The following is a 237,922-nucleotide window of genomic DNA, read 5'->3' on the forward strand; positions in this document are numbered from 1 at the left end:
CGAAAATGCAGAAACCATATCAAAAATAAGCAAACTAACAGTTACAGTGCATATCGATGTTCGTTTGCACATTTTGGACATGGTTCTTGCATTTTCGGAAATACCATTTTTACTATCTTATAATGATTTGAAAATGGGTCCCAGCCAGAAACTAGTCATCTAATGAATAGGAAAACTGAAATTTGCAAATTTGGCTAGTATTTCATTATCCTGAATTCAAAATTACATGACATATTTTTTCTTTCATAAAAAATCGTCGCAGTCGGGAGTCAACACACGATGTATCTTCTACTTCTTCTTCTTCCCCATGGCCATTGATTGGATAAATCGACAAGATACTCTTACAGCTGACTGGGTGGATGAAGACACCCATCGTTGTCGATTCCATGCTGTGTTGCTCATTTAACATACGAAAAACACAGACAGCATTGTAGACACTGGACAATAAACATGTTACAATGCACAAACAAGAAAATATTTAACAGCTTCACTAATCTGCTACAATCCATGTATCCTTCATGCTGACCAAGAAAGCTATTGAGGTATCTTCATGTTCCATTACATAGCCTCCCAGCAAGTGCAAAAATACCCACATGCGTAACTCTTATAGCTATTACTAGAAACTTCTTTAAGATACTGTACTCTCTGTACGAGGATTTGTAGAGCTCTTCAATTTACCAAAATATGTATCTAATCTATACACTAGTAAGAAAGAAAATACAAACACACATACAGCAAACTCAGTTTGGTTATTTAAACTATTACCTTTACAAAATACTCTTAACACTTAACTCAATATTAAATGTTAATACCATTGATAGTAATAGGATGTGACTCTGTTACTCGATGTGTATCTGTGAAATAGTTCCTTAAACCTACTCCTTTCAGGAAACTACGTAGACCAGAAAATACAGAGTTATAATACCAAATGTTTCAATATGAATATAATACCTGTTTAAAGACATTTCCAGTTGACAACAAATAGAGAGAAACACATAAACAGCGCTGCTATATAACACAATTAAACAAAATAATACCAAAATGGATTCAAACTATATTTCCATATAATATTTTGAACTAGAGGTTATTTGGATCTCATGAAACTGTATGTATAGGTCCACGATTAAGCAGTGTGCAGGAACTTAACACTAAAATTATTTCAGTATTAATCAACACTGTTCCTACAATTTGGAATGTTAGATGCTACGAACAATATCCACTATCTGGCAACTACAAATCAAGTGCTACTGTGACTGGGGTGTCTCTACCAGTTGGTACTGCTGAAATCTGAAGGTCTTATGAAATGAGAATTTGTCCAGCTCATGTAAGAGGATACATCCTTAGAATTCCTCTTTTTTGGCACAAGTTCATCTGTGTTGAAGTGGCTTACTCATTTTCACAGTATCTGTTTTCATTAGTAAGATGATATAGACTACTCCATAAAGTCACTGTGTAATATATTCGTTTACAGTAGCATGGAAAATTCTGTTTTGTATGTAGCCTTTGATTTCAAACTTCAGACCAAATTAATTAACTCATAGATACCAACTTTTTAAAATAAAGTTACTACATCTTTCCATCATCAAATGAACAATACTACTAATTATTCAATCTCATGAAAACCATATTCAGTATGTCAAAAAATTATATAGTTCCATCTTTCCTTAGGTACTATGTAAAACTGTTTCCTCTCATCATGATTTGATCAGAACCTGTGCAAGCATGTTCTCTACAAGATAAGTAACTATCTGCCTTTAACTTACATATGACATCTTAGTTATTCATAAAATAGAATTGTTGCATGAGCCTCCATTACTGAGTGCTTGAAACAAAAGGGCATTACTCAAAACTTTTCTGGAGATAGATCTTTTAGATTTAAATTTTACATATCGCTGTCTTTACCATCAAAAATAGTGCTGTACTCTTATTTGCGATAAACATTCTCCCAACCCAGAGTGCATTTCCTACTTCAACAATCGAGCATTGATAGCTTGTTTACACCCTGATAGAATCTCTTGCATTTATTGTGATTCAGAGCTTAATTTATATAACAGCAACTCAAAGAAAAACCTTAAAAATGCTATAATATTTTTAATTGTATCAATGAATAAAAATCTTACATGCCACTCTTTGACATAGTCTCCCTGGCGTTGAATGCATGTATTCCACTGCTTTGGAAGTGCATCGATACCATGATGGAAGAATTCTTTTGGTCGTGTGTGTAGCCAGTTGCCTCTTTGTCACTCCTGAAATGCCTGCCTCCCATTGCTTCTTAGAGTGCACCAAACAGGTGAAAGTGACTATGAGCGAGGTCTGTTGTGTAAGGAGGTTGTACTAGACATTCAAATTTAATTCCCTGAATAATCTCACCCATCCTAGAAGCTGTATGTTATCAGGCATTGTCATGCTATAGCAATACACCTGTAGTCTGCCTTGTTTTCTTCTGCTTGCAGGGCGAAGTTGATTTTTCACTATGTCTGAATAAAAAGTACTGGTTTCCATCACTACTCTATTTGCCTCCCAGTAGAGAAAAAGTGTGATTATTCCAGCAGCTGGATGAGTATAGAATTTTTTTTATTTCGGTCATTTGCTGTGGCGTCATTCCTAGCTTGACCTTTTCGTTCCTGGTTGGTGATAGCGGACCCACGTCTCATCGCCTGTAACATTTTCCCCCGGAAATGCATCACCTTCGATGTGGAAACGATGTGAAAGTTCTTCACGGGCATCAAAGTAATGATCTTTTAATTCGACAGCCAACTAACCTAGCACCCATTTTGCAGACACCTTGTTGAAGTGCAGTACACTGTGAACACCATTCTGCTCTGAACCAGTACTAATCTTCAAACGTGTGGCTATTTCGTTCAGTCATGCATCTGTTCTCGTTTACAAGCCCTTCGACTAACGCAGTTTTCTCGTCCGTCACTACGCAGTGAGCCTGCCTGATCTTCGGAAATCCTCCACAGACGTTACACTGCGTTTAAACTTCCTACACCACTCGTACACTTGCTGCAATGGCAAAAATGAATCAGCGCAATACACAGCCATTCTGTGATGAATTTCTACTGGTTTGATTGCTTCACAAAACAAAAAACCCATCACAGATTGCTACTCAGTCATGGTGCATGTTGATAGCGGGGTGGCCATCTTGTTGTAGACGCTGCTACCTTCTCCAGGGTTTTAGCATCACTCTGCCACTTGTCAGTCATTTTCTGAACCTCAAGGAACGCTACTGCCACCTCTATCACACAACTTTTCCAAATTTTATGGAACTCCTAAAGTTTTAATTTGAATCACCCTCATACCTATCTTTAGCGGCCTTAGCTTCCCATGTAATTTCTTTGTCACACTCTGCCCCAGTTGCAGTCTGACAAACCACTAAATTTAATAGCTATAAAAATTGCATTCAACAATTTCAGTGAAGCGGTTCAATTTTTTATGTAAAGGGTTGCATTGATAGCAAACTAAAACATGAATTCAAATAAATTTTAAAGTTTATATTTATGAAAAAAACCATTTAAACAGAAAATTTTTAAAATGTACATATACTACTGGCCATTAAAATTGCTACACCAAGAAGAAATGCAGATGATAAATGGGTATTCATTCGACAACTATACTATACTAGAAAAGACATGTGATACATTTTCACGCAATTTGGGTGCATAGATCCTGAGAAACCAGTACCCAGAACAACCACCTCTGGCCATAATAACGGCCTTGATACGCCTGGGCATTGAGTCAAACAGAGCTTGGATGGCGTGTACAGGTACAGCTGCCCATGCAGCTTCAACTTGATACCACAGTTAATCAAGAGTAGTGACTTTCGTATTGTGACGAGCCAGTTATTCGGCCACCATTGACCAGACGTTTTCAATTGGTGAGAGATCTGGAGAATGTGCTGGCCAGGGCAGCAGTCGAACATTTTCTGTATCCAGAAAGGCCCGTACATGGCCTGCCACATGCGGTAGTGCATTATCCTGCTGAAATGTAGGGTTTCGCAGGGATCGAATGAAGGGTAGAGCCACGGGTCTTAACACATCTGAAATGTAACGTCCACTGTTCGAAGTGCCGTCAATGCGACCAAGAGGTGACCGAGACGTGTAACCAGTGGCACCCCATACCATCACACCGGGTGATACACCAGTATGGTGATGACGAATACACGCTTCCAATGTGCATTCACTGCGATGATGCCAAACACGGATGCGACCATCATGATGCCATAATAGAACCTGGATTAACCTGAAAAAATGACTTTAGCCATTCGTGCAACCAGGTTCGTCATAGAGTACACCATCGCAGGTGCTCCTGTCTGTGATGCAGCGTGAAGGGTAAGAGCAGCCATGGTCTCCGAGCTGATAGTCCATGTTGCTGCAAACGTCGTCGAACTGTTCGTGTAGATAGTTGTTGTTTTGCAAACGTCCCCATCTATTGTCTCAGGGATCGAGACGTGACTGCACGATCCATTACAGCCATGCGGATAAGATCCCTGTCATCTCGAATGCTAGTGATACGAGGCCGTTGGGATCCAGCACACTGTTCCATATTACCATCCTGAACCCACCAATTCCATATTCTGCTAACAGTCATTGGATCTTGACCAACGCGAGCAGCAGTGTCGCGATACGATCAACCACAATCGCGATAGGGTACAATCCGACCTTTATCAAAGTCAGAAACGTGATGGTATGCATTTCTCCTCCTTACACGAGGCATCACAACAACGTTTCACCAGGCAACGCCAGTCAAATGCTGTTTGTGTGTGAGAAATCGGTTGGAAACTTTCCCCAAGTCAGCACGTTGTAGGTGTCGCCACCGGCGCCAACCTTGTGTGAATGCTCTGAAAAGCTAATCATTTACATATCACAGCATCTTCTTCCTGTCGGTTAAATTTCGCGTCTGTAGCACGTCATCTTCGTGGTGTAGCTATTTTAATGACCAGTAGTGTAATATGACATGATAATGTTTATTCTATAGAATCTCAAACACCCTGCACTATAAATTTAATTTTTTTTATATTTTTATTTTTTATTGTATTTATAATAATAAAAACACAAGAAATTCCAATAAAGCATGAAAAAATATAAAACTTACACTAGCACTTTTTAGGTTTTCAATTTTCTTTTCAGAAGTTTCCTTTGCACTCGCCAAAATTTTTTGTAAAGCATTGAAGGGAGAATGGCCTCTTGCAACAATGGCAATGTAAGGCATCTTACTCTCCTTTTTAGGGTCGCTGGTAAAGCATGTTTTACATTTTTACAATCTTTCTACAATAGCTCCTGCTCTTGGTTCTGCTACACACAAAATATGGTGAATGGATGCACAAAGTTTAAGGAGTATGTGAGAGTTGTTAACTCACTTTGCCATCTTAGGTGTTACCAACATTTCATGGTTGTCAGTAAGCTTCGTAAAAATTTCTGACATGGGAGCTAGTGAGGGTACTGGTGTGTAATATCTGTAAGTGGTTGTTCTTTGGAGGGCAACAATGCCCAATGGCGCAGACAGTCGCAAGTAGAGGCAGTTGTTGAGAGGCTGTGGAAGGTGTAGGCTGCGTGAGCCAAAGGCGGTTGCATAGCGAAGGATTTATCTCTATTTTTAATAGTAGTTGCACACAGTTTGAATAATAGTGTATATATGTTTGTGCAGTGTGATAAAAGAAATAAATTTTTCCAGTTCTTAATGCGTCTCCATCTGTTAGTACCATACCATTGCATTTAACAATGAACGAAGTCTCGATATACAGGGTCAACTACAATAAGAGGATTGTAACATAATAATCGTTAAGTAACCCATATAATCTCCCAGGAGAAGGGAGCTTATATTTGGTGTCACGTGTGTCGGACGTCGATTCCTTTGCAATCTTCGGATCGTCGGAGAAGACGGCATAACAAACGGTGAGTGAAGCAGCTAATTGCGACTGCAGCGCTTCATTTCTAATTGTTTTCCACGTTGCACAGGAGAAATTAGGAAAGGACCTCTGAACTATGTTAGAGATGGTGATATTTATAATATGATCTTTTAAATTAAGTGTTGGAACTAATTATTATTGGACAGTGATTTTTGTGAATATTGCTAATATGGCGGACACAACGCAAAACAAAGTGAAGTTATTAATGAGGAGGGACAAGTTAATGCTTCAATCAATGTAGAATGCGAGTTTGGACTTGAGAATACCACACTTAACGTAATGGAAGACAGTGATGTAGTTAGTTTCGATTCAACGACACCTAGTACAATACCAGTGAGTAGTCAACAAATGGGAACGAGTGTTAGCACTAACGATTTGATAGTGCAGATTTTGAGAGAAATCAAACAGGAAAGTGTGAACGCCAATGAAGCAATAAAGAATTTATCAAATGCAATGGTTAACTTGCGAACTGAGCTCACTAATTTACTTAATCAGAAACATAAGGAGCTCCAAGAGGAATGTGATACCAAACATGAAGAACTTGAAAATAAAATGCAAGATCTTAACACAAAAGTTAATGAACAAGATAAACAATCGAGCACGTTAGTTAACAAAATCCAAGAAACAGTTAAGGCTCAAAACAATGAAATTTTTAAAATTAAGAATACATGTAAAGGCAACAAAGAAACAATTGTTAAGTTGGTTCAATGCGTACAGATGCAATGTACTGAACTGAGTACCAATGTAGGCGAAATTCGCCAAAAGGTAATGTCATCCGGAAATGGTTTGAACAATGTCAATAAAGACCTTATACGTCAGGGAATCAATGCAGCATTACGCGAAGTTGATAACAGTATGGTTAACGTACCTCAAGTTATTGTAGATCATTGATTGAGCGTACGCAAGTTTCAAGATTACGATCCGAAACAAGGTATCCATGCAGTTGCCTTTGTTAAGCAATTTAAACACGCGTTTCCAAGACAGTATAGGGAACGTGCGAAAATTGATATGTGCATTAGCCACATGAAAGGCGAAGCACATATCTGGGGCATCAGCGTTTCAGAAAATTATTTACTGTGCAAAGAATTTGAATCTGCATTCTTGAGTAAATGGGATGTATAATCAAAGATTCTTACACCGCCGAACTACGCAAGACGTTATGGAACAATGCGTGAAGATATGCAGAAATTTTTGAATGATAATGCCTATCTTGATGATCCGGTCAAGGAAGAGGAATTGTTGTTAATTTTGATACAGAAGCTACCTTTCGCGGTACGTGAAAAGTTAGCACTCACTCCAAAATTGAACATGGAGAAGACCTGCCTAATGATCGATAGAATTGATGTACTTAACCATAAACGCAAACAGCGCGAGAGAAATAATGACGATCGTCATTCGCGTGGTAATGGCCCACCGAAGCAGATTTGATAGAAGAGGGGATGGAAAACAAAGAAGAAATGAGTACGACGCACCGAACAGATTTAATTACAATCAGTATTCAGATCGATCACACTATGAAGAAAACAGAAGACAACAACGATCACCAGAACAAGAAAGGAGCCCAGAGCGTAACCCACAGGAACGTGAACCGGTAAACTAAGTCAAGTTTCGAAGACGACCCGCTCCGAAACTGAAGTTACAAGAAATGGGTCGGATGTAGCGATTAACGCAATCAAGTGTGAACGAGTAGATGATATTAAAGACTATTTTTATCGAGAGGATGAAAATAATGATCTTAATGCCTTTTGTAGGGATGGAGGTATGCGGAATTATTGTGGATGCACTACTGGACTCAGCGAGCGAAGCGAGTGCAAATTCAGAAAATCTGTTTCCACAATTAAATAATCTGGTGGCATTTCCAACATTCCCCGTGAAGGGCGTACGTATTGTCAGTGCTGTAGGTAATAGAAGCAAACCCATTAAAGGTCAAGCTCTATTAAAGTTTAGAATCAATGAAGACGAGTATGGGCAGAACATATCAATTGTTGGATCCCTTAATGTCGGATTAGTTCTTGGAATCGATTGGTTGACTGAAATGAGGTGCAGTATTGAATTTGAAAAGGGTTGTCTGTGGACAACAATAAATAATGTCGAGAAGAAGATAATGTTTAAAGGATTTATTAATGAAGAAAATAAGGGCGCTGCGTGCGTGAAGATGAGGCTAATGCGTTTCCGAGGAGAAGAGGAACTGGCAACTTATGATGAGTCTGAGGAAGATCCTGCTCTGCGAGAGAAGAATAATGATGAAGCTGCTCTGACTAGTTTTCGAATCAAGATTCAGACGTCAGTGAACTTGGCGGAAGCAAAAGGAGAGGAATTAATGGAAGTGCTGAGACGCGAAGTTGACCTGTTTTCAAAATTACCTGCATTAATTAAAGGATGTGTTTGCAAAATTAAAGTCAAGGAACATGAACAATTTCGCAACAAATCGTATGCAATACCTTTAGTGAAGAGAAAAGCAGAAGAAAGGAAGTAAGCCCACGATAAAATAGTGAAACCTATCACGTACAAGGTTGGAGATCTGATCCTAATTCGGACACACACAAAGTCATCTAGTGTGAATAAGGAGATAAAAAAGTTCAATCATTATTACAAAAGACCATTCAAGTTTAGAAAGCCGGTTCACCCAAATTCAGTGGAGGTAGAAGTGATTAAATCTGGCAACCAGGAAGTGTCAATTAGTGAACCGTGTTTAGTTATAAATATGCTACGTTACTGATAGACAAGCCTTTGGACAATAGTCGGTAGCTATTTGTGAGATCTTGAATACTGTAGTCGGTAGCTGCAGTGAGTGCATTTTATTCTCTGTGTTTGATATCGTGTGGCTTTCTCTTATGTCCTGTGACAAGCGCAGCAGTGGACAATGGAGCGACACTTGTAGCGTGTGTTTTGGTTTTCAGGAAGCAGGCAAGTGCGTTAGTCTTAGTGATGGGCTAAACTGCGATTTTCCGATATCAGTGATTTCTGTGAATGCTACTTTTCAGTATCTGTTATTCTTAACTGTGATTTGTCGCAGTTAAGAGTCGCAGTTAAGGAACCTAAGTCGCGTATCCCTCCGCCACTGCTATTTCTGCTACTTCCGCGATTTCTGCGACTTCTGCGACTTCTGCGATTTCTGCTACTTCTGCGATTTCTGTGACTTCTGCTACTTCTGCGATTTCTGTGATTCCTGCGATTTCTGCGACGTACCATCGTATGAAAAAGTTACATCTGTCCACACAGAAAATTGCATCTCAACAAACCTGTCATTGGTAAGTATGTTTTACGTTTATTCTTCCGTTGGCCTTAATTTTGTATTAAAGAAACAACTGTGAAAATATTAATAGTGTAATTAATATGTAAGTAGCCGCACAGTACCGTAATAGTTCGTGTTTAGAAAATGAATTCTAACATATTGTTATGTTCATAGGTACCTGAACTACATTTCAGTCACTCAGTAAAGTGATAATTCAAAATATCATTGTCAACAGATCTGAAGAAATTGCCAGTCTTTAGACCGTTTTCGTCAGACGAGAGGTTAGTTTCTAAGCGTTTTGATGGACTTAATTACTTCAGTGAGATCGTTCTTGCGAATGTGATATAGCAAATATTAGCAAATGTGATATAGCAAATATTAGCAATCTACTCTGTCAATTATGTTGCTAGTAATTAGTGACAGCAAAAATTGTTTAATAATCCTTGTGTTTTTGCAGACGCAGTTCTGACTGATTACTGGTTGCTGTACATATCTATCCACATCAAGGCTGTTGAGAGAGACTCGTGAACATTCAAGACAGCTCTTAGAGGATTTGAAGTTTAAAAGTGAAATAATTATGAAATAAGTGTGCGACTGATTAAAGTGTCTTATTGAAGTTGTTGTGCGATTTTAAAGGAATAATAAATGTTAAATACATTGAGTGAATAATAAAAATCTCATTTTCCACATGTTAAGCCGTCCTATACCCGTAATTTTCCGCCGCTTATTTATTGGTAAACACTTGTTGGATACCGACGTGCCGCCCCCCCCCCTTTCTCCACAATCTTGGTGTGACACTGACCTGTAACATATCCCGAAGTCTACAATATGCATTTTGAGGCTGTTGATATGAAAGTGGGAAGTACAGATCTTCCAGTTAAATCAGGAATAGCTTAAGTGCATTACTTGAAAGTGACACAGGAAAAGCTTACTTATGTAGGTGGTAGTAGTGTCGGCAAAAAGTTCTTGTGTGTGAAGTTGCCATGTAGAGCACCAGGTGTAAAACTTTTCTCCCGAGTCTTGAACTGTGTCAGAACAAAAGTGAGGCATTCATATGACTGTTTTCATTTCTCTACACTTATACAGATGTCTGAGTTCTGCTGTGTTAACATTGCAAAGTCCTGTAGGCATGTGGAGTATTAACCAAAACTGTCATATTGGAAGCAGAATCAAACACATTTGTTACGTTACTTGACATTTTCAGGAGAAAAAGGCAATGTTGCTTCTTATTAATATAATACATTCAGAGTCACAGCAGTATTTGACCAACCATAACTGACGCTGAATGTGCATGTCGTCATATAATATGAAGGGCTTATTTCAATAGTGGTACAAGTCCATTACCTACACTTTTCTGTCTATAATGCTTCTGAAATTAGTGATCCAAACAAACATAAATAAAGGTTCATCTCTAGCAAGAAGCCATATGCTTGAATATTTCTGGTATCTCAACTGCAGATTTTTCAGCACTCATTTAACTTTACGACTCTATATCTCAAAATTAACGAAAATGGACTTGTACCACTATTGAAATAAGCCCTTCATATGCACACACAGCACATCGATCTCGTGAGGCACAAGGCTCTCATAACGAAGTACGTACGTCGGGCAACAGATGACACTAGGAAAAGTATGTTAACTGCGCTTTTTAGTTGCTACTTGCGACTCTTAGTTGCGATTTGTCACAGAAATCGCAGTTAGACACCATAGCGTACCGCAGAGATGGGCGTAGTACGAACTTTGACACACAGATGGCACTGTTAACCGCGCTTTCTAGTTGCTACTTGCGACTCTTAGTTGCGACTTGTCACGGAAATCGCAGTTAGACTCCATAGCATACCGCAGAGATGGACGTAGTACGAACTTTGGCCAACAGATGCCACTGTTAACCGCGCTTTTTAGTTGCTACTTGCGACTCTTAGTTGCGACTTGTCACTGAAATCGCAGAAAGCAGTGCTAAATTCGACCAATAGATGGCTCACGTCTTTGAATGTGAAATACTACTTGCGACTGCTAACTGTGACTGAAATCGCAGTTAGATTCTGTAAAGTTGCTACTGTGATATCTGTGACTTCTCAGTCACTGCGATTTCTAAAGGCCCGTCTATACGCAACGATCTGTCTGCGCAAATGTCTGCGCACATCACATCTGCGCAGACAGATCGTTGTGTGTGAACAGAAGATTTGCACCAACCTGAGGTGTGTGCAAACCTGGAAGTTGGAGGTTTGAGCGAAACCTCTCAAATCTGTCGGTTCAAACCACATCTGCGTAGACAAGTTGGAGCGTGTGGACAGATCGTCGCAAATCTGGCGCGAAACAGCTGTTTGCTCAGTCTAGTGTCTGTATTTGTGTGCACAGGGCATTAAAATGGCTGATACTCGTCAGTGTTCTCGAGAGTTTGTAAGTGAATTCATTGAAATATACAGAAACCACCCATGTTTGTGGAAGATTAAAAGTAAAGAATATAGTGACCGAGACAAAAAGACAGCAGCATACAATGCTGTAATTGAAAAATTGCCGGCAGTTGGCGCCTCGGCAAACAGAGAAACGGTAATAAAAAAATAATTTCGTTGCGAACTGGCGAAATTATTTGCGGATGGATGTCGAAACTTGTAATTATCTCTTAAAGCATGTAACCCCTCATATTATGAGAAAAATACTTGTATGAGAAGGGAAATTTCTCCTCATGAACGCCTGGCAGTAACATTAAGATTCCTAGCAACAGGAAGGAGCTACAATGATTTGGAATTTTCATCTGCAATATCGAAACAAGCATTGAGTGAAATAATACCCAACACATGTGAAGCTGTTTACGCTTTCCTGAAGGATGAGTTCATGAAGGCAAGTCAAGTAAATTAGTCTGTCAGCGAACTGTTTACCGAAAAGAGTTATCCAAAGTTCAGAAATCTAGAAGATCTGGTGTAGGAGTAGATCAAGTATACCAGCCAACGTTATGGTATTTTGATCAACTTGGCTTTCTTAGTGATCAAGAAACGCCAAGACCAAGCAGGAGTACAATTGAAGATGAAATTGGAGTGCCAATGTGCGAGGAAATGGAACACGAGGTTATGTAAAACAAAACAGGTTCGCCCTGCAACTCTCGCAGTAAATTTACGTGACAAAACTGCTTTCGCTTTAGCAGCCACTGTCTGCACCATTTTGACCATTTTCCCTGTTTCCTGCGGTTGGTCTGAATGTTTTTTGCAACACAAGTTGCGAACACAGACCACAACAGAACTTCCTCCATTTCTATTTTTCAAAATAACTGAATTAAATTTTGACGTTTTCGGGGAGCGTAGTCGCTTGCCACTGATATTTCTTTTCTACACCGACAGATGGCGGGCGAGTAGTAGATTGGGGTTTGTGTCGTGTGAACACACCACATTTGCAGCGATCTTTTGCATGTACAGACATGTGCGCCGATGTCTGCGCAGACAGATCGTTGCGTGTGGACCGGGCTTAACAGATACGCGATTTCCTGCCCACCACTAGTTAGTCTTTTGTTACCTCACGCTGCCGTAATGTTATTTTATTGTTTTCATGCCTGCCTGCCAAAGACCTTCGACGCCTGGCGCGTTACGGATTGGGGGAGGAGGAGATGGCTGACGTGACGAACAGCTGACTGGCATCCGGCACTTGTCAACATAACGGGAACGTGTTGCCGACGAACCATACGCGGAATGCGGCGATTCTTCGTGGGCATAACAACATTTCCTAGATCTTCCTGTTTCTGGCGGCGTCGATGTCACTCTTCCCTTGCATCAAACGTCGTAACTGCGTGTGACGACCAGCTCAACACATAGGACAGTGATAAAAGCAGAGTAATAAGTGCTGTGTTACGTATAGTGTTTGTGAGTCCTCAGAGGAGGTAATGCCCCCCTAGTGAAATCGTGTGAAGTTCTGCTCAGCTTATAGGTAGGTCCCCAAAGCAGAGTACCCAATATTTCCTTATGGTTTGAAAAGTGCTCAAGCCAACAAAATGTCTTTTGTTTATAAATGATTCACTCAATATAACTTGGTTGTAAATGGAAAATATTTCTTTAAAGGTATGTACTGATTTTTGTATAAGTAGTCTGTGTGCTGTGTGCCAATTTACAAATTTCAATAGTTAATTGATAAAATGTCTTACGCCTGTAACTGTAGTTTTGACAGATGCATAGTGTCAATGCTTTTGTGTATATAGGTTTTACATTTGTATTAGGTTATTTAAAATTAGACTCATTTATTCAGATTCCATTCCTTAGTGTCAATTATGTTCTTTACCGTGATTCATGTGTGTAATTAAGAGTAACCTTTACTAATATGCTTGATATCTCCAATAAAAGGGAAACTGTGTCAGTCACATTATCTTATCTTTTTTACATTTTTCTTGCTGATTATCAGACAGTTAGTAAATTATGTGTAAGGTTCTTGCTGTCATTAAATAATTTTCAAATTGCTATATTCATTGATCATGTTTTATGTACATGGAGATAAGGTTAATTAACATTAGTTATATTTTGAAAGTCATTTGTTCTCAGGGTCAGATACTTATTGCAACTACTTTGACATGAAATACTTATTAGTGTAATTTTCAAATTTTGATGTTTTATTGTATAACTTTCGCTAGGACTTCTGAGTCCCCTCAACAGGTAACCTAACTCTAGTTTTGTTTTGGTGGGGATGTGACGGTATTGATGTGTAGTATCTGTAAGTGGTTGTTCTTTGGAGGGCGACAATGCCCAGTGGCGCAGAGAGTCGCAAGCAGAGGCAGTTGTTGAGAGGCTGTGGAAGGTGTAGGCTGTGTGAGACAAAGGCGGTTGCGTAGCGAAGAATTTATCTCTATATTTAATAGTAGTGGCACACAGTTTGAATAATAGTGTGTTTATGTTTGTGCAGTGTGATAAAGAATATAAATTAAATTTTATCAGTTCCTAATGTGTCTCCATCAGTTAGTAACACACCATTGCATTTAACAATGAACGAAGTCTCGATATACACGGTCAACTACAACAAGAGGATTGTAACATAATAATCATTAATTAACCCATATATCTCCAAAGACGAAGGGAGCTTATAAGGTAAAGGATTGTTTTGCTTGTGTTCAAAATGGGTTGCATGATCATTGAATCTCACACATAGTAGGAGTACATAAACTGATTTTTGATTATAACAAATCCAAACAAATCATGTCCAAAACCACCCATGGAATAAAATAATCTACAGTTGGCACCCAAGGTTTTGAAAATAGTTGAATAAAATAATAATAAAAAATACTTTTAGTTCACATAAATCAGATTCATACCAAACATTTGGATCAGGCTTTCCTTTGTTTATTTTTACATTAGTCCAATATGATACTCAAAATATCATCAGTCATAAGCAAATTCGAAATAGTAAGAGGATCTGGATTATTAAACAGCTGAGTAGGTGGTCACATTATTGGCTAACAAATGATGTTATGTTGTTGAACATGAGATTGCTTGAGAAGAGGGTTCAAAGATCAGTGATATTTGTTTTGACCAAATATATTTCTAGCAGAACCTTTAGATGAAGAATCAGTCTCTACACTTCTGTCTTGATGACTTCGATCATTTGTTTCATTCAAGGAACACAGGTGGCTAACAAGTTCATCTTCACTTTCAGACTGTGCGTGATGGCGCAGAAGTTAGCACACTGTACTCGCATTTGGGACGACAGTGGTACAGACCTGTGCCCAGCCATTCTGATTTCGGTTTCCCATGATTTCCATAAATCGTTTCAGGAAAATGCCATGATGGTTTCTTTGAAAGGGTATGGCTACTTTCTTTCCCATCCTGCCCTAATCTGCTGGGACCAATGACCTCGTTGTTTGGTCCCCTCATTCAAATCAACGAACCAGTTTTCACACTGCTCTGATTCCATCTAACATCACATCGTAACTGTCCTCAGACCATTTTAAAACAGTATCCTCAAAATCAGGATCTGTAAGATGAACAGTAGATGAAGACCTGACTGATGAATTCATAATGCAAAGTCCCAGCTGTGGTGTCAGAAACCACTAGCATGAAGGAAGCAATATCAGTGGTCCACGTCATGTTCAAGTGGCTGCTGTCGAAGAAAACCATGGCAGCTTTGGGGAAGAATAATTAAACAACCCTGTAGTGTCCTGCACCATCCCTATGCATTAGTAACAAAGTAACAGTAAACACTAACGACCTGTGAGGCCACACCTAGGACATAAAGTTTAACCCTTTGGCTGATACAAACTGTGAATGGGTCCACATAATTTATATTATAGATCCTCCTCCATTTTTTACTATGTGGATACTATTGCCTCTGGCAATAAAAAGTAGTACAGACCAGTCCCTGCTGTGTCTGTCACCTAGGAAATTCCTACTGGTTTATGTAAAAGACTTCATCTACAGAACATAAAAAAAAAAAAATTAATCCCTGAGAGGTCACCTACTGGAGCCATTTATCTTCAGTAATTTACTGTATTTATTGAATTAACTACCATTTACTGCCTATGTGCCTTTTGTTATGACCTCAGGATCAGAATTATCTATTATTTAATCTTACCAATAACATACTTCAGTAACATTATACCTTAGTTATATCTATTAATAGTTCTAGGCAAGCGGATTTGCTTTCATCCTTCATCTTACACTACACCTGATCAGCCAGAGCATATGACTTCAACATCCTAAGCTCTCGAGTTGCAGCAATGTTATAATTTTTTTCTGTTTACAAATACGTGATGCCACTCCATGGCACTTACTATGTGGTGTGCAGGATCCTTTTTCCTACCAACATATTCGTGCATAAGTTGGAGTTTGTAAGACTGGTACTGATAAATAAGGCACCTCCTCTTTAATTGGCGCTGAGTTTACTATATCTTGCTCTGTGTCGTTCTCCTTCTTCCAAAGGTTTGCTTATGGTAAGTTAACACATTTAAAACTATCCATATCATAATTTTACTGATATTGTGCCACATGATATGATAATAAACCACCTCAGTTTTATGTGTGTGGCTACTGTTTTTACCTACAATATTAGACATTTCTTGATATGTTTGACATTGTACAAACCCTCACGTTATCCAGTCTCAGGGTCTTCCAAGGTTACTGTCTTCTGGTGCTTTATCTCTGTTATTTTCCACAGACCATGGTTCATAGGGAGAAATTTCTTTACTCTTCCTTTAGGTCGCGAACTTCATTCATGTGTTCTTACCATAACCAAGTCGCTGACGTGAAATTCTGATAAACTTGCTACATGACTATGCTAATGTAACCTCTTCATAGCACTTTGCCTCAATCGCTCTTCGATCTAGGGAGGGGGATTCGTTCGCCAGGCCATTCAATATTTCCTGAAATGATTTCATGTGGCGATCACAAAGTTATATGCCTTCGATGGCAGTAGATTCGACACAATTTGCCCAGTTCACACATCACCCTCTCACGAGGGTTACTTGCCAAGGATGTGTGCAAAGCCTGCATTCGTTCGCAGGATTGGCCCGTATAAATCAGCGGCCGCTAGCTCTCGCAACTTCGTCGGCATAATCGGATACAGAGGCGCTGCATATGATATTGCGGGTGGTTTGACTTTCTGACACACCTTAGACTTTACCAATACTTTTCGAATCCTTTTTAGCATGTTGTTGAAATAGCATGCCTCCTTCAATTTTCCGAAGCAACTGCGCGCTCGGATATGCGCGTGACTCAGGTGTACATGCCATATTAATTTATTAACCAGTTCCTCCGGGATTACTAGTAGCCATCGCGAATCTCCGAGATTTCTACGTTTGAACAGTATATCGTCCTTTATTAATTTTATTGGCTTAATGCTGGTCGATCACCTTCATGTCATTTTTCCTTCACCTCTCTTATTGTGGGGTCTTTGTCCTGTTCATGCGCTATCTGTTGTAGTGAGGCAGTGACGAAGTTGTGGAAGATCACATTGTTCAGATGGCAGGGGCTGTTTCTGCCCTCTTGTACTGACTCACCACGCCCTCGAGATAGAGCGTCGGCAATGAAATTTTGTCGCCCTGGAATATATTTCACAGAGAAATGATGTTCCTGCAGTGCCACTGCCCTCCGAGACAGTCTCCCATGCGTCATTTTTGCCGACATAACAAACTGAAGGTCCTTATCGTCAGTGTACACCTTCACTGGTCGTCCTACAAGGAAGTACCTAAACTTCTCGAACGCCCAGACGATCGCTAATGCCTCGAGCTCCGTCACTGAGTAATTTCACTCACATTTCGTAACAACGCGACTGGCAAACGAGATGGTTTTCCATGCAGAGGGCGGCTGTCGGTGGCTGTCCTTCCACTTCCTGAAACAAAATCACTCCGAGACCCGTTCCGGAACAATCTGTCATCAAACAAAATGATTTCGACAAGTTGGGATGTGCCAAAAGTGGCACATCAACCAACGCCCCACGAATGTCCTCGAATTCCTTTTGAGCTTTGGCATCCCAGTTCCAAGCTTCTGCTTTCCCTGTCAGCTCACAAATTCGGGGTGTCGACATGATTCCCGAGTCCACGAATCGTTTATAAAAGTTCACTAGTCTGAGAACTAGCGTTTCGTGCATGAAACTGCGTATTCTTTAATGAATTTAATTTTTTCCGTGTCAGGCAGTATACCAGCACCAGATATTATGTACCCTAGGAACTTTATTGACCGCCTCCCGAAACGCGACTTTTCAAAATTTATAGAGATGCCAGCCTCCTCGAACACCGTTAAGACCCGTTCAACCACACTATTGTGGTCGGCCCATGATTTCTCGGCAATTAGCATGCCGTCCACGCACAAGGTGATCCATGCTTTCAAGTTGTCTTGCAACACTGAATCCAAATCGCAAATAAAAGCCCCCAAGACACATTCAAACCGAACAGTAGACTCTTAAACTGGTAGCACGTGCCATAGCACAAGAACGCTGGGTATTGTCGACAGCGTGGATGTAATTGCACCTGCCAGTACCCAGCTCTCAAACCGATTGTCGACAAGACTTGTACACAGTGAAAGTTCTGTAACAACTCATTAAGGATTCTTTGTCTGTTGGTTTCAGTCATTATAATCGTGTTGATTTGATGCGAGTCTAAAACTATTCGAACGGACTACAGTAGGAACTCGTCGTCTTCTCAATAATACCTTGCGCCAGCATACTGTTGATTTCCTTTTCCACTGCTTCTCTATAAGCGAGCGGAATCTGGTATGGTCTAGTAAAGAATCTTTCCTGTTCTTTGACTCTGAATTCGTACAGGAAATTCCGAATCTTCCCAACCGATTCCACAAAGACCCTATTATGCCTCTGTAATACTTCGGACAGTTCGGCCTGTTCCATTTCGTCTACGCGTCAACACTCAGAATGTTCTCTCTCACTGCACCAGCGATCATATCTCGCCTCTGCTGCTCGGTCATAAGGAAATCTCAGTTCAGTTCCCGCTCATTACGTCCTGCATGTTCAGTTCGCAATCCTGGCTCTGTGATTAGCTTAATACAGCTCGACCCTAATTTTTCCTTTGGCGCACAATCATCAAACCCAATTCCTTTACTCACACCATCTACCATTAACGTCACTTCACCTCCACCCAAGTCTTAACACAGCTTGGTGGGAACACAAAAAATCTGTGCCTAAACTCCACAACAAACAAATTTGCTTCTAGTTCCACCCCTTGACATCCAAACGTAATTCGAGCCTGCTTTGTTACTTTAGTACACTTCCCCAGGATTGCTCCCTTCACACTTATTCCCTACAAATGCAGAACTAGCCAACTCCTCACAATGTTGGAACGCATTCTCGCTAATTATGGACAGAGAACTTCCCGTGTCCAGAATGCAGAAAAAACTTAGAGTGCCCACCAATACTGTCACTATCAAGTTCACTGCCATAGCCTTCGTTTCTTCTGTTTCCTCCATCAACACTTCCCTTACATCCTCGCGAATAACACAGTTAACTAAGTGAAGCGGTTCTTACATGACTTCATCACTCGTCGTATTCAGCACCGGTTCAGACACTTGTCATTGGTGTCCTGCTCCCCTATCGTGCGAACGGTTATTTCTTGGGTTAGGAGAGCGTATTTCAACCACAGGTGGTACTACCACTGTCTCCCTCTTATCATTGGCTTGACCACATCCATTCTCACCGTAGTATCAAGTATTCTGCTGCCGCCAATTATTCCCGTTCCTATTCTCGTATCATGGGTTCTCCCCTCTTCCGTTGTGCTTGTTGCCATATCGGTACGGCCTATCATCGCTCCCACGATCTCGCCTCTGTGATCTTTCGCATCTACCAAAACGGTTCGGGCTCCAACCTCTATTTCTCGCCGGCCTGTGATAATTTTCATTGGCACACTGCTCAGTTCGTCTCAGTGCATTGTGAGAACTCTATTCTAACTCCTGCAAGAGACTTGTACGTGTTTGTAAATCGTCCTTGCACCGCCCCGCTAGTACAATGCGGCGTAATTTTTCCGGCAACATTGTCAAACAGATCCGAATTAATTCGGACGGACTGTATGGCTGATATAGTGACTGATTCATTTGTGCCATCCGCTCAAAGAATCGAGCCGGACTTGCTGAGTTCGACTGCGCATAATTTGGTATCCCGCGTCGCGCATTCCCTCGCAACAGCGCGCATTCTTAGAGCAGGTTCTCCCTCTAAGTATCCACACATGAATTCAATTTTGTAGGCATCCGACCAAGTGGAAGGAAACGCATAACAGAATTGTTCGGCCCACGACCTGGGATGAGTCTCGTTGGATGCATTTTGAATACCTCAAATTTCCGCACAGACAAGAAATGATTGTAATAGAAACCACGCATTTCTTTCTGTGCCCTTCGTTCGCGGTTTTGTTCAACTCTATTTCTATGCGGGCGACGCTTACAATTTTCCGCGCCCCTATCGGAATCACTCGTGTTTTCCGTTTTATCGCACTTGCGCCCCTTTTCGTGGTTCGGCATTCATTCCAACCATCGCCTGGCCCATTACGGAACGCCTGTTCGACGCGCCACAGTCGATTATCTAACTCATGCGCCTAGTCTCGGTGCTGCTTATTGACTTCAACTGTCCTACCTTAAAATTCTGTAACTCCTTGACCTCTTCCGTCTCTCCTATTGTAGCAGGCAAGGTTTTGTCATTACTCCCCTCGCATTGTTCTAGGGTTTTGATTGTGTCCGAAATCGTCCCTACTTCGGTTCGCAAATTCAGATGCTCTTGTGTGGTCAATGTTAACAGTTCTACCTTCTCCTGCATTCCCTTAATAGCAGTACTCTGAGCAATTACTCCTTCCAAGCAGTTCGTGCCGTCTTGGTCAACATTGATATTTACTTCAGCTATTACCTCTCACGTACTTTTCTTCGGTGCTCTAAAATCCCTCGCTTTTCCTTAATAAATACTACCTTAAGCTCATTTTGTTTCGAATCAATATCCGCAATTCTTTTATCCATTTCCTGAAATTTAGCACTCTGTTTGATTCTCAATTATTCCTTGACTTCTTCACAAAATTTTTGAAGCTTGTCTTCTACTCCTTTCTCTACCCGGCGAACGATGTAACCAATGGAAGGCCCTAATCGCACGACATTTACACCGTATCGGTCTTGTGAGAAGGACTTTTTTATTTTCGCGTGCTTGTTTTCGATTGGCTCTAATTTGGCTGCAAGATCGCTTTTATCTTCGCATGATTGCTTTTCTATTGCCTCTAACATTTGCACGAACAGTCCTATTCCACCTTTGGAGAGTTGAACTGCAATGGCCTCCATCATTCGCGAATACTGGCTATTGTCCTGACTACTACGGATGTGTCTTTTCTACGTACACTCCCATTGATCACATTCGATTCTTGAGGAGAGTATGAGCTAACAGTAGTGGAATCCTTACTGAAGGTTAGTAGTTCCAGCTCCGTCCTCCCGCCTAAACTTTCTCCTGTCTCTGCAATTTCTTCCTACTCCCCAGTTCTCAATTGTTTCGCAACGCTCCTCGTTATGGGTTGTGACTTCATTTTAAAATTTTGCTAACTGAAAGAATAAATTCCCGTGGTAACACTTCTAATCACTGCCCTAACTATTGTATTCTGGATACATTTTTATACAAAACCCTCTCCAGAATTCCACAATACAATACACAGACACAGCACCAGTAACAAAAGACAAAGAACACTGCTATTGATATCTCGTCAAAAAAAATGTTATTAATTTTGATACTTTTCCTATTCCTCCTATCTAACTACTTTTCAGAGATCCCAGAACTATCGCATCCTAGGAAGGGTACGCCAATTGAATGATTCCTGTACATATTTGAAAGGCTCCTGTTACGAGGAAGGTTTGTTTCATGAAGATATCTTTGTTAATTGAACAAGTAGAAAGATTCCTGGTCATGTGGAGGGTTAATAAAAGGTTTCTCCTTTTAATGCATCTAGTTTACTTATCATTCTCTCTTTCTCCGATAATTACTTCCTTGATTTTCATTCTCATTATAAATATGGGATTCTATTTTAATTGTCTGGAATAATAACAAACCAATGAATTAAAATTTATTTTACTGACTGCAACATTTAACATCTCGATAATAATGTCAATCTCCCGGGTGCCTTTATTATTATAAGCCAACGGATAATTTACTCAGATAATGGATGAGGATGTATTCACATTCATGCTAGTACTTGTGTCCTAGAGTCATACATTTACTGCACACTGGATTTTATTACATGAATCATGATTAGTATGGAGCAACAAGTTACAAGTAATGCAGCACAGTCGGACACTATCTGGACTTGGTTATGAAGTTCTGAGCTAAGGTGCATTCCGCGATTCTAAATTAGCAGAGGTCGGGCCAAAAGCGCCGCACACTAACGAGCTGCTATACATCGCTTAGCGGGCCCCCTTTTGCCCACCTCGAAGACAGTGGATTTCCCCAGAGCGACCAGAATTCGGCCCAGCGCAGCCTCTGTTCTTTTGCACATCGCGGTACTTTACCTCGCAGCCCAACTCCTTCCAGACTCGAATGCTAAGAGGGTTCCTTAAGCAAACTGCCGACTAGGGTCTGTTCCCGCAGTGAAACCACACGAGTAGCTTAACTTAGAGAAACTGTCGAAGAATGGATTATTGCTCGCGCTACTCACAACACTAATAAGACAGGCCAATTCATGTAAGGCACTTGGCATTTCCTGGGATATAAGATTGGACCCACATGTTATTTGGAACCTTCATTAACACTACCCACATGATGATTATTAAAATCGCCCTACAATATATTAATTCACAACTTAAATTACAAGAAGAAACTCTCTAGCATCCTAACTAATTCACTGTATCAAGGAAATGGTGGATCTACACACTGCCTACCATTTGGTCACCAAGTCCACATGTTATCCTACTATTCAAATTAAATCTCACGATCGTGATTACTATTCCCTTCTTTCACGATACACAAATTACCAGAATATATAACAATTTCACAAACATGGAAACACATTACAAATACTTCGTTCTCGCCACTGGGGTGCTCGTGCACAATGAATCTATAAGTCACACATGTCATTCTATTCAATCTCAAAACATGAATGGTATCTCACACACACATCTTAATTTAAGATATATCCTGACCTTAAGCTTTACCAGCTGTGTCTTACCATTTCATCGTCCTCTTGTGCAACATGACTCACGAGATTTACCATTATAAAGCTTCACACAATATCTTAAAATATTCAAAAGATTCTTAAATATTCCACACGTGCATATTAATTTAAAACCTACTCTGATTTCCTAATGCTAAAATAAAAGAGTTAGTATCATTGTGGCTCACTTCTCTCTCTCTCTCTCTCTCTCTCTCTCTCTCTCTCTCTCTCTCTCTCACACACACACACACACACACACACACAACGTGGGATATTGATTTAGGGAATTACACAGTAAGTGTTGGCTTTACAAGGTCTAACATTAATAAATGACCTTTTTTGCCTTCCTTGAGTTTGCTATCACATTTTCTATTCTAACAGGGTTGACTTTTATGATTGTCATTACATTTTCTACTAAAACTTATTTTATTTCTATGAGAGGATCCAAGCAGGGACCTCTCAACATTACACTCAAATTTCACAAGCTACTGCCAGTGTTTCAGAGCGAAGAGTTTATTTCCAAGTACAGCTATTACGATAAGCATTTTTAGTTGCATGGAGATTACGAGGTTGATGGCCCACCTCCTCTTAAACTGGGTTGTGCAGGTTGTAAAAAAGGGATCAAATTAAAAATAAACGTTTCTTTATACATCATCATCTTATTTTTTTATAACAAGTATGACTGATTTAGCACAATCACATGGTAATGATAGACACTACTACCTTTTCTGTATTTGCTAGTGCCTTACTGTCTGTGTTAGACCAATTGCACATCTGTATGCTCTTTGAATAATTTGTTGACCATACAGGGGGGGGGGGGGCGAGTATTTATAGCCTGGCATAAATGAGGGGGTGGGTAAAGGCATTACCTGTGCTGGCACCTGCTGCATTCCCTACTGGCCCACCACTGTCTGCTAGTAGCTGCGGCTCACTCACAGAGGCACCTGTACACTGCGCCCCCAATACCCATCCACCTGACCACAACTTCTCAAGCACAGTGTCAGTGTAAATAAGAAAATAAAGTGCATAGCTAACTTATCCCAATGTTATTTGCTGTAATATTAGAGTAGCAAGAGCATATCTTTCTTTCTTTCTCTCTCTCTCTCTTTTTTTTTTTTTTTTTAATGTTACTTGGATTTTTTCTTGTTGGTGATAGCAGGATATGCACTCTGATCTTAAGAGCTGGAGCGTATTTCTTAGTACACTAGTTGGCAAGTTCTGTCACCATAGTCTTTTTTAAAGAAGATTGGTTAATAGTGTTGGGACACATTGAAAACACTCCATGGTAGTGGCTGTTCCGCTCAAACAAGGTACAGAGTAAGAATGAGAATTCAGGGATGCTAAGGAGCAGTGAGGGATGGTGTGGTGGTGGTGGTAGTGGTGGGGAAACAACCAATAGTTGCACAGTGGAGGCATCATTGTTTAGTCATAAATTACCATTATCAAAATGACAATCATCACTTTATGCTAAAATCATTGCACATCTGGGTAAAAATGAAGCCAACTCCCCCACTAGCTGCCATCTTGCCCCTGCTATTGCCTTGATAGTTATTACCCATTAATTATGGCCTAAATAAACAAAACATCTGCCAAATTAAACAGTTTGTTTACGTAAAGGACATTAAGTTGGGCTGTCGCAACTGGCTGGTTTGTTTACTTAAGGAGAACAATGCCCCCTTTGACTCAGAATGGCCTGTCCCCACTACTGCCCGGTAGTGTCTGTAGCACAGATACTCGTCATTTCGGTTTAATGGAAGTGGAACCTTCATGAAGTGCAAAGGAAGTTTTAGGGGGGGGGGGGGGGAGGGGGAGAGAAGAGCTGGATAATGATCTCAGTATAAAGTGTTCTATGCCAGAGCAGTCCGCTAGTTCAGCTGCACTACAGGGAACAGTGTCACACTTGGAAAGATGTGATAGAGAGGAAATGGGAAAGTTGTTAGTGAAACACACAGAATTAGTCAACACACCCAAACCATTGTCAGTTGCAACAAAAACGCAACATGGGATTCCTGCTGAGAATGAACTGCTGGTGTACAGAAAACCACACAGAGTTCCAGGTTACCTGAAAGACATACATTATTCCTTTGAACCTTGAACCTCGTTCGCAGTTCTGTGTTTTTTCTGCTGATGCAGTCTACATTACACCAGTTTCGTTGTGTGTGTGTGTGTGTGTGTGTGTGTGTGTGTGTGTGTGTGTGTGAGAAAGAGAGAGAGAGAGAGAGCGCGAATGCAAGTGTAATCAGCTGCCCCAAACTCCTCATGTGGGTCATTCCATGCCAAATCGACTAATTTCGGAACATTTTTCTGCTCGGCCATCACGGATTTCGATGAAACTGTACATGAACATTCGCTCATTTTCCTAATGAACATTGGTAAAGTTGAACGTCGAGGAACAATAGCAGTCGAGATATAGTCCCTTGTTTCACTCCTTGGGAATATCGAGCGTAGTTTCTGGAGACGAGCTATTACGTCTCCGGCAATATTTTGTTGACAGAAATGAAATTTGGCCATCTTGTATAACTTTACGCATTCTCTTAAGAATGATAATGAAATGAATTTTACAAGCCACATTCGGCTAGAAAATTTTAGGCGAAATCGTCCGGAAAAATTAATGTCCCAAAAAATTTCAAATTTTTAGATTCTTACAACTCAGGGATTAAACTTATGACGAACGTGAAACTTGGCATATAGTAACCTAATGAGACAAGGTCCACAAATATATAGTTTCATTTACGTACCATATTCTAATACTGAATTAATTAAGTGCAGATTTGAAGATTTTGTAAAAAGATAAAAACGCGGTATTTTCGACCTGATTTTGCAAACAACTTCTTTCCATAAAATTTTCCGGTAACTGCCAAGATCAATTGCAAGCGGTGTATATAGAACGCGCGACTGTCGCAGAGCAATATATCGATTGTGTTTACAGCTACGACACACAGCAAGGCAGGGCCGCCTGTATTAATAGAGGCAACCGTGAGCAAAGTATTTTCAGTGAAGAGATGACCAAAGCAGATTCAGTTTACAATAGTGTTAATCTCACGTGGAGTGATTTGATTCCCAGGTTGAGTACCAGTGAAAATTGTTTGTACTACTGCTGGAAGTAACATCTGCCGTCGATTCACGATACTAGGAACTGCGTTGATTGTTGCGGAGAGAACTGTGTCAAACTTTGTTCTAAAAGTAGCGATTCTGAGACCCAATTAAATTTGTACCAAATGTCGCAAAAGAACAACTTAAGGAAAACACATGGTTTGATAATTCTTGGTTCTAAACTTAGTTTCCTGCTGGATTAGAGATTACATACTGGAACACACAGTGTCAAAAACTAGCCTGTCGATTAATACTGTTTGTTCAAAATGGCTCTGAGCACTATGCGACTTAACTTCTGAAGTCATCAGTCACCTAGAACTTAGAACTACTTAAACCTAACTAAGCTAAGGACATCACACACATCCATGCCCAAGGCAGGATTCGAACCTGCGACTGCGCTCGGTTCCAGACTGTAGCGCCTAGGACCGCACGGCCACTCCGGCCGGCTACTGTTTGTGACTGTTACGGTTGCTGTAGAGAAGTGTGTTGACAGTGACTAATGGCAGTGGTCCAGTAGGAGGTGCCAACAAGATTGTGGAAATAGATGAGTCTCACATAGTTCCGATCACTGTAAACACAATCGATATATTGCTCCGTGAAACTCACGCGTTCGATATGTATCGCTTGCAAGCCGTTCTTGAAAATTACAAATTTTCCAAATTGGCATGGAAGACCGTTGGAAAAAAAAGTGTACAATTTGATTATCCAATACAGGCTAACAATGCTAGATAGTTTGAATCAAACTTGTGCACGGAAGTCACGACACGAAAAATATGTATAATTCAGTTTCTTATATCTCGAAGAGTAAGTGAGTGCTGAACATGAAACTTAATACCACTGTCTAACATAACAGTCGCGACACTCACTGCTGTAAAAGTTGTTACCGTTTGACAGATGGAGCTGTACTAGCGCCCCAAGTGGCGAGTAAGGTGACGCGTCGTAAGCATAATATTTGTTTTGCATCCAATTCCTACGTAATTTACAAAATATTTGAGTTATTTTCTTGCCTCCAAAGGTTTGTGTAGTATCAGAAGGCACATATGTTTATAAAAATGATTCTAAACTATGTGCAAGTATGGACTAAAACCATGAATCGAGTGGCAAGCTACAACACATTTGTGAAGAAATACTTGTGAAGTTGGATAGAATTGCAGCTTACCACGTTGATATCAAAAGAATATAAACACACAGATTCACACGTAAGAAGCACAGATATGTTCCTCTACACGTAGAACCGATCGACAGCTCATTTATCTTTCTGTAGGCCTACTGTGTTAGTCATTGTCGCCTATTGCCACAAGTACGACCTTCATCTTTATATTATTATAAGTGGGGCAAGCAACTGCCAAATAGTGGGAGAAATATGTTGAAAACAGTATAATGAGCTGATTACATTACATTTCACACAAAACCGAATATTTGTATAATTTTCAAACAATCTGTCAGTGAACAAGGTGCTAACACAAAAATGTCATCACACGAAGGAAGCAAGGAAAATTAAGTGACTAACAACAGAAGTGAATGAAATACATACCAAACATTACGCTTTTGTAAGACACGAATAACCGCACTTAATCTAACCACTTTATCGTCAAAGCAGGTCTGTGTTGACGATTCATATGAATCTTGCACTCATACATGAAGAGTTGAACTGGCTGATTCTGTGTCATATGACGGTTTTACAGCTTTAGATGGATTGTCGAATCTTTGTGGCAGTTTCCTCCTCATCGTCAGTTGAGGTGGCTTATTTGGGATGTCAAACAGTGTGGGTACTGCATTCCACACGAGTTTATCATTATCTGCGTTCATGAAATGGTTTTGTTCGAAATGTAGCGAAGAAAACCTAATATTATTATACAGGTAAACTGGGTCTTTTTTCGAAAGGTCTTCTCGTCTGCTATTAACTAGCCATTTTCTGCTCTTAAAACGAAACATTAATCATTACATACACATAGTTTGCAAGTGAATCCTGACGATATAGTTTAGTGAGATGATAGTATATATCTCTCAGGATCCTTAGGAAACTTAAAAAAGACAGCTGTGGTGTCTTCTACCTGTTGTTGCTGCAATTTATTGCGCTGTAAACGCTCCCGCTTGTAAAAACTATTGTATAAATCAAATTAAACAACCACTATTCGCTTTCACGATTGCGCCGAACTCACAGTTTCACTTACTGGCCGCTTGGGGGGCTGCTGGCGCGGTAGGCAACAAAATTGAGGCGAAGTGTCGTGACTGTTATGTTAGACTGTGCTTAATACACAAGGATGTGGAATACAAAATGTTATTCGCTTATCACTGAATTGCTATTTTCCGGTAACCTGCAGACTCGTTGACAAGATGATTTTTGTGAGAAAGTGAAAATGGGATACATTCAACACTTCTTGTACAAAAATCGTTTCTATTAAAGCGTCGAAACCAGTCTCATTCGAAACAACGTGTGTCAAGCCAATGCCCAGGACAATGGGTTTAATTTCCAGCATGAGCTAAAAAAACAACATAAATTGAGGCTACTAGCCAGAAAAATCGCACTGCAAATAAAGTCTTATATTCAAGAAATGATATTTCTTTCCAAGAAGGAGTATTTCTTGCCAAGAAGGAGTATTTCCAGATGAACTCAAATTAGTTGAAGTAGTACCTGTGTACAAAAAGGGGAAGCACGACGACCTTAACAACTACAGGTCAGTACCTTTAGTGTTAGGCTTCTCAAAAATATTAGAAATTCTCATGCTAAATAGACTAACTGCTTATTTGGAAAACCATAATGTAATAACTCCAGCACAGCATGGATATCAGAAACGGGAATCAATGGAAACAGCAATTGAATTGTTAACAGAATCAATCGTACAGGCCTTGGACAACAAGATGGTGGTGTCTGGAGTTTTTCTTGATCTATCCAAGGCGTTTGACACAGTTGATCATACAGCAAAGAAACTTGAGAATATTGGTATTCGTGGACATGAAGGAAAGTGGATAACATCATATCTAAGTAACAGGAGGCAATATGTAGTCATTAATAACTTATACAGATCAGGAGTTAGAAGCATTAAGTATGGTGTATTTCAAGGATCTGTAATGGGACCTATTCTCTTCAATTTATTTGTGAATAATATACAAACATGTGAAAATGAAAGCAAAATACTGTATGCAGATGATATGACTGTGCTAAATGTTTCCAACAATTTGGGGGCACTTGAGCAAAATACATTCATATCAGTCAGTAGTACAGCACAGTGGCTCTCTGAAAATGAATTAATTATTAATCTGAAAAAACTATTTACATGGTCTTAAAAAACAAATAAAAAGAAGAACATATGGATGTTTTCTTAGATGAAAAAGGACTGGAAGAAGTAGCAGCTTCAGTTAAGTTTTTGGGCATTACAATAGACAGTGAGCTAAATTGGAAACAGCAGATAAATACTGTTTCCAGTAAGCTAAGGTCAGTGATATTTATAACGAAACAGCTGGCACATATACTCACTGAGACCTCTTGTGCACTATCTATCATGGACTTTTTGAACCATACACGCAATATGGAATCGCAGTATGGGGGAACACAACTATCACAGAAATGAAGAGCATATTCACATTACAGAAGCAAGCCATTCGAATTAAATTAAAAAAGAAGCAAAAAGAATTGTGTAAAAGTTGTTTCAAAGAACGAAACATTCTAATGTTTCCATCATTGTATATATTCAAGACAATTGTGAGTGCATTACGTGATCACACAAAACTGGAGACTAATGAGATTGTTCATACACACAACACAAGGAACAGAAATCAACTGTGGTGCATTACACATAGACTTAAAATTTTTGAAAAAGGACCCAAATACTCGGGCATCAAGTTAATACAAGCAATGCCAAGGGAATTACAAGACCTCAAAACTGAGAAAACGTTCCCCACAACTCAAAAAAGTTTCTGATACAAGAAGAATTTTATAGTGTAGCTGACTACATTAGCAAATAATGATCAAAAGTTCATCCTGTGAGTGATAAATCTCAAGCATTATAAAAAGAACTAGCAATACAAATCAGTGTTAAAGAAATTAACTATAATTAGGAACCACTGATGTATAATATAAGCTAATTATATCTCACAAAATTATTATTTTTTGCGTGTAACATGTATCATAAATCATTTTGTACTGTGTAATATTGTGAATATACTGTGTCATGTCATTGTGTATGGTGTAATATTATATATATATATATATATATATATATATATATATATATATATATATACTGTGAAATCTCCTAAGTATATTTAATGTGTAAGCTATTTTATATACTTTTATATTACATACACTCCTGGAAATGGAAAAAAGAACACATTGACACCGGTGTGTCAGACCCACCATACTTGCTCCGGACACTGCGAGAGGGCTGTACAAGCAATGATCACACGCACGGCACAGCGGACACACCAGGAACCGCGGTGTTGGCCGTCGAATGGCGCTAGCTGCGCAGCATTTGTGCACCGCCGCCGTCAGTGTCAGCCAGTTTACCGTGGCATACGGAGCTCCATCGCAGTCTTTAACACTGGTAGCATGCCGCGACAGCGTGGACGTGAACCGTATGTGCAGTTGACGGACTTTGAGCGAGGGCGTATAGTGGGCATGCGGGAGGCCGGGTGGACGTACCGCCGAATTGCTCAACACATGGGGCGTGAGGTCTCCACAGTACATCGATGTTGTCGCCAGTGGTCGGCGGAAGGTGCACGTGCCCGTCGACCTGGGACCGGACCGCAGCGACGCACGGATGCACGCCAAGACCGTAGGATCCTACGCAGTGCCGTAGGGGACCGCACCGCCACTTCCCAGCAAATTAGGGACACTGTTGCTCCTGGGGTATCGGCGAGGACCATTCGCAACCGTCTCCATGAATCTGGGCTACGGTCCCGCACACCGTTAGGCCGTCTTCCGCTCACGCCCCAACATCGTGCAGCCCGCCTCCAGTGGTGTCGCGACAGGCGTGAATGGAGGGACGAATGGAGACGTGTCGTCTTCAGCGATGAGAGTCGCTTCTGCCTTGGTGCCAATGATGGTCGTATGCGTGTTTGGCACCGTGCAGGTGAGCGCCACAATCAGGACTGCATACAACCGAGGCACACAGAGCCAACACCCGGCATCATGGTATGGGGAGCGATCTCCTACACTGGCCGTACACCACTGGTGATCGTCGAGGGGACACTGAATAGTGCACGGTACATCCAAACCGTCATCGAACCCATCGTTCTACCATTCCTAGACCGGCAAGGGAACTTGCTGTTCCAACAGGACAATGCACGTCCGCATGTATCCCGTGCCACCTAACGTGCTCTAGAAGGTGTAAGTCAACTACCCTGGCCAGCAAGATCTCCGGAGCTGTCCCCCATTGAGCATGTTTGGGACTGGATGAAGCATCGTCTCACGCGGTCTGCACGTCCAGCACGAATGCTGGTCCAACTGAGGCGCCAGGTGGAAATGGCATGGCAAGCCGTTCCACAGGACTACATCCAGCATCTCTACGATCGTCTCCATGGGAGAATAGCAGCCTGCATTGCTGCGAAAGATGGATATACACTGTACTAGTGCCGACATTGTGCATGCTCTGTTGCCTGTGTCTATGTGCCTATGGTTCTGTCAGTGTGATCATGTGATGTATCTGACCCCAGGAATGTGTCAATAAAGTTTCCCCTTCCTGGGACAATGAATTCACGGTGTTCTTATTTCAATTTCCAGGAGTGTATATTCTGGATTGTAAGCCTAATGACCTATCCTATGTTACAAGTACATATCTGTACAAAAGGTAATTTATGGGACCAATAAAACTCACAATCACAATAAACATGAAATTTTGGACAACAACTTAGAAACATAAGATTTTCCAATACAAAATGTCATTCATGCACGGCTATCTAAATTGCTACAAAGTCAGTTCAAGCTGAATTTTTTTGCAAAAATTACAAAAACTGATCACACTCAACTTGCTTTCAGAAAATTTTTAATATAAATGGTTTCAAACTAATCACAGTTCGAAAGAGCATGTTTTCAAGCACTTAGAAAATCATTTCGATTTTCCAGCATGCACTGACAATATCTGAAAATGACTGACCAATTTGCAACAGTCTACATTGCAGAAACTCTTGTCCATATTTCATTGCCTTTCGTTTTTATTTTTAAATTGAAAAGTAATGTATCACTATATTGCATAAGCCCATGATGACATGGTCACTACCGGTTCCAGAACATGAAGCAGCATCCCCATTGCCACTGGGTTCATGCTCGATAGCCATGCAAGAGCAGCCACAAATGGGTTTCTTCATACAGGTACCCAAACCTGTAACTTGATTTCCTAATTTAGGTTCAAAACCTTGTGGTGGTACCTGTCAGCTTAGAAAGCCATTTGCTGAGTACCTTCTCTCTGTAAGTCTGCAGGCTTTTGTGGCCATTGTCACTGAATTCGAAATCTTTTGGGTTATTAGGCCTTGTTATATTTCTACTAAAATGATCGACGTTTCGACCCCTCTGCTGGGATCTCCCTCAGGATCTTTTGGTGTGCATCTGGGGCTGCAAGTCACCTCGGTGGACAAATAATATATTGGGTACGGCTATAGGCTTCCAGCATCGTGGCACCCTGCCATCAAGGAAGTGAATACGCGGCCGCGGTGTGTGAGAGACATAAATAATGTGCTGCAAGTCACCTCAGCACACAATAATATTTTGGGTACGGTTATAAGCTTCTGGCAGTGTGGCTCTGGGGCTATAGGCTTCTGGTATCATGGCTCCCCGCCATCAAGGAAGTGAATACGTGGCCGCTGTGTGCAAGAGACATGAACAACGAGCTGCAAGTCACCTTGGCGGACAATAATATTTTGGGTAAACATTCCCCCTCTCTTGCTCTGTCCATTTCGAATCTAGCTAATGATGACGACCAAGCAGTAGCAGGAAATTCAACCAATAACCCTTCTCCAGTGTAAGTGTGGAATACTGCCTTTCTATCTAATGATGATGGGCCACAATGGTATTCACAGGAGATTAGCCAACAACTCCACTTCTTCTGCATCAGCCTGGCAATATTATGTTATGACTATGGCCCACCAATGGTAGCTATATGAATTTTAACCAATACTATCACTTCTCCAGCACGAACGTGAGAAAACTCCCCTTTATAAGAGGACGTGACACTCACCTCTGACAGTGCTCTAGCAGTAGTGGACACCAGAAGATCCTGAGGAAGATCCCAACAGAGGGGTCGAAATGTTGATCATTTTAGCAGAAATATGACATGTCATAATAACCCAGAAGATTTTAACTTCAGTACCTTATCTCTGATTCTTAAATCTGTAGGAGTATCTCACGTAGGCAGCATGCAAAAGCATCAGTTTTGATTTTAATGTTCTCAACATTGCAACATTATTAATATGTCAATGGAACAATACGACATGCTGAAAATTTATGCATCCTCAAGACCTAGCTCATTCATTTTATTGCTCTGAAAGACAGGACTCTAATTGGGTACCAGAACACTACTCATTTCCACGTTCTCTTTTCCTTTAGTATCATCAGCTGGCTGACTGTTTCAATTTGCACAAAATCAACTGCAGGAAGTGGCTCAAAAATTTCGAAAAACGTTACCTGCAGTGCTGAGAGGCAGAGGTAATATACTTTGTAAATGGCTTTGTAAGCAGACATACATCACCATAAGGATTTGGAACCTAAATTAAAAAACCAAATTATAGGCTTGGGGACCTGGATGAAGAAACCCATCCATAGCTGCTATTGCACAGCTATCAAACGTGACCCCTGTGGCGAGGGGTGCGATGGTTCATGTTCTGGAACTGGTACTGACAATGTACTCGTGGACCAATGGAATATAGTGAGACATTCCTTGTCAACTTAAAAGGAAAAACCACATGCAAAGAAACATGGATAATTGGTTGCTGCAATGTAGTTTGTTGCAAATTTGTCCGTCATTTCCAGATACTGTTAGTGCACACTGGAAAATCCTCTTTTTCTGAATGCTTGAAAGCATGTTCTTTCAAACTGTGATTAGTTTGATATCAATTATGGACAACATATTTTGTAAAAGTGAACTGAATATGAACTATTTTGTAATTTTTATGAAAAATCAAGCTTTCATTGACTTTGTAAAAATTTAGAAAGCAGTAGGTGAATTTTTCCATTCAGTTACCAATTTTGTTGTCCATGTTAGATGAATCCTAGAAATCAATGTACCCATCAGTTTTTTTTCATTACATTTCAGTGTCTATGATGTGAGCATGAACTGTAATCCATCCTTTGGTAGAACTTGGTCCCAAATAGTTAAGGGGGCTCCATAATGCCGATCATCACCCAAATTGACATAATTCTCTCACACTGTGTGCAGCCATGCAACTCAGTTGTAGTTCAGAATATGGTTATTGATTATGTTTGTTAATATAAGTACTGTCAGTTTAACGAATGCTGTATTGACCATTGAACTATATTATTTCGACTCTTGCCCTCTGAGAGATTGAATGACTGTTACATGTAGTTTGCTAAGAATGCCTGTTAAAAGAAAGAGCTTTACTCCATCATTCCATGGTCGTACTGAGTTAGCGTTTCCATTGCTTTCCATTGATAGAGTCAGAACTAAAGAAATTACAGGACTTAAGGAGAGGTTCTTGTCGAGAGGCTAGAAAAATAGGTGAAGCTGAGAATTTTTTTCTTTCATATAAGGGCTGTTTTTATAAAAAATGAGGGTTTTACCACTTTTTTATACGCACATACATACATGTATTGAAAAAAATTCTCTCATAACAAACTAAATATTGCAGCTGTAGCACTTGTCAAAATATGTGCCTGGTGGTATGTTCTGCTTTGTGCACAATGTTGTACTGACTCATCGCTATTTTGGAAACCCATAAAAATAGAAAATGCACAAACTAAAATGAATTTTTGGAGCCATTACGATAGGATTTTGAAAAACATCTCCAAGGGGAAAAAAACAGATAGCAGCTATTTGAAAAACATGCCCATTTCTTGGCATGTTTTTATAGGTTCAGATGTTCAAGAAATTATTTAAAACTGAAATGCAAAAAAAATGTTCTCACTAAAGCACCTCCAAATTTAATTCTTTCGTTTAACAAAAAATCAAATGAATCACTTAATCTGTTGAGGCTCTACAGCAATTGAAAAATGTTGTTTGGAGGAAAAACCATTTAAAGTTTCGAGTAACAAAAAAAAGTTTGTTTCAAAACTGACAGTTAATCTGTGATCCCACGACCATGAAGTACTCTTCCTCTTTCTCAGACATGCTCTAGTTCTTAATTTGATACAGTATTTTTTCAATCCAGGTTCTTTTAACTGTAACACCCCACCCCATCACTTATCTGGTTTTGGCGTGTGTTCACCCCAGTTAATTGACTAACAGATCAACAGAGAGTGCAAAACTGCCACAATATCGGATAACGCAAAGAAAGTAATAAGGCCCTGTGACTCCTGATTGAACTGCGATGGCAGTGTCGACATTAATTGATTCAGAATTGATCCCTTTTAATTACAAAGGGGTGCACATTGATGTTATATTCAGCTATTGAACACCAGATGCAAATGTTGAACATAAAATTACTTAAGAAAGTGACTTGGGATTTCAACTACTTGATTGAAAACAGATGCAGTCCATTAGCACAAATTTATTTCAACTCACGACCTTCAATCATCACATTACATGACTCTCCTAACAAGCAGTGGTAATAAATTGCATTTGCATGGAGTAAAGTGTGATAAATCAGAAGTAACTCCTATCGACTGACCCAGGCGTAATGCGAAGTGCGAGAAGAATTCTACAATACATGGCCCATGAAACCTTCGTGGAAACTTTGCCGATGTGATACAACAAATTAATCAGTGGCCTAACTCAAGCCAGAGCGGGCGCAATATCACCGAATTCAGTGTAGTGGAGCGTCGTCGTTGTGCGGACGTCGGCCGACCTTGTGGTGCTGCAAGGCTGCGCTCATCTATTCACTCCTAGCTATCTTGCTCAGTACATAGCTGAACGAAAACTTTCTATCCCCAAGCTCAATCGTTACATTTGCTATGTCCTAAACTGCAGAGATGCTCACTCTCTCTCAGGCAAGCTGAGTAAAGGACGCCATGTCCGCACTCTAGGCAAGATGGGAACGGAAAACTTCTACGGAAACTTCTGCTAGTCCGCTCTTCGCCTCGGTTTCCCCTCCAGCAAAATCACTCACCCCAATTGCACCGCAAGTCGTGTTAATTATGCGTCGCTTCCCAGCGCCGATCAATGCCTGCTCTGGAAAGTGAACAAATTCCCACAAAATTTCCCTTCCTATTAACTTGTGCTATTTAGCTGCTTCTCGGCCACCCATCAAGGTTAGCGTCTGCACAAAACGCCAATTTTTCCGGAATTCTGACTCCCAGGAGAGTACTTCAAATTCCTTGGTCCTATGTTCCCATCGGAGGCCGGCGTATTTCATTCTGTCGCTATTCACCTGATTTGCTTCAGACTCTGTGGACCGTGAATTCAGTGTGAAGTTGCTATAGTCACAAACACGCATATTTTGGCCTCTGTTGACCGCTCCACCGTAGCTTTGCGCGGCTTTCTCACATGTTTCACTGAAAATGGGATGACGGATGGGATGACGGACATTTATCAACAGGTGTACAAGTTCTCTGTCTGCTTCTGGTACACCAGCATGGGGTCAACCACCCCCCCTCACTGTCACTCATCTTAAGGCAGCTCGAGGCCGTGCACCGTTACCACTTTCTCAGAGTTGGAGCCATCCTAAACTGCCTATTGTCGCTTCCCTTCGCCACTCCCCAGCCCGGCTGTGGTTAAGTCTGAATACTTCCTTGGGATAAACTAGCCTCTAGTAAATCGACGTGTTTCCACAAAGTTTTCATGTCACGTGAATTACTTTAAAACCATCACCCAACATTAATTATTCCAATACGTCCATACTATACCCTCTACAAGATGCATTGTGCCTTGTCAGTCATTTTTGTTCAGCCCTACTGTTCACTCAACTTGAGTTCGGTGATCTTTAATGACTACATGTAATAGTTCTTGCCATCTTACATAACAAATTGAGACATTCCTTTCTCCTCAGTTGCCAAGTGTTTCCTGTCAGATAACGCTGCAAAATTTTTGTTGCTCATCCTTATGACAATTGCTAACACATTCAGATTTTCAGAATAGATGAATAATTCAGCTGTTCAGGCTGCTATTTCAACAGTTTTTGCCCAGAACCGGTTTCCAAATGCACCTGTTGAAGCTCTTTTCATTTCGTGTATTGGCACCAGTGCATCTTTCAAGCATATCTTCATTGAACAAAAATTCATATACTGGTCGAATCTGTTCTTGAACTTATTCATCAAATGTCTACAGCTGCCTATAATTTGGTCAGACCATGGATCCATTCAACATGCTACAACTTCTAAAATTCGTACAGATTCAAAAAATCCTTTTGCAGGCATAATCTACATGCCTCAGGAATGAAAATTATATAAAAAAATCCATTGTTTCATTAGTCTTAACCAGAACCTCTCCTTAAGTCTTTTATAGTTAACTTGTAATTCAGTATGACCATTGCATGTGTGATGGAAACACCTGATGATAGAGAAGCGGTAAGATCCATATACCTTGTGCAACTTGATTAGTGTTTCCCAGTCTCATTTTATACACAATTAATACCTCCTTTTTACCTTGTTTCCAGTAGCAAGAATGCTTTTAATTAAACTACATACCCCTAGCATTTGGCAGTTGCTGCCGTATTATCTTACTTCATGGTACCCTTCTGATCCCCGTAGTCAGGATGAAATAGATTATAAACATGTATTAATGTGACTAATAATCTTTTTTTCAATAGGATGAAGACAATTCTGTCTTGCTTATCAAATAATTCTGCACTGGATCACAGTGTTTATTAATGTACAACACTGTTTTGTGTTCTTTTCTGCTTTCCATATATGCATGGTTTATGTTTTTTTTTTATTTTTTTGGATGAGTTAAGGTAGCTTTTTGTATCAGTTTTGTGTAAGTGTGGAATGGAACCAAACCATTCATTTATCAATAGGTTTTTGCATGATCATAACAATGAACAGAGCATTGTGATCATGATATAGGAATTCAGCAGGTTCAGTTTCTGGAAGTAGAGATGTTTGTTGGACCTTTGTAATGTTTAGATGAGGGAAAGTCGACACTATTGGCAACTTTCTGGCCTCGAGGGAAGCAGAGGCCCATGGGGAACAAAGCACGAACAAAACGAGAGACACAACAGACAATGGTTTGACCAGACCCACAGAATGCAGTGTCCAAGTGTCCAGTTCCCTGAACAGAGAGATGTCAGCAATTCATCTGCAGTCAACACAATGTCAGAGGAAGCAAAACTTCAAAAATTTTAGGTACCAGGATGCACCTCTTCAACCATCTAACCAACCCCCCCCCCCCTCCTTCCAGCCATAAATATCAAAAGTTTCAAATTTTGAATACTTGTGATAAAACTTACAATGAGAGATCATTTTTGCAAAAATTCAGATTTTATAACATAATTTCTTATAATCAAAACAATGAAAGGACTAGATTTAATCTAAACAACAGATGGTACCATTTGTACCCATAGCAGTATCACCTTGCTCCCTAGTTCTGATCGATACATATCACGGCATTAGTTGGTAGTATTTCTGACTGTGACATCATGTTTTCAACTGCTGCCAAAAGCAACATACAAAACAGTTGCATTGTAGCTCACACATCCACACTCCTGCTCATCGCATTATATTGCTCACCCATTGTCACATTCACTGGTGGCGGCACAGTCGTACAGTATAGTTACATTGTGATTTAATAGAGGTATACTATTTTAAATCTCTGATGCTGATGAGTTCGAGTAAATTTAAAAAAAAAAAATTCTCTGGGAGATGCATGAATGCTGTTCTGGCTGAAATTAAGCCATTCTCCAGGCCATATTAAAGGAATTAAGTGCAAATCTGATGGATCAAATAAAAATGCTGGGGGCAAAAAACTGAAAAAAGAAAAAAAAAAAAACAAAAAAAAACAGGGGGCAAATCTTGATAAAGAAAGAGAATAACTAGGGACAAATCTTCAAAAGATACTGGAAGAGCAAAACGCAAAACCTGAGGCATTCTTTACTGAGAGTAGAGGGATCGTGGAAGGCCTTACACAGGAGATGGATCACGTAAAACAGGCTTAGAAATAATTAATCACTGGTGACAAAAAAATACAGAAACCTGTTCTAATGTTGTTGAGTGCTTTGAAGGTAAAATGACATCCCTTGAAAGTAGAATGGCAGCCCTTGAAAGTAAAATAATGGGCCTTGAAAGCAATGAATGAACCTGGTCAGACATTGTATCAACTGATCTTACAACAGTGCAAGAGGTTTCAACTGAGGTTAATAAAGAGCAAGTAGAAATGCTTCAAGGTGTCCTTCAGTGAGTATCGAAACATCAACACATTTTACAGCAGTGTGATGATGAAGTCAGCAAGGTGGTAGACAAAATATGACCCCTTATAACATCCATAAGGTTGTTATCAATGCAGAATGAAGTAAATCTAGACAGAATTCATTCTTTAGTTGTGGCAGAGAATACAGGATTTCAGTCCTTACTTTGCTTTAAGGAAAACCAGACAAGTAAAAAGGTGAAACGAAGAAACATTAAATGAGTTACAATGTTTAAGTATGTGAGATGAGGCAACACAGGAGATGCAAGACTTGATGGTTCTGATGAGAAGAGAGAACTGGGAGGACGGTTTTGTCAGATTTGAGATGAGCCAGTGTGAGAGACTGACAGGCAAATGAGCCCATTGCTGAAGTTGAAGAATAAAAAAATCCATAACATTTTATCATTGTCCAAAAACATAGCTTATCCTCTGATCCAATAATCAATTTATATCCCAAAATGTTGTTTGAACAATTTGAGAATTCCATATCATTATCCTGGAGCCCATCTTTGGTTGGTTGGTTGGTCAGTTTGGGTGGGGGGACCAAGCAGCAAGGTCAGCAGTACATGATTACGGAAAAGTTGGAAGGAAGTCGACGGTGCCCTTTGAAAGGAACCATCCTGGCATTTGCCTGAAGCGATTTAGGGAAATCATGGAAAACCTAAATCAGGATGGCCAGATGTGGGTTTGAACCATCGTCCTCACAAATGCAAGTCCAGTGTGCTAACCACTGCACCACCTGGCTCGGTGAGCCCATCTTTAAAGATAAATTTCATGTCCAGACACCTGAGAAATGATGTGGCAGCACAAATGCACACCTTAATGTGAGAGTGTATACTCTGATTTCAGAGCAGCCCTTTTGGCCAGATACTGGTTGAAAAGCATGCAATACCAACTCAAACTTAGGTTTCTATTGACTGAGGCATATCACAACTTGAGGCACCAAAATCAAGTACTTTACTTTAAAGAAATGACGTAGAAGAACCAGTATCTTAATGTGCCTTATGAGCTGTCTGAATTAATCAGGACATGCCTAACTAAACTACCAGATCGTCTCCAAAGAGAGGTCATAATTCTGACCAGAAACATGAATGGCATTCGATCCTGTCGGTCATTACTGCAAGATTTGGGTTACAAGCTCCCAGTATGTAGTCCACCTATGCAGCAGGAGAGCGACCACACTGGGAATAACCATCAGTACTATGAGCTTTGAGATTGGCAGCCATATTATCATCCCCAGCAGAATAATGGAAAACAAATTCAAAACTCATGGAGAGACTTTTGGTCTCGAGGGAAATGCTTCAGTGATCGAAGAGTCCAGTATGACATGAAGAGCCATCAGAAAGGACCATAGAAATCAGAAGTGCAGGCCCCTGGAATCATAAGACAATGACATGGGCAAGATAACCAATGGAGGATAATCCTATCCCTAGTATAGTCCAACAGTCTACTTTGTAGATAGATTATGAAAATGTTACAGAAAGTGTTTTGAGAGAGGAAGAGAAAGAATTTGACAGTAACTACCCAATTTATGTGTACAGAAAGGTAGTAAGGGTTATTAAAGAATTCTAGATATCAATAGCCACACATCCTTGATCAAAGAGAAAGTATGGTATTTGATGATAACACAGAAGAGAGTACAAGGCTGATTATGCCACAGCAAAGGACAAGGATATGTGGAGCAATGAATGGGCAAAGTATAGCTGTAAAGAAGAAAGCAGAAATTCAATTTTTTGTCAATAATTTCAATTTTTTGTATTCCCATCATTAAAGGTTGCCATGTCCTGGAGCTAGATTCTCTTAGATGCTACTCAGTTGTGATTAAGCTGAAAAAGAGATTCATTGAGGCCAAGGCTGGTGACAAGACAGACAATTGTACTTTGATGGGTGTCTAGTAAAGTAATGAGCTGAAGTGGCAGGTGCGACAGGTTTTGTCTACAGCTCCAGGATAGAATTAGTAGACAAGAGAGTGAAAGCTCAGATGAAAATGTACTAGATGATGACAACAGTCATAACTGCATTGTTAAACAGTGTAATGTAGAACTGACATGAAGAACTATGATAAAATCAGTAGAATAGTACAAAGGAAATAATCATGTTACTATTGACGGCGTGGTGAATAAGAGTGATGATGATAACGATGAAGAGTGGGAAGATATGGGTAGTCATTACTCCAGTTCTGAAATTGAGGATGAGGTTGGATGTAACATGACTGAACCTGGATCAGAGCCGCTTGTTTTAAGGAATATAGATATACACCAACTAACAATGATAATGACAATGATGATGATGATGATGATGATGACTGAGAACCAAGACTAATGCTTGTAAAGGGAGGATAGGGTGATTCTGAATTTGGCTAAGATGCTCATGATTATCTGCTGGGAAATTTGCTCAGAAAGGAATACTAATTTGTATTAAAAAAGTGTGTTCCACATTCAGATACAAAAGAGGAAGGAAAGACATAAGGGTACAATCCAGAAGTTAAACCTTACTGTTGGGCAAAAAATACTAGCAAAATCTCATTGTTTGTCACAAAGGCAGAAATAGATCTGTAAGAAATTTTTTAATGTTTAATCCGGACCCTTCATAGTGCAGAGGATAATACACCCAAATTGCATTGAGGAAGAGACAATGAGAACAAAAACATCTAAATCTGTAACATGTTAACTGCCTGAATAAATTTTATGAGCAAGTTAGGAAGGTAACTATTGATGTACGAAGAGTGTGTCAGGAGAGTCCTGGTCAGTGGATAGTTAACAAGTTTACTGATGAAATTTCCTGGCAGATTAAAACTGAGCACCAGACTGAGACTTGAACTCTGGACCTTTGCCTTCACGGACAAGTGCTCTACCAACTGAGCCATCCAAGCACAAGTCATGACCCATGCACACAGATTTACTTGCAACAGTATCTCATCTCCTACCTTCCACACTCCACAGCAAAATGAAAATTTCATTCAGGTTTACAGATGGCACCAGAAATTTGTTTCTGCATGAGCTGGATAAGTTATTGTCTGTCAGTAAACGCTCTGGTAAGGTTATTGGTATATTGTGACAACTCCTGGTTTCCACTGGGGATGTGGCATCCAAGATGCTGAGCCTGTAAAAAAAAAGAGATTTTTTTTAAATGGAATGGGTGACAACTTCAAAATGGAGGAAGTTTTGGTGATTGGTGCACCTGATATGGGCAGACATATGTTAAACACAATAAACTGCCTGTCACTTCATGATGTGGAAAGTCTGACTTTGCTGCAATGTGGGTTTCAATTTCTCCTTGTTGTGAAATTGGTTTAGCCACAATTTTTTATTTTTCCATTCTGTATTATTTCATCATTTCTTTAGTATATTTTTATTGATGAATATAGATACCATCTTTTGTTATTTTTATTTCAAGTCTAAGATACATTGTTGGTGCTTCATCAGTTGAAATGTCAAAATTTTTCTTCAGTTTTGCAGAAGAGTTTTCATTTTACAGACGTGTTCTCCAAATAGAATCCCATGATCAACATGTACAGCAAGATACATTTTTTCACAGTATCTGGACAAGTTTTTCATTCTTACGAAGCTTGTTCAGTTTCTTATTCAGTCACAAAGAAACTTGTTTCACTTCACACAGGCCTTCTTGTGCAGGCAAATTTTTCCAGGTGCTTTGTACCTCTCTAGAACTTCTGCAGAAACTTGTTCTTTCAGATTACCACTGAGAAAGGCTGTTTTGACATCAAATGTTATAATTATCGCATCTTCTTGTGCAGCAAGTACAAATAGGAATCTCAGGTAATTAGTTTCCACAAAAGAACTAAAAATGTCATTAAATTGTCTTTGATCCTGTGCACGTACTCTCGCAATGAGGCTAGCGTTGTACTTTCCATTATCATTTTTCTTGAAAATCTGTTTTCCTGTAATTGTTTCTTTTCTTTATTACCAGAATCCATATTTATTTCATTTTTCTACAATGCTTCTTTCTCTTCATTTATAGCCTTTATCCAATTTTCCTTGTCTTAACCCTCAGTGCATTCATTGTGTGTGTGTGTGTGTGTGTGTGTGTGTGTGTGTGTGTGTGTGTGCGCGCGCGCATGACATCATCATAATATCATCATCTGTCTTTGGGAAATTTATTTGATGTCTTGGTTGCTGATATGTTTTTTTGATTTTATGACCAACAGGACTCTCAATAACTTGGAGAGTTCCACAACTTTCAGTGTGACAGAAATCTGGATATGATGTCCAACATTGCTAAGGTGGAACTCTAGCATTCAGATTGAACTCCTTGAGGCAGAATATAGACAAAACACCATTTAAAATGATGATAACAACAAAGTTATCTGATGAATGTAAACATTTTGGAAGTGGTTGAGGCTCTACTAGTAATGAGAAGAAAGCTTTGGAAAGCCTTAACTAAAGACTTCAATCTGAAGAAGATAAAATGAAGAAAAGTAAAGAAGAAAAGTGTTGCATTTGAAGCTACAACCCACAAGAAGAAAGATCAGAACAAAAATATTAAGAAATCAGTGACGTGGTTTGGATCTGGAGGTGCACATCACCATGTAAGTGAAAGTGAAAAGAAAATTAACAATAATAAGAACAAAACAATGCTCTACATGTGGCAAATATCATCTGGAAGAGTGTTGGGCAATAAGGAAACTGCCTCTATGTAATTACTGTGAATGCACAAATCAACCAGCTGAAAAATGTCACTACAAGGACGAATATATGAAAATCCAGAAAGCATGAAAGCCACGATTTTTCTGAGTATTGTTGTGTACTGATGAAATCTTCTCAGATGATAAGCCATGTGGTGGTGTCATCATGTCATAATGTTTCAGTGTGTTTCATATCCATCATATTCAAGCAGAGAGACTTCACTTGAAGATGATGTAAACACCTAGAAAGCCTAAAATCACATATGGTCTTTTATTATTTAAGACACTACATGGGAGTCTTTTTAAAGAGAATAGATTACTGTACAAGGTTAGAAGAAGCAACCAACTTCATTTTATTATTCAAATAACAACCGACTCACAGTTCTCTCTTATTACAGAAATGATACACTAATACCAGTTGTGGCCTTACATTAACAATCCCAGTCATCCTACGTGCTCTTTATATTGCTTGAAGGAGTATTGTCTTACATGCAATCCAAAGTTCCCCTGTACAGATTTGAGAACTCTTCTCGCACAGCTTTATCCTTCCCCCCCCCACCCCCCCACCCACAATGCCTATCCGTGGTTACGGATGTAATACAAGCAGATGCCAAAAATGGACAGCTGTCTCACTGCCGAACGGTGTTGTGAGCCCATGTACCTGTATAAAGGTGGAGTCAAGGAAATTGAGAGATAAGTAATTTTCAGAAGTTACATTTTGAAAAAAAGATCTAATACTCCAAGAGGCAGTAAGACAAACACAGATACAGTAGAATAGCAAGTGGCAGGTACATCATATGAGAAAAAAGGATACAAGATTAATTAATTATGTATCAGGAGAGGTAGCAGGCTTCAGTGGTGCTAGGACAGGTATTCTGTGGGCATTACTCGAAAGTGGGAGCAGTAAAGTGGTAAAGTTTCGGAGTTGATGTGTGGGGTGCTCTTCCAGATGTTGGAGGGCATGGGCTTCAATTCAGGATATAGGGTGTAAGTGGCTAGAGTTGCATAATAACAGTAATTTGTGGAGGTAGAAGATTTGGTTCAGGGATTGCAGTGGAAATTTGTTTCTTTAGTTTTATATCAGTACTTTAGTTGTGTGTTAGTAAAGGATATGGATGGGATGGCTCTGAAGTTTTAGGTAATTTTAAAATGAGGGATGGCATCCAGAAAGACAGTTTTTAATGATCACAAAAATGTATGGTGGAGGGTTTAGCTGCATTTAAAGGAATAGGTTGTGGAGTTGGGCTGTAGTTATGATTATGGATCCTTTTCTGAACTGATATGATGGACCAAGGATCCATTTGTGATGCAGTGTCACTAGAGGAGGAGGAGGAGGAGGAATAAAAGTGACATAAGGGAGTGATAAGTATCTTGAAGTAAAACTGGTTGGTATTTCTGTTCTTTAAAATTAAGGGAGTATGTGTCTTTCATAAAACTACTGCAACCAATATCACTATATCACTTGGAAGTTTTTTTTACACAACAGAGACCAAATGACTAGGAAATAATTGAAAGGCCAAAAACTTATAATGGAACTCCTTTAGCAGTCCAGTTGATACCAGATGCATGACCACTGAATCATAACTAAATTATGGAGCATGACAGGCCATGCCTTGAGGATGAAATTCTTATGAAAATTTTGGACATCAAATTTGTAAGGACTATGGGTCTTATCAGAATACTGGAGGATACCTCTTGCAGAGGAATCTAGAAAATATACATCATTTCTCCTTAAAGGCAGAAATTATTCATTTGAAGTATCATCACATGGTTAAAGCTAAAGGTATCATCAACTTAAATGTCAGTTTGAATACCACAGTGTTTTATTAGACATGGTCCTGTTGGGGTTGGTATGCCCTTGCCTTCCTGAGTCCTTTTAACTATCTTATCCTGCAAGTTATATGGTAACTTACTCAGTTCATCAACGACTGCAAACCACAATTTAACTTGGTATTTTTCACAGTAACAAATAATTGCCACAGATGAATGACAAGATAAGTGACAAAAACATTCTTGGCCAGTCTGGGGATGGATATGAGTCTAGCACATAACCACTGAGCAACAAAGCCACAGCTGAGTTCATTCAAGTTATAGACTAAGCTCTGGGCAAATAACTGTTAAAAAAGTAATAATGAATGTGAATGACATATTGACAGTCCTTCACAGCTGGGATGACCTTATCAGGACTTTGAGATAGGTTTTAGCAAAACTGAAGTGTATAGAGTGGCAATTAAATTTTCACACAGCAAGAAACACTTGAAAGCCTTTGTGATGCTAACAGGTTTTTACTGGTGATTTGTTTAGTCGCATGTGATAGATTTCACTGGTCAACAAAATTATTGTTACAAGGATGTGAATGGTGTTCTTTGCTAAGCTGTTTGTGTTAAATTTGAAAATATCACCAATTTTTGTCTCAGTTTTATTGTGACACACTATCTTCTATCAAAATCCTTGAAAATGCTGCATATTGGCCATTCTTCTGTGGTTTAAATATTCTGCAGATTTAATTGTTGAAAAATAATCAAAATATGTACAAGGAATTACCATGCATGAACCTCAGTTCCAGAATCTATCTCCAGAAAATGAGGTAGCTTGGCAGTATTGTCAATGAGTCATGACTGAACATGTAGAATCACACTGTGTTTGTTGCCAATTGAATCTCAGATTAAGAGTTCTGAAAACTGTTGGAAGTGATCACTTGTTGTTCTAAGTTTGTGGAGGTTTGAGGTTTGTATTAACTGGCAAGAAGAAATGCCTTGTACCTGGGTAAATAGTGCATGTTCTTCTTGTTATATTTGTGGATAGTTAACTATGAAATCACAAAAACAGAAACTTAATCTTCCTGCAAGTAAGTGCCACGGACGTATTTCAGATGTAACGGTGGCAACCAAGACAAGAAATGGGACCCCATGTACACAGGTATTACTGTCCTGACAGACTGGTTAAAGGGTCATGTCCCATGTCCCTTGCTGTACCTGTGATTTGGAGGGAACCAACAGACCACACAATGGACTGTTGTGTTCATCTGACAAAATTTAATTACTTCAAAAACAAGAAAAACTGCAATATCCTAATTTGCCAGCTGCAATAAGGCCTGTATATCCACAGGGAAACTTTCCAATACCAATGCCTACTGTAAATGTGGCAGTGAGTTAAGAGGAATATAGTGATGGACACACAGAAGACAGTGATGAAGATATGCATACTGACCCAACATTTCGAGGATACTGTGAATCAAATGAGGAATCACCCTTTTATTGACCCCAAATATGTGTATCTACTTCCACTGCACATCAAATTCAGTCCCATTAAAAATTTAAGGAAAGCCATGGGCAAAATTTAATGTTGGTTAATGTACTTGAGAGAAATTTCCATGGCTCAATGTAGCAAAAATAAAGGAAGAAATATTTGTAGTATCACAAATTAGGTAATTAATATCTGACGAACAGTTCCAGGATTTGTTAAGTCATGCTGAAAGAGTGACATGACTGTCTTTGGCAAGTGTCTTCAAGAAATACACTCCTGGAAATGGAAAAAAGAACACATTGACACCGGTGTGTCAGACCCACCATACTTGCTCCGGACACTGCAAGAGGGCTGTACAAGCAATGATCACACGCACGGCACAGCGGACACACCAGGAACCGCGGTGTTGGCCGTCGAATGGCGCTAGCTGCGCAGCATTTGTGCACCGCCGCCGTCAGTGTCAGCCAGTTTGCCGTGGCATACGGAGCTCCATCGCAGTCTTTAACACTGGTAGCATGCCGCGACAGCGTGGACGTGAACCGTATGTGCAGTTGACGGACTTTGAGCGAGGGCGTATAGTGGGCATGCGGGAGGCTGGGTGGACGTACCTCCGAATTGCTCAACACGTGGGGCGTGAGGTCTCCACAGTACATCGATGTTGTCGCCAGTGGTCGGCGGAAGGTGCACGTGCCCGTCGACCTGGGACCGGACCGCAGCGACGCACGGATGCACGCCAAGACCGTAGGATCCTATGCAGTGCCGTAGGGGACCGCACCGCCACTTCCCAGCAAATTAGGGACACTGTTGCTCCTGGGGTATCGGCGAGGACCATTCGCAACCGTCTCCATGAAGCTGGGCTACGGTCCCGCACACCGTTAGGCCGTCTTCCGCTCACGCCCCAACATCGTGCAGCCCGCCTCCAGTGGTGTCGCGACAGGCGTGAATGGAGGGACGAATGGAGACGTGTCGTCTTCAGCGATGAGAGTCGCTTCTGCCTTGGTGCCAATGAAGGTCGTATGCGTTTTTGGCGCCGTGCAGGTGAGCGCCACAATCAGGACTGCATACGACCGAGGCACACAGGGCCAACACCCGGCATCATGGTGTGGGGAGCGATCTCCTACACTGGCCGTACACCACTGGTGATCGTCAAGGGGACACTGAACAGTGCACGGTACATGCAAACCGTCATCGAACCCATCGTTCTACCATTCCTAGACCGGCAAGGGAACTTGCTGTTCCAACAGGACAATGCACGTCCGCATGTATCCCGTGCCACCCAACGTGCTCTAGAAGGTGTAAGTCAACTACCCTGGCCAGCAAGATCTCCGGATCTGTCCCCCATTGAGCATGTTTGGGACTGGATGAAGCGTCGTCTCACGCGGTCTGCACGTCCAGCACGAACGCCGGTCCAACTGAGGCGCCAGGTGGAAATGGCATGGCAAGCCGTTCCACAGGACTACATCCAGCATCTCTACGATCGTCTCCATGGGAGAATAGCAGCCTGCATTGCTGCGAAAGGTGGATATACACTGTACTAGTGCCGACATTGTGCATGCTCTGTTGCCTGTGTCTATGTGCCTGTGGTTCTGTCAGTGTGATCATGTGATGTATCTGACCCCAGGAATGTGTCAATAAAGTTTCCCCTTCCTGGGACAACGAATTCACGGTGTTCTTATTTCAATTTCCAGGAGTGTAAATGAGGCAATCGTAAGGCACAGAACTGTCACAGTATTGCACAAGTACTACTGAGTTCATAGCACCTTATGGGACATAACATGTCACTTAAATGATGTTTCTTGAATGATCCCTTGACTTTTTGCCTAATAACACTAGGGCACTTAGTAGTGGTGAACATGGAGAGCAGTTCCATCAGGACATTTTTCAAATGAAAAAAACGTTATCATGGGAAACTGAGTACCATAATGTTGCCTGGGACTGCTGATCCTTGCAAAGTGACGTTTCTGAGGCAAAGTATTATGAGGTATGATTCTTTATTTTATGTTACTCCTTTCTTTGAGTTGTTTGTGTACTGACAGATTTTCTTGCAGATTGCATCTGGAAGTTATATTAAAGAGTGTGTCAGTTTGCTACATGTGTAGGGTGATTATAATTAAAGTTATACTTTCAAACCACTGTAGAAATAACACCACTGGTCAGAATGATGTCAAATTGTGACGGAATATTATAAGAGAAGGGGGAAAACATATGACAGAAGAAAAATAAATAGTTACAAAATGTAGCAATAGATGGCGCTGTAAGCATCATCATTTGATAGTGGTCAACTGCAAATGGCAAATAAATCATACAACAATGCCCAAGGTGTAAGTTTGACATTAAACGAACTGTACTATTCAGTGTGCATGGGTGTACAGATGTGATGCTGTTAGTTACGTAAGCCCATCCACCATGGCAAGGTCATGTCATATCACATCATGTGGGAAAAATTGGTTTTTAATTGTCCCAAGGCCAAAAACCGCATAAAAAGCATCAGTCAAAATCAAATTGAATTATTAATTTCCATGTGACTGGCGCAAAACATATTCGATATGCTGTCCACCGTTTCCTGCAACAAGTTGAAATCAAAAAACCGCATGTTCTATAACTGATCGAAGTACTTGTGGGGTCACATTTAGATTGTGTTGCGCAGTGCGTGCCTTCAATGCAGCTAGGTTTGCTATCAGAACACTGAACACGACATCTTTCAGATAGCCCCACAGCCAGAAGTCACATGGATTAAGGTCAGGTGATTGGGACGGCCAAGCTGTAGGGAAATGGCGGCTGATAATTCTAGCATTTCCGAAATGGCACTTCATCAGCTGCTTAAATAGATTTGCAATGTGCGGAGGTGCACCATCTTGCACAAAAATGATCCCATCCCCACATCCATGCTGTTTGAGAGCTGGAATGATGTGGTTGCACAAAAGACACTCATAGCGCTTACCAGTGACGGTACAGGTAACAGAACCGGATGCGAGTGTCTCTTCGAAAAATGTCCCCCTACGATAAACGATGCCGTAAACCCACACCACACAGTGACCTTCTCGGGATGAAGTGGTACTGGTTGATTTGTGTGCAGATTTTCTGTTGCCCACATTTGACAATTCTGTGTATTGACATATCCTGTTAGATGGAAGTGGGCTTCGTCTCTCCACAAAATCTTCCACGGCCAATCATTGTCCACTTCCATGTGAGCAAGAAATTCTACAGCAAAGGTCTCTCTTGCTGGCAGGTCAACAGGAAGCAACTCATGCACATGAGTAATTTTGAATGGATAGCAAAGAAAAATGGTTCGTAAGATATTAAAGACCATGCTCACGGGTATGTCCAATGTTCGGGCAATTCTCCATGCACTACACGTTTGCACACCAACACTCGTCTCTTCCTGCATTGCTGTGGCCACTGCTTCCACTGACATCGAATCAATTCATTTCCTCCCACTACAAGGTTGCACACCAAAATAACCTGTCTTTTTGAATTTCTGAATCATCCTCCAGACCCACAGCAGTCACTGAACCAACACTTTTTTTCAAACCTTTCAGTGTCTGTAACTTCTGCAGAGTGAAGTGTACAGAGTAATCATTCTTGTAATACAGTTTTACAAGCAGAGCACGATCCTGCATTGAGACAGTCATGGCGAACGTTGCAGACGCGAAAGGGGGAAAAGCCATGTACACAGCGTGTTTATACCAACTCCAGTGGGTCGTGTGCATGACAGGTATTTTCATTTACATATTCTGACACATACAGCACCATCTATTGATCAATTTTCAACTATTTTTCTTCTGCCATACATTTTCTCCTCCTACAATAATATCCCATTGCAATTTAACATCATTCTGACCAGTGGTGTTATTTCTACAGCACTTTGAAAGTTTAACTTTAATTATAATCACCCTGTGTATAATCCATAAGCTGTTGTAAGCATTTACAAAAACAACTATTACATGAAAAATTAAGTCAGTACAGAAGTTCTGAAATTAGATTTGGCTTTAGGGGTGAATTATCTTCCAGAAATAGTGTACATTCTGCATAAATGAAGAAATCAAAATGAATAATACCTGTCAGTAAAATACATTACCTACATATATATGTACATATAGACTCTGCAAAACGTTGTGAAATGCATGGCATATGGTATTTAGCATGGTAACGTGTACTGTAAATCTTCTACTTGTTCAAATTGTGTGGGAAGAATGTGTATTTAAATGCCTCTGTATAAGCTGTATTTAATCTAATTTCATATTCACAGTCCTTGTGGGCAGCAATACATAGCAGACAAAAGAATATCTCTAAATTCTTCACTTAATACCGGTTCCTGAAAATTTTTAAAGTAGGCTTTCATGGGATAATTTCTGTCTGTCTTCAAGGCTCTGACAATTCAGTATTTGCAACATTTATGTGACATCCCCCTGCAAGTCAAGCAAACCTATGACCATTCGTATCACTCTTCTTTGAATGCATTCGGCACGTCCTGTATCTTACTCTAAATAAATGCCAATCAAAAGACAGCTTGCTTCAAGATACTGCATCTAAGCTTCACGAAGATCTTGAGACAATAAGTATACTAGTATTTGAGTGCTCACTTTGTAAGTGTCTGAAAAATACAAACCAAACAATAAAGCAAGTTGCTATAATCATGCTTAATGATAATGTAACACATACTCTTACTTGCTGTCTCGTACAGCATATTTCTACAACATAAAGGTTATTTGTGAACTGGTGCTATCTATAAAAAACATTAAGAGAGTTAACCAAGTAATATCTAATATTCTGTAATGTTTGACTGGAGGACATATATTATTCCAGAGACTCGTGGTACTAACTAATGGAAAAATTGTATTGTTGTGGTGGTCTTTTGGTCTTTAGTCCAAAGACCAGTTTGATGCAACTCTCCAGCTAGTCTATCCTGTGTCAGTCTCTTCATTTCTGCATAATTACTGCAACCTACATCCATTTGAATCTGCTTACTGTCATGTCGTAGTCTCCCTCTAGAAATCTTATACCTCACCAAACTGATGATTCCTTAATGCCTTAGAACATGTCATATCAACAAACCCCTTCTTTCAGTCAAGTTTGTGCCATAATTTTTTTTTTTCCCACCAGTTCTGTTCAGTATCGTCTTATCAGTTATTTGATCTACCCGTCTAATGTTCAGCCTTCTTCTGTAGCACCACATTTCAGCAACTTCTATTCTCCACTTGTATGAACCTTTTGCTTTTGTACAAGGCTTCACTCCAGACAGATACCTTCAGAAAAACACAATTGTGCTTCAGAAAAGACTTCATGATACTTAAATTTATATTTGACATTAACAAATTTCTGTTTTCAGAAGCACATCCCTTTCTACTGACAGCTTTTATGTGACATCATCTCTGCTTTGATCATCATCAGTTTTTTCCTGCCGAAATAACAAAAGTAATCTATTACTTCTAGTGGTTTATTTCCTAACTTAACTCATTCAGTATCACCTGATTTAATCCAGACATGTTCTATTGTTCTTCTTTTACCTTAATTGGTATTCTTGTTATAACCTCTTTTCATGACACTACCCATGCTCCTCAACTGCTCTGCCACATCCTTTACCAGACACACAAACAAACACAAACATACACACGAAATTCAAGCTTTCGCAACAAACTGTTGCCTCATCAGGAAACAGGGAAGGAGAGGGAAAGATGAAAGGATGTGGGTTTTAAGGGAGAGGGTAAGGAGTCATTCCAATCCCGGGAGCGGAAAGACTTACCTTAGGGGGAAAAAAGGACAGGTATACACTCACACACACACACACACACACACACACACACACACACACACACACACACACACACACACACATCCATCCGCACATACACAGACACAAGCAGACATGTCAGGATGAAGCTGGCTAAGGTAATGAGGAAAGAGGTTTTAGGTAGGGTGGCAGGTGATCGGCATGAAAGGAAGTGCTCCATCGCAGCGAGGCCCTGGACATGCGGAATATTTGTGTATAAAGAACTGGCATCAATGGTTACAAGGACGGTTTCTGAGGGTAACAGACTGGGTAAGAAATGTCTGCTTGTGTCTGTGTATGTGCGGATGGATATGTGTGTGTGTGCGAGTGTATACCTGTCCTTTTTTCCCCCTAAGGTAAGTCTTTCCACTCCCGGGATTGGAATGACTCCTTACCCTCTCCCTTAAAACCCACATCCTTTCATCTTTCCCTCTCCTTCCCTGTTTCCTGACGAAGCAACCATTGGTTGCGAAAGCTAGAATTTTGTGTGTATGTATGTGTCTGTTTGTGTTTATATCGACCTGCCAGCACTTTCGTATGGTAAGTCACATCATCTTACATATACTTTTTCTCCTTGGTTTCCTCCACAGCTTTCTCAATAAAAAGACTGAATAACATCTGTCATAGGCTATAATCTGGTCTCACTCCCTTCTCAACAACTGCTTCCCTCTCATGTGTTTCAAATCTAACTGCTGTCTAGTTTCTGTACAAGTTGTTGATAATCTTTAGCTCATTTTATTTTATCCCTGATACCTCCAAAATTCAGGGTGTAGTCCACTTAACATTGCCAAAGTTGTCTTTAAAGCTACAAATATTATAAATGTAGGCTTGCCTTTCTGTAAGCTATGCTCTAAAGGCAAGCCACAGGGTCAGCAATACCTCAAGTATTCCTGCACATGGGATAGGCAAAATAATTTGAACACCTGTACTTACCTAAGAATGGTTTATTAATATGGGGTTGGACACCCATTTGCCCATGATACAGCTTGATTCTTCTTGGAATACTGGCATATAATGATTGTAGAGTCTCCAGTGTAATGTTATGCCTCTCTTCAAACATAACCTCTTTTAACTCCTGTAGTAACAAGGGAGGCATAAATCTGCTCTGGAGTCTGCACTCCAGTACCACCCACACGAGTTCGATAACGTTCAAGTCCAGGGACTGTGCTGGCCAGGGAAGATGCTGCAGTTCAGTTGCATGCTCCTCATACCACAGTTGTCCTGTGTGGGTGTGTGAATTTGTGCATTATCGTTTTGAAATATGGAATCACCGTTGGGGAACGTTTGAATCATTGGGTGCATCTGATTACCTAAAATGTTCACATAATCGCTGGCTGTAACATGGCCTTTGAGAGTAATGATGGGATCAGCAGAATGCCATAATATGGCTGCCCACACCTTCACACTTCCACCTCCAGTTTAACCATTGTGGGCTCCTTGGTGTTCTCCAGGCATATACCCAAACCGATGTTGAAAATAATGAAAACATTGACTTGTCAGACCATAGGGTGTGTTTCCACCGATCAACTGATCAGGATTTATGCTCCTGACACCATGTTTTACACTTCTTTGCATTGGTTGTCATCATTAATGGTTTTGGTTTAGCAGCTCGTCCATGAATATTCGCTTTATGGAGTTCTTGGTGGACAGTGTTGATACATTCGGAGTCTTGAAGATAGCTATTGAGCTCTGCAGTCACTTTAGCCACCACAGTTGTGAGTTGTTTTGACACAATTCATGTTAGCATATGACGATCTCTGTCATTTAGTTTTCATTTTGCCCACTATTACATTTACATTATAATGTCTTTCCATGTTTTGTGTAGGCTGTCATGACTGTTGAAACATTTGCTCTTAAAACATTCAATTAGTTGGCTGTCTTGGTTACTGATGCTCCAGCTAACCGGGCCCCTACAATCTGTCCTCTTTGGAACACTGTTAGGTTTTTCATTGCACATTGACCTTGGCCTCTGAATGCAAATATGAAGTGTGCACCATTCGCAAAAAACCTCCACTGATGCCTAGTCCATACTGAACATGCAGAGTCCAGCGCCACATGTGCCTTACTTGTTATTGGCCATCAGACACAACCATACCATTACTCACATTATTTTGCCTATCCCCTGTACATTTTTCCAGAACTAAAACTTCCCTGAATTCAGCCTCTACCGGGCTTTCCATTCTTCTATAAATAATTCCTGTCAGTATTTTGCAACCATGACTTATTAAACTTATTGCGCAGTAATATTCAGACCTGTCAGCACCTGACTTCTTCAGAACTAATTATTATATTCTTCTTGAAGTCTGAGCGTATCCCCCCCCCCCCCCCCCCCCCGCCATCTCTCATATCTTGTGCACCAGGTCTTCACTTGGGTCTTCCACTGCACTATCAGATTATATTTCTCATCTACTACTTCCTCCTCCCTGTCCAAGATACTGTATTCAAATTCATTTCCTTTGTTACGCCCTTCTACATTTCAGCCTTCTCATTTTTGCTTGGTACTGGCTTGCCACATGAGTTCTTACTATTAATGCAGTTGCTTCTCTTTTCTCCAAAGGTTTCTTTAATTTTCTTGCTGGAGGTATCTATCTTTCCCAAAGTCATGCATGCTTCAACAGCTTTGCATTCCTCCTTTACACATCACTGCTTTGCCATTCTGCTTTTCCTGTTGATCTCACTGTCTCACTTTTATATTAAATTCAGTATTTCATGTGACATCCATAGATTTCAGCTAGGTCCTGTCATTTTGATCCTCTTCAGCCTTGTCTATTTTTAACTCTTAAAGCTACCCATTTTTCTTCAATTGAATTCTTTTCCTCTGTTTCAGGTAATTGTTGCCTAATGCTTTCTTTTGAAACTCTCCATAACTAGAATATTTTTAATTTATCCAGGTCACATCTCTTATCTTCCTGCAATTTCTGCGGGTTAAATCTGCAGTTCATAATCAATAATAACTAGAACCTGCATCTGCACCTGTAAATGTTTTGTAGTTTAATATCTGGCTTTGAAATCTGTCTTTCCATAGTATAAGCTGAAGTCTACTGGTGTCTTCAGGTCTGTATCACATACTGTATAAACACCTTCTTGCACGATTCATAAACCAAATGTCAGCAACAATTAAACTATGGACTGTGCAGAATTCCAAAGTGGCTTCCCTCTCTTTCCTTTCCTCAGTCTATATTATCCTGCTATCAAATTTGTTTACCACATTGTCTTTTCCTTTAATGATGTGAATAATTTATTTTATCACCTCATATATTTTATCAGTCCCATCATTTGCACACCTAGTTATGCAAATAACTATGTACTATGGGTATTGATTCTGTTCTTATCTTGGCCGTGATAATGCATTCACTATGTTGTTCAAGTATATCAAGATATTGCATAACACTGTAATTTCCAGGAAATGAAAATTGTGTGTAGAGATCACATAGAGTAAATATTGAAGAAACATGTTTGCTCTACGTATTGGAGAGGCCCGTCTCTCTAATGACAGCTATAAAATCTGCCTAGACATTGCTGATCAGAGATGTATTACTTCTGTTTATACAATATAGTATCTCTGTTTCCAAGGCTCACATGAGTTTGTGTGTAAAGTCATTTACATAAAAGAGCTTGAGTGGGTGAGCCTCTAAAATTTACCTGTCAATAGTATCACCATACATTTGTATCAAAATGTCTTTCTGGCAGCAAGAAGAGAGGACATCTGATAAATTGTTTCCATATTGTATTCCACCATTATTTTTACAAGCAGCAACACAAGACTTAAAATATCCAAAAGGATTTTGTATTGGCATCTTTCTAGGAGAACCTTCAATGTTTCAGTATACCAGATTTGTGAAAAGACTTGATATTCAGTCTGTGGGCATAACTTAACTGCAGAAGGAATCATATGAAGACTATGTTACAGAGGTGAGCAATATTAAAAGTGTGACTGTATTATTGGATAAAAAAGATGCGTTTATAACAACATTTCATACAGCACCTGTGTTTGAGCCATTAAGGCAGCCTCCCCCTAGTACTGGTCCCACTCAGTAAAGGAAACCACTCTTGATCACATGTAAAACATTCTCAGACTTCTTGCCACTTCAGTTCAGGGTGAAACCTTGAGCTTTTGACAGTTACCTCCATTGTCTTCGTAAGGAGCAATTGGTTGTCAAAGCTTCTGCTGTAGTGGCCTTATACAGCACATAGATGGCTTCTGATTGGTCAGTAATTATGAGGTGCTGTTGCAGAGGGTGTCAATGTCTGCACTGGTGGTGCCACTGCTCACGGTGTTGCACAAATATTGCAACAAATATTTCTTTCCCATGCTACACTCACACAGAACCCCTTGAGTGTGAGGTCACAAAAGGCCAATGATGTTTATAGCATTTGACACTCCATATATTGTCTGCCATGCAACCACAGTATTGGCTGCTAATGGCAATAGGGGGTAGGACTGGAGCTATCCAGTAATGAGCACGGCATGGGGCTATGGAGCTTGGTTGAACTGCTTAGTTGACGAGAAACTCCAACAGTGCTAGTAGTGTTGATACAAAACAGGGCAATGGCAATGGCAATGGCAACGATAAACAAAGTAAATGTTGTATTACATCTATAACTACAGTTACCGAAATTGATATTTTGTCAGAAAGGAACCAAAGGAATTTTGCAGTGTGAGAAAGAAGTGGCAGATGAAATATTAGTGTTTCTGCATGATGAGTCAGTGGAATACGTGATGTCATATATGCTCAACTGTGTGGACAATGTACATGAAGAGTACAATGATGACAATACGTGCTTAGCAAGTGAAAGGGATATTGTAACAGGGGTCGAGCCATGTAGTTCATCTTCCTTGTCAGGCAGAGAGCAGCAAATCCCATCTCCAATGAAACGTAGTGAAGGACAATCGCTGTCCAAGGAGCGGGTACTAAACACGATTATGTACATGGAAGATCATTCACAGCATAGAAAAGAAAATTATGAACAGATTTTGAATAAGTCAGCAGCAATACGTCTGTGTAGCGCATAAGACAAACTATGGATGGTCAGGAAAGGACAAGGCACACTTGTTACAAAAACTGATGTTTATGCATTTCAAGGATGCTCAATACAATTTACAGGACGTGCATGAGAGTGACCTGCTATGTTATGCACATCAAATTGTGCACGGCAGATTAAAGTGATTCAAAGGAAAGCAGTGGATGGTTGCATAACTTCAAACTGTGCTGCAGAATTGGAAGACGTAAAATAACCAAATTTCAAACAAAGTGTCAGCTTGACAATGCACAGCAAACTGCAGAATCAGCCCAAAAATTTGTTGATGAGATAAACACTCTTATTCCATTGTTCAGTAAGGAATTTGTTTTCAACTCCAATTGGGATTTGAAGAGAAAATGCTTATGAAAGGAACCCTGGAAATTAGAGGTACAATGAGAATTGTAGAAAGATCAACTAATATCATTGCCTTAATGCTTTCATATGCAATTATGCTGACTGTTAATCTGGATGGTAAATTGGCTGGAAAGTTATTTACTGTGCTCCAAGAAGTTGGAGATGCTCTGCTCCCTATGATTCTTCCTTGTGTGTGAGATCTTGCAAAGGCAGTAGGGAATATTTATGTCACAGCAAGCAATAGTGGGAAAATGGGCATAAGAGAAGTACAACTATGGTATGGGTACCGCTTCTGGTCAATAGACTCTTGCTTTTGCTTAATTCCTGGTCTGCATGTAAAAATCATACTCACAAACTACCCCTCTTGAAAAGTGTGTGACATTGCAATTCACACCACCTAGAACCACTGGACAAATTCAGCCTCTGGATGTTTGTTTTTTTCATGCCTATAAAAAATTATTGCAGTATCTGTAGCTATGTCTTAAAGCATAGCCAATTTCACAATAGGCTTCATGACAGACTGTTTGGCATTTCGTTGCAAGTCATCATATTCCATTAGTTCTCATCTCCCCATTGCACCAATATGATTCTACATGCATTCTGTAAGAGTAGATACCCAGATGGACGCCTGCACAGTTTTTGACTCCCAAGGAGTTGACTTTGATCTTGATGGTATGAACCTTTTTGATCACTGGTGTGCCATTTTTCATTCAGTGTGCATGGTGCAAGTTAATGGTTTATTTTTAACATTTCTTGAATGTCGATGATGTCCATTTTGTGAAGTGTAATACATATATCCCAAAGAAGCTTGACCTCTGCATCTCACAGACATTCATTTTCTGTCGCCATCCTAATGCACATGGTAAGTCTTTAGCAACTAATACTTCTTCCTGTCATAATTGTATAATTGTTGACACAACACTTTCAGATGAGTCTTCTTCAAAATTAAATTTGCAACCTCGCACTCAAGGCATCCCTTGTAAGATTATATCTGCTGTCATGGTTGGTGTTCTTCTTGCACATTATTTCCACAGCCTTTTTAATTACAGAGTCCCAGTACATAGGAGCCTGGGATAAAACTTTTGTTTCATCAAACAGTGCTTTATGTTTGTTTATGAGGATGTGCTCAGCAATTGCAGATTTCTCCAATTCTCGATTTTTAATGTACCACTGATATTCTGCACAGCTGTTGGAAAGAGTACAGATGGACTGACATATGTAATTTTTTCATCACTCACAAGGGATGTTACAAATTCCAGGGATCCTGTGGCCGAGACTGTCTGTAACAGGGCATAGCATCTCCTGTATCTTCTTGGGAGGTCGGAAAATAGATCTTATACTTCATCTTCCCAGGACTCTACATATTATGCTGGATGTAGTGGTGCAGAAAGGAAGGCATGCAATTGGTGGCTCATCAAATGAATGTTCAATATTTTGACATTCCCTTTTGTTGGTGAATGCAGTCTTCATATCACATGACCCACAGCCATTCTTTCAGAACTTTTTCCCTGGAATTTATGACATCCTTTGTGAGTGTGGAAACAATTACATATGTCAGTCCATCCACACCATTTCTGACTGCTATGCAGAAAGTCAATGGCATACTAAAAATCGAGAACTGGAGAAATCTGCAGTTGCTGATCACAGCCTCACCAACAAACAGAAAATATTATTTGACAAAACAAAAGTTTTGTCTCAGGCTCCAACATACTGGGATTCTGTAATTAAAGAGGCTGTAGAAATAAGAATGTGAGAAAAGAACCATGACTGCAGATATAATCTCAGTGGTACATGGAAGCAACCTCTCGATGCCAGAGATATTCGTCAAAATGTTAATGCTATGATGGGAGTGGTGGCACTATCAGCACAGAATGCTGACACCATCTGCAATGGCACTGCATAATTACCAACCAATCAGAAGCTATCTAAGGGCTATATAAGGCCACCATAGCAGCAGTTTTGACAGTTAGGTGCTCCTGATGAAGATGGAAGCAATCATCAAAAGCTTGAGATTTTACCTGAACTGATGTGGCAAGATGTCTATGAATGTTTTATGCAACAGAGCCATCGCAAAAGCTTCATTCTCACAGCACTAGCATCATTCATAAAACACCCTGTCCATTTATTATTATATGTGTGGCAATTGCATTTTGAATTCTGCAGCTGCCTTTTATTCTGTATTGTTTAGCTCCTCGTTGTAGATTATGTACACACTGCATACACTATATACACACCAGTGTACCAGTAGTGCAGTACATGCCCATTGCTTACTTTTAACTGTGTAAATGCTGACAAAAAATCCTTGGAGCAGTGACTGAAATCAGTTTGATCATGGAAGGTCTCCATTTTCTTCCCGTCTATCACATACACCTCCCACGTCAATGGTTCTTAAATCACAGTGTAAGACAATCCTATAGGTGGGTGGGAATGGTCTGGGATATACCAGAAATTTAAAATGGTTTATAATGCTGAATCCACAGTCTTCAGGATTGCTAAGCTGATTGGTGAATGTATAGATGATTTTTTATCCCTGAGGTTCGAGTAGACAGCAATGAAAAGTTGACGACATATAAAATTAATCGAAAATAAATGTCTTAACTAGAAAGACAGAGCATGAATTTTACCAGATAACATTTATTGACAATCATAACAGAAGGTTAGATTGCTATTCACCAAACAGCAGAGACGTTGAGTTGCTGACAGGAACAAACAAACAAAACGTGCGTATGCGCAAGCACACACATTACCACCCTCTGGCTTATTCCTATCAACTACTTTTACAAATCTTTTGCTGTCTCAGATAGAATTATCTTATCAGCAAACTCCAAAGTTTCTATATTTTCTACATTAACTTAAATCCCCTTTCCAAATTTCTCCTTGGTTCCTTTAGCAGCTTGCTCAAAGTATATTTTGAATAAAATCAACCTGACTCACTTCCTTTCAGCTACTTCTTCCCTTTTGTGGCCTTTAACTCTTATAACTGCAGTCTGGTTTCTACACAGATTGGAAATAAGCTTTTGCTTCCTAGAATTTGTCCCTGCTACTTTAAAAATTTCAAACTGTGTACTTCATTCAGCATTGTTTTAAAAGTGTTTCCAAAATGCTCTAAAATAAGTTTGCGTGTTTTTAAACCTATCATCTAAGGTAAGTTGTGTTGTTTACCTATTGCCTAACATGTTCTTAAGTTTCTGTGGAATCCAAATTTATCTCCCCAGAGGTCAGATTCTACTAGGTTTTCCATTCTTCTCTAAATAATTTGTGTCAGTATTTTGCAACAATTACTTATTAAACTGATGGCTCAGTATCATTCATGCCTGTCTACACGTGCGCTTTGCAACTGGAATTATTATGGCCCTCTTAATGCTTGAAGGTATTTCATCCCAATCATATATTAGGTGGGTGCGTATGTTCATAGTGTTTTCGTTCTTCATGTTGGTACTCCAGTTGCTATAGGTTTATTTATCAATTGTCATTTTGTATGTTTAGTTCACTGTTGCTATTTGAGTTCACATATTATGAAAAGGAAAGTTGCTACTCACCATATAGCGGAGGTGCTGAGTCACAGATAGACACAACAAAAAGACTGTCACAAATAAAGCTTAGGGCCATTAAGGCCTTCGTCAACAACACACACACACACACACACACACACACACACACACACACACACACCTCCCATTGTTTTCATTCACATATTGTTATTTTGTCATCTGGAGATAGTGAGTGGAGCTGTAGACACTGGAAAATGGAATTACAAGTGGAGAAATTGGAACATTTCTGACATATTCTTTTGATTGAGTTCAGTAAAATGGTGACAGCAGTGGAAGCAGCCGGAAACATTTGCACTGTGTATCGGGATTATGCTGTTGGACAGAGCACGGCAAGAAGATGGTTCTCTTGTTTTAAGGAGGATCGATTTGATGTTAGTAACTATCTGCGTTTAGGAAGACCTTCAGGTTTTGATGAAGATCGTTTAAACACATTAATCCCTAAAGATCCACACCAGTGTACTTGACAACTGGCAAATGTGATTAACTGTGATCATGCAACATTTACATGTAACGAAGAAGGTTCAAAAATTGGTTGGGTAACGCATGCTCTAAGCCAAAATCACTAAAATCAGAGGATGACCATACGTGCATCTCTACTTGCTTGTCATCAACTGACTCATGAACAACACCAGCCATTCTTATCCTGTACCATTACTGGTGATGAGAAATGGTGCCTTTATGCTAACACCAGAAAAAGACAGGAATAGATGGGCCCAAACAAAGCAGCAATTCCCAGTACAAAGACATGCATGCAAATTCAGAAAACAATGTTATGCATCTGGTGGAACAGCAATGGTGTGGTGAACTAAGAATTGCTTTCCTGAGGTATAACAGTCACTGTTGTCAACAACTGAGATGTCTTGCAGACTCAGCTCAAGAATTAATGACCAGGAAGCCTGCATGAAGTGATGGTATTCCACGATAATGCTTGCCCGCATTCTGCTAAACTGACAAAAAAAACACTATACAAGAGTTGCGTTGGGAAGTCATTTCTCATCCACGTAATTCACTTTATTTTGTGTCCTCAGATTTTCAACTTTTCTATTCTCTATTGGGAAACCTTCGAGGAACTTCCTTACCAAATGAAAATGTGCTCCGCACATTGCTTGACAAGTTCTTCACATCAAAACCATGTGGTTCCCACAGTCGTAAAATTGAAAAGTTATTGCGCTGTTGGCAGACTGTTGTAAATAGTAAAGGAGAATATATTATTCATGACTAAAGTCTCTGTTATGTGTATCGGCTTTGTTTATCTAACTTGTGGAAAAACGCTACAAACTTATGCACCAATCCAATATCTTGCACACCAGGCGGAATAGTTTTGCCCTAATTGGTTTTGTTTTTTGGTTTCAGGGCGTAAAAGAACTCAAAAGTGACTACACGTGAGACCCAATCGGTGGAAGGAAAGAAAGCTAAGAACAAGGATTTACTCATGTAGGAAGGTCTACAAAATATGCTGTAGAGACAGTGGAGATCCTGAACCAAAAGATTAAATGTCCTTCACCATGTTGCTGCAATGGATAAAAAGTAGGACGACACTGACAGCATATGTGTTGTTCACTAAAACAACCATTAACTCAGGCAGAAAACATATATGAGAAATAAGTAGTTAAAAAAAAGGGAGTTTGGTCATGAAATGGTGAACCGTCCAAGATAGATGACAGTGAGCACAAAGTAGGGGGGGGGGGGGGGGGGGACCACCACTTAAATGGCAATGGCTAAAACAACAATACCCAATATGTAACCTTAGTAAAATGATCAGCCTCGTGGCAAGAGGGCCGAGATGAGTTTGGGCGAGCTGCTGGGAGATGTTTAATTTCCCAGAGCTCATTCCCATGAAGAGAAGACCAGTGGTGATGCCACAGTGACAAACTATCGACAGACGGCAACACGGAGATCTGAAGGGGTGGAAGAGCTAGTGGACTGAGGTAGGGCTGCAGCCTCATTTCCTGTCAGACTGACGTGGCCTTGAATCCACATGAACATAACAGTGGCTCCCTCAACAGCGAGCAAATGGAAGCTTTCTTGGATTCGTTGCACTAAGGGATGGACTGTGTATAGTACACAGATGCTCTGAAGGGCACAGAGAGAACCAGAGCATACCTGTATGACACAGTTAAAATGCCTGTGTCACTCGATGTATTGGCCGGGCTGATAGAGGGCAAAGAGCTTGCCTGTAAATACTGAACAGTGTTCCATAAGCCAATACCAAAAATGTCAGTGCCAGTGATGAAGGCACACCCAACACCATGTTCAGTCTTAGAACCATAAGTGTACATGTAAGTGCTCTCACTAAATTGTGTGCAAAAGTCGAGAAACTTACCGCGATAATTCAAATCTGGAATAGTTTCCTTAGCAAGTGAATGAACGTCAAGACAAACACAGACCACTGCACAAAGCCAAGTGACGGAGGGATCACACCCTTCAGGAACGTGGCAGGTGGCATGAAGTTAAGCTGCTGGAGTAGGAGCCAGAAGTGAACTCTAGGAGGTAACAGAGAAAAGGGACACGGCCCATACTGCCGGTCAAGGGAGTCATCGAAAAAGGATGCCTAGGATGGGTGGCTAGGCATAGCATACAAATGGCATGCGTATCTGCTGAGGAGAACATCATGCTGGTACGACGGAAATAGTGCACCAGCTTATGCGTAGACACACTCAACAGGGCTAGTGTAAAAGGTGCCAGTGGCCAAGTGGATTCCACGATGGTGGATTCTATTAAGATGGTGTAAAATGGATGGATGTGCAAGTTGATAAACAGAACATCATAGTCTAGTTTTGAACGGACAGGGGATTGGCACAAAAGGAGGAGGGTGGTCTGATCTACTCCCCAGGAAGTACTGCTTAGAACACAAAGAACATTGAGAGACCGGGTACAGCATGCAGCCAGGTAAGACACATGCTAGGGCCAAGAAAATCTTCTATCAACCATGAGTCCCAGTAATTTCATAGTTTCAGCAAATGGAAGATCAACAGGCCCAAGATGTAAATATGGTGGAAGAAACTGATTGCACCGCCAGAAATTCATAAAAACACTTTTGTCAGTGGAAGAGAAAAACCCAATATCGACACAAGCAAAGACGATCGAGACATTGCTGAAGAAGCTGCTCAAGGAGACAAGTGTGTGGAGAACTGCAGTAGATCGCAAAGTTATTGACAAAAGGGGAGATGGAGATGCTGGCAATAGACAGGAGATAATAGAGTTAATGGCTATAGCAAAGAGCATGACATCAGGGCGGAGCTCTGAGGCACCCTGTTCTCCTGGATGAAGATATCCGATAAGGCCAAACCCACACATACCTTGAAAATTTGGTCTTTTAAAAATTCCTGAAGGAAACAGGGCATGATGCCCTGGTAGCCCCACATGTAGAGAGTATGGAGGATACCCGTCCTCCAGCAGCTGTCCAAATTGGAAAACACGGCCACAGTCTGGAATTTCTGCAGGAAACCTTTCATGACATGGGTTGACAAGGTGATGAGTTCATGAACTGCAGAATGGTGCACTTGAAATCCACATTGCGAGATTCATGCCATCATACCAACCAGCCATGAATCACGCGTTCCATCACCTTGCAAACACAGCTGGTGAGAGAACTTGGGTGGTAGCTTTAAGGAAGGTGTTTGTCCTTACCAGGCTTAGGTATGGGTATGACAGTGGCTTCATGCCAGCATCTGTAAAACATGCTAACTGCCTAAATGTGATTGTTATATGAAGGAGAAAGTGCTTGGCCGTGTGAGAAAGGTGCTGCGACATCTGAATGTGACCATTGTCAGGCTGTGGGGCTGCAGGTCGGGATGAAGTGACGGCATGATCTAGTTCCCTCACTGTAAAGGTGGCATTGGAGCATTCATGATTCTGAGAGGAGAAGGGTACCACCTGATCCTCCTCTCCACTTGTTTTGCCTGAGCCTCCTCCACGCTCTTCTGAGGGAGGAAGGTGGGGTGATAATAGGCAGAGCTCAAAATCTCCACAACATGGCGGCCCAGGGTGCTGGAGATGGCTACAGGGTATGCAAGGATATCATCTGCTACTGTCAGGGCAGAAATCAGGGAATGGACCTTGGTCCAGAGAGCTGACTGAGGTTGCCCCACATGATGGAAGAGAGAGTGGAACTGTTCACAGAAGCAATAACGAAATCCATATAGCTAGTTTACTATCACAAAGAATGTGATAACACTGCACATGCAACTGTTTATAATGAATACAGTTTGCCATCGTACCATGATGGTTAAAAAGAAGAGAGGAAATCTCTGCATGCAAATTGCATTGCAACATGCCTCAATCTACTAGGGGACCAGGACACGACGTGGAACTTTTTGCAGCAGTAAGTATAACATTCAAGATGTACTCTACCTGGTCATCACAACTGGGGAAAAGTTGTTTGTCAAAGGTTGCCATAGACGAATTTAGCCTCCAGTTGGTCTTGGAAAAACTGCTAATTGGTTTTACATGTAGGTGTGGTAGGAGTCAGCAGACAGATACCACAACAGAAATGGTCACTTGATTACATGTGAGAGAGAACAGACCACTTGATAGGACAGGCAAGTGGGCAGTGCAGAATGAGAGGTCCAAATGGGAATAGTTGTGCATGGAGTCTGAAAGGAACATACGTGCTCCAGTGTTACGACAAACGAGGTTGAGTTGATTGAGAAGGTCAGCCAAGAGGGCACTTCTCTGACAGGTTCTGGAAGAGCCCCAAGGGGATGATGTGCATTGAAGTCATCGAGCAGTGGAAAGTAGTGAGAGAGTTGACCAATAAGCTAGAGGAAGTCTGCCCTGGCAACACTGAATGATGGACGGTTGTAGACATTGCAAAGATGAAAGGTGAAGCAAGGAAGGATAATGCAGGCTGGAACAGCTTGCAACCAAGTGTTCACTGAGATGTCTTCACTTAAAACTTCCGGGTTGATAGGTCATGGTCAAAGAATAAAACTCTCCCAACATTTCGTCTCCGACTGTGGGAGACATCCTCCGAGGTAAAGCGGCACACTGCAAAGAGAACTCGAGCAAGCGCTGATTATATAGGCAGTACTGAGGGCGCCACTGTCAGTCATTTGGCATTGGCTACAAGACTGTCTCTGGTAATGTCAACATTCTCGACTGAAAGTAATAGATCGTCACGCTTCTGGTGCAATGCTGACATCCAAATTTTATACAGTTTATCTTCCTCTTTTGTGTTAAAATTATTATGGTGTTTATCAATCTCGATAGCCTACCTACACTTGCATGCATAATAATGCGAGGTTTTAGATATGACACTAATCTTGTTGAATTTTATTTCATGATTACTTTCCTGGTAAACATGTTCTGCTAAGGCCGATTTATCCGTGTGACCCAGGTGGCAATTACTCTTACATTCATCAAGATGGATGTTAACACTTCTCTTTGTGGTACCGATGTGAACCTGTGCACAACTACAAGAAATTTTATATACACCCGATGTAGCCAAAGGATGTCATGCATCTTTTGCTGATCTTAAATATTCTTATATTTCCTGGTGGGTCTGAAAATAGTTTCCACTCCATACTTGCTTAACACATTCCCAATGCGATCTGTATCCTTACTAATCAGTGGAAGAAAAATCTTGCCGTTGAGGCTGTTGTTCATCGTTGCTCCTGATTCTCTGCCTAGATCAAAGTGCTCAATCGGTCTCCTTGCTAGAATAGCCATTCTTCACGAAAGTCGACCATAGATGTTCAGTCTCATCTTTTAAATGAACAGGTTCACAAATTTCATATGCCCAGTCTACCAAAGTTTTTGTTACACCTCTTTTGTCTAGGGTGGTTGTTAGAACTTTTACGCAGATAATGATCAGAATGTGTGGCCTTTCTATACACCTTATAGCCCAACATTCTATCCTGTCGTTTAATCACAAACACATCCAGAAAATTACTCTCTGTCTCCATAGTAAATTGGATTTTTGGATCAATGCTGTTTAGATGTATCAGGAAGGCATCCAACTCCTCTGCTCCATGTGTCCATATTACGAAAGTGTCATCAACATAGCAATATCATCTGGCTGGCCTCTTACTGTCAGTCTGCAATGCCCGTTGTTCAAAAGTCTCCATAAACAAGTTAGCCCCTGCAGGACTAAGAGGACTGTCCACAGCCACTCCGTCCATCTATTCGTAAAAATCACTATTGTATTGAAAGTAGGTTGTGGTGAGGCAGTGTCAGAATAATGCCACAATATCAGTAGGAAAAATATCCTTTATGTACAAGATAGCCTTGTTTACTGGAATCAAGGTATATAGCATCAAAACTAATGAGGATATCATCTGGGCCCACACTCTTTCCTACCAACATAAGCTTGCAGCAGTGAGGTAATGTGTCTAACTCACAGGTGGGACCAGTGCTGACAATTGACCTCAAAGGAACGTCAGGTTTATGCACTTTGGGTAATCCATAGAGTCTAGGTGGGTACGCTTCTGTTTTACAAAACAGCTTCTTATCGTCAGAGGAGAATGAAGACACTCTCACCAGTAGATTCGTCATTTTTAAAATCTTCATAGTCTGATCCTTCTGAAGTACATAAAATTCCTTGTAGTCATGGACAGGTTTATATCGGCAATGTAAAGAGAAGTGCTCAACACCCATCTTGTTGGGTCACGCAGATAAATTGGCCATAGCAGAACATGTTTACCAGGAAGATAATCATGAAATGAAATTCAGTGAGACGAGCATCATATCTAAAACCTCGCATTATTATGCACGCATGTATAGAGAGGCTACGGAGATTGATAAACAGCATAATAATTTTAAGGTGGAAGGTGTTAAACTAGATAAAATTTGGATGTCTCCGTTGCACCGGAAGCATGGCAATCGATTACTTTTAATCGAGAACGATGGCACTACCAGAGACAGTCTCTAGCCAACATCATGCGATGGACAGTGGCGCCCTCTGTACTGCCTATATAATCAGCGCTTCCTCGAGTTCTCTTTACAGTTCGCTGCTTTATCTAGGAGGATGTCTTCTACAGTCAGAGACGACACATCAGGGGAGAGTTTTATACATTTACCATGGCCTATCAGCCTGGAAGTTTTAAATGAAGACAATACCAGTCATGAAAGCCTACATTGTATGTTCATCGAGATGGTTTGCTTATGAATGTCATCTCAGATGAGTAGTACGAGTCCCCCACAAGATGCAATGTCGTCCTTTGTGGAGGAAATATCAAAGCAGACTGGAAGGAAATGCGAGAGGTGGAAGTGGTTGCAAGAAGCCAATTTTGTTTCTTGGAGGCAGAAAACAAGTCGACACTGTGATTCCAAGAGCAGCCATAATTCCTCGATGTTAGATCTAAATGCTGCGAAGGAACATTCCAGTGGAGGAGAGATGTAACTGGGAAAGGGGACAAATGAAAGGTTGTCATCTTGGTGGCTGCCGAGTGCTAGCCTTCAAAGACTCAGTTCTATAGGGCATGGATGCTGGAAGATCCTGTTCCATGAGATCTACAGTCATTAGCATTCTCACTGGCTTGGCCTGCGGGTTCCACAGCAGAAAAACAGTAGGTGGTATGCACTGGTGAAATGGAGGTCGGCCAGGTAAGGCTATAACACTGCGACTCTGTTGAAGAGAATCTCTTGAGTCGCGGAAGGCAAAAACCATTTGCCTTTAATTTCTTAAAGCCTTGGAAGTTGGCAGATGAAGACTCAGATGTTTATTGGCTGGATGAATGTAAAGTTTTCACAGGAGCATTCTTTTTGGCCTCTCTGGCCTGTCAGTTGTGTAGCAGGTGATTTTGCCACTGGAGGCGAAGATTTGATGGCTTGTTGCACAGCTGGAGGGGAAGGAGACAGGGATGCCACTGTTATACTCAGCAATTTTACAGCTGCAGTGCTAAATCTGAGGTCAAAAGTCTGCATGGTCATGACCTCCATGGAGCAAGGTGTAGAAAGAATGGTACTTTAAGTGCTAGACGGGAAAACGCAGGGCTTTTGACTAGCCAACAACTTGTGAGTGACAGGGTAAAGTACTTTTTCCTTCACCCAGATCTCCTGGAAATACACAGGACATTCTCGGGATGAGGGTGCATTTTGCCATTGCAACTGATACGGGAAGGAGTATTCCTACCACAAGTAACTCATTTGCCCTTGTTTTGACAGGACATGGAGGTATGGTGGTAATGCTGACACTGGCAGCAAAGCAACGGGTATGGTCGGACCGTGATGACTTCATAGCCTGCTTCCATCTCCGATGGAAGGACTACTCTTCAAATGAGAGAAAAGAGTGCATGTAGGTACTAAGGCTCTATCAACCTTTTCAATTATCTGATGGACTGCAGTGATGACCTCATCAGAGAGCTAAGTTTAGATTTCTCCCTCTATTAGACCATCGAGCAACCTAGCGTAAATAATACCACATGAAGAATTCAGCGATAGATGGGCCTCAACGTGAAGAAGATAGCGGGCTTGAAAATCACAATTGGTCTCCAAAAGCGAAGTTCCATTATGTAAATAAGGGCAATATTTCACAGGGCCTGCAACTGCATCAGCATCTTTCTGAATAATAAACGGATTAACCATAGCGAAGTACTAACCGCCTACAGTAATTGATACCATGAGGAACTGAGGTGCAGTTGGGAGATTCTTTGAATCTTTAGCCTCATTTTGTTTACATTTAGTAGACATAGACTGAGGTGGTGATTGGCTCAATGTGAGGAAATCCTCCACGATTGCCAGCATCTCTGATGGCACATCCTTCCAACTGTGGGGCTCCCTCATGCGGGAGGGGCACTCACGTGCTTTATTGTTCACACCTCCTGAACTCCTGACAGAGGGAACAATTGGCAATTTGTGAAGGTAACAGCTCTGGCAATCACCCCTCCCTGGGTCTGGCCTGTACCAGAGGGTATGTGCGAACCCCATGTGTCAACCTGGGGCTGGGAATTACGCATAACCGTCACCTGTTGTGCATCAAATGCATGGGCCATCCTTCATGAGCACATAGGGAGGAGGGGGAGGGGGAGGAGGAAGAAGAAGAAGAAGAAGAAGAAAGAAAGAGGAACCTCAAACATCAACAGAGGAAGGGTAGGAGATGGGGAATCAAGAAAGTAAGAAAGAAAAAACAGTTGACGGACTGTTCTGTAAGGCTATTAAAACTTCGGAACACATTCTCAAAAATATCCCAAGAATGTTCTCCAAAGGTGGGGAGAAAGAATAGCAGGAGTATAGGCACACAGCACAGAAAGGGAAAAGGTGCTGCAAAGGCTGGGTCCCCTGTGCTAGCCAAGCATGAACTCATGAGAAAGTGGTGAGTCCCCTGGGAGGGGTCCCAATTGGCTCTACCGATTCTGAAAGAATGTCATCTACTCCAAGGGCTTTGTTTTGACTTGGACCTTTCAGTGCTGTCAAATTCTTCTCACAATTTGTCTCCCATCTCATCTAGTCTCTCTTCCCTTTCTATAATATAGCCCCCAAGTTCATTTCCCTCCCATAGACCTTTCCCTTGTTTGCTTAGTATTGGCTTGCCATATGGGCTCTTAAATATTCACACAGCTGCTTTTCTTTTTACTTCAATGGTTTCTTTAATTTTCTTGTAGGTAGTATCTATGTTCACAAAGTCATGCATGGTTCAACAGCTTTCCACTTTTCCTCTAGCTATTCCTGCCAACCGTTTGGCACTTTGTCAGTCTCATTTTTCCTGCTTCACATGATGTACTGGGTGTTTCAAAAAGGACTTTACAACTTTGAAAATTCATATAAATTAATTCATAGTACCTATAGAGTTAATTGTAATCTCAATCTGTAGGGAAATGCATCAAGTTTTGTCTCACATAGTTCGCCAGTGCCAAATCGCACCATAAGGAGCACTAGTGGCAGTTGCATAAAAGATGACTGCCTTCACTGGACCCAAGTGTGCTAGCTGTGCATTTTGGTTTGAAGAATCTAAGTCAGCAACAGCAGTTCAGCATAATTTCTGTACCAAGTATGCTAAAGCTCCTCCTAGTAGGCGTACAGTTTATGAGTGGCATAAATGTTTTGTAGAAACAAGATGCTCGGTAAGACATGGGAAATCATCAGGTCATCCAAGCACATTTGATGACATTGTTGAGCAAGTAAGACAATGCTTTGTCGACAGCCCTACTAAATCGACCCGGTGTGCATTTCGAAAACTGCAAATGCCACGTACGACTGTTTGGCATGTGCTGATAAATTGTTTGCATTTGAAATCGTACACATTGATGATCATACAAGCAATAAAAGACACTGATAAAACTGCTCGCAAGAACTTCTGTGTAGATGTGTTAAATCAATGACATGAGGATGAACATTTCTTGGACCAAATCATCTTTTTTGACAAGTCCATTTTTCATTTAAGTGGCAAGGTTAACACACCAACTGCAGGATTCGGGGCAGTGAAAACCCACATCAAACATTGGAACATGTTCGTGATAGCCCTAAATTGAAATTTTTTGTGCATTGAGCGAGAGCAAAGTGTACAGTCTCTTTTTCTTCCATGAGAGAACCATCAACAGGATAGTGAACCTGGATATGTTACAACAATTTTTGACACCACAGATCAATGAGGATGACCAAGAATGAAATGTTTACTTCATGCTAGATGGTGCACCAATTCACTACCTGGCTGATGTCCGAGATTTTCTCAGTGACCCCTTTCCAGGTCAACTGATTGGCTCTCATGCGCCAATTGCATGACACCCACATTCCCCAGACCTGACACCACTTTTTTTTTTTTTTTTTTTTTTTTTTTTTTTTTTAGGGTAAATCAAAGATACTGTTCTTGTACCTCCTGTGCTGGCTTCCCTACCTGGACTTACAGCAAGAATTTATCAAAGCAACCCATTCCTCTTATTGCATTTCTGTCCCCAGGTTCAGTTTGTTTCTTTTAATGCATCCAGGTTCCATCTCAATTTCTGAACTTTCTGCAATTTATTCAGTTTTAATCTAGTCCATGAACAATATATTACATTGAAAGACTGTATCTACTCCTGGAAATGTCTTACAGTTTACACCGCTTTTGAAACACTATTACCATCATGTAAGATATTTGAAACCTTCTGGTGCCTGTAGTTCTCTTCCACCTATACAATGTTCCTACATGACCCCTAATGCAATGGTTTAATTATGATGTGTGCAAGTTCTACCACACACTTCTTTCATTCCTTTCTGCCATTCCACATTCACTGTTTTCTTCTCTTGCTGCTGAATTACAGTCCATCACGGATTTTCACCTCTCGATTATCCAAATAATTGCTTTCATCTCAATATATTCTTTCAATTTCTTCATCGGTGGAGCTAGTTGGCATATAATATCGCACACTATGGTGAGTGTTGTCTGAGCTATGATAACATTCCTATTTTCTTACTCATTAAACCTGTTCTTGCATTACCCCTACCTGATTTTGTATTTGTAACTTACCCACCTAACCAGAAATCCAGTTCTTCCTGCCATTGTACTTACCTAATTCTCACTACACCTAATTTCAAACTATCGATCTTCCTTTTCAAATTCTCTAGCCTAAGTACACAATTAAGGGCTCTAACATTTGACACTGATATGTAGTACTATTTTTCCCAATGACTTCCTGCATAGTCTCTCCCACCCAGATATTAAAATGGGGGACTATTTTTCCTATATGCCCTCCCAAAATATAAACACTTGTAGTTTCCCATTGCATGGGAAGGCAATGTTGGTAAATGCAGTCAATTATCCAGCCTGTTGCTCCAGCAGCTACAGAAAATGTCTTGATGCCCATCGTCAGAGACCACAGGTCAGTCTGGCATCTCCATAGATAGCCCCTGTGCTATGGCTACCTGTGTCATTAAGAAATGCAAGCTACCACCTCCACAAAGTCCATGGTTGGAACTTTTTGGTATTGGCTTAATACTTATCTTCTTGGGTATTTCATTACATACGGGTGAAAATCTCATGCTGAAAAGTAGTTTTTTTTTTTTTTTCACTTGGAGGATAAGAAGCATATTGGCTATCATATTTACATGGGCATTCATTATGATACATGAAACACATTTGCAGTTGCAAATATATATAACCATCAGCTGTATAACAGACTGACAATGAAAATTTTGCTGGACCGGGATTCGAACCAGGCTTTCCCACTCTATGCGAATTGTTGCCTTAACTGGTTGTGAGTCGTGCTTGGGTAGCTCAGATGGTAGAGCACTTGCCTACGAAAGACAAAGATTCCAAGTTCGAGTCTCGGTTCGGCACACAGTTATAATCTGCCAGGAAGTTTCACTGGCACAATGCTTTTAATATGATCTAAGTGTGACACTTTTATGTTTAATCAGCTTTCAGTACTACATTACTAATATCAGGATTTTGCTCAGTACTATTTCAGCTTTTAGCACATGCACACTAAGTTTCCAGCTCAACTGCTTGGCTCATGGTTATACAATCAGTGAATGTGTTATGTATATATTGAGTCTAGGTATGTAATGAATAAACGTGTGCTGGTAACATTATGACAAAAGGGACAGGGTGAAACCAAATGCCAGCACGCAACCTTCTCTCTAACAGCATCATTGCTGTCCCCATTTGATGGATGACTCACTATCAAAAGTGCCACATGCTATCATTACATGCAACACTGGACAGGTTTGGAATTTATACAGGAGCACCACACCACCTCTCCTGCCATTTAAGTCAGGAAAGCTAATATAGTTTCCTATATTTTTTGTATTTACTCGTAGCACTTAGAATTTTGTCCCCTGAAGGCAAACTGGAAGACACTGTCAATCTTTTCCTCATCCCGTGGGTAAGTACTACACTATAAATGTGCCTCATCGTTATCCCAAGTTAATATTGGATTATAAATCATCTCTCTAAGGGCAACAATCAAGAAGTTCTAAACACTTATCAGCAGATGTTTCACTGCCAGGCCTCTGCATCTGCTGTAGCTTGTAGAGGCCTCTTGGCAGTCAGAAGTGTTCATCTAGTCTAGTAGATTAATTTCAGAATTTACAATGGTAGAAAATTTGACAGGAATGGAATCTGCCGCCCCCCCGCCCCCCACCCGAATCATTTTTCAGTGATGCCAATCATTTGCCTACAAGAGTGCATTTGATTATACAGTTTTCTTTTTAACTTTTCAGTCAAGAAACTACACTCAAATGACATGCATTTTTGTGCAATGATGCAGCGCACAGCTTTCACCAATTTACTCAACTATACTGTGAATAGAAAGCCAAGCATGAATAAAGCACTGCACTTGCTGCACCATAGAGCACAAAATTCATACTTCTTAGTCTTTGTGTAGCACATAAAGATGACTTAAGGAGCTTTCTTATCTTCTTAGAGATTCTCGAAAGAACTTTAAAAAGACACGTTCCAGCTTCACAACAAGCATGCATTCCAAACAGTACCATAGCATTAGAAAGAATTCAAGTGATTACAATGCCACTTTCCCATAGACAGTTGCATTTAAAGCTTAACACTAGAAAGGTAGATTTATGATTAATTAGGATTTATGAAGTACTTCTTTTCTTTGGTATTTTATTTGATACACCTAAGAACTGTTGAAGGGGGCAACTTTACAAAGCTGTAATTTCTCTTTTGAAAAATTGTAAGCAATTCAACAATGAAGTGGCAATGATCAGCAATTTTGCAGAGTTTTTGCATCTTGGCACTTGCACATTCCAATCTGCTATAGTATGTACGAAGGTAATCCCAAAAGTAAGGTCTCCTACCTTTTTTTCCTATGTTATATATAGAAGTACAGAACTCTGTGTGGCAGTTGGTCACACTTATGAAGAGTGCTTCACACACTGTGTGTAAACATGCACACACCGCACTGAGGCACTGTCCAGAATGGGGCTCCTGTTGGATGTTACCGCCAAGTGCGAATTGCACGCAGTTATTCGGTTTTTGAACACAAAGTGCACTGCACCAATTGAAATCCATCACCAATTGACGGAAGTGTATGATGAGTCCTGCATGGATGTCAAAAATGTTCGTAAGTGGTGTAGAGAGTTTGCAGCTGGTTGAACCGAAATTCACGACGAACAAATCGGCGGATCACCCTGGATGATCTCTGCACGTTGGTTCCTGAGGTTTCCCGAAGCACTGCTCACAGAATTTTAACGGAAACATTAAACACTGAACTACAGGAAGGTGTGCACAAGATGTGTGCCACACATGCTGACTCAGGACCACATGCGGCAACGAGTTGGTGCTTCCCGCACATTTCTTCACCGCCTTGCAGCTGAACAGGACAACTTTCTGGACTCAATTGTCACGGGTGACGAAACCTGGGCATACCACTTTAAACATGAGACCAAGCAACAACCACGCCAGTGGCGGCATCCTCCTTCACCAAAGCCGCAGAAATTCAAACAAACACATTGTGCCAGTAAAGTCAAGACAACCATTTTTTGGGATCAGAAAGGGGTATTGTTGACGACTATGCCCTCTGGGAATGCTGTAGGTACTGTGAGACTGAAAAAACTCAAACGGGCAATTCAGAACTGGAGAAGAGGAATTTTCAGCAAGGGCATACGATTTCTCCATGGCAACGCTTGCCCACACATCGCTCGGCAAACCGTTTCTCTCCAGCGACAGTTTCAGTGGAACATTATCACCCACCCTATAGTCCTGAGTTGGCACCCAGTGACTATCACCTGTTCCCTAAGTTAAAACAACATTTGGCCAGATAGCGATCGAGGTGAAAGAAGAGGTTCATAACTTTCAAAACAGCATGGCGGCAAGCTGGTATGACATGAGCATACAAAAACTGCCACAGCATCTACAAAAATGCATTGACAGAAATGGAAATTATGTCGAAAAATATCGAAATGTTCAAGCTATAAACTGATGTAAACCACTGTAGAAATAAACAGGTGTATGTACTTACAAAAAAAATAAAATACCTTACTTTTGGGAATACCCTCGTACAGTGTAATTCAGGCAATATTGCCAGCAGGAAATTTTCACTCTGCTGTGGCACGTGCACTGATATGAAACAGTGTGCCAGACCAAAACAGTGTGCCAGACCAAAACAGTGTGCCAGACCAAAACAGTGTGCCAGACCAAAACAGTGTGCCAGACCAAAACAGTGTGCCAGACCAAAACAGTGTGCCAGACCAAAACAGTGTGCCAGACCAAAACAGTGTGCCAGACCAAAACTAATTTGGGACCTTTGCCTTTCAGAGGAAGTGGAACATAGGAGATGAGGTACTGGCAAAAGTAAAGCTGGGAGAACAGGTCGTGAATCCTCATTGGGTAGCTCTGTTGGTGCAGCACTTACGCACGAAAGGCAGAGGTCCCAAATTCGAGTCTTCGTTCAGCATGCACTTTTCACTTTTAATCTGCCAGATAATTGTGTGTGTGTGTGTGTGTGTGTGTGTGTGTGTGTGTGTGTGTGTGTGTGTGTGTGTGTTTAAGACTTCGAACATGTTTCGTCAACTTGGACTTTTTAATTAAGTACCAGAGACAGTGGAAGATTTTATGACCAAGAAGGAATTAGTGAAGGATTATTCAGATGCTAATCTAAGTCAACCAAAAATCAATCTGAGCTGAACACCTGCCAGCCAACAACTGTCTCTTGACTCTAAAATTTGGAGAAGTTTATAGTATTTGTTCTTACTGGCCTGGAGAAAATATAACTGTAGACAAGTAAATATTACGATGTGAAACAAGATGATTCATTCAATTCATGCCCAGCAAGATTGACAAGTATTGTCTCAAATACTGGATTTCTGGCACTGTGGTGACAAAGTAAACATGTGATGCTTTCCCATTCCTCAAAAAAGCACGCACACACAAACAAAGAGATGCAATCACCTAGTGCGTTGTTCTGCATCTTGTGGAGCATTTTTAAATCAAGGAAGAAATGTGAAGACCGACAACTATTTCACATCTCAACCTGCTAAGAAGCTTGAAGAACTTCACTCCCAATGTCCCAGGAAAGGTAGAACTGACACCTAGGCACTATGCAGCGTGATGCATATGAGCCCAACAATATGTTGAATGGACTAGTCAGACTTGGCAGCAAGTTGTATTAACAGATCAGACCTGCATATGCCTTCAACCAATCATCGGAGACATCAGTGGAGGCAGTTTAGTCAGCCTGAACGTCTTTAGTAGACACACTGTCCAGAATGGTCGTGGTTCCTGATGTTTTGGGGTGGTATTATGTGGGGTAAACATATGTCACTGGTGGTCACTGAAAACAATCAAATGGCTATATGATACAGGGATGACATCATCCTACGTGTAGTGCAACCATATGGGCAGCATTTTCTAGAGGGATATGTCTTAATGCATAACAATTCAAGTGCACATTTTGTGAATATATTCCTTCATGATAACTAAATCACTAGACTAAAATGGCCAGCATGTTCTCCACCCATTAACCCTGTCAAACATGCCTGGGGCTACTCATGAGATCTACAACACATTGCCACTGACTGGGATAATCTGGACCAACAGTGCTTTTATGATCTAGGGACAGTATTCCACGATGAATAAAAGCATGCATCAATGCAAGATGACATTTTATTGGGTACTGGAGGTACATGTGTATGCTGCAATCTGGAATACACTAAGAAAATCTAGATTTATTATTGTACAACTTGCAATTTTTTGTTTTCATGAGCAATAAAGGGAGCTGAAATGTTCCTGTTTATCTTTATTCCATTTTTATGTAAAGGGACACACACACACACACACACACACACACACACACACACACACACACACACACACACACACACACACACACACAGAGAGAGAGAGAGAGAGAGAGAGAGAGAGAGAGAGAGAGAGAGAGAGAGAACGCTATTCCTGCAAGGGCAACTTGTCCAAAAGCTTACACATTTACGATTCATTTTTCACTGTGCCTGTCTGACTCAACACCACTCTCTGTGGCAACCTACAATCTATATTCTTCATATTGTGATTACACTGTTCAATTTATCGCTGATGTACATCTATATGATCTTTTACATGGTGACAATAAATTTGTCTTGTCTACAAAATAGCAATGAACAAGAAATGGAAAAGTTCATACATCAACTGGTGAAAGAACTCATGGGAACGGGAGAGCAGGAAGAACAGATGAAAGAGGATACAGGACAAAACTCATCTAAGCTGAAGTAGTGCCAAATCAGTTTTACAAAGGCAATAAAACCAGTGAGGAAAATGCCTGATGAACTCCAGAAGTAGTTCTTACAAGTAAATAATATTTGATATTTTATTCCCTCAATTACTATGGACGTATAAACCCAATGCCATTTGTAATTACATACATCTTTTCCAGGGCTCAAACAGTTCCAGTTCCAACTGTAACAAGAGATTATGGTTTAATGTCACATCAATGGTGAGGTCATTAAACACAGTTGGTGCTGAGAATGAAACTGGCTCTTTTTCGAAGGAATGACATTTGCCTTTAGCACTGCACGGAAAATTGTCCTTCCAAGTAAGTCTGGTGACAACCACTACACCATCTCATTGAGCACAGTTGAGAACATTTTCCCAACCATTTAACCAAAAACATGTTAGATGTTTGTTAGACTTTTTTGGATAAAAGGGCAAGGACACTATAAACCTTTTTGCAACATCTGTAATAAAAAATTCAATAAATATTATTAATGGCACCTTACATTATAGCACATTTTTGTACCAATCACACCAGGCTTTGTTATTTTCATGAATTCCAGTTTATTTCTTCACTTTAATAACTAGTATGCAGATGCTTTAAAGTTTAATAAACAATTTCAATTTTAAGGCTTATGTCATATGAAAGCTTAAGAGGATCTAAATTGCCTCTAAACTTCAAGTGCACTTAGTAGTTTCATTGCTGAGTATAATGTTTGCTGACTTTATAATTTTAGTCCCACAACCACAACAACGCTGGGATCTGCCAGCATGATATTGACACCAGCTGTGTATTTGCTGCGAAGTAAATCAACAACAACTTGCACACATATACCCAAGCATACACAAATTTACATGATCATGTTTTTAAGTAACCAGTTTATTTGTGTAACAATAGCATACAATATAAGTTAATAAATCTCCGATGTGGAATCTTCTGCATCTGAAAGGATTCACACAGCTTTAACAAAATGAGGTACAAGGGCACAAGCTGACCTTCCAACTGAGGAATCCAATAAGAAAGTGGATTACCAAATTCAGTAACCAACTTCTATCAACAACTATGAATCACACGAGCATAAAAGTTCTTTAAACACAAACAAAATCCCACAACAGTTTGAGGCTTGTTACCTGACCCCACACATATTGATAGCCCTTTATTTTGTAACAAAATAAAGTATCTTGACATTCACAAGAAATAAACACTTTTATAACACAATTTCACACTGTAGCTATATTAGTATCAATACTGTTCACCTATCCATGTATCATCACTTTAGATGTCATAGTTCATAATTTAGCTACCTGGAGATGCTTTAAAAAGCAAGCGAGTTTGTGAAATATGGTCCTCCTAAAATTTATATTATGTAATAAAGCTGGGAGTGTTCTAGTGTCAAGATCTACACTTACATGACCAATTTATTATATTCAAGTTTTAAGCAAAGGCAATGAGATGTCACTTTCCTTACTTCAGTTTCTCACTAACATTACAAAGATTTCTATAAGAAACCTAGCAATTCTACCAGAACTGCAATTTTTAAAATTTTCACACATCAGAATTTGGTTCAATAAAAACTTGCACACTTTAACAATGTTAGCAAATGCTCACTCTCCATGGGTACACCAGTCAGAATACAAATTACTTCACTGTATAACCTATTGCTTTTAAATTCAGATCCCATCACATCTACAAAAAGCATGTACTATAATAAGATGAGACTGCTACATGAGGCACTAGGACAATGACAAGTAACTTGCCAAAATATCCTTCCTCCGATATTACGTGAACCTGAAATTTTAAGCAGTACCACTTGTAGGTGGCCAATATTATATGATCTCCAGGATTTATTACAGGAACTGCACCAAGTTCGCAGACTGACGTTCACAGCAATTATCACATTCCTGGTGAGATTAAAATATTTTATATCACATTATAACAAAAAATATTTACATATCATTAGGCTACATTAAATTGTGATTTGTATGACTATGGTTCCCAGTAATGAAACTGTTGAAGATGACTATATGTAAATATATATAAATAGCAGCAAACACTGCATTAATGACATCATAAAAAGTATTAACTAGTTAATTTAACTGTCTTTGTTCCACTCATCAATGAATATTTACAATATGTCCAGTCAAATATGGCAGTTAAACATGAGACCAACAAGGACAGTGCCACTTAAACAAGTGAAAGGCACAAATAAATTATGTACTGCATAGAAATATATATAATATATTTATATATATCAGCTTTCCTCATTCAGGAGGCCACAGCACATATGGGCACATATTTCAACAACTACATACAAACTGTTTCTTAAAATGCCACGTTATAAACTTTGTTGCTATCTACATTTGTTACTTAATGGAAGTATTCTTGTTGGCATCTTTTTGTAACCAATTTGAATGTGCATTGTATGGAGTCAACTGTAGCAGATTGCAGATATAAATGTCTGTATCAACATTTCTTACTTGAACAATCAGTAAACTACTTTACAGTTCCTGATTGTCCATAACAATAACCCATTACATAAAATATTAAAGAGTATAAAAGTGCAACACTGGAATTAAGTACAAACAATGTTGTGTTTTATGGTATATTATTTTGTGAATTTTTATGACTCAAATGAATGTTCTCTTTCTGAGTTCTATTCTTCAAACGGAGAACACACACTCAGGTCACCAAAACATTAATACATTGTTAAAAACTTTATTAAGAACAACAAAAAGTTAACAGTTATGCCTTCTGGCATTGTTCACTTTCTATGCCTGATTGAATCCTTCCCATGGTCAGGTGTGTTTTTCCTGCAACAAATGGAGAGGAGTCAATATTGCATTTACCATGAATGAAACTATTTAGATACAAATATAAGTACCTTTTGATGAGAAGCAAACAGAGGAATTGATCTTCAACATAGCTACATATTTAAAGAGTTTTTCTAGCTACAAAAGTTGAATAACTTCCAGTCGAGAATAGTGAGCTCCAAATATGGTGCTTCCTTTTGTAATCTCCAGTGTTAAGACATTACTACGAAACTTTTACATGGATATTAACTAGATCATTCAAGAAACTTTATGTAAAAATTGCTGAACTTTCAACTCTACAGCAATAGCAATACTAGCAGTTTTGCAGTTTTAAATATCAGGTCAATTATTGTTTGTTTATGAACCAAGTAACAGTATCATCTTTTAAGCAACACCGACAAGCTTTTTGAGATCCCAAAGGAAGTCCTTTGTATATCGTGGATAGTATCCTACCTGTTCAAAGGAACCAAAAGACATGCCTTCACAGACCTACAGAGGCAAATGCTGGGGCCAAAGGCAAGGAATTTGTCAGTGGCTGCAGGTGGGCACAAAAGCCTGCCAGGTCCATGTCCTCTACTAACTATCCCACTATCAGCCTACAGTGTTCTTGACAAATTTGTAATGACACACCCAAAACCACAATATAAGAACCACTGTCTTACATGATAAGACTAATTTAAGTTGTTTCTACAGATTCAGCGCACAATCCAATAACCCCATCGGCACACCATCATCTGCCCGTTCAAAATCCATTTCGTTTGGTGACAATCTGGTCAATCAATCTATGCACAAACTACTGGACTCAAAAAGATTGAATAAGATGCCTTTACATTATTTTGGAAATATGCCACAGAATAAATTTTTCAAACAGCATTTTTACTTACTGCTCTGGACTGTTATCTGTGTCACTTTCTTCAAGTTCCGCCTTGTTGCGCTTCTTCTCATAGATCAAGATAATGGCACACAGTACAAACACTTCAGCACATATGCCGAGGAATGGCCATAAAGCAGCAAGTTTGTCTAGAAACAGAAGCACTGTTTATTAGCACTATCACAATAGGGACATAAATTATTATTATAACAATAATAAATAATGGAAAATCCAGGACAGAATGTAACTGTCTGGCTTCAAGTGTGTGTGTGTGTGTGTGTGTGTGTGTGTGTGTGTGTGTGTGTAAAACTAGTATTGCATTACATTATACAAAATCTACATGACACTTCTGGTTTTAAATTTTGGCTTTATACAGATATTTACAGTTGGGCACTTCTATGCTGATGGCACAGCCTATTCAATATGGTTCACATGGTGGTTCTGGAATTTGAACACCAGAAATTAAGTCTGGTAATACAATAATTATTCTTAAGACATAACTATGAATATATGCTGGTATCACTAACATTTTCCTTGTATCAACCAGAATTTTCTTCAATCATCCTTCAACCTCTGAAACAACTGTCAAATTCTACGAAATTTTCGAATTACCCAAGGTTCCAATCTCTTAAAACATTGTTGCTATACAATTTCTCATGCAACCACAAATTGCCAACTACTCCAGCCACAGCATCCAATTATAAATACATGTGCTTGTACCGGGAGTACACAACGTGAGGCATTTGAGCGTTAAATAAAGATTGAAGGAAACTGAAAAGACGGCGGTACTGAGAAAAAGCGTGCCTATATGTGGTTTCCAATTGAGGCAGATGGTCGATATGAGACCTTCCCTCCTGAAAGCCATCCTGGTAAGGAGATAAAAGGTCCTAAGATTTGGGGACCCAATAGAGCCAATTTAGTAACTTGAAGTGGACACTGGCCAGACTGACTGGCCAGTAGCTATCAAGAGATGACAGCGTCTTAAACTTTAGGTCAGGCATCGCTATACTGCTAAACACCCGGAGAAGATATTGTCGTTGTGGAGGACTGATGTGTTGAAGCAACTCATTACGAATGGAATCAGGATCTAGGGCTAAATCTTAAGAAGATAGAATTAGAATTAATTCTCATCCAGTAGAAGTTTTATTGTTGGATTCCACCTGACAAGGGGTAAAACATAGGAGGAAAGCTTCAGCCCACTGTCTCTGGAGGAGGAAGGCAACTGGTTAGGAGGCTCACTGCTGCTGTTGCTGAATGAGTCACGATGTGTTCTGCAAGACCTGACGGATTGGTACAGATGCCACCTGGAAGAGCAAGGCCCGGCATGGATTGGTTTGTTTGTGGTATAAAGTAACCAAACTGCAAGGTCATCAGTCACTTTTTCCTGACACAAGCAAGGCTCAAGGTACAAAAACACCCAACACCACAACTAAAAAGAAAACTAATGGAACAAACAAAAAATGGGGAAAACATACACCACAAAGAAAAGTAGAAGAACGTATTAAAACCAAAGAGCATGTGGTCTGGGCTGGCTGATGACAATAATAAAAGAGGATGAGCCAGACACACTGCAACACACTAAGATGTCCACCCCAAAGAGACATGGCGCGTTGAACATGTAGGGAAAAGATGACCATCAAGACAAACAAATGCAAAGAAAGTGTGAGACTTAAAATGCAGGGAGGGTGGCAACCTCAGAGAGAAGGCAAAAAGCCCACCCTTAGATGGTACGATAAAAAGCACCCTCACGGATAAAATTTAAAACTAAATCTGCTGTTGAGGCATTGTCGACCAACACCAAAAATAGGGCGCTGAGAAGGTTAAAAGTCCGCCACAGAGCGGCTGAAAGTGGGCAGTCCAGCAAGAGGTGGATGACTGTCACTCTGAGCCACAGCGACACAGAAGCGAGTCCTCACGACGGAGGAGGTAAATATGCGTTAGCCATGTATGGCCAATGCGGAGCCAGCAGAAGACAACTTACTCCCTGCCATAAGCTCGCATGGAAGACTTTCACACATTCGTAGTCTCCTTCATGAGAGAGTGTTTGTTGTGCATACTGTTATGCCATTCCATCTCCCAAAGCCAAAAAACCTTGCGGCATAAGACAGAACGCAGGTCAGGTTCAGAGAAGCCAATCTCCATAAGCAATTTCCGTGCAGCCTGTTTGGCCAGCCTGTCAGCAAGTTTGTTACCTGGGATTCCGACATGACTTGAAGTTCAGACAAACACCACTGAACAACTGGACCATTCCAGGTCATAGATGGACTCCCACATGGTCACTACCAAACAATGACGAGGGTAGGACTGGTCGATAGCTTGAAGGCTTCTCAGGGAGTCAGTACACAGGAGAAATGACTCGCCTGGGCATGAACAGATGTGCTCAAGAACATTAGATATAGCCACCAGCTCGGCAGTGAAAACACTGCTGCCATTGGGCAAGGAATGCTGTTCAATATGTCCTCCATGGGCAAACGCGAAGCTGACATTACCATCAGCCTTTGAGCCGTCAGTGGAAACCACTTCATAGCCTCGGTACATGTCAAGAATTGACAAGTAGGGGCAGCTGTGAGCTGTGGGGTTAACTGAGTCCTTAGGGCCATGTGATAGGTCCAGGTGAAGCTACACACCATGTAGGTACACGCGAATGGACCTCAAGTATAGGTGGTAAAGGCCACGGAATCCAGTTCGAATAGAAGGGATGGAACGCTAACTGCAACTGTAAACCCTGACCTGGCCCACTGATGTGAGAGTGGAACTGCCGTGGGTGGGAAAAGGAGATGGTAATTTGGATGTGCAAGGGAACTACAAATGTGTGCAACGTACCTGGTGAGCAGTTGTGCAAGCCTAACCTTCAATGGAGGGACTCCAGCCTCCACCAGGACACAGGTCACTAGACTCACCCTAAAAGCTCCCATCACTAGTCTAACACCACACTGGTGCACTGGGTGAAGTAACCGCAACGCAACGCTAAGGGTGCCACTGAACTATAAACCACACTCCCATAGTCAAGGCGGGATTGAAGGACGACTCTGTAGAGCAGCAGCAGCAGCAGCAGCATAGAGCGATCTGCACCCCAGGTGGTGTTGCTCAGGCAGTGGAGAGTATTGAGGTGCTGCCAGCACTTCCACTTAAGCTGACAAAGGCGAGGAAGCCAAGTCAATCAAGTGTCAAAAGCCAGTCCTAAGAATCGATATGTCTCCACTAAAGTGAGTGGATCATCATTAAGGTAAAGTTTGGTTCTGGATGAATGGTACTAGGCCAACAGAAGTGCATAACCCAAGACTTTACGGCTGAAAACTGGAAACCGTGGGCTGGAGCCCATGACTGTGCCTTGTGGATAGCTCCCTGTAGGCACCACTCAGCAACACCAGTACTGGTGGAGCAGTACGAAATTCTGAAGTCGTCTGCATACAGAGAAAGTGAGACCAATGGCTCTACAGCTGCTGCTGGACCATTAATGGCCACTAAAAATAGACATACACATAATACAGAGCCCTGCAGGACCCCATTCTTCTGAATATATGGGGGGAACTATAGGAGGCACCAACTTGGACACAGAAAGTACGGAGCAACAGGAAGTTTTGGATCAAAATTGAGTGCGGGCCTCCGACACCCCACTTGTATAATGTGGCAACAATATGATGTTGCATGGTGGTGTCATAAGCTTCTCGTAAATCAAGGTGTTGGCATCTCAAAAAGGCTGTTCGGATGTCAGACTACAGACACAAGAGTGACCCTAGCAGAAACCGCCCTGGCATGGACCCAGCAGGCCACATGATTCCCGGACCCAACCTAACCGTCGACACACTATACATTCTAGCAGCTCGCAAAGAACATTGATGAGGCTGATAGGCCGATAGCTATCCACATCAAGCAGGTTTTTGCCAGGTCTGAGCACTGGTATGATAGTGCTCTCCCACCACTGTTATGGAAAGACCCCATTGCACCAGATCCGGTTGAAGGTGACAAGGAAATGTCACTTTTAGTCAGATGAGAGATGTTTAAGCATCTGACTGGATCCAATCAGGCCCAAGAGCTGTGTTGGAGCAATGTGCAAGGCCACTGAGGAGCTCCAACTCTGTAAATGGGAGGGGGGGGGGGGGGGGGGGGGGTGTTTCATAGGGGTCACTGTGTCGTGTAGTGAATGAGAGGACTCTCTTCCATCCGCCTTTCGATAATGCGAAAGGCTGGCGGGGTAGTTCTCCGATGCAGACACACTAGCATAGTCCTCAGCAAAGTGCTCGGCAATTGCATTTGCATCGGTAGATAACAAGCCATCAATGATAATTCCAGGGACACCTGTTGGGGTCTGGTACCCAAAAAAAGTCTGATCATTCAGATATGGGAAGGTGAATATGGCACGCAATGGTCGAGACAGTCCTCTCGCACCACTAATGATTCCACCTTCTGATAAGCTGGCAAACACAGGCACGGAGCCGTTTAAAGGCTATTAGGTACTCTGCCATCCATTACGAAAAGCTTATGACAGCACCTTGCAACATCATATCCTGCACTTATGTCGTGGTAGAGCTCGCCGACTGCTCTTTAATTGCCTCAGCGACTTCCAGCGACCACCTAGGTACAGACTTTCACTGGGGCACCCCAAAGAACGATGGTTGGCATTTTCTGCTGCAGAAATTATTGTTGTAGTGACCTGTTCAATCACAACCTCGATGGCACAACGTGGGGAGATTCAACGGACACCGTGGCAGTGACAGGAAGATGGGGGAAGTGGTCACTACCGCACAGGTAGTCATGTGCTCTTTAGTGGATAGTTGGGGAAGTCCTGGGCTGCAAATTGATAAATCAATGGCAGAGTAACTGCCATGAGCCACATTCAAATGTGTGGTGGCCCCAGTATTTAAGAGGCAGAGGTAGAGGTAGAGTTGGGACAGTAAATTTGCGAAATCTCTGCCACAGCCAGTAAGCATGGTGCTACCCCACAAGGGGTTATGGGCGTTAAAATCTCCCCAAAGTAGTAAAGGTTTAGGGAGTTGATCAATCAGTGCAGCCAATATGTTCAGGGGAACAGCACCATCTGGAGGGAGATATGCACAGCAGACAGTTATCTCCTGTGTCGTCTGTACCCTGACAGCCACAGCTCGAAGAGGAGTTTGAAGGGGCACAGGTTCACTACATACCGAGTTCTGGACAAACGCAAACACCACCTGACACTACTATAGTTGCTACAGTTCTTTTAATATCCCATGTAGCCACGAAGAGCAGGGGTCCGCGTTGCCGGGAACCAGGTTTCCTGGAGTGCAATGCAGAAAGCAGGTGTAAAGCTTAACAATTGCTGAAGCTCAGCCAGGTGGCGGAAAAAACCGCCGCCATTTCACTGGAGGATGATGTGATCCTGAGATGGCAAAGGCATGTAACACTCAATGAGGCAGTCTATGGCTCAAGGTCACCTGCTGCCACCGGCATTGCCGAAACAGGCTATATCCATTGTGTCTGAGTGTCTGGCGAGATCTAGGTCCTCAGTGGATTGAAGAATCTCCACCCCATCCTCAGACGTAGAGCTTGTAGGTTTTGTGTGTTGTTTTTAGGGCATGAAACATCTAAGGTCATAAGCGCTCAGTAAAGAACCAGATAGTGCTGGGGTTGTGAAGGCAAATAATCGTTACAAGGTCCAATACAAAAGGGAAGAAAAAACAAATCTAAAACATCAAGACATCATCATGGAAGAGTATCTAAAAGACGTCAACAAGACATGGAGTCACCAGGTAGAAATTAAATCTCTCTCGTCATATTACTGCTTTTAAAAAACACAAAACGTGAGCCAGAGCTCGAATGTAATCTGCTAAATTGCCCGGCAAATCAGGTGGCAGCCTGAACCCGAGACGAAAGTGGCTAAAATAGGGGTAGAGGGTCAGGAAATGTCTGATTTAACGGCTGGCTTTAGAAAGGACAGCTGAGTGCAAAGTCGCCACTCAACAAGTGGCGGTGACTAAAGCAGCAGTTCCCTATTCGCAACCGAGCTAACATTACTTCCTCATGGCGAGACAGCCAGGAGGAAGTCTATCAAGCTGTTGGGAGAGGTTTCACTTCTCTGAGTTTGTTCCCATGAAGGGAGCACCAATGGTCACATCAAAGTAACGTGATACGCTGAGGGATGAAAGTACAAATATCGTATCAGAGAACAGAGTAAGAGGCAGGCCGACAGATGGACGGCGGTCTTGGCTGCAGCATCATTCCCAGGCAAACTAACATGGCCAGGAACCCATATGAACATCACATGGGTTCCCCCATCTGAGAACAAATGGAGGCAGTCCTGGATCAGGATCATTTAGATTCTGAAGGACACTGAGTGAGTCAGAGCAGATCACACAGCGAGCGACCTGGTGCCTCTGGATGTAGTGAGCAACCTGATAAGAGGGCAACAAGTTCTGCTGTAAAAATTGTTCACTGGTCGAGAATCCAGTACTGAAACTTATCAGCCCCGACGACAAAAGCACAGTCAATGCCATGGGTGGACTTTGAAGCATCAGTGTAGAAGAGTATGCTATTGGCAATTTGTGAGCGAAGTTCGAGAAATAGGTCAGCTCGGGAGTCGAATCCTTCGGGAATGACCTGAGGTCAAAACGAACACAAACCTGTGTACGAAGGCACGGTGGTGAAGGGGTCTCCCTCATTCGGAAAGTGGCAGGAAGTGTGAACTGCAGCTGCTGACGGAAGCGAACGCAAGGAGGCCGCAGAGAAGAAATGTACATCTCGTACTGATGGTCAAGAATGTAATCAAAAAAAGCGTCAAAGGTTGGGTGGCCTGGCATGGAAGGAAGCCGACACGCATACCTACTGAGCAGGATGACGCGCCCGTATAGAACTTCGTTGCATCCACGATCGGGAGAGCATTTTGGCCCGGGTGCAAGGACAGTGGAAGAAACGCCTTGTACTGCAAGAAGTTGACACAAGCGGATTTGGTAGCAGAAAAGCAGAAACCATTTGTGACACTCCACTCACTCCACTCCACAACACTCAATACAGAGCCCTGAGGCATCCCATTCTCCCGTGAAAAGGTGTGGTGTGAATAAGGAGGAACTCCACACGTACCCGGAAAACTCGTTCCGTTAAAAATTCCCAGATGAAAGTGGGAAGACTACCGCGGAGGCCCTATGTGTGCATAGTATGTAGAATGCCTGTTCGCCAACATGTCTCCTAGGCTTTCTCCAAATCAAAGAAAATGGCCACTGTCACTTCTGCAGAAAATTATTCATTATGAATGTCGGCAGGGTGCCGAGATGATCAACCGCGGAGCGGTGCTTTCGGAAGCCACATTGATCATTAGTGAGAAGATGGTGCGACTCCAGCCACCACACTAATCTACCATTGGTCATGCGTTCCATCACCTTACAAATGCTGCTGGTAAGGAAAATTGGACAATAGCTGGAGGGAAGAGATTTATCTTTATCAGGCTTAGGTAGGGGAACAATGGGAGCCTCGCACCAAAGTGTGGGAAATACACCGTCAGTCCAAATACGATTTTAGGTGTTGAGGAGAAAGTGTTTTCCCACAGGAGGAAGATTCTGCAGCATGAGGATGTGGATTGTATCAGGCCCAGGAGCAGAAGACTTGAGGATGAGGAGAGAGCACACTCGAGCTCACTCACAGTAAAAAAAAAAAAAAAAGAGTATTGTAGCATTCTCGATTCAAGGAGAGAAAAGAGATTGAATGAGCCTCCTCCACCTGTTTCCGAGGAAGGAAGGAAGGAAGGAAGGAAGGAAGGCAGGCAGGATGGTAGTGGGTGGAGCTTGAAACCCTCTGCAAAGTACCAACCCAAAGGGTTGGAAGCATTGACAGTGTCGACTATGACGTTTCCCGCCACAGTCAATCCAAAAATCGGGAGTGGGTGGTAGTTCCGGAACGCCGGTACACGCCACCCCAAACGAGAGAGGACGAAATAAATCTGTTGAATGAGCTGGTGAAGGAAACCCAGCAAGAGAGAGAGAGAGAGAGAGAGAGAGAGAGAGAGAGAGAGAGAGAGAGACACGGGTGACGCCACCCACCCTGACGCCACCCACTCCGATTAGGGGCCCTCCCCACAGGTGCCACCCAGTCTCATCAAGGGCCACCTGGCGGGGTGGCCATTGCCAGGCGTCCCAATGCCCCTGGGAGATGGGTATCTACTCCATGGCATATGTAGGGAGTTTACGGCACAGACATCAGCAGAGCGACCCCTGTGCATTCAGGAGGCTACAACCAACAGGGTACATGGCAGCCCCACCTCAATGGACTGGCTACTGTGCTGGATGAGACGCAAAGAATTCCATGGTCATCGATAGCGCACAAAATGACACTGCATAGCAGGTGGAGGAAAACGCACCCAGGAAGGTGTCCTCACTCGAGACGGACAATGAGCAGGACTGCAATGCCAAGACGAGAAAATAGGCTAAAGATCTCAATGCACGATGAACATAATGCACCACGTAAGGCACCCTTCCCCAATTGGCTCGATCTTCGGGAAAATTTAGAAAAATGGAGGTCAAACCATACAGGGGACCATAACATAAAGGCCTAAAGGTGCGTGACTGCTTAGTCGCCTCTTACAACAGACAGGAATACTTCGGGCCTATTCTAACCCCCGGACCCGCAGGGGGAGCCCGGCATGTAAGACTCCTGCTGACGAACTTGGAGGGTGCTGAGTGTAGCCCTCAGCCATGACAAAGGGACAGAAGAATGTGGGAAGGGGAGGAAGCATTCTCAACATACCCATTTGCTCTGTTAAGTATTGGGCCTTGATGCAAAGATGTTTAGGAGTAATAAGATGGGTGCTGCTTAAGATTAAATGGGAAGTAGTCTGTCACAGAAGTAGTGTTGTGATTTGTGTGACGAAGGAAGGAAGAAGGATAGGGGAGTAAGCAAAAAGATCAATGGCAGAGAAAGTGCCATAGGCAGCAGTAAAATGACACGGGAAACCATTGCTAAGAAGAGACAGGTCATGGTCCACAAGAAGTTGGTCACTAACGAGCCTCTAACTAGACGAGGAAGCACTGCTGGATGGATGGATGGATGGGCATGTGATCAATGGGAATACTGCACAAGTATTGTGTTGGTCACTAAATAACAAGCCACCAGCTGACAGACAAGTGACTGATGCATTGTCATCAACTTCATTGTTGTCACGTATATAAAGACTGTACATTACAAAGCGGTCAGAGCAGTGTTGACTTTTACATACTCCTTTACATATCTGATCAATATGTTCATGACAATCTAAGGACAGATTCTACTCTAAATGCGTAAAATAAATTCACTGGTTTAACAGCTGGTGGCTTCTTATTTAGTGGTCGATACACCAATCATGTAGTACTATTGATTAGCAACATAGTCACATTCTTCCTGCACGACTAAGCACAATCACAAATTTAACAACAAAGAGTGGTAGTCCTAAAGCTAGTATAGTCTACATCTACATGGAGAGGGTTCATCGAACCACCTTCACAATTCTCTATTATTCCAATCTCATACAGCTTGCAGAAAGAATGATCACCTATATCTTTCCGTACGACATCCGATTTCCCTTATTTTATCATAGTGATTGTTCCTCCCTATGTAGGTCAGCGTCAACAAAATATTTTTTCATTCGGAGGAGAAAGTTTCTGATTGCAATTTCGTGAGAAGATTCTGTCGCAAGGAGAAACGCTTCTTTTCATGATTCCCAGCCCAAATTCTGTATCATTTCTGTGCCACTCTCTCCCATGTTTTGCGATAATACAAAATGTGCTGCCTTTCTTTGAACTTTTTCGATGTGCTCCGTCAGTCCTATCTGGTAAGGATTCCACACAGTGCAGCAGCATTCTAAAAGGATGGACAAGTGTAGTGTAGGCAGTCTCCTTAGTAGGTCTGTTACATTTTCTAAGTGTCCTGCAAATAAAATGCGGTCTTTGGTTCACCTTCCCCACAACATTTTCTGCGTTCCTTCCAATTTAAATTGTTCGTAATTGTAACACCTAGTAATTTAGTTGAATTTACAGATTTTAGATTAGACTGATTTATCATGTAACCAAAGTTTAACAACTTCCTTTTAGCACTAATGTGGGTGACCACACTTTTCATGATTTAGGGTCAACTGCCACTTTTGCATCATTCAGATATCTTTTCTAAATCGTTTTTCAGTTTGTTTTGATCTTCTGATTAGTTTATTAGTCGATAAACAACAGTGTCATTTGCAAACAACCGGAGAAGGCTGCTCAGATTGTCTCCAAACTCGTTTAATAGGTAAGGAACAGCAAAGGGCCTATAACACCACCTTGGGGAACGACAAAAATCACTTCTGTTTTACTCTATGACTTTCCATCAATTACTACGAACTGTGACCCCTCTTAACAGGAAATCGCAAATCCAGTCACATAACTGAGATGATATTCCATAAGCGCGCCATTTTTACTATGAGCCGCTTGTGTGGTACAGTGTCAAAAGCCTTCTGGAAATCCAGGAATACAGAATATATCTGAAATCCTTTGTCAGTAGCACTCAGCACTTCACTTCATGTGAATAAAGAGCTAGTTGTGTTTCACAGGAACGATGTTTTCTAAACCCATGTTGACTGAGCGTCAATAGACCGTTTCCTTCAAGGTAATTCATAATGTTCGAACACAATATACGTTCTAAAATCCTGCTGCAAATCAACATTAACGATATGGGCCTGTAATTTAGTGGATTACTCCTACCAACTTCCTTGAATATTGGTGTGACCTGTGCAACTTTCCCGTCTTTGGGTATGGATCTTTCGTCGAGTGAACGGTTGTATATGATTGTTAAGGATGGAGCTAATGCATCAGCATACTTCGAAAGGCACCTAATTGGTATACAGTCTGGAACAGAAGCCTTGCTTTTATTAAGTGATTTAAGTTGCTTCACTACTCCGAGGATATTTACTTCTACATTACTCATGTTGGCAGCTGTTCTCGATTTGAATTCTGGAATATTTACTTCATCTTCTTTTGTGAAGGCATTGATAGTTTCTTGCTGCTAACATACTTCACATATGACCAGAATCTCTTTTCTTTGGATTTTCTGCCACGTTTCGAGACAAAATTTCACTGTGGAAACTGTTATAGGCATTTCATCTTTAAGTCCATGCTAAATTTCGAGCTTCTGTAAAATATCGCCCGTCTTTGGGATTTTGCAGCTGTCTAAATTTGGTATGTTTGTTTCATAGTTTCTGCAACAGTGTTCTAACCCATTCTGTGTACCAAGGAGAGTCAGCTCCAATATTTCGTATAAATCTCTCAATTTCTGCCAATACTATTTCTTTGAATTTAAGCCACATCTGGTCTACACTTATTAATTTGGAATGAGTGGAGATTGTCTCTTAGGAAGACGTCAAGTGAATTTTTATCTGCTTTTTTGAGTAGGTATATTTTTCACTTATTTTGGACGATTTGGGGATTACAATATTCAATCTCGTTACAACTCTGTGTTCACTAATTCCTGAATCAGTTTTGACGCTCGTTATTAACTCAGGATTATTTGTTGCTAAGAGGTCAAGTGTGTTTTCAAAATCTTTTACTATATGAGTGGGCTCATAAACTAACTGCTCGAAATAATTTTCACAGAATGCGTTCAGCACAAATTAGGATATTTTATGCCTACCTCCGGAATTAAACATGTATTTTTACCAACAGATCAAGGGTAAAGAAGTCAATCTATTATAGTACAAGATGGGTACGTGTTTGAATACAAACTCAAGTTTTCTTTGAACCTTTCAGCAACTATCATCTGAATTGGGAGGTCGGTAAAAGGATCCAATTATTTTATTCCGGTTGCCAACAATGACCACTGCCCATACTAACTCACAGGAAGTATCTACTTCAATTTCGTGACAAGATAAACTACTTCTGACAACAACTAACAGCCACCGCCAACCTTGTTTAGCCTATCCTTTCGGAACACCGTTAGGTCTTCGCAAAAATTTCGGCTGAGGTTATATCCGGCTTTAGCCTGCTTTCAGTGCCTATAACGATTTGAGCATCAGTGCTTTCTATTAGCACTTGAGCTCTGGTACTTTCCCAACACAGTTATGACAATTTACAACTGTTATACCAATGGTTCCTGCATCAGTGTTCTTCCTGTGTTCAGCCTGCACCCTTTGTGACTCAAGCCCTTCTTGTGTTTTCCTTATACACTTTAACCCACAAAAAAAAAAAAGAAGAAGAAGAAGAAGAAGAAGACAACGCCACACCACACAGCCCCTGCTACCCGTGTAGCCGCCTCCTGCATATAGTGGACACCTGACCTAATCAGCAGAACCCGAAACACAATCACCCTCTGGCACAAGTCGAGAAATCTGCAATCTACCAGTTCATTTTTATATACTATGCATCAAATCCTTTCCTACATGATTAGTATGTCACAAGCATTACTAATAACTGAATGACTGATCCAGTCAATTTCACATAACCTCCTTATCCTATACTATCTAATAATACTTCACAGATTTTACAGCTTTCAACAAAAATCTGACTTTAACAACTGCTCTTTTAGGAAGCTCTTCTCCCCTTTCTTGGTATCCTGTGTATTTTTAAAATGCCATTTCACAAAAATATAATATTACATTTACCTCTAGCATTTATGTGACAAGCTTGGTTTGGTTTTGGCCTTGTTTAGCTGTAGGGCACGGAGTTGAAAAAACAATTATATGTCAGAAGACAGCTAAAAACAGGCATGTGGAAAAAGGGCTAAAAACAACAACATATACTGATACGAAGGTCCAAAACTAAAAATTAAATTGCTTTCGTAGATAAAAAGTAAAGCGCAGTCGACAGCCTGTGCGCCATTTGCTAAAACAGCCAATAACTCATATGGCACACCCGAGCGGGACTTTTAAAAAATGGACATTCCATAAGAAAGTGGTGGACAGTAAAAACGTGGGTACAATGTGTACAAAGTGGTGGGGTAGCATCACTTAGCAAATGATGATGACTAAACAGGCAGTCCCCAATATGTAGCCTAGTTAAAATGACCACCTCTTGGCGGGAGGGCGAAGAGGTGGTCATCCAAGCCGCTGGGAGAGGCTTCATAATCCTGGCCTCATTCCCGTGAAGGGAGGACCATGGGTGATGATATCACACTGGCTCCAGCAAGAGTGAGCAAGTGACAGTTTTCCTGAACCTGCTGCACGAAGGGGTGGGCGGTGTACAGCGCACACAGACTTTGAATGGTGCTGAGTGCGTCTGAATGAGGACAACTGAAAAGGCGTGTCACCTGATGTACTCCGTGGTACAATACAGGATGAAGAGCTCTGCTCTAAACACTGAGCAGTTTGCCAGTAGCTGAAATCTAAAGGCACAGGTGCCAATGACCAAGGCACACCCGACCCCACAATCAGTCAGAGCCATCAGTTTACACAAAGGTACTATCGTGAAGTTCCATGCGAAGGTCATGAAACTGAAGGCAATAGAATGAGGCTGGAGTAGTGTCCTCAGGAAGAGAATGAAGGCCGAGGTTAACATTGGCCGCTTCACGAAGCCAAGGTGGTGAAGGGTTCACACAGACCACAAAACCTGCAGGTAATGTGAAGTTAAGCTGCCGTAGCATGTGCCGAAAGCAAACTACAGGAGCTAACAGAGAAGAGGGACACACCCCATACACGCAATCAAAGGAATCATTGAAGAAGGAGGCATAGGATGGGTGGCCATGCATGGCAGACGAACAGCACGCATACCTGCTGAGGAGACAGTCATGGTGATAGGACTGGTAGTTCAGCAGCTTCAGCATACAGACACAACATACTAGGCACGCGTGGCCCAACAGATGCCACGATGCTGGCTAGTGTTGAGACGATGTAAGAGGGATGGACGTGCAGAGACATGAACAAAGCACCCGTAGTCAACTATTGAACATACAGGGGACCAGTACAAACAGGACAGTGGTTCAATAAGCACCCCAGGGAGTACCATTCAGGACATGGAGGACACTGGAACAGAGTACAGCAGGCGGCCTGGTAAGACACATGGGAGGTCCAAGAGTATTTCCTATGAAACAAGCCCCAGGAATTCTGTAGTTTCAACGAATGGTAGGGCAACAGGCCCAAAATGTAAAGATGGGAGAAGAAACCAATTGCACTGCCAGAAATTCACACGAACAGTTTTGTCAGTCCATAAAAAGAAAGCCATTGTCTATGTTCCATGAGTAAAGACAATTGAGACATCACTGAAGACGTCGCTCAATGAGACAGGTCCATGAGAAACTGCAATAGATGGCAAAATCTTCAATAAAAAGAGCCAGATATGCCCGGCGGGAGAAAGGCCATTATAGGATCAATGGCGATAGCTAAGAGGACGACACTCAGAACGTAACCCTGAGGGCACACTGTCTTCTTTGATAAAGGTGTGACAAGGCAGAACCCACAGGCACCTTAAAAACACCTGAAGGAAAACAGGGCAAGTGGCCACTGAAGCCCCCACGTGTAAAGAGTACACATGATTCCAGTTCTCTAACAGGTGTCTTAGGCCTTCTCCAAATCTAAATGCACGGCCACAGCCTGGGATTTCAGCGGAAAACCATTCATGACATGGGTGGACAAAGTAATGACATTGTCAACTGCAGAATGCCGCACTCTAAATCCACAATGTGCATTCATCAGTAAATTGCGAGACTAGTGACCATACCAGCTGGGCATGAATCATATGTTTCATCACCTTGCAAACACAGCTGGTAAGAGAAATGGGGTGGTAGCTAGAAAGAAGGTTTTTGACCTTACCGGAATTGGTAAGGTATGATGGTGGCTTCATGCCAGTGTCTGGGAAATGTGCCTCTGCCTAGATGCGGCTGTACATGTTAAGCAGAAAGTGCTTGCCCGCAAGAGAAAGGTGCTGCAACATTTGAATGTGGATGGCATCTGGCCCTGGGGCAGAGTATCGAGATGAAATGAGAGCATGATCTAGCTCCTCATAGTAAAGGCAGTATTGTAGCACTCATGATTCAGAGGAGGGTATCGCCCAAGCCAGCTCCGCTCGTTTCCGATGGAGGAAGGCAGGGCGATAGTGGGGGGAAGAGCTCTGAACTTACGCAAAATGGCCACCTAAGGTTTTGGCAATAGCTGTAGGGTCCACGATAACCTCGTCTGCCTCTTTCAGGCCAGAAATTGGGGAATGGATCTTTGTCCCAGAGAGCCGTCCGAGGTTGGCCCACATGACTGAGAAAGGGGTGGAACTGTTAAAAGAACCAGTGAGTAAAATCCAGCTAGCTCGTTTGCTATCTCTAAGAACGTGACGACACTTTGCAACCATCTGTTTATAATGAATGCAATTTGCCATCATAGGATGGCAGTTAAAACTGTGGAGAGCACGTCTCCGTGCGCGAATTGTGTCACAGCATGGCTCAGTCCACCAAGGGACTGGGACACGACATGATAAAAAGACAGTGGGGGGAATGGAACGTTCTGCAGCAGTAAGAATAATGTTTGCAAGATATTTCACCTGGTCATCACAACTGGGGAAATCATCTTCAAAGACCACCATGGAGGAGTAAAGCCACCAGTTGGCCTTAGTAAGCTGCCATTTGGGTGTGCACGCAGGTGGAGTAGGAGTCAGGAAAGGGATAGCACATGGGAAATTGTTGCTCTAGGTAGGTGTCGGAAAGAATGGACCACTCAAGACGAGGGGCAAGCTGGGCAGTGCACAAGGATAGGCCCAAATGGGAGTAGGTGTGCGAGGCATCTGAAAGGAAAGTGGGTGCTCTGGCGTTACGGCAGAAGAGGTTAAGTTGATTAAGAAGGATAATATTTTGAGGAATCAGCCCCAGTTGCTCAAATTTTCTGGTTTTTACCAGGTTTCGGCTAAATTAATCTAGCCTTTTTCATAAGCATAAAATTACTATAACATTCCAGAGTAAGGCACAGTCATCATTAAAATTAAAACCTATAGTACCGTGATACCATGCCGCTGACAACCAACCCCACGTGGTTAAGAGATGCCAGGGCTGGACTTAAGCTAAGTAGTTTTATTCAACATGGTACCACAGTACTATAGGTTTTTATTTTAATGTTGACTGTGCCTTACTCTGGCACGTTATAGTAATTTTATGCTTCTAAAGAAGGCTAGATTAATTTAGCTGAAACATGGTAAAGACCAGAGACTTTGTGCAGCTGAGGCTGATTCCTCAAAATATTAGTCTATCATAGTTGCTGAAGGGGCTGCAATAGCCTAAAAATTCTTGGTTAAGAAGGTTAGCCAGGAGGGTACCTTTGACATGTCCTGGGAGAACCCCAAAGGGGATGATGCACATTGAAGTCACCGAGCAGCAAAAATGGCAGAGGTAGCTGCCCAATAAGCTGAAGGAAGTCTGCCCTGGTGACTGCGAATGACAGAGGTACATGAATGGTACAGAGGGAAAAAGTCAGGTGGGGAAGGAAAAGGCGAACTGCAACAGCTTAAAGATGGGTAGTACGGGAGATGGGGTGACTATGAATGTTGTCCCGAATGAGGAGCACGACACCCCCATTAGATGGAATTCCAACCTCAGGAGGAAGGTTGAAACAAATCGTTAAGAAATGTGAAAGCGCAAAGTGATTGTGAGGGTGCAATTTCGTTTCCTGAAGGCAGAGTACAAGGGGACACTGCAATGTTAAAAGGAGCTGTAAATCCTCTCTGTGGGACCGTCATGAGAGTCGTGATGAAGAGATGTAGGGGTGTCACCTTGGTGGCTGTCAGAGTGACAGCCAGGGAAGAGTCACTACTACAGGGCACAGAAGCAGGATGATCCTGCTCCATGGGGTCCACTGAAACATCAGCTTGCTTGTGCAGTCGGTCTGTGGAGTCCAACACCGAAAAATGGTTGCTGGTACACTCTGGTGACACGAAGGCCGGCCGGGCCACGGTATCACGTGGCAACACCGTTGATGAGGATCTTCGAGTTGGCTAAGGAGAAGACCATATGACTTTGGTTGACTTCTTCGAGCCTTTCCTGTTAGAGGACAATTTGGGGAGTTTGGCTGGAAGGATGGAGGATGTCTTCACGGGAGTACTCTTTCTGTCCTTTCCAGCCTACTGGTTGTGCAGCTGGTGGCTTGCCACCTTGAAGTGAGGGTTTGATGGCTTGTTGCACAGCTGGATGGGGGATGGTGATGCTAACTTGAAAATGAGCGATTTCACAACCTCAGATATGTAATGGAGTTCGCATGTCTGTATGGCCATGTCCTTCCCCGAGTAAGGGGTAACAAAAACAGAACTATAGGTACCAGACGGGAGTTTGGACCAGGGTTTGCAACTAGCTGGTAACTTGCTAGCGACTGGGTAAGGCAGTTTTTCTTTTACCTAGATCTCTTTCACATCCTGCTCATCAAGATACATGGGGACCATCTCGAGAGGTGACGGCATGGCCACCATTGCAGTTGATACAGTGGGGAGACAGGTGTGGACCATCACCCTCGTGTGCATCCATACCACAGGTGACACATTTGGCAAGGTGTCGACAAGACGTTCTAGTGTGGTTGGAATGATGACACTGGTAGCAGTGCATTAGGTTTGGAATATACACCCGGAATGTGATTATTTTATAGCCTAGTTTGAGCTCTGACGGAAGCACCACTGTATCAAAGGTGAGAAAGAGTGAGTGGGCACTAAGGAGGAATCTACCTTTTTCATCACACGATGGATGGCAATGAGGCAGGATTCAGAGAGGCAGGATTCAGAGAGGCAGGATTGGAATTCGGCCTCAGACCGTTGAGCAGCTTGGTGTAAATTACACCACAGGAAGAATTCAAAGTTCTATGGGCCTCAACACAAACAGGGTAACCGTGGAGAAGCAAAGCAGCAAGCAGTAGTTGTGCTTGAGAATCAGAAGTGGTCTCCAAAAGCGAAGTGCCATTCTGTAGACGTGAGCAGGATTTCACAGGGCCGGCAACTGCAACAACACCTTTCTGAATAATAAAGGGATTTACTGTGGCAAAGGACTGACCGTCTGCAGTATGAGAGACCATGAGAAACCGTGGTGCAGTGGGAAGGGTCTTTAAATCATTAGCCTCATTAAGTTTACCTTTTGTAGATGTTGAGTGGGAAGATGCACTGTGAAGAAATCCCCATGATTGCCAGCGTCTCCAACAGCACACTCCTTCACAAGAGGGCACACCTGCCTTAAGTGATTGTTCACACCTCACAAACACCTGACAGAGGGACCAATCTGCAATTTAGGAAGGTTGCAGCTCAGGCAATCACCCCTCCCTGGGCCTGGCATTACCCAGTCACCTGTTGTGTATCAGACATATGGGTCAGCCTTCAGGAGCGCACAAGGAGGAAGAAGACAAAGAACTCAAACGCCGAAGTGGAGGCACGAGAGAAGAGAAAGTTATAAGGGAGCAAAAAACAAAGGTGACACTGTTCTTACGTCAGCAACAGAATGCAGAACATCCTAACAACACCCCAGACATCCTCCTAAAGGAGGGGAAAAAGAATAGCAAGAGGATAGACATGCAGCATGGAAGGGGGAAAAAATGCAGAGTTCAGCACCCCGTGGTAGCCAAGCACGAACCCGCCAAAGTGTGGCAAGCTGTCTTGGGGGAGCGGGGGAGGCAGAAGGCTATGTGCTCACAGAATATCTAACTTCATGGACCTTAGTCTCATACCAGACAGTACCTGCACTTGGTAAGAGTACTCTCCTGTTGCACTACACAATAGAGATGATGTAATGAAGTCAATCCTAATGGAAATTCTAAAATAATCCACTCTTTACATTGCTAAGTGGTAGTAAGAGTATCTCAATTTACACTCTTAGATTAGCACCATGTATATTTAATGTACCTTTCTCAATTTCTCTATTACACAATGGACAGCTTCATGGGTGCCTGTTGCTCCCTAAGGGCACCCTGGATCCATCCTTTCAAGCTTGATTCCTACCTCAACCACTGCTCACAATTTACAGAATTCTTTGTTGTTGCCTTTTATTTTAATACCTCAACCACCCTATCTATTTTGCCCACAGTGCCAAAATGTTACTGTTTTAATTGTACTTTTACCTTTTTATTCTCCGTCTATTTTCTTATTCCATTTTAACCTCTATCCTATATCATTATTCAGTTTTTCCTTTCTTCTACAGATTAATCATCCTACTTATGAGATTTGTTGATTTGTCTCCCTAACACCTGTCTTGTGAAATACTGTTGCAACTTTAAATTTAAATTGTGTTCCAGCTTCATATAAATTTCTGTATGTGCATCCCAGATATTACTTTAAGCTTATTAAAACTCAAGAGGTAGGCACAAGAAAATGCTATCCCAACTTAGTGAGGCTTGTAGAAATGACATTTGTATGTCCTATAGCTACATACCATGCATCTTCCTTTGCATAACAAAGAATATTATTTATAAATAATTATTCTGACAGTGCATGCAGCACATGCTATTAAGAATGTTGTACTGGGAAACTGTCCAACAAAAACCAGGCACACAACTAAAAATAATTTGTGCTGGTGCTGCACATGTTACAATAGGTCACGTCTATAATTTATTGAAGACGTGGAACAAATCAACAAATACTACTAGCTCGGATCAGTTTCATCACACACTTGTGTTTCCGAATGCATTGCAAGCTTGTAGCAAGTAATTTCATTTTCACCGCTTGGAAGTTCTGTTGGTTATTTAAGTTGTTCTGCTACATTGTATTGCTGTTCTTGTCTTTGGTTTATCCAGCATAAAATGCACTAACTCAAAATGATCCCTGGAATAACATTTTCTTGCAGCAGCTCCAATTCACCACCGTTTGTACCTCTTCCCAGAGTCTTGTTAATGCACAGGGTGTATCAAAAAGAATCATCCGATTTGGCACATCTATATTTCTGAAACTAACACCAGTCCATCTTACAGTAATTCTTTGATTTAAAAAATGCCTGCGCTTACAGATGTTACTGTGCCAGTGCCCCAATAAAGTCCTTCGAATCAGTCTTCAACTGTGAGAAAAGGAAGTTCTCAAGCATATTGAGATATGTGCTTCACGTAGTGTTGTCAGCAAAGAAAACTGGTTCATACCTTTTCCAATGAAATTGCACAAAACCATTAAATTTTGGAGAGTCCCTCCCATGTTTTACAGATTCACGTGGTTGTGCCGTACCCCATATTTTCACATTACGACTGTTCACCTTTCCATTTAAATGGAATGTGGTCTCTTCACTAAACAAGAAGCGTGGAAGAAAACAGTCATCCATCACCATGAATGAAATTACAGAGCTCCACACATTGTCACCTTCAAGAAGAGCTCGCATTAGCTGAATTTCATATGGTTTCATGTGTGAACATCGACTCGACACACGTCAGACAGACATCGGGCATGTTGAGCTGTAAAGCGAACGGCTTTCTGCGGAATGTGTGAAACTAAGGCAGCTGCTTTCAACATCTATGCGTGTCAGGCACGCGGGGACTGGCCGTCAATTTGCCTTTACACAAACAACCTGTTTCTTGGAATTTTTCATGCCATCATCTAATGCTTTGTGCTGTAGTATGATCCACACCCTACCTAGTACGAAAGTCACACTGAACAGTTATTACTGACCCACATTGTGCAAAAAGTAGACCACAAAATGCTTTCTGTTTTCCTGACACCATTTTTACTAGAACTGAAGAGGGCACACGGCTGCTACCTAATGAGAACCATGTAAAACTTTGAGGTTTGCTCTTTCCAACAGTACGTTGTTCACACATGTATCTCAAATAACTTGTCACTTTTTTTTTAATACTGATGATTCTTTTTGATACATCCCATATTTAAAAATCAAGACCTATGGAGATTACACATAATGAAAAAATTATTCTTTGAGCTTAAAACTTAATTACACAAGAAAACAGTCATCCATCACCATGAACGAAATTACAGAGCTTTCCAAGAAACAGGTTGTTTGTGTAAAGGCAAATTGAGGTTTTGAAATTTATTTCTGTACATATGAAGAACTTTAGTAAATACACAGCATAATTATTAACAGTATAGCAGTATAGTTAGTGAACTTAAAGGAGACAATTCACTTTCCACTTATCAAATATTCTACTAGAAATTAAATTGTTGTACAGTAACTACAGTGCATTCATACTAACAGTAAGCTCACCAGGCTGTTTTAACAGTGAAGCAATAACAATGGAAGCTCCAGGTAGAAATATTAACACTGTACGAATAAGGACTGCCACTTACCGTAAAGACACTAAGTTGCAGAAAGGCACATTTCAACAACACTTAAATAGAGCTTTCGGCCACAGCCTTCATCAGTAAAGATAGAGGCATCCACACATGACTGCCACTTCTAACATCTCTGGCATTCCGGCCTAAAATGCTGGAGTTGGCCATCATGTATGCATGAGGAGTGTGTGTGTGTGTGTGTGTGTGTGTGTGTGTGTGTGTGTGTTTTGTTTGTGTGTGTTGTGTGTGTGTTGTGTGTGTGTGTGTGTTTTGTTTGTGTGTGTTGTGTGTGTGTTGTGTGTGTGTTGTGTGTGTGTTGTGTGTTGTGTTGTGTGTGTGTTGTGTGTTGTGTTTGGTGTGTGTTGTGTGTTGTGTTTGGTGTGTGTTGTGTGTTGGTGTGTGTTGTGTTTGGTGTGTGTTGTGTGTGGTTGGTGTTTGGTGTGTGTGTGTGTGTGTGTGTGTGTGTGTGTGTGTGTGTGGGGGGGGGGGGGGGGGTTACTGATGAAGGCTGTGGCCAAAAGCTGTGTGTCTGCAACTTAATGTGTCTTCTTTATGACAAGTAGCAATCTGTCTTTTCCTATATTGTCAATGAAGCAGTAACTTATTGCTTACCTAAATTTAAAATAACTCCAAGAATTATGTAAATATACTGTTTCTATGTGGAATGTCTTATCTTAGCCATCCAAGCACTCTTCACACTAACTCAAAGCTTCAATGACGTCCAAGTGCAAACTAAGAAGTTACTGCAAAACTTAGCTTTGAGTCCAGTAGATGAGGCTTTGAGGCTCGATTCAGTGGCTCAGACAGATGGCAGTAATATTTGAAATGCAAAAATCTTTGTGCAAGTAACTGTCCAATAGGTGTTGGGAAACCTACCTTGTAAAGAAGTATAATAGAAATTTAATTGTACCTTTGGTAAAAGGTATGAGCTACAGGTTCAAACATTAATTTAGTGGCAATTACATTAGCTATTACCAAGGGCAAAGCAGGCACTACTACTAATAATCCCCACACACGATGATAAATTATTTTTTTCAAATGTGACTGTACACAGAACTAACCTTTTACGCGCACCATTGATTTTGCTGTCCCAGCCGTCGTCATATTATTATAATTTCCAATATTGGAAGCAATGCAATAGTAATTATTTCTATCGTCCATTGTAACTTCTTTTATGTACAGAATTGCATCAGCAATGTCACCTTTTGCTTTCAGCGTGATGCGATCTGTACTTCCATTTAAAATTTCATTGCCTGAAATGAAGATTTTTACACATATGATTTTAAGGAAATCAAGAAACTTGAGAAGCACACTACATGTTTATCTTTAAAACTTGTGTTGTCCTTTTCTAAAAAGGATGTATTTTTTACACTTGCCTATTTTCCATTTAATTGTTGGAGTAGGGACACCACCAGTCTGGCATTCTAATGTCAAACTCTCACCCTCTATTACTATTGTGTTGTCAGGTAGGCGCGCAAATGGACGAGCTGTAAGAAAAACATTATATAGCAGATACAGTAATTATGAGTTATGCTTAAATATCACAACTGTTAAATACAACACTTAATTTTAATAAGTAATAAAGTATCTCAATACACTACAGCCAAATTCAGAACAGTATCAAATCACACAACTTCTGTACTACTGCAATCTTTTTATTCAATTGAGGTTCTTTACTGATTAACAAGCAAAAAATATTGGAGAAAATTTACTATATTTTCAACAAAATAGTTTCCACTTTGAACAAACCAAGATTAGGATTAATATTTGAATATACAAAAATCAATCTTCCCCCACCAATTTATCCCTTTTAGTCATTTTTCATATTTATTCGAAGCACTGCAGCGGAGGTGTATATATCTCTAAAAACAAAGATGATGTGACTTACCAAACAAAAGCGCTGGCAGGTCGATAGACACACAAACAAACACAAATACACACACAAAATTCTAGCTTTCGCAATCAACGGCTGCTTCGTCAGGAAAGAGGGAAGGAGAGGGAAGGAGAGGGAAAGACGAAAGACTAAGGTAAGTCTTTCCGCTCCTGAGATTGGAATGACTCCTTACCCTCTCCCTTAAAACCCACATCCCTTCGTCTTTCCCTCTGCCACGAAGAAAAATGATCCTAATCCTACTCCTAATGATCCAACTCTCCCGGACACTATCCAAATTTAACCCTGCCTGGAACAGTTCCATCCTCCGTCGCAGCGGGACCCACCTCCTCTTCCTCAAAATCACCCTCTCCAAACCTTCCAGGAATTTCTGACTTCCAGCCTTGCATCTCAATCCTCCTTAAAAAACCTTAATCCCACTCCCAACATCACCACTGCTGAAGCCCAGGCTATCCGTGATCTGAAGGCTGACCGATCCATCGTCATTCTTCCGGCGGACAAGGGTTCCACGACCGTGGTACTTGATCGTCGGGAGTATGTGGCTGAGCGACTGCGTCAGCTTTCAGACAACACCACATACAAAGTTTGCCAAGGTAATCCCATTCCCGATGTCCAGGCGGAGCTTCAAGGAATCCTCAGAACCTTAGGCCCCCTGCAAAACCTTTCACCTGACTTCAACCTCCTGACCCCACCGACACCCTGCACCCATACCTTCTACCTTCTTCCTAAAATTCACAAACCCAATCATCCCGGCCACCCCATTGTAGCTGGTTACCAAGCCCCCACAGAATGTATCTCTGCCTACATAGATCAACACCTTCAACCCATTACATGCAGTCTCCCATCCTTCATCAAAGACACCAAACACTTTCTCGAACGCCTGGAATCCTTACCCAATCTACCCCCGGAAACCATCCTTGTAACCATTGATGCCACTTCCTTATACACAAATATTCCACACGTCCAGGGCCTCACTGCGATGGAGCATTTCCTTTCACGCCGATCACCTGCCACCCTACCTAAAACCTCTTTCCTCATTACCTTAGCCAGCTTCGTCCTGACCCACAACTTCTTCACTTTCGAATGCCAGACATACCAACAATTAAAGGGAACAGCCATGGGTACCAGGATGGCCCCCCCTTCGTACGCCAACCTATTCATGGGTCGCTTAGAGGAAGCCTTCTTGGTTACCCAGGCCTGCCAACCCAAAGTTTGGTACAGATTTATTGATGACATTTTCATGATCTGGACTCACGGTGAAGAAGAACTCCAGAATTTCCTCTCCAACCTCAACTCCTTTGGTTCCATCAGATTCATCTGGTCCTACTCCAAATCCCACGCCACTTTCCTTGACGTTGACCTCCATCTGTTCAATGGCCAGCTTCAGCTTCACACGTCCGTCCACATCAAACCCACCAACAAGCAACAGTACCTCCATTATGACAGCTGCCACCCATTCCACATCAAACGGTCCCTTCCCTACAGCCTAGGCCTTCGTGGCAAACAAATCTGCTCCAGTCCGGAATCCCTGAACCATTACACCAACAACCTGAAAACAGCTTTTGCATCCTGCAACTACCCTCCCAACCTGGTACAGAAGCAAATAACCAGAGCCACTTCCTCATCTCCTCAAACCCAGACCCTCCCACAGAACAACCCCAAAAGTGCCCCACTTGTGATAGGATACTTTTCGGGACTGGATCAGACTCTGAATGTGGCTCTCCAGCAGGGATACGACTTCCTCAAAGCCTGCCCTGAAATGGGATCCATCCTTCATGAAATCCTCCCCACTCCACCAAGAGTGTCTTTCCGCCGTCCACCTAACCTTCGTAACCTCTTAGTTCATCCCCATGAAATCCCCAAACCACCTTCCCTACCCTCTGGCTCCTATCCTTGTAACCGCCCCCGGTGTAAAACCTGTCCCATGCACCCTCCCACCACCACCTACTCCAGCCCTGCAACCCGGAAGGTGTACACGATCAAAGCACCCACGTGATTTACCAACTGACCTGCCTACACTGTGATGCATTCTATGTGGGAATGACCAGCAACAAACTGTCCATTCACATGAATGGACACAGGCAGACAGTGTTTGTTGGTAATGAGGCTCACCCTGTGGCTAAACATGCCTTGATGCACGGCCAGCACATCTTGGCACAGTGTTACACCATCTGGGTTATCTGGATACTTCCCACCAACACCAAACTATCCGAACTCCGGAGATGGGAACTTGCTCTTCAATATATCCTCTCTTCCCGTTACTCACCAGGCCTCAATCTCTGCTAATTTCAAGTTGCCGCCACTCATACCTCACCTGTCATTCATCATCATCTTTGCCTCTGCACTTCCGCCTCGACTGACATCTCTGCCCAAACTCTTTGTCTTTAAATATGTCTGCTTGTGTCTGTATATGTGTGGATGGATATGTGTGTTTGTGCGAGTGTATACCCGTCCTTTTTTCCCCCTAAGGTAAGTCTTTCCGCTCCCGGGATTGGAATGACTCCTTACCCTCTCCCTTAAAACCCACATCCTTTCGTCTTTCCCTCTCCTTCCCTCTTTCCTGATGAGGCAACAGTTTGTTGCGGAAGCTTGAATTTCGTGTGTATGTTTGTGTTTGTTTGTGTGTCTATTGACCTGCCAGCACTTTCGTTCGGTAAGTCACATATGTGTGTCCAAACCATCTCTCCACAAAAAGGCTGGAAATTTAGGTAGTAGCAGCAGTAACAGATGGAACAATGGCATAAAAATGTTTATGGCATTGACATTAGTTAACTTTTGACTGATAATAAAGCAATGAACCACACTGACCAATTGGTCCAATATTTGTGGAGGGCATGTTTCATAGTAAAAAATACGAGTGCGAGAGTGAGTGGCCAGTACCTGCTTTTTTTTTGGGGGGGGGGGGGTATAATTATTAATACTACTTGTATACACACAGGAAAGGACAAGAAACAATACTAGCTTTCAGAACTACTAGTTCCCGTCTCAGAGGCAAGAGGGATAGGTTGGGGAGGATTGCCAAAGACAGAAGGGTAAGTAATTCAGACTCCAGGATGAAAGAGACCCATCTCCTCTCAGGTTATAGGAAGGTTTGATAATGTAATAATACAATTTGTCTCCATACATTAAAGCAGAACGACCACTTCTTAAACCACTGATCAACTAACATTCTACACCAGCACATGATCTGTGATTTACAGGTTTATCAGGCGTAATAACAAAAATGCAAAGACATTACTGGCATGTTCATACCTGATCTCTTTCCAACAAAAAGTACTGATTCAAAATTTTACAACAGGAAATTTCATGTAACAAAAATATTTTTAGTTTCCTAGTTAGAAGTCAAAATATAAAAATTGACTTTCTGTAATTTTTTTACAGTGTACAATGAAACTTACAGATAACAATGAATGGAACACTTGCATTTGAAGCAAGATCAGTACAAGTGTAATTTCCAGTCTCATCGTCTGTTGGTTTCTCTATCACCAGAGAAGTTGGTTCAAGTTTGTATTTTTCACTTTCTTTGATTACTGTGTCTCCTTTGCGCCTGAAAACAAATTCAGTTCAGCATAGAGTGTACACATCTTTACATAAATTTCAGAGGTATAAAACTGAATTACACAGTGAGAGTTAAGATAAACTACAATAAACTGCAACAAACTATGACCTACAACTCATATGCACATTTATTGTTATGGAACACGTGTCTTATCCTAATAAATCCCCGTTACATATTTTCAAAACTATGACCAACTGAAATTTTCAGAAACCCAAGAACTTCCTAAGTAGTATCAAGTCGCTTACCTGCTACCTTACAACAAATAAATAAAAAAGCTCCACTGCACAGGTTTAATAAAATGTTACTATACAGTCTGTCTACACTGAAGAGTGAATCACTTGTGGTGAGGAAGTGGCACTTACCAAATAAGCACCTTACCTCCTCCACAGGATGAGTAAGAATTAAGTTTCCCATCTAGCAGTGGTGTGGCAGCATGCAGTGACTTACACACATTTTGTTGACATACATTAACAACATTATTATCAAAAGGATGGATTGCTACTCACCACTGTGGACTCTGCAGTCAGGCCACAGTGGCAATTCTGCACACATGGGCACCAAAAGGTGAAATGTTTAATAGCCTTTCCAGTCTGCAACTCAGCATCTCTATGTGGTAACAAATATTGCTGTTCCATTACTTTCCAATGTTTGGTACATATATATTAGCTATAAGCTACTAATTTGTTTATTCCATATACTGTTAATGCATTTAGTAGACAAAACACACCCGAGTGAGGACTCATTGCAACTCATTTAAAAAAGCATACTATGGTTGGTACACAGCCTGTAGGTGCTCCTTGTGATGTATTTGGGATAGTGAATGGAAACTTCTCTGCTTGCTATTCAGTTTACTGACAGACTATAGTAACAGAACACACCTACACTGGAAAGTTAAGACAAACGAGTTTGCTTAATGTGACACACTTAACAACCAATCTCCCTGCCTTACACAATTGTTTACATCATAGAGACAGACAATGTATTGTTTTTCAAGAGAGAGAGCTACAGTTCAGAATTTCATTCTTAGAAGTTTGAGAAATTAAGGTTCCCAGCAAGCTTACTGGAATTCAGTGTTAATCACGAAGCTCATGGCTACACACACAATTCCATCAGTAATTAAGATGAACTACAACAAAAGGCTGCACTGCTTGCCCATGATGAACACTAAGGCCATCCATGATTCTTGCAAACATGTTCACAATTTTTTGAAAAATTGTATCTCGTGTGATTATTAATAAAATATATTCTGGTTTGGTTATTATTGCCACACACAAGAAATTTTTCACACATTGTGCAGAAAACAAACATTGTTTAAATGCAACAAAAATTTATGGCAAGGGTATTCATGTACATGCAACATCTCATTTCTATCTTGGACAGAAGCTGCAAATTAATTTGTAGTGTATCATGCAAATTATCTTAATTTATCTTTAAAGTCACTCACCGATATAAATTACTTACCACTCCAGTTTTGCAGTCGTACTGTTAGTACATTTCAGAACTAGTTTAAGCTGCCTCCATTCCATTACCTTGTAATTCTCAAAATCATACACAGGTTGAAGTTGTGGACCTGAAAAAATAATGCATATTTTCAAGGAATTTGTGAGTAACTTTATCAGCACTTTATTGTGGGCAACTGGAAATTATACAGTCCTTAGCAACTACACTAATAGTTGCTTTCAACACATGAATATCCAATAAGAGAAGGAAGAAAAGAATTTTTTTATTATGAGCTACAGATGAATACATAATTCACCAATTTAAACTGTACCACATAAGTAAGCCTTTAAAAATTGTCCATTTCCATAGACAAGGTCACAAGTATATCAGAATAATGTAAAATGCCAATGTGTCGGTGTCGCAAGCAATCTTTTGTGTGAAAAAAAGAGGGAAGTTTCATTACTATGATCACAAACTAGTAACAACAGTCCTTTTGTAAGTGCAAATACTCTCACAAATGATGTCTGTGATTTAGCATGGATGTTAATCCTTACACTTTCCCAGGCCTAAAACTTTACAGCACTCTAAGTGAACCCATCTCAACAATTCACAAATTACTTTAGTATACAATGAAATGAGAGTTCTCCAAGATTCTCAAATTTATGTTAGATTTTGCAATTGGGCACTACTTCACATTAATGTATTACTGAAACACTCCCTCAAACTCATGGTTACCACTTGACCATGCACATGCAAGAAACCTTGTACAAAATACTTAAAGGCACCTAATGATTTCTTCACACATTTTACAGTAAATAAAGAATTGTTCTTATGTATTTTGGAATAGTTTTAACACTTCATTTGTAGAGTAAATATAGGACATGTCTAGTGAAAGTAGTCATGAACACACGTGTGTGTGTGTGTGTGTGTGTGTGTGTGTGAGTGTGTGAGTGTGTGTGAGTGTGTGAGTGTGTGAGTGTGAGAGAGAGAGAGAGAGAGAGAGAGAGAGAGAGAGAGAGAGAGAGAGAGAGAGGGGGGGGGCAGCAAGTTTCAGTCAGGCCAACCCAGAGTGAAGGGGAATATACATTTTTTTTAATGAAGAAAGGAACAGCACATTTTAAAAATTACAACAGTATGTACCCATTACTCTAACAATTTAAAAATACAAAAGATATGATTCTTGTGGCTGATGTTGAAGGTAACTAGTTACTTCACAGATCTGTTGCTATTTTAGCAGCACTTAACAACAGATTCACACTTTCTTCCATAATATAACAAATTTTGTGAAGTTGTATAGGAAGTAGTTTGCATATTTTTGTGTTACACTAATCATACTTTGATATTAATTCTCAAAAATTTACTTTAATAAAATGATCAGAATTTGCACAACACTACCAACATCATAAATTACATTAGTTATTACAGCTGCAGAAATGTGATTAGTGATTAATATTACTGTCTTAACTGCTACGAACCAGATCATAACCGTTTTGTTATTCAACAGTAGTGTCCTGCTTTCCAGTTTTCCTCTCAACTGCACAAAGAACTCAGCAAAAACTGTCTAGAAACATGTTAAGTTGTGGAACAGCACTAAGGAAAAAATAGATTGTATAAACAGAAGGACCTAGAAATACCAGATGATTTCAGACCGATTATACAGGGTGGTCAGAGTCTGACGAGCTTGTAAGGGTGTTACAGGGTAGACTGTACTGAGAAGTAATTGTTAAGAAAAATGTCGTTTCTGTCAGCACTGACATTAGGTCCTAATTGGCTAACTTAATCTGAAGTGGACCAATGTATGAAGTTTTTTCTTTTGGACTTTTTTGGACTGTTTCTGATGATCCTGTATAATAAGGTATCAAAACCAGATTTGAACCCACAAAACATTTCCATGGACAGATGTGTACATAGACCATAATTTGTTGGTTATGAATTGCACATTAAAATTTTTGGCATTGCAAGAGAGGACATGGAGATTGGTTCTGGGTAAATTTAAAGAACCACTTAAATTCTCAAAGGGCCAAAAGCTAACAACAACATGGAAAAAAGGGAGGGAGGGGGGGGGGGGGGGGGAGAAGGATCAGTTGATAAGAGACACTGAGGCATCAAGGAATTTTAATTTGTTAATGGGAGGAGTGCAGGCTGGGGCTGGGGGTATGGGTATACTGAGGAAAGGGGGAGGGTTAAATTGTCATTAGAGGGAAGGCTTGCACAGGGGTTAGTGTGGAGAGCTGTATCAACTCAATCTTCCAACTGAAGACCATCAGAAAACTTGTTATTTTGCTTGCGCCCTTAACACTGTTCATTTTGGGGGGGGGGGGGGGGGGGGGATGCTCTGGACATTCCCTCATTCTTCCCTAGTCCATTAGTGACAGCAGCTAGAAATTCAATCTAATTGTGATAGTATGTAGGTGTGGTAAAAATCACAGCACCGAAAGCCATATTTATATCAGAGATGAAAAATCTAATTAGTAAAAAATATTCACAGGGCCAAAAAAGGCAGAGTTTATATTTTTCACAAGCTACATAGCTCATTCTCTTTCCATGCACTTCGAGTCCGAGGGTTCAAAGGTGCTCAGAGAAAAACCTATAGAGGTGACAACTGATGTAATGGTGGTGACAGTTCATATCTGTTATTAGTTTTAACATTTTTGGTTCACTGACAATTGTGCATTTCAAATGTTGTAACACACATCCTACAACCAAACAAGGTCACAATGGAATAAAGACTGCTTCCAATAATTCAGAAGCATATTTATTATCTCTGTTACCCATTTCCTGTTTATGTACATATTTGTGACAGTTCTCTATAGTTTTTGATTTGTCATGATGCTGCAGTGATGGATTATTAAATTCCTGAGGCAATGATCTGACTACCAAATTTATTATTGTGAAGAATGAAAAGTTGATACTAAACATGACATACAACAGGGAACTGAACAAAATGTTTACTAGTCAATACCATCAATTTTTTCCATGAACTTTGACATTTTCCTTGAACTGACAGTATACTCTTGATATTGAGTCTTCTGAGCCCACCAGTTACAAAGGGGCTCAACCAGATTTAATCCCACTGTCAAAGGCCAAAGCAGTTGCCTCCACTAAAAAGCTCCAAAATACATTAAATCACTTCACAGGAGTGGATTCTCTTGGTTGAAGAGAAAGAATTCTACGACAATGAACATCTACAAGAAAGGAAGAAGACTGGAGGAACTATTTAGTACTGGGCCATCCAATTTCTCGTATTTATTGGAAAATTTTTTTGAAAGCTAGTGCAAACTGACTGAAAAATTTCAAGAGAAATACCAAATATGACAAACTATTAAATGCACTGGCAAAAACCAAAGAAGCAGAATTTGAGCCTGAAAGCAGCAGAAGGTGCAATTGCAAACTGACATTTTATAATTACAAACAGCAATTGTGATTACATACATTTTCTGGCATAATGAATGTGTATGCACTTCACAGGTATGAAGCTGGATTCAATCATTCGGACGACAACATTTCGACAATCCAACTGGCCACCATCTTCAGATAAGATTGCAGGTGCACAATCACGCCGGCAGCAAGCAATGGCCAACATTAATTTTCTGATATGAACACATTTTCCTTAAACTGACAGTATAGTACTGAAGATCCCGTTGATGAAAAAGGTATATCAAAAAATTTGTGGCTGTCATTGACTAGTTCTGGCTTGACTGCACCTGCAATCTCACCTGAAAATGGCAGTCAGTTGGGCCATCCAAATACTGTGTCATCAGGACAAAGCCCAGCTGCATACCAATGAAGACTTAAACAAATTTATTACTGTAAGTGACAAATGGGATGTATTTTTGATGCTAGGTAAGCTCACCAGATGTTCCAAGTCACATGTTCCAAGCAGGAAAAATTAATGGACCTGGCTAAAGAAAATTGCAGCACATGTTATGTGACAACTTCGTTACTGGTTGACTCATGGAGCCATGTCTTTGATGAGATTTTTTGTAACAACTTTAGAACAACTACATGCACAATCATCATACTCCAATGTTTAAATCTGGGTGATGTATATGCCCTTTGATGGGTCAAAAACTAATTGGCAGTGCACCTTGACCAAAGAAGTGAGCAATTTTTTAAATGGAAGGATGCAATTAAAATTAGCCAACTGTTCATAGGTTTTAAGCATACCTATGTTTCATGGCACAATATGATTCACAATTAACATAAAGGGGATTACAAATCATAGCACCAACAATGTCTCTTAGTCCTTTAGTGATGGCAAAAGGAGATGACAGGTTACCTTAGGGTGATCAGATTTCCAAAATCATAATATGGGACACAAATTACAAGTTGAAATGAATGGACATTTTATAGAAACTTTTGTTAATATGCCTACCTTATCTAGCAGATTTGTTGCTTTATGCTACAATTGCATTTTTTTAAACTACAACATACACAAAAATACTTTCCGTTAATAATCAAGTAAATATTTCAATGCTGCGACATGCAAAAACAGTATATGACTTTCGTGTAACGAAGTCTTTAACTAGGGTAGTAAATGATTATTATTTACGTAGGGTACTAATTTTCCACTCTCAATTGAGCGCGCGAGTTTAACCGTGGTTAGTTTCTGAAAAATGTTTTCGATATATTTTGCGTAAGTTTGATATTTTGAAACGGAACGTTAGAAAAATTATGTTAAGTATTCAGAAAAATCAATCTTGGTTATAAGCACTTCCTCAACGGTCTGCACACTAATCCACCTCTTTTCAGCAGTTTATAAATCATTTGTGATCGAGAATACCCATTCTGCAGTAACATTAGTGCCAGGTATAGTATCACGAATGCAGAAAGAGAGCTATAATTTTTTCTCATCTGTTCTCTTGAGATGAAGGAAGCTGAAAATGGTAGACAGTTCCGGTTGGTTTAGTCAAATAGTGTTATATTTATTCTTTGGGTATGACCACTTTTTTCTCCATCTGGTTATGCAACACATTAAAGACAGGCTGTTGCAAAATACACGGGAAGGATAATGGAAAACGCGGACAATACACGGTCCTATTTATTTTGTCTGGGCAACGGGAAACAACAAGGGACGATCACGAAAAATACGGAACGTCGGGTCACCCTAGTTTAACTTCCTTTTGGGAAGTACAATTTCTGAACATTTGTTAACCACGCTTAAGAAGAAAAGAAAAAAAAACTGTCAGCTGTGAGCTAACAATGTTCATTGCCTACGTGAAGCACTAATGGCTGTAGAATTGCAAGATCAGAATCAAATAGAAGGCATGTAGGAACCAGGTTAGTACAGATCGTCAACTTATTAGTCTGCTTTAAGTGACGCATAACCGAGCTTACGTGCGGCAAGAGATTACATCACTGTTAGTCTAGTAAACATGCGCCTTTGCGATAATTGCTGACGTTAACCTTATCAGTAAGCACACAGCAATTAATTACATTTTTAATTACCGCTACCTGAATGCTGTGGCATTGTCAGCAGATACCAGGTTCCATGAAAAAATCAATTCCTTCTATTACATGAACGAAGTGATGCTGTGGGAAAGTAGCCATTAATCTACACACCCCAGATAACAAGACTCGGCGCGGTAATAATGCTTTGCAGAACACCAGGCACCATTTTAAAAAGGATGCATTATAATTCACAGTGACTCAAAATTGTTACACGAATGATCGATATTCACCTATCATACATCGATGTTTAGTGGGGAAACATCAATATTTATATTTAACTTTTTGATCTAATAAAACTGTCCAGTACACTCTTTTGCACTAAACAGTCATTTTACCATTAATTTGCTTATTATATTATTTCTTGTTTCTTTTTGAAGTTATGATGTGAGGAAACTGCTTGAATCGCCCAAGAGTAAATACTCTTGTTTTGCGTCAGAGCAAAGGCTTGTTTTCGGTGTACACGGCTTTCGATGCAGGTGAATTTAATGCTAAACGCCTTTTGTATTGCACGGTTATGAAATATTGCCTAAAACAGTTAATTTGTTTTATGCGGTGGTAAATAACTGTAGCGAATAATTTTTAATTTATTAGCTTTTAAAGATGCCATCGAAAAGTCGGGACTACTGAAGAACGGGATACAACCCGTCTGCTTTGCCCAATGACGTCAGAATTTGTTAGATGATTTATTACACAAATTTAACAGCAAAGACGGGTGTTCGTAAACAAAGGAACCCAGGAGAGAGAAAGATGGTAGACATACTTCACGTGCATTACGATTTCGAACATAACGTTAAGGATATCGCTTGTTCGAGTCCTAGTTCTCGCGCAAAAAAGAAAAAACCGATTGAAGTAACGTTAGCATGGAATACCTACGTCAATATATAAGCTGTATCCTTAACTTCCGTCGATCTGTATGGATTAACTGCAGTACGGGATACAAATTTAACGCCTACCAATTGCAGTGCTGGCACTGCAAATTGTGCGTCATGCTTACACGAAAGCAGACAAAAGGCTTGAAAGTAAAACTCGCCTTAAATGTTGTTCGTAAACGAAACTGAAATCGTCATGTACATTAAAATCTATAAATATAAAAATGAATGTATGTATGTATGTGTGTACCATGCGCTCACAAACCATTCATCGGATAATTTTGCGAGTATCGCTACGTAATACTGGTTTCCATCTAACCGTAGGCCTACCGGTAAGTGAATAAAAACACGCAGAACAGCGCAAAACAATAACGAAGCAGACAATGGCTACCTTGTACAACACAGTCAGCTACGTAATGTTGGCAGCAGTCTAAACTGCGTGCCTACCGAAGCCTCACGACGTTTACGGACTTCTACCGATTCAAGACTAGGGAGAGATCTGCCATCTGAAAGTTTACACACTAGTCAATCCTTGCTACACATCCACATGACTAAATCTTGAGTACGACGAGCAGATACACTCATCAGGCGCATATGTTCGCTGCACTCACGATATCGTACGTAATCAGGAAGAAGACCAGACGTTTGCAAAAATCGAATGGTTGCCATCATGTCCACGCCCAAAGCCTGCTTTAAGTCTTACATATTCATGGGAATAGATTAATCCATACCTACAAAAGAAAATAGACTAAAAATACTTCTAAATGAACTATTCTTCCAAATTATCTTCGAACTCACAAAGAATGTAATTAAGTACAGAATGAATTGGAAAGAACCAGTTATTTAAATCAATCCAAAAGAAAAAATCTTACGCAATGTCTAACTGAAGATCCGAATCGGCGAGTGATTTGTGATTGGGAAAGAAGGGATACACGCAGTGCCAGAAACCATTCTCTTACTCAACCCCACGCCCTAGTTATCTAAACACGTCCGAATACGCTGATATGGGGTCACAAAGGATTCGGATGACTAACAGTATTTTGCACATGATTTGTAAGGTCTTACAACAATTTCAAATGTTAGAAAACGAAGGTTTTCTGAATTTAATTATAGTCGCTTGCCCATCACCCAAGATACCTTTACGATATACTAATGAACGAATGTTACAAACCAAGTGTGATACTGCAGAACACTATAAAGAAAAACTTCAGAAAATTAGTTTGACTATCATCAGACACTGGACGGACACGCGTTTGAGGGTGACTTGTTTTCTAATAAGGAACAAATGGCTCTGAGCACTATGGGACTTAACTTCTAAGGTCATTAGTCCCCTAGAACTTAGAACTAGTTAAACCTAACTAACCTAAGGACATCACACACATCCATGGCCGAGGCAGGATTCGAACCTGCGACCGTGGCGGCCTCGCGGTTCCAGACTGCAGCGCCTAATAAGGAACAATTAAAGTCTATAACGTTAGAGTTTATGATTTAACAATACCATACTGCCACTGCTACGCCCCAAGCTGAATTTGGGGCACGAAAATCAGTTTAAAAAACGCGTAATTTTCCTGAATGAATAGCAGTAGTTAAAAGAATAGCAACATGTTTCAAAACAATGTGTTGCCTCTAGTGACCAGTTAAAGCAAAACTCCGGTGTAAAGTTGATTCACGATGTTTCCACTTGTTAAAATGCAACATTTTAATATGACAAAGATTTTTGTTAAAACCTGCGCCTTGCAATCAAACTGCCACATCAGTACACCAGCAGAAACGTTCAATGCAAAACAAATACCTGATTTAACAAGTGTGAGATATTACATCAACTGAGATAATTACTCGCGAAGCTTGTGGTGAAAAGTTTGTAACCTATAACCACAGAAATTAAACGAATGCTACATGCTGAAAAAGTTAATCTCTTTGCTGTAGCCACTCTTGGATACTCTATTCAGGATCATAGATCTTTCAAGAGGCACTAACCTGTTCAAGAGCCATAAGAATGTCACGGAGTTTATTTAGAAATTGAGGTGCACGAATGAAGCGAAAATTACATATTGTCTACGAATTCCACAACATAAGAAGCCACATTTGTCTGGAGTGAGCAATATAAACATATTAAGAAGAATGCAAGTTATTTAAGAAGTCCTAGGATCCATCTGTCCGCAGCTGAAGAAAGTATCTATCCAACACTTGTGCCGCACAGCTACTGACAGATTCTGAAAGACTTTCAAACGCTGGTCAACATCTGTATCAACGACTTGCAGGAAAACTTTGGTCAATGTCACTTTATTGCAGAGTGTACCGAAACTAGAGTTTTCCTCTTTCTCGCCTGTGTTGTACGTAACGAACATATACGGTGAACAATGAAACGACTGACAATGAAGTCCACTGCCAATGCAATATTTTTCCGACAGCCTGTAGCACAGGCCACAGACAGTTTGCAGACGGCCTTCTGCAGGGTTACTTCATACTAAATACCACGGGAACAACCCGAAACAACTGATTTCGCCACGCAGATCGATTTACTCGTATAGATCTGCGTAGCCGTTGTTTAACCAATTAGCATCCAGCGTTAACGGTACATGCGACAAGATTAGGTATTTCCTGAATGTTGAACAATGAGCTCAATCTTGTAATGCATACTTAAGGATTGTTAAACACTTGTTCTTTGGTTCCTCTGTTCGTTGCTGCGAGAAGCAGTCTTACTGGAGACAATTGGAAATTGAATTTATACGTGTTCCTACGGCTTTTAATATCATGAGTCATGACACCATGAATATAGAGTAGGTATAACAAATTTTTTTCGCAATTCAGGTTTACGAACTGTAAATAGCTCCTTAATACAACAATCATATGCCGTTTATTTAAATTTACGCAACACTTGTACCACAGGGGCACACTACAGTTTCAGCGTCACGTAAAAGTAATGCTAAGCACTAAAGACAGCACTTAATTTTTACGCCGGATTCTAGTATATCTATTGCTTTTTAATTTGCTGTCATTCTGGTGAACTGGAGCTGTGATAAAGTAGTTTCATCCAAAATTGCCCCTATCTGAACGTGGCAGAAGGTTGGAAGAGGTACTAATTTTGCCACACAAAAAGAAAATTATCTTTGTGTAAATGGTGAAATAATCTCAGTTCTTTCTGCATCATCAAAACTGGTTAGAATCTAGTGACTAATGTTTAATGATAGTCTCAGCAGTCAAGAAGACACGCTTAACTTTCCTGGACGCTTCATCCCTTTATTACAACAAGCACATGAATGGAACTTATCGAATGGCTATACATGTGAATCAGTACAGGATAAATATCTGTAACAGGCAATGGTAATGGCATCTTTCTAGCTGGTTATTAGACTAACTTTATACAATGCCTGGCTGCAATACCGCATAAATTTAAATTTTCGAAGAGAAATTATGCCGGTTACCTGAGGACCCCCCCCCCCCCCCCCCCCCCCCACACACACACACACACACTAGTCCATTGTACCAGATGAGCTCCACTTTCATGGAATGAAGCACCTAATTGTAAACTACAGGAGCTCAAAAGAAGACATGGTATAAACTGTAAAACATCAAACACCCACTCCGTAATATGGGACTAAGTGTTAATTCCTCGCTGCTTAAACCAAATTGTTTTGTATTTGTATTTTTAGTCATGTTTCTTTCGGTAAAATATGTGCAACCTTTTCGAATATATGTATTTTTCCCCCTCAACGGTGCTTGGCGTTACATATATGGTACAGTCGATTACAAGGAAACTAGAAAACTGGTTTTTCCCTTTAAATGTTTTTCCAACGTAATCAATGAGAAACTAATAAATGTAAAGATCAACAAAAAGTAACTGGGCACTATCCCGAAAATGCACTGTTACTGCAAGATAAGTTATGTTCAGCGAGCCAGCTTTTTTACAGTGGTTTTTCTCCGAAGAGCGCTTATCTGGCACTCATTTCCGTTCCGCTCCCCTCCCCACTCCGGGAATATGGTGTACACAGTTTCTATTCATTGCAGAATCCTCATGCACTGATCACTCCCGTGATCCTGCTAAACCTCTCTTTTAGCAAATAGTGGCATTACGTCGCTGGTTGCAAGGAGTCAATATTACGGCGTCTCTCAACTCATTTATAAAGAAAACAATTCTTTTATTTCCCCTCCTGTAAAAATTTTTGCGGACACCATAGCCACGATCGTTACTAGATTCCATCATCCACACAAAGTTACAACAGTTCAGACGTAATATATCAGATAAGCAGTCATTAGCACGGATATCATTTCATTTCTATGCGATGGTTGGTTTGTTTGTTTTGGGGTTTTATGGGGGGGCTAAACATCGAGGTCATTAGTCCCCTGTTCCAAACAGACATACTTGTAAAATGCCTATATAGTAAAAGCAAAACCTCTGCAACCAGAGGGAGGGAACACCAAGGGGTACAGAGCTAAAATGAACACCGCAATAACACAAAATAGAGGACACTTAAAAGGAGCAGAGCAAATAGTTCACTAGAGTGAAACAGACTACAGTGGTTGATGCATCAGGTAAAAGGTCAACCACTCAACTACAAACGAAGAACCTCCAGCTGGAAAGCGTTGATAGAGGTACCAACACAACTTGTTACCACAAGACACTATTTTGGTATCCACGTCACAATTAAAAGTCGCTGGAGTGGGTGTACCCAGAGAAATCATGCGAGAGCGCCCACACTAGAGCGAGTGATAAAACCCAGCTGCACGGATAAAACGTAAAACTGAGTCAGCTATAGAGGCATCGCCACCTAGAATTAAAGGAAGTGCAGCTGGCAAATTAAAGGACTGCCATAAGGGGGCTAAAAGAGGGCAGTCCATCAGAAGATGGACCACTGTCAGCCCTGCATCGCAGCGACACTTGGGCGGGTTCTCATGGCGAAGGAGATAGTTGTTCTCTGCCGTCTCCGAATTGGACACACGCGGTTCACCCACAGCTGAGTCCCTACGCGTGCTTCCGAAGGACGAGTTCCATACGGCCGTGGACGACTTTACCATGCGGAGCTTATTTGGCGTGTTCAAGACCGACCATTCAGAGCTCCAGACATCGCGGACCTTGCGATGTAGGGCTGACCGGAGGTCTCTTCCCACGAGACCAAGCTCCAGGGTTGGCGCAGAGGTGGCCTGCTTGGCCAACCGATCGACACGCTCGTTTCCTGGAATGCCGATGTGGCTCGGGGTCCATACAAACGTTGCTGAACGACCACATTCGGCGAGAGCAAAAACAGCATCTTTAATACCGCACACCAAAGGGTCCCGAGAAAAACACTGGTCGAGTGCTTGCAATCCACTCGGAGTCACTGCATATGACAAATGACTCCCCAGGGCAGGAGGAGAGGTGAGCGAGTGCACGATAAAGAGCAACCAGCTCTGCAGTGAAAACACTGCTCCCACAATGCAAGGAATGCTGCTCAACGTAGTCGCCGAGGATGAAAGCAAACCCAGTGCGTCCATAGACCACAGAACCATCGGTGTGTACTATACCTGCATCGCGAAACGAGGCAAGAAGAGCTATGAATTGTTGACGAAGACTGGCAGGTGGAACGGAGGACTTTAGAGTCGCAGGACAAATCCAAGCAAAGCCGCAAGCGAGGGAGGGACCAAGGAGGGGTAGAAGAAGAGGGCTGGAAGGATGGAAGAAGGGGAAAGGACTCTAGTTGACGAGAGAAGGGAACGAACGCGGACCGCGGTCGGGAGACCCGACCTAGGCCGACGTCGTGGGGCGGGGAGTGCAGAAGATGTTTTAAGGAGCCTGCGGTTTGGGTGGTCGGGCGAGGCATGGAAGCGGGCGATGTATGACGTAAGCAACTTTTCTTCTATGCGATGGGCATGGAGAAACTGGGCAACGTTTAAATTTTTCGTGCATTCCGCTCTGAATAAATGTGCGTTCCGGAAGCAACACAGCTACTGCGAAGAATTTCGTGCCTAGAAAACCAGCCATTTATGCCATTATTTAAAACGTTACTCGCACGTTGCTGTAGCTTCAAGAGTAATACATACTACAAAAGACCAAGCTTCAAGATTACAGTTCTCTGACGAATTACAAATTTTAAAATAACTCCATGTTGTAATAATTATCCTTCCGAAAAAATCGAGGTAAATTACTAAGCAATTTATTCCTCTTGAGCTTCCAAAATTTCTTGATCAGTCAACAAATGACAAGTATTTGTAGCGAAACTACGGCAAACTGCGAAACCTCATGAGTACACACACGAAATTACGCCAACGCAATCACACATGGGCTGAGCCATTCGTAAAAGCTGCTTTACGTGCTCTAATGATTTCTTCGAAATACTTCTGGAAATTTAAACAGAAGGCAGAATCTGTTAAACGACAGGTACCAAGACGTCCGTACATTCTCATGCGAAATAAGTTCAGTTTTCGAGCGGTAAGGTGGCTCGCGCATCGATCGATGGGGCCAGTGGTTTGCGCGACAACAAGGTCTTTAGCCCGGACAAGAGTAGACACGAGTTGCAGCAAAATACACAAAGAAGTACAGCACAGCAACAGAAATTAAAAGTAACAAAATCGTGGCAAACCTTGTGTGCACCCACACAATCACCAAAAGAAGGTATCATGTCAAGATTAAAAGAAATAGGAGAAAGTAGGAGAAATTAAACCAACATAGCAGATCGCCGGAGGCCGATCACAGGAAGAGCAAGGATGATCCAGACAATCTGCCAGACAAACTTCCAGCCTAAATGACGACTCAGTCTAGACATCACAACACCTTAAAACATTGGGCACCTAATCAGCTACAATAGAGGGGAGAGTTCCACCGAAATTCACTTCAAATATGGTGTACAGCGATTTGCAAGCCACTTGCATCACAGAATGGGTCATCCTCGCACCAGAGTAAGAAGCTACGTATAAAGCTCTGTATAAAGGGACAGTGCCCGATTCAGAGGCGTGTAAAGGAGCACGTGGGTGGGGTAGGATTCAGCAATCTGATAGCACACGGTAAATGATCGCTTGTGTACATGTCAGAACGGACCACTCGAGATGATGGGCAAGTTGGGCAGTGCAGAAGGAGAGGTTCAAATGGGAACAGGTGTGAGCAGAGTCTGAAAGGAACGTGGGTGCTCCTGTGTTAAGGGAGATGAGATTACAGTGATTGAGAAGGTCAGCCAAGAGGGCATCTCTGACAGGTTCTGGGAGAATCCCAAAGGGGATGATGTGCATTGACGTCATGAAGCAGCAGAAACAGGTGAGGGAGCTGCCCAATAAGGTGGAAGAACTCTCTACCATTTACATCCTTCCATTTGATGTCACAAGGGCAAAGGGAAAATGCAGTGTGGAAGGAAAATGCGGACAGGAACAGCTTGAAGCTGGGTAGTCAGGGAGATGGCTTAACTCATGATGAGTAGTAAGACTTCCTCATGAGATGGATTGGCGACATCATGGGAAGATCAAAGCAGACTGGGAAGAAATGCAAGAGCTCGAAGCTGTTAGGACGCAATTTTGTTCCCTGAGGCAGAGAACAAGCTGATAGAGCAATTCCAAGAGCAGCCGTAAGACCTCTTTGTTGGAACAAAGGCTAGGAAAGCTTCACTGGAGGAGAGTCGTGACGAGAAAAGGGGAGGAGGGAAAAAATGAAGGGGTGTCCACTTGGCGGCTGCCGAATGCCAGCCTTCGAAGACTAGATTCACTGTTACACAGTGCAGAGATTGGAGGATCCTGCTCCAAGAGGTCTACAGAAGCATGAGCATTCTGCTCCTATCAGTCTGCAGAGTCAAGGGCAGAAAAGCAGTTGGCGGTGCCCAACAGCGACATGGAGGTCGGCCGCGTGAGAGTATCACATGGCGACAAAGTCAGCAAAGGAGAAGACCGTTTGTCTTCTCTGAGTCTTTCCAGTTGGTGGAGGAAGACTCATTTGTTGGCTGGAGAGATGTTGGCAGTCTTCCTGGAGTACTCCTGTCCATTCCGGCCTGCCAGTTGTGTAAAATATGACTGCCCCAAGAGGCGAAAATTTGGTGGCTTGTTGCACAGCTGGAGGAGGAGACGGGAATGCTACCATGACCCCAGGTGATTTCACAACCATGGTACTGAATTTGAGGCCACATGTATGCATGGCCATGTCCCTCATGGAGCAAGGTGCAGCACGAATAATACTGTATCAGATGGTAGAACTCAAGAGTTTCCTAGTATCCAACAACTTGTGAGCCACTGGGTAAGGCACTTTCTCCTTCACCCATATATCCTGCAAAGCCTGCTCATCGAGATACACAGGACACACTCAGAAGTTGGCAGCACGGTCACCATTTTAGTAGATACAGCAGGGAGACTTAGGTGGACAATCGCCTTCGTGAACACCCCTACCACAGGTTACACATTTGGCCAGGTGTCAACAAGACATTCGAGTGTGGTAACAATGAAACTGGTAGCAGCACATCAGGTTCAGAATGTATGGTCGGACTTTGATAAGTTCATACCTCGCTTTGATCTTTGATGGAAGCACCAGTATCAGAAGTGACAAGAAGAGTGTGTGGGGACACTAAGGATGCAACTACCTTTTTCATCGCCCAATGGACCAGAGTGACTGATCAGCGAGGTATGTTTGGATGTCTGCCTAAGTCAGACCATCAACCAGCCTAGTGTAAATATCACTGTGAAAAGAATACAGTGTTTGATGAGCCTCAACACGAACAGGATAGCCGTGGAGGAGCAAAGCTGCAAGCAGTAGTTTGCTTTTTGAGACTACTTCTGATTCTCAAGCACAAGTACCATTCTGTAAAAGAGCAGAACTTCACATGGGCAGCAGTTGCTTCAACACCTTTCTCAACAATAAACGGATTTACCATAGCAAAGATCTGACCAACTTCAGTACATGAAACCATGAGGAACCATGGTACAGCTGGGAGGGTCTTAATCGTTAGCCTCATTCCGTTTACGTTTCGTAGATGTTGACTGAAGATAATTGGTTCATTGCGAGAAAATCCCTCATGAATGCCAGCACCCTCAATGGCATGTTCCTTCCAACTGTGGGCCACCCCTCAGAAGGAGTACACACACCTTAAGTGGTTGTTCACCCACTGGTCAAACATCCCGAACACATGACCGAGGGACCAATCCGCAATTTGGGAAGGTAGCAACTCAGGTAATCACTCCTCCCTGGTCCTGGCCTGTACCAGGGAGTGTGTGTGAATGCTACCTGTCACTTGTTATGTGTCAGACATGTGGGCTGGCCCGCAAGAAGAGCACACGGGGAGGAAGAAGAGACACCTCAAACGCCAAAGTGGAGGCGTACAGGAGAAGAGAAACAGAGAAAGAAGAAAGGGACAAAAAACTGTGGAGGTTGTTCTGATATTGGCTACTGAATATTCAGAACATTTCCAAAAACATCCCAGACATATTCCCGAGGGAGGGTAAAAATAGTAAGAGGATAGACATGCAGCACAGAAGGGAAAAGATCCTGCAAAGGCTGGTGCCCTGTGGCAGCCATGCAGAAAACTGCCAACGAGCAGAGAACCCCCCCCCCCCCCTGGAGGCAATCATCCTGATGTTCACCCATACATGGTCTTTGTGGAATGGGTAATGTTTGTCAGGAATTGTTACCACTCTTTTTGCTCTCTCTAATAACTTGGCAACATTTAGCCCCTGACACACTCAAGGCAGTGAGGTTCTCTGCATCGGCTGGCACTTTAACCTACACAGAGCCATCTGCCTAATACTGATTGCACTGCAGCAGTAGACACTCCAAGGGACAGGCAGCTTTTCACTTGTCCAGGAAACTGCAGAATGATCCACCCCGACAGTTACATGCAGAATGGCTACTGTAAAGTAGTCTTATCTGCTCTACTGAGCATGCATTGCAGTGGTTTTCTGTTGGGAACCACAATAGATGAAAGGTGAATCCAGATGTGAAAATTATCACCACCATGCAAATCATCATCAACTACTTCGAACTGAAAAGTGTGGGCAAGAGCTGGACAGCAAAGTAGCAGACTGATAGCAAAGAACAACCCTGTTGCAGTGCAGAAGTGCTTACCTGGCATATTTAAAATTTAGCAAATATGCACATAAAAACAAGTGCAGTCTCTCAATGGTTCTACTGCTTGGACAGGTAGTTGCAGGTCCCCAAACCATTAAAACTAGGCATGGGGGAGCTGAGTAAGAAGGCGACACAGCCATTTCGTAAAATGCGTTGTGGGTGCAGGTGGAGGGAACATAGTGTCAACTGATTACACATGTGCACAGACACTGCTTTTGTGGGGACAGGGAAAGTGTGGTAGGCGATGTTGACGAAAATCTCTACTCCTTTAGCTTACTCTAACATCATCCTTTTTGTGGGTAACAGGCACATAGCACAGAGGCATCTGAAGATTTGAAATGAGTCTCCTGAGGACATGAGGTACGTGAGAAAAATGAGACTGACAACACTGTTCTAAGAGTTTCAGCTCCATACAGCCGCCACATGTATGTAACAGCAACATTAGTAAAGTTGTATGTTTGTTGTGCATTACAAAAATGGAGTAGCATGATTTAAAACACTATGCCATAAAGTTTAGAGTTGAACTTGTGGAATCCACATGTGTCACCTTTGAAAGTTGAAAACACCTATGGGGACACTCCTTATCAAGAGCAAAGTTTTTCATGGGAACAAATCATTTTTGGAAGGCTGAGAACATCTTTAAGATGATCACTCAGGAATGCCTTCTACTTCAAAAACCAATGAAAATGGCGAAAGTATGTGTGTTGTAGTGAGATCAGACTGATGTTTAACAATAAGGATGATGGGAGACTAGTTTAACATACTCACTGTAGAACAAATATTGACCGAAGATGTTTATGTTGCAGGTAAGTGGATGCTGTATCCTGACACCCAATGTCACACAGCCAGTTTCATAAGGGAATTTTTTTTACCTCAAAAGGCACTCCCATTGTTCCACAGCACCCCTATTCATCTTATCTGAGTGAGATTTTTCTATTGCCAAAGCTGAAAAATGTCTTCAAAAGACATTTCAGACTCTTGAGTGCAGTCAAAAGAATTTGACCAACATGTTAAAGGCCCTACCAGTTGAAGCCTTTCACTACCATTACCAATACGGAACAACAACACTGGTGTATAGCTACTTAAGGGAACTTCTTCAAATGTTACAATACTGTTGCTAAAAGAATTTGGCAGATTAAAAAATCTGTGTCATTACTTTTGTGTGTGTTTTTGAGGTTTACGGGCGCTAAACAGCGTGGTCATCAGCGCCCAGTCATTACTTTTCTCAGACCTCGTATACACATTGGTTCACCCTGAGCCAGGAGATGTAGTTACTCTAAAGGCATCTTGAACCCGTATTAAGTTCCAATGAAGTACAGAAGCAGCATTACGATGGTGACGTATGCTCAAGCCATTCCTCCATTATACCCCCAAGGTAAGGAAATTGCAGAAGGGGGGTGGGTGGTTCACTTTAGGGACACACTGGTTCCCTGAGGCAAACACTAACATATATTCTGTCAATGTTATGGTCGTCTGATCCTCTGGACAGGAACAAGGTTGCATGGTCCAATTTTCTTAAGTGAAGATAGCACAGTCCCTGCTCCAAACTGGATGGGCCTGGAAGCAATTAAAACACATGGGCAATCAGGATGTTGAAAACGCATTTCGTGGGTCATGGTGCCACGTCTTCCACATGTAGCCCAACTGTTAGAACCCTTCATGGTGTTTTTTTTTTTTTTTTGGTAGGGTTTAAGGGCGCTCAACTGCTGAGGTCATTAGCGCCCAGTCACTGGTGTCAGAGCACAAGGAACCTGCTAAAACTCAAGGGGATGGGGGGACATCAAAAGGACCGGACAAAGATGCAGATGAAATAAGTAAAAGGTTAAATGTCTTTGGTCAAGCCAGTTAAAGTTATAAAACGCAGAAGACGAGCAGCTGCTCGAGCGTCATCAGCTAAAACATCCGGTAAGGTAGATGGCAGGGACAGGACAACACGAAATTGACTAAAACGGGGACACGACAATAAAACATGGCGCACCGTTAATGCCTGACCACAAGGGCACTGTGGGGCTGGGTCACCAGAGAGCAGGTAGCGGTGGCTAAACCGGCAATGCCCAATCCGCAACCTGGTCAGAAGGACCTCCTCGCGCCGAGATGGTTGGGAGGAAGTTGTCCAAGCAGTTGGGAGCGGTTTTACTGCCTGGAGCTTGTTTCCTTGGAGGGATGACCAAGCATCCCACCACAAGGACACAAGCCTCTTACAGACATCCCCACAAACGTCAGATGACGGGACACAATGGGAGGCTGGGCGAGGCTGGAGGACTGCAGCCTTGGCTGCAGCATCCGCAGCCTCATTCCCAGGCACTCCTACATGTCCGGGGACCCACAGAAGGCTGACAGAACCGCCATTATCAGCGAAACAATGGAGGGACTGCTGTATTCGGTGAATCAAGGGATGGACCGGATAGGGAGCCCCAAGGCTCTGAAGAGCACTGAGTGAGTCAGTGCAGAGGACATACGATGAATGGCGGTGGCGGCGGGCATACTGAATGGCCTGATGGAGAGCAAAAAGCTCGGCCGTAAAGCTGGAACATTGGTCAAGGAGCCGGTATTTAAAGGTGGCGGTCCCGACGACAAAGGCACAGCCGACACCATCGTCAGTTTTGGAGCCATCGGTGTAAATAAAGGTGTGACCAGCAAGTCGAGCACGAAGTTCGACAAACCGTGAGCAATACACAGCAGCCGGAGTACCCTCCTTCGGGAGTGAGCTGAGGTCGAGATAAATACGAACCGGAGCCTGGAGCCAAGGTGGTGTCGGGCTCTCACCCTCTCTGAAGGTGGTAGGGAGGGCAAAATCCAATTGTCGAAGCAGGCGACGGAAGCGGACTCCGGGGGGCAGCAGGGCAGACACATATAACCCGTACTGACGGTCGAGAGAATCAGCGAAGAAGGACTTGTAAGAGGGGTGGTCGGGCATAGACAACAGCCGGCAGGCATACCGACACAGCAGTATGTCGCGCCGGTAGGTCAACGGTAACTCGGCAGCTTCAGCGTAAAGACTCTCGACAGGACTAGTGTAGAAGGCTCCGGTCGCAAGACGTATCCCCCGATGGTGGATGGAGTTGAGCCGGCGTAAGAGGGATGGCCGAGCGGACGAGTAGACGAAGCTCCCATAATCCAGCTTCGATCGGACTATGGACCGATACAAGCGAAGCAGGACAGTGCGATCCGCTCCCCAAGATGAACCGCTAAGAACTCTGAGGACATTAAGGGAACGTGTACAACGGGCCGCCAAATAAGAGACATGTGGAGACCAACACAGTTTCCGGTCCAACGTGAGCCCTAGAAACTTAGTTGTGTCCACGAATGGGAGAACAACGGGACCAAGATGTAAGGATGGCGGAAGGAACGCTTTATATCGCCAAAAGTTGATACAAACCGTCTTCTCTTCAGAGAACCGGAAGCCATTTGCCACGCTCCATGAGTAGAGGCTGTCTAGACAACGCTGGAGGCAGCGCTCCAGGAGGCATGTTCTCTGGGCACTTTTTTTTTTTGTTTGTGGTTTTAGGGCGCAAAACTTCTATGGTCATTAGCGCCCAGCCCGTGACGTAGAAAACAGGAAAAAAACGAAATTTAAAATCAGCAGCAATGGAAACAAAGTCAGAAAATTGGAGAAACTAAAGGCAGAAGGAATGCTTAAAAGTCCACTATAGAAAGGGGTTGGTTGTCCACAAAAAAAAAAAACTTCAAATGACTGACGTCATTTCACTGTCACTAATAAACTGTAGAACGCGGTCAGCTGAGCGCGTGTCATCTGCTAAAATCGACGATAGATCAGGCGATAGCTGTAGACGGGAGCGTAACGGATTAAAACAGGGGCATTCAATTAAAAGGTGTCTGACCGTCCACAGCTGAGAGCAGTGGGGACAGAGTGGGGGAGGATCACCGCTTAAAAGATGTCGATGACTAAAAAGACAGTGCCCTATCCGGAGTCGAGCTAAAATTACCTCCTCCCGACGACGCGTTCGGGAGGAAGAGGTCCAAGCGCAAGGAACGGCTTTCACTTCCCGCAATTTATTGTGGGGAAGTGTTGACCAATGCGCATGCCATAAATGAGTAACTTGGCGACATAAACCGCTCCGTAGATCGGTAAACGGAAGAGACTGAAGAGCTGGCCGAGGAAGAGAGACTGCAGCCTTGGCCGCTATATCGGCCGCCTCATTTCCACAGATACCAGCGTGTCCCGGGAGCCAGAGGAACGCCACTGAGACGCCCCCCAGGTGGAGCAAGCGCAGACAGTCCTGAATCCGGTGGACCAGAGGGTGCACAGGGTAAAGAGCTTGGAGACTTAGGAGAGAGCTGAGAGAATCTGAGCAGATTACGTACTGTATCCGCTGATGGCGGCGGATGTAGTGGACAGCCTGGAGAACAGCGTAAAGCTCCGCAGTATAAACCGAACACTGGTCGGGAAGCCGAAAGTGATTTGGGGTGTCGCCAACAATATAGGCACTCCCTACACCTAACGATGTTTTCGAGCCATCGGTGTAAATAAATGTGGCTTCCGTCATTTGTGCACATAGAGCAGCAAATGCCCGACGGTAAACAAGTGTAGGGGTACCATCTTTGGGAAATTGACATAGGTCTCTGAGCAAGTCGATCCGGGGACGGTGCCAAGGCGGTTTTTTGTTTGTTTGTGGTTTTTTTTAGGGCGCAAAACTTCTATGGTCATTAGCGCCCAGCCCGTGACGTAGAAAACAGGAAAAAAACGAAATTTAAAATCAGCAGCAATGGAAACAAAGTCAGAAAATTTGAGAAACTAAAGGCAGAAGGAATGCTTAAAAGTCCACTATAGAAAGGGGTTGGTTGTCCCCCAAAAAAAAGCTTCAAATGACTGACGTCATTTCACTGTCTCTAATAAACTGTAGAACGCGGTCAGCTGAGCGCGTGTCATCTGCTAAAATCGACGATAGATCAAGCGATAGCTGTAGACGGGAGCGTAGCGGATTAAAATAGGGGCATTCAATTAAAAGGTGTCTGACCGTCCACAGCTGAGAGCAGTGGGGACAGAGTGGGGGAGGATCACCGCTTAAAAGATGTCGATGACTAAAAAGACAGTGCCCTATCCGGAGTCGGGCTAAAATTACCTCCTCCCGACGACGCGTTCGGGAGGAAGAGGTCCAAGCGCAAGGAACGGCTTTCACTTCCCGCAATTTATTGTGGGGAAGTGTTGACCAATGCGCATGCCATAAATGAGTGACTTGGCGACATAAACCGCTCCGTAGATCGGTAAACGGAAGAGACTGAAGAGCTGGCCGAGGAAGAGAGACTGCAGCCTTGGCTGCTATATCGGCCGCCTCATTTCCACAGATACCAGCGTGTCCCGGGAGCCAGAGGAACGCCACTGAGACGCCCCCCAGGTGGAGCAAGCGCAGACAGTCCTGAATCCGGTGGACCAGAGGGTGCACAGGGTAAAGAGCTTGGAGACTGAGGAGAGAGCTGAGAGAATCTGAGCAGATTACGTACTGTATCCGCTGATGGCGGCGGATGTAGTGGACAGCCTGGAGAACAGCGTAAAGCTCCGCAGTATAAACCGAACACTGGTCGGGAAGCCGAAAGTGATTTGGGGTGTCGCCAACAATATAGGCACTCCCTACACCTAACGATGTTTTCGAGCCATCGGTGTAAATAAATGTGGCTTCCGTCATTTGTGCACATAGAGCAGCAAATGCCCGACGGTAAACAAGTGTAGGGGTACCATCCTTGGGAAATTGACATAGGTCTCTGAGCAAGTCGATCCGGGGACGGAGCCAAGGCGGTGCTGTACCCCAAGTTGTCAAGAAGGTTTTAGAAAAGCGGAAGGAAAGAGAATGGAGCAGTTGACGGAAGCGGACTCCCGGGGGTAGGAGGGAGGAGGAGCGGCCTGCATACTCGACATCAAAGGAGGCGTCGAAAAAAAGGTTATAGGCTGGATTAACAGGCATGGAAGACAGATGGCTAGCATAACGACTCAGAAGGACTGCCCGCCGATTGGACAGTGGAGGTTCAGCAGTCTCAGCATAAAGGCTTTCCACAGGGCTGGTGTAAAAAGCTCCAGACACTAAACGTAATCCACGGTGGTGGATAGAGTCGAGACGCCGAAGAATAGACGGCCGAGCAGAGGAGTAGACTATGCTTCCATAATCCAATTTCGAGCGCACTAAGGCGCGATAGAGGCGGAGAAGGACCACCCGGTCCGCTCCCCAAGAGGTACCATTCAGGACACGGAGGGTGTTAAGGGAACGCAGACAGCGAGCCGAAAGATAGGAAACTTGGGAGGACCAGCACAGTTTTCTGTCAAACATAAGACCCAAGAATTTTGCGACGTCGGAAAACGGAAGGTTGACAGGACCTAGATGTAAGGAGGGCGGAAGAAACTCCTTACGTCGCCAAAAATTTACACAAACGGTCTTACTGGGTGAGAAACGGAAGCCGGTTTCGATGCTCCACGAGTGGAGGCGATCGAGACATCCTTGAAGACGTCTTTCAAGAAGGCTGGTCCGTTGAGAGCTGTAGTAGATCGCAAAATCGTCCACAAAGAGGGAGCCCGAGACATCAGGAAGGAGACAATCCATAATTGGATTAATGGCGATGGCAAACAGTACAACACTCAGCACGGAGCCCTGGGGTACCCCGTTTTCTTGGGAGAAAGTACGGGAGAGAGTAGTGTTCACCCGCACCCTAAATGTGCGCTCTGCCATAAATTCGCGAAGAAAAAGGGGCAGCCGGCCTCGAAAGCCCCAAGAGAACAGTGTGCGGAGGATGCCTGTCCTCCAACAGGTATCGTACGCTCTCTCCAGATCAAAAAATATTGCTACCGTTTGGCGTTTCCGGAGAAAATTGTTCATGATATAATTGGAGAGAGCAACAAGATGGTCAACAGCAGAACGATGCTTTCGGAATCCGCATTGGGCTGGTGTTAAAAGACTGCGGGACTCCAGCCACCAAGCTAAACGGTAATTCACCATACGCTCCAAAACCTTACAGACACTACTCGTGAGAGAAATGGGGCGATAGCTAGAGGGGAGATGTTTGTCCTTTCCAGGTTTCGGAACGGGAACGACGATAGCTTCCCGCCATCGCCTGGGAAAGGTACTGTCGGTCCAAATTCGATTATAAAGGCGAAGGAGGTAACGCAGGCTATGGGTTGATAAATGCAGCAACATTTGGACATGGATACCATCCGGTCCTGGGGCGCAGGAGCGAGAAGAAGAGAGTGCATGTTGGAGTTCGCGCATGGAGAAAACAGTATTGTAGCTTTCGCGATTTTGAGAGGAGAAAGCAAGATGTCGCACTTCCGCTGCACGTTTCTTCGGGAGAAACGCTGGCGGGTAATTTGAAGAGCTCGAAATCTCAGCAAAGTGCTGACCCAATGAGTTAGAAATTGCGACGGGGTCCACTAAGGTATCATGCGCGACAGTGAGCCCAGAGACCGGGGAGAAACTAGGCGCGCCTGAGAACCGTCGAAGCCGACTCCAAACTTCCGAGGAGGGAGTGAAGTTGTTAAATGAGCTAGTAAAGAATTTCCAGCTTGCCTTCTTGCTATCGCGGATGACGCGACGGCATCGCGCACGGAGCTGCTTATATCGGATACAGTTGGACAAAGTTGGATGGTGACGGAAAATGCGAAGAGCACGTCGCCGCTCACGTATTGCGTCACGGCATGCCTCGTTCCACCAAGGAACTGGAGGGCGCCGGGGCAATTCGGAGGTGCGTGGTATTGAACGTTCCGCAGCTGTGAGAATAACGTCGGTAAAATGTGTGACCTCATCGTCGACGCTGGGAAAGCGACGGTCATCGAATGTCGCTAGAGACGAAAAAAGTGTCCAATCGGCTTGGGCAAACTTCCAGCGTCGCGAGCGCATATATGGCAGTTGAGGCTGCAGTCGAAGAACACATGGAAAGTGGTCACTCGAGTGTGTATCATCAAGGGCGAACCATTCGAAGCGCCGAGCTAGCGGAACAGTACCGACCGCAAGGTCCAAATGGGATAAATTTGCCGTGGAGGCAGACAAAAATGTGGGGACCCCAGTGTTGAGGCAGACTAGATCCGCTTGGTGGAAGACGTCTAGCAATAGTGAGCCACGTGGACAAGGATGTGGAGATCCCCAAAGCGGGTGGTGGGCATTGAAGTCCCCAACCAGCAAGTAGGGGGGTGGAAGCTGATCAAGAAGATGAAGGAGATCAGCTCGTTCCATTGGTGTAGACGATGGAATGTATACCGTACAAAGAGAGAACGTGTATCCAGAAAGGGAAAGACGGACGGCGACAGCTTGGAAGGAAGTGTTTAAGGGGATTGGGTGATAATGGAGAGTATCATGGAGCAGAATCATGAGTCCTCCATGGGCTGGAGTGCCTTCAACAGAGGGGAGGTCATATCGGACGGACTGAAAATGAGGGAGAACAAAGCGGTCATGGGGACGCAGCTTTGTTTCCTGAAGACAGAAGATGACCGGCGAGTAGGATCGTAAGAGGATCGACAATTCCTCCCGATTGGCGCGAATGCCGCGGATATTCCAGTGGATAATGGACATAGGGTGAACAGAAAATGGAGGAACGTCACCAAGGGTGCTGTCAACTCAACGACTTCTCAGAGCTTGCGACCGACAGGATGGAATGGCATTCAGTCGAAGGCAGAAGATCCTGATCCATAGGTTGGTCAGGAGCAGCTCCTGCCACCAACGATCGGCCAGTTGACCGGCCACCAACAGTGCGCCTCGGCGACACAGAAGATGGCCGAGGGCGATTTCCGCCAGGTGGTGCTGTAGATGGGACACGCCTTGGCGGAGAAGGAGAGGAACTGTGTTTCTTCGTAGCCTTCTTGGAGGTATGTTTAGATGAAGGAGGAACCGATGGTTGTGAAGTTGCAGTACGTAAAAACTCTTCACGAGAATGCTCTTTTTTTGTAGACTTGGCGTCTGACTTTTGGGCTCGAGATTTAGCAGAACCCGACGAAGGGTGAGCCATAGAGTGGGCAGGCGAAAGAGGTGAGGTTGAACGGGCGATCTTTGCGCTGGCCGATCTGACGACCGTGGTACTAAATGTGAGGTCGCAAGTCTGCGTGGCCGCCTCCTTTGTTGGCCGAGGAGAAGCAAGGACAGCGCTGTATTTTCCTTTCTGAGGCACGGTGGGCTGTCGACTGGCGAGTAACTTTCGAGCAGCAAAGGTCGACACCTTTTCCTTCACTCTTATTTCCTGGATCAGCTTTTCGTCCTTAAAAACAGGGCAATCTCGAGAGGAAGCAGCGTGGTCACCCATACAGTTGATGCAGCGAGGGGATGGAGGTGGACAAGCACCCTCATGGGCATCCCTGCCACACGTAACACATTTGGCCGGATTGGAACAGGACTGGCTGGTGTGATTAAACCGCTGACATCGATAGCAACGCGTAGGGTTTGGGACATAAGGGCGAACGGAAATTATCTCATAGCCTGCTTTGATTTTTGACGGGAGTTGAACTTTGTCAAAAGTCAAGAAGACAGTGCGGGTTGGAATGATGTTCGAGTCAACCCTTTTCATAACCCGATGAACAGCGGTGACGCCCTGGTCAGACAGGTAGTGCTGAATTTCTTCGTCAGACAATCCATCGAGGGAGCGTGTATAAACGACTCCACGCGAGGAATTTAAGGTACGGTGCGGTTCCACCCGGACAGGGAAGGTGTGGAGCAGAGAAGTACGCAGCAATTTTTGAGCCTGGAGGGCACTGTGTGTTTCTAACAACAGGGTACCATTCCGTAATCTGGAACAAGACTTTACAGGACCCGCAATTGCGTCGACACCTTTCTGAATAATGAAAGGGTTGACCGTGGAAAAGTCGTGACCTTCGTCAGACCGAGAAACAACAAGGAACTGTGGCAACGATGGAAGAACCGTCTGTGGCTGAGACTCAGTGAACTTACGTTTGTGAGCAGACATAGTGGAAGGTGAGGAAACCATTGCGGAAGAATCCCCCATGATTACCGGCGTCTCCGATGGCGCGCTCCTCCCTTGTGGGGGCCCTCACCGAGGGCACACCCGCCTTAGGTGATTGTTCACACCTCAGGTCACACCTCCCGACATACGGACGGAGGGACCAATCGGCACTTTCGGAAGGTATCAGCTCGGGTAATCACCCCTCCCTGGGCCTGGCCTTTACCAGGGGGTACGTACGTGTCCTACCTGTCTACCCGGGGCGGGGAATTACGCGTTACCCCGTCACCGGCTACGCATGGAAGTGCGTGGGTCGGCCTTCAGACACGCACAGGGAGGAAGAAAGAGAAAGGGAAAGGAAAGAAGAGGGGGTCTCAAACGCCGCAGCGGAGAAAAGGGTAAAGAGAAGAGGTAAGGAAAGGAGAAGGACAAAGGAAGGAAGAAGACATACAAGCAAGGAAGAAGAAGAATGCGGTACATTTACAAGCGTCCGTCTCCGGACGTAGGCGCAAACCATACTCCCAGAGGGGGAGAAAGTGAAGGAAAGAGCAAGAGGTGAGGGGGGGGGGGGGTGAAGACAGGGGATGGGGAAGGATGCGGAAAGGGAAGGTATGCAGCCCGGAAAGGAAGGAAGGCCACATTAGCTCGGGGCCCCGTGCTCGCTACGCACGTATCCACAAAAGAGTTGTGGATCCCCTGGGGGGTCTCTGGGCACTGCAGTAGATCGCGAAGTCATCGACAAAGAGAGAGCCTGAGACATTAGGTGGAATGCAATCCATAATTGGATTGATCGCGATGGCAAAAAGGGCTACGCTCAAGACGGAGCCCTGAGGCACTCCGTTCTCCTGGAGGAAGACGTCGGACAATACGGAACCCACACGTACCCTAAACTTTCGATCCGTTAAAAAGGAATCAATAAAAAGGGGCAGACGACCGCGTAGGCCCCACTTGTGCATAGTGCGGAGGATACCTCCTCTCCAACAGGTATCATAAGCCTTCTCCAAGTCGAAGAACACGGCGACCGTTTGGCGCCTTCGCAAAAAGTTGTTCATGATGAATGTCGACAAGGTCACAAGGTGGTCAACAGCAGAGCGGCGGCGACGAAAGCCGCATTGGACATTGGTAAGTAGCCGTCGAGATTCAAGAATCCAAACTAACCGAGCATCAACCATGCGCTCCATCACCTTACAGACAGAGCTTGTAAGAGAAATGGGGCGGTAACTAGAAAGAAGGTGTCTATCCTTCCCGGGTTTGGGTATAGGAACAACGACGACGTCACACCAACGCATGGGGACCTGACCTTCGGTCCAGACGCGATTGTAGGTACGAAGAAGGAAGCTTTTGCCCGCCGGAGAAAGGTGTGCCAGCATCTGAACATGAATGGCATCGGGCCCCGGAGCAGACGACCGGGACAGTGCAAGCGCACGTTCGAGTTCCCGCATAGTAAAGGGGGCATTATAAGTTTCCAGATTCAGCGAGTGGAAGGAAGGTCGCCGAGCCTCTTCTGCCTCTTTCCTGGGAAGGAAGACAGGGTCGTAATGGGCGGAGCCTGAAACCTCCGTGAAAAACCAGCCGAAGGCGTTGGAGACAGCCACAGGATCAACGAGGACCTCATTACCTGAGGTCAGGCCAGGTACCGAGGAGTGGGCCTTAATGCCCGACAGCCGGCGCAGGCCACCCCATACGACAGAAGAGGGAGTAAAACTGTTAAAGGAGCTGGTGAAAGAGGCCCAACAAGCTTTTTTGCTGTCTTTGATGACTACAGCATTGCGCCCGGAGTCGTTTGTATCCAATACAATTCGCCGACGTAGGATGGCGGCGAAAGGTGCGTAAAGCACGTCGTCGAGCACGGATAGCGTCTCTACAGGCCTTGTTCCACCAGGGGACGGAAACGCGACGTGAAGAAGAGGTAGTACGAGGAATAGAACGTTTGGCAGCATTGATGATAACAGCCGTGAGGTATTCGACCTGACTGTCACAACTGAGAAAATCGTGGTCCGGAAAGGTCGCCAGGGAGGAGTAAAGTCCCCAGTCAGCTTTCGGTATGTTCCAGCTCGAAGGACGTGGGGATGGGGTGTGGTGCAGGAGACGAACGACACAGGGGAAGTGGTCGCTCGAATAGGTGTCAGAAAGGACATACCACTCGAACCGACGGGCAAGAGTGGTAGAACAGTCGAGAGGTCCAAGTTAGGTATGAGTAGAGTCCGAGAGGAAAGTCGGGGCGCCAGTATTGAGGCAGACAAGATTGAGATGGTTGAAGACATCCGCCAAGAGTGAGCCTCTTTGAAAGGATGCAGGAGAGCCCCAAAGGGGATGATGGGCATTGAAGTCGCCAAACAATAAAAACGGCGGGGGAAGCTGAACAATCAGGTGCATCATGTCAGCCCGACTAACAGCGGATGACGATGGAGTGTAGATGGTACAAACTGAAAAAGTAAAAGCAGAAAGAGTAATACGGACAGCTATTGCTTGGAGTGGGGTCGTCAATGGGATGGGATGGTAATAGACATCGTCCCGAACGAGCAACATGACCCCACCATGAGCTGGGATACCGTCCACAGGGGTGAGGTCATACCGCTCCGAGGTATAGTGGGGAAAGGCAATACTGTCAGTTGGGCACAACTTTGTTTCCTGGAGACCAAGGACGAGCGGACAGTGCAGGCGGAGGAGCAGTTGTAATTCCTCTCGATTAGATCGAATACCTCTTATGTTCAAATGTAACAAGGCCATCGCTAGTCAAAAAAGAGGGGGAACGAGATGGGGGAAGAGCTGGTCACGTCGACGGCCGCGGAGGGCCAGGTTTCGAGGGAACAACGCTACAACCGGCGGGAGGCGGATCCTGCTCCATCGAGTCGTCGCCAGCTGCGGCCGCTGTCCCTGGTTGTGCAGGAGGGGCAGCATCATTTGCCGACGAGAGGCCAGCTGAGCGCCTGGCAGCAGAGCGTCCCGGCGAAACTGAGGACGGCCGGGAGCAGCGACTCACGGATGGAGCGTCGGACGAAACGCGCCGGGGTGGAGAGGGGGATAGAGACTATTTCTTGGAGGCCTCCTTGGAAGTCCGGGGAGGCACAGGGATGGTGGGCTGGACCCGAAGAAGGTCCCCACGCGCAGGGTCCGTTTTGGAACGCCGGACCTCGGAAGCTGGGGTCCGGAACGTTTCCCCGATGGATGCCTGAGAAGAGGATCGCTTCTCAGGCGGGGGGAGGAAGGGTGGCCCCTGGGGAGGAGGATTTGGAAGGGAGGGATTTGGGAGGCGGAGGCAGAGACCCCGGATGGGGGGAGGAGGCGGAGGGGGGACAGGATAGGGGTGAGGATACCGCGGACGGAGTGGACACAACTGAGGCAAACGAAGTTGTCAACGGCACGGGATGGAGGCGGTCATACTTCTTCCTGGCCTCAGAATAAGAGAGACGATCCAAAGTTTTGAGTTCTTGTATCTTCTTCTCCTTCTGATACGCGGGGCAGTCTGAGGATCTAGGCGAGTGGATGCCAGGACAATTAACGCACCGAGGTGGTGGGGTGCATGTATGTTCCTCACGAAGAGGACGTCCGCAATCGCCACAAAGGGGCTCAGCCTCACACCGTGACGACATGTGCCCAAAGTGCAAACACCAAAAACAGCGCATAGGAGGCGGGACGTAAGGTCGCACGTCGCACCGGTAGCACATCACCTTTACCTTCTCCGGGAGAACGTCCCCCTCAAAGGCGAAGAATAAGGCACCGGTGTCGACACGACGGTCTTTGGGGCTGCGCTGGACTCGCCGGACGAAATGCACGCCTCGGCGCTCCAGGTTGGCCCTGAGCTCCTCATCAGATTGCAGCTGGAGGTCCCGATGAAAAATAACCCCCTGCGTCCTATTTAGTGCCAGATGTGGGACAATGGACACTGGGATGTCCCCTAGGCGGTCGCACGCCTGGAGTGCCGCCGACTGTGTGGCGGAGGTGGTCTTTATAAGAATGGACCCCAAACGCATCTTACTGAGAGCCTCGATTTCCCCGAAGATGTCCTCAATGTGCTGAACAAAGAACATGGGCTTGGAGGTGGCGAACGTCCCCCCCATCGGTTCGAGAACAGACCAAATAGCGGGGGAAGTACTTCGCCCCAAGCCGGCGGGGCCTGTCCCTCCTCCCAGGGAGTGGCCAAGGGGGAAAGGGCAGGAGAACCAGAACCAGAGACAGTACCTTTCCTTTTGAAAGACTGCCGCAGAGCGACCTGATACGTGTTGACGTTTCATCTCCGAAACATCCGCCCCGATACCACCCACACCGACCAGGGGCTCTCCCCCACGGGTGCCACCCAGCCTCAGCAAGGGCCACCTGGCAGGATGACCGTTGACGGGAGTCCTGATGCCCCAAGGAGACGGGCATCTACTCCTTGGCCGACGTGGGGAGGGTGCAGCTCAGGTATCGGCAGTACGATCCCTGTGTTGTCAGGGGGCTACAACCTAGAGGGTAAATGACGACCCCACCACAACGGGCTGGCTACCGTGCTGGATTTCTGGTGCCATGGGAAGTCCATCATGATCGTAGGTGCAGATGGGGATGCACTATGGGCGTAACTTGTACAACCCATCAGGCGTTTAGGCCCAATTTGAGGAATAGTGGGTGTGGTTACAACGCCGCTACAATGCTGAGTGCCAAGGTCTTAGTGCACTGGGGACCAGTGGTACACCACGTAAGGTGTCCTTCCCCAAAAGGCTCGTACTTCTGTAGAATTTTGAGAAATAGAGGTCAAACCCCAAGGGGGACCATCACATGGAAGGCCGAAACGGTTGAAACTCCTTTTAGTCGCCTCTTACGACAGGCAGGAATACCTGGGGCCTATTCTTACCCTAGACCCGCAGGGGGACTGATGATAGAGGAGTTGAAGGAGGAATTGATTGATGGCCATGCATGGCAAACAGACAGCATGCATATCTGATGATGAGAAAGTCATGGCATTAGGACAGCAGTAGTTCAGCAGCTTCTTCCTACAGACTCTCCACCAGGCTGGTGTGAAAGGTATCAGTGGCCAAATGGATGTCACGATGGTGGATGGTAGAGAGATGATTTAAGAGGGACAGATATGCTGATGCATGAACATAGCATTCATAGTCTACTTTTGAACAGGCAAGAGAACGGTACAAATGGAGGAGGGTGGTCTGATCCACACAGCAGGAAGTACTATTGAGGACACGTAGGACATTGAGGGACCATTTATTTGATTTGGTTTTGGTTTTTTGTTTTTGCTTTAGGGCACAGACAACTGGGATCATGCGTGCCCAAGTCAAAATTATAGAACACAAAGAAAGAGAAATTTAAAACGACTACACGTCAGTCCCGTGCAACATACTGATGATCAAAGGAATCATCAACGGAGGCATAAAAAAGGTGGCCACACATGGCAGACAAATTGCATGCATACCTACTGAGGAGAAAGTCATGGCAGTAGGACAGTGAGTTCAGCAGCTTCAGCGCACAGACACAATGGGACTAGTGTAAAAGTAGCCCGCGGTCAAATGGATGCCACAATGGTGGCTTGTACTGAGGCAGCATAAGAGATGGACGTGCAGATGCATAAACAAAGCACCCATAGTAGAGTCTTGTACAGACAAGAGACTAGTAGAAACAGAGGGTGGTTCAATCAGCACCCCCGGGAAGTACCATTCAGGACACAGACATTGAGGGACTATATACAGCAGGCTGCCAGGTAAGACACGTGGGAGGACCAAGAAAGTTTCTTATCGAGCAGGAATCTCAGGTATTTCGTAGTTTCAATGAACGGAAGAGCAACAGGTCCAAGATGTAAAGATGCCAGAAGAAACCAATAGCACCACCAGAAATTCATACTAACAGTTTTGTCAGTGGAAAAAAGAAAGCCACTGTATGTTCCACGAGTAAAGACAATCAAGACATCGCTGAAAATGCTACCCAACGAGACAGGTCTATAAGGAACTGCAACAGATGGCAAAATAATCAACAAAAAGGGAGCTGGAGATGCCAGGCAGGGATAGGCATTATAGGATTAATGGCGATAGCAAAGATGACGAAACTCAGGACGGAACCCTGAAGGCACACTGTTTTCTTGGGTAAAGGTGTCCAACAAGGCAGAACACACACACACACACACACACACACACACACACACACACACACACACCTTGAAAACTGTCTTAAAATGCCTGAAGGAAACAGGGCAGGCAGCCACAGAAGCCCCACTTGTAAAGAGTACAGAGGATACCAGTTCTCCAACAGGTGTCTTAGGCCTTCTCTAAATTGGAAGACACAGCCAGTCAGATTTCTGTGGAAAACCATTCATGACATGGGTTGACAAAGTAAGGAGATAGTCAACTGCAGAACACCACACTAAATCCATTCGTCAGTAAATTGCGAGACTCTAGTGACCATACCAGCTGGGCATGAATCATATGTTTCATCACCTTGCAAATGCAGCTGGTAAGAGATGGGGTGGTAGCTAGAAAGAAAGTTTTTGACCTTACCGGACTTAGTATGGGTATGATGGTGGCTTCATGCCAATGTCTGGGAAATGTGCCCACTGCCCAGATGCAGTTGTACATATTAAGCAGAAAGTGCTTGCCCGCAAGAGAAAGTTGCTGCAACATCTTAATATTAACAGCATCTGGCCCTAGGGTGGTAGATCAGGCTGAAGTGAGAGCATGATCTAGCTTCTTCATAGTGAAGACAGCATTGTATCAATTCTGCGAAGAGAAGGGTATCGCCTGAACCACCTCCACTCGTCTCTGATGGAGGAAGGCAGGTTGACAATGGGAGCAGCTCAAAATTTCTGCATACAATCGGGTCCACAATAACCATCTGCTACTAGCAGGCCAGATATTGGGGAATGGAACTTGGTCCCAGAGAGCTGTCGGAAGTTGGTCCACAAGAATGAAGAGGGAGTGGAATTGTTAAAACAACTAGTTAATAATATCCAGCTAGCTTATTTGCTATCCTGAAGAATGCAATTACACTGTGCATCCATTTGTTTATAATGAATGCAGTTTGCCATCGTAGGATGACAGTTAAAAATGCTGAGAACATGTCCTTGGGTGCGAACTGCATTGTAGCATGCTTCAGTCCACCAAGGTACCGGGATACGATGTGGTAAGGATGAAGGTCAAGGAAGGGAACATTTTGCAGCAGTAAGAATAATGTTTGTAAGATAGTCCATCTCATCATCACACCTGGGGAAATCCTGTTCTCCGAAGGTCACCAGGGAGGAGTATAGCCTCCAGTTGGTCTTCGTAAGCTGCCATTTGGGTGTGCACACAGATGGGGTAGGAGTCAGGAAACTGATAGCACACGGGAAATGGTTGCTCAAGTAGGTGTTAGAACGGACCACTAGAGATGATGGGCAAGTTGGGTAGTGCACAAGGATAGGTCCAAATGGGAACAGGTGTGCAGAGAGCCTGGAAGGATCGTGGGTGCTCCCGTGTTAAGGCAGAAGAGGTTTAGATGATTAAGAAGGTCAGGGCACCTCCGACAGGTTCTGGGAGAACCCCAAATGGGATGGTGCACGTTAAAGTCACCAAGCAGCAAGAATAGGTGAGGTAGCTACCCAATAAGCTGGAGGAAGTCAACCCTGGTGACAATGGAGGGATGTGAATGGTAAAAAGTGAAAAGGCCAAATGAGGGAGGGAAAGGAACTTCAAAAACTTGAAGATGGGTGGTCAGGGAGATGGTTTTACTATTAATGTCATCCCATATGAGCAGCATGCCTCCCCCAGGAGATGGAATGCTGACCTCAGGCAGGAGGTCAAAAGAGACTAGGGAGAAATGCAAAAGCTCAAAGCGGCCATAAAGATGCAGTTTTGTTTCCTGAAGGAAGAGTACAAGTGGACACTGTGATTCTAAAAGCAGCCATAAATCCACTGTTTCATCTACAGCTGTAAACGTTCCATTGGAGGAGAGTAATGACAAAAAAATGAAAGGGGGTGTCCCCTCAGCAGCTGCAGAGTGCCAGCCTTTGAAGACTTGCTGCAGCAGAACAGGGACAGCAGGACCCTGCTAATGAGGTCTGCAGAAGCATCTGCTTCCTTCTGTTGTCAGCCTGAGGAGCCCAACACAAAAATGGTTAGTGGTGCGCACCAGTGACACGGAGGCCAGCCAGGCGAAGGTAACTTGTGGCAACACCATCTTCGAGTTTGTGAAGGAGTTCTTTGAGCCTCTCCGGTTAGCAGAGGAAGACTCAGGTGTTGGTTGGCTGGAGAGATTTAGGAAGTCTTCACAGGAGTATTCCCTCTGTTCTTTCCGGCCTGCCAGTTGTATAGCTGGTGACTGTCCTGTGAGGGCCAAGTGTGATGGTTTGCTGCACAGATGGAGGGGGCACCAGGGATGCTACCTTGACACTGGGTGATTTCAGAACCTCAAATCTGAATTTGAGGTTGCACGTCTGTGTGGAAATGTTCTTCACGGAGCGAGATGTAGCAAGAAAAGTGCTGCAAGCGCCAGACTAGAACGCAGGGTCTGCGGCTGGGCAGTAACTTGCGAGCGAACAGGTAAGGAACTTTTTCCTTTACCCACATCACCTGGACATCCCGCTCAAGATACACAGGACACATACGAGATGAGGGAGCATGGTCACCATTGCAATTGATACATTGGGGAGAAGGAAGGGGACAATCGCCCTCGTGCACATCCCTACCACAAATTACACAGTTGGTTGTGTGTCAACAGGACATTCAAGAGTGTTTGTAACAATGACACTGGTAGCAGTGAATCTGGTTCGGAACGTACAATCTGACTGCCATAACTTCATAATCTGCTTTGATATTTGACAGCATCACTACTATCAAACGTGAGAAAAATAGTGCGGGTGGGCACTAAGGAGGCATCTGTGTTGCTCATCACCTGATACACAACAATGAGTGATCAGAGAGGTATGTTTGGATTTCAGTCTGTCAGACCATCGAGCAGCCTAATATAATTAACACTATGGGAAGAATTTAGAGTTCTATGGGCTTTGACACATACAGGTTAGCCGTGAGGAAACAAAGCGGCATGCAGTAGTTTTTCTTGAGAATCAGAAATAGGCTCCAAAAGCAAAGTGCCATTCCATGAATGCGCACAGTATTTCACAGGGCCAGCAATTTCATCACCTTTCTGAATAATAAACTGATTTACCATTGCGAAGGACTGACCTTTTTCAGTATGGGAAACCATGATGAACCGTGGTGCAGTTGGGAGGGTCTTTGAATCATTAGTCTCATTCCGTTTAAGTTTTGTAGAGACGGATTTTGAAGATGATTGGCTCATTGTGAGAAAATTCCCGTGATTACCAGTGTCTCCAATGGCATGCTCCTTCCAACTGGGGGCGGACTTCCTTCACAAGGAGATGCTCCCGCCTTATGTGACTGTTCAAGGTCGCACCTTTGAACACCTGACAGATGGACCAATCAGCAATTTGGGAATGTAGCAACTCAGGCTATCACCCTCCCTGAACCTGGCCTGCTGTACCAGGAGACAAGTGTGAGCCCTACCTGTCGACCAGGGCTGGGAATTACATTACCTAGTCATCTATTACACATCAGACAGGAGGGCCAGCCTTCAAGAGTGCAGCAGGAGGAAGAAAAGGAGAAGCCTCAAATGCCAAAGTGGAGGAAGGATAGGAGAAGATGAACAAAGAAGGGAAAAAGAAATGAAACAGTGGTGAGACATAAAAAGTCAGCTACAGACAGTGCCGAACATTCCCAAAAACACAATGTATGTTCCCAAGATGGGGAAAGAAAATAGCAAGAGCATGGAAGGGAAAAGATGCTGCAAAGGATGGAGCCACGTGGTAGCCAAGCACAAACCTGCCAAAGATCATCGAGTGCCCTGGAAGGGAGTGAGGGGTGGGGGAGGGGGGGGGGCAGAGACCAGGACAGTGGATTCTCTGCAAGGAGTGTGTGAAGGGAAGACTGCCATGTGGTCGTGGTCACCTTTATGGCCCTCTTTTGGGTGAGTCCAAGGTGAACAAATCTGATTTCCAGACCAACAATTGATGGTATAGAGCTGACTGAAGGTCCCATTTGTGGACCTGCATTTCCAAAATCAGCATTCAGGTAGCCAACTTTGCCCACCGGTTAGCATGTTCATTCCCTGAGGACCCAACATGTCCAGGGTTCCACACAAATGGCCAGCCATCCAGCTTGGAGGTCAGGAAGATCCTGGATGGTCATGACTAATGGATGGTGAGAGCAGAATCGGTCTGTAGCCTGAAGGCTGCTCAGAGGAACAGCTGGTGAAAGAACAAGCATGGCTAAGGGCTCATTAGATGACCACCAATTCAGCTGTGAAGACACTGCATCCGTTTGCCACGTAGCTTAGATCACTGCACCTTACACGTGTGTATGCAAAACCGGTTCATCCACTGACTGTGGCGTTAGTGTATACTACTTCCGAACCCAGAAGCATCAAGGACAGCCAGGAACAGGTGGCAAAAAACGACATGGTAAACTGAATCCTTTGGTCCAATAAACAGACATCTGAGGTCAGGGTACATGCCATGGTGGCACACAAGATTGCTCCCTGACAAGGTGACATGGAGAACTTTGAGCTCAGAAATGACCCACTGTAGCCCAGGTGCAGTTGTGACCCAGTTCTGGATCTGTAGTAGTAGGGCAGCTCGAAAGGGCAGCTCCAAAGGCTCCTGTTGCATGTTGGACTCCAAAGTGGTATATCTTCTCCAGTAACCATGATGCTGGGAGTGAGGCTGAAACATATGCCAGACTCCCATAATCAAGATGGGAAAGAATCTGGGCTTTGTAAAGCTGCAGAAAGGTAGTGCAGTCTATGTCCCGGCTGCTGTTACTGAGGCAGTGAAGTGTATTAAGGTGTTGTCAGCACCATTGCTCAATATGGGTAAGCCACATCAGCTGGGCATCGAAGACCACTCCCCAAAATGTAAGTGCAGCACATGGAGTAATTGGTTGTTGAGATGAAGTTCTAGGTGTGGTCAAACAGCACAATGTCAACAGAAGTGCGTGACTTGAGTCTTAATGGCTGGAAGCTTAAAGTCATGCATGAGAGTCCACATTTCGAACAGCACCCTGCAGTTTGCGTTCAACATCAGCACTAGAGGAGCAATAGTAAAAGCAACAATCAGTGTACAAGAAGGGTGATACTGAAGATCCCACAGCTGCTGCTAGGCCATTGATGGCCACTAGGAAGAGAGGGACACTTAATACGGAGTCCTGTGAGACCCCATTCTCTTTTATATTGGGGCAGGGTACTATAGGAAGCACAAACTTTAACCCAGAAAATATGGTGCAACAAGACATTCTGGACAAATATTGGGAGTGGACCCTGGAGACCCCACTCGCATAAAGTAGCAAGTATGCGGTGTGATCTAGTGGTGTCCGCCTTTTGTAGGCCGTAGAAGACGGCAATAAGGAGTTGACGTCAGTCAAAAGCTGTCCATATGGCAGACTCAAGGCAAATCAAATCATCAGCAGTGGAATGGCATTGGCAAATATTGCCCTGGCATGAAGCCAGAAAGACCTGAGACTCAAGGAGCCAAAAGGGTTGCTGGCTCACCATGCATCTGAGCAACTTATTGATAACATAAGAGATACTAATTGATAACATTGGCAATACTAATTGGACAATAGCTGTCCATCTCTAGGGGATGCTTACCTGTTTCAGTACTGGGATGCTGTCTCACCATTCAGACAGGAACATATTCTCACTCCAGATGTGGTTGGAGATAGATGACACTGACAATCCACTGATAGGTGTTTGAGTAGTTTTTTGTGGTCCTTAAGGCTGGATCAGGGCAAAGGGCTAGAGCCTCAAAAAATTCCCACTCACTGATTCTTGTTTACAGGGCTCCAGGTAGCATGTAGTGAGATTAGAGCACTCGTTCCATCCACAAAAGGCACACACAGTTCAGACATGTTTGAGCATAATGGAGAGCAAAATGTTCAGAGACAGCATATGGGTCAGTGGAAACAGCATCATTCAAGTAAATACCAGCTACACCTACAGATGACTGGTACCTGTAGAGGCAGCTAACCTTCGCCCAAACCTGTAAAGGAAGTGTACATGGTCAAATGGTTGAAACACACTGTACTCAGCAGCTTTGCTTCCTTCAATTTATTAAGTGGCAGACCCAGTCAAGGAGCCATTTAAAGGCAGTGGGTACTCTATCGATATCTAAGAGCCCCACCTGCAATCTCTAATGGCCTCAGCAATTTCTAAGGTCCACCAAGGTACTATTTTCTGAGAGGAAGGGGAGAGGGGGGGGGGGGGGGGGGGGAGAGAAACCCCAAAGAACAGCAGATCACTAAGTCAGCTGGAATGGCTGCTGTTGCACTCTGGATTGCCAAATCAAAGCCTGCATGTAGCAGGGAGCTGAAACCAACAGTGGAGGTGAAAGCATCTTGTATCAAGAGGCACAAATTCACTATATACAGAGTCCAAAACATGTGAAAACAACAAACACCTTATCATAGTGCAGTTCTTAAAATATCAATTGTAGCCACAAAGGGTGGGGTCTGCATTGCTGGAAACCAAGTTTCCTGAACGACAATGCTGAAAGAAAGTGATGAGCTCCAGATGTTGGTTGGTTGGTTCGTTTAAAGGCAGGAAAATGTACGAAATTACGAAGTCACTGGTCCCTTGTTCCTAATAAAACAATGCCACAAGAGAGAATAATACGGACGAAAAATAACAAAATAGAAAGAAAGGAAAAGCCACAAGAATAAAGGGCAGGCTATGACCACTAAAAGGAACAAAACAGGACAAGAAAACAGAGACACTAGAAACAGAAGAGAGTAAAAGATGAAAGATTACAGTGGCTGGCCCCACGAGAATAAAGAGAAAGCCAACCACTCTGCAACACATTAAAACCTCCACCCTAAAAGCACTACGGTGGAGGACACAGAGGGACAAACAACATGCACTAAAACCTACAAAGAAGTATAAAACCCACTCTCAGATAAAACAAATCTAAGGCTGCTGTGGAGGCATTGTCACCCAACACTTAATGCAGAGTGCTGGGAAAGTTAAAAGTCTGCCGCAGAGCGGCTAAAAGTGTGCAGTCCAGCAAGAGGTGGACAACTGTCATTTGGGAGCAACACTGAGGTGGGTCCTCATGATTGAGTAGGTAACAATGCCTTAGCCATGTATGGCCAATGCGGATCCGACAGAGGACAACTGATTCCCTGCGAGAGGCCTGCATGGAAGACTTCCACACATTCATAGTCTATTAATGACACGCAGTTTGTTGTGCGTGCTGTTCTGCCATTCCGTACCCCAAAGCTGGAAAACCCTGCGGTGTAAGACAGAACACAGGACAGCTTCGGAGATGCCTATCTCCAGAAGCTGTTACCGCATCGCCTGTTTGGCCAGCCTGTCGGCAAGTTCATTGCCTGGGATTCCGATGAGTCCTGGTGTCCAGATAAAAATACTACTGAATGCCTTTGTCATTCCTGGGCATAGGACGACTCCTGGTTGGTCACTAACAAAGGATGAGGAGGGCAGCACAGGTAGATAGCATGTAGGCTGCTCAAGGAGTCTGTACACAGGGGAAATGACTTGTCTGGGCATCAGCGGATGTGCTCAAGAGCAGAAGATATGGCTGCCAGCTCTGCAGTGAAAACACTGCAGCCATCTGGCAAGGAGTGCTGTTCTATGTGCCCTCCATGAACATAGGCAAAGCCAATGTGACCATCAGCCATCGAGACATCTGTGTAAACCACTTCATAGCCCCAGTACATGTCAAGAGGAAAAGACAGCGGAAAGTTGCAGGGTTAACTGAGTCCTTAGGCCATGTGAAAGGTCAAGACGAAGCCGTGGCCTAGGTGTGCAGCATGGAGGTGTACATGAATGAACCTCAATTATAGGTGGTAAAGGCAAGGATTCCAGTTCAGAGAGAAGGGATCGCACACGAACTGCAATTTTAAGTTCTGACCTGGCCCGCCAAAGCGGGAGATGAACCACTTTGGGTGGGAAAAGAAGACGGTAATTCAGATGCGCAGGAGAACTACGAACATGTGCAACATAACTGGAGAGCAATTGCGGATGCCTAATCTGCAATGGAGGGACTCCAGCCTCCACCAGGACACTGGTCACCAGACTCTCCCTAAAAGCTCCCGTCGCTAGACAAGCATCACAATGAGGCACTGGGTCAATTAAACGCAACACTGAGTGTGCTGCCGAACCATAAACCAGACTCCCATAGTCAAGGCAGGATGGAACAAGGGCTCTGTAGAGCTGCAGCAGTGTATAGCAATCTGCACCCCAGTTAGTGTTGCTCAGGTAGTGGAGGGCACTGAGGTGCTGCCAGCACTTCTGCTTAAGCTGATGAAGGTGAGGAAGCCAAGTCAATTGGAAGTCAAAAACCAGTCCTAAGAATAAATAAGTCTCCACAACACTGAGTGGATCGTCATTAAGGTAAAGTTCTGGTTCCGCATGAACGGTATGACACCGACTGAAGTGTATGACATGACAGTGCGGCTGAAAACTGGAAGTCGTGGGCTGGAGCCCATGACTGTGTGCCTTGTGGATGGCTCCCTGGAGCAGCAGTACGAAATTCAGAAGTCATCTGTATACAGAGAAGATGAGGCAGAGAGCTCGACAGCTGCTGCTAGATCGTTAATGGCCACTAAAAACAGAACTGTGGGACTCAATTCTCCTGGATATGGATGGAACTATGGCAGTCACCAACTTGGACACGAAAAGTACGGAGCAACAGGAAGTATTGGATAAAATTAGGGAGTGGTCCACAGAGACCCCACTCATACAATGTGGCAAGGATGTGTCATCAAGTTGAGTCATACGCTTTATGCAAGTCAAAAAAGACGGCAATCAGATGTTGCCATTTGGAAAAGGCTATTTGGATGGCAGACTCAATGGACACAAAATCATCAGTGGTAGAGCAACCGTGGTGGAAGCTGCCCTGACATTGAGCCAGCAAGCCACGTGACTCAGGACCCAACCCAACTGCTGACATACAATATGTTTCAGCAGCTTACAAGGAATGTTGGTGAGGCTAATGGGCCGAAAGCTATCTACATCAAGCGGGTTTTTACTGGGTTTGAGCACCGTAATGATGGTGCTATCCCGCCATTGTGATGGAAAGATACCATCACACCAGATCAGGTTGAAGATGACGAGAAGATGTCGTTTGTAGTCAGATTAGAGATGTTTAATCATCTGGTTGTGGATGCAATCAGGCCCAGAAGCTGTGTCTGAGCATTGTGCAAGAGCACTGAGGAGCTCTCACTCTGTAAATGGGGTGTTACACGATTCATTGCAGCATGTTGTGAATGAGAGGACATTTCCTTCCAGGCGACGTTTGAGTGTGCAAAAGGCTGGGTGGTAATTCTCCTACGCAGAGGCTCGAGCAAAGTGCTCTGCAATCGCATATGCATCGGAATATAATTCACCATTTATGGTAACACCGGGGACAACTGTTGGGGCCTGGTACCCGAAAAGACGCTTGATCTTTGCCAGACTTGGGAAGGTGACGAGTGGCACCCAACTGTGGAGAAGTCTCCCATCACTCCTCCTTCCATTGTTTAATAAGGTAGCAAACACGGGCACGGAGCCGTTTAAAGGCTATGAGGTGTTCCAGGGAAGGGTGCCACTTATGTCACTGTAGAGCTCGCCCACACTCAATTGCTTCAGCGACTTCTGGCGACCACCAAGTGACTGCCTTATGCCTCGGGCACCCTAAAGAGCAGGGGATCGCGTTTTCTGCTGCTAGTCACCAGCTCAACCATAACATTGATGTTACCATATAGGGGAGATTCAGCAGTGACAGCAGAGGTGTAAGTTACCAGTCCGCCTTGTTCAAAGCCCATCTAGGCAGGCGTCAATGTGCCTGATGCTGGGGAAGCGGTCACTACCACACAGGTAGTCATGTGCTCTCCAGTGGATAGATGGGAGTAAATCAATGGCTGAGTAACTACCATGAGCCACACTCAAATGTGTGGCGGCCCCAGTATTTAAGAGGTAGAGGTCGAGTTGGTACAGTAAATATGCGAAATCTCTGCCACTGCCAGTAAGCATGGTGCTACCCCATAAGGGGTTATGGTGTTAAAATCTCCCCATAGTAGGAAAGGTTTAGGGAGTTCATCAATCAGTGCAGCCAATATGTTCAGGGATACCACACCATCTGGAGGGAGATATTCCCTGCAGACAGTTATCTCCTGTGTTGTCTGTATCCTGACAGCCACAGCTTTAAGAGGAGTTTGAAGGGGCACAAGTTCACTACATACCGAGTTCAGGACAAACACAAACTCCACCTGACACTACTATAGTTGCTACAGTTCTTGTAATATCCCTTGTAGCCGCGAAGGGTAGGAGTCTGCGTTGCCAGGAACCAGGTTTCCTGGAATGCAATGCAGAAAGCTGGTGTAAAGCTTCAACACTTGCCATAGCTCAGACAGGCAGCAAAAACAAATTGCCACAGTTCCACTGGAGGATCACACGAGACTGGGAAGGCTTGGAACATTAAATGAGGCCGTTTACACCTCAGTTACCTGCTGCCACCGATTTATTGCCTGAGCAGTCTATATCCATTGTGTCTGAGGGTCTGGCGAGATACAGGTCCTCAGCGGATACCACATTCTCCACTTCATCCTCAGCCACAGAGCTTCTAGGTTGCAATGGTGTGGGTGCCACTGCAGTTTCCTTGGTCTTAGGGGGTTTTCTCTAGCTGTTCCTTGGGTTTCCCTGGCTGGGAGGACTTCACTGGCTCAGTCTCTGGGACTGAAGATGAGCGTGAAGCCCTATGATCAGATGCTTTTGGGCTCTTCAGCCACTGGCAGTTGTCTTTCCCACTAGAAGAAACCTGGTAAGGGAGTGACCCAAGGGACCCCTTCCTAGCGATAGAAGCCGAAGAAGACTTAGGCTTCTCCGGCTTAGAAGTGGGGACAGACCGTCCCTGATGGTTGGAGGGGTATTGCTCCTGAAGTAGGTGGTGCAGGAGCAACAGGAAGGGAAATGCCCCCCGCCATCAAGAGAGCAGGTGTAGTCCTCCAGCTGTGACAGGTGACCTAGGTTGGCAGAGCTGATGGTGCCACAACTGTTGTAGCGGCAGCATAAGAATGTCATACGCACAGGATGCAGGCGTTCAAATTTTCTCAGCCTCAGTGTAGGTCAGTCTGTCCAGGGTCTTGTGCTGCCCGATTTTCCTTTCTTTCTGGAGAATACTGCAGTCACGAGAGCAAGGCAAATGGTGCTCTCCGCAGTTGACATAGATGGGAGGCGGAGCACACTGAGTACTGGGATGTGATGGGCATCTGCAATCTCAGCGTATGTCACTGGAAGTACAGCGGGAAGACATATGGCTGAACTACCAGCATTTAAAACACCGCATTGAGGGAGGGATATAGGGCTTTACATCACAGCAGTGGACCGTCACCTTGACCTTCTTGGGCAATGTATCACCACAAAGGCCAAGATGAAGGCACTGGTGGCAACTTATCCTTCAGACCTGGTGGACACACCGGACGAAATGTACACCTCGCCGCTTTAAATTGGCGCACAGCTCATCTTCGGACTGTAAAAGGTCTCTGTGAAATATGATACCCTGAAACATGCTTAAGCTCTTAAGGGGTGTGATTGTTACAGAAACATCCCCAGCTTGTCACAAGCAAGTAACTCCCCTAAATGCTCAACAGAAAACTCAGGCTTCGTCAAGAAAGATTCCCCATCAGTTCTGTAACATACAAGGTACCGGGGCAAATAAAATCCGCTGCCATCCTTAGCCTGATGTTCCTCCCTTTGTGTGGCCAAGAAGGGGAACGATTTGGGGTTGTACTTCTGTGTGTTAAATTGAACTCGTGATCGCTTAGAGACTGCTGGTGTTTCACCACCAGCAAGAAATGATTGACTATGCTTCATCACGTGTCATCCGTCCTGATGCCACCCACTCCAACCAGGGGCCCTCCCCACGGGTACAACACAGCTGCAGCAAAGGCCACCTGGCAGGATGGCCATTGCTGGGAGTCCCAATACCCCAGGGGGATGGGCATCTACCCCTTGGCATACGTGGGGAGTTCATGGCACAGGCTTCAGCAGAGTGATCCCTGTGTGGTCAGGGGGCTACAACCAACAGGGTACATGGCAGACCCACCACAATGGACTGGGTACCGTGCTGGATATCAGGTGCAAAGAAGTTCATTGTCATCGTCTACACAGGAATCGACCCTGCATAGTGCATGGTGTAAAATGCACCCAGGAAGTGTCCTCACCCAAGAGATGGAGAATGAGCAGGACTGCAATGTGACGATAAAGTGGGCTAAAGATCTCAATGCACAATTGAAATGATGCACCTTGTAAGACGCCCTTCCTGTACTTCACTGTCCTGGACTGCATGTGCTTGTCACTTTACATGTAGGTCCTACATGAACATTGAGTATTAGAGATGATTTGCATACAATGCATTAAATGTAAGAATTTAGTTATAAGAGAAACATTACAATAATGTTTGTAGACAGTATTATCTCATCAATGACTAGTGACATAAGCCTATATCACAAACCTATTCAGACAACCTCGTACTGCTCATATTTCTATTTTTTAGAAATCTAATTGATGTTTACAGCAGGATGGTCTGCTTGCTTAATTCAGCGTTGTCTGCAATCAGAGGAAGATTTAACTTATCTTCTCCTCCCTGGGTATCATTTTACTTAAAGATGGACTACCGTATTGCAAATATTTCACTTATTTGAGGATATTCAATAAACAGTGGACAGGAAAGTACTATAAAGGACTTATTGGACAAGTGGGACAAAAGGGTAATCTGAGTTCTGAAAGTTGCACATTTGTATGTCCAAAGCAAATGAAGAAAATGGTATGCCTAACATTACCATGCAAAACAAAACAGTATTTTAGTTGGAAAATAGACAACCGATCGCTGTTGCCTCAAGTTGACTAGAGGAAAATGATCAAATGAGTAAAAAGATTTCATTGCAAGAAAAAACAAACTTTCACAAAAAATTTCAAGACTGAAGCTGGCCCAGTATACCACACTATATCATACGACCATCACAGGAAACAAATCGTTCTGGTCAATAATGATGTGGCCTTTGGAGGCTAGGATGCTACTGTAAGACCCAGCAGTGATTAATAAATGAGAATGATAAAATGACTAAACTTCATTTCGGGAGAGAGAGAGTTTTGACATACCATGCACTACTCTAAACAGAACTCGTGTAAAATATGTGGGCCTAACAGCACTTTCCCTGAAGATCAATATTTTTGGATGGCATAAGTTATGATCCAACTTCTTGTATCTTAGATACTGAATATATGATGACTTGTTACAAATATGTTTTGAATCCAGATCCAAAAAACTTTATTTACACTTTTCTAGGGTTAATGGTGTGCTGCACGACATACAGGTAAAATATCTATATAGACAAAACGTGAACAGGAATGAGCAATGTCAATGGGCAAGAAGACGAGACTATGGTTAATTCTTAGCATATTTAGGTTACCTTTATGGGCTTTTTCACATTGGAGGCTGACCATGCAGCTGGGTAGAGCTGAAGTGATTTGCTTTGAATTGAACACTGTGTCCTCTCACAAAAGGCAGAGAGCTTCGTCTGTCTCGCTGCAGCTGTTCCAGCTTACAGCAGCTACTCGACACAGATCTTTCAGATGGGGTGCAATGAGCTGTTTGCCATCTCTTGTTTGTCACCTCTTATAGCACTTCACTTCACACACAGTTTCAGTACACACTGTCAAGTTAGCAGCTCTACATTTCTGCCCACTGTTTACCATTTCCAGGTTGGCAACTTGCCTGGAAAATCTTTAAACTCTGGAATTTTCAGGGAAATTGAATTTACTGAAAATCCAGGAAAATATATGGGAATTCTTAAATGTCTCCAGGGAGATTTTTAATGTTTGTTGTAACTTGTTCTGAGTCATGCTTGAAAAACAATCTGTTGTTAAGAGGATACAAGCATGCAAGAAGTAAGCTTCTGAGCAGCATGGCAACATTGTCTTACTTTTGAGGCATATAAAACACCTTGACGATAATACAATTTGGAAAACTTTAGAATTAGGTACTATTACATTAACTGACCCATATTTATAACAACTTTACAGTTTAATGTCTTCCATGTATTTCAAATGACAAATGATTTTGTTCTTGCCTGTCAGAGCTATACAGCCTCAATCACATATCTGTTTGCTATGTAAAAAGTGTGCAGCAAAAATTGCCTTATGCACCTCAATTACACCCGATAAAACACTAAGGAAGAAAGTGGAACTTAGCAGCATTCTAAGAGGTAATATGAAGCATCAATCTGATTATTTTACATCAATTCCTCATGTTCCTTCCAAGTTTTAAATTAAGCTGACTCAAATTTATTTATGGCGGCCACTAAATGAGTGATTTCAAGATTGTACACCATTCTTAAAATGAGGTCAATAACATATACTGATTAGCCAGATCATCGTGAACATCTACGTAATAGTCAATATGTCCACCTCTGGCATGGATAACAGCAGCAATGCATCATGGCATGGAAGCAAACAGGTCTTGGTAGGTCACTGGAGGGAGTTGAAATCGTCTGCACAACCAAGGCACAAGGAGGGGCGATGAGCTCTGATGCGGCGTTCCATCACATCCGAGGTCTCATCATGTTCAGATCTGGCCAATTGGGGCAGCCAGCACATGAATTAACTCTCCATTGTGTTCCTTGAACCATTCCAATACACTCCTAGCCTTGTGACGTAGTGCATTACCTTGCTGAAAAATGCCACTGTTGTCAGGAAACATGCTCGTCATGACCATCACGATGCCTTGCACAAGCTCTGACAGACCCATGGATGTCTATGTGCATGGCCCCACAGCATACTGGAGCTGCTGCCAGCCTGTCTCCACCTCCCATCAGCATGTTTAAGGTATCATGATTCATCAGACGATGCAACACACTGCCAACCAAACAGTGAGGTCATCGTTCCCTTGTTCACAGCAAAATAATTTCACAAGGGAAGGAAAAAAAAAAGATATACAGCACAATAACAGGAGAAAGGAAGAACCAGAAGAATGACAGAAGAACAACCAACACTACAATGGACAAAACAGGAAACAAAAGGCACAGAGAGAAGCAAGAAACAGGTACAGGGTGTCTACGTGGACAAGGAAACAAAATCCCAGATTTTTCCCATATTTCCCGGTTAAAAATACACTTTCTCCCAGGCAAAAATACACTTTTTCCGTGTTAAGTGATACTTTTCCTTGGCACTGCAAAACTCATCAATCCTTTGAATGTTTATGGTTTTATATACCGACGTAGAATTCCCCGCCACTTTAGAGAACAAAACTCGGGGGAACAAAAATACGTTTTTAAACACCTTTGCTATGCAGCGTACATATTGCTGCACATTTTCGTATTACGGAGGTATAAATTCGAATTCCACCAAATACCGCATGTTAATTTCTGAAGCATTGAAATCGAGATTGCGATGCGCTTTTGTAAGCTACTCATCACGCATGTCACGTGATCTCGCCAGCTGATAACAGGGCACGTGATGTAGTCAGCCAATAGCAAGATCACTCTTAAGTAGTGCGAAAGCACAAATAAGAAAAGTTAATGGTTTAAATTAATATACATAGCATTCACCATATAATATTGGTCTCCAAGATTAATAAGCTGGAAGAGAAGCTAAGCTTCCACATATGTTTATCTTTTCTGCCCGTGATACACTTTAAGATACATCACACAAATGTGCCAGTAAAATTTTTTAATAACGACGTAAATGTGTGATGATCTGAGTTCGAAATTCTTCTAAATGGCCGTCCTCAAGGAGTTGATTTTTAAATCAGAGTCAAACACTTTGTTATTTACGAAATTCATCGTACATTCTCGCACATAGTTTATCTTGCTTTTAATGTATGTAACACTTTTCAAACCACCGTTCGCAATATTTTCCTGCTACCTGTTAGAAATAGGTTCGTTTCAGTAGTTGCAAGAGCGCCAGATAACAGTCGCCACCGCACGATGACGCAGGAAGGCCGTATGTTCATACGTGTAAAATAGTAAAAGATCTTACATTAGGTCATAAAACAAACAAGGCATCAAAGGATACTTCAAGAGCATTGGAATTTCGTGAACCATACTAAAATGCATAATTCGGCTTAAAATGCACATTCGTATGTCCAGATTCGGATGTAAATTTTCTTGGAGTACTAGTATTGTATTATCTCACGTTTGGTTCTTTATTATGGCATAATGTCATACGTGCACTTGAAATCAGCGAACAGTTTAAACCTGCCAACAGTGTTAAACTGAACAGTTCGTTTCAAATAAACTGACTGCCTCAGCAGAAAAGATTAATAAAAGCCAAATCTCTTCAGCAAACCGACGAAGATAACTTCATTGTTCTGCAAGGCGATTAATGCTTGACTGTCACAAAGGTGGAAATAAAATTTGAAACTAATGACATATTTTAGCCATCTGTAATTATGCGAACGTATTCAATTCATTTGATATCTCCTGGTCACAAAAATCCGTTTCATCATTTAACGTGAGAGCAATAAATGTAGAGGAAACAAAATCACTGAACATAAACACAGGTCAGGTGGAGACGACCCACCTCCCCACCGCTACTCAGACTGCTCTGTGCATCAGGCCCGGATTTACTATATTTCCAAACCGGGGCAATATTAGGTAGTGGCGCCAAGCCACACTTCTGTAACAAGAAGCGGGAGAAGGTACTACTCATATGCGACAACTACGCATGCTGAAGAGCCCGCCCGCAACTGCTCAAAGGAATCTAATTTGAACAGTTGTCACGTCCCGCTCATCGGAGGCAATTTGTTATGAAGCATTGCATAGTCTTCCAAAAGTCTGACACATTTTGCTGTTGGCAGACGCTTGTATGAGCACTGTGTTTTGTTGTTGTATACGGCGCATTTCCTTTGCAACGTAACTTTATTTTACGTTCTTTTTTCTTTTCATTCATGTTTCGTTGCAGCTGTGTTATTCTGCAGCAGCGGGGTACAGTAATATCTTGTTAGAGTATTGGTTCTTACCACTCAAAATCACAAAAATTTAACTGAAAACTAAAACAATGAAAAATTCCCGGGTTTTTTTCCCGGTTTTCTCCCGGATGAAAAAATTCCCGGGTTTTTCCCGGATCTCCCGATTGTCCCGGGTCGTATACACCCTGAGATAGAAGAGGTAAAAGAAGACAGCACATGACTGTGGCTGACCGACCACAATAATAAAAAGGAAAGGCCAGCCTCTCGGCGACACATTAAAACATCCACCATAAAAGCATTAGCATGGAGAACACAAAGGGACAAAGGACATGCACTAAAACATATCTGATAAACCCACCGTCACACAAACATAAAACTAAATTAGCCGATGAGGCGTTGCCAGCTACAATTAATGGCAACGAGTCCAGTAACTGAAAAGTCCGTCACAGGGCAGCCAAAGAAGGACAGCTCACCAAGATATGGGCCACTGTCGGCCAGGCACTGTACCTAATATTAAGGTGGGTCATCACGGTGCAGGAGGTAGCTGTGTGTCACCCAAGTGTGGCCAATGCGGAGCCAGCAGAGGACCACAGAGTCTCTGCCAGTGGCCTGCATGGAGGTCTGCCACACATTCGTAGTCTCCTTGTTGTGCGTGCTGAGGTTATACCATTTCATCTCCCAAAGCCACAAAACCTTGTGGCGTAGTACTGAACGCAGGTCAGTTGCAGAGCAGCCAATCTCCATAAGCAGTTTCCACATAGCCTGTTTGGCCAACCTGTCTGCAAGTTCATTGCCTGGGATTCCAATGTGACCTGGGGTCCAGACAAACACCACTGAACAACTGGACTGTTCCAGGGCATAGATGGACTCCTGGATGGTCACTACCAAAGGATGACGAGGGTAGCACTGGTCGATAGCTCGTAGGCTGCTCAAGGCATCAGTACACAGAAGAAACGACTCCCCAGGGTATGAACAGATGTTTTTGTTTTGGTTTTAGGGCGCAAAACTGCTATGGTCATTAGCGCCCGGTCCGTGACTTAGGAAACAGTAAAAAACCGAAAATGGAAACCAGCAGCAATGGGAACGAAAGTCATAAAATTGGAGAAACTAAAAGCAGAAGGAAGGCTTAAACATCCACTACAGAAAGGGGTTGGTATGAACAGATGTGCTGAAGAGCACAAGATACAGCCTCCAGCTCTGCAGTGAAAACACTGCAGCTATCAAGCAAGGAATGCTGTTCAATGTGTCTTCCATGGACATACGCGAAGCCGATGTGACCTTCAGCCATCGAGCCGTCAATGTAAACCACTTCATGGTCTCAGTACAAGTCAAGAATCTAGATGAAGTGGCAATGGAGAGCAGTGGGGTTAACTGTCCTTAGGGCCATGGGAAAGGTCCAGGTGAAGCTGCAGCCAAGGTGTACACCATGGAGGTTTACGTGAATGGACCTCAGGTATAGGTGGTAAAGACAAGGACTCCAGTTTAGATAAAAGTGATCAGATGAGAACTGCAATTTTAAGCCCTGATCTGGTCCGCTGATGTGGGAGATCAACTGCCGTGGGTGGGAAAACGAGACTAATTTGGATGAGCAGGAGAAATAAAAATGTGTGCAACGTAACTGGTGAGCAGTTGTATTTCAATGGAGGGACTCCAGCCTCCACTAAGACAATGGTCACCACACTCATCCTAAAGGTCCTGTCACTAGGCAAATGCCAGTGGTGCAATGGGTCAAGTAAACCCAACACTGAGGGCACAGCTGAACCATAAACCACACGCCCCCATAGTCAAGGCAAGATTGAACAAGGACTCTGTACAGCTGCTGCTGAGTGATATGCACCCGAGTTGGTGATGCCCAGGCAGCGGAGGGCACTGAAGTGCTGCCAGCACATCCACTGGAGCTGAGAAAGCCAAATCAATCAAGCATCTAAAACCAGTCGTAAGAATAAATATGTCTTCACTACAGTGAGTGGATCGTCACTGAGGTAAAGTTCTGGTTCCAGATGAATGGTAAAACACCAACGAAGCGCATAACACATGACTTTGCGGACAAAAACTGGAAATCATGGGCTAGAGCCCATGACCGCATTTTGGACGGATCCCTGTAGGCGCCACTCAGAAACACCAGTATTGGTGGAGCAATACGAAATGCTAAAGTCATCTGCATACAGAGAGAGCGAGACAGATGGCCCTACAGCTGCTGCTACACCATTAACGGCCAATGAAAGAGAGAATACAGAGCCCTGTGGGACCCCATTTTCTTGGATACTGGGGGAAACTATGGGAAGCACCAACTTGGACACAGAAAGTAAGAAGCAACAAGAAAGTTTGGATAAAATTCGGGAGTGGGCCTCAGACCCAACTATATAATGTGGCATGGATATGACGTCGGCAGGTGGTGTCACAAGCTTTTCGTAAATCAAGATGTTGGCATCTCGAAAAAGCTGTTCGGATGGCAGACTCGAGGGACACGAGATTATCAGTGGTAGAGCAACCCTGGTGGAAGCCGCCCTGACATGAAGCCAGTAGGCCACGTGACTCCAGGACCCAACTCAACCATTGACACATACATTCCAGCAGCTTACAAAGAATGTTGGCTGATAGCTATCCACATCAAGCGGGTTTTTACCGGGTTTGAGCACCGGAATGATGGTGTCTTCCCGCCATTCCACTGGAGAGATGCCATCGCAAAAGATCTGGTTGAAGATGAAGAGGAGATGGCACTTTTAGTCAGATGAGAGATGTTTAATCATCTGACTGTGGATCCGATATGGCCCAGGAGCAGTGTAGGGGCAATGTGCAAGGGCACTGAGGAGCTCCCACTCTGTAAATGGGGTGTTATAGGATTCACTGTGGCATCTAGTGAACGAGATAACTTTCCCTTCCAGCTACCGTTTGAGAGTGCTTGGGGGGGGGGGGGGGGGGGGGGGGTATTCTCCGATGTAGAGGTTCAAGCGGAGTGATCAGCTAAGTGCTCGGCAATCGCATTTGCATCAGTAGATAACACACCATTTATGTTAACACGGGAACACCTGTTGGGGTCTGGTACCTGAAGACATGTTTGATCTTTCCCCAGAATTGGGAAGATGACATATGGCACCCAATGGTCGAGACAGCTCTCCCAACACTCCTGCTTCTGTCATTTGGTAAGTTGGCAAATGTGGGCACAGAGCTGTTTAAAGGCTACGACGTGCTCCAGGAAAAGGTGCCACCTATACAGCTGTAAAGTTCACCAACACTCCTTAATTGCTTCAGTAACTTCCAGCGACAACCAAGGGACTGCCCTTGCTCTATGAAAACAGATTTCATGGACATGAAAGATTCCCCATCAACTCGCGAACATACGAAGTACCATGGCACATAAGTTTCTCTGCCATCCTCAGCCTGGTGTTACTCCCATGGTGTGGCCAGGGAGGGGAACAATTTGGGGTCATATTTCTTAGCACTGAAGTTAAACTTTGCCCACTTACAGACTGCTGGCGACAGACCATCAGCAAGAGATGATGTATTACACTTCATGGTATGTCATCTGTCCTGATGCCACTCACTTTGACCAGGCGACCTCCCCACAGGCACCACTCAGCCTCAGGATGCGACCAGGCAGGATGGCCATTGCCGGGAGTCCCGATGCCCCTGTGAGATGGACTTCTAGTCCATCGCATGTGTGAGGAGTTAATGGTGCAGGCATCAGCAGAGTTATCCCTGTGTTGTCAGGGGGCTACAAGCAACACAGTACATGGCAGCCCCACCACAACGGACTGGCTGCCGTGCTGGCTGAGATGCAAAGAATTCCATGATCATTGGCACACAAAACGACAGTGCATAGTGGGTGGAGGAAAACGCACCCATGAAGGTGTCCTTGTCCCAGAGATGGAGAGTTAGCGGGACTCCAATGCGACGATGAGAAAGTGGGCTAAAGATCTCAATGCCTGATGGACCCGATGCACCATGTAAGGCGCCCTTCCGCAGTTTGTTCACTCTTCAGGGAAATTTATAAAGATGGAGGTCAAACCTGACAGGCGACCATCACAAAGGCCGAAACGTGTTTGACTCCTTTTAGCCGCCTCTTACAACAGGCAGGAATTGCTCGGGCCTATTCTAATCCCTAGACCTGCAGGGGGACCATCTATTTTGTAGCTGTGCAAGCAGTAATCCCAGGACAGGAGAATGCAATAATCCAGCTGGAGACTGCGTAAAAATCACTTGTGTGACCAGCTCTAGAATACTGCTTAAAGTTGTGGGACCCATACCAGAGAGATCTAATGGGGGATACTGAACATGTATGGAGAAGGGCAGCATGAATTGTCACAAGTTTGTTTAATCCACGGGAGAGTGTCAAATGGATCCTGAAGGAAGCGAACTGGAAGACTATGAAACATATGGAAACTATGCCGAGTAAGTCTATTAATAAATTTTCAAGATACAGTTTGAAATGATTACTTTAGGAATACACTAGAAGCCCCTACATATCACTCACATACGACTCAAAAATAAGATTGAAGTAACTACTGCACACATGGAAGGTTCTAACAATAATTGTTCGCATGCTCCATATGTCAGTGGAATAGGAAGAAACCCCAATAACTGGTACAATGGGACATACCCTCTGCCATGCACTTCATAGTGGTTTGCAGAAGTGGTGCTTTTGTGCACAAAGTTACAGTCACCTGAAGTTTTGATAGTCGTGGAATGTTTTATTGCCATGATGTAACAACAACACATGAATAACTGGATAACACTACAGGGATGTTCCAAAAACTTTGCAAGCCCATGTCAGCTTGACCACATCTGTGGAAGTCTGGATGCTGAATCATGATAATGCATAGCCACGTACTGCAAATGTTCAGTAAAAACAGTTTGTAAACAATGTGAAAATTATCCCTCACCCTCCCAATAGACTGGATTTTGGCCTGTGTGAATTTTCTATTCCCTAACCTAAATGAACACCCTTGTGGGAGGCATTTTCATTCATCAGAAGCAGTAATCAAAGCAGCAGAGGAAATTCTGAAGGACCTTTCAGAAAGTAGTTTCCTGCACATCTTTGCCAACTCGCAGAAACATTGGAACAACTGCACTAGATCAAAAGGAACCTTTTTGAGAAGGACCATCAAAATAAGATTTTCTATTTTTTGCTTGTGAAAAGTAACAATGAAAGTGCACTGTTCTGGAGGAGTGCTCAACCATTTTCCTGAATGGTTACATCTACATCTACATCTATACTCCGCGAGCCACCTTACGGTGTGTGGCGGAGGGTACTTATTGTACCACTATCTGATCCCCCCTTCCCTGTTCCATTCACGAATTGTGCGTGGAAAGAACGACTGCTCGTAAGTCTCCGTATTTGCTCTAATTTCTCGGATCTTTTCGTTGTGATCATTACGCGAGATATATGTGGGCGGTAGTAATATGTTGCCCATCTCTTCCCGGAATGTGCTCTCTCGTAATTTCGATAATAAACCTCTCCGTATTGCGTAACGCCTTTCTTGAAGTGTCCGCCACTGGAGCTTGTTCAGCATCTCCGTAACGCTCTCGCGCTGACTAAATGTCCCCATGACGAATCGCGCTGCTTTTCGCTGGATCATGTCTATCTCTTCTATTAATCCAACCTGGTAAGGGTCCCATACTGATGAGCAATACTCAAGAATCGGACGAACAAGCGTTTTGTAAGCTACTTCTTTCGTCGATGAGTCACATTTTCTTAGAATTCTTCCTATGAATCTCAACCTGGCGCCTGCTTTTCCCACTATTTGTTTTATGTGATCATTCCACTTCAGATCGCTCCGGATAGTAACTCCTAAGTATTTTACGGTCGTTACCGCTTCCAATGATTTACCACCTATGGCATAATCGTACTGGAATGGATTTCTGCCCCTATGTATGCGCATTATATTACATTTATCTACGTTTAGGGAAAGCTGCCAGCTGTCGCACCATGCATTAATCCTCTGCAGGTCCTCCTGGAGTACGTACGAGTCTTCTGATGTTGCTACTTTCTTGTAGACAACCGTGTCATCTGCAAATAGCCTCACGGAGCTACCGATGTTGTCAACTAAGTCATTTATGTATATTGTAAACAATAAAGGTCCTATCACGCTTCCCTGCGGTACTCCCGAAATTACCTCTACATCTGCAGATTTTGAACCGTTAAGAATGACATGTTGTGTTCTTTCTTCTAGGAAATCCTGAATCCAATCACAAACCTGGTCCGATATTCCGTAAGCTCGTATTTTTTTCACTAAACGTAAGTGCGGAACCGTATCAAATGCCTTCCTGAAGTCCAGGAATACGGCATCAATCTGCTCGCCAGTGTCTACGGCACTGTGAATTTCTTGGGCAAATAGGGCGAGCTGAGTTTCACATGATCTCTGTTTGCGGAATCCATGTTGGTTATGATGAAGGAGATTTGTATTATCTAAGAACGTCATAATACGAGAACACAAAACATGTTCCATTATTCTACAACAGATTGACGTAAGCGAAATAGGCCTATAATTATTCGCATCTGATTATGACCCTTCTTGAAAATGGGAACGACCTGCGCTTTCTTCCAGTCGCTAGGTACTTTACGTTCTTCCAGCGATCTACGATAAATTGCTGATAGAAAGGGGGCAAGTTCTTTAGCATAATCACTGTAGAATCTTAAGGGTATCTCGTCTGGTCCGGATGCTTTTCCGCTACTAAGTGATAGCAGTTGTTTTTCAATTCCGATATCGTTTATTTCAATATTTTCCATTTTGGCGTCCGTGCGACGGCTGAAGTCAGGGACCGTGTTACGATTTTCCGCAGTGAAACAGTTTCGGAACACTGAATTCAGTATTTCTGCCTTTCTTCGGTCGTCCTCTGTTTCGGTTCCATCGTGGTCAACGAGTGACTGAATAGGGGATTTAGATCCGCTTACCGATTTTACATATGACCAAAACTTTTTAGGGTTCTTGTTTAGATTGTTTGCCAATGTTTTATGTTCGAATTCGTTGAATGCTTCTCTCATTGCTCTCTTTACGCTCTTTTTCGCTTCGTTCAGCTTTTCCTTATCAGCTATGATTCGACTACTCTTAAACCTATGATGAAGCTTTCTTTGTTTCCGTAGTACCTTTCGTACATGATTGTTATACCACGGTGGATCTTTCCCCTCGCTTTGGACCTTAGTCGGTACGAACTTATCTAAGGCGTACTGGGCGATGTTTCTGAATTTTTTCCATTTTTGTTCGAAGATAATGGCGTTATCTATAATCAAATACTATGACAGAAGCTGTGTAAATATTCAGTCAGATCTTGATAAGATTTCAAAGTGGTGCAGAGGTTGGTAACTTCCTTTGAATGTTGAGATGTGTAAACTTTTAGTCTTTACAAAATAAAAAGCAGTACCCCATGACTATAATATCAATGAGTAATTGAATTGGCCAACGCCAAATACTTGAGTAACACTTTGTAGGGATATGAAATGGAATGATACCATAGGTTCAGTAGTTGGTAAAGCAGAAGACAGACTTTGGTTTTGGTAAAATACTGGCAAAGTGCAATCAGTCTACAAAGTAGATTGCTTACAAATCACTTGTGCGACCAATTCCAGAGTACTGCTCCAATGTTTAGAACCTGTACCAGATAGGGCTAAATGGATGTTTAACACACAGAAAGAAGAGCAGCACGAATCATCACAGGTTTGTTAAATCTGTGCAAATGTCACAAAGATACATAAGGAATGAAACAGACTAAGATAGACATGCACTATCATGAGAAAGTCTTGAAAATTTCAAGAACCGGTTATAAATTATGACTGTAGGAATATATTATCCGCTATGTATCCCTCACATACAGATTGTGAAGATAAGATTTACACACACACACACACACACACACACACACACACACACACACACACACACATTCAAACAATCATTCTTCCCACATTCCAGATGAACTAAACAGGAAGGAACTTGTAACTGGTACAATTGGACATACCCTCTGCCATACACCTTACAGTGGTTTACAGAGTACATACCGGGTGATCAAAAAGTCAGTATAAATTTGAAAACTTGATAAACCACGAATAATGTAGATTGAGGTAAAAACTGACGAAAATTAGAACAAAAAAACAAAGTTCACAAAATGTCCGACAGATGGCGCTGGACAGCAAATCATCAGTGACTGCGCATGACAATCTTGTATAAAAGGAGCTGTAATGAGAGAGAGAGAGAGAGAGAGAGAGAGAGAGAGAGAGAGAATCAGATGCACCAGCAGTCGCAGTATGTTGACGTTACCTGATAAGGCGCTTTTAGTGAAGCGGTATTGTCAGAATGGGGAATGTGCTAGTTCAGCGTTACGATCCTATGGCATGGGAAGGGGATTCGAACAGGTAAAGGTCCGTTGACAAATGCAGCTGTGGCAAGAATGATTTCTAAGTTCGAAGCCACGGGTTGTTTAGACGACAGACCCCGTAGTGGCCGACCGAGCCCAAGGCGTAATGCTGCTGAGACAGTTCAGGAAGAAATGGAAACTGTACCGGGTTTGTCTATGCACGGGGAAGTCTTTGCTCGTGCACTCTCACATCGCACCGGCATTCCATACACTACTGTTTGGTTGGCACTGAGGCGTACCCTCCGATGCTATCTGTACAAAATCCTTTGGCATCATGAACTGTTACCTGGCGATTTAGTGAAGCGGAGGGCATTTGCTGTGTGGGCGTTTCAAAAGATGGCAGAAGATGATTGGTTGAGTTACGTGTTGTGGACCGACGAAGCTCATTTCACGCTCCGAGGGTCTGTCAACGCCCACAACTGCAGAATTTGGGCTATCGAAAATCCTAGAACTGTCGAAACGCCATTGCACGACGGGAAAGTCACGGTATGGGTTGGATTTACCACATCTACCGTTATCGGGCCTTTATTCTTCGAGGAAATGCGTGATTCGTTAAAATTGAAAATTGTGCACCTGCCGAGTTTTGAATCCTGCATGCGAAGCTGTTGTGCTATCCAATACACCATGCAACAGGACTATGTAGTCTAACTTTTTTGAATACGTGTCACGAAATTCCGAATTTTTTCATTTCGTCTATTACTCGTAAATGAGAGCTCACAAGGAGGAATGGCTGCAGTGTACGATATATTGGATCTTAACCTACCTCACCATACAAATAGTTTCAAAACGTGAGTCATACCGTTGACGACTTCTTTTAAGTCATACTGACGTGCAATATGAACCTAATTTGTCATTCTGGAATAAATGACGGTAATGTAATCAGTAGAAAATTGCTACATAGTCATGCTCCCAAACGTGGGTGGACGGCATCCTCTTAACCATAAGGGAATGGATACTGGTAATTTATAAGAAAACCAACGGCAAAACGTTAATCTTATGCTCGTGAGCTTAGCCTCTTAACCAACTTCTGTTTAAGGCCACTCACAAGAATGTAATCCAAGTAGAAATGAAATGAAAACCAATACGAAGTTATCAAACACCCAAGAAAACATTTGTCGAGCTTTAATACGAAAAAAATACTATACAGTAGTTTACCAATTCTTTCAAATAGCTAAGATTTCAGAAATAGGCATGCACTCGCTAACTTGCTATTTGTTTCGATTCTCTCGTCACTCAAAATATGTCACGAATTAACAACGAGCGCAAAATTTCTTAAATCTTACAATCTAGATTCCCCAAACTTTCCAAAAAGGGAATGCTCTATAGCAATATTTCTCCGTGTTCCTACTTAACTAGGCACCTGTACATGAACTGCGGTCCACGACTGGCGAATAAAACATTACTCCACAAACATTCAGCATTTTATTTTTCATTTTGGTAAAAATCACAAGTTACCCTGAACGATGTTTATTAGTCCACAGACCATTTCACAATGCACGGATTTATAATCACATTTCTTACACTGATTAACATCGTATTTTGCTTCTATGTTGGTAGAGCTTGTAGGAACGCATAACTGCTTTGACAGGCAATAAATTTCACAAAGTGTTAAGGTTTGGGGGATATGCATACATTCAGTCACTTGTGAGGAGAATTAGATGTTTGCTTCAACCTGCTGAGATGTCACCAGAGTGTGACTATCCACAGTAAATTATTTTAAACACAGATGACGCAATCAAGCATTTTGCAAGTATTTTTACTATGGTAGTTGGATTATTGTTCATCGGTGAAACTAGTAACAAATACACTGACACGTGCTGGCGTTATGTTGAGTTTGATAAATTGGGTCACTCCGTAGTTAATACTTTTGTGATAAAAGTTCTTACCGTGATCAGATCCACGTAAGCAAGGAGATATAAAAGTTGTCACCAAACAGTACTGACTTGAGGGAAAAAATACTTCGACACTTGCACAATACAACTATGTACCCATTTTCCGACAATTTTCACCATAAATGATCCTAATGAATGTCACAAATCACCTTCACAGCAAGGATGGTTGAGAGATTTGTTGATAATCTAATTCCATTTTACGTAGCAGAGTTCGGCGAAATCCACAACGTGGAGAGTCACTGTTCGAAATTCAGCTGAAGGTTACATTTTACGAGTACTGTTAAAGGTAGTTGACTTAACATGGGCATCCATTACAATGTTAGGAAATGACAGTTCAGTCCATGCAGAGTTTGTGACGTACATGCAAATGCCTTTAAGTTTAGATACCGTCAACTCAAGCCAAGTTCCTGTTAAAATTGGTAAAAACCGGTAGCATCCAGCTGACTCTTCGCGCCGGCGCAGTACGATCAATTTAATCTTTTCGTTACGTGCCACAAAAACAATATCCCGGTAACAGACAAGAGAATACTGTATTCTTAAGCTGAACGCGCACTGCGTAGGTAACACGTAACAGAACCTCTCACTCCAGCTGCATTATTAATCCACTAGCATAAGTTTCCTCCCACAAACCGCACCTTTGACACATTCGTTGTGTTCTCTACTGCCGCAACGCCTCTGCTACGCGACAACCCACTGTAGAAGTGGATAACCACTACTTAAGAACATTACAAAGCATCTATACCACAATGTTGCTAGCGTAGTGTAAGTGGGTGGATATAACCTCTTTAATTTCAACTGTCAAGATTGCACTTTTTTTGGGAAATGTCCAGGGAACCTAGGTTACAGCAATAAATGAAATTATTTTGACTGCTAAAATGACACAAACATGCAGTTAACTGGCACTAGCAAAACAGTCAATAATTAGTTTCGTTTTAAGCTGAATGAAGAGTTCAAAAGGTACATGTTAAATACAAACGTTAAACAGTGGCAAGTCCGATTAATTTGTTAAGGCACTGCAAAGCGGAAATCTTGGATTCAAAAGTCTTACCACTCAAAACAGTGAGGTTGTGAGAATTATTATGAAAAGTACTGCATCTGTAAGTTCCAGAGTGAAATGCACGTGCATGCGTTACATTAAGGTGAAAGAAAATCCTTCCATTTGCTTCTTTTTTGTACATAGTGTAATTCTTGTCCGAATCGATGATGACTTTCACACCATTGACCGTAGATACATGGTCAAATTTGATAGTGTAGCCATCTTTTTGCCATTTTATTGCATCAAATACTGAAGCTTCACACACTATCGTGAATGGGCAGCCTTCAAAGACGTGATGATTACCCTGATATTTAACTGGTGGGTAGCCTGAATAAAACATTAACAAACTGTAACTGCAAACAGTTACACGAATATCAAATGTTCATTATCAGGACTTTATATCGAAAGCACGATTCTTAGTAAATCGCAGGATTACAGTAATTTATCAAACAATTTCATACTTGAAAATACCACAAACATAACTGCATTCACAAAGCCTTACGATTTTGCAATCCAAAACCGATTACTTACACACAAACAGTTGCATCTCTCTGGTGGAAAGGGCTCCCCATGTTTTAGTAATAGGGAAAAGTTATCGAAAAAAACTGCAGCCTTGCTTGTATTATATACACAATGAAATTTTTATTCAACTCAGGATTTTCATACGAACATTAGACCAATAATTTTCACAGCTTTAATGTGAAAACCAAATCGGAAACTTAGCACTACTCTGAACCATGAGAATCAAATTACCATCTAAATTTAATCACAATTCCTTCACGGTCTTTAATTCGGGAACTGACACCAAGCATTCAACGACAGAAGACCATACTGTGTGTTCTGAAACTAGTCTCTTAGTGTTCGGTGTCAGTCTATTAGAAACTGAATTAATCATACAAAAGGGAATTGGGACAGACGCCTGTATCTCTGCATATCAGACTAAGACATCCAAATGAAGCAAGCAACTAACACATGCCACAAACGAAAAAGTATATTCAAATTTAAAAATCTTTACCATTATAAGTGTTTACCTCATTACAAACCCTACGTGTAACAGTTTAGCATTGATATTTTCATAACTCCCACTGTGTCTAACGAACTTCAGGAGCTACATTCTAACGACACCAGACAGTGAAATCTGTATGTGTCAAGAATAGGCTACTTTCTTGGCACCGACACCCAAATGGTAGCTAATCAATCCACTGCAGAGAAAGTTGTCATAGTGGCTGATCCTATCATTAAAACCGTAAGTTCTCGACCGAGTTTGCGCTTAACATTAGGGTGATAGAAGGAAGAGACGAGAAGGGAATTCTCTGCCATATTATGGTAATGAGAACTGACTCACGTAACACTTAAAAATAACCTTCAAATCGAGGACGACTACGCGTAGAGACTGCTCCTCACAACAGAGCTGTCACAGTCTACTTTTAACACTGTACTATCACCACATACAATTAAAACATTTAAAAACACATTTATTAATATTAACCCATTACACTTAAAAGAGTATCAAAAGACTTACCTGCTGCTCTTGTAGACACTATATTGGATACAAAAATTAACAGAAGGCTTAGGAAACTGTACCCAAGTATACAGTTCCTGTACTTTAACGTTAATATCATGATAATATTGCTATAACTAACTCCAACGTGCCTACACTTCACAAACCCAGCCCACAACAATTTTACACTCTACCGCAAGATGGCGTTGAGAGACACTAACTATCTAATCGGGCACAGAGTACAAGGCAAAAATAGACCAAAACCAGAGATTTTATAACACAGCAATACTGTCAAAGATATCGCATACAGTATCAAAGACGCCACACGGCCTCAGTAGTTTATTGTTTGGAAGGATGATAGTTATTGGTTAAGTTCTTGAGTTGTTAGATGTTGTGAAAGATGAGTTTATCTGTTAACGGATACACAAATGGGACTGTGGACGTGTAAACGGATACGTAATTTTTTTTACATTGTACAGTCGTCGTATTCGGTGAACGCAAAACGAATATGTGGAATGGTTCACTTCTTTTTTAAGTATGGAAACTGGTCAATTATAGTATTGTGATGTAGATAGCTCCAGCGGATGTGTACACAAGGCCACTGTATTGTACTCCAGAGTTTGTGATTGTTGACCAACAGAAATTAAGTGAGCATTTAGATTTTCGTGGTGAAGCAGCGAGGCTCGAGATATACTCAAGTTATGTACGTCGAACGTTATGAGATATGTAGTTACATTAAAACTGAATCATTGAAATATACAGGAAGGGATATGAGTGTAAGTATTGGGACAGCTTTTTAACAGTAGCGTCGTTAACAATCTACAGGCTTATTATTATCGCTCTATGGGCAGTGTTACACTTTTTTTTAACTTTTGCCATAAAATATGGCAGGTAGATGGTGTGGTAACATGTGTAAAGTCTATCTTAAAAAGTATTTGTTGCAGTACATGCAAATAAATTAATAATTGTTAGTCTCATGTAGGCTATGTGCACACATTGAAATGGTTTTGCCACAAGTACCAAATAAATTAAATGATTCACCCCTTAATTTCTGATATGCAGAACTATGGCCGTTTTGCTTAGCAAATTAAAAGTGCTAAATTTTATGCTTCCTGATAACAAGACCTACAGTGAATGAAGCCAAGGATAAGAATGAAATACACGAGTCTTATATTTCTGCAAGTGATAGTAAAACATTGTTACAATAGATTTCTACTGCACAAAGCAAAGTGATTGACAACGTAATGTGGAAAGGGGGAATATTGTCAGTTTGCAGCAGCAGCAGAATAGTTCCATACTGATAACATTCATACGTACCCCACTAACATGTAATATTGAGTTCTCTTTGCAGGCTCATAATAGTCTTACTGTTTTCCTGTGGAGTTTCGCACATTCTCTAAAAGAAACATATCAATAGAGCAACAAAGCATATAGTTACAGGCCACAGTAGTCATTCAGGTAGAAGAGTGACATGATAACTGTGTACAGGACAGAAAGAGCGACCAAACACGTGCGTTTATTTGTTGAAACTTTCTGACAGATTAAAACTGTGTGCCGGATCGAGACTCGGACTCGGGACCTTTGCCTTTCACGGTCAAGTGCTCTACCAACTGAGCTACCCAAGCTCGACTCATGATCCCTCCTCACAGCTTAATTTCTGTCAGTATCTCGTCTCCTACCTTCCAAACTTCACAGAAATTCTTTTGCAATTGCAGAACTAGCACTCCTGGAAGAAAGGATATTGCAGAGACATGGCTCAGCCACGACCTAGGGGATGTTTCCAGAATGAGATTTTCACTCTGTAGCGGAGTGTGCACTGATATGAAACTTCATGACAGATTAAAACTGTGTGTCGCAATATTCTTTCTTCCACGAGTGCTAGTTCTGCAAGGTTCGCAGAAGAGCTTCTGTGAAGTTAGGAAGGTAGGAGACTAGGTACTGGCAGAATTGAAGCTGTGAGGATGAGTCATGCGAGGGTAGCTCAGTTGGTCGAGCACTTGCCCACGAAAGGCAAAGGTCCTGAGTTTGAGTCTTGGTCTGGCACAGTTTTAATCTGTCAGGTAGTTTCATATCAGCACACACCCTCTGCAGAGTGAAAATCTCATTCCGCTTATTAGTTGTTGCTAAGACAGCTGCCCTGTAAGTAAACAGATGTGAATGGCTTTGTATTCTGACTCTGTTCTAATATTTTCTTTTTAAGTTTGTTTATAAATGCAATTTTAAAGGAAACGTAATATTATTTGAATAACTTTATTCACAGACTTGACCTCAAGCATGGGAGTGAAATGGACTGGGACTATGTTTAGTGCTATAAGAAATTCTTAATTCAAACTCATTTGCATGGGTATGGAAGATTACTGTAAGTTATGATTATCCAATCATTTTACTACCTCGTGCACCGGTTTGTTTGTATAAAATTTTTTTAAGAAGTCTCCATGGTTTGAGAATTGGTAATATGCTTTTGATCTCACATTCAGATACACTGACATTAAAATAGCATGTTGAAAAACAATCTGAATATATACAAGTAGTTTGAGAAAAGCAGTGGACTGATCAAAATTTCATGCAACTACATTCACCCTCGACAAATCGCTATGAAGTGCAAGCAGAAGGTACTTCCCATTGTACGAGTTAGTAGGGCTTCATCCATTTACATTCAAATATGGAGCATGGGAAGAAGAATAACTGTTTAAATGCCTCAGCATTCTGTAATTAGTGTAATCTTGTCTGTGCGATCCCCTTTCTTAGGGTGTTTGCGTCTATCTAAAAGTGTATAACAGTTCAGTTTCTTCAGCATCTCTGTTGGCACTTCCGAACAGATCAGACAAATTTGTATATACACTCAGTGTCCCCCATTAGTTGTGTTTGGTAATTTTTCCGTTTGAATTCTCAGGATAATGGAAGTGTCCGATTCCACCCGTTGGCTTTAACCTGTGACGTAAGGCTGTTGTTGTTTGACGTCACAACATTGCGGAGTTTAGTTTGTGAGAGTGGCATGTTTTTAGGTGTCGTTTGATGTTATTGGTTTGCTGTTTCTCCACGGTAAGTCATTTAATTCAATTTTTGACTTCTAAGTTTAATAGTGCGCATCTGCAGGCTGAAATGGGGAACGACATGTCGTCTGTCATTCAGTTTCTGCAACTTTTTTGGGCTTGTTACGGAGATAATGAAATGCGGTGTATATGCGATTTGGGAGTTAGTGTGTAGCGCCGGAGCTTTTTTATGGTAAGTAGTCTTTTTTTTTTTTTTTTTTTTTTTTTTTTTTTTTTTTTTTTTTTTTTTTTTTTTGGTCTATTGTTCGTGTGTTATGATGTCCAGTGCGGTTTTTGTGTGTTATTCGGTCACTGTTATTTACTGCATGTGGTTGATGTTTTAGTATTGGCACTTGTGGTTAGTATTGGCACTTGTGGTTGATTTATGTATCTTAGAGGGAAGTACTTGATTTCAATTTTTTTGGTATCATCAGTTGTATTTGAGCTGCGTAGGTCATGAGAAGTAACCAATTGCCATTTGTCGTCGTAGCTGTGTGTGTTTTGGTATCGTGAGCTGTTGTTGGCCTATATAGATCAAGGGAAGTGTTCGATACCAATGCGTTGTCGTAGCTGTGTGTGTTTTGGTATCTTGAGTTGCTGTTTACCTATATAGGTCAAGGGAAGTGTATGATTCCAATGTGTCATATCTCTGTGTTCCCTACACATGGGTATCGGACAGTTCCCTTGACTATAGGTCATCAGCAACTCATGATACCGGAACACAGAGATATGACACATTGGAATCATACACTTCCCTTGACCGAAGCGTCCGATCCCACCCGTCGGCTTTGATCCGTGACGTAAGGCTGTTGTGGCGTTTGACCTCACTACGGCGCGGAATTTAGTTTGTGAGAGTGGCGTGTTTGTAGGTGTCGTTTTGATGCGATCGGTGATGCTCTCTGGTGGTGTGTTAGGTGATGTTTTTGGTTTAGTTTGCGAGTGTGGCGTCGTGTGTGAATTTTGGTAAATTGCTTTTTTTATGTCTTTGGTAGGTATGGATATGACTGACAGGGTCAACAGTTTTCGGTTGTCGGCTATGATGGGGAACAGTGCGTTGTCTCTAATAAAATTTCTTCAACTATTCGGATTTTTGGATGAAGTCGTGAAGTGTTAAGTATGCTGTGAAGAAATGAGGCTTACTTAATGTTCCGGCGTCTCGGACCAGGGACGGCTGTATGTGGAGATGTTGTGAGGATAACAGGTCAAGGGAAGTGTTCGATCCCAGTGTGTGGCTGTGAATGTTGGTTTTGGTATCGGGAGATGTTTTTGAGCTATGTAGGTCAAGGAAAGTGTTAGGTCCTAATTTATGGGATTGGGAGCTGCTGTTGAGCTATATAGGTCGAGGGAAGTGTCCGATTCCAGATGATATTGTGTGGTGTTTGGGGAGCATAGTGATGTCGGTTTTTTTCGTCGTTTTGCATGGTTTCATATGGGGGTGGGTTTCTTAATTTGTTTATATTTAGTTTGTCCCCACCCAAGAACTCCCTATTTCCTGCGCTTGTCCCGTTAATGTCATTAGGCTTTTTGTGGAACGTGTGTACGTTTGTTTTTCGATGTATTTTCGTCCTCATAATGTGTACGTAACGACTATATATGCGCCATATTGGAATCGTGGTTTATGGTCGTTTCCGCCACATTTGTGACGTCATGAGTCAAAGCAGACAGGCGGGATCGGACGCTTCCGTATTTCCCATGTGTATCATTGTAGCTTTGTGTCTTTGGTATCGTGAGCTGCTGTTGACCTATATAGATAGATCAAGGGAAGTGTCCAATTCCAATTTTTGTTGTTTTGGGTGTTGGTTTTGTGGTATCGATAGTTGCAGTGTATAATTTTTGGGGTAGTTGGCTTTTATTTTGTGGTATTGACAATTGCGGTTGAGCTATGTAGTTGAAGGGAAGTGACCGATTCCTATATATATTGTAAGTGTAGCGGAACTTGGGAATTTTGTGGTGTGTTTATGTCGTCATTTTGTGTGGTTTGTGATCACGGTGTGTGTCTGTATGTATTTATATTTAGTTTGTCCCCACCCAAAAACCCCCAATTTCCCGCACTGGTCCCGTTAGTTTGATTATATTTTTGGAGAGAGGGTGTGTGTGTGTGTGTGTGTGTGTGTGTGTGTGTGTGTGTGTGTATTTTCTGTTTGTTGTCGTTTATGGAATGTCGTTAATGATGTCATAGGCACCATATTGGAGACGTTGAGAATGGTCATTTCCGCCATATTGGTGACGCCATGCAGACGGGTTAAATCGTAAGCTTTTGTATTCCTGAATTCTCCGAAGTATGCTGTTGGCTTTACCTACAATTGAGCCTATTTGATCATTCCATTTCATAACCCTACCTAGGTATATGCACAAGTTGACAGATTCCGAATCTGACTCACTGTTACTGTAGTCGAGTGATATTGGTACTGTGTGTTTTTCATTTTGTGAAACGCACAGTTTTACATATTTGAACATTTAATGCAAGTTGCCAATGTTTGCACCACTTTGAAAGCTTATCATGATCTAACTGAATGTTTGTGCAGCTTTGTTCAGACAGTACTTAATTACAGATAACTGCATTGCCCATGAGAAGTCTGAGATTACTATTAATATTGTTTGCAAGGTCATTAATATACAACATGCACAAGAATGATGTCAAAACACTTCCCTGGGGCACACTCTTTTATACCTGTTGACGATGCTTCATCCACAATAACGTGCTGCTTCCTCCTCGACAAAAAATCCAAAGTCCAGTCTCAAATTGTGCTTGATACCCCATATGATTCTACTTTTGTTTAAGAAGCACAGATGTGCTACTAACAAGGGAACCTCCCCATCACTCCCCCCTCAGATTTAGTTATAATTTGGCACAGTGGATAGGCCTTGAAAAACTGAACACAGATCAGTCGAGAAAACCGGAAGAAGTTGTATGGAACTATGAAAAAAATAAGCAAAATATACAAACTGAGTACTCCATGGGCAACATATGCAACATCAACGATCATGTGGGCACAGGAACGCCGTGGTTAGCGTGAGCAGCTGCGGAGTGAGAGGTCCTCGGTTCAAGTCTACCCTCGAGTGAAAAGTTTACTTACTTTATTTTTGCAAAGTTATGATCTGTCCGTTCGTTCATTGATGTCTCTGTTCCCTGTAATAAGTTTAGTGTCTGTGTTTTGCGACCGCACCGCAAAACCGTGTGATTAGTAGACGAAAGGACGTGCCTCTCCAATGGGAACCGAAAACATTTGATCCAGGAAAACACGTCTGATATCTTCTATACGACACTGGTGACGGCATGTGCGTCACATGACAGCAATATGTTGTCGACCCACCTAACTTGCACACTTGGCGAATGGGTAAAAAGATTCTTCTACCTTGCGCGATTTAGGTTTTCTTGCGGATGTGATAATCACTTCCAAAAAAGGGATGAAAACATAAGAGTGTGTCACATAAACTGCAACAAATGAATGCAATAGTTTCACAGTCGCACAGTTTTCTCTGTGCTCTGTCAAAACATATATTTTTAACCTTTTCAAATTTTTCCGTGTGTAGACCGTCAAGTCTGAAGCAAATCCAAGCAAATCTGAACATGTCCTGGAATTTTGGAGAGCGAAATTGATTATATGTGAGTGCCTGAACTCTGATAGTTGTCTGAAAATAAAAATTTAAACTTTTCACTGGAGGGAAGACTTGAACCAAGGACCTCTTGCTTCGCAGCTGCTCACGCTAACCATGGCACTCCTGTGCCGAGATCATCCTTGATGTTGCCTATGTTGCCCATGGACTACTCAGTTTGTATATTTTGCTTTTTTTTTTTTTTTTTTGTAGTTCCACACAACTTCTTCTTGTTTTCTCTATTGATCTGTGTACAGTTTTTCAAGGCCTATCCACTGTGCCAAATTATAACTAAATCTGAGGGGGGTGTGATGGGGAGGTTCCCTTGTAAGTGAAATGGGAAATACGGAAGCGTCCGATCCCACCCGTCTGCTTTGACCCATGACGTCACAAATATGGCGGAAACAAAAACAAACACACACACTTTCCACAAGAAGCCTAATGACACTAACGGGACAAGTGCGGGAAATGGGGTGTTTTGGGTGGAGGGCAAACTAAATATAAACAAATTTAGATGCCTTGCGTAGCTACAACGTGTAAGTGAAGACAGCCATGCATGAATACCCACCCACCGTCCCAGGGGTCGTAACCCCTGCAACCCATAGAAGATAAAGATGCTTCAGTAGCTGATTAGTGTATTTTGTCTTTTTTTTAAAAAAAAAAATCTCACAGGATAGAACGAACAGATCAGAAAGATAAATACAATAAACTAAAACAGAAATTCGAGGAAACAGATAATTAAAATAAGTGTTTTTAAATTAAAACAAAAAAAAATCTCATGAGATAGAACGAACAGATCAGAAAAGTAAATAAAATAAGATAAAACAGAACTGGAGACAGCCACACTCAAACCAAACTCCGCACCGTCATGACGTCTCACACGACAACATCGTACGTCACGGGTCAAAGCCGACGCGTGGGATCGGACGCTTCTGTTTACCCGTGAAATGTTTTTGTAAATTGAGAAATATTGCATCTTTTTGACTGCCTTAATTAAAAACAACTTAAGGATGTGAGAAAAGTGAGAGATGAGTTTCATATGACCATTGTTTCAGAAACCATGCAGGTTGGCATGCAGATGGTCATTGTGTTAGAGATACCTCATTAAGTTTTAGCTCAGAGTATGTTCTAAGATTGTACAACAAAAAGGTAAAGGTATCAAACTTCAATTACTATTAATTAATACTGATACTTCTATAGCTTCACTAAAGCTTCCAGGCATATTGGTGCTTCTGATTTCTACAAGGAAAATATGGCTCAGAATTTGCATTGTAGCTATTGTAATTTGTGGCATGGTTTTGTGACTATACTGTGACTGTATGATGTTGAATGATCATTATTTATTTAAAAAAAAATAAAATAAAAAATACACCATACTGATGCTCATAATTTAGATGATCCTTCCAAAAATAGTATATTTTTGATGCAATGCACTTGTTGTCCCAGAGTTTCTACCTGTTTGCAAAGACGTCCAGGAAACCATTTTTTTAAAAGTCCTTCAGAATTTCCTTTGCAGCTTTGACTACTGCTTCTGATGAATGAAAATGCCTCCCACAGAGGTGTTTATTCAGATTAGGGAATAGAGAAAAGTCACACAGGCCATAATCCGGACTATTGGGAGGGTGAGGGTGATTTTCACGATTTTTGCAAGATATTCAATAAGAACATTTGCAGTACGCGGCTGTGCATTATCATTGTTCAGCATCCAGACTGTTTCACAGATACGTGGTCTTTTGCATCTGACATGGGCTTGCGAAGTTTTTGGAACATTCCTGTAGTTTCGTCCAGTTATTCATGTGTTTGCCGCTACAACGTGGCAATAAAATATTTCATGACTATCAAAACTTGACATGACCATAACTTTCTGGGTAAAAACACTCACTTCTACATGTGCACTCTGCAAACCACTCTGAAGTGAAGTGCATGACAGAAGGCACGTTCCATTGTACCAGTTATCAGGGTTTCTTCCTGTTCCACTGACATATGCAGCATGGGAACAATTATTGTTTGATCGCTCCATGCATGCAATAGTTATTCAAGTCTTATTTTTATGAGCCCTATGTGAGTGATGTGTAGTAAAGTAATCATTTCAAGACGGTTCTTGAAACTTTATTAATAGGCTACCTCAGGATAGTTTACATCTGTCTTCAAGAGTCTTCCAGTTTGGTTCCTTCAGGAGGTCTGTGACTCTCTCCCATGGATTAACCAAACCTGTATCCATTCATGTTGCCCTTCTCTGTACATATTCAGCATCCCCCTGTTAGGTCTATGTGGTACAGATCCCACACACTTGAGCAATATTCTAGAGCCGGTCACGAAAGTGTTTTGTACACAGTCTCCTTTGTACACTGATTGCACTTCCACAGTATTCTACGAGTAAACCAAAGTGTACCACCTGCTTTACCCATGACTAAGCCTATATGATCATTCCATTTCATATCCATATAAAGTGTTACACCTAGGTATTCGTATGAGTTGGCCGATTCCAACAGTGACTCATTGATAGTATAGTCATAGGATACGATGTTTTTTTGTTTTTTGAAGTCCAAAATTTGATATTTCTGAACATTTAAAGCATGTTCTCAATCTCTGCACCACTTTAAAATCTTATTAAGAACTGACTGAATATTTATGCTGCTGCTTTCAGATAATACTTCATTCTAGGTAACTGGATCATCTGCAAAAATCTTGAGTTTACTATTAATGTTGTGTGCTAGGTCATTAATATAAATGGACAGCAAGAGTCCCAACACACTTCCCTGGGGCACACCCGAATTTACTTTTACATCTGACAATGACTCTCCATCCAAGATAACATGTTGCGTCCTCCCTGCTAAAGACTATTCAATCAAGTCACAAAAGTGCGAATTCGGTTTCACATGATCGATGTTTTCAAAATTTTTGCTGTTTGGCATTGAGGAGGTCATTCTGTTCAAGATACTCATTATGTGTGAGTTCAGAATATGTTCTGAGATTTTACAACAAATCAATGTCCAGAATACTGGACAGAAGTTCGTGGATCGCTTCTTCTACCCGTCCTTTAGATGGGTTGACCTGTACCTTTTCCCAAGAACCGGGCCCCTCCCATTATGAACTGTTCTACTGGGTACATATCTATCCAGTGGATGGTCAACCATTCATTTAAGCTTGAACCAGACTTCCTCCTGCCCTGTGTTGAAGTTCCTTGTTGAGAAATGGCACTATTGATCTTTTATCTAGTTTACTGAACCTATATATCTTTCTGCTAGTTTTAGTTGTCCTTTGCACTTTGGTGATCATTGTTACCACAACTGTGTCATGGTCACTGGTGCCAGTTTCGATTTAGGTGTCCTCAAAGAGGTTAGGTCTATTTATTGCCATTAGAGCCAGTATATTTCCATTGTGATTGGGGTTCCTAACTATATATTCTAGGTATTTTTCAGAGGAGGCGTTTAGTAAAGTTTCAGAGGATGTCTGATCACACCCACAACTAACAGAACTGTAATTTTCTCAGTTAATTGTTGGATGATTAAAGTCTCCACCGATGGTTACAGTATGATTGGGAAACCTGCGTAATAGTGAATTGAGGTTTACTATAAAGTTTTCGGTTGCATTAGGAGACAAGTCTGGTGAGCAATAGAAGGATCCAATTATCGTTTTATGCCCACCCTTGATACTGAGTTATGCCCAAACAATCTCGCGTACAGCTTCAATTTCTATCTCGGTTGATTTGAATTTTTAGTCTGCTGCAACAAATATGCCACCTCCATTACCCATTTTCCTAGCCTTTCAATAAACACTTAAATTTTTCCCCAAAAATCTCACTGCTATCAATTTCGGGTTTCAACAGACTTTTTGTACCTAGTATTATGTGAGCACTATTTAGGATTTAATACTGGGAGGCATTTGTTTCGATTTTACACTTATACTTCTCGGTTTCCTATAGCTATTGTTACTGGATTTGATGGAGAGTTGCGTAATCTAAAAAACCTTTGTGAGCACCTCATGCACAGACAACTACCTGAGCAGGAGCCTCTGATGTGCACACCTGAGCCATTTAGAGGAACTCTAAACACTTAGGTTTCCTGGGGAGGGGGGGGGGGATATTTCCAGGTTTCATCAGCCATGTGATTACCTTTGAAAGAATGTTCAAATTCCCCTCTGACATCAACTCCAGTTGCATGCAGACCTGCAGGCAAATGTTCTTTGGTCAGGAATGAGCAGCCTTGGAGGCCACCAAGCACAGATTTATCTTATGTTTAAATTTTCAGTCACCCAACTTGTGGCTGGCACCAAAAGAAATTTTCAATATTTCAAAAAGTGTTCAAATGGTTATTTGTCGATCCTCTGTCACAGTAACAGCAGTGGTGTTGATATTTTCTTCCGTAAGAGCAGTAACTGGAGCACGTGGTCCACCTTCCTTAAAAATAGTCAGGCACGTCTCTTTAAACAATGTAAACCATCTTTGAACTGTGCTTTGTGGAAGAACAGACTCTCCATAGGCCTCCTGTAATGTTCCATAGGCCACAGCTGAAGATTTGTTGAGGTGAAAGCAGAATTACAGAGTCGCATATTGTTCATCATGTATTACCTTGATTGCTGCGGAAGTAACTTGCCCTACTCTCATATGTGGCAACTAGGTTTGTCAACTATGAAACCAATACGGGATGTTACTTCATTAATCTAACAGAATATCATGAGTTTAAATTCTAGCCCAAGAAATTGATAGTAATAAGATTATGGTCATTTTTTTATTGAACAGACTCTGTAAAAAGCAAATTTGTTGGGAATTATCCTCCCTCTTTACTTGTAAGTTAGGCTATAAGCCCCAAGTCATATAGTTGAGACATGAAATTGTCTAGGAGACAGGTGACCATCATTATATTATGAGGCCTGTTCAAAAAATTCCAGAAGTTTGTCCACAATATTGTGTTACGCTTTCCTTTTACTTATTGTGCATGGTCTCTTTCGAAATACTCTCCTCCGCAATTGATACACTGCTCCCAATGCCGTCCCACTTTGAAAAGCAGTCTTGGTGCACTTCTTCCTGGATCGCACAAAGCACCATCTACGAATTTTATTTTGTCATGTCTGTCATTGCAAATCTGTCCTTTCGAGGAGGTTTTCAACTTCGGAAATAAAAAAAGAGTCCTCAGGGGCCAGATCTGAAGAGTACGGAGGATGAGACAGCACAGTGACTCATTTTTGTGGAGTCGTCATGCACCAACAGGGATGAATGTGTGGATGCATTATTGTGATGCAAGAGCCACGAATTGTTTCACCACATTTCAGACTGTTTGCTTTTCACATTCTCTCGCAGGTGTCGCAACACTTCCCAGTAGTACCCTCAGTTAGCAGTTTGTTCTTGTGGCGCAAATTCATGATGAACTAATCCTTCAAAATCAAGTAAAAATATTTGCATGGTGTTGACATTTGGCCTGATCTGACAAGGTTTTTTTTTTTTTGTCTTGGATAAACTTTTCCTGACCCATTGCTAAGATTGAAACTTGCTCTCAACATCATAACTGTAGCTCCACATCTCGTCACCAGTTACGATTCTCTTAAGGAACATTTTGTTCTCATTTGCACGATCCAAAAGTTCATGACAGATTTCAAGTTGAAGGTCTTTCTGGTCTGGCTCATGAGCCTGTGAGGTAATGGACGAGTTGTGACGCCCTGGAAATATTCGAAGTTTGGAGTTGATGTGGGCGCACGGGGGCTTCTCGGATGGCCACGGCCCGGCAGCAACCACGTGGTGTTGAACGTAAGATGAGCATGAGGGATAGGCCCAGCACATGGTCCAGCCGCGTGGCTGGAAATTCCACGGTGACGTTGTGTCGATGAAGGAGACATGCCGGGAGTGCCAAAGATGGTGGACTTTGTGAAACCTTAATGGCATTTCGTATAGAAATTAATAGTAGCTAGATGAATCACAATACCTCAAAAATAACATGTACATTACCATTATTTGCACGATGATTCTGACAGTGTAATCAGATTCTCAATATCTTTATTAGTTTAAAGTTGAGTATCTGACTGTAAATTATACAAGTAACACTCAGAAACAAATTTCCAAAACCTAAATGGTACATCCAATTGCGTCAATTGACGTGTTTTAGAAAGCTATTAGTGTAAACCTAAATTGGTATAAATTACAGGTATGTAACTTGAATAGTACATGAGTTATTGGAGGTCAAAGTGGCAGATTACTTTTGATCGTGTTAGGCCATAAGTACTCCACAGTTACACAAAAAAACGGTAGCAGCATGCTTATAAATATATTTATTCATCTGTGTCTTTGTTTATATCCAATATATACTATTCAAGAAAAAATTGGCCAAATATTTACTGTGTTTTAGAAAGCACAGAGACATTAGGCTACTGGCCTACTTCTGCCTGCTATTCCTTTGATATATGTTTATTTAATTTATTTATGTATTTAATAATGTATGTTAGAGCGTGTCTATGGTCCAGCCGTAAGAATATTTATTTATTTTCAAGTTATTTAAATGTAAATCCGGTATTTCGAATGTGTTTCATTATGTTTGTGAATGTGCGTTGGCTTGAAGACATGGTGGGAGCGCTATAGCCAGTCACAGCGCTCGTGAATGGGGAGACTGGATGGAAAGGGGAGGACAGTATGGGAGAGGACACTACGAGTCCGGGAGAGACTGAGAGTGTGGAGTGGTTTGCATGTGGTCACGAGAGATAGAAATACTTTGGAGTGCGGACTTGTGAACTTGTGAGATTTCCGAGGTTTCTACAGTGAAGACATAGTATGCGTTTAGAAGTGAATATCTCGCAAGCTATGTTGTCGTTCATAACTAATTACATGCAGTAGGAATCTAGTGTTTCCCTGTTATTCAACTTAGATTTTATTTAATTGCTGGAATGTCGATACCAGTAAGTGTTTTGCATGAATATACCACATTCTCAAAAGTACTTCTACTATCGTACTTATCATTTAAAGTTGTTAAAATAGTACTGTTGTGGCGTAACAAGTCAGCTACGCCACACTGAAGTAGCCGAAAGGCACGCGTTATTTCAAGGAGGCTAGAGGTCTGAAACAGGATACTTATTAATGTTATAAAGAAAAGTATGTAGCTACTAGAACACTTAACTTTTATATCTTCATTGGTTTACTACGTTCTTGGTGATACAAGTGAGACTCTATCTTGAGGTACATGCAATGTTACAAATGGCGCCTTGCTAGGTCGTAGCCATGGACTTAGCTGAAGGCTATTCTAACTGTCTGCTCGGCTAATGAGCAATGCATGCTAACTATCTGCTCGGCTAATGAGCGATGCTTCGTCCGTGTAGTCGCTAGCAATGTCGTCCGTACAACTGGGGCGAGTGCTCGTCCGTATCTCGAGACCTGCCTTGTGGTGGCGCTCGGTCTGCGATCACACAGTGGCGACACGCGGGTCCGACATGTACTAATTGGACCGCGGCCGATTTAAGCTACCACCTAGCAAGTGTGGTGTCTGGCGGTGACACCACAAGTACCTGCAGATTTTATTTATTGCAATCTTTGTTTACAAATTTCTATGTTACATTCGCGATTGCTGAGTGATAGGAACCTTCGACCATTCGATTCATGTGTCTATTCATATTGTGTACTGTAGACTCAGTATTATTTGGCTTGTAATGCAGCAACTATGTATCCCAGCTCCTAGTCAACGAAACTAACCAAAACTTTAATATTAAAACATTGAGTCTGAGGGTATGTAGTTGAGGGCCACCATGTCACATCCTTTCATCATTTTATTTGAAAGCCCGCAAGCCATGGGACGAACTTGGAGACAGCATGATGCATTCCAAGATTCTGGGTCAGGATTTCATGACATGATCCAACTGAAATGTTACACTCTTCTGCAATCTTTCAGACAGTCTGTCTTTGATTGATACCCATAATTTCACTAACATCTTGACATGAGTGTCGTCAATAGATGTTGAAGGGTGTTCTGAAGGAAGGTCATCTTTAACTTCCATCTGGCCATTTTTAAATTGAATGAATTGCTCGTAACACCAAGTATAGCTTATGCAATCATCACCATAGGCTTCCTGCATCATTTGGTGTCTCTCTGTAAAGGTTTTCTAGAATTACACGCAAAATTTAATGCACATGCATTGCTCCTCTAACTCTGCCATTTCAAAATTCGCAAACCATGCGACGCAGCGTACTACTCGATACAGTACTGGTGAAGAATAACAAAGGCAGTGTAATCATTGAAATGAATCGGTCAGACTAAACATTTCCTGTGAGAGGTGAAGGGAATTTGGGGCATGTCATGCAGGTAAAAAATACGGAGTCATGAGACTAAGAACGGGAGGGAGGGGCGGTGGGAGGAGATTGGTTCAGTGAGTGTTGAGAAAAATATAGTATAAAGGATAGAAAGAGTAGCAGTAAAATGTATATATACTGTATGTATTACTGTGTCCTATAAAATGAACAACCAGTACAGAGACTTTTTTTCCATTCAAAATTAATCATGCAATGCAGACAGCTGCTAATGAAGTTGAGTCAAATATATTCATTTGGCAAGGCTACAATATTATACAGTAAAGTTTATGGTAAGTTTTCTGGATGTACCAATTTTGATTCAGAAGTGTATAAAACAAACCTATACATAACTACAACAGTTTTCTTTTTAACCAGTACGAATTTTTCTTTATTTTTAAAATTTTTCTTACTTGTTAAAGTTCTTGTTTATTTTTTATAATTCTTCTTTATTTTGTAATTACAATAAATTAAAGCTGTCGTGGTCCAAAGTGATTGGGAGGGGGGGGGGGGGGGGGGAGATAACCAGTGGGCAATAGAGGAGGGGTGTGAGGGTAGACAGGGAAGGCTGGAGTGGTGCAGTACAAAAACATATGGATGACAGAATAGCGTAAGGACGTAGTATATAGTAATAAGCTATGCTACATGCATAAAACCACCTGACAGAAGACATAATTGAAAACTGTTGGAATAACAGGTGAACAGTCAACGGAATAAAACGTAAACCTCATCAGAGAAAAAAAACCTAAAGAATCAATTACAGAGTGCCTATGTTATTTGTCCTGATCCCCCCCCCCATGAACCATGGACCATGGACCTTGCCGTTGGTGGGGAGGCTTGTGTGCCTCAGCGATACAGATAGCCGTACCGTAGGTGCAACCACAACGGAGAGGTATCTGTTGAGAGGCCAGACAAACGTGTGGTTTCTGAAGAGGGGCAGCAGCCTTTTCAGTAGTTGCAAGGGCAACAGTCTGGATGATTGACTGATCTGGCCTTGTAACAATAACCAAAACGGCCTTGCTGTGCTGGTACTGCGAACGGCTGAAAGCAAGGGGAAACTACAGCCGTAATTTTTCCCGAGGGCATGCAGCTTTACTGTATGATTAAATGATGATGGCGTCCTCTTGGGTCGGGCGGGGACTACTCAAGAGGATGTCGTTATCAGGAGAAAGAAAACTGGCGTTCTACGGATCGGAGCGTGGAATGTCAGATCCCTTAATCGGGTAGGTAGGTTAGAAAATTTAAAAAGGGAAATGGATAGGTTGAAGTTAGATATAGTGGGAATTAGTGAAGTTCGGTGGCAGGAGGAACAAGACTTCTGGTCAGGTGACTACAGGGTTATAAACACAAAATCAAATAGGGGTAATGCAGGAGTAGGTTTAATAATGAATAGGAAAATAGGAATGCGGGTAAGCTACTACAAACAGCATAGTGAACGCATTATTGTGGCCAAGATAGATACGAAGCCCACAACTACTACAGTAGTACAAGTTTATATGCCAACTAGCTCTGCAGATGACGAAGAAATTGAAGAAATGTATGATGAAGTAAAAGAAATTATTCAGATTGTGAAGGGAGACGAAAATTTAATAGTCATGGGTGACTGGAATTCGAGTGTAGGAAAAGGGAGAGAAGGAAACATAGTAGGTGAATATGGATTGGGGGAAAGAAATGAAAGAGGAAGCCGTCTGGTGGAATTTTGCACAGAGCACAACATAATCATAGCTAACACTTGGTTTAAGAATCATGAAAGAAGGTTGTATACATGGAAGAACCCTGGAGATACTAAAAGGTATCAGATAGATTATATAATGGTAAGACAGAGATTTAGGGACCAGGTTTTAAATTGTAAGACATTTCCAGGGGCAGATGTGGACTCTGACCACAATAACAAAAGTTATGACCTGTAGATTAAAACTGAAGAAACTGCAAAAAGGTGGGAATTTAAGGAGATGGGACCTGGATAAACTGAAAGAACCAGAGGTTGTACAGAGTTTCAGGGAGAGCATAAGGGAACAATTGATAGGAATGGGGGAAAGAAATACAGTAGAAGAAGAATGGGTAGCTTTGAGGGATGAAGTAGCGAAGGCAGCAGAGGATCAAGTAGGTAAAAAGATGAGGGCTAATAGAAATCCTTGGGTAACAGAAGAAATATTGAATTTAATTGATGAAAGGAGAAAATATAAAAATGCAGTAAATGAAGCAGGCAAAAAGGAATACAAACGTCTCAAAAATGAAATCGACAGGAAGTGCAAAATGGCTAAGCAGGGATGGCTAGAGGACAAATGTAAGGATGTAGAGGCCTATCTCACTAGGAATACCCTCAGACTTCAAGAAGAATATAATAATTCCAATCCCAAAGAAAGCAGGTGTTGACAGATGTGAAAATTACTGAACTATCAGTTTAATAAGTCACAGCTGCAAAATACTAACACCAATTCTTTACAGACGAATGGAAAAACTAGTAGAAGCCAACCTCGGGGAAGATCAGTTTGGATTCCGTAGAAACACTGGAACACGTGAGGCAATACTGACCTTACGACTTATCTTTGAAGAAAGATTAAGGAAAGGCAAACCTACGTTTCTAGCATTTGTAGACTTAGAGAAAGCTTTTGACAATGTTGACTGGAATACTCTCTTTCAAATTCTAAAGGTGGCAGGGGTAAAATACAGGGAGCAAAAGGCTATTTACAATTTGTACAGAAACCAAATGGCAGTTATAAGAGTCGAGGGACATGAAAGGGAAGCAGTGGTTGGGAAGGGAGTAAGACAGGGTTGTAGCCTCTCCCCGATGTTGTTCAATCTGTATATTGAGCAAGCAGTAAAGGAAACAAAAGAAAAATTCGGAGTAGGTATTAAAATTCATGGAGAAGAAATAAAAACTTTGAGGTTCGCCGATGACATTGTAATTCTGTCAGAGACAGCAAAGGACTTGAAGAGCAGTTGAATGGAATGGACAGTGTCTTGAAAGGAGGATATAAGATGAACATCAACAAAAGCAAAACAAGGATAATGGAATGTAGTCTAATTAAGTCAGGTGATGCTGAGGGAATTAGATTAGGAAATGAGACATTTAAAGTAGTAAAGGAGTTTTGCTATTTGGGGAGCAAAATAACTGATGATGGTCGAAGTAGAAAGGATATAAAATGTAGACTGGCAATGGCAAGGAAAGCGTTTCTGAAGAAGAGAAATTTGTTAACATCGAGTATAGATTTAAGTGTCAGGAAGTCATTTCTGAAAGTATTTGTATGGAGTGTAGCCATGTATGGAAGTGAAACATGGAATAGTTTGGACAGGAAGAGAATAGAAGCTTCTGAAATGTGGTGCTACAGAAGAATGCTGAAGATTAGATGGGTAGATCACATAACTAATGAGGAAGTATTGAATAGGATTGGGGAGAAGAGAAGTTTGTGGCACAACTTGACTAGAAGAAGGGATTGGTTGGTAGGACATGTTCTGAGGCATCAGGGGATCACCAATTTAGTATTGGAGGGCAGCGTGGAGGGTAAAAATCGTAGAGGGAGACCAAGAGATGAATACACTAAGCAGATTCAGAAGGATGTAGGTTGCAGTAGGTACTGGGAGATGAAAAAGCTTGCACAGGATAGAGTAGCATGGAGAGCTGCATCAAACCAGTCTCAGGACTGAAGACCACAACAACAACAACAACAACAACAACAACTTGATTAATCTCCTGCTGTTACATACTGCTTTACAAGCACTTACACCATTCTATTTCCTACATTCCTCCAGCCCCATCACAGTTCCACCTTGTGCCCTCTCTTGGTGCCCTAGTTCTAAGCCAAGACCATATTTAGATAGGTTACTATTTTATGGAATTAGTCTTAATGTTTGGGTTCTGATGTAATTTCCCATCTGCTCTGGACACACAACATAAACACTTTGCAATTAATTCGTTTATCTTATTCGTAGATTTTATTCTCTCTGATGAAAGTTGTATTTTATTCTGTTGTTTTATCTTCCTTACTTCTAAACCAATATTGTTTTAAAATAGTTCACTGTTTTATGGAATTAGTTTAAATGTGTTTGTTAATCTAAATCTGTATCCGCTTTGGACAGATAACATTAGCAGGTTGGTTTAATTCTGTTGTTTGTTCACTATTTATTCCAATAGTTGTCTCTGATGTGTTTTGCCAGGTAGTTTCCTGAAAAGGTGGTATAGATTATTACTATATACCACCCACTGTACGCTGTTTTATCCTGTCCATAGCTCATGGTCTAGTGGCTAGTGCTGCAACCTATGGATCACAGGGTCCCAGGTTCGATTTCACGGCCGGGTTGGGGATTTTCGCTGCCCAGGGACTGGGTTTTTGTGTTGTTGTCATCATTTCATCATCATCCTCATCATTCATGACAGTGGCTAGATTGGTCTGTGAAAAAATTGGGACTTTGTATGGGCACTGATGACCGTGCAGATGAGTGCCCCACAAACCAATCATCAACCTTTCTGTCTGCCACCCCTCCCCTATTGTCCATTGGATCTCTCCCCCACCCCCCACCCCCTGCCCTCTTTACTTTGGGCCAAGACCATTTTACTTTATTGTAAACAGAAAAAAGTTCAAAATTTAAAAAAAATCATCCTGCTGAAAAAGAAAACTATTATAATCATGCATAACTTTTGTTTGATAGGCTTTTAGATTGAAAGTAGTATGTCCAGAAGACTTGCATTACAGTAACCTTGATTGTTTAATCTAGTACCCTTTCCAGGTGGATATGTTCAACTCCGTTTCATTACTAGCTGCCTAGATTGCAATATTAATTTTGAATGAAAAACAATTTATTTGGTCTTTGTACAGGTTGTATACTTCATTTATTTCATAGGTATATATATAATAGAGGGAAACATTCCAGATGGGAAAAATATATCTAAAAACAAAGATGATGTAACTTACCAAACTAAAGCGTTGGCATGTTGATATACACACAAACACACACACAAAATTCAAGCTTTCGCAACCAACGGTTGCTTCATCAGGAAAGAGGGAAGGAGAGGGAAACACGAAAGGATGTGGGTTTTAAGGGAGAGGGTAAGGAGTCATTCCAATCCCAGGAGCGGAAAGACTTACTTTAGGGGGAAAAGGACAGGTACACACTTGCGCATGCGCGCGCGCACACGCGCGCGCACACGCGCGCGCGCGCGCGCACACACACACACACACACACACACACACACACACACACACACACACACACACACACACATATACAGACACAAGCAGACATTTGTAAAGGCAAAGAGTTTGGGCAGGGATGTCAGTCGAGGCAGAAGTACAGAGGCCTCTGTACTTACTTAAAAAACACGTTTCGTATCATTGCATCCCATAGCAGTCAATAACCTACGTGTAGTCCCTGAGTCGTGTCAAATGCTGAGCAAATCAGGGAGTGCTGTCAGACTTTCCAGGATTTGTCTAACCTGGTGGTGGTAGTCTGTACGCCCGAGCCTGGGGTAAAATATGTCCCACTGTAACTTTGATATGTTATTAGCATTGTTAGTTAAATTCTGCAACATTGGCCTTCCACATAAGTTTCAACCAACTGTCCCACTTTGTAACAGTGTGTAAGTTTCCCAATCTGATACATTGCGATGTTGAGTAAAAGCGTGTCTTCTAGTGCCTTGGTAAAAAAATCCGCTGCACATGTGATAATGAAGCCACCTAGCTGTGGGAATAGATTGCAGATTTGATCATCATAAAGAACATTGTGCTTACAAATATGAGGTAAATAATAAATCTGATAATGAAAATCATCACATTTCAGTGTGTAATCATAATATAGATACTGAGCAAAAGGTAGATAACTATGTTTCAGAGCATGTGGATGCACTATCTCAAGCAACCTATACAGAAAGGATGGCCTTCTTTGATACTACCAAGAAATTTTGGCCTATTTTATCAAATTTTCTTTGAGCCCTGTACTGGAATGGAAGACCAAGACAGAAGAAAGCTAGGCCGTCTTCTGGGAGATGTGAGAGTGTCTCAGGAAAAGGATCGCAAAACCAAACCTACTTGGAATAATTGCTGCAAGTTCATATGTTAGGAACATTCATGTTCAGTGTGCAGAGAATGTACTGACAATGATTGTGATTAGATACGAAAGACAAACTCTCCAGAATAAACAGTCTTTGAGAGATTTAATTTTTATGATTATGGAAAGTGTTTGCATCTTAAAAATCATTAAACATAGAAGGGGGTTGTTTATGTTGTTGCCCCCGACGATAATTAGACGAATTATTTGTCAGGATTTGTAAGCAGTGGGTCCTTGAGGTACGGCAATACACAAACACCAAGAAGTAAGTTTAAACAGTTTTATTAACAAAGGCTGATTGCAAAACATGCACGCTACGCGCACCCATCATCACTGTCTCTGACATCCTAATTGCAGTGAATTACGGTCGCATCGAAAGGCTCCATGGAGAACTAAGAAAAGAGAGACATTCGCACCTGAGGCCACAGTAGTTAATACAGCGCGCTGCGGAAGGCGGCCAGTCACTTACTCCCTGCGTTGCACTGCAGCCGGATACACGTGTACTGACCAAGCAAATTGTCAGCATTCCAGACAGGTCGGCTGGCGCATTTTATGTACTGTACGGCTGCATGCAACCCGTAGACCCTTACAAACACATCATTAAAATACTTTGATGTCATTGCATAAGGCTTTAAAAAATAATGATAGGTGAAGATGCAGTGAAAATATGCCCATATTGCGCTGGTACTCAAATTAAATCTGACATTTTTAATTTCCTTTTACAGTTGTTTAACACTCTTTTGGGAAGGTAATATCAAAAATTAATTCGTGTACCGGCAAAATAAGGGTGTATTTTCACTGCACCTTTACATTAGCAATATTTTTTCGAGTCTTATATGCTGGCATTGCTAAACCAACTCTAGTTTTACAAGTGGCTTAAAACATGGTCTTTCTAATGAAAAATGTTTGAAAGCGTGTGAAAATACTTTTTTGTAAAAGTGTGCTAAAAATACTAATTTTAGCACTTTTAAAAAAATCGCCAATTTTACCCTAATCTGTAAACTATTGGAAAGAATTAGTCACATGAATACCACTATTTCTAGCTAATACTTAGTGCAGTATGGATGAGCCATTCTGTAATAACTAATTCAACCAGAGAATTGTGTGTTCAATAACCTTGAACAGATTCCAACAAAAATTAGAGAAGATACAGATAGTAAAACACTCATCAATTGTCAGAATGTAAATATAATGGGTAAGATATATCATTCTTTCAGTAAATTAAAGACTGTTCCCCACTGTTGGGTTTGACTATCCTCCTCCTCCCTCCCCCCCCACCCCCTCCCCCTGGAATTTTGACAATAGTGCAGCTTGTTTGTGGAATGGCTCCATATAGGTGGCTCTTATACACAAAATATAATAATCACTTTCCCTTTCTCAGTACAACTACAACTAGTCCTGCCATCAAGCCAGTGAGGTACGAAATCTAACATGGTGTGGTTGTCAGGTTCTCTCTAAGCTAGGCTATTCTGATACTGCCCCATAGGACGAAGACAGTGCTGAACGCTCCTCAGCTTGCTTGTGGGCAAGCGCAACAAGTATAAGTTACCCTCCAAGCATCCCTGTGGCACGTATATGCTAACCAAATGGCCAACCTTCCTGCAAGCGCTCAGCCAGTGCAGAACAGTTGCATAGGCTCCAATTCTGCTGCTTGACTGCCCTTGCGTCAGCTTTTTGCCCATCTCTGTTCACTTGTGTCCATGAGTGCCCAGCAGCTTCCTGTCTGCGGGAGCTCGTGCTGGAACAGTCCTCTGACAACATGTGGCTCACATTCTCATGTAAGCCAATGGAGCTCGGAGCAGTGACTGTCAACCGAAACATTCGCTGCAGTCGTTGGATGTCAACTGTGGGAGTGGCCTTGACTACAGTAAGTGGACTCCTGTAGGTAAAAAAGCTGAAGTGGCACCAGATAATGGCAGTGCAGGAACTCTCAGTGACTAATGTGAAGTTTAATGTAGACACCTGTTACACCTTACCCATCATTTCCATAACCGCAACTTGTGATGAAAAACAGTAATCAAATAATTTGCTCAATGATTACTTTGCAGAAAGACAGACAGTGATTGCTCCACAGTAACAGAACGTATGTTTCTTGTGGAGGATATCGATGATAAATTTGGCAAAGTCCATCATGTAAAAATTTGGAAAGATCCTTATTAAAATTTGCTGGAAGATTAAAACTGTACGTTGGACTGAGGCTGTAGCCTGGAATCTTGCCTTTCGTGGGCAATGCTCCTCATGACTGAGTTGTCCAGGGAAGACTCGCAACCCATCCTGACAGCTTTACTTCTGCTAACACCTACCTTCTAGACTTCATAGAAATCCTAGCTGTATGTCTCGCAGAACTCACTGTGCACCAGTTTATGCAGCATTTGAAACTTTCTGGCAGGTTCAAACTGTGTGCAAGACTAGGACTCAAACTCAAAACATTGCCTTTCTCTGGGAACATTCTCACTGACTGTGAAACAAAAATGTTAAATTCTAGCACACTTGACATTTTTCTTTAATGCTTATGTGTTAAATCTAGCTGAATATTTTTTGAGACTCTCAGAAAAAAAGTGCAGACAACTGATTAACAACCACACACCTTTTTGGTACTTCATGTTTATTTCAGTAAACTGTTGGTGTGTGCATTCAAAGTATGGCAGGCAAGAGCCACTTGCCTGTGAGAAACAAGCAAGAAAAGCCACAAATATCTTCCTTCACTCTTCTTCCATATTTGTTTACATTCTTCCTCATTCGGCCCAGGGAAGTCCTTGCATCGGTCACATTTAGCCAGTACTTGCTTTTTGCGCAGTCTGCACTTTCAAAATCAGCATGTGTGGAAAAGCTGAAAATAGGATGGACATGGGGAGAAATTAGCTGACCACTGCGTCACCCATCATCCCTAGCCCTTACAAATAAGGTTTTACTTTCTTTCAACACCTGATAATTACGTCTAGACTTAGTATTTGTAGGGCAAAAATGTAATGAATAAGTTGTGGTGTTTTAGGCAAAAAAAGGTGCCAATGTCAATGTTCACTCAGCAAATGTTGTTAAGTATAAAAGGAACTATATACATCCACTCACATACATAAACTGACACGAGGTGGGTATTTTGTTTTTAAATAAGAATCAGTATTCTTGTTGACTTTCAAGCCTTTCAAATCAGGGTTTCTGACTAAGTTTTGCTCAAAGTTTTGGTTTTTCAGTACCTTCAAGTACATCATTTATGTCCGTCAAAACTGTTCACAGTGCTTCTTTTTCCTAAAGCTGTTAGGTTGATACATAAGTTCATTGCATTTACGAATTTCTGCTGTTATGGGTTTATTTACAGATTGTCATTATTAATTGTAGATCCCTCTTGCTCTTTGAGTTTACATGTTGTGATTTGGAGATAGTGAGTGCAACTGTGGACACTAGATAATGGAGTGTCAAGTGGATAAATCGGAATATTTCTGACATATTCTTCTGTTTGATTTCAATAGAGGGGTGAGAGTAGCACAGGTAGTCAGAAACATTTGCGCCATGTATGCTGATAAAACTGTTGGACAAAGCGTGGTAAGAAAATGGTTTTCTTGTTTTGAGGAGGATTGTTTTGACATTAGTGACACTCCACATTCAGGAAGACTTCGGCATTTGATAAAGATAATTTAAATGCATTAATCTATAATGATCCATGTCAATGTACTGGAGAACTGGCAAACATGATTAATTGTGATCATTACACCATTGCACGACCTTTGCATACAATGGAGGAGATTCAAAAATCAGGTGTATGGGTACTGCATGCACCAAGCCCAAATCACAAAAATCAGAGATTGGGCATTATGTGCATCTCTACTTGCATGTCATTGGGTGGCTCATGAACAGTGCCGACCATTCCCATACAGTATCGTTACTGCTGACGAGAAATGATGTCTTTATGCTGATACGAGGAAAACAAAGGAATGATTGAGCCCAAACAAAGACCTGCGCGCATCCACAAAAGATGTTATGCATCTGGTGGAACAGTGATGATGTGGTGTACTACAGATTGCTTCCCTGAAGTGTAACCATCACTGCTGACATCTGGCACATGCACTCCAAAAACAACAAGAAGGAAAACTGTTGAAGTGATCCTACTTTGCGATAATGCCCACCTGCATCCTGTTAGACTGACAAAAACACTATGCAGGAGTTGAGTTCGGAAGTCACTCTGCGTCCACCTTATTCACCTGACCCTGCACCCTCAGATTTTTACCTTTTCTGCCCACCATCAAACAACCTTCAAGAAACTTCCTTTTCAGATGAAAATGTGCTCCAAACATGGCTCGATGAGTTCTTTGCCTCAAAACCACATCATTTCTACAATCAGGGAATTGAGAAGTTGCCCCAGTATTGGCAGGCTATTTTAAATAGTGAAGGAGAATATATTATTGGTGACTAAAGCCTTTGTTAGGTGTATTTGTTGTGTTTATTAAACTTTCAGAAAAATGTTACTGAGTTATGCAGTAACCTAATACTTCATCAGTTTTCTCACGGCTGCTGCCAGGGAAGAGAGTTGTACACAACAAAGTTCATGTTGCATGCCTAATTAACTTGATAGTTCTATAGGCATTCTTACAGCCAAAGAACCACGGCAACACATTAGAAAATCTGCACAAAGTTTGAAAATGATTACAGACTAATGAACCCATCAGTGCGTTGCAATTGCTAAGTAAGTGTGGAAATTGGATACACCATCTAATCTGTAGATCCGTGGGAATTGTGACAGGACACAAATTGTAGCTCCTCGTAACCTCTTTGTCATCTTTGAAGATTATGGAATTCAAAAACAGCATAAAGAACATGAATCTTAAAGACTCCTTTGTTTTCTTTTTTATTGTTTATAAGGTTTCTTAATTTTTTTGCATGGTACAATTACAAAACTTCAGAATATACATTTTTCCTGTTTTGGACACTGTGTGGTAACAATATGATCTGTCTTTCTGAACAATCAGTCCAAAGTTAACATACCATTGGCCATGCAAGAAAATTTGTCTAATATTGTAAATGATCTGATATTGTAGTTAAAATCTACTATGAGGAAGAAATCAAAATGGCACATGTTCACAAGCACATTTATAGTATTATATATATTTTTGGATGTTCTGAACTACACACGACTTATGTACAATAGAAATACAGCAATTTCGGATAAACACATTTTATTGATGATAGTTTACAGAACAGAGTGAAGAGTGTGTGTATACAAAGCAAGTCAAGAAATAATTGTCCAGACACCGTCAGCCTCGGAGAGATCACTCGAGTTGGTGAAGTCCATAGTTGATCCACTTTTGATCACCGCCACAGAGGGTCCCCCCCTCTGTGGTAGTGCAGAGCACATGGGAAAGGATGCACCACCAGGACTGGAGTGAGGTCGCTTAGGAGGAAGTGCTGATAGGACGGTGTCAATGAGGTGGTGAGCAAGTTTGCCTGACCAGCCATGCCACGGCCGGTCCCAAAGGCTGATGTGTCGAGGTGCAGGCATGCGTGATCATTCATGTTGAAGCTGAGAATTAGGCATGACTGGACTTTCTGTTGGGGACTGGAGGTTGTCTGGGGCATGTATATCTGCCCAGATGAAATCCTGTCTCCAAATGAGGTGGGCGTAAACATAGGCCCATGTGAGAGCTTGGGAGGTCCGTCAAAGTACCTCATGTCTGTGCAGTTGCCCGTGATGGGACAGTAACATGAAGGTGGCGATTATTAGTGATGTGAGCTGCGTTGTTATCTTTTTCCATGTTGGTAGGAAGCTGGTGAGAGTGCAGCAGGCAGTTGCAATGAGATAATACATCCTCCTTTGCAGTAGGAGAGTCAGCAAAGCACCAGGTGTATGCCATCACTTAGCTGCAGCCAGATGTGCTCAGGACAAAAATCTGTCATGTCAACTGTGTAGGTCATAGCAGTGTAGGGGGAAGTGGTTGTAAGGCATTCACGCAGTTGCAAATCCTCTTGTGGGTTAAGTGTATCACACATAGGGCCAATCTAAACTGGTGTACTGGAAGGTGTATCACTAGAAAAATATGGAGCCACATATAAGTTCATGTTGTCATCGGCCATCCCCTCTGGAGCAGTGACAGTATCCAAAAGTGATCAGAGACAGTTTGATACTTCCCCTTTGGAAGAATGTTTAATATGTTTACCAAAGGGATGCGAACCTTGTAGGGACCTGCATTTGGAGGTTGAAGAGCTGACAGGACAGTATCATTACATAGCATGTCATTGACGATTTGATTCAAAATGAGTGGCAGATCACTCAATTAAACTACAGTAAAGGTGTTGAGACCTAGTGGATATCCTCAAAGACGACCTGAAAGTTGAATGGTCCCAAGAAGGCGTTGTAGATATGCAGAATATTATGAAAAGGGTGGAAGGTGACCTTATTAAATCTGACTTGTTCGTCCTCACTTTTAGTAACACAAAACTCCCAGAACAAAGGCAGGTTTTCTTTGCTTAACTGTGCGGCCCTATGTCCCCAATCCAATGTGCTGTTTTAAATGCAAGTTAGTTGGACACACCACACCTGGATGTATGGGAGAAGCCACTAGTGGCAAATGTTGTAAGGATGCCCATGAAGAAGTCAGATGTTCATTTCCTCCAAAGTGTGTGAACTGCTCTGGGGCTCACCCTATCTGGAGTAAGGACTTCTGTGTCTTCGTGAAGAACGGAAGATACTCTGTGAAGAATGGGTGATACAGGAGACTAAAACCATAAATCCCCTATGGTGGGGCCCAGCAGAAAATTTATAACGTCATGCAGACCCCAACATTCGCTACCTCCTTTGTGTCAGTTATTAAGCACCCAGAACAGAAAAGTAGTGCTGCTACACAGACAAAGGCAGCTAGTGTTAGCACTAGTATCTGTGATTGTCAATGTACTTCTGCTGCTGCAGTTAATTTGCAGCCTACACTTCCTCCCAAAATGTGGAAAAAGTCTGTGGTCACTAATGTTGCAGAGCTCCCTGTTCTCCCCTATGGTTCAGTCTGGTACACCATTCAGTGCTCCAACTATCTCCAGTGTGGTTGTGACTCCAAAGTCTGCCCAGAGCAAAAATCAAAGGCCAAGCATCCCCCCTGATGGAGTTGGGAAGTGAACAGTTTGATGACGTTGACATCATGCTACCTGATGTGTTGTTCAGGCAGAGCTAATGGAGTTTGATGGCAGACTGGGGGGAGTTTGAGGGCAGACTGGGACAGTCATCTCGCCCCAAGACAGCTCCCACCCACTATGGCCTCCCCTCTCCAGGCGGAAAGACAGGGTGAAAGCACAACTCCCATGATAGATGGCTTCCAAATTACAGTGGAACATTAATTGGTTTAGGACACACGTGGAGGATCTGAAACTACTAATGCAAGAACACCCCCTGTGCCTGGAACCCATTTTAAAGCAGCTGACAATCCTGTGCTAAGGGGCTATACCCTTCAGTGAAAGGATGACCTGATTGGGGACAGAGTCAAGGGAGAGGTTCCTGTGTCTGTCAGTAATGCCAGTAATGCATATCTCCTTTTCTCCCCATGGCTACTGACCTGCAAGCAGTTGCTGCCAAAATTCATGGGTGTTGGAGGATGACTGTTTGCTTGCTGTGTCTACCTCTGCCAGATGCAATAGACTCAGGCTCTCATACATCTTGTGGAACAACTACCATGACCATTTCTTTTACTGGGAGACTTCAATGCCCATCATGTGTAGTGGGGCTCGGCCTCCACTTGCTCTCTGGGTCGGGTTTTGGAGAGCCTGGTGCCATCTCATGAGCTATGCCTACTCAACACAGGTATTCTCACTCATTTCTCCTCTGTTACTGGGTTATTCTCAGCCATTAATCTCTTTTTATCCACTTCCAGCACTCGCAGGCTCTGTTCAGTGGCAGGTAATTGACAACTTTCATTTCAGTGACCACTTCCCATTCCGCATTTACCTGCTGGATTGAGCACTACCTGAGGAGAAGCCACCAACATAGATGGTCAGCAGGGCTACCTGGATGCTGTTAGCCAGCTGGCTGTATTTGAACACTGTGACTGTCCAGGGATGGATGGACCACATCACACGATGATCCATCATGTCATTGACTTATCCTTCCCAAAGTTCTGAAGTCATCTTAAGTGGTGAATTGTGTGTTGGTAGACAGATGAGTGCCACTCAGCAATCTGAGTCAGGCGTGCTGAACTTTGACAGTTCAAGTACTGCCTGACAACAGAGAACGTCACAGCATTTTGCGTCACAAGGGCCAAGGCTCGATATGTAATCCAGGAGCGCAATAAAAGGTCATGGCAAGTGCTCCTGGACTCCATCCATTGTTCCATTTGTTCTACAAAAGTCTGGGAAGACATTAGCAGGATTTCTAGTAAATGTAGCCATTTACCAATAGCAGCTGTGCTGAAACAGGGATGTCGCCAAACAGCACCTGGAGATATCGCTCAGACCCCGGCAGAAAATTGTGCACAAACTACTGTCAGTGCTAGCCAGGATTCAGCACTTTGTCGTCACTGTGCAACTGTAGAGAGGGGAAAATTGGACCTCAGATCCAACAGTTGTAAAACTTACAACTACTCTTCCTCCAAACAGGAGCTGGAATTAGCCATGTCTGATACTCAGGATACTACACCTGGTCATGATCAAATCCGCTTTGATATTTGCCAGCATCGTCAAAAGATATCCTCCTTGAATATTTTAATCTTATATGGCAGACAGGTTGCTTCCCCAACTTAGGGAGAGAGGCACTACGATAATTCTCCTCAAACCAGGGAAGGACCACACACGTCCCAGTAGTTGCGGGAGTACTGCCTTAATGAGCTGTGTAAGACAGACCCTGGAGTGAACGGTTATCCATCATCTGCTCTGGTTATTAGAGACCAGGCAACTACTTAGCCACTCTCATTACGGAGATTCTGGTCTATTGTCGGCAACCTGACCCTGCTAGAGGCGGCTATTCAGCATGCTTTCCTATGTAAACATCACATTATTGGCCTGTTCTTCAATACCAGTGAGGCATGCAGTACTACTTTGAGTCACTACATTCTCGTTCAACTGCATCAATAGGGCTTTCGTGACCAGCTCCCCATCGTCATATGGTCTTTCCTATCTCGGCGGTTTTTTAGGGCGCAATTTGGTAATTTGCTGTCAAGTCATTTTGAGCAGGAGAATGGTGCCCCTAAGGTCAGTGTTTTAAGTGTGACCCACTATGCCATAGCCATAGACAATATCACATCTGTGGTAAGGAGTCCTGTATAATGCTCCTTATTTGTGGACGGTTTTGCTGTTTTCTGTTCCTGCTCCTGTGTTGTAACAGAGAGCTGTCAGTTGCAACTTAAATTGCATAGGCTGGAGGAGTGGGCTTCAAAGACAGTGTTCCAGTTTTCTGCCAATTTTAATCATTATCATTGTATTTTTAATTTATCTGTTGTGCATATGAGGGACATCATCCTAAATTTTAGACATTCAGTGAGGTTTCTAGGCCTCATTTTTGTTTGCAGTTTGTCGTGGTTAGCTCACCTGAGAGACGTGAAAGCCAGAAGCCCAAAGGCACTGAACATCATAAAGTGCCTTAGCGGAAAGTGTTGGGGAGCATACAGATCATATCTGCTTCAGTTTTATAGGGCCTTCATGCATTCATGGCTGGAGTATGGGTGCTTGGTGTATGGATTGGCGATGCCGTCTTATTTGAATATCATTGACACTGTCCACCATGAGGAGATTTGGCTGACCAGAGCTGATTATGGGACCAGTCCCATACCCTGTCTGTGTGCTGAGGCTGGGGAACTGCCACTCACCATTCAGTGGCAGGTCCTCATGGTGTGTCAGGCTTGTAAGTTCCTTGTAGCCGTGACTTCGCCTGCATACCATACTGCTACACGTCTGACTCTGGAACGCCCTTCCTCCAAGCAGGGGGACTCCGTTGGTTGTTCTGTCGTTTCCTCAGATCGTCTCCTCAAGGTGCAACTCCCTCAAGAATTTACCGTCTTTGATGCAGAGTTACATGTGATCTTGTGGGCACTGCAACAGATGAGACATTCTTCCAGTGCTAAAGTTCTTGGTTGTTCAGATTCTCTAAACTCTCTTTGCTCTCTCCAATGTTTGTACCTAGCAGATAAACTCATCTGGGATGTCCAGGATGCCCTCCTCCAACTACGACGACTGGGGGAGGAGGTGTCTTTCTGCTTGGTACCAGCATGTGAGTATTGCAGGGAACAAAAGGACAGATCTAGCAGCCAAGGAGGTGTTTCGTGATCCTCAGTTTTTTTCAGTGTGCCATACCCCTGCATGTTAGGTATAAACTTAAGCGTCGGTGGGAAGACGAGTGCCTTGAAATGACTGACAATAACAGGTGTGTAGTAAAGCCCACAACTTGACTGTGACATACTTCCAGCCACGTAGAATGTACGCAGTTCTCCTTGTCTCACATAGGCCACAGCCATATGATGCATGGCTTCTTGCCTTGGCAAGAGGACCCTCCAACGTGTGGTGCATATGGAGTACAGATAACTGTGTCACATATTATTGGACTGTGTTTTATTGTCTGACCAGTGGGCCGTGGTGGATTTGCCAATGGATCTGCCCTCTATTTTAAGTGATGGTAAAATGAATGTGATTCAAGTTTTAAAGTTTTGTGAATTTTCCATTTTTAACAACAGTTTAGGGAGATGTTTTTAATGCGTTAACAGGGTGACTGGCTCATTCAAGTTTATTGTAAGTGGTCAGCCGGTGACATTTTTCCTGTTCCTTTCTTTTAGCTCCTTTGTCATTTTACTTTTGCTTTAATCTTATGTGTAGCTTCTTTTACACTTTCTCCATTGTTGTAGACTATGTAAGTTAGTTATTGCATGCTCAATTCGAGTGTATCAGTGCGGAAAAATTTTCAAGGCTTTTAGCCACATTCATTTGTTTTAATAAGTGTAAGGATGCTGATGACCTCACCGTTGTTTGCCCACAAGCTCCAAACACACATACACAACTCTAGCAGTAACTTCTAACAGAAAACCGGAACACTTTTTAAAAAGATGTATAGCTTACACCCGTCTGAATCTTTCTTACTTTAACATGTAAACAGAGATGGGCAGACTTCATTATTTCAGCTGATTAAATGTCAGTTTCTATTAGTGTCTAATCAGTTTTCTCTCTCATTCCTGTTTTAGTTTGTTATTCATCAGTTTTCTCTCTCATTCCTGTTTTAGTTTGTTATTCATGATGGTATGACAATAGTATCCCGCATTTCCAAATTATGTTTCTCTCTTCGCTCTTTGTCTAGTGTCAAAATATTTCTATAGAAATTATAATCGGCTTTTCTACCTCTGACAGATCAACTATTGATGTGTGAGCAGGTAGTTTTATAATGGAAAAAAGTCACTAGAAAGACAAGAATATTCCCGAAATTTTTCATTTTGGGCTTAAAAGTGCCAAATTGAGCATACAATGATGCTGGAGATCCTTGGTAGAGTTTATAAGCGTTTCAGATGAAGTAGTTAATTACACCTGATTAGATATTCAGAGTACCAGGAGGCACTGTGTCACGTGCTTGAAGAATGTAATGAAGAACAAAGATAGTTAACTGAAATGCAACTAGGGTGGGAGGGATAAGTGGATGGTTTACAATATTTTACCTAGAAGCTGTAAATAATGCATGGAAGTCAGTCATTGAAATCACACAGGTGTTTGTAGTTCATTAGCAGTAATTAAATATATTTACATTTGATCAGCTAATCATCAGGCCGCATTATGTACATTGGGGCATAATGTTTCAGACTTACTCTTTTTCATACATCGAAGTACTGGGGAAATTTCTGAATACATGCCTTTTGAGCAGCTCATGAGGTCAACACCCAAATGGCCTAATTCCAACCTCTGCAACCAATATAAAGCATATGACAGAGGGTCTTTACCATTATGCAGAGTGATTCAGAGAAATGGGAAGTTCAAGCTGCTGTCATAAGAAGTCCACATCGTTCAGTCCATCATCATGCATCTTCTTTACAGTTGAATAGTTCAAGTGTTCAAAGAATATTAGTACAGGATTTGCATTACCGCCCATAAAAGTTGTAGATTGTCCAGGAACAGATACCCAATGATCACCTAATACAACAACAATTATGTGAACGAATGATGGAAAAGGCAGCAACAGTGAGTTTGTTAACAATCAGTGGATATCGGACGAACCACATTTCCTTCTTTATTGGTTTGTTAATAAACAACTTTATTTATTTGGCACAAGGAAACCCACTGCACAGCGACACAAAGTCACAGTATGAAATTAGAATGATATTAATACCTTCAGCTGCCCCGTTTTGTTTGAGGACGAAAATGACATTGTAATTATAATTGCATCGGATCGGTACATCGCCATGCTCAAAATATTTGTTATGCGAAAACTACAAACATTTTCAGACATTGTTGACAGGCATTGCAACATGGCGCGGAGTGTAGATTTGCAGAATACTAGGTCCGAACAAACGAGGAAAAGTGTACAATGTGTAATAGCATCGATGTATATCACGAGTAATTGTGTTTTTCGTGGTACATCATCAGAAAAGTACCGGAAGAGAACAATGAAGCCAGAAGAATATATGAAGAAAACTTCACACATGGAGCGTCCACATCGTCATACGACGAATCAAGTTAAATAATAAGTTCGGACCCCTGCATCTGCGAGAAATGTGCAGCAAAAGGTGTAATATGCGCGGTATGTAAAACTGTGCTCCATTAGAAATGTGTAAATACAGATCCAAAACGTAAGATATGGTTCTGCTCTAAATGTCTCACACACGATTTAGTTCAAAAACTTTAACGGAAAAGACTGTTGAGTGTTCAAACCAAATTATCTCTGTGTTATTGGAGGAGAGAGAGGCTTTGAAACACGACTGTGACAAAGAGAGACAACAGAACGCAAATAAATCGTATGATAAATTTCACTCAGATAGAAGAACTTGTATCAACACTAAAACAAGCTACAGTGTGTGTAAAAACTACGAGAGGTGGCAAAAATGGCGTCATATGCATTGTAAGCGAAAGAGAGCTCAATTTACGGTACGAAAAACTCAGTCCGTCGCAAAAAAACAGCCGAAAACACAATACCGGAATGGAAATGTTATACCGGAAACAGCAGTGTGCTACCAAATTCACCAGTTCCTTTAAAAAATCGATATGACGTCCAAATTACAGTAAGTGACGACTCTGCATCATAAAATGCTACTGCAAACATTCAGATACCCAAACCAGACGTTTTCTGCAACCTGAAGACTCGCAAACTAAGACAACATGTTCTTATTTCGCAGCAAAAAATTCGTGATAGATTGATGAAACATTATATTCTCAAGCTGATAGCCATGGATGCGGAATGAGACGTGTTAATGAGACAGCAGTTGTGAAGGCCAAGAGCTTTGTCAAGCCAGGAGCGCCCCTCACAGAAATAATGAATGTTATTCATTATTAAGAAATTATGGAGTTATCTTCAGGGGACTTTACAGCTCTGTTTGGCGGTTCAATCGATATATACAGAGACGAAACATCCGCAGCTTGCTCAGAATTAAGAAAACAACTGGTTCACATGTCGCACACAAATGTTCTCTTTGTGACCATTCCCCAACATTACGATTTGCCACATTGGTGATGTGTAAACAACGAGATCAGAGCTGCCAACGACCTTCTTTCTGATACATGCTAGCAATTGAAAAACGTTGATATTGGTGATATTACCAACTTTGGGCGCAGGTTTCATATATCACATGGCCTTCACTTGAACAGTCAAGGGAATAAACTGTGATCCAGAAATTACTGGAAAAAATCAAGAAGCTGCAAATATCTGCAACACAAACAGCAGGATCTGTAAAATCACCAAAACCAGCTGTAGCAAGTACAACACACATGACTGCAGCAACAGTACCACCCCCACCACAACAACAACACAAGAAACAGCAGTAACAACAACCTAAATCAACATAAGTTACAGCAGCAGCCCCACCTCCAGCAGAAACACCGTCAGTAAAAAAAGCAAACACAGTAATTGTACGAGAAACCATGTCAGCAACTGCTGAACTTCCAACAACAGTAGCAGCTGGTCAACACTGCCTGAAGAGCCAAAGGCTAGGTACAGCTGCTTCACTTAGTGATGATTTTTTTATGGCACCAAACGAAGAAAAGGAAGAGGCTGTGACAAATCAGCCGGAAAAATTGCAGATAAGTGTCAAAAATCAGAAACAAAGCAGCACTTCACCAGGTATTGACAAAATAACAAATACTTGCAAAACTTTCAATATAATGAGTCAAAACGTTCAGTGTCTCAAAAACAAAGACACGTTTTGAGTATCCCAAACAGATTTCACATGAATCAACTCTTCACAGACCCCACTAGCAAAAGAGTCATCTTTGCCCCTATTAGATAATATCTTTACAAATATCGAAAATGATGTTACTGAGGCACAAAACGTAAACTTAGGAGTTTCAGACCACCACACACTAGTAACATGCTGAAATTCTTATGTACCTGAGATGGTTAAATACAAGTGGGAATATAAAAGACACTTCTACCCAGAAAATGTTAATATTTTTATTTAGTTGTTAGCAAAAGAAATCTGCAAAGATGTATACTCAAAATCATCAACTGCATTTTATAATACTTTCATATCCATATTTGAGATGTGTTTTCCAAAAAAACTGACAAGAATTAATGTCATGCCAAGAAACAGCAGCCAGTGGATAACACCTGTATCCAGTCAAACACTAACACTTCTCAATCACGTGAGACAAGACAGCTAAGATGAACACATTGCAGAATGTGTTAAAACTTATAAGAAAGAAATTAAAATAGCCAAGACAATGCAAAATTACAAAGTAATCATAGGGTCAGCAAACAAGTCGAAGGGAATATGGAATATACTAAAAAAAGGAAACAAAAGTATTGAAAAGCAAGATTAAACTGTATTAAAAGATGATTGTTGTGTGCTACTCAGAAATGGTACTCTTGCAAATTACATAAATGACTATTTCATAAATACTCCAGTCAATCTGAGTAAAACTTTTGCTGGTAATAGTACCACAGTTCAAAGAGAGCAAAGTGGTAATTCAGTATTGCTATGTCCCACAAATAAATTAGTTCTTAAGATAATAAAAACTATGAAGAACAAGATGTCCTCTGGAATTATCAAGGTGCCAGGTTCAGTCACATCTAAATGTGTTTGTCATAGCAGAACAACCCTCACGTATCGTAAACATATTAACAGAAGGGGCGTTCCCCCAAAGATTAAAGATTTAAAAAATAAAACCATTGTAAAAAAGAGTAATACATATGAAGTGGGAAACTATAGACCAGTAGTTAACTATCTGTATTTTCAAAAATAATAGAGACTGTCATGAAATATATAATTACAAACTACCTCGAAAAATTCAAACCCTTGTCTGTAAACCAACATGGTTTTCGCAAAAGCGTGAGTACAGAAACAGCAAATACCCAAGTAATAGAAAAATTTCTAATAGGACTTGACAGAAATAACAGTACAGTATGAATAAATTTAGGCTCATCAAAGGCATTCGATACTATTGATCATGATATATTGCTAGACAAACTAGAAGCTATAGGTATCCAAGGAGTTACATTACATATCTCCACAATAGAAAACAGGTAGTAGAAATTACCTCAGTAAACAATAAAAACCAATCATTGTATACAGATCGAACATGCATACCAGTCAGAGTACCTCAGGGCAGTTCTAGCACCTCGATATCAAGATCCCAATGAGTGGTATGCACATAAGTTTGTTTGCTGATTACACAAATATTGTTGTAACAAGACATAAATAGGGTATTGCCAACAACTGCAACCAGAGTTTTAGAATACATACAAAACTGATTTGAACAGGACAGGCTAACCTTAAATACTTAAAAAACTAATGATATACATTACACGAAAACAGTCTCATCATGATATTCAGAATAAACAAATTGAAAGGGTAGCTGCCAAAAAATGTTTAGGTGTGCAAATTGACGAAAATTTAGACTAGAAAGCCCACATTCTCTATCTCACGCTCAAGTTAAGCTCTGCTTGCTTTGCATTATGCATAGTTAGTACTATGTGTAGCTGATCTGTCTACTATGCTTACATCCATTCTGTTATCACCTATGGCCCACCCTTCTGGGTTCACAATACGTCAAACATGAAAACCAACTTCACTTTACAAAAATGAGCTGGTAGAATAATTTCAAACAGTAAAAGGCTAACAGTTGCAAACAGTTATTTCAACACCTAAACATTCTACGTTTACCACGCCTCTATTAAATAAAGTGTTGTTAATATAAATATGCACATTGATAATTATAAAACCAACTCAGATCTTCATTCGTACAATACAAGAATGTGCAATGACATTCACATAGAAAGGGTAAACAAGGCTTTAACACAAAAACAAACCAACATTCAGGTTACTATTTTGTACAACAAACTCCCAGCTCAGCTAAAAGAAGTAAAAATATTGTCTAAATTCAAGGAAGCATATTTAAATTCTTAATGACGAACTGCTATTATAGTGTAAATGAATATGTGCAGTAACCTTGTATCAAGTAATTACATTCATTTACTATATATTAATAGTACCATAAATCAAATTATTGCCGTAGCCTCAATGTTAATTTTTCTGAACAAAAGTGTTAAATCAATTATTTACTTGGAATGTATTTAATGTAAAAGATCCTTCTCATACTTTTATGTTATTACAGTAATCAAAGGTGTAGTGCAAAAAAATATTGTAATGAGTACAATGAACCATTGTGTTATGTAGGAAACTGTACACCCTTAACTTATTTTTGTTATACTATGTTCTTTAACGAAATCCATACAAGGTCCATTGTCACTGGATGAATAAACTACTACTACTACTACTACTACTACTACTTCTATAATGGCTCAGTTTCGGCAACACAGACGTCACACAAAGCATATCACTGGCTGCTGTTCCCCAATTGTGAAGCAGCTGAACAATTTCAAGAAACGGAGACATTCCACTGATCTCCTAGATCCCCTGATCCGTAAGCATGCATTTTCTTTTTTAAATGCAAAATGTATTGCAGTTTATAGTCTTCAACAGTAGAATTGAAAGCTAAGATCTGAGTAGTAATTGCAAAAATTCCTGTTGGAATGTTACTTGGAACCATGCACTATTTATCTAAGACACTGCAGGAATATTTCAGGGAACGTAACAATGGCACCCATATTAGGCAATCAAATAATTCAATGACGAAAGTTCAAAATTCTTTTCTGGACCGAGACTCAAAACTGGATTGCCCATGTTATGTGAGCAGTCGCCGTATCAGGGTATATACGTCCCAGGGAAAACGTGGGAATTGTTTCAGCCAAGGGAAACCTGAGAACGTTTTAGAAGTCCAGGAATTTTTCATTGTTTGAGTTTTCAGTTAAATTTTTGTAATTTTGACTGCTAAGAACTGATACTCTTAACAGAATTTTATTGTATCCTGCTGCTACAGAATAATATTGTAGCAATAAAACGTAGGAGACAGAGATACACCAGTATAAAACTTCAAAGGAAGTGCGCCATTTGCAACAAAAAAACACAGTGCACACACAAGCGTCCGCCAAACGCAAAATGTACGTAGACTGTGCAAGATTTTGTAACAACAAACTGCTTTCGACGAGCGTGGAGTCACAATTGTGTAAATTATGATTGTTACACAAAGAGCCTAGCATCCAGCACTTGTAGGTCTATCGATTATTCATATGATTTTGAAAAGCATCCCTATTTGCTATTTAACAGAGTCTTAAGTTGATTTCTGAACGAATCATAAGTTGTTTTGAATGTGTTCATAGTGTATGTGAAGTCTCTGCCAGGGGAATCCCTGATGCATCAAGAAGTAAAAAATTTTCCCTGCAGACAAAAGGGGATGGGGCTATTTGAGCTCAGCCAAATAAACCCGAACAGGTGAATACCAATCGCTGTTTGTTTTTGTGATTGGCTGGATGTGGGAATGATAAGCGTTGTTACAGTTATTAGCGAAATCTAGAGACGAACAGCGAGGAAATAAACGACTGACAGGAATAGCAGCTAAGAAAGATTACATGTTATCTTCTCGGTGTATCAAAGATAATTAAATTTTGACAGAAAATTTTTGTCAGATTGGTGCACTAAGGGCCAGTTGTAAAGTCCCTGGTTAGCTGCCATTTAATTTCTATTCCCGGAATAGTGCGTGATGGAAGTGAAACATGGACGATAAATAGTTTGGACAAGAAGAGAATAAAGCTTTTGAAATGTGGTGCTATAGAAGAATGCTGAAGATTATATGGGTAGATTACATAACTAATGAGGAGATATTGAATAGGATTGGGGAGAAGAGAAGTTTGTGGCACAACTTGACTAGAAGACGGGATCGGTTGGTAGGACATGTTCTGAGGCATCAAGGGATCACCAATTTCGTATTGGAGGGCAGCGTGCAGGGTAAAAGTCGTAGAGGGAGACCAAGAGACGAATACACTAAGCAGATTCAGAAGGTTGTAGGTTGCAGTAGGTACTGGGAGATGAAGAAGCTTGCACAGGATAGAGTAGCATGGAGAGCTGCATCAAACCAGTCTCAGGACTGAAGACCACGACAACAACAACAATATGCATTATATGGAGACATACTCACTCGTAACTGACGAATAAACATGGGTTAATTAAACTGGCGATTCTGACAGGTTTAGTGAAGTTAACCAGGGAATATGTTTGGACAATAGGAGGAATAGTTACAGAACTAGTGAAGACAAGATTGCTTATTAAGATACCTTCCCACCGAAAACCAACTCCCACAAACAAAGCCATACAAAAAAATTTGGCAAACTTACAACTGTCGAAAAGGGTTAGCAACAGTTTCAAACTTTTGTAAACACAAGTTCGGCGTTTTTATTTTTCCTTACAGAAAAGCATGGAAATGGAATCTGACCGAAGATTTCCCATTTGTTATGGTGGGAGACGATGCTTTTGCTCTTTAAGTACATGATGGAACCATATGCAGGATGGCAAGAGAAAGGCAGCCAGGAAAGAACGTTTAATTACCGAATACTGTGCGCTAGAAGAAGTATGGAGAATGTTTTTTGGAATATTGTAAACAGTTTTTCGATAACTTACAACAACTATGCACTTAAATCCTGAAAAAGCAACATTAGTGACTTCTGCATCTGTGTCTTTGCACAGTTTTCTTAGAAGAAATAAAGTACCACAATTTACTCCCCAGATGGCAGTTCTGATGTGGAAGATCCAGAAACAGGCAGAGTTTCGGATGGCAGTTGCAGGATATCTCACAAAAATAAATGCCTTCCGGCAACGCAAAAGAACCGCAAAGAATACAAGGAATAAATTTGCAGCCTACTTTGTATCGGATGTTCGTAAAGTGAAATGACATTAGGAATATGAATAAATAAATATCGAGTGAAAAGGCAAATGTAATGAAAAACATCCAAACAAAACCCTTATAGCTTTACTTATTAACAATTTAAGCCATTAACTTGAAAATTACTTTATGTCATATTTTCACAAAATGAAATGACAACAGAAATAGATAAATTTCCGTGAAAATTTGTAATTAGAAAGTTTCCTACCAACAATCTTAAAGTTTCCATAATTACGATTGTAAATATTTTTCTCCCTGGCTTGTTCTCATGTCCCAAATACTTAATTGCTCGTAAAATATCCATTTCGGAACGTAGATCTCAGTTGTCTCAGACCCACTTTTAGTTCGGACCATTTTAAACGCCCATGATTGCACTGTGTTTTATATTTGTCCATTTCTTTTCACACTCCACAAGCGGTGCACCAGTCTTATCCGAAACTGCATTCAACAAATCTTTCCTTTTGTATCTGTCTTTATATGCAGAATCTGAATAATCCTACAGAGGTAACCTCATTTCAATTTCTAACAAAAACTGAATTGTTGGATCTGTTGACGACTCGTGGATTGCCATTGTCGAAAGAAACACAGCAGATGACACAGTAAATGCAAGTCACACAACTTTGCCATGCTTTTGTTCACTGACCAAAAACTACAAATTCGAGGCAAAACTTCTCTCAACTAGTTGTTCAGGCTCGTGACTTCAAACAACTGTTCACAACAGTTGAAAACTAAGTAAAACTTTGAGTTGAAAACAGTTGTCAACTGAGTTTTTGGAGTTGGTTTTCAGGGTGAAGGTACCTTTAGAATGAGGAAAGAGAAGAAACAGGGACATCACACAAATTATACGGAAGAATATGACGATTCCAGATTTATATAAAAATTTCGTACGATTACTACTACTATTTTTCGATCTCTTACTTGAGAAATGGAGCATATGGATGAAATATGGAACTATTTCCTAACATAAAACCTTTTGCTTTTTAGGAGGCCTAACTGGTATTTGATATTGGTACTTCATGATCTATATTCTGTTGTGTTATCAATGTAAATGTGGTAGATAAAAATGACCATTTGTGCCAAAACAGTCAAACTTATTCCGCGTGTCTTACAATTGCTACAATATTAGAAAGGCCTGTTTTGTTTTATCTAGCAGACGGACAAAATATATACAATCAACCACACCAGTCTTAGGTACTATTCGTATTAAAAGCTCTTTCACTATTAAGACAACTACATTTTTATTCTTTCGTAGAAACGAAGCACGCCATGTAGACCTGTAGCAAGATTAGAGAGAAAAAGCTGCTGGGATCTAAGTATTGCAGAAATGTGTATTGTCTTTTGCCTTTACTAGTTTTATATTTCCCATATTTACGTTGCATAAAAGAGAAAGTTATTAGCGAATAGGGAATAAAGAGTGCAAATTTTCTGTGGCGCTATTCTCCCAGTCACAAATAATCCCTCCCAGTATTTTATCTTAATTTAATTTTTTTAAGGGAGTGTAGGATATCAAACCAGCCGAATGGGAGCAGAAGGAGAACCACAGGGTATTTTAATTTCCGCTGAATACCGGTATGCCTGCTTTCATTTCAGAATATACACGTTTCATGGTGCGAAATACAGTGACGTGCGATAGAAGAATGTTATGAGTAGAGGCGTGGCACTGGACATTGGCACACTAAATCAGTATCAAATAACCATATCAAATAACATGCCTTACATTTCCTCGAACATAAATATTTTATATATCAACCTCCTCAGAAAGATGTGTGCTGCAAAATGATCAAATTTTTGAAAAATCGATTTTTACAAAATTTTTGACGTCCCACCTCAAATGCACGAGGGGGGTGGGGGGCGCCACTACCAAGTTTTTGCCCTGATTCGGAAATATCGTAGATACGGGGCTTCACGTGACCCGCATTTACGTTTCGTGTTTTTGCTGTTCTCTTTTCGTTAACATCTCTAACGTAAGATGAAAACAAAACGAATATCTTTGGCTAGGAGCTATCATGTGGATTAAAATACATTCTCGTACTTATGGAATACTAAAATATGTTGTTAGCTTCAGCTTACAGGATATTGACAATCATGCATTAACCACTTTGCAAATCAATGAATTTATTTTTGTCGGTTTGCTAAGGAAATTTGGCTTTTATTAATCTTTTCCGCACAGGCAGTCAATGATATCTGCACTGGCAGCAGAAAAAAGTTATTTTCTAGAGTTCGTAACGTCTCTACAGGCGCATACTTTTGCCAGCCAATTCTAACATAAAATTGTTATTACCTCCTCCAACGGATTACAATAGCCTGAAATCAGGCCATCCTCTGAAATCTTTCAGAGTGTCGCGGAAGATGGTTTCATACACCTCTCATGATCCTTTAAAGCCGTTTTTGCATGATGAAAATTCATTTGTACGATCATTTGTACGATGAAGTTGGCAACACTGCGCCGACGCGGACTCTTCGAGTATTTGCTGCACTAAATAATTATAAAAAGCGTTGTTATTAAGCTATTTTTAAACGTCTACAGGTGTTATAAATATAATATAGGTGTTGTTAAGTTAGTGGAAGTATTAGTGAAGTATAAAATAAGATTAAACGGTGTAAGAAGCGTATTTTTCTTCTCGCGCCTGTAGCACGAATCCTAGGCCTAATTTCACGCGCGCGAATCGTAAGTAAGCAGTGAATTAAACTTATAGGTAAACGTTTCCAGTTGGTATAAATATATTATAAGTGTTGTTACATTAGTGTGTTAGTGAAGTGTTAAATAAGATTAAACGGGGTAAGAAATTTATTTTCCTTCTCGCGCCTATAGCACAGATTTTAAGCTTAATTTCACGCGCGCGTATCGTAAGTAAACAGTGACTTAAACTTATATGTAATCACCAGTTTTTTTAATTCATTACTCTTTCAATTTATTTATATCTGCCTTAATAGTTTCTAGGGTCCTTTGTTTACGTATTAGTCAGTACTTAAATAAGTTTATACGATTTCTGTTTATGCCATGAGTGAGAAGTGTGTGACATGCTGTAGGATCGTTAGTTCCGGGGTATGGTGTGATGGGTGTTGTAGTTTCTTTCATTGGGGCGAATGTAGTGGCGTGGGAAATGGGGACATAAATGATGCTCACCAGTGGTATTGTAGGATCTGCATTAGAGATAGGAAAATACTGGAACAGGAAGGGAAAATTGCAGCTCTTCAAGCTGACCTAGACAAGGCAAGGGAGGATCTGGACAGGTTAAAGAGAGAGAAGGGAGAGAGAAGTGGCAACAGGTAATAGGGGGTACAGGCAAAGGAGAGCATCAGACAGCTTTGTGATAAATCTTGAAAATAGATTTGACCTGTTGTCTCAGTCAGATTCGGATGAGCCTCATGTAGCTGAAGCTGCAGAAAGGGCACAACAAGCTTTCAAGGATTTGAAAAAGGTAGGGAAATTTGTAAAGAGAAAGAAAGTTCTGTTGTTAGGTAGTTGCCAAGGTAGAGGTGTTGGCCAACTGCTGCAGGAAAATCTAGGTCCAGAGTACCAGGTCACAAACTTTTTCAAGCTTAGTGCAGATCTGGGTCAGGTAACAGAGGATATAGTATAGGTTCTTTATGCAAGGATTTCACAAAGGAGGATGCCGTGGTTATAGTGGGTGGTCCGGGAAACAGCATTGACAGAGACTCTGAATATTCGATAGAGAGTGACCTGGTGAAGATAGCAACAGCAACGAAGCATACGAGTGTGGGATTTGTGTCTGTGTTGAGACGCCATGATCGGCCTCAGTTCATCTCTTCTGTAGGGAGGGTGAACTTGGAGTTGGAGTGGCTGCTTAGGACAGATATAGGGTCCCATATTGGTTTGATTCCTGTGGATGCTATTAATAGGTGGGACTACACAAGGCATGGCCTTCACCTCAATAGCAAAGGGAAGGGAAAACTGTCTGGGTTGATTGCAGAAAACTGAAGGGGGGACACTGTCACAAGTGGTAAAATACCAGTGGTCACAGGTGTCAGAGGGATGCCTTTTTTAGGATAGGGAAGGGAGATAGAAAACGAGTTTTAAGAGAGACTGACAGACACACTCAGTTTGAGAAAACAGATGAACAGGAGTCAGATTATAGCATACAGCCTCCATTTAAACAATCTTTAACAGAAAGTAAACAGAAACTGCCAGTTCATCTTCAGCAAAGCAGTTATAATCCCATTAGTATGCAATATCAGTTATCTTTATTACACCAGAACATTCCGGGACTCAGAAATAAAGTTGATGAACTACTCATTTGTATCGGTGAAATGAATTCATCTAACGAAATTGACATAATCTGCCTCTCTGAACATCAAGTGACCACTGGTATAGATATGTTAGACATTTCAGGATTTAAGCTAGCTTCCTACTTCTGCAGAGTAGATATGGATGGAGGAGGAGTTGCCACATTTATTAAAAACTGCCATAAATTCAAGAACATTGACATTAATAAATTCTGTTTAGAGCAGCATCTAGGAGCATGTGCAACATAAGTAGAGTTCCATAACAGATCCTATATAATAGTAACTATTTACCGAGCACCTGCAGGAGATTATGATCTATTCATAAATCATCTAGAAGCTCTTTTGGGTTATTTAACAGGAAGAAACAAAGACTTTTTGATTGCTGGTGACTTTAATACAGATTTTCTAATTCAATCTTCCAGTAAACATTTACTGCAGTTAGTAATGTTGTCTTTCAATCTAACTCACACTGTAAACTTTTCAACTGGGATCACTAAATCCTGAAGGGCAGCCATTGATAACATTTTTATAGACAAATAAAAGGAATAAAATCATGTCATAAAACCTGTAATAAATGGACTATCAGATCATGACATGCGGCTCCTTGCTTTAGATGTAAATTCTAAGCAGATTATCAAGACTGCTAAATCTGAGTACAGGAGAGTATTCAATCAACCAAAAATTGAGTGTTTTAGAAAACTGCTCAAAGATATGAACTGGAAAGATGTTCATAGTGCTCATGACATGAATGAAAAATATAACACATTCATGAACAATGTCAGTATCATGTTCGAAAACTGTTTTCCTCTAAAAGTTACTCAAATTAAACAGAAGTCTATAATAAAACCATGGATCACACAAGGAATAAAGATTTCCTGTAAGACAAAAAGGAAAATGTATCTGTCGACCAAGAATAGCTCCAGTGCTGATGATTTAGCTACATACAAGGAATACTGTGAAATATTAAAAAAAGTAATTCAGACATCTAAACAAATGCACTATGAGAAGAAGATTGCAATGTCAGGGAAAAAAATATCAACGATATGGGATATAATGAAAGAGGAGACTGGTAGAACCAGAAAGGAACAGGAGGAAATAGCACTAAAGGTAGATGACACATTAGTAACTGATGGGCATAGTGTGGCAAATCTATTTAACAAGAACTTTATATCCGTTACTGATAGAATGGGATTGTCAGGATCAGTAAATAATGCCCTTGAATATCTGAAACTAGCCTTTACAAATAGCTTCAGGTACATGAATATGTCACTCACTTCACCAAAAGAAATAACTTCCATAATAAAATCTTTAAAAACAAAGCATTCTAGTGGTTACGAAGAAATATCAACAAAGTTAATTAAGGCATGTTCTTGTGAGTTTAGTACAATTCTAAGTTACTTGCGTAACCAGTCAATTATAACTGGGACATTTCCTGACTGGCTGAAATATGCAGATGTTAAGCCTCTATTCAAGAAAGGGGATAAAGAGATGCCATCAAACTACAGACCGATTTCTCTTTTGCCAGCATTCTCAAAAATTTTAGAAAAAGTAATGTACAGGCAGCTTCTCAACCATCTGACCGCAAATAACATATTATCAAGAACACAGTTTGGATTTCTGAAGGGTTCTGATATCGAAAACGATATTTACACCTACAGTGAAAATGTAGTTAATTCATTAAATAACACGTTGCAAGCAGCAGGTATTTTCTGTGATTTGTCAAAGGCATTCGATTGTGTAAACCACAACATCCTCTTAAATAAATTAGAATTCTATGGTGTCACGGGCAGTGCTGCAAAATGGTTCAAGTTATACCTAGCTAACAGGAAACAAAGGGTATCAGTGCAAGGGACTAGTGAATTAAGTCATCTGTCATCATCAGAATGGGAAGAAATAACATGTGGTGTCCCACAAGGATCCATCTTAGAGCCATTGCTTTTTCTTGTGTACATTAATGATCTCCCATCAGTCACACTGCCAGAAGCAGAGTTCGTTTTGTTTGCAGATGACACAAGTATTGCAATAAATAGTATGTCGAGTGTGGTTCTATAAAGATCTGCTAATGATATTTTCATGGATATTAATAAATGGTTTAAAGCCAACTCACTGACATTAAACTTCGAAAAGACTCACTATATGCAATTCAGAACCTGTAAGAGGTTTCCACCCAGCATATGCATAAAGTACGAAGAAGAGCACATAGAAGAGATTGACAGTCTTAAATTCCTGGTATTACAACTTGATAATAAATTCAGTTGGGAGCAGCATACCACAGAACTGCAGAAACGCCTTAACAAATCTGTATTTGCAATTCGTGTGTTAACAGACATAGGCGACATAAAAGTGAAAAAGCTTGCATACTTTGCCTACTTTCATTCCATAATGTCATATGGTATAATATTTTGGGGTAACTCTTCAAGTCAAACAAAAGTTTTCAGAGTCCAAAAGTGTGTAATACTTATTATTTGTGGAGTAAACTCATGGATGTCTTGTAGAAACCTCTTCAAAGAACTGGGTATACTAGCTACTGCCTCTCATTATATTTACTCCTTAATGAAATTTGTCCTAAATAATATATCTCTTTTTCCAACAAACAGCTCAGTTCATACATACAATACCAGGAACAAAAATGATCTGCACAAGGACTTAAAAGCACTTACTTTATTTCAAAAAGGAGTCCACTACTCAGGAACACTCATCTTCAATAATTTGCCAGCAAACATTAAAAATTTAGTTACAAATAAAGATCAGTTTAAAAGGAGCCTGAAAGACTTACTAGTGGCCAACTCCTTCTACTCCATTGACGAATTTTTTAATAGAAACAAATGATGTATATATTCATACTATTAGTATTGTTATTTCAGCTTAAAATAAAAAAAAGTGACATGTTCCACATCCATGAGGATCTCCTCAACACGGATCTATGGAACGAAAAACTAATTTAATCTAATCTTAGAAACCATTATTAAGTTACAAGATTGGAAGCTGTCCCGTGTGTAGCCAAACAACCACCACTTCAATGTATAACAAAGGCTGCTTCTTTTGAAAAGTTGTTTAATAATTAACTGAGAAGACTGCAAAAGGCATTAACTTCCTGTGAGGCATAATCTAGAAAACACATATATTTTAACACAAGTAACAGCTCTTGGTAAACCAATATTTTATTATAACTGCACTGGCGTCATACGTATCTCAGGAAATAAAAATTAATGGCCTTAGCACGACATTATTCTTAACAGTTTCTTTTTTTCCCCTAGTATGAGCTGTGTAATCGACAACAAATGCTATTTCTTGTACGCAATGGCAATGTTTAGCTTCTCTCTACGGTTATACATCATGGTTTACAGATAGTATTACGGAAATTCTGCATTTATTGTTTAAGGGTATACGTGACGCACACCTTTTATGCTACCTATTTGGTCCTCGACCGAATAAACAGATCAGTCACAGCATGGTCAAGGAACAGGTAAAATCCGATGAGGTGAGAATCCGTACGATTTATTTACTTGAACGTAATTTATAAATACATTTCCATTTTTCGCTACAGTGTACATGCGATAACAGCTACATCTCTTTACATTACGGTCACATATCAGAGTATCACACTCGTTTCAAGACCATTCAGGAGAGATGCACCGACGTGTTGACAAGTATTCCAGTGTGATCCGAAAAATTTCACCTAACATCATTCGACCACGGATCTCGATCAGTCGACAAGAGTGCTTCGGGTTTGCGTATACGTCATTTTGACGTCACTTCCGAGTGGTTCTGGGGCCACAATGATGTGTGAATGTACGTTAGGCTTCCCTTCAATTTATTTGAAACGAAGTGTTTCGTTTCACACTATAAGCTAGTTCCAACTATTCGCTGAATTTCAAGTACACGTTTTCATCTTCTGGCACGTATGGCATTATGCTGTAATAAAGAACGGAACACGAAATAATTCAGTAATAGTATTCCAAGAAAACTGGCGTCCTGAAAACCACACAGAAAGGCTTTAGCAGAATTTTGCGTATCTACCTTCCTTTAAACATAACCTATTTCGACTGCAAGGCGTGTTTCAATACTTGAATGGTTCCTCCTATCGGACTGACGTTATTTCTTAATGTGTGTGGTTTAATTCTTGATTTACAGAACGCCATTTTTTGGTAAATTATTCTGGTGTGTTCAAACAACTGTTTTCTATTTTTGCAATAAATTCGTGTTCTTTCTTACTAGCTGTATGCCATCTCTCTCTCTCTCCCCTGCGCTGTATGAATGTAAAATTGATTGGATATGCAGAATAACATTATTGCAGAGTACGAATTTTTTTAAAAAAACAGTCATGTTAGTCATCACATAGCAAAATATTAGGGTACGGTGAGTTGCATAGTCTAGTCTCGAAACAAATATTGTGCTAAGGACTGCTTTCTAATTTTGCATTCCTTATCAGCCCGAAGTACAATAGCTCGGTGTGCCCCCTCCAAACAAAATGCCACACTGCTGCACATGGTCATGTGATGCCCCGCTATACACGAAATTCCGAACACAAATGCAATGAAAGGTGTATGAACAGAGCAAACACCATGCGCTGTCTTGCCACGCATGCACAGTAACGCCTGCCTTCTGGCGCTCCCAAACAGGTCGTGGGAAAATATTACGAATGGTGGTTTGAGAAGCGTTGCTTTCAAAGTAGATTCCCTTTTATGCAAGATGATGTATGTTAACTTGAAAATGTGCGTTGACTTTCTTCAATCACAGAACGTTTGACTCTCATTCAAAATACTCTGGGGACTAGTCACGTGGAATAATTTCGATACCAGAAGACCAGACATTTATGTTGTCATTTAAAATTTTACTGGCCCATTTGCGTTTGATATAACTTAAAGGGTAACAAATGCAAAACAAAAGACTAATATTGTCAGTGAAAGGTTAGCTTCTTTTGTAGCTATACTATATGTTGTGTTTGCTTTTGTGGTCTTCAGTCCAAAGACTGGTCTGATGCAGCTCTCCGTGCTACCTTATCCTGTAGAAGCCCCTTCATCTCTGTGTAACTACTGCAACCTACATCCTTCTGAATCTGCTTGCTGTATTCATCTCTTGGCCTCCCTCTATAGTTTTAGCCGCCGCCCCCCCCCCCCCCCCCCCCGCCCCCAAAATTGGTGATCCCTTGATGCCTCAGAATGTGTCATGCCAACCGATACCTTCTTCTAGTTAAGTTGTGCCACAAATTTATCTTCTCCCTAATACTGTTACCTCCTCATTAGTTACATGATCTACCCATCTAATATTGAGCATTCTTCTGTTGCACCACATTTCAAAGGCTTCTACTCTCTTCTTGTCTAAACTGTTTATTGTCCATGTTTCACTTCCATACATGGCTACACTCCATACAAATACTTTCAGATAGGACTTCCTGACACTTTAATCTATACTTGATGTTGGCAAATGTCTCTTCTGCAGAAATGCTTTTCTTGCAATTGCCAGTCTACATTTTATATCCTCCCTATTTTGACCATCAACAGTTATTTTGCTTCTCAGGTAGCAAAACTCATCTGCTACTTTAGGTGTCTCGTTTCCTAATCTAATTCCCTCAGCATCACCTGATTTAATTCGACTACATTCCATTATCCTCATTTTGCTTTTGTTGATGTTTATCTTATATCTTCTTTTCAAGACACTGTCCATTCTGTTCAACTGCTCTTTCAAGTCCTTTGCTGTCTGTGACAGAATTACAATGTCATCAGCTAACCTCAAAGTATTTCTTCTCCCTGGACTTTAATTCCTACACCAAATTTTTCTTTTGTTTCCTGTAGTGCTTGCTCAATATACAGATTGAATAACATTAGGGATAGGGTACAACCCTGCCTCACTTCCTTCTCAACCACTGCTTCCCTTTCGTGCCACTCGATCCTTATGACTGTCATCTGGTTTCTGTACAAATTGTAAATAGCCTTTTGCTCTCTGTATTTTACCGCAGCCACATTTAGAACTTGAAAGAGAGCTTTCCAGTCAACATTGTCAAAAACTTCCTCTAAGTCTACAAATGCTGTAAACATAGGTTTGCTTCTCCTTAACCTATCTTCTATGAGAAGCCGTAGGGTCAGTATTGCCTCGTATGTTCCTACATTTGTCCTGAATTCAAACTCATCTTCCCAAGGTCAGCTTCTACAAGTTTTTCTATTCTTCTGTAAAAGATTTGTGTTAGTACTTTGCAACCATGACTTATTAAACCGATAGTTCGGTAATTTTCACATCTGGTGCTTTATTTGGAATTGGGATTATTATATTCTTCTTGAAGTCTGAGGGTATTTCGCCTGTCTCATACATCTTGCTAACTAGATGGAATAGTTTTGTCATGGCTGGCTCTTCCAAGGCTGTCAGTAGTTCTAACGGAATGTTGTCTACTCCCGGGGCCGTTTCAGTGCTCTGTCAAATGCTTCATGCAGTATCATATCTTCCTTCTCATCTTCATCTACATCCTCTTCCATTTCCATAATATTGGCCTCAAGTACATCTCCCTTATATATACGCTCTGTATATTCTTTCAACCTTTCTGCTTTCCCTTCTTTGCTTAAGATTGGTTTTCCATCTCAGCTCTTGATATATCTTTCCTCCAAATTTCTCTTTAATACTCCTGTAGGCAGCATCTATTTTAACTCTAGTGATATATACTTCTACATCCTTACATTTGTATCCACTGCTCATTCTTGCTTCCCGAGCATGGGGTCCCGGGTTTGATTCCCAGCAGGGTTAGGAATTTTCACCTGCCTCGAGATGACTGGGTGTTTGTGCTGTCCTCATCATTTCATTATAATTCATGAAAGTGGTGAGATTGGACTGAGCAAAGGTTGGGTATTTGTATGGGCACTGATAACCGTGCAGTTGAGTGCCTGACAAACCAATCATCATCATAATCCTAACATTTGTCCTCTAGCCAATCCTGCTTAGCCATTTTGTGCTTCCTGTTGATCTCATTTTTTAGATGTCCGGATTCACTTTCACCTGCTTCATTTATTGCATTTTTATATTTTCCTCTTTCATTGATTAAATTCAATATCTCTTGTGTTACCCAAGGATTTCTACTGCCGTCATCTTTTTACGTACTTGATCCTCTGCTGCCTTCACAATTTCATTTCTGAAAGATACCATTATTCTCCTTCTACTGTATTCATTTCCCCTGTTCTTGTCAGTCATTCCATAATGCAGCTTCTGAAACTCTACAACCTTGGGTTCATTCATTTCATCCATGTTCCATCTCCGTAAAATAATGCCTTTTTGCAGTTTCTTTAGTTTTAATCTGCAGTTCATAACCAGTAAATTATGCTCAGAGTCCACATCTGCCCCTGGAAATATCTTACAATTCAAAACCTGGTTTTGAAATCTCTGTCTTACCATTGTGTAATCAGTCCATAACCTTCCTGCATCTCCTGGTCTCTTTCACGTATACAACCTTTTTTCATGATTCTTAAACCAAGTGTTAGCTATGATTAAATTATGCTCTGCACCAAATTCTACCAGTTGGCTTCCTGTTTCATTCCTTTCCCCCAGTCCATATTCACCTACTACATTTCCTTCTCTCTTTTCCTACTACCTAATTCCAGTCTGTATATTAATATGAACCATGGACTTTTCCTATTTTTGTGTTTGCTCTATTTAACAGTGATGGTGCTGTTAGCTGTCTACATCAAGTGTCCTAAGCTCTGAATATGTGCTATATCTGCTGCCATTTTATGAAGAGATAATGTGACATGAGCTATGCTTGACTGATGAAAGCACATCACAATCTTGATTTCAGTGCTTTGGAAACAAATGTGTGTGTTTGGTGGAATCTGTAGTTATACTGTTTTAATATAAAAATATGCAATGTACATGTTCCTGCACATCAAAGGTCTTTACAAAATGCGTTATTTTTTATTTTTATTTTGTTTCCAAGTTTTGTTTTTCCTAAAAAGCCGGGAAATTCTGCACCAGTGTATAAAATCTGTAGTATTCAAAGGACTAATCAGTTTTACTGTTCTGAGGGAAGTATACTGTCTGTTAACAATGAGAAATTGTATTTTCACCTGAGAAAATGTGTATTTTCACCTGGGAAAAATGTATTTTTAACCGGGAAACACGGGGAAAATCCGGGAATTTTTTTTCCTTATCCGAGTATACACTCTGCTTAACTGTCCATTTGTTCACAACATTTACTTCATTTCTACAAGCAGTTCAGGGGCTATTATGCATTTGCATTGAGGATATCATAGCAGTCAAGCTTACGGGTATAATACTTATGTATGTTGAGAATTTGGATCGGAAGGAAAGCGTGCTCGGATAGCTGAGGCAGTTGAGGTGACCGCTCACATAAAGTGGGAAACTAGGGTTTGAGTCGAGTCTGGTAGATGTTTTCAACTTTCAGTGCCCAGTTGTGGTCGACTTCGGTACCTCCCTTGAAATATGAATATGTAAGGCAGCTGTACAAAAAAAAAGCGGTGTCTGTTCTGTTGCATATATAGAATAACTGCAGGAATGTTTGTGCAAAACTTTTGCCATCTGGAAAATGTGATCTTCGTTAAATAAATTTACTTTATTCTTAAGTTGCATGTTTTTGCTACAATTTAAACCTCTGAAGTCCGTCTATTTTAAAAATAATTTAATGTGTTAAATGTTTGCCATTAAGCATGTAACTGAGAAAATTTTTAGAAAAGATTTGAAATTACGCTTCAAGTTTGTTGGAAGTCTCACTAAGTGCTCTCATTATGAAACAATGAATGAATATAAACAGGGTAGTATGTGCTCCATTTTAAGGAAAAGCTAGTTTTTCAGGCATCTCAATGTTTATGAGATCATATCTCCTGAAGTACATGTCATACAATCAGTGGTACACATAGATACTGTGTCCAAAGTTTGTTGTGAATAGACTTAGTGGTAAAGAATTAATAAATTAAAACATCACACCTGACGCTACATTTTACTGCTTGAAATGTAGTAAGCAAAAAACTTTTTTCATTTAATCATTTTGTGGGGGTGTCAGCTAGAAACAGTTTCGAAAAGGTTTAAAATTATGAGTAAGATGTATTGAAAGTCACTATATGCCCTCATTCTCAAATACTGCCCTCAGGGCAGCATTTGTTTGGCGTGGTGACCACAGGGTTCATGAGCTGGGAACTGGTAAGTACCACCTGTACCCTGTCACTGTAAACTCTGGGCGTGCATTGCAACCACTGTATGGCACAGCAGTGAATGTTGTGTGTAACAGGGAACAGTGATCTTGGCTTGGCTGCCCGGATCGCGAGGATGGTAAAACCTCTATAAAAAATACCTCAGTCTCAAGGTGTGCTGCTTGCTGATGAGAAGCTTGGCTGTTGAGGTGGAACATTTGTTAGTGGGCAACCTCTGGGGAACCTGCCATACGTCAGTTGTATAAGGGTTACCTAGGTACACGGGGCTCTGTCTAAGTGGACTTTTATTTCCCCAGCCGCTCGTGGGCATAGATGGATCCTTCGAAGTTTTCTCTTCTACCTCCCAGTGGAAGGGGTGAGCCGCTAGTGGATAACACCACCCAATCAAATAAGAGGGCTCATGTAGCTAGTCCTCCAGACTCAGGGATAGTTAGGAATTCTGGAGGGTTTGATTACAGAGTGCATGCTGCTGGCCAGCGGGGAGTTTTTCAAGTGTCACCGGTTTACATACAAAATGCTTTAGAGGGGATTGCAGGTACTTTAAAATCAGTCAAGCAGCTATGAAATGGGACACTGTTGGTGGGAACATCAAGTTCCCAACAAGCCACAAACCTGCAGAAGGCCAAAACCTTTGGGGAATATGCCATTGAGACTGAGCTCCACACCACATTAAACAACAGTAAAGGTGTTGTGACCAGCAGAGATCTGGTGGACATCCCCAAAGAAGACCTGGAAGTTGAATGGCCCCAAGAAGGCATTGCAGGTGTGTGAATATAATGAAAAGGGGTGGAAGGCGATCTGATAACGTCCGACTCGTACAGGTACCTGCTTCCTTTTCCACCTGCCGAATACCACTCCCCATCCTCCAGATGCCTCCTAAACCTTCCCCTCCTTCCTTCTCTCACAGCCCATCTCTTCCTATCCCCCTCCCCCTCCACTCTGTCTCTGTCCATTTCTCCCTATCCTCTCTCTCTATCCATGTCTTCCACCATTCTCTATTTGTCATCTCATTCTCCCCCTTCCTCCACCTCTCACTTTATCAATCGTATCCTGCCCCCCCTCTCTCAGATTACTCATTCTCCCTCTCTTTGCTGAGCCACACCCATTCTCACTCCTTCTATCCATATCCTCATCTACCCTCTTCCTTTTCCATGTATCCACTACCAGCTACATCATCCACCTGTCTTATGAATCTCCATGTTCTCCCACCTCTCTTCCCATCATCTCTTAGCCATCTCTGTGCCTGGCTCATCCTCCTCCTCCTCCTCTTTGCACATATCCTGCTCCCTCCTCTCTCTATCCATCACCTCCCCCTTCTCTCTTCCTCGTCTGTCTCTGTCCATCTCCCCTTGCCCACTCTCCCTAACCACGCCCTTCTGCCCCACCCTCTCCATCCATCCCTTCCTCTGTCCATAACTACTTTCCCCAGCTATGTCCATCTGCATGTGTTCCCCATGCAAGAAAGGGTGATAAAGCAGGGTGGTACTACTAAACACAACACACCTTTCATACACTCCAGCCTATGTGGCAGCAACTGAAAAAACAAGTTTTGGCCCATCTCTGCTGCTGTTGGAACTAGGAGGTTATAAAGCCCACAGTGCCAATACACATAAAGTTTGCTGTTTGTGTCCCCATAGAGAAAAATTCACACACTCAAACTTCGCAGTGCAATTCTTCACATACTAGAAATACAAAAATGTCTCTCACAAAATTTTATCCTGCGAATGTTTCCGGCAGTAAATGTATGTTAGAGTTTGCTGATCTGGCAACACTGTTGTTGCAAGTGTGGTAACTACCTGTGTCAGCACCTATGAGTAGTGCTGTGTAGTTGGTGCAGTGGATTGCATTTTGGGTTAGTGTGCAGGAGGTCAAGGGTTTGATTCTACGTTAAGGCATATTTGTTTTTATTTGCTATATGTAGTCTGTGTGGTATGGCATCTGATGTCTTAATCATCATACAGTGATTACAGTGGGTCTTCAGCAAAAATTTGTACTTACATAATATGAACACAGAAACGGAAGTACAATCGTTTTCATTGGTCAGCTTTTGCACACTGTAGACACGAATTGTTTCAACCATTGCATCTGCTACCTTTCAAACCTGTTTTCTGTGTATTCTCCCACAGGGGTCCCATTGATTAGTACCAACTATTATTCTTGCAATGTTCAGGTCCATTTCATATTGTTATTGCCTTACATCACCAGCTTTGCAAATAATTTCCAAACATGTACTACATAAATGTCAGATACATGTACGTTAAGAAACGGTTTATACTACAGCATTATATGGAAGAATGAAATTGGCAAAACAACAACAACAAATACGCCTTGACCCAGAATCGAACCCTCAACCTTCTGTATGCTAACCCAAAATGCTATCAACTGCACCAAACTCCTCCTGCATGCTGACAGCTGTAATTAGTGTACATGTGATTGCCCTGTTGCCAGATTGCCAATCTTTAACATCCATTAACTCCCAGAAATACGTTCAGTACGAAATTTTGTGAGAGACATTTTTGTGTTGCTAGTATGTGAGGAATCATTCTGCGAAGTCAGCATATGTGAATTTTTCTTCGCCTTGTGTGCAAATAAAATTTAGGCAGAGAAAACGGAGCTCAGCAACCCAGAAAATTATTGAATTATCACAGCGATGCAGTGAGGGCTGATGGGTCCAATATTTGATGGCAGATGTACTCATATACAGAGCGCCACTGTGTCCTAGGCTTGAGTGCGACTGTCTGTTGTTGCCAGAACCACAGAGAATGACAGTCTACTGAGTTTCAGTGAAACCACGACAAGCTCAATGATGGCCAGCCTGTTAACTGCTTGCTGATTTCAGCAACGAGATGCAGCCAGTCCATGTAAGTTAGCTCCAATGACTAACAAAGTTTGTGCAGTGGGCACAATATACAATTATATAAGTAGATCTGTGAGATAAGTGCAGATGATAATCAAAGGCAAAGTTTGAGATAAATTTTCTGAAACAAGGGAAGAGTGTTGTACAGCAGAATAATTTTATTGAACATGTTTAAATTTTCTACCATGTTGCCATTCTGTTCATGTAGTTGGAAGCAGGTAGAATGACAGTCTATGAGTTTCGGTGAAACCGCAAGTTAATCAGCTGCTACCTGCTTACTGACTGACTGACATGCAACCAAACTAATGCATATCACAGCCATGGTCTGCCACTGCTCCCCCATTGCTCCCCACTGGGTTATTGCGAATGAGAAGACTGGTGTACAACCAGCCTTCCTACATTACTGGTCATTGCTGATGATCTGCAAGCTGCCATCTCCACTCTGAGAAGGTGTGGTATGTTTGTGTAGCCTCCTGGCCAACATATGAATACCTGCTGTAGTCTTGATTGAGCAATGAGTATGAGCAAGGCCCACTCTTCATCACAATATGTAATGACACAATGAAATAAAGACAGTAACAAATACTTCAATACACTCACTTTTAGGACATGAAGACCAGCATACATTTTATTCATATATCTTTAAATTTCAGTTCATAGCAGACTTTAAAATATTGGAAAGTAGGTGCCACTATTCCATGAATGTAACAAGTAATGTCATTAGTTCGAAACATAAAGAACTATTCATAGAAATGTTGTCAGTTTCCTGTAGGAAGAAACTCATAAATTCTGATTTTATTTTTGTGATTAATTCTTTCGGAAGATTAATAATGCAGAAACCATTAAATATGCAGTGAAAGCAAATGCAGAATGTATAACAAATTAACGTAGCTATACAGGACTTGCACTCACTGTGGTGACTCTTATTTTTAAGAGCTTTCAGTACAAAAAAATGGTTCAAATGGCTCTGAGCACTATGGGACCTAACTTCTGAGGTCATCAGTCCCCTAGAACTTAGAACTACTTAAACCTAACGAACCTAAGGACATCACATACATCCGTGCCCGAGGCAGCATTCGAACCTGTGACCGTAGTGATCGCGGTTCCAGACTGTAGCGACTAGAACCGCTCAGCCACTCCGGCCGGCAGCTTTCAGTACAGTTACAGTCTGTGGCAGCTGGTTGTTGTATGATGTGCTTGGTATACGGTAGCAGTACGTGTGTGTGATCATAGAGGAACACACAAGAGAAATTTAGCTGGAACATGGCAATATATGAGGATATTAGAAGAAGAGAAAGGGCACTGTGGAATCATGTGACATTTGCCAGCTTTATTTCCTCGTTGATTGTCCTCGGTGTTGATGTACTGCATTGCTACACTGGCTGAAAAATGGGGTTTGGAAGTTCAACACTGACGACTAAATGAGGTAGTCAACAGGTGCAACTTGCATTCCATAGTTCTTTACTTTCACTGTTCACAACCCCCGCCCTCCAATACACACATTTAATGTGGCCAGTTAACTATTGTTTAACTTTCGATTAACCTCATTAATAGGTTGCAGGCAAACATCAACATGTTTGACATATAGCTACTATAGTTTACTGTTGAGCATCTACGAGTAGTAAAAGCCTAACCACAAAGTTCACAGTTCTTGAAGAATAGAAAGGTACGTACAGAACAGACACTGTCATTCTTTTAACACACGGCCTAATTGTGTTACCCTTATTTCACAGCTATGTTGAAGCATTGTTGTTGTTCTAACAAACACAGGTTTCTTGTCTGAAACTCGGCTGTGGACTGACTGTCTCAGGACCAAAAATCAGGGCATTATATATCCTCACAATAAAAGGTGCTGAAATTGCACATTTTTTTATGTTTAATTTACAGAAATGAAAATTAAAACTTACATCATTCAATTAACTGCATACATTGAAAAAATGGTTCTTTTTAACAGTTTCACTACAAGAGTTAAGCTGAATTATTTGTTTAAATCATGAAATTAACAAATACCGTTACACAAACAATACTTTTGGTAAAACTGTTAATTACTTTGGAAGTAAAATAGCAAAAACTTAAGATGTGCAGTAGCACATATTTACTAATCATTATGTTATGAAAAAAGAACAGTCACCATCATGTAACTTAATTACTACTCAAATCAAAATTAAGGGGATGGAAGTTTTACCAAACCATTGCCCTACTTCTCCACTCACCTCAGAGCACTACTCCCATTAAACCAGAAAATTAAATCCTCACAAAGTCACAAAATGTGACCAAATAGTTGACCTGTCTGAATATTCACATCACTCTAGTACCATAGTTACCAGTTAATCAGCAAAATTACATTCATTCATTCCATTATTACCACTTTCAGCTCATAATTCCTCAAACCGCAATTAGATGTTTTCAGATAACCTATAGATCCAATGATGCAGCATTATATGACTTGTACCTCACTAAAATATTGCTTTTTCTGTTAAGCTCTCATTCCCAGCTGCAGTATCATGAATTGCACAATCTACACAGTACCCGAGGTTGCCTAGTTAAAAATTTAGAGCATCAATACTGTTACACCACATTTGTTTTTATACAGTTATCTTTCTCAATACTCAATCATGTTTGTCAGCTCCATTATTTTACTTACATTTCTTACCTTGCTGTCTCTGACAAAATTACAATGTCATCGGCGAACCTCAAAGTTTTTATTTCTTCTCCATGGATTTTAATACCTACTCCAAATTTTTCTTTTGTTTCCTTTACTGCTTGCTCAATATACAGATTGAATAACATCGGGGAGAGGCTACAACCCTGTCTTACTCCCTTCCCAACCACTGCTTCTCTTTCAAGCCCCTCGACTCTTATAACTGCTATCTGGTTTCTGTACAAATTGTAAATAGCCTTTCGCTCCCTGTATTTTACCCCTGCCACCTTTAGAATTTGAAAGAGAGTATTCCAGTCAACATTGTCAAAAGCTTTCTCTAAGTCTACAAATGCTAGAAACGTAGGTTTGCCTTTCCTTAATCTTTCTTCAAAGATAAGTCGTAAGGTCATTATTGCCTTATGTGTTCCAGTATTTCTACGAAATCCAAACTGATCTTCCCCGAGGTCGGCTTCTACTAGTTTTTCCATTCGTCTGTAAAGAATTCGTGTTAGTATTTTGCAGCTGTGGCTTATTAAACTGATTGTTCGGTAATTTTCACATCTGTCAACACCTGCTTTCTTTGGGATTGGAATTATTATATTCTTTTTGAAGTCTGAGGGTATTTCGCCTGTTTCATACATCTTGCTCACCAGATGGTAGAGTTTTGTCAGGACTGGCTCTCCCAAGGCCATCAGTAGTTCCAATGGAATGTTGTCTACTCCGGGGGCCTTGTTTCGATTCAGGTCTTTCAGTGCTCTGTCAAACTCTTCACGCAGTATCGTATCTCCCATTTCATCTTCATCCTCTTCCATTTCCATAATATTGTCCTCAAGTACATCGCCCTTGTATAGATCCTCTATATACTCCTTCCACCTTTCTGCTTTCCCTTCTTTGCTTAGAACTGGGTTTCCATCTGAGCTCTTGATGTTCATACAAGTGATTCTCTTGTCTCCAAAGGTCTCTTTAATTTTCCTGTAGGCAGTATCTATCTTACCCCTAGTGAGATAAGCCTCTACATCCTTACATTTGTCCTCTAGCCATCCCTGCTTAGCCATTTTGCACTTCTTGTCGATCTCATTTTTGAGACGTTTGTATTCCTTTTTGCCCGCTTCATTTATTGCAGTTTTATACTTTCTCCTTTCATCAATTAAATTCAATATTTCTTGTGTTACCCAAGGATTTCTACTAGCCCTCGTCTTTTTACCTACTTGATCCTCTGCTGCCTTCACTACTTCATCCCTCAAAGCTACCCATTCTTCTTCTACTGTATTTCTTTCCCCCATTCCTGTCAATTGTTCCCTTATGCTCTCCCTGAAACTCTGTACAACCTCTGGTTCTTTCAGTTTATCCAGGTCCCATCTCCTTAAATTCCCACCTTTTTGCAGTTTCTTCAGTTTTAATCTATAGGTCATACCCAATAGATTGTAGTCAGAGTCCACATCTGCCCCTGGAAATGTCTTACAATTTAAAACCTGGTTTCTAAATCTCTGTCTTACCATTATATAATCTATCTGAAACCTTTTAATATCTCCAGGGTTCTTCCATGTATACAACCTTCTTTTATGATTCTTGAACCAAGTGTTAGCTATGATTAAGTTGTGTTCTGTGCAAAATTCTAGCAGGCGGCTTCCTCTTTCATTTCTTAGCCCCAATCCATATTCACCTACTATGTTTCCTTCTCTCCCTTTTCCTACACTCGAATTCCAGTCACCCATGACTATTAAATTTTCATCTCCCTTCACTATCTGAATAATTATCACTCAGAAAAACTCTTATTCCACTGAATTCCATCAAACTGCTTAAGATTCTATCCTGAAGGGCGATATACATACAAATCTTGCTTACTCTTTCCACACACAAATCCACGAAACTATGTTTAATGTTGTAATTCCTTAATGTTAAAAAAGGCTGTACTATGACACACTTCTATGGGTAGATAGTTATTTCCATATACTGACTGCACTGAACACAAAAACTTCTATTATACCACAATTAATATTAAGCTCTAGTATTTAAGATCATTTTTACTGCATATTGCCTCCGCTGCTGCACTCATGAGCTGATTACTTCAGATGTTAATTATAGTTTTTAAATAACCTGCACCTTCTCCTCTGCATATGCTGACACCTTTCATTTTCAGTTTACCTTTACTCTTTATTTGACAGAAATTCCTTAGCCAAGGTACCAATTTACTTTCTTCCATCCCCTTATGACTCCATTACTTATAACTAAAACAACATAATATAATATGTATATTTATAGACAACACTGAAGAGAACTTTTTTAAAAATATTCCTATACTAAAGCATCCTATGTACAAAATCACATGAAAGTCAAAGTATAATGTCTCTGATTCACTTATAAACTACATATAGGCTAGGAGAATGGTTTGACTGCCTCGGGAAACATGAAAAACTGAGACACACAGATGGGGTAACCATTATCACCACATAATGAATCCAACAAAGAATGCTGAACTTTCCAAGAAATTAGTCACATCAATGATGAGATTTTGTATCACCAACAAACTGCACTCCAACAGCTGTCCTACCCATTCCACAGTTAATAGTACCTCTTGTTTTCCACTCTTTGATAGCTTACCAGTAGCACCAATAATTTTTATTCCAGAAATATGCATCACTACTATACCCTCCATGTTCTTAATAGATTCAAAAAATGCCTGTGAAATACCATTCAAATCACTACCACTGTCCAGTAAACACTTAACATGTATACCTTGTACACTTGCTGTTTTTAGGGTGCCACACTTCCTTTTTACTTACCATGTGATCTTCTTTATACAACAAATCCTCATTAATCCTTTCCCTTGAAAAAAAACTATCATTCTGCTTAACAAAATAATTATCAGACACAGTCAAATGTCCGATGTATCACAGTCTAACTCTTCATTAGGCCTAAATTATTCTCCTTTATCTTTAGTTTACGTAACACATTGCCATCATTATCAATTACAAATTCAAATACCTCATCCTCATCACTAGTGGACTTGTCACTGCTATCATCATTACAACTACTGTCAGAATCAGACACACTGTCACTTTCAGCGTCCTCAAATACTTAGCTAATTAGTTGATCTTTGTTTCCAGCATTAGACCACAAAACAAAACATCTGAATTCCTTATGTTCTCTTAAAAAATTACCATCCATTTTGACACTTTGGACATCCTGGGAAACAGCAACACACTCTTGTTTCATCACTTAATTTTATTATAGTAACTTCCTCCTCTCTTTTTATAGGATAAACACTGCAACACACACCACCATCCAATATCTCACTAGAATTAGAAATTACACTCGTCTTGCTACTATCGTTTACATTGCCCTTACCTGTGATTACATTACCCTTACCTGTGATTACAGCACATTTATATACACATGGCTCTTCATCACTACCTGTCATTGTGCGAGTCAAAACTGAAGCATTATCTAGTTTAAATGGTTTGATCCAGAATTACAATAATCTCTTGAATTTCACCTTCCATTTCCGTGCCCATTCTGCCTACCTTCCACCTCACCCTTCCTTGAATTTCTACTATAATTGGTCCTGTTCGTCCTATTTATCTGAAATTCTCTCCCTGATTGATTATTGTCATCAAAATTCCTCATACGATCTTCCACTGATGGCTTCACTCTCTCCACTTTATCAACATAATTCAAGAAATCACTAATATTACCCCTTGGGGCAGGTGCAAGCAATTTTCTAACTTTATAAAGCAAATTAGTTTCTAAACCAATAATTATTTATTCACTACCTGGCTCTTTGTCCAAATATTTCATTTTGTTTATCCAAAGCGGACAGAAACCTTTCAGAGTCGCCTTCCTAGAGTCAACTATCTTCCTCCCCAAAATTCACTCAAAATTCTCTGCTGCTTCTCTTTGGACCAATATTCATCTAAAAATGCTTTCTCAAAGCTTTGCCATGAAGCTACCTGAGCTGCCCATCCATAAGCATCCCCTTTCAAAAAACCTCTCACAAATGACATTTTCTCCTGGTCATTCTATGTTCCAGGCAAATCATTAAATTCTCTAATGAAATCCAATGGATGCACTTCCCCATATGGTTCAAAATTATTAAATTTCTTACAACTAACAATTGAAGGACTGTTTGGGACACTACATACTCTCATACTCTATTCTCTAGATTTTGTACATCTTCCATCTTTTTCACTGTCTCAGACAATTTTGAATCTACCTACATTTGTATTTACATTTATCAGTTTTTCTTCCACAACTACTGAACACTTGGTTTCTACCTCCATTTCAGAATCATTTTTAATCTGATCTATTTGTTTCTCAAATTTAACACTGTTTTCAGCACAAAGTTTCCTGGCAGCTTTGATTTCATCTTTACACTGTTTTTCAGAAACCTCCACCCTTCTACTATAGTCATCATAAAGCATCTTTCCCTCTTTTACACATTTACTACGTATTAATGTTGATTTCTCATTAGTATTCTGCTCTACTTTCTTTATCTTTTCATCACAGCCTTTAACTACTGCTTTGACCTTCTTATTTAATATTCCCCTTGCAGGTCCAGGGGTTAGAATAGGCCTGAGGTATTCCTGCCTGTCATAACAGGCGACTAAGAGGAGTCTCTCACATTTCGGCCTTTATGTGATGGTCCCCCGTCGGGTTTTACCTCCATTTTTCCAAATTTTCCCGAAGAGCAAGCCAATTGGGGAAGGGCGCCTTCCATGGTGCTTCATGTCCATCATGCACTGAGACCTCTCGCATTCTTTGTCGCTGTGGATCTGCACTTCCACTTATTCTCCAGCTGTTGGGCGAGGTCACCCTCGTGGGTGCATTTTCCACCATCTACTGTGCAGTATCGTTTCTGCACTGACGATGATAATGGACTTGTTTGCTTGGTTGCACCTGATATCCAGCACGGTAGCCAGTCTGTTGCGATGGGGCCACCAAGTACCCCATTAGTTGTTGCCCCCTGACCACACAGGGATCACTCTGCTGATGCCTGCACTGTTAACTCCCCACGTATGCCAAGGAGTAGATACCACTCACCCTGGGGCATCGGGACTCCCGGCAATGGTCATCCTGCCAGGTGGCCTTTGCTGCGGCTGAGTGGCACCCATGGAGAGGGCCCCTGGTAGTGGAGTGGGTGGCATCAGGGCAGACGACGCGCGATGAGACATCACATGTCATCACTTGCTGGTGATCACGCACCAGCAGTATCTAAGCATTCTGAGTCTCAGTACAACGCAAGGAAGTACAGCCCTAAATCATTCCTGTCCTTGGCCACACCATGGGAGGAACGCCAGGCTAAAGATGTCAGCGAACCTTATTTGCCCCGTAACCTCGTATGTATGAGAGCTGATGAGGACTCATTGGTTTCATGATAAAAACAGCATTCTCTGCCCAATCACGGGCAGCTTGTGACATGCTGGGTGATGTTTCCATTACCATCATGCCGCATAATAGCTTAAATATGGTCCAGGGTATTATATTCTACAGGGACCTTCTTTGGCAGTCTGATGACGAGCTGCGCTCCAACTTAGAGTGCTTTGGTGTTCATTTTGTCTGACGCGTCCGTAGGGGTCTGAGAGATAATCAGGTTGCCACCGGTGCCTTCATCTTGGCCTTCGAGGGTGACACATTGCCCAAGAAGGTCAAGGTGAAGGTCTACCACTGTGATGTCAAGCCACATATCCCTCCCCCCATGAGGTGCTTTAAGTGCTGGAAGTTTGGCCATATGTCATCCCACTGTACCTTCAGCATCACATGTCGAGATTGTGGACATCCATCACATCCCTATACTCCTTGTGCCCTGCCTCCCATATGTGTCAACTGCGGAGAGCATCATTCCCCTTGCTTGCTAGACTGCAGGATTTTACAGCAAGAAAGGAAAATCATTGAATGTAAGACCCTGGACCAACTGACCTACACTGAGGCTAAGAGGAAATCTGAGTGCCTCCATCCTATGACTATGACCACCTCTTACACCACTGCTACGGGAACAGTTGCAGCCCCCTCAGTTACACGAATTCCAGTCGGCTCTCAGAGCCAGAAGGCTACACCTGCCCCCTTGATGGTGGGGGGCACTTCCTTCCCTGTTGCTACCACACCACCTACCTCGGGAGCACTGCCCCCCCCCCCCCCCCCCAACCATCGGGGACACCAGTCCCCACTTCTCAGCCAAAGAATCGCAAGTCTTCTTCAGGTCCTCTTGCTAGGAAGGGGTCCCTCTGGTCAC

General features: G+C 41.9%; 1 protein-coding gene and 1 long non-coding RNA gene across 3 annotated transcripts; one reads left to right on the forward strand and one right to left on the reverse strand.

Annotated features, from left to right (window-relative positions):
* The first annotated feature begins 12,545 nt into the window (after positions 1 to 12,545).
* Positions 12,546 to 79,423, forward strand: LOC126483647 (uncharacterized). Its single transcript, XR_007587751.1, has 3 exons — positions 12,546 to 14,203; positions 78,802 to 78,994; positions 79,080 to 79,423. It is a non-coding gene; the product is annotated as an uncharacterized LOC126483647 (long non-coding RNA).
* Positions 79,424 to 79,778: 355 nt separating this feature from the next.
* Positions 79,779 to 172,741, reverse strand: LOC126483645 (basigin). 2 transcript variants are annotated; one of them, XM_050106702.1, is made up of 7 exons: positions 172,530 to 172,741; positions 110,608 to 110,716; positions 108,986 to 109,134; positions 105,073 to 105,183; positions 104,758 to 104,949; positions 82,612 to 82,747; positions 79,779 to 81,727 (listed from the first exon to the last, which is right to left on the reverse strand). In XM_050106702.1, exons 1-7 carry the CDS (start codon positions 172,627 to 172,629, stop codon positions 81,679 to 81,681), a joined length of 846 nt encoding a protein of 281 aa, XP_049962659.1. In that variant the 5' UTR covers positions 172,630 to 172,741; the 3' UTR covers positions 79,779 to 81,678. The 2 variants fall into 2 exon arrangements, with proteins under 2 accessions (XP_049962659.1, XP_049962660.1); XM_050106703.1 differs by lacking the exon at positions 172,530 to 172,741 and adding an exon at positions 169,966 to 170,113.
* Positions 172,742 to 237,922: the final 65,181 nt, after the last annotated feature.

This window comes from Schistocerca serialis, chromosome 6 (genome assembly GCF_023864345.2).
Source record: "Schistocerca serialis cubense isolate TAMUIC-IGC-003099 chromosome 6, iqSchSeri2.2, whole genome shotgun sequence".
NCBI classification, from domain to species: domain Eukaryota; kingdom Metazoa; phylum Arthropoda; class Insecta; order Orthoptera; family Acrididae; genus Schistocerca; species Schistocerca serialis.

Coding starts and splice junctions, on each gene's coding strand:
- LOC126483645 (XM_050106702.1), bottom strand. CDS start 172,629: ATGATATTAACGTTAAAGTACAGGAACTGTATACTTGGGTACAGTTTC. Junction 104,950..105,072: donor AACAATTAAATGGAAAATAG/GCAAGTGTAAAA, acceptor TCTTCATTTCAG/GCAATGAAATTTTAAATGGA. Junction 81,728..82,611: donor ACAGATAACAGTCCAGAGCA/GTAAGTAAAAAT, acceptor CATTTGTTGCAG/GAAAAACACACCTGACCATG.